The sequence below is a fragment of the Lissotriton vulgaris genome, chromosome 3_1 (genome assembly GCF_964263255.1).
Source record: "Lissotriton vulgaris chromosome 3_1, aLisVul1.2, whole genome shotgun sequence".
NCBI classification, from domain to species: domain Eukaryota; kingdom Metazoa; phylum Chordata; class Amphibia; order Caudata; family Salamandridae; genus Lissotriton; species Lissotriton vulgaris.
In genome coordinates, this window is record NC_141689.1 from 395,871,779 (window position 1) to 396,160,136 (window position 288,358).

A 288,358-nucleotide genomic window follows, 5' to 3' on the forward strand; every position below is an offset into this window, starting at 1 on the left:
AACATGAATTGTACCTATATAAGTGCATGAATCGGGAAAATTCAATTGGAACCTAAAACGCCACACAACACCTTACTTTGCGAAAATAGCAGAGAAGGTGGTAAACATCCAACTGACTGCGCATATTAATCACCATAACCTTCTTCAACCTACACAATTGGGCTTCCGTGTCACTTATTCTACTGAGTCGGCACTGCTATTGTCTACTGAAACTATCCGTAGACATGTAGATGCGGGCCAGATGGTTGCTCTAGTCCCTTTAGATCTCAGTGCTGCATTCGACACTGTTGCCCATCACACGCTACTACAGCGCCTTAGGGAAGGAGGCATAGTTGGGAGGGCAATGGAATGGTTATGTTCCTTCTTACTTGACTGTAGTTTTCAGGTGTCACAGAAACCTTTCCTCTCTAAGAGCATCAAGCTGGCCCAGGGGGTCCCAGAGGGCTCCATACTTAGCCCAACTATCTTTAATCTTCACATTACCCCCTTGGCAGAGATTGTAGGGAAGTTTGGAGTCAGTGTGGTGTCATATGCTGACGATACACAACTTGTAGTGACTCTCACTCAAGACTCTGATGAGGCAGCCTTAAACTTCTCAATGTGTCTTTAAGAGTTGACATCTTGGAAGGCCTTTAATCGCCTTTAAGTTAATGGCAATAAAACAGAGGTTCTAGTGATAGGTAAGGCCCCCTCGATCTGGTCCTCTGCTTGGTGGCCTCAAACCCTGGGCCCAACTCCATCAACTAAGGACGAGGTAAAGATCCTGGGGATGAGGCTGGACACCAAACTGTCTTTTAAAACTCATACCAGGCGAGTGATGGAACAGTGTTGGGTTCCTGCGCACTCTTTAGAAGACTTTAGATGTACTGCCGGTGTCAGCAAGAAAAATGATGGTCCACGCCCTTGTGACATCTCGTTTGGACTACGGGAATGTTCTGTACCTAGGTGCAAATATTAAATGTGTTCAGATACTCCAGCGCATCCAGAATGCGGCTGCGCGTCTCGTTTATTGCTCCCGAGGAGAGCCTCATCCAGTAAGGCCCTGGCTTCCCTGAATGGGTTCCCGGTAAGGGAATGTGTTCTGTTTAAAGCTATGGTTGTCAGTCATCGCATTCTTCAGAAGAGGGGCCCCTCCTATCTGCATGACCTTCTCACCCCGTGTGTTCCCACGCGGGGTTTAAGATTTAGTGGAATGGGCCAGGTCAGCATCTCGATCATCAGAAGAGCCAGGATGGGCGGGCGCTCTTTTAGCTTTTCAGCAGCCTCTCACTGGAATAAGCTTCCGATAGGGCTCCAGCTGGAATCATCGGAGACCATTTTCAGGAAAAAGTTCAAGATGTGGCTTTTCCCATCTGGTAACTCTATTGTTTGACAGCTCTGCTCTATCCTCTGCCTGGACCGGGATCTTGTCGCAGCACGGGGACGCACTAGTTAGTGCAGCCATGCGCTTTATAAATTTGATTTGATTTTGATTTGAGAGTAACAATCATTTTGTTGAAGATAATATCAAAATAATTTTTCAAATCCGAAATTGTGAGACTGTGAATGAAACATTACTGAGGCTGTGGAAGGGTTTAGTGGTCTTCAAAGTGTCTCAGTCATGCCCATTTTTCTCATTCCATGTTAGACATGTGCACCCATATCTCGTCCTTATGCATATGCATATCTTATATAGATCTGGGAGGTGAACTCCGCTCCGTTTACAGAATTTGCGGAGTTTTCTGCACTCCACAGAGCTTGTGGAGTACAAAACACTCCACTCCGCTTAGTGCAGCTGAGTTTTTTCCCCACTCACCTTGGCAAGCACAAGCTGCTGCTCGGATAGTATTTCTACTCGAGTAGTAGCAAAGTCAGTGCAAACGGCAGTTTGCCCTGCACTCCACCACTTGTGGAACCCTGCTGAGTTTTTTTCGTCACGTCATGGAGTTCCGCATAGCGGAACTCCACGAACTCCGCCCAGGCCTACTCTTATATTCCACAGCTTCTTTACACTGACTCCTGAATGCAATTCCTCACCAATTAAATCGGATGGAGTGTGTGAGCCAATAGATATGGGAGTGGAAAGAAGTGCGCCTGAGTGACTAGTGGGTTTGTGTGTAAGTTTGAGGAATTTTTAGGGTGTGTGGGTAAGTGTGTTGTTGTGTACAAATGTGCTTGAGTTAAGGGAAGACAAGGTGTGAGGGCGTTTGAGCGTTAGGAAATATACACATATTGATAGCACATACTCAAGAATAAAAACCGATAGTCTTTAAAACAGTCATTTTCAAGTGGTAATGATCATCCTCGTTGTAGCGCACTGAAGTCGGACACGGTAAATGCATCCCCAAATCACCAATAACTAAAAGCACGCATTTCCATTCACTTCTAAATAATCTGAAGGACTAACCTTAGCCATTCACTTTCTACTACAGCCTGAGTCTCCTCACAAACCTTTCTTGGAGGGGTCTGAAAATAACTGGAGCGTTAACCGTGCAGCCTAAATGACATGCTATGATGTATTCCAGCATTCGAGCTGATGACCGACTTTGTTAAATGAATGCTCCTAAGTTAGGTAGCACTACGTAAGGGAATACCAACAACAATTCTAAATCCGACAAAGAGAACATGGAATTGTAACTTACAAATCACAGCACTCAGCGCACTTCACTGCCAATCAGCTGTGGCCCGCCCAGGTAAGAGCGGTGGGCCGGGTTGGGGTGGGATTCAACAATCAACCACGAGGGAAAATTAAATAATTAATTTTCCCTTGTCATCATCTGTTGAAATCCCCCTCACCTGGCCCCATTGCCCCACTGCTCTTACCTGCATCAGCCGTGGCTGCTGCCAACGCCGTCCGCACACCCTCAACCACTCCTCTCTCCCTTCCTCTGCCTCCCCGGTTCTGCCCTCACCACCCACACTCCTCTGCCGTCTCAAACTCAAGATTCGCTGCCATGGCGGCTGCCCCTCAGCACTGAAGTCCTCTCTGCCCAGCCATGCTGTGTACAACCCTCCCCATGCCACCATGCAGCCTGCCGCACTCCATCTGAGGTGGACTAGCTCAGCTCGTCGCTGACCCCTCAGCCCTCTCCCCCTCCCACTCCTCTCCAGCCACCATTGTCCCAGTTCTGCCTGCCCCTCACATCTCACTCTCAGGTCACTGCTCTCCCTGTTAACCCTCCCCAGTTCTGATCCCTCAGCTCCCTCTCCCCTGGTGCTTCTGGTTAGAGCCTTGGGGCCCCTCTCTCCATGTTCACTCCAAGCTCTGCCCCCTCAGTTCCCCGCTCTCTCGCATGGTTTTTCTGGACATCATTCTGATACCCTAACCTACACCAGCACACCCACTCACTGCCCCTCTTCTCCCCCACCCACAGCTCCTCCTTACCCCATCCTCAGCACAGATGTCCACCACCCTCAGCACCCCTTTACCCTCATCCACCCTCAGCTACTCTTTACCCTCAACACCTCTTTACCCCACCCAACCTCTATGCTGCTGTTTACCCTCAGCACCTCTTCACCCCCACCCAGTGCTTAATTTGAGTCGGTGCTTTCCTGTGTTTAACACCTGCACTTAATTGGTTTCTGGTGCTCGGCACCCGCACCTAATTGTCAACACCATACTTAGAACAGTCGCACCCGCACCTAATTGTCAGCACCATACTTAGAACAGTCTACCACATGGTGGCGCTGCTCAGTTAATTAAGAGATGAGCAGAACAACAGTTGTTTAGGAATACAGTATATATTAAAATTGCTAATACCTGCCTCCCCAGCCATTCCTTTAGCTTTGGGGACCTGGAATAATCTGAACTGTCGCATTTACATGAAAGAGACATGGCTAGTAGTTGTTTTGGCATCAATGACAAGGGCGATGGGAGGTGCAAGCTGCAGTTGCCTCCTGCATTGAGCCCTGGCACTAAATAGTTTACAAATTAAGCACTGCGCCAACCCACCCTCAGCCCGCCTTTACTCTCTCACCCACAGCACCCCTTTCTTTATCCCATTACAGTCACTCCCTATACCCCTAGCCGAATCTCTCCTCTCTGGGTTTTGGCCCCTGCTCCCCCATGGGGTCCCCTTCCCTCCCCCCTAACATGACTGCCTTCACTGTGTGCCCCCTCCAGGTCCTTTCTTTCAGTTCTCAGATTTTTAGTTTCCTCCTGGTGTCAGTCTATGGTCATTAGTCACCCTGCCTCAGGGCCCAGCATAAGTCATCCACACCTCATCCCACTCCTTCACTCCTCGCAAGCATTATGAGGACCGATCCCCTCTGGCCCACAGATCCTGGGGACCAAGGTTCAAGGTCCAGATAACCCAGGAACTGAGCCCCCCGGCCCAAAAAACCCTGGGACTGAGCATCCCCGAATCACAGGTCCCTAAGACCGAGCTCCCCTGCCCAAATATCCTGTGGACCGAGCACCCTTCCCACAGATCCTGGGGACCAAGCCCCGTGGCCCACAGATCCTGGTAAACGAGCACCCCTGACCCACAGATCCCGTGGACCGAGCCTCCGGCCACAGATCCCAGGGACTGAGCCCCCCCATTGATCCTGGGGACCGAGTCCCCCGGGCCACATATCCTGCGGATCAAGCACACCTGGCCCACAGATCTTAGGGACCAAGCCCACCCACCTCTCAGATCCCAGGGACCAGGCCTCCCCCACCCTAGTATCCTGGAGAATGTTTCTTTTAGTTTGCGAATTAATGTGGTTATCCATAATATTAGGTGGAGTTGCATAACTTATGTAATCATTTCCAGAGCGGTAAGTATATGATCTACTCCATTTTTACATCCTGGGCACATTTAGTATTCTATGGTTGGGCGACACCTCAATGTGGACTGTGCTTTCCTTTTTTTGTGGATGAATTTAATTTCTGTGATTATTTTTTAGGTTGCTGATGGATTTGAAGACTGACAGTTTTGCAAGAAAGTTCTTTTCATTTCATCCCATCAAGGTCACTCCCATTACATTTTATTGTCCTTTTTTTATTGGTGTTGGACACTTTAAGTTCCTCATGCTCTGATCATAGTGAAGGGTCTGACCATTATCCTGTAAACTAACCTTTTTAACTGTTTAGGAAGAATCTAGACATAAATGTTTGGGCTAGGCATAACATGTAATATATTTGCAGGTACCTTCAACTATAAGTAGTGGCTTACCTGATGAAGGCGGGTTGTTCGCGGAAATGAGCATGGATTATAATTTGTGATGAAGAAAACAACAGTACGAGCCACTACCTTTGTGCCAAAACAAAAGAATTGGTGCTATCTATGAACTGTCTAGACTTAATTGAACTGGTGCTGTTTATGAAGTGTTTGAGTTTATTGGGTGTAAATATTTATGTAACATGTTCTGTTTACTTTCGTCTTGGCTCATCTATGAATAGTAATTTTTATCAATTTATGTGAATATATGTTGCTTTATTGAATGGTTGTATGAAGGTATGACTGTTCTGTTGTGTTGTATCATGATTTTAAGATATATTAGTAGAATGTTGGTATTAAAGTCTTTTGCATATATTCATGTTTCCTTGGCATTCATGTATTTATTGTGAGTCTTTTATTTTTGTACAGATGCCAGGGAAATTTGGAGTGCAGTAGAGCTCTTAACATTAAAACATCTTAAGAAAATCAAACCATTTCTTCTCTCTGATGATCTTTAGATGGTAGTACAATCCTTAGTCCTCCTGAAACGTGACTACGGTAAGGCCATCCTGACAGTATCTCCTAAAAAACACTTTGTGCCCCTAAGAACAATCCTCAATGCGGCTGCTAGGCTCATCAGAGGAATTTACTTTTTTTGTTTATATGTATGACTGTTTTAAACGTAAATTGACTTGATCTTGTACTTGTTGTAAATTTTCTCTCAAAATTTGTAAAGACCCTTGGGTCTAGCCAGCGCTATATAAAACTCTGATAAATAACTAAAATATACAAAGAGGGCACAGCCTTCTCTATTTGTCCTAACATATCTATTCCCTGAATATTCTCATTTTATTCCCATTTTAGATGTTTGGTCTCCCAGGCACAAAGGTTTGCCAGAGTACTTAACAAGCATTTACAATGCAACGGTCTCGCCTTTGCAAAAGTTAGAGCTATTGGCATTGTAAATGACAATTTTTTTATTTATTTGTTGGTTTTCAAAACAGATAAATAAATGGCATTGTCATTTACAATGCCAATAGCGTAATCTCTCGCAAATGCGAGACCTATTGCATTTGCACACACACACACACGCACAGAGCCACACACACAGAGCCCCACACACACACACATATAGAGCCCCCTCACATACACACACAGAGGCCCCCTCACACAGAGCCCCCCCACACAGACACACACACATGGTGGTGGTGGATGTGGTGGTGGTGGATGTGGTGGTGGATGTGGTGGTGGTGGATGGGGGGGTGGTGGATGGGGGGGTGGATGGGGTGGTGGTGGATGTGGTGGTGGTGGATGTGGTGGTGGTGGATGTGGTGGTGGATGTGGATGTGGTGGATGTGGTGGTGGTGGACATGGCGGTAGTGGATGTGGATGTGGTGGTGGATGTGGGGGTGGTGGTGGATGTGGTGGTGGTGGATGTGGTGGTGGATGTGGTGGTGGATGTGGTGGTGAATGTGGCTGTGGTGGTTGTTCTACAAACTATGTGTCAATGGTGCTCTGCAGTAGTGGTGGTGGATGTGGTGGTGGTGGATGTGGTGGTGCATGTGGTGGTGGTGGTGGATGTGGTGGTGGTGGATGTGGTGGTGGATTTGGTGGTGGTGGTGGATGTGGTGGATGTGGTGGTGGTGGTGGTGGATGTGGTGGTGGTGGATGTGGCAGTGGATGTGGATGTGGTAGTGCATGTGGTGGTGGTGCATGCAGTGGTGGTGGTGGATGTGGTGGTGGATTTAGTGGTGGATGTGGTGGTGGTGGATATGGTGGTGGATGTGGTAGATGTGGATGTGGTGGATGTGGTGGTTGTCGATGTGGTGGGGGTGGATGTGGTGGTGGTGGATGTGGTGGTGGTGGTTGTTCTACAAAGTTAAAACTAAGTGTCAATGGTGCTCTGCAGTAGAAGTGGTAGTTTAGAAGTCTATTGCATAATCCACGCCGTAAACTGTTAGGAAAAAAGTAAAAAAAAAAATATATATAAACAATTCACAAGACAACCAAGGGATGGGAGAGTGTCTCCACCCCAAACTGCTGTCTGCTTCCCTACCTGGTGGGGGAATTCATCAGGACCAAAATGCTTTCTTACTTGCCTGAACTGCCTCTGGAGCACTGGGCGCATGGGGTTAATTCTATCGCCCCTGAACTCACCGTCGCTGCCCGGGACCCCGAGTGTGCTGAGAAGCGCCGTGGAAGAAGAGCACTGCATGCCTGTAATCACCGCTGCTGGCAAGAGGTTCATACATCACACAGTGTCTGCCAATTCTGCCGGCACAGAAGCCTGCAGGCGCTGTGTGCCCGTGACCTGAAGTGTTGAAATTGACGTGATCGCACTGTTTGGCCAAAGAGCACTGCTGCGGACCATGTCGCATCGCCAGAGAACTCTGCCCCTGAACTCACCGCCGCCGCTCGGGATCAGAGTGCGCTGTAGAGCGCTGTGGTGGAGAAAGCGCTGTGTGCCCAGGAATCACCTCCGCCACCCAGGGCCTGAATGCGCTGGAAGCGCTGCCGTAAAGAGGCGCTGTGGCCGTGATGCGCTGTGGAAGGGAAGCACTGTGGCGGTGAGTTCCTTGGGGCAGAAATGTTATGTTATGTTATGTTAAAAACATTTCTACCGCGCATGGTCACCAAAAGGTTTCATGGCGCTCAAGACAAATGCGGGAGAGAGAGTGCTGTGAGGGGCTCAATAGGCTAGTTTGAAAAAGTGGGTTTTGAGTAATTTACGAAAGCAATCATACTGAGGACATAGTCTGAGGCAGGAGGGAAGGAGGTTCCACAAGGTGGGGGCCAAAAAGGAAAAACAGGAGCCACCATGCTTTTTTCTTTTGTACCTAGGGATCGTCAAAAGGTTGTGGGAAGTAGATCGGAGTGCTCTAGAAGGAGTGTAACGCTGGAGGCTAGAGATAATGAAAGCAGGTGCTTGGCCAATGAGGGCTTTGAACACCATACAACCAAGTTTGAACTGACAGCGGTAGGCCACTGGGAGCCAATGCAGACTGTTCAACAGGGGTGTAACGTGTTGGTGTTTCGGGAGATGGAATACCAGTCTAGCCGCCTGATTTTGCACCAGCTGTAGCCGGTGAAGATGATAGGCCGGAATACCTACGTAGAGGGAGTTGGCATAATCAATGCATGAGGTCACCAAGGCCATGATAACCAAAATAAGGGCTTCAGTGGTGAGGAACCTACGAATTTTGCAGATCTTGCGAAGATGGAAAAAGCAGGATGATATTACCGCATTGATTTGAGGTCTCATAGACAGATCATTTGAAATGATGACCCCAAGGCTCTTAACCGACTTGACAGGGCAAGGTGGAGGCCCAAGGGAGGGGTGCCAGAAGCTAGAATTCCAAGGATTGGCTGGCCCACCCATCAATACCAACTCCGTATTATTAGGGTTAATCTTCAGCTGGCTATACTGCATCCACTCTGAGATCTCCAGCATGGTTGATTGAAAATTGGACCAAGAAGAAGGGGAAGAATCCACGGGGAAGATCAGTTGAAGATCGTCCGCGTAGTTCAGAATAGTGACAGGGGCGTGACGGAGGGAAACCAAGAGGGGTTGCATGTAAAGATTAAATAAAAGAGGGGACAAAGCAGAACCCTGGGGGACACCACAAACTAAGGGAGTGAGGGGGGCAGAAAAGTTGGACAAGTGAACTGCCTGAGAGCGCTGATGAAGAAAAGATCTAATCCAGGCAAGGGCCAAACCCTGGATGCCGGCATTATTGACACAGTCGATCAAGATAGCATGGTGGACCGTGTCAAATGCGGCCGACAGATCCAGTAAAACAAGGGCCTGGGCAATGTTCTTATCGGCACCCTGTCTCAGTATATCCATCACCGCTACGATGACAGTTTCGGTGGAGTGAGCTGGACGAAAGCCAGCTTGATGCCCCTCCAAAAAGGAGGAGCTCTCGATGAATGAGCTGAGACAGCGGGTGACGTAGGCCTCCAGGATTTTCCCCAAATAGGGAAGGAGAGAGACATGACGGATCAGCCCCTGGCTTTTTTAGAATGGGGACAACCACCGCCTGTTTGAAGGATTCAGGGACCAGGCCGGTAGCAAGCGATTTGTTAAGTAACGACAGCGGAGGGTCAGGACACACCAGGAAAATATCTCTAAGGATTTGGGGGGGACAGGGATCATTGGGAGATCCAGAACTCACCGAATGTAACAAAGAGATAAAATCCGTCCGAGAGATGGGAGGGAGAACCTCTAATCGACAGGGGTTCATAGGAGGCAGGGGTGGGGGAGTGGGTGATGAAAAAGGAGGGATTTTTTTTTTGATGGTAACAATTTTATCCAAAAAGTACGAGTTTAAAGAATCGCACAAACCCTGAGAGGGTAACCGCCGCCGGCCCGGGGGCCTTGAGGAGAGCAGCGCGGGCTTCCCCCGTGACATCAGCTGTTGCTGGTGACCAAAAAGGAGCGGTTGTACCCCCCCAGGTAACGGCCCAGCCGGGGAGGGTGTGTGGGTGGGACTGTGCTCGCGGGCCCCACCTTTATTTACTGTCCGCATATTCACCAGCATAGGGTGGTGCATATTGAACCTGACGCTCCACGATAGCAGGCCAGGCCGGGGCTCATTAAGACTGCATCTCCGGCCCCAAGTCAGTAAAGCAACACTTCTAGCGGCCCGATGGGGTCAGTGCAAGCGTGAAATGCCCTACTAACCTTTCGGTTTGGACATTTATGGCATAGACTACCTTCGGCATTTCCCTGAAACTCATTGCCAGCGTTAACAAGTCGAGCTTCGCTGACAAGTCCTGTTTGATGTTGCTCCATACAAACATCCCTGTATTTTATTGTAAACCATCTATAATACGGTAGTTGTAAGGCCCCCGTGGGGGTAGAGAGAGCCCTTGGGAGGGCCCTGAAGGCAAGAGAGGAGCGCTCCACAACACCACGTTTCTCCGAGGTCAAGCAGAAATGCCTCAGAGAAACGCACCGTCATTTTCGGATTCGGGGGTATGTTTTTCTTTCTCTCCTCTTCCCATTGGCTGGAATGTAAAATTCCAGCCAATGGGAAGAGGAGAGAAATAAACTAAAAAACACACCTACGAATCCCAAATAGACGGGGCTTAAATAGACAGACGCCCCTCTACTCCAATGGCTGGCCTCCGTTTAGGAAGCCAGTCAATGGAGAAGAGGGGCGGGTTCAAGCCCCACTCTGAAAAAGATAAGATCTCCCCAGCGAGACTGCGCAAGCGCAGCCTACGCAGGCTGAGACCTAAAAAAGTGCCACAGGAGTGCTACTTTACGTTCTCCATAATACTTTAGTGACTTGAGCGTCGCCGCACGCTGACCTGTCATTTCCTATCAGCTGGCAGAAGACGGCGGGCACGCTCAGCTCAGAACGTTTGGGAACCCAACATTCCACCGTGGCGCGCGGAGCGGGCCATGGTGTCAATTAAGTCACAACACTACTCCATTGAGGTCCTAATTACACGTTGGGCAGAATTGGGGCAGGAATCCATGGGTTTGTCTACATACAGTTATCACCTGCTTAAAGCAGATAGCAAATGTACACCTGAGGAAAGTGTTCGGAGTAGAGGATGAGGGAGGGTGATGGGACAGTAGGAGAAAGAAGGTGACATTTTACTCTGATAGGCAAGGCATTGTATTTTTCTCCCCGCTAAACTAAATAGAAGAATGGAATGAGACTCGGCTGATGTGGCTGCCGATGTTTCATATGATTTTTCTGGGTGAGTTTTGCAAACAGAAAATTGTGCTTAGTCCGGTAAACTTACACTTGGATTTGGTGAATAAGTAAAAAGTAGCTCAAAAGTGTGAATTATATTTATGAATCAGGCCTGGTCTATTCCAAATATTTTTGCAGGTGGGTGAGTGGTACTTCGCCATATCTGTCACATGGAATAGAGATATTAAAACTGCAAAGTATGACAATAAAACATTATATGTAGAGACTGCTGAAATAGCAAGTTTACTCTTCAATGATCTAGGGGCATTATTTTGTGATGGGTATTTTCTAGAATAGCAGAGAAACCCATTCTTGAGCATAAATCTCAGCAACAGGGACAAGAAACCTAGCTTGGCCTTCCCATTGTGCTGATACTGGACCAAGACAGAAGATTGAGTCGAAAGCAAATGTTAAAAAAAGAAACATTAGGCGTATTAAGAAATAACGAAACAAAGTAAACAAAAAGCCTGCCTATGCACAGATAAAGGACACAATAAAAATAAAGCCAGGAACAATTACTGTATCTGTGAAAAACTGTTCGTTCTATGTTTTGTTTCTACCTCACTCTCACGTTCTTTACCTTCTTGAATCACCATCCAAAAGGTCTTGAAAACAATTTTTTGCCTCTGTGATCCTACAGCAGGCATAATGAGAGTCAAGTGAGTGTGTGTATTGTAGTCTGAAGGCACAGACCCTAGTGGATGAGAGTCTGGGACTTGACCAATTGTTCATTGAATGTCTGTAAATGGAAGCCCCCGCTGTCCTGAAACCCTTTCCACGTGTCTTATCTCCATCCTTTATTACTCCAGACCAGGGTTCTCCAAAGACGGTCATAGCATATCCCCGTTCAGATGTACTTATCTTTAGAATCTGTCATGGATACGTCTGCTGTTTTAAGGTAATGGAAAGGTAGTAACTTGCGCCAGGACACCCCTGAATAATCGCGTGCTATATAAGCTACCATCACATAACATAACATAACATAACATAACATAACATAACATAACATAACATAACATAACATAACATAACATAACATACATAACATAACATAACATAACATAACATAACATAACAGAACATAACATAACATAACATAACATAACATAACATAACATACATAACATAACATAACATAACATAACATAACATAACAGAACATAACATAACATAACATAACATAACATAACATAACAGAACATAACATAACATACAGGCCTCCAGGACAGACTTTGGAGAATCCTGCTCCAGACGGTCAGTGCATGAAGGAAGCTAACACCAACGTCTACCCTGTGTGCTTTAACATAAATAGCACTTGTTACAACGCATGCGTTTACAACACATGCCATTACAACGCAATTCATTACAACGACTTGCTGTAGGGGGTGCACTGGAGTTTGGAATAGTATAATTTACCATTCCAACTCCAGTGTGTGCAACAGTAGGGAAGGTGTTTGATTGGAAATCCAACATATCCAACACCTTCTGCCCCCTACAGCAAGTCGCTGTAACGACTTGCGCGGTAAGGGCATGCGTTGTAAAGGCTGTTTACCCCATATCAGTGCACAAGTAAAACATGCTGCCTGTAGCATCTTGGGATTTCTAAGCGCAGTGGCGCAATCCGAGGGTCGTGACATGCTTGTCTGCTACCGTTCACCTGTAGCATCTGCACTGAGTTCTTACTAACTGGGATCACTAGCCGCTAGCTCACCTCTGTACCATGTGAAATGATTCAGTAACCTAAAATGTTTGGCAGACTTTCGGTAGGCTTACTTTCACCCTTTAGTCCTCTTTAGGTCTGAAGAGTGGCGGCTTTAGCGCTCTCCCTGAGCCGCTCTCCCTGAGCCGCTCTCCCTGAGCGTATACACTAACAGAGAGAGAGAGGAGAGGGGCATGTGTGAGCCCTCTCAGCTATTTGTTTTTATCTGTGTTATTAGTATAACGATCAGTCACATAGGCTGATTCTTGTTACTGTCACTTAGGTGCTCAGCATTGCCTTTGCTCCAGCACATGGGCCTTTCATAGTTACCTTCTCTGCCAGAGTCAGCATAGCGCAGAGCATCCTTTTCCTTAAAGTGTGACCGTGGCACAGCTTCCAACACCCCCATCTTAGGGTCCACCTGGCATAATGCCACAGAGCTTGGGTCAGACCCACCTCCCCGACGAAGCTCTTGTGTCCGTCATGTTGCTGGAATAGGTGGCTCCTGCCAGAGTCTCATGCATTGATGATATTGCTCACTGACCCCTTCCTCCAATCTGCAGTGCCATAAACATGGTGCAGTCTAGCCATGGTTCATGCTGGAAGGGCCCTATGAGACGAGAACCACCACTTGAGGCTCTCTGGAGTGCCATCATGGAGATGCCAGTGACCTGATGACAAAAAGCTGCAGCAGGCAGGAGGCCGCTGCTGAGCTGCTGCTGAGTGGCACCTCCACACAGCGCAGCGCTGGCAGCGCCTTCATTGGTTATGGGGCGCGGAAGCAAACTCAGCTCTGCTGGCTCAGAGCAGTCACCAATGGAGACAGCGGCGGCACCCCGTATGACCGACAAATCTGTGCACAATACAGGTCCAGAATACCCGAAGAACACATTCTTACGGTGCAAGCCTAGGAGAGCTCTTCAATTTGTTGCATCTAACGCTATAATTATCCCCAAATGTAACAAAAATTTTTGGGGGGGAGAGAGTACAGAATTTTTTTTCCAATGTGCAAACTCTGGAATAAACTACTTTTCCAGTTATGTTATGTTATGTTAATTTCGATTTATATAGCACCAAATCACCGACAGGTCTCTTAGTGCTTGCTTTAGGAACCCGTCCTGGCTTTCCCTGCGAGATAACCCCTACTTGGCATCCCCAAGGTGAAGACCAGGCATCCCATCGCGGTAGGGCCTTAGTGGAGATTAAGCAAGCTATTGCCCAGAGTTGCAGAGTGTGAACCCATGATTCCAGTAGGCACTGAGGTGACATTTTGAGCTCTGGCCCTGCCGCGTCGGGAATTGAACCCTGGTCCCGGGTCTGACCTCTGCATCATGGTCTGCCTCCTCTAACCAGTGAGCCACACTTCTCCACGAAACCATCTGTCCATTCTGATATGTTTTAGGAAACAACTGAAATCTTGGCTTTTTGTACTCCTGTAATAGTCATAGGAATCATTTCGGGTTTTTACATTCCATAGTTAGCCTTCTTTTGTTTTGTTGTTAACCTTGCATATGCTAGAGTCAAAACGCCCTCGGGCATTCGCACACTTCATAAATAATATCATATCAATAGCTACACACCCTCCACCCATGATAGTGATACAAGTTGGTAGGGTTCGTTTAGTCAGTATAATATATAAATGAAGTACCTAGATGCCAAGATTTTTTAAGAGGTGGCTGCCTATGCTACCAGCTGCTGGCACACTTCAGTGTCCATTGCTGTCGCCCTTACTGTTCTGTTCCCTCTCTGGTGCATGTCCTGTACTAATCCTATTGCTCTGTAAAAACTTCAACTAATTCTTACCTAGATTTGCTCAGTACTATAAAGATAATTACATTTGTAACTTTTTCAAACAAGCAGCGTTCCACATTTACACAGCGGTGCACTCATCCTGAATGTTTGTGTGTCTTGTCTGTTAAAAGCAAATTTAGTGCCAGAGTGCAACATGCCATTGGCTTAAACATCAGGTCTGGTTAATGGAGATACCCATTGCATATGGTAATTTGTCAACTATGCTTGGTTCTGAGCCTCCATATCCCCTCAGGACCTCGCTTCAGGTCTTGCCATAGCCCTTGTTCTAAAACACAGTCTCACAATATCGTCTAGAACAGAGGTCTTCAAGCTGGGGGCGGACCCCTTGAGGGGAGTTGAATTGATCCCATGGGGGTGCTAGGCAACAGCACAGCAGATTACCATGCGAAAAACACGTGTATTTTCAGAAACAAAACTTAGTGGCATTGTGCCACTTTGTAATGTGCCATCAGTAACATCCTTTGTCACTCATGTTTGCCTGGATGTAGGTGCCAACTAGGTGGAGGGGGGCAAATAGGCATCAAAGTCCCTCACCTCGTTTCTGATAAAGGATCATGCTGGGGATAATGTCACACTTTTTGGAGGCCAGGCTGCCCCTATCTTGTTGGCAGTCATGTTTGTCATCATTGCATTTTTAGAAAGGATAGCTAAGCATAGCTGCAATGTTTGAATTGTTAACCATATTTAAAGCTGGTGATTTTGTTTTGCCATGAGGGGGCTCAGTATTAAAAAGTTTCAAGACCACTCATCTAAAATCACACTACTCTGTGTGTGTGTGTTTACGTGGTTGTGAATCAGCACTTCAGCTAAAACTAATGAGGCAGTCCAAACTTCTAGCTGCGGCAGAGGGCAGTGTCTGACACAAGCCTACCCTAAGAGGAAACGTATGCTGCTGAACGTGGGTTGAAAGACCAAAATGAAAAGCCCTGGCATGATTTACAACAGGGAGCCTAACACACCAATAAAACGTTCAGTTAATACATACACAACAAATGCTTACTCTTCAATATATACTATGTAGTCTTGAAAGGGGATAAGTAAGATCATCCTGTGAGTAGGAAAACACCTTTCAGTAATCCCTGCCGAAAATAACGCTTACACTGAACAAGCACACCAAATCTGCCAGGAAAGCCAGGTAAGCAGCTTGAGGAGGATGGTGAACTTGCCATTAAGTGAGTCAGGGGCATATTATCAAGGGGGTTTATCTCCGTTTTTTTGGCTTTAAAAGCCAAGAAAGCGGAGATAAAATTATCTCCCTATTTCTTAGCTGTCGCTAACACCAGTTAGCGACAGCTAGTAGGAGATAGCGACCATCTTGGGCCCCACTTTGCATGTCAGTGATATTTATCACTAATGACATGCAAAGTGGGCGTGCCAAGATGTTAGCGACTGGAAACAGTCGCTAACATCGCTATCTCCTATTACCAACTTTTGGAGATATTTGCGCTAAGCGCGAATATCTCCAAAAGCTAACACCTGCCCTGAGCAGTTCTTAGCCATGTTATCCAATGAGAGGTGGATAACATGGCTAAGAGCATTAGCTCGGTAATGCATGAATATCGCTGACTTTTCAGCGATATTCATGCATTGCAGCCGATTTTTATCGCATTTGGGATAAACCTTGGTAATACCAAGGTTTATCTGCGATAAAAATCGCCGCAGGTCGGCGATAAATTTTTGTCTCTAACCAAGCAATAGCGATAATTATCGCTATTGTTGGTATACCAATACTTAAAATGGGGGAAAATCAGAGTCAACCTCATGACATGGCATTTTGTTAATAGCTTTGCTATTGCATATTGAATGCTCTAGTGCCCCTGTAATAATAAGGATTTAAGATGAATTGGAAGAAGACGAGGTATAGAGAGTGTAGATCTCTTTATTAAGTAGATGGTAAGTATTCAGGTGAGACCCCACCAGGAGCAGCCCACTTGCTGCTCAGCCCGCTCACAACTGATCCTCACGCACAGGCATTCAAACACTCCATTCTAACCACTCACCAACATTCCACTCGTTCCACTCTGGCTGAGCAGCAAGACCTACTATGTTTAGACTACCACGGTGAGTGGTTAGAATGGAGTGTTTGAATGTCTGTGCGTGAGGATCAGTTGTGAGCGGGCTGAGCAGCAAGTGGGCTGCTCCTGGTGGGGTCTCACCTGAATACTTACTTTCTACTTAATAAAGAGATCTACACTCTCTATACCTCGTCTTCTTCCAATTCATCTTAAATCCTTATTATTACAGCCCCTTATCCAAATTCCATAACATTCCAAAACATAATAATTTGCTTAGAAATTAAACGTCACCTGCTTTCTTTCTAGCCTGCAAAATGTATGAACCAAAAAGCAAGACATGTCTTTCTTAAGCAACTCATTTCTAGGAATAATGGGTGAAAATGACTAAACTTTGGTATCGCTCTCCAGTAAAGTGGGATCTTCACTGAAGGAATGTGGGTTTTACCTGTGAAATCTCACAGTTATGTTGCATTTGACTCTTTCGTTTTCTACCTCTCCAATGGTGTGAGGCTCCCAGATGTAATCTTACTGTAAGACTTCACGAAACTTGCTCTATGTGATGCAGCTGACACAGCCCACCTTTTAGTGTAAGTTCAACTGCCTGTGGGCATCCAGGTTATGGGGCCTTGGGTGGGTTTACGTGATGGATAACACACATTTACACATGCAAGCTGAGCGAGATAGTCGGTTGTCTGATAGAACCTGTATTCTCCGCACAGATGAGCCTGTTTTCAGCCCGAACCTAGTCTAAAACAAATGGGCTCGCATCTTGATGCAACAGACTTGAAAATCATTTAGGCTTCAAAAGAGAATATGCCTTCAATTTTTGGGGAAAGTGTAAAAGATTCAAGGTTTTTGTTGTACACGTTGACCTAGATTTATACATTTTTCAAGCACCACAGTGCAGAATGAAAAATGTCCTAATAAACATGACTGAACGTTTTAATTCTATTAAGGACACGGAGGCAAACATTATGCTGTTGTTTCTTTTTTATCGACTTCCAACAGATTTCAACATAACAGCAAAAAAAACGATCTTTCCCAGGATGCCTAGAAGCAGCTATCCCGCATCAGTCAATCCACAGCAGGGGAGCAACATAACAGTATACATGTCCATATTCTCTTCCTTTTTCTTGACTGCGCCAGAAAACTTTCATCCATCGTCCTTTATTCTGCATTAGAGCCACCTCGTTTTACTATACCGATCCCCCAAAATAAACCTTTATAAACTCTTCCCTCTGACTCTTCCCTTTAAAAACCCTTTTTTACATATCCAAAAGCCTCCTCCTACTGCTATGACCTAAAAAAAACAAAAATCTCACTCTTCTGTCCCTCCACTATCCTTTTCAATCAAAATAACAGACTAACATGTTCACTTCTCAATTTCCAAATTCCACAATACTAATTCACCACTAATCCTTTATGGGTTCCATAGTAGCGTACTACTCGCCAATGAAGTGCCTCAAAACCCCATCAAGGGGTAGCAAGCGCTAAATAAATACAAACCTCTTTCCATCTTCGATCCCCAACCTACCCATCTCTATCCAAATAACTGAATAACATATCCACCACTCAAATTACTTCATGCTTCACTATACTAATTTTCAACACTAATCCTTTATCTGTTCCAGAGTAGCTTCCTACTCGCCAGAAAAGCGCTGCAACACCCATCAGGGGTAACAGGTGCTACATGAATGCAAACCTTTCTTCAATTTTATTCCTCCGCTACCCTTCTCACTCCAAATAACTGACTAATATCCACCACTCAAGTTACTTTGATATTTCACCATACTAATTCAGCACTAATCCTTTATGGGTTTCCGGAGTAGCATGCTTTAATACCCCATCAGGGGTAACAAGCGCTATAAAAATACAAACCTTTTTTTCCACTTCTATCCTTCTGCTATCTTTCTGAATCCAAATAACTGACTAACTTAATCACCACTTAAAATTTACTTGCATGATTCACTATACTAATTCAACACTAATCGTCTATGGGTCCCGGAGTAGCGTGCTACTCGCCGAAAAAGCGCTTTGATGCCTCGTCAGAGGTAGTAAGCGCTATATAAATGCAATTACAATACAATACAATACAATACAATACAACCCTCAGCTGCAAGGAATGAGACACCTAGCTATGAAACCCTACTGTTAACAGAAAGACCAGATCGGGAGGCCGTTCCTTCTCCTTCCTCGCGGTCAAAGCATGGAACGCCCTTCCGCTCCACCTCAGACAGACAATATCGCTCCCTATCTTCGCAAGAAACCTCAAAACCTGGCTCTTCGACAGACCCCCTCCTTGATGGAATGGAACCTGCACCTCCCCTTCCCCCCCACCCCTAGCACCTTGAGGTAATTGAAATTTTTATGGTCAGATATGTCCCCTAACGTGTACCCCAACGTCTCCATGTACGAGTTTAAAGTGCATGTAACTTCCCTCCGCAACCGAATCTGAAGACGCAAATACATTTGCGTCCAACGTCAACATGTCCTCTATCAGATCCACCATGAATGGGTTGATAATTCAGTTCCTAACTATGCCATGCCAACGTCTTTACATGGTGCACTTTCACGTTTTCCTGGCCCTGCCGAGCTAGGCCCTGATTTCTGCCCTCAAGCCACTTCTGTCTCTGCCTCTGAAAGCTGCAGCATGGAGATGCATCCCTCACCTCTGCCTTACTTCCTGCCAAGCGAAGCGGTGCCTGGCTCAACCTGGCCTGCCTGCCAAGACAGTATTTTGCCTTCAAGTTATCTGTCCAGCCTCCTCGAAAACACATTCCTGTCTAGTGATTTAGGTAAACATATCCCCAGCTGCAGAGCAAAGAGCAAGTCTTCCTGTCTCCATGCAAGTAATTTACAGTTCCCGTTGCCATAGTAGGCCCATGGCCCTGCACGTAGACACATAGACACATATGCACGCACTAGCATTCAGTATAGTATAGCCTCTGCCCGAGAGACCTTTTACTTCAGATAATACATCCTCCAAACATAAGATACCAGATATGTTATAGGTCCAGGTCGTTCTGACATCCCAGACTTCTGTCTCCTTTACTAGTGTTAAAGTTCTCCCCAGTTACACGTCTATGTCACGTCATGCTAGTTGCGCGCGCATCCGCACTTCCTGCTGACTCTGCAGAATCCTCTATGCACCCACCCACTTATGACACGTTTCTGTGACGTTTCCAGCACACACCTCCGTGCACACCCTTGTACACGCCTTTCTGCTACGCACATGTGTTCTTATCACTTGTCACGCCTACTGTATCCATCGCCATTGTACAGTTTTACTATATATGTCATGTACTGTTAATAAATCGTTGACATCTTTTTGCCATCATTGCATATTCCCCGATCCCTTGTATTGATGGAATTGATTTCCATGGCTCGAGCCATCTTGATTAAAGCCCGTATGACTCAGACACCCCGGACTCTGTCTCTCATTTGATTGAGCTATTCTTTTACTTGTCAGTAATTATATGGTAAAACTAGTACTGTAAATTATATTTACCACAACCTTGAGACCCTCACGGGTCAGTAGTCGCTTTAACAAACTCCTGATTGATTGATTGATTGAATCCTAGTGGAGATTTGGTACGGAGATCTATAATAAATCTCGACTCAAGTTTCCTCATTTGTAATTCTCTGTTGCCTCCCAGATCTTTGAGGGGTATTTGATCCAGGCAATGGAATTTCAAAAGATTTCGATCACTTTTGTGTTTCAGGGCAAAGTGTCTGGCTACAGGATAGTTTGGGTCGTTGTGTTGGATTTCTCTAGCGTGTTCTAAAATTTGCTTTTTGACTGGGTGAATTAAGCTTCCAACATAGTATAGTTTGCAAGGGCATTCTAGTCGATATACACAGTATGGACTAGTACATGTGAGAAATTTATTAATTTTCCTCACTATCCCTGTATCAGGAATTTCATATGAGGTGACTTTTACACTGGACTGGCAGGCTTTACAATTTTGACATGGGAAAACCCCTGTTAGGTTTCCTAGTCGTGGTGATCTCGGGATGGCATCGAAGTGACTCCGTATCAGGGTGTCTTTTAAAGATCTGTTCCTCCTGTAAGTGATTTTGGGATGGGATGACAATTCTTTTCCGATGACTACGTTGGTTTTCAAGATGTTCCAATGACGGCTCATGATACTGTGGATCGTTGAGGAATCATTGGTAAAGGTCGTTATGAAGCGCGGAGTTATGTCTTCATTGGCCTTTTTCCCGCTTGCGTTCTTAAATAGACTTGTTCTGGGAATGAGACTGACCTTATCAAATGCCCTTTTCAGTGTCTTATCGGAGTATCCCCTCAATTTAAACCTCCCTATCGATTCATGTGCTGCTTGTTCAAAGTCCTCAGCCAGTGTACAATTCCTTTTGAGGCGTAATAATTCACCAAAGGGTATACTGTTCTTTAAAGGTTTAGGGTGGCAGCTACTTACTTCTAGGGTGGAATTCCCGGCAGTGGCCTTCCGGAAAAGCGAGGTGCAAATTTTACCATCCTGGATGAAGACTTTTAGATCAAGAAAGTCTATCTCTTGACTGCTTATAGTGCCACTTAGATGTAGATTGAGGTCATTGGTATTCAAAGTTTGGATAAATAATTCTGCTCTGTCTTAGATCCTTTCCAGAAAATAAATAAATCATCAATATACCGGTGCCAACCGATTATTGACGCGACCCGTTTCTAGTTGTCATCGGCCCAGGCCACCTGCTTCTCCCACCAGCCCACAAACAGGTTCGCTTAACTGGGGGCGAAGCAGGTGCCCATCGCCCTCCCACTCCTTTGCCAGTAGTGTTGCTTCTGGAACAAAAAAATATTGTTGTGCAAACAAAAATGCAAGAATTCAACCAACATGTTGTTATGTTTCATGTATTTCAAAGAGCGAGTTTTGAGAAAATACTGCACTGCCTGTATGCCATGATTATGTGCGATGCACGTGTACAGTCCTGTGACGTCCAGCACAATCATCAACATATTGGGTTCCCAGGGTATATCAGAGATAGTGCAAATGAAATCTGAGGTATCTCAGATATATGATGAAAGGGTCTTAACATGCTCAATCAAAAAGAAGTCAAGAAATTGTGACATGTTCTCAGTTAAACTGCACTTGGACGAGATTATAGGTCTCCCTGGTTGCATTGTGGAATGTTTATGAATTTTTGGTAAGTGGTAGAAGGTGGGGGTGATTGGTTGTTGACAAGTCAGAAACTTCAGTTCATTTGTGTCCAACATTCCCTCAGCAGCCCACTTATCAAGTAATTGGTGATATTCCGTGATGCTGGTATTGTATTCATGTTTACTGATTTTAGTGTAAAAGTCTGAATCTTTGAGTTGTCGATGTGCTTCTGTGCAGTAGTACTCTCTGGTCATCAAGACGATATTACCGCCTTTGTCCGACGGTTTGCATACTATATTGATGTTTGATTTCAATTTGGTCAACGCATTTCTTTGGGCCAGTGATAGATTCCATTGTTTATTGTGCGGGCTAGAGGATCTTTTCATTCTTAAACTTAATAGATCCATTTTTACAGCTTCCTCGAAAACATCTATTGCGTTGCGTGGCATCGTTGGGACAAACTTAGATGCAGGTTTGAAATTTGTACCTGCTTTGGTCTGAGATACACGAACTGTTCAGCTATTTCAGCTATCTCACTGATTGTTTGGTCTGGATCACTTCTTTGACTTGCAAGGGTTTGCATCAGGTCCAAGTCAATTAATCCCAAATCAGACATCTGTGGAACAATCCCACTTGGTATATCACCACTCAAGGCACTTTTTAGTTTATGAAACTTCTGAAGTTTTAGTTTCCGAGTGAATAAAAACAAGTCTATCCTGGTCTGTGTGAATTCGAAGCCGTTGGTAGGGCAGAAAGTCAATCCTTATTTCAAGACTTGCTCTTCTGTTTTTGACAGTTTATACGAGGTCAGGTTAATAATTGTGAGATCTTCAGGGGCACTTAGTTCCTGTTGCCTCTCTTGCTCCTGGTTTGGGTGGCCATGCCTTGATTTCCTGAGGTGGAAGCCCCCGCGTCGTATCTGCCTTGTCTTTTTGTCGTTTCTGGTGGTTTGCCTTTTGTGCCCCTTTCTTGTGTTTGGCGCATAAGCTGGAACTTTCTGGTGCGAGGGACCACGGCGTAGGAAAGCTGGGCTGATCGTAGGGTCCTTTGGGGTGCGTGGAATTTGAGTCGGCTGTTCAGGTATGCTGGTCCGGTGCCATGGAGGGCCTTGTGTGCGTGGGTGAGCATCTTAAAGGTGATTCTCGCCTCGACGGGGAGCCAGTGGAGTGTGCGCAGGTGCTGGGAGTTGTGGCAGTGTTTTGGCAGGTTGAGGACCAGTCTTGCGGCGGCGTTCTGGATGTTCTGTAGCTTGCGGATGAGGTTTTTGTTTATTCCGGCGTAGAGTGCGTTGACGTAGTCGAGTCTGCTGGTGACCAGGGCGTGAGTGACTGTCTTTCATATCCAACATTGTGTATATATAAACACGCGCTAATGTTGCAAAGTGGACCAACACTTCCCCGCTCCCTCCACCCACTTCCCGGTCTGCCATCCTGACACCTACTGTCCATCCTAATATATGTAGACTATTGTCTCTATACGTCCTTCCTTAATGTTACAAAGTGAACCAACTCCTCCCCCCTCCCTCCATCCACTTTCCGGTCTGCAATCCTGACACCAAATGTCCATCCTAATATATTTAGACTATTGTCTCTATGCGTCCCTTGTAGTTGTTGCGCAGCGACCAAATCGATACGGTCTAATCGGCCTTTTGATTAAAAGCACACGCGTATTCGACACACGCGTATTGAAATTCAACGTTGTCCATATAAAAACATGCGCGTATTCGAATCCAACGTTGTGTCAAAATTTCAAATCAATCGGTGAAGAACTTTTGGAGATTTGCGATTTTGAACAAACGAACATTATATATAGATATTTACTGAAAAAAACATAGTTTTCAGGGGAGTTATAGTTAGCTGGACATTTCACTCGTACAAAACCATAGAAATTCCTCCATTATAGTTAGTTCAGCTACCTATAACTTGCGCGCCCGCAATGCATTGCTGATGACGTCACATATTACATCACTCATGACATTGTCAGTGACATCACTCATGACATCACTCATGACATCTCAAATGACATCACTGATGACATCATCCTTGTTATAGAGTGGCAGACCTCCTCTCACCCTAATATAACCTTTGATATACACATACAAAACATTTTTAAATGCTAATTTCTAACTATGCCTACAGAGATAGGACATGTGAAGAAAGAAGAAAAAAGGCACGGAAAGAAAAAAAAAGAAATGCAGAAAGAAGCAACAGAAGTCCTTAAAGATGAAGAAAAGTGCAGGGAGAAGGAAAACGTGCAAAAAGAACAAACAGAACAAACAGAAGAGTAGAAAGAAGCCTTGTTGCAAAATCATCCTGTACCATCAACTTTTTCAGACAGGTACTGGTGGTAACTGACTCTGATTAACCATTCCTAGAGCCAGTGCTATGTTAAAAGACAATTTTATTTAGGGATTAAGGTAAAGTCGTTTTTACCACTATTTAAGTACCGTGACTAAGTCCAAAGCGAAGGTGCTACAACCAGGAATGTAATCCTTATACAAACCCTAAACAAGGAAGATGAGGAAACCTTACTTCCTTGGCTAACCAGACTTTAGAAAATGGACAGCACCCTTCGAGTTTATATATACAGTTTACAAAAAATGATGTATCAGTATTTGTTAAGTCACATATAACATTGTCATGGTTCTTTTCCCAAAGAATATGTAGACAAGAGACTTTGAATCTTCAATTTTCTTTCCTTTATTCAGTTTTTCATATTACTTAAAATAGTCGCTGATAGCCAAAGAGCCAACGCGTTTCGTCCATCACCGGACTTCTTCAGGGCTGAATATAACGTATAATTTTCAAATTCATAGATGCTGCATGATTAAACGAACCAGAGGACCTGTTGCTACGCTCGTTGTTGCGGTGTGTCTGGGCTTACCTTGGCCTGACTAAAACCGTTGCCACATCTTTCCATGACCTCATCTTGAACTATCAATACTCCTTAATAAGAAAGGATCTCCTTAGATATTTTATGAACGGCTGGACGTTCAATCATGCGGCATCTATGAATTTGAAAATAGCCCCTCTTACAGAATGGCCTCCAAAGTGCGAAATATCTATAGCCACCTTTCGCATGACCCAGTGGATCCTGGGAGCGATGATGGGAAGAGCACCCGCCTTGAAAGGTTTCCTGAGGGAAATCAGTAACTGCCACCTTCCGTTGGGGCAAAGTTCTTATGTCATACTCTCATACCCCTTGAGGCACTGAACCATAAATATCTTAGGACTTTTGTCAAAAGCCGGGTAGGAGACCACAGTGGAACCTACTTTGGCATAGTGAAAAATATGTAAGGTAACTCCTTGTGGAGTGAAAATCCTTCCTAAGAGGTCCAAAGATCTAATGTCCGACACACGCCTATAAGACACCAGACATAATAGATACATGTTCACCTGCCGGGATTTAAAAAGATTCAAAACCTTATGGACATCCCAGAGAGAGGAGTATTGAGGTTCCGGGGGAACAGCTAGACAAATGCTTACACACCAATTGGTGTTCATCCACAGGGGCTCCATGGATGGGAAGGTGGCCCGCAGAAATTGCTGATGTGTAGGAATTGACAGTGCGATATACCAGCCACTGGAATGCCAGAGATGCCAAGAAATTCAGGATAGGGACCGCTTTGCACCATATGGGATCCTGGTGATTCCTAAGGCACCAACTGATCCATCTCGCCCACGCAGACCTGTGGTGTTTGTTTGTTCCATCAGCCCAGGCCACGGCGAGCATTTCTTTCAGTGTCTCACAATAGGCCACGGACTCACCAACATTGCCTGAAATCCGTCAGGCCATGAGAGACATGCAGGCCTGAAGGATTAGTGAGTGATGATTGCACAGAGGGTCCCGAAGGAGATTCAGCACACAGGGCAGAAGAATTGGAGAACTCCAGGAAAGTTCCAGAAGAACTGGGAACCACACTTGAGATCTCCAAAACACCATGATTAGCACTACCTTTGCCCTCTGCCTGTGGATCTGGGCTGACAGTCTCATTATCATGGCAATGGGGAAAAGGCATACTCCACCTCCCAGGTTCAATCTTGCAGGAAAGCATCTGTGGCCACTGCTAGTGGGTCGGGGTTCTAGCTGAAACATCTGGAAATCTGGTTGTCCAGCCTGGAGGCATACAGGTCAATGGAAAATAGGCTCCAAAGGGAGTCCAGCCTCCGGAACACCACTGGGTTCAATTGCCACAGGCTCATGTCCAACCAGTCTCTGGAACATTGGTTTGCCACCACATTGGCCACTATCAGGAGATAGTCCGCCTTCACTGAAATGTTGTGCGAAAGGAAGAAGTATCAAAAATCCTTGACAAGGTCTGCTAGGGTTTTCGATTTGGCACCCCCAATTGGTTGATGTATCTTACTGCGGACAATATGTCTATCTTGAGGAGAACACAGGAGACCCTGTCCTTGGACCAAGTAATCACAGGGAATTGATTCAGTTAAGGTAGTCAGAGGCTGGAATCAAGGTAAATTATAACAAATAGGAATTGCCTCTGACACCATAGATTTCACACATGATTTTGTCCAATGTCCTAATTTATTGACATTGTCAGCAGTTTATACTTTTGCGTTTTCTACAAAACTGTTCAATTGGTACACAATTGGGTGTTAGCACATTGCTTGTAATCATCTCCTTTGATAGAAAAACATTCAACATGTATCAAAAAAATAATAAATTCATTACATAAACATTTATCTACACAACATTTGACATTACTCTACACAACATTTGACAATACTCTACATAAATACAAAACAATAAAGAGACCTATTTTGCTAGTGTTGTTGCTCCTAAACACACACAATCTTTCAAATTAGCTGCTCTTCCAAGTTAGCTAAAAAAAGAAAGAAAGGTCCTACTTGAAATCGATAGATTGACTAGCTTTGAGGTAAGAATACTTTTCCACAAAGAAACAATAAATGTAGTCCTGTATAAGGTCGGAGAGTTCTATTAAAGGTTTTGTCCGTGGCGTGAGATACTTCTCTCACTATATGTCCTGTTGATTAGCTAGGTCATAAGGCATACACTTTTCCTGGCCTAAATGATAAGCCTACGCGTTTCGACCTTCTATGGACTGACAGGAGATAATTTGGAAAAGGTCTTCATCAGGGCTCACTGCTGTTGTTGTAGGACATCATGCTACACCTCTAGGAGTGTAAGGGGCATGTTTTAGTTCGAGGTCTGGAGTCTTATGTACAATTTCTAAACTAGTCAAAGATGCTGTTAAGAAAAAGAAAGTAAGGGCCACGTACCCTTGTGGTTAAAAGAATGTTCCTCTTATCTTGTTCGTATCTTTAAATGGCATCGATCGCTGAGCCCAGCCTCGTGACGTTTCTTTAAGTTGACCCGCAGGTTGGAGTCTTGACTTGAGTTGATCAGAGGTACTCTGGTGGTCAAAGAAAAGGAAAACGGGATATTTGGTTTCCTTTTTGTGTTGGTGTGGCATGTTTAAGTGGCGGCTTGAAATTGACAAGGTTGGGAAAGTGTGCGTGATGAACAGATTGTTCGTGTTATCCCTTGTCATATGCAACGCTCCAATATTAATTAGCATTGTTCCACTGCGCGCTTGGGCTAAGGAGGCTCCCCCAGAGCAATCCTGCCCACAAGAGGTTTAAGAAAGGTGTCCACATATTTTGCTGGACATTCGAGTATTGAATTGACTCCCGAAATTATTGGTGGGCCTGGTGGGTTCCTGGGGTCCTTATGGACCTTCGGGAGAACATACATCAATGGTGTTCTAGGATTCTTATTTATTAGATATTCTCCCTCTTTTTTGGATAGCCAGCCTTCTCTTCGACGATTGTCTACAAGTGTCTCCAATCGGTTTGTCAATTTTTTATTCCAATTGAAAAAAATTATGTGGACACCTTTCTTAAACCTCTTGTGGGCCAAACAACTAGCTATATCAAAGACACAATGGAAGCAATAAACTTCCTTGATGGACAAACTTTTGATGAATCAATGGAAATTTTGGTTACCATGGATATAGTCAGTTTGTACTCCAACATTCCCCAAGAAGATGGCTTGGCAGCTCTTGAATTCTTTTTGGACAAGAGAGAAAGACCTCATAATGTTCCCACAAATTTCCTTTTGAAATTAGCAGAAATGTGTTTGAAATTTAATTTCTTCAAATTCAGCAATGTTCAATACCAACAAATCATGGGGACGGCCATGGGATGCCCTTTTGCGCCGGAAATGGCTATCATGTACATGGCGCTGTATGAAGCCATGTGGATCTATAATAACAACCCTTACGACGGCCATATCAAAATATGGCGTCGTTATATAGACGATGTCTTTATGCTATGGAGAGGTGGAGAACATCAACTAAAAGAGTTTGTCGTTTGGCTTAACAACAGAAACCCTAATATTCAATTCACATTATCATACGACAAAAAAGAAATTAATTTTCTTGATCTATGTATACTAAAGAGACTGACCAGAATACATTCCAACATTTCTCAAGCTTTCACCAACGCAATCTACGTGAAAATTTACCCTTAAGTCAATTCATGCGACTACGCAGAAACTGCTCAAGGAAAATTGATTACTTCTCTAATGCCCAAGATTTGATGCAAAAACTACTTGAGAGGAGCTACCCAAGAAAACTACTGAAGAGAACTATGAAAAGAACGTGGTACATCCCCAGAGATAATCTATTGACCCCTAAAGAGAAGACAAAAGAAGAAACCCCAATAGTATGCGTGACAACATTTTCAGGAGCCACTACTGAAATTAAGAATACAGTAAAAGGTTTGAAACCTTTTGAAGCTCCGCCAATATTTGTATTAAAAAAGAATGAGAGCGTGAGAAACAAATTGGTTCGAGCAGATACATCTCTGTCCAGACAAGACATCTCTATCCAGTCATTCTTGAATCTTCCACCAATCGGCGGGCACAACAAATGCGGAAATTGTGTGTCGTGCGCGAGCACATTGTAAGGAACTACATTCACATATGGCCAAAAACAAATCAAACATGAGGACTTCACGAACTGTAACACACATAATGTGATATATTGTGTGGTGTGCCCATGCGGCCTCGCATATGTGGGTAAAACAAGTCAACCGGTTAAAACAAGAATATCCCAACATCGTTCGAGGATCAGATGCAGAAAAGAAAGTGCACCAATGGTACCGCATTGCATCGCAAAAAACCATGGACCGGATGATATAAAATGGACAGTTGTTAAACACATCAAAGGGAAAAACGTGGCCAATAATCTATCGAAGCAGGAAGCAAAAACCATCATGTACTTAGGTACAGTCGATAATGGACTGAATGAACTTGCTGAAATATCAAGCTTTATTTGACGTATTATCATACACCAGCTAAAAATATAGATCTGCACCTCTCGTAGATGCATGGAAGATGTACATTTCAGAATATGGCCCTTCCGAAGGTTCACCTCTGACAACCTAAACCTGGTCATGCATAAGCTAACTTGTCCCCCCACAAGCACAGAGAACCAAACAGGAACCCCCCCTCCAGGAAGCCGTTGCCACAGCGACATGACCTCTCTCTCCCCCCAGCGCAAAGAACGGTTACAGTCTGCGCTTTTCAAAGGACCTGTTGAAACTACGAGATGATATCCACACACAGTGTAAAGAACAGTCAGACACTACGACACAAAGAGTACAACCACGAGACGGCTCAGGTACAACAATAGCCACAATCAACCTGGAGACGCAGCAAGCGTCATGTATCCTAGCAACGGGTTTACATGCTCCGCCGTTAGGACCAACCTATCAGGAAGCAGCTTCTACACCGAGAAGGCGCCCGACCAATAAGGACGTAGATGTGCCCAAATGAGTCTTGAAAGAACCTATGACCGGAGTGTTCTGTTCTAACCAGGAAACAGACGAGTCCGGTATTGAGGCAACGCTGTGCGGCGAGGAGAAACCATCCCGATCCGACCTTAGAAAGTAATGATAAACGGCAGGACGGAAACCACAAGATCAGCAGGTATGACACGTCCGTCAAACGGAAAAGCATTTCAATGCAGGATTGCTCTGGGGGAGCCTCCTTAGCCCAAGCGCACAGTGGAACAATGCTTATTAATATCGGAGTGTTGCATATGACAAGGGATAACACGAACAATATGTTCATCACGCACACTTTCCCAACCTTGTCAATTTCAAGCCGCCACTTAAACATGCCACACCAACACAAAAAGGAAACCAAATATCCTGTTTTCCTTTTCTTTGACCTCCAGAGTACCTCTGATCAACTCAAATCAAGACTCCAACCTGCGGGTCAACTTAAAGAAACGTCACGACGCTGGGCTCAGCGATCGATGCCATTTAAATATACGAACAAGATAAGAGGAACCTTCTTTTTACCACAAGGGTACGTGACCCTTACTTTCTTTTTCTTAACAGCATCTTTGACTAGTTTAGAAATTGTACATAAGACTCCAGACCTCAAACTAAAACATGCCCCTTACACTCCTACAGGTGTAGCATGATGTCCTACAACAACAGCAGTGAGCCCTGATGAAGACCTTTTCCAAATTATCTCCTGTCAGTCCATAGAAGGTCGAAACGCGTAGGCTTATCATTTAGGCCAGGAGAAGTGTATGCCTTATGACCTAGCAAATCAACAGGACAAGTAGTGAGAGAAGTATCTCACGCCACGGCCAAAACCTTTAAAAGAACTCTCCGACCTTGTACAGGACTACATTTACTGTTTCTTTGTGGAAAAGTATTCTTACCTCAAAGCTAGTCAATCTATCGATTTCAAGTAGGACCTTTCTTTCTTTCTTTAGCTAACTTGGAAGAGCAGCTAATTTGAAAGATTTTGTGTGTTTAGAAGCAACAACACTAGCAAAATAGGTTCTTTATTGTTTTGTATTTATGTAGAGTATTGTCAAATGTTGTGTAGAGTAATGTCAAATGTTGTGTAGATAAATGTTTATGTAATGAATTTATTATTTTTTTGATACATGTTGAATGTTTTTCTATCAAAGGAGATGATTACAAGCAATGTGCTAACACCCAATTGTGTACCAATTGAATAGTTTTGAAGAAAACGCAAAAGTATAAACTGCTGACAATGTCAATAAATTAGGACATTGGACAAAATCATGTGGGAAATCTATGGTGTCAGAGGCAATTCCTATTTGTTATAATCCTGTCCTTGGACCAGCATTGGATGGCGAAGGAGCCTGTCATCATTACCAAGCAGTGGATGTGTAGATGTCGCTCTTCGGCGGACCACTTTCCTCTTGTAGAGGAGTCCCCGCAATGGACTCCCCAGCTGGGCTTGCTGTCCTCTGACTCGATCACAAGGTCCAGATCTGTACCAAAGCTGGCCCAACCGGTCCACGCCTCCAGATGCACTAGCCTCCACCTCGTCTCCTCCCACACATCCTCTGTGAGCTGGATCTTCTCCAAATACTGCATGCCCTTGCAGAGAGGAAAAGCCTCGAGATGCTGAAGGGCAAAATAATGAAAAGTGCTCGGAAATATCACCTGGATAAACAAGGAAAGGAGCATCACTATCCAAGCCACTTACCTGAGGAAGGTTGTGTTCGTGGACAACGTCGTTTGCAACTCCTTGCAACTTTATGTTATTTTCTGACCTGGAATGCTCAAGGTCTTCTCCATGGAATTTATGTCAAATCCCAAGAATGACTCCTTACTGAATGGGGTAAGGAGCGATTTCGGCTCATTGACCATGAATCCCAAACTCTGCAGCAAGTCCACAGCCATCTGAAACTGCTGCATCAGCCAGGATGGGCTCTGATCCAGAAAAACAAGATTGTCTAAATAAACAATAAGATGCAGCTGCTGAGCTCTGAGGGATTCCACCACCGGTTTGAGCACCTTGATGAAGCATCAAGGAGCCGAAAAGAGTTCGAAGGAGAGAGTTATAAACTCATAGACCCCACCATCGAAATTGCAGGAACCTGCGATGCTGGAGGTAAATGGGGACTGCCAGATATGCGTCCTTGATGTCTAAATTCACCATCCAATCACCTGGGTGCAACAGGTCACGAAGAAGATGGAGGCCTTCAATCTTCAAATGGTGGTAAACCAACCAGCCATTGAACTCTCTGAGGTTGATCAATGGCAATTAACTGCCATTGGCCTTGTTGACCAGGAAGATGTTGCTGAGGAATACCCGAGGATGAAGGGAGGTCTTGGAAATTGCTCTTTTTTGAAATAAATCCGCAACACCTTGATCTATCAAGGTTGCCTGATCTCCTGCGAAAACCAGCACACACGGGCAGGACTCCTGAATGGGGCATCCATAGAATTTGATATGAATTCTCCTGACAGTTGGAAGAACCTAGGCATCCGCCGTGAGATGTTTCCAGTTTCGAGTGAAGAGAGTCAACCTCCCACCCACTTTTAGCTGGGAAGAAAGGCAAACTCTCACCTGCATAGCTTAGTTGCCTTTTAACCAGTAACTCTGAATCCGCAGTGACTCCTATAAGTCTGGAAGAATTCCCCTTGACATGATTGGGCTTGGGATCGCTTTACTCCTCTTGCAGGGCCTTGTGTGTGGTAGCGGCAGGTTGTGTGCCCCCTTTCATGACCGGTCCTGACTAAAATGCGCGGGTTGAAGATTGTCTTAATTGATGCCTGCACTTTGTCCAAGGAGCTGAAGGTTGCTGCAAACGTTCCAAGTTCTTTAATGAATGACTCCCTGAAGAGCCCACCTTGCGCCACCTTGCCAGCCTCAGTGAAAACTAAATCCCCCAGTTTGGGGTCAATCTTGAGCAGCAGGGAGTAGTGATGCTCCCTTGACTGCACGCAATTAGCGTTTGCTAAGAAAATAGCAGTATGCCGTGACCAACCAGATAGGGAATCCAGCAAGACTGGGGTCCCAGAGGCCTAGGCCTCCTTAACCAAATCCAAAATCTTTGTGAGAGGGCAACATAAATCTAGCAACTTGTCCTGGCACAAGCACCAGGACCTGTCTATACCCTTCTTGATATCCCTGATATATTTCTGCATAAAAGCGTCCATGCGGGGGTCTAACTCGGACGTTGCTGCCACTTTATCAGGAAGGGAGGGGCGTTGAGAGTCTCCCTAAGGCAGGCCCTGACCTCTTTATCCAGCGGCTTCCTAAGCCTACTTGCCACATATTGGGAGACCATCTCTGAGAGTACCTACTCTAAATCATCAGGGTTCAACATTTCTGAGGGGCCCTGGTCTGAGGGCCACCATAAGGGTGAGGTGTCAGTGACAGGCGCCAGTTCCGAGAGGGCCCAGCCTCACCGGAAGAATCCCCTTGGCCATCGTCATCCTCCACGTCTGGGGCAGGGGAAAGACCACCCACCATGTTCACAAAGGACTCTGATGGAGCCAAAGGTGCAGGGTGCACCAGAAAAGCCTTCATAAGGGGTTTGAAAGAGCTCAGGACTCTTCCTTAATCAGATTTTCACTTAGGTGCTCTGCTTGAGGAGGCCCACAAGGGGTGAATGTCATCTGGGTCTGTCTGGGGTGCAAAACAGGTAAAAGACACCTCCATTACATGCCCCTTGAAGGGGCCCATGCTGCCACCACCACCTGCTGGATGGAGGCGTCTACTGCCTTGCATAGTCTGTCATTCAGGAGGAGGACCTAGAGTGCCTATTCTTTAAACCCTTGCATGCTCATGACGAGCTCAGCTCGTCATGAGCTACAGTGCTCTGGTGCTCATGACGAGCTGAGCTCGTCATGGCCATTAGAACGCTCGCACGCTGGGATAATTCCCCTGCTGTGCTGAACGTTCTATTGAAACGGGTGGGGCCGTGACGAGCTCAGCTCTTCATGAGCACAGGAGCACCGGGGCGCTGTGCGCGCCCGCCCCTCAGCACAGCAGGAAAATTACCCCAGCAGCCGAGGGGTTAAAATATTACTCCATGACCTTAGGGCACAGGGTGCTTAATACCGCTAACTCACTGAGGGGGTAAGGTAGATAAACTGGACTCAGACAGTGCGCAAAGCCCTCAACCCACTAGGTAGACCCTAAGCGCAGAGCTTGTTGTATAAATGCCCAGCTCACGCCGGGTGGGTAACCAAAGTCTATCAACCGCAGCCTAAGGCAAAATCTGGTGACTGGGAACCAGTCTAACTATGGGAGCACAGAGTGCTAAAACAGAGAGGCTTATGCATGGGGACAGACTCGTATGAGGTTATATAAGCAAACCAATGCCTGGGCACTGCCCCAGAACAGCCAAGAATGCTCCATGGGCATATGAACAGCTTGCTCGCAAGCACAAGAAAAAAATGAGCTAGTTACAGACCCTTGTGCTGCTCTGCAACATGGGAATCAAGCTGTTTAATAATTTTTATCGACCTGTGTACCATGGGTGTCTGGGCTTCCAGGTGGCTCGGGGAAAGGCTTGGATGTCCGCAGGGACGCAACTCACCAGTTTTCATCTAGTGATCTCAAGTGCGTCCTGCGGAGCAACAAGATGTCTAACATGCTCCAGCAGCCTCTAGCCCAGGGGTACTCATAATACGGCCCGCGGGCCCCCAGCGGCCCGGCAAGCCTTCCCTGGCGGCCCGGGGACCATCCAAACATCGTACCCATGTTTTAATATATATATATTTTTTAATAGTGTCAGCAAACACCCCTGCGGCAGCGGGAGTCAAGAGACTGTTGCTCTGTGGGGGCCGGGCGATTCCATGGAGCTGCAGGGACCTACGAGGTGAAAAAAGTCTCATTAACATTTGAATGGTCTTTTAAAGACCTTTGAATTGCTCGGGTGCGGCTGTGTGTGTGTGTGCCCGGAAGCTGTCTCAGCCCAGGCACACACAGGCAGGATTTGAAGACAAAGGTGTGTATAAATCTGGTAGGCTTTGTGCTTTAAACAAGGGGACATCTGGTTGAGATTGATGCTAGCTATACCAACTATAGTTTGGCTTCTGAATCTAAAAACATCTATATTTGGTATTTTTGAGCAAACCCGCACCAGGGGGAGGATGGATGGCTACCTGGTCTTAAAGAGGTACAATTCTTCCCCGTCTGCCAACCTACCAAATGGCGCCATTTGAAAGTCAGGGGGAGCTAGGGTAGAACCAGTCACAGGTCAGCCTTGCATCTTTAAGGGAATGAGGGCTTTGGACGAGTGAGACCCTGTAAGGCCGACGGGGCTGGGCCAGTGTCAGCCACACTTGTGCAGCTAAACGATGAAGAAAGACTACTAGGCTGGTCACTGCATTTTAAAAGTGCAGAAAGGCAGATGTATGCAGCAACATTATATCTATCATCTCACCTTTAACACCTTCTCGGTTTTTACTGATAAATGACAACTCAGCCCCACTGGTTTTGTTATAGACATGCACAGACTATTTTCTCAGTTTAGATCTTATCTAGAAATCTAATGAGTCGGGCGGAGTCAGTCACGTCATGTTATTAGGTTGGCATAGAAGGGGTTGTCATTCTGTTTGTATCTGGAAGTAAATGGAAAATGAAACACTATTTAAAAAGGGAAAAAGTGTTCCCAAGACAATCTAATCCAGGCACACTAGAGTTCCTAGTCTGGCAAGAAATAAGTGTGAAAAATCCAGGAGGAACATTTGGCCGTCTTTTTAAGGACTACATTCAACAAACGTCAGCAGACGGCCTCTGGGCCCTTAACCCCAGTAAGTCAGCGTTTAAGCTCGCAATTAAAAAATGTGTAAGAACGATATCATTTACTAGTGACAAAGCAGTGTTTGCAAAACGAAGCCACTCATGGGCAGTTATTAATTCTTATAATCGCCTAACCCCTGCCTCCTACTTCTCCAGCCCTTATTCACTGTATTTAAAATTTAATTTCACAGCAATCAGAATGGGCGACTGGCGATTTTTGCAAAACCTACCCGCCTGGCGTCGTACGGAGGAGGATACAATATGTAGAGGGTGCGGCGAAGCAGCAGAATCGCTACTGCACGTGGTTTGCATTTGTCCAGCATTTGATCTCCAATGTAGGTTCAAGCTGAGGGGGGAATGGAATCAGCTGGGTGTTCGGTCCTGCAGGCAAGCTATCAGTGCGGCTTTGAGCCCAGACAACACAGATCTAAATATAAGGTTGACAAACTTGATCCAGCAGGCATATCGCAATTTTAAACAAATGTGTCCAGTTACAGCTTTCCCCTAACATTTCTTAAATGAATCAACGCTTTCAAAAACAAATAATCTCAAAACCGTCAGGTAATCAGAGATAAGAACAGCTAAATAGCTTTTTAGGACCATGGTTTGTTTTATGTATGTAATCACAGATTAGGGGAGCAAATTTAATAACATTTGTAAGTAAGAGACCAAGGAAGATGATTATGCATATTTCTGCTGTGTATTTGACTGTCTGTCTTGTTTTTAATATTTGTAAACACTATGAACTGGAAATTTCTCTTTTAAAGATATTTGTTTAATATCTAAATAAAGATTATTAATAAATGGCACACGTTTTTAAGGGAAGACAAAAGCAAATATATGTTATATTAAAATGTCTATATATGGAGAGGAATTTGAGTTTGATCCTCAGTCTAGATGGGGCTAATGAGTTTTAATTAAGGGTCTCAGTTAAGGTTTGACGAGTTGGGCACCAAACCACTGGGCTGGGGCTTAGGACAGACACATCTCCTTTCCCCAGACATACACTGGGGTGAGTGTTTGGGGGGTTAGGACAGACACACATCTCCCTCCCTGAGGGAGAGCGAGGGAGAAGCAGACAGACGGAGAGTGAGGGAGAGGCAGACAGAGGGAGAGGGAGAGCGAGGGAGAGGCAGACAGAGGGAGAGCGAGGGAGAGCGCGGGAGAGTGATGGAGAGCACGGAAGGGAGACAGAGGCAGACAGAGGGAGAGGGAGGGAGGGAGACAGAGGGAGAGCGAGGGAGAGCCAGACAGAGGGAGAGCGAGGGAGAAGCAGACAGAGGAAGATCAAGGCAGAGCAAGGGAGGGAGACAGAGGCTGAGGAAGCGAGACAGAGGCAGAGAGAGTTAGAGCGAGGGAGAGGCAGACAGAGGGAGAGCGAGGGAGAGGCAGACAGAGGGAGAGCGAGGGAGAGCGCAGGAGAATGATGGAGAGCGAGGGAGGGAGACAGAGGCAGACAGAGGGAGAGCGAGGGAGGGAGACAGAGGGAGAGCAAGGGAGAGTAAGGGAGGGAGACAGAGGCAGACAGAGGGAGAGCGAGGGAGGGAGGCAAAGGCAGACAGAGGGAGAGCGAGGGAGGGAGGCAGAGCGAGGAAGGGAGGCAGAGCGAGGGACGGAGGGAGAGCGATGGAGGGAGGCAGAGCGAGGGAGGGAGATAGAGCGAGGGAGGGAGACAGAGCGAGGGAGGGAGACCTTTGAGTGAGAGAGGGAGACCTCAGAGTGAGGGAGGGGGAAGGAGAGAGAGGGAGACTGAGGGAAGGAGGGAGAGGGAAGGACACAGAGGGAAGGAGGGAGAGGGAAGGAGAGAGAGGGAGAGGGAAATAGAGTGAGGAGAGGGAAACAGAGAGAGGGAGAGGGTGACAGAGAGAGGGAGAGGATAACAGGGAGAGGGAGACAGAGAGAGAGTGAGACAATCAGAGTGAGTGAGACAGAGGAAGTGAGACAGTCAGAGTGAGTGAGACAGAGGAAGAGCAGGAGTGAGAGGGAGTGAGACAGTCAGAGCACCTGATGGAGCCACTTGACCTGGGTCCATGTCCTCATTTTACATTCAAAGGGAGATGTTTATCGCCGGTTGTCCCTGACCCTGAAGCGATTATTGTTAATGGGGGGCTCTTAAATTGTAGATCCTTCAGCAAACATTCCCTCCAACTGTGGGATCTCTTACAAGATGAGGCCCTGAATTTACTATTTTTAACTGAAACCTGGTTGGGAGAACATTCTGATCCAGACATAGTGGATACAATTCCGCCAGGTTACACCCTCCATAGACTCGATAGAGAAAAGGGAAGGGGAGGTGGTATTGCCATCATTGTCAAACACCCTTTTGAGTGTGTTCTAAAACCAGTAAAAATTGATAACAGCGAAGCCGGTGAATTTAACATCAAACTGACCCAACACGAGGCAATTTCGGGCATCCTAATATACAGACCTCCTGGTTCTCTGGGCAACTTCCGAAGTAGCTTATTGGAAGGGGTCACTCAGACTGCGATCAAACACAATAAAGTATTGGTGTTGGGGGATCTGAATTTACATCTAGAGGATCCTCTACAGAAGGAGGCAGAGGATGTCCATCTAGTTCTACAAGAATTACAACTGGACTTGCTAAGTGTTGCTGCCACACATGAGAGGGGTCACTGTCTGGACCCTATCTTCGCCAGTTGGGACATGATAAAGGCACTTACCCCCTGTCAGCTCCCTTGGACCGACCACTTCTTGGTCCCTTTCCAATGTTCTTACCAGCCATACAGGGCCACTGAGAATGGGATTAAGAATGTTATGAGATGTAAATGGAGACAATATTCTCAAGAGAACTTCATATGCGCCATCCAGAAAGCGCAACCACAACTTGCCACGGACAGTGATCAGGCCAATAATGAATTTAATCAGCTTGTGACTGTCACCCTGGATGAGCTAGTTCCAATGAGTAAGGGTAAAACCAGAGAAGGTAGACAACGCAGTGCCCCATGGTTTACTCCGGAACTCCAGCAAATCAAGTCTAATTGTAAAAAACTTGAAAGGAGCTGGAGAAGGAACCCGAGCGAACTGGGTAAAAACAGCTATAGCTTAGCACACAGAAGCTATCAGTACGCGGTGCGTAGAGCTAAAGCTAAATATTTCCAGACACGCATTGAGGTCGCCGAGAGCTCCTCACGCGAACTGTTCAAAATATACAAGGAAATGTCATTAGTCTCCAGCTCTAACACCCCCCTAAGGGCCACCGTGGAGGGATGCAATAGAGTCGCTAACTTCTTCTCCAACAAAGTCAAAGCCATTTATGCCTCCTTCACCCAACAACCAGGAAAGGGCATAGACTTTAGAGCAGGCGGTTCGCCTATGGCTCCTGACTCTTCGTTGCAAACTTTCGAGGTACCTGCCGCTGATAGGCTAATAAAGATCTGTCGCAGCGTGAAGTCCGGTTCCCCCAACGACCCGGCACCGGCCTGGGTCATCTCAGAGGGTCTTGTAGCCCTGGAACCATATATCAGACATGTCTTACAGACCTCCTTTTCCACTCAACGAGTCCCGGAGGAGTGGAAGAAGGCCATAGTACTGCCAATAAGGAAAAAACCGAATGTAAGCATCGAGGTGCTGGAAAACCTCCGACCTATTTCCTTATTGCCGTATGTGGCGAAAGTTGCTGAGAAGGTGGTCAACGCTCAGCTCACTGAGCACCTGGAGAGAGGGAACCTACTTCATCCCTCACAATCAGGATTTAGGGCGGGCTACTCAACTGAGACAGCCCTCCTACGTGCTACTGAGACTTTAAGAGCAGGGGCGGATGCAGGACATACAATGGCCCTGATCATGCTCGACCTCAGCGCGGCTTTTGACACCGTAGCGCATTCCATCCTGCTAGGGTGTCTGAATGAAGCTGGGGTCATTGGTCCCGCGCTGTACTGGCTACAGTCGTTTCTCACAGAAAGATGTTTCCAGGTACAGCAAGGGACATGTCGTTCGGTAGAGATGCCACTAGACCAGGGAGTGCCTCAGGGCTCAGCTTTGAGCCCTACTCTTTTTAATCTTTACATGGCCTCCCTGGCGAAGGTGGTACAATCATTCGGGGTGGAATTGGTATCATACGCCGACGACACCCAGCTGCTGATTTCTCTATCGCAGAACACCACCAACACCCCCACCAACTTTAAGTCCTGTATGCAGGCGCTAGCTGAGTGGATGGACTCCCACTGCCTAAAACTCAATGGCTCTAAGACAGAGGTGCTGGTAGTGGGGGGAAAAAGCAAAAGCTGGTCAGCCGAGTGGTGGCCTTCGTGCCTTGGCCCTACTCCCATACCTTGTGAGGAGGCTAAGAATCTAGGAGTTTGGATCAACCCCTCCCTCTCCTGTGATGGCCACATAAGGCGTCTTGTGGGCAAATGTTTTGGAGTACTGAAGACCCTAAACAAAACCTTAGACCTACTACCCATAGCGGCCAGAAGGACACTGACGCAGGCATTGGTGACCTCTCGGATGGACTATGGAAACATCTTGTTCCTAGGGTCCAACGAGGGCTGCCTTGGTCGCCTGCAAGTTATCCAGAATTCCGCCGCTAGACTGGTGCTAAGAAGACCCAGGAGAGCAAATTCTCAGAAGGCTCTGGATGCGCTTCACTGGCTGCCTGTGAAGAAACGCGTGCTGTTCAAATGCCTCCTCTTCTGTCACCGAATTGTCTGGGGCAGGTCGCCCGCCTACCTTAGGGACCTAGTCAGCCGCTACGAACCAACAAGGACCCTCCGGTCGGAGGGTACCGGGCTGCTGACAGTTCCTAGGATAAGGAAGGCCAGAATGGGTGGACGATCTTTTGCTTTCCAAGCAGCTCAACACTGGAACAAACTCCCTCCTGCTCTGAGACTGGAGAGCAGTGAAGCGTTGTGCAGGGCTAAGCTCAAAACACAACTATACACTGTGTAGGGACAAAGGCTCATTATGGTGATCGTTAGTAGCTCTTAGCGTGGGGACACGCCGAGATGGCGTTACTGGGCGCTCTATAAGCTCTTTATTATTATTGAGACAGACGGAGACAGAGATACAGAGGGAGAGAGAGGTAGAGAGAGGGAGGAAGAGGGAGAGAGAGAGGGAGGGAGACAGAGAGACAGAGAGGGAGACAGAGAGACAGAGAAACAGAGAGAGAGAGAAAGAGAGAGAGAGAGAGACAGAGAGAGAGAGAGATACTGATAAAGAACGAGAGAGAGAGAGAGATGTGTGTATGTCGGGTCTGGTGGCTCAGTGGACGAAGGCGACCGCTGCAGGGACCAGTGATCAACCTCATGGTACCAGTATTTTTTTGTTGCTCGAGCCCCGCCCCCTCCCCCACTGACCCCGCCCCCACCGGTGCGGCCCTCGGCCACAAACCCCACTGAAAATTTGGCCCCCGAGAGAAAGTTTGTGAGTACTCATGCTCTAGCCACTGACCATAGTCACGCGGGCTGAGTCTTACTCGCTCTGAAGCAGAGCACTGGAGACAGCACTTGCAGCACGCAGTACCGCCAGGAAGCAGTAGAATTGAATAAAACAAACAAATAAGTACCCCTCAATACAATGAAAGAATCAGTAGTAAAACCAGGCGCAATGGGACATAAGGAAAGAAAAACATAAATGATGTGTCTGGAAGCAGGAAAAGAAAGAGGAAGAGGATATGAACATGCATACTTGTATGTGTTTGCCCTGCTGTTGATTGGCTGGTTCTAGGCATCCTGAGAAAGGTAGATTTTTGTTCTTATGCTGAAATCTGCTTGAAGTGGAAATAAAGAAAGTACAGCAGAATCCTTGCCTCCTGTACTGATATAGAATCCAGTTTTTGTGCGCTGCCTTGATCAAGGGGTAATATACTACAGGACCATATCTCCAAAGAGTGGCCTGCTGCTGGTGTCATACCCTACATTGGTGTGCAAACAAGCTGCATTTGCATGGTGCATAGCCTTGTACTATGGTGTAGAGGTGAGTGGGTACTGTTTGACACATGATTTGTTCTGGAGACATATCCTTTCAGTATAAATTCCTTTGTATAGTCAAACTGAGAATGTTCCCACATCTTGGATGCGTGTTGTGCTCTTCAGTAAACATTCCATGTGTTATGTTTTGTATAATAAACACATGCCCAATTTTTTGGATTCCATTGTTATTGTTATTGTTATTGGGTTTTTGTAAAGCGCCTGAATCACCCGGGGGCATCTATGCGCTGCCTAGTCCTTTTTTCTGAAAGCGAAAGTGAGGTTACCAGAGAGAGTTTAGTGATAGAGGAAGGCTTTAAGATGTTTCCTGAAAGTCAAATATGAAGGAGACTTTCGCAGCTCTTCAGATCTTCCATCTGATTCTTGTGTGTGAATTATGTTTTTCGGAATCACTCAGTGAAGAAAGTCAATCTTGTTCATCCTAGCTAGGTGAAGACAATTATTCTGTTGCCCAGCTGATAGATCAAATGGCCCTCAGAAAATAGGTCCATCCCAAAAGAGAGAATTCTTTATTTACTGGAGAAGGTGGCCAGATTGTGAACTTCCCAGAATGCTTGCAGCATATTCCTGTTAATCAGGTTGCCAGATGATTTCAGTCTGAATAAAAGAGTCAGACTCAGGCCTCTAGTGAGTGAAGGGATGCATCTTTATGTCTGCGAGGTAATGGGGTTGTCTGAGCAGTGAAGAAGAACCCAGCATAACTGACTAACCCTATCGCAGAAGGTTTTTTGTCATCTTGAAATTCTATTGAAATGCTCTAAAGTGGTGGCAAAGACAATAGGTGGACCACTGAAAGAGTAAATGTGTAAGTTATAGTTCAAGAAATGACGTGAGATACTGGGCAAAGGTCAATCTCTTGAAATAATTCTCCATATTGATTTATATCGTTCTGTGTAGGGAGGATGAACTGAGAAGAAGGCTTGGAAGAAAAGACCTGCTGTGTTGTTTCTCCAAAGTTAAATTGCCCGATGTGCTCTCACTCCTGACTTGTGTTTATAGACATCCAGCTCATGGCACCAGAATCTGATTCGCCTTCAGCACCATCCTTTGTGGCCTGGGGCAGCTCTGTTCGACTGACTCCTGACAAGTTGCTGCCATTGACTACTGCATCTTTGCATTGCAACTTAGAAAGAAGATGGAGGCTTGGGTTTTCAGAAGTGTTTAAGCACTAGGGGGCAGATTTATGATGCCCTTGCACCGCAATTGCGTCACTTTATTTGACGCAACAGCAGCGCAAACAATGCGCCCTATTTACAATGTGACGCATCTAGGAGATGCGTCACGTTGTAAAGCCCTGCACCATAAGGAGGCGTTCCTGCGCAGGGGGGGAGAGGGGGGGCGTTCCTGCGCAGGAACGCCTCCTGAAAGTGGCTGAGTGAAATCTTTGAGATTTGACTCAGTCACTTTCTGGCCAATGCTGCGTCAAAACCCTGCGCCTGCTTGAAGCAGGCGTAGGTCTTGATGCAGCATTGTGTAGATGGGGCACCCCCGAGCCTTGCTGGAGCTGCGTCGCACTTGCGACGCAACTCCAGCAATGCGCCACATTTCCGGCACAGATGCGTCACGCATCTGTGCCGTTTTTGCACCAAGGTGCGCCGCATTATAAATGCGATTTAGAAAAGGGGGTGGTGATGAACAGAGTGTCTGAGTTAAACAGACCACTCTTACCCAGTCCAAAGATCAGGGCTTGATCCATCACCGTTATTTATCTCACTGCCCCATCCCGGCTCAGAACCTGGCTATATGCAAATCAGTCTGTCCCTGGCCCAGTGCATCATGGGAACAGGGCAGACTAAACTACCAAGCCAATTCTTCACCAGAAAGGAGACAAGCTACCGGGGACCGGTTTCTGGCATTTCAGCCTTCTTCGGCCCGGCTTGCTTGAATCCTGATGGAGCAGTGAGAAAGGGACTCATGTCTGAGTATACCCTGCCACACCTATAGTGGCCAAAAACGATTTAGAAAAGGGGGTGGTGATGAACAGAGTGTCTGAGTTAAACAGACCACTCTTACCCAGTCCAAAGATCAGGGCTTGATCCATCACCGTTATTTATCTCACTGCCCCATCCCGGCTCAGAACCTGGCTATATGCAAATCAGTCTGTCCCTGGCCCAGTGCATCATGGGAACAGGGCAGACTAAACTACCAAGCCAATTCTTCACCAGAAAGGAGACAAGCTACCGGGGACCGGTTTCTGGCATTTCAGCCTTCTTCGGCCCGGCTTGCTTGAATCCTGATGGAGCAGTGAGAAAGGGACTCATGTCTGAGTATACCCTGCCACACCTATAGTGGCCAAAAACGATTTAGAAAAGGGGGTGGTGATGAACAGAGTGTCTGAGTTAAACAGACCACTCTTACCCAGTCCAAAGATCAGGGCTTGATCCATCACCGTTATTTATCTCACTGCCCCATCCCGGCTCAGAACCTGGCTATATGCAAATCAGTCTGTCCCTGGCCCAGTGCATCATGGGAACAGGGCAGACTAAACTACCAAGCCAATTCTTCACCAGAAAGGAGACAAGCTACCGGGGACCGGTTTCTGGCATTTCAGCCTTCTTCGGCCCGGCTTGCTTGAATCCTGATGGAGCAGTGAGAAAGGGACTCATGTCTGAGTATACCCTGCCACACCTATAGTGGCCAAAAACGATTTAGAAAAGGGGGTGGTGATGAACAGAGTGTCTGAGTTAAACAGACCACTCTTACCCAGTCCAAGAATCAGGGCTTGATCCATCACCGTTATTTATCTCACTGCCCCATCCCGGCTCAGAACCTGGCTATATGCAAATCAGTCTGTCCCTGGCCCAGTGCATCATGGGAACAGGGCAGACTAAACTACCAAGCCAATTCTTCACCAGAAAGGAGACAAGCTACCGGGGACCGGTTTCTGGCATTTCAGCCTTCTTCGGCCCGGCTTGCTTGAATCCTGATGGAGCAGTGAGAAAGGGACTCATGTCTGAGTATACCCTGCCACACCTATAGTGGCCAAAAACGATTTAGAAAAGGGGGTGGTGATGAACAGAGTGTCTGAGTTAAACAGACCACTCTTACCCAGTCCAAAGATCAGGGCTTGATCCATCACCGTTATTTATCTCACTGCCCCATCCCAGCTCAGAACCTGGCTATATGCAAATCAGTCTGTCCCTGGCCCAGTGCATCATGGGAACAGGGCGGACTAAACTACCAAGCCAATTCTTCACCAGAAAGGAGACAAGCTACCGGGGACCGGTTTCTGGCATTTCAGCCTTCTTCGGCCCGGCTTGCTTGAATCCTGATGGAGCAGTGAGAAAGGGACTCATGTCTGAGTATACCTTGCCACACCTATAGTGGCCAAAAACGATTTAGAAAAGGGGGTGGTGATGAACAGAGTGTCTGAGTTAAACAGACCACTCTTACCCAGTCCAAAGATCAGGGCTTGATCCATCACCGTTATTTATCTCACTGCCCCATCCCGGCTCAGAACCTGGCTATATGCAAATCAGTCTGTCCCTGGCCCAGTGCATCATGGGAACAGGGCAGACTAAACTACCAAGCCAATTCTTCACCAGAAAGGAGACAAGCTACCGGGGACCGGTTTCTGGCATTTCAGCCTTCTTCGGCCCGGCTTGCTTGAATCCTGATGGAGCAGTGAGAAAGGGACTCATGTCTGAGTATACCCTGCCACACCTATAGTGGCCAAAAACGATTTAGAAAAGGGGGTGGTGATGAACAGAGTGTCTGAGTTAAACAGACCACTCTTACCCAGTCCAAAGATCAGGGCTTGATCCATCACCGTTATTTATCTCACTGCCCCATCCCGGCTCAGAACCTGGCTATATGCAAATCAGTCTGTCCCTGGCCCAGTGCATCATGGGAACAGGGCAGACTAAACTACCAAGCCAATTCTTCACCAGAAAGGAGACAAGCTCCCAGGGACCAGTTTCTGGCATTTCAGCCTTCTTCGGCCCGGCTTGCTTGAATCCTGATGGAGCAGTGAGAAAGGGACTCATGTCTGAGTATACCCTGCCACACCTATAGTGGCCAAAAACGATTTAGAAAAGGGGGTGGTGATGAACAGAGTGTCTGAGTTAAACAGACCACTCTTACCCAGTCCAAAGATCAGGGCTTGATTCATCACCTTTATTTATCTCACTGCCCCATCCCGGCTCAGAACCTGGCTATATGCAAATCAGTCTGTCCCTGGCCCAGTGCATCATGGGAACAGGGCAGACTAAACTACCAAGCCAATTCTTCACCAGAAAGGAGACAAGCTACCGGGGACCGGTTTCTGGCATTTCAGCCTTCTTCGGCCCGGCTTGCTTGAATCCTGATGGAGCAGTGAGAAAGGGACTCATGTCTGAGTATACCCTGCCACACCTATAGTGGCCAAAAACGATTTAGAAAAGGGGGTGGTGATGAACAGAGTGTCTGAGTTAAACAGACCACTCTTACCCAGTCCAAAGATCAGGGCTTGATCCATCACCGTTATTTATCTCACTGCCCCATCCCGGCTCAGAACCTGGCTATATGCAAATCAGTCTGTCCCTGGCCCAGTGCATCATGGGAACAGGGCAGACTAAACTACCAAGCCAATTCTTCACCAGAAAGGAGACAAGCTACCGGGGACCGGTTTCTGGCATTTCAGCCTTCTTCGGCCCGGCTTGCTTGAATCCTGATGGAGCAGTGAGAAAGGGACTCATGTCTGAGTATACCCTGCCACACCTATAGTGGCCAAAAACGATTTAGAAAAGGGGGTGGTGATGAACAGAGTGTCTGAGTTAAACGGACCACTCTTACCCAGTCCAAAGATCAGGGCTTGATCCATCACCGTTATTTATCTCACTGCCCCATCCCGGCTCAGAACCTGGCTATATGCAAATCAGTCTGTCCCTGGCCCAGTGCATCATGGGAACAGGGCAGACTAAACTACCAAGCCAATTCTTCACCAGAAGGGAGACAAGCTACCGGGGACCGGTTTCTGGCATTTCAGCCTTCTTCGGCCCGGCTTGCTTGAATCCTGATGGAGCAGTGAGAAAGGGACTCATGTCTGAGTATACCCTGCCACACCTATAGTGGCCAAAAACGATTTAGAAAAGGGGGTGGTGATGAACAGAGTGTCTGAGTTAAACAGACCACTCTTACCCAGTCCAAAGATCAGGGCTTGATCCATCACCGTTATTTATCTCACTAGCCCATCCCGGCTCAGAACCTGGCTATATGCAAATCAGTCTGTCCCTGGCCCAGTGCATCATGGGAACAGGGCAGACTAAACTACCAAGCCAATTCTTCACCAGAAAGGAGACAAGCTACCGGGGACCGGTTTCTGGCATTTCAGCCTTCTTCGGCCCGGCTTGCTTGAATCCTGATGGAGCAGTGAGAAAGGGACTCGTGTCTGAGTATACCCTGCCACACCTATAGTGGCCAAAAACGATTTAGAAAAGGGGGTGGTGATGAACAGAGTGTCTGAGTTAAACAGACCACTCTTACCCAGTCCAAAGATCAGGGCTTGATCCATCACCGTTATTTATCTCACTGCCCCATCCCGGCTCAGAACCTGGCTATATGCAAATCAGTCTGTCCCTGGCCCAGTGCATCATGGGAACAGGGCAGACTAAACTACCAAGCCAATTCTTCACCAGAAAGGAGACAAGCTACCGGGGACCGGTTTCTGGCATTTCAGCCTTCTTCGGCCCGGCTTGCTTGAATCCTGATGGAGCAGTGAGAAAGGGACTCATGTCTGAGTATACCCTGCCACACCTATAGTGGCCAAAAACGATTTAGAAAAGGGGGTGGTGATGAACAGAGTGTCTGAGTTAAACAGACCACTCTTACCCAGTCCAAAGATCAGGGCTTGATCCATCACCGTTATTTATCTCACTGCCCCATCCCGGCTCAGAACCTGGCTATATGCAAATCAGTCTGTCCCTGGCCCAGTGCATCATGGGAACAGGGCAGACTAAACTACCAAGCCAATTCTTCACCAGAAAGGAGACAAGCTACCGGGGACCGGTTTCTGGCATTTCAGCCTTCTTCGGCCCGGCTTGCTTGAATCCTGATGGAGCAGTGAGAAAGGGACTCATGTCTGAGTATACCCTGCCACACCTATAGTGGCCAAAAACGATTTAGAAAAGGGGGTGGTGATGAACAGAGTGTCTGAGTTAAACAGACCACTCTTACCCAGTCCAAGAATCAGGGCTTGATCCATCACCGTTATTTATCTCACTGCCCCATCCCGGCTCAGAACCTGGCTATATGCAAATCAGTCTGTCCCTGGCCCAGTGCATCATGGGAACAGGGCAGACTAAACTAGCAAGCCAATTCTTCACCAGAAAGGAGACAAGCTACCGGGGACCGGTTTCTGGCATTTCAGCCTTCTTCGGTGCAGTGAGCTAAAAAACGGTGTTGGATCTAGCCCTGATCTCTTGACTGGGTGAGAGTATTCTGTTTAATTCAGAGACTCTGTCCCTCACCACCCCTTGTTGTAAATATTTTTGTCCACCCTAAGCGTGGAGGGGTATACTCAGATGTTAGTCCCTTGCTCATTGCACCATCAGGATTCAAGCAAGCCGGGCCGAAGACGGCTGAAATGCCAGAAACCGGTCCCCGGTAGCTTGTTTCCTTCCCAGTGTAAGAATTGGCTTTTGTAGTTTGGTTTGCCCTGTTCCCATCATGCACTGGGACAGGAACAGACTAATTTGCATACAGCCAGGTTCTGAAACTGGGATGGTGCAGTGAGCTAAAAAACGGTGTTGGATCTAGCCCTGATCTCTTGACTGGGTGAGAGTATTCTGTTTAATTCAGAGACTCTGTCCCTCACCACCCCTTGTTGTAAATATTTTTGTCCACCCTAAGCGTGGAGGGGTATACTCAGATGTGAGTCCCTTGCTCATTGCACCATCAGGATTCAAGCAAGCCGGGCCGAAGACGGCTGAAATGCCAGAAACCGGTCCCCGGTAGCTTGTTTCCTTCCCAGTGTAAGAATTGGCTTTTGTAGTTTGGTTTGCCCTGTTCCCATCATGCACTGGGACAGGAACAGACTAATTTGCATACAGCCAGGTTCTGAAACTGGGATGGTGCAGTGAGCTAAAAAACGGTGTTGGATCTAGCCCTGATCTCTTGACTGGGTGAGAGTATTCTGTTTAATTCAGAGACTCTGTCCCTCACCACCCCTTGTTGTAAATATTTTTGTCCACCCTAAGCGTGGAGGGGTATACTCAGATGTGAGTCCCTTGCTCATTGCACCATCAGGATTCAAGCAAGCCGGGCCGAAGACGGCTGAAATGCCAGAAACCGGTCCCCGGTAGCTTGTTTCCTTCCCAGTGTAAGAATTGGCTTTTGTAGTTTGGTTTGCCCTGTTCCCATCATGCACTGGGACAGGAACAGACTAATTTGCATACAGCCAGGTTCTGAAACTGGGATGGTGCAGTGAGCTAAAAAACGGTGTTGGATCTAGCCCTGATCTCTTGACTGGGTGAGAGTATTCTGTTTAATTCAGACACTCTGTCCCTCACCACCCCTTGTTGTAAATATTTTTGTCCACCCTAAGCGTGGAGGGGTATACTCAGATGTGAGTCCCTTGCTCATTGCACCATCAGGATTCAAGCAAGCCGGGACGAAGACGGCTGAAATGCCAGAAACCGGTCCCCGGTAGCTTGTTTCCTTCCCAGTGTAAGAATTGGCTTTTTTAGTTTGGTTTGCCCTGTTCCCATCATGCACTGGGACAGGAACAGACTAATTTGCATACACCCAGGTTCTGAAACTGGGATGGTGCAGTGAGCTAAAAAACGGTGTTGGATCTAGCCCTGATCTCTTGACTGGGTGAGAGTATTCTGTTTAATTCAGAGACTCTGTCCCTCACCACCCCTTGTTGTAAATATTTTTGTCCACCCTAAGCGTGGAGGGGTATACTCAAATGTGAGTCCCTTGCTCATTGCACCATCAGGATTCAAGCAAGCCGGGCCGAAGACGGCTGAAATGCCAGAAACCGGTCCCCGGTAGCTTGTTTCCTTCCCAGTGTAAGAATTGGCTTTTGTAGTTTGGTTTGCCCTGTTCCCATCATGCACTGGGACAGGAACAGACTAATTTGCATACAGCCAGGTTCTGAAACTGGGATGGTGCAGTGAGCTAAAAAACGGTGTTGGATCTAGCCCTGATCTCTTGACTGGTTGAGAGTATTCTGTTTAATTCAGAGACTCTGTCCCTCACCACCCCTTGTTGTAAATATTTTTGTCCACCCTAAGCGTGGAGGGGTATACTCAGATGTGAGTCCCTTGCTCATTGCACCATCAGGATTCAAGCAAGCCGGGCCGAAGACGGCTGAAATGCCAGAAACCGGTCCCCGGTAGCTTGTTTCCTTCCCAGTGTAAGAATTGGCTTTTGTAGTTTGGTTTGCCCTGTTCCCATCATGCACTGGGACAGGAACAGACTAATTTGCATACAGCCAGGTTCTGAAACTGGGATGGTGCAGTGAGCTAAAAAACGGTGTTGGATCTAGCCCTGATCTCTTGACTGGGTGAGAGTATTCTGTTTAATTCAGAGACTCTGTCCCTCACCACCCCTTGTTGTAAATATTTTTGTCCACCCTAAGCGTGGAGGGGTATACTCAGATGTGAGTCCCTTGCTCATTGCACCATCAGGATTCAAGCAAGCCGGGCCGAAGACGGCTGAAATGCCAGAAACCGGTCCCCGGTAGCTTGTTTCCTTCCCAGTGTAAGAATTGGCTTTTGTAGTTTGGTTTGCCCTGTTCCCATCATGCACTGGGACAGGAACAGACTAATTTGCATACAGCCAGGTTCTGAAACTGGGATGGTGCAGTGAGCTAAAAAACGGTGTTGGATCTAGCCCTGATCTCTTGACTGGGTGAGAGTATTCTGTTTAATTCAGAGACCCTGTCCCTCACCACCCCTTGTTGTAAATATTTTTGTCCACCCTAAGCGTGGAGGGGTATACTCAGATGTGAGTCCCTTGCTCATTGCACCATCAGGATTCAAGCAAGCCGGGCCGAAGACGGCTGAAATGCCAGAAACCGGTCCCCGGTAGCTTGTTTCCTTCCCAGTGTAAGAATTGGCTTTTGTAGTTTGGTTTGCCCTGTTCCCATCATGCACTGGGACAGGAACAGACTAATTTGCATACAGCCAGGTTCTGAAACTGGGATGGTGCAGTGAGCTAAAAAACGGTGTTGGATCTAGCCCTGATCTCTTGACTGGGTGAGAGTATTCTGTTTAATTCAGAGACTCTGTCCCTCCCCACCCCTTGTTGTAAATAGCATTATAAATGCGGCGCACCATGGGTGGCGTAGCTGTGGCGCACTGTGGCGCACGTTAACTGGCGCATCCCGAGGGATGCGCAAGTTAGCATAAATCTGCCCCTGATTGCGGGATGTGGCTGGGAACTGTGAGGCACTGCTGTGGAGCAAGAAGCACTCCAGGTAAGGAGCCTTCAAGGATTGGGCAGGAGGCGGATTGGCCCCCAGACCTCCCAGAGGAGCTATCATGCCTCTCAGGAGGAAAGAGAGCTCCCTAGCCTGTGCAGTCCTTCTATGAGTTTGTGGGACTAACAAAGTCACAGTGGCTGACTGGGCTTTTGTGAGCAATCTTCATTGCTTGTCTGCAGGTCCCTACCTGTCCTCCTTGGCGGTGAGGTGTTCATGAGGAAAATGCACCAAGCTGCTTCAAATGCGTATTTGAAGCTTTGCTTTGTGGCAGTCTTTTTGTGATTTTCACATCCCCTGCTCATCTATGGGTAACCTTGACTAGGGGAAGGTAACCATGGCTAAGAACTAGTGTGAGCAAAAGGGTTTACTGACTATCAATTATTGTATGCAGAAGTGAACATGTGTAGAGATAGGAGAATTTCCAGCCATCATGGGTAAGTATGATTAGTTTAATTGTTATGCTCGAATATTAATACAATTATTATTGTTGTGTAGTACACTCGTGTGGAGCCCTGGGTAAGAGAAAATAGTATTTTTCGAAAAGATTACCAATGTCAAAGGGTTTTATGAAGAGGTCACAGCTTACATTTCACAGATAATAAATCTTTAAAAGCTGTTGTTTTATCCTCTTGAATATGTTTAAAATTTTACCTCCCTGTGGATTGTAGAATGAACTTAGGTCACAATAAATGGTTGTTTTTATAAAGAGGCTAGGAGAACAATCATGTCAAAATACAGAAAATAGAAACTTATTTTAACTTATTGTAAAAAGGTTAGTTGGCTCTGGAACAAATGTGTACGGCAGCATTTTGTAAACAACAAAATAGCTTTTTAAAACGTTTCTGAAGCAGTGAGAGTTATTTATGATGAAGGCAAGTGGAACAAATGCCTGGGTTAATTGTTTTCTTCTGCTTGTAAAAAAATCTTTTGAATGGTAAGAAGAAAGTCTATTTTTTGTAAGCAAAATGGAATGTTCTTAAGTTTTACTTTGCAGTGCTGGGACTACATGTTACTGTCATCTTAGTAACCTTAGCTTTATTTGTGGAAAAGAATGAAGAGTCTACTTACTTCACCCCTAGGCATGTCTTCCACACATGTGAGTTTGTGACAAAACCAATTCTTTGAAGATAAACTCCTCCTACAAGGACTTCTCTACCCATTAACCTTAGCGCAACTGTGGCCTAACTGACATTTCAACAGGATCCCAAGTTCCCACTACATCTGGTCAACTTATGATGAGCCCTCTACTTGGCCTGGGTTTAAGTTAGTGCTTTTTCATTGTCCAGCTCCACCCCTCTCATATCACAGCAAATGGATCCATACTGCTTTATTAAATTAAAAACTATTCTATATGGTACATTTAAGACATGTTTACTTGGCACTTGCCCATGTTGACGATTGACTTACCATAAATACATATATATATAGAAATAAATACATCACTAGGAAATAGAGCCGAAGACCAAATCGGCCCATAGACCTTGAGTTCTTCTTCCGTCTCAGATATAGGGACGCTATGCATTTCTGAGTCTTCTTTCCTCTCTTGTACTTGTAGTCCTATATTAACAATCAGAAAATCTAAACTAGAATGTAAAGAAAGAAAACAGTACTGAATGATCTGCTCACACCTGATGAGACTCAAACTAAGGGCCTAATTAGAAACTTGGTGGTCCATAGGACCGGCATACTCTTGGTGCAGCTGCGGTGGTGGTGGGGGACCGCCCCCCAGGTGGTCCGACTGTTGTATTACAAGTATAATGGTGAGACCATAAGAGGACTGCAGCAGCCACCTGGCATCCGTGATCCTTGGTTCTGGCACATTAGTCTTGAGGCCGCAAAATGCTTGGCAGTGCTGCTTTCGGCACCGCCAAGCATATTACCAGTTTCCTTACTCCGACCCTAACCACGGTGGTGAGCCCGCATTGGAAAGGGTGGCGGTGAGGAAAGAAAGGGTTCCCGGACCCACCTTTCTTTCCTTAGGTGCATGGGATGCATGCAGGGGAGCACATGATGTAACCCCCTGTCTGCATACACCCCCCTTCCTGCACGGCATGAACTTCACAGCCCATGGCAGGCAGGCACGGGCTTTGACGTTCTCATTGCGGTGCCTTTTTGAAAGGCACCACCATGGGAAAACTAAAGGACCATCGTAAGACTATGAGGAAACTTGTAATCTAGCGGGTGACCAGCGGCCCTGTTTGGAGGTGTAGAAGCGGTGCGATGACGTGGAGGCCCATTCCCACACTGCAAAACTCGTAATCAGTCCTAAAGATATTTTCTAAAAAAATAGGTGGTTATCTGCACGCTATGTGGCGACTTAAAGTATCCTCTTAAAAGGTTATAGGAGTAAATATAAAACTAGTTCAAAAAGTTTACCGTCAGGGAGAGTCAAATACTGAATTTGAGCATTGGGGCTCTGCCTTTCCTCATTTCTGAGTCGTGTGGATGGTAACTGCTAAGAGAAATTAACATCCACATATCTTTTAAAAGAATGCCTGGCTGTCATTCTGTCTCACCCTTACTAACATAAGGGGGGTCAGGCAGCCAGGCAGTTTACAAAGGCACATGCAATAAGTGCACATGCGTCATTTGTTATGGATTTATTGGTCTGGGGCAGGGCAGAAGAGTTTAGCAGCCTACATCTAAGAGCTGAACATAAACCAGTCTTGACCTGCAGCAGGCACCACTTCCAGATGACACACATGTAGCGTCATATTTTAAGGTGACCCTGCATGCCTAGGGCATCAGTCATTCAGTTCTAGGGAATTCATGTCACTCATCCAGTGCTGGTTTCGACACCACACCCTGTGACATTGCCACAGAGTGGAGTGTGATTAGGAAGCATCACTGACCACACCCTAAGACGACTTGGGAAAGGGTCTCTTACATAGGACCAAAAGACTGCTGGTGTATGAGGCAGGTGGAGGCAAGGCATTCCATGAGCATATGACCTGACCTCACGAGTCATGAAATTCACACTTGTGACTGTGAACTTGGGTCACTTGTAGCTGTATTAAGATATACTGCACAAGCTTCTGCTCTGGCTCATTTATTTGGCAATGCTAGCACTGCCTAGCAGCATGCCTCACCCTCTTCTAATCAGGTTGTAGGACTGCTGGAGAGGTAAGCCTCAAGTGTTCCTGCCACTGCCAGTTTGCATGTGTAAAATGTTGTAGGACTTTCCATGCCCTTTGACTACGAGCTGTTTTGATTCGTCATGTTAGTCATCAAGAACAGTTCTGATAAGTCAAAATGCCAAAACTTCACAGTGTGTACTGGATGGCCTGAACATGTCCTAGTTGTAAGGTCTTGGTTGGGCTGTGATGTGAATGGATTTATGTCTTAAGCTGTCTTGTGCATGAGTGGCTGTGGACTGCCCTCCATGCAGGTCTGCAAGCAGTTGTGACATGTTGATGCATGGTCTATGAATGAATGTGAGACCTCAGGTGGACACAACTGTGAGACAGACTGTGAGACACTAGACACCACCAGACACCAGATGGGCAAAATGACTGAGACTCTGAGCCCCTAGATAATCAAGGTTGTAAGTGGCTGCAAGCCACCATATACACATGACCCTGAGTCATTATGAGATCTGGAAAGACCAGGTTGGGAATGACTGTTGAAACCCAGGAGGGCTAGACTGTGCATGACTGTGAGACCCCAGACTGTATGTGATGATGAGACCTCGGGTGGATAGGCTTGTGAGTGTCTGTGAGACTCAAGAGAGCCAAGACTATTCGTACTTGTGACTATGGATGGCCAGACCTGTGAGTGATACATCAGACAGCCAGGAGCGTGAGTGGCAGTGAGTCCTTAGAAAGCTTAGAAGTAAGTGACTGTGAGACCTAGTAGAATCCTTTTTGCACTCTGCACATCCTGAGCTCTTCAAGACTTCTTCACATACATGAGCTCAGGATGTCTATTCACTGTTTTGACTCATCATAAAGTATCAATAAGGGTTAATATACGTGCTGGATAGTACAACGTTTAAACAACCACACCCAATGCCTACAACCTATTTCTTGAACTCAACGACAACGTCTTGATATTAAGAAGATGGGACTTAGTAACTTCCTCACTACCGAGCAAACCCAGTGTGCAGATGAAGGGGCAAAAATAGAAACCTGGATGATAAAGAGATTTTCATTTTATTTGGATATACATCCTTAAATTATTATGCAAGTAATACGCAATATTAGCAAAATACATGAATTGATTATAAATAGTCAATAAAATAAATACACAAGCCAAATATTTGTGAAAAAATTACGACAAGAACACCTCCCAGACAAACAAGTGAACCATAAATATTATACATGGAAGCTCCAAATATTCATAAATTCCAATCGGAGCCACATTCATTTAATCACTCATTCAAACACATGGACAAAACAAAAGACAAGTCTGGTCAACTGGTCAATATTCTTAGAAAGGGCAGCAAGTCGCTATTAGGAAGGGACGCCCTTTGAACCCCCTTCCTAACAGCGAGTCATAAAATCCTATTTAGCGAGTCGCAAATACATTGTGACTTTCTAAATAGGGTTTGTACATGGCCCCTGGGTATTTTTGCATGTACAACCAGGTCGCAAACTTAAAACTCTAAGGGGAATTCGAAGATTTTTCATCCCTTTGATCTTCAAATTTATCGGGCAATCCGGGGTCATCTACAGACCAAGAACAATGAGAGTATAAAATGAGAAATCCTCCCCTTTGCACAGCACATCTTTCACTTCTGAATGCTGCCTGCTGTTAAGCATGGGGAAACATTGGAAGAATTCTTGTCATACCTCTCATTCTGTGACAGATATTTCTATGAAGCCAAGAGCAGAAGCTCCCACTTTCCTCCTGCTTTGAAGAATAATTTACAGGACATGGTTAAGTCCCTGTTTGAGGGAATACAGTCATCATGGAGGGCCAGGGGATTGCCCTTCTCTCGGTTCACATAGGACACATAGTAATTTTCCCTCTCTTCTCCATCATCTTGTTTATCTTGGGCTTTTCCAGGATTTGATAAGGAGGAAACGGGGTTGGCCAGTTATCCTTCCACTCCTAGAGAAAGAATATATTGAAGGAAGACTTAAATAAGTATTCTTGAATTATTCCTTTAATCTTTAGCTTCCTATGTAGGAGGTGACAAATGCAAAAAGGACAATTGATGGACATAATGCAGAACAATGTCATACATTCACCCCAGTACAGAGATCTGAGCCTAAATCCATCTTTTTTTTGCTCACCATACCATTCCAGTTTGGGCCCAGCCATTTGCAACTCAGTCTTGACCCTGCGCCCAATGGGAACAGTCCAGCCCGAACTGCCAGGCCCGGTCCTCCCTGGACTGGAAACAAGCATCCTAGGACTGGTTTTGGGCTTTCAGCCCTCATCAGCCAGGATAGCTTGACTCCAGTGGCATGGAAAGCATGGGACCCACATCCGGGCATACCCGTCCCACGCGGGTGACAAATGCAAAAAGAACAATTGATGGACAGAATGCAGAACAATGTCATACATTCACCTCAGTAGAGAGATCTGGGCCTAAATCCATTGTTTTTTTGCTCACCATGCCATTCCAGTTTGGATGCAGCCATATGCAAATCAGTCTTGCCCCTGCACCCAATTGGAACAGTCCAGCCTGAACGTCCAGGCTGTGTCCTCTATGGACTGGAAACAAGCATCCTAGGCCTTTTCGGGCTTTCAGCCCTCATCAGCCAGGATAGCTTGACTCCAGTGACATGGAGAGCACGGGAGGAGGGACAGTATTGTACAGGTGAAGAATGGTTCCAGTAGTTCAAGAGACCCTTCCTCTCTAAATTGCATGTAATTCTTGCTATTCAGAATCTTCTGAAACAAGAATGGAAGAGCCCCAACAAAGTTTCAGTTCCCAGGTTTATTGGAAGAAGTGTATCCCCTGGCCAAAGGAGAGACCGATCTGCCACAGTCACTCACTGTGGATCTTTTGTAAGAAAACCTAGTAGGAATTCCCTTCCTGCTTACTGAGGACATTGTTTTATCACACCCAGAAGACAAGAATGCTGATGGGGCCCTTAAGAGAGCTGATACTGGTCTTAGTCTGGCATTGAGGTTGGAGATCTAGGCTGGATATACATCACAGCCCTTGGTAAAGGATTTCGAACCTCTCTCTGCTTCCATCCAATATTTTTCTCAGTTAGTAAAACAGATTAAGATTGAGGCTCAATTCCCAGTGGATGTCATGTTAAATAATTTAAGAACTTCTGCCTTGGTGTCAGCTAGTTCACTGGCAGCTAGAAGACACTTGCATCTTAGAGCTAGAAGGTCATGGCAGTCCAGAAGACGGCCTTCTCAGAGTGCCTTTATCATGCCCCAAATTGTTTGGTAAGGAACTGGAATAGGTGCTACATAAGTCATTGCAGCAGCAGACACATTCACAGCCTGTTGGTCCTCACTGAAGGGGTTACGTCAAACATTTTGCCTTCCTCCTACTATTTAGAACTCTGGGCACTTAATCACTGCTGTCCAGTGCTAACGTGCATGTGCTCTATCCTTCAAAAAATTGTATAATTGGTTTACACTTATTTGGTATATTTGATTTTCTTGTAAGTCCCTTGCAAATGGTTATATCATATGCTCAGGGCCTGTAAATGAAATGCTACTAAAGGGCCTGCAGCACTGATTGTGCCACCCACAGAAGTAGCCACTGAAACCTGTCTCAGGCCTGCTACTGAAAGGCCTGTGTGTGCAATTTACTGCCACTTCAAATTGGAATTTAAAACTACTTGCCAGGTCTTAAACTTCATTTTTATTACACATAAGTCACCGCTCATGTTCTCATGTAGGCCCTAGGTAGACGTAAGAGCATGGTGCTGTGTAAGTAAAAGGTATGACATGTGTGATTATGTTTTGCATATCCTGGTAGTGACAAACAGCCTAGTCCCCTTTTCACTGCTGTAAGGCTACTACTGTTATAGGATAACATTGGGAATTCCCTTATGCACTTTTAAGTAGTAATTCCGGATCAGACGTGAGTAGCTTTTTCATGTTTGATATGTTTGGAATGGTAATGATAAATCCTCCTTACTGGTGAAGCTGGATTCAAAATTACTGTTCTAGAAATGCCACTATTAGAAAATGGATTTTTCTTTGTACTTATGGCTCTTTGTACCTGACAGCCTGTCTCCAATACACGTCTGAGTTTGTGACTGCTACACTTTGTGCATTTCCTATAGATAACCACAAACAATTCCAATGTGTGGCTCAACGGCATTCTGTTATAGATAATAGGGTTGAACCCATGTAGTCAGTGGGACCTGGGTAAATAGTCGATATATATATATAAAGGGGTCCCAGACCAAACACACAATCAATTATTTGAATATCACAATATTTAGTTGAATTGATCCAAAACAAATGAGGGTGCTCAGTGTTTTTTATTTTCACTGCACCGTTATAACCATTCAATGATCAGTAAATCGGTAATAGCATACACAAATTCAATGCGCCCACAGGGGAAAGGGGAAAATTGCAGGGGAAAGACATTTTTGATAGTTGTACATCACTAGTCAAAATTCTCATATGTATAAATCCACACGTTTAAATCATAAATGCAATTGATCCCCATATGAGAGGTCAAATAAAGTAAGCATACATCAAAACATTTTCATAGCAAAAGAACTCCTAATCTGCCGTATACATCATGCTATTGTTAGGAGTTCGTGGTGTAGATAAATGTCATTTATCTACACCACGAACTCCTAACAATAGCATACATCAAAACATTTTCATAGCAAAAGAACTCCTAATCTGCCGTATACATCATGCTATTGTTAGGAGTTCGTGGTGTAGATAAATGTCATTTATCTACACCACGAACTCCTAACAATAGCATGATGTATACGGCAGATTAGGAGATTCTTTTGCTATGAAAATGTTTTGATGTATGCTTACTTTATTTGACCTCTCATATGGGGATCAATTGCATTTATGATTTAAACGTGTGGATTTATACATATGAGAATTTTGACTAGTGATGTACAACTATCAAAAATGTCTTTCCCCTGCACTTTTCCCCTTTCCCCTGTGGGCGCATTGAATTTGTGTATGCTATTACCGATTTACTGATCATTGAATGGTTATAACGGTGCAGTGAAAATAAAAAACACTGAGCACCCTCATTTGTTTTGGATCAATTCAACTAAATATTGTGATATTCAAATAATTGATTGTGTGTTTGGTCTGGGACCCCTTTATATATATATCAACTGCATTCTGAGCATTGATCTGCAGTCGTGTGCATTTTGATGTGTCTTCCTCAGTAGGGAAGGAATGGGAGGAACTGACACTTACACTTCAATAGGTAGTGTCCTGTTCACACACAGACTAATTTACAGCCTTCCCGAGTTAGTCTGGCAGACAGGACTGGGCTTAAAGGGAAACATGTGCACTTCAGAGAGATCTTTTGAAGTCACCCACTACATCAAAGGTACTTTTGGATATAAGTAATGGGTCTCTGACCCACTATAACAGGACACTGCATTGGACTTGTAACTCAACACTGCTGGCTCTACATCTGCACATTGCCAGAAGGACTGCTGTGTTGCCAGGAAGGACTGCCACTGCTAACTGTTTTGCTGTGTTGGCCTCCAAGGGCCTGTTGGCTTGCCCCTGTTCTCAAAGTCACATGGCCATCAAAGACTTGGTTGCCAGTTTCCCAACACTGCTGCTGAGGCCCATTGCGTGGGAACCAGCACTCTGCTTTGTGAGGACCAAGGACTGTGATTGGGAAAGTCAGCGCTTTCATGATCCCCAGTTAGGCTCAGCGCTCCATTTGTATTTCATCAAAAGGACTGGCGTTTCATTTGCCGAACATGACAGAGTCCGAGTGACAACAGCACATCACCTTCAATCACTGCCTTCCTACTTTGAGGAATTGCCAGGTCAACCGCGTACTCCGCCTTCCACCCCGAAGAGAGGCTGCCACAGCGCCGCAAGAGTACAGCTCAGCAGGGCTCCAATGTGGTCCAGAGGGAGAAGAGCATTACTTTTGAAGTCCTGTGCCTGAAGCCATCACCAATTCATGTCAACCTTGCTCGGAGGAAGGTACTGGGAAAAGTAGGACAAGTGCGGTACTGGTAGCTGCACTGTGTTCTCTCACACGCAGCTGAATAAGTGCGGTGCCACAGTGTTCAGGGACATTTTCAATAATTTGTTGTACTTGCGATTGTGGGGCCTACGCTCTCAGAGCAATTGCAACTGCACATCCTAATAATCCACTGCATGGGTCTTGTTGATTGTAACCCGGTCACTGGGACAATGAATAACATACATTCAAGTGTTCTTCAAACGATCACGTCTTTAAGGACTGCATATTTACAGCATATTTTTAAACAAATGCTCATAACTTGAAAAGTATTCATCAAATTTTTATTGTTTTGATCCTGTTTTATTCATAATATAATAAACAATTTTTACAAACATGTGCAAAGTCTTTTTTTGGTGTATTCATTGAGTTACTGTGTGGGTGTGTTGCACAAATAGTTTACATATTGCCTTATGAGATCAGCCTGCCTGCTCTGCGCCAAGCTAGAAGGGGGTGAGAACAGATTATCCTAGTAATTTATCTGGCTTACCCTGACTATAGTGGTGAGTTTTTACTGGCTTGGGTGTATACCTTGGCCAACCAGAAGACCCATTTCTAACACAGCCTTTTTCAATAAGTAGAAGTCCTGGGAAAGAGGCAAACAAGGTCAGATGATTACAAGAGAAAGAAAGTCAGATATCTATCAAAATAAGACCCGACTTGATCCCAAGGGGGTTCAGTCCGGCTCTTCTTTGAGACAGCCAGGAGGGAGAGGCAATTTGAAGCAGAATTTTTGACTATGCTCAGAATTCCTAGGTTTTTCATCAGATCTGGAGAAACTTATTTTCCAACATATGGGATCAGCAGGTCAATTCACAAGACTATTTATAGAGCTGCTCCCAGGTTTCCCAGAACTACATTTTGTTTAGACTTTTTGACACAAGAAAAAATAAGGAGGGAGGCATTACAGGTTACGTACCTTCCTTGTGAGAGAGAAGGGGCAATACTTCCTGTCTCTCCTCTGGAGACAGGTCAAGGGAGTTACCTGAAGGTGTTCCATGTTCAAAAAGTCTCAGGCAAATTCAGGATGATTACACATTCAAGATTCTTAAACCAGCTCATCCCTGCCATCCACATCAAGGTGAAATCCATGCTTCTGTTCTGGGTCTTCTGCATGCTCAGAGGGAAATTGTTTAGCAGTATTTGGATGATCTGCTGATTCAGTCCCACTCTCAGAACCAATCAGCAGAGAACTCTGCTTTAATCATCCAGACACAGCAAGATTTTGGATTTCTGAACAATCTGCAAAAATCATATCTCAGTCCTTCCTAGCAACTGCATGACATAGGAGCCACCTTCGACACAATAGAGGAATGTGAGTTACTCCTGGAGTCCATGATGAAGAAATGCAGGAGCCTGATACATATACCATTGACAAAATGAAAGGCTCCAGCAAGTGTGTGGCTTCAGGTCATCACCACAGCTAGGCGATTGGGTACGCTGGGTGCTCCTGTAGGCTGACACCCTTACGTAAAAACTATTGAGAATTGTATTGTTCTATGTTCAGATTTTCACAGGGAGCAAGAGATGTTTCACCCCATTTTATAGATAGACAACAACAGATCACACTCTTGTATTGGTTATCCTTACAGTCCTGGACACTCTTCGCGATAAGGTTAACTCTGGCTCTTCACAGGCCCTTGTTCTGCTAGATCTCTCTGTGGTCTTTGACACAGTTGACCATAATCTTTTGGTCGATCGTGTCAGAGACGCGGGGATTACGGGACCTGCCCTAGGCTGGATTATCTCCTTTTTGGAGAATCAATCTCAGGCAGTTAGTACTGCACCTTTCACTGCACCCAGAATGAGCATCTCCCGCGGAGTCCCTCAGGGCTCCTCACTCTCTCCCCTGCTATTCAATCTGTATCTTCTTCCCCTCATTCAAGCTCTGAGAGATCATGAACTCTGCACTTTCAACTATGCAGACGACTTCCAACTTATCTTTCCCATCAGTAACTCTCCGGAATCCGCTCTCACCTTCCAATCCACCATACTGTTCATCAGTCAGTGGATGAACAGTAATCATCTAAAACTCAATCCGTATAAGACAGAGATTGTTCTTACCGGAGGCATCACTAAGAGCCCCTGGGGCCCCCACTTTTGGCTAGGAAAACTTGGTCAAGCTCCTTCCCCATCGTCCACGTCCAAAAGTTTGGGGGTCACTATTAGCCAAGACCTTACGATGAAGGCCCAGATCGGCTCAGTGATCTCTACCTGTTTCTTCCAACTAAGAAAAATAAAAAAAGATCTGCAGGTTTCTCACCCATGAAGCACGAATCCAGGTGATTCTTGCTATGGTTATGTCGCATGTCGACTATGCCAATTCCCTCAACCATGGCATTCCCATCTATCTTTCAAAACGCCTTCAAATGGTCCAGAACCAGACAGCCCGCTTGATTACTCACCACCCCAGACATCTCCACATCACCCCACTCTTGAAACAACTGCATTGGCTCCCTATAATTCAGCGCTGTGCCTTTAAGGTTGGTTGCCTCATTTATAAGGCCCTCAATGGGAAAATCCCAGAATTTGTGAATAAACTGATTCAAAAGCATGTGCCCTCTCGCAACCTTCGTTCAGCTCATAAATTATTGTTATCATCACCTTCCTATAGACTAAAACGCACTGGTGGTGCCAGGTATGCTGTCCTGGCGCCCAAGTTCTGGAACTTTCTCCCTTCCGACATACGCTTTTGTGACACCCTCCTTAAATTCTGAAGCTGTCTCAAAACCTGGCTATTTCGCCAAGCCTTTTAAACCTTCACCTGAACTTGGGATCTGAAGACATGGTAGCGCCAAGAAACTTCCTCGGTGTATGTGCGCTTTATAAATGTACCTTAACATAACATAACATAACATAACTGTAGAGGACAAATAGTCTTGAATAATAATCCAGAAGAGGAATGTAATCCAAAAGAGGTTTATTGATTCGGTTTCCAATCACAGGAGGAGCGCCTCATCAGCCAGGAGTCCAAGCAGCAACTGACCAAGCACAACAGACACCTGGCTTCTGAGAGCGTCTCCACATTTAAAAGAACACATATATACATTCTGTGCACATGCTCAGGCATGTGCACACTAGATAAGAATCATGAGCACGAGAACAATAATAAACAAGATACAACACACTACATCACCTTCCCCCTTATACAAAAACAGAAAAGAGAATTAATTAATCAATTAAAAAGATATAAACTCGTTATATCTTGCAGGGGGTCTTCTAATGCGACCACTGCGACTGCAAGACGGAACCGCAGGGGAAACAACAGCAGGGGAAGCATTATTAGATGGAACAAGTGCTGTAGAAGGCAAAACTACGTTAGTTTGAATTATTTTTGGTTGAAGCCAATGAGACCAATCACAACCCTCCTGAGTGGATAGATTTTTCCTCCTAGAAATGAGGGCCGCTTGGTCTGCAGTCAACCTTGCCAATTGTCTCACGTTCCACCAACCTTTGTCCCCCAAAAAGACTGCATTTTTACTGACTTTAAGGATTTGTACAGGACTAGAGAACATAGACAAACCTTTTGCAACTTTATAGGGCTTCTTGATCATGACCCAATCCCCCACCAACATTTGAACGTCTTTCACACATTTTGACTTGTCATAATTTTCCTTCATTACTGCCTGTCTCTGTTTGACAGAGAAGTCAAGGTTATCCCTAACAGGAGGAAATTGCAAGCCCTCCACTTTTCTTAACCAAGCAGGAAACAAAGGAGAATGGAAATCCCTTCCCCGCAACAATTGAAAAGGGGACATTTGAGTCGTACAATGGGGTGAGACATTATAATTCCAAATTTTCTTCTCCAAAAATTTGAACACATCCACCCCAGATGCTATGGCTGTCTGAATTCCCTCTTTCAAAACTTTATTCCCATGCTCAACTAGACCATTAGATGAGGGCGAATAAAGTGCCACCTTCAACTGTTTCACATCGTGCATTTTCAGAAATTTACACATCTTGTCAGAGACAAAATGGGTTCCATTGTCGGTTACTAAGGTTCGAGGAGCTCCTTCTAACAAGAACAATCTTTCAAGGAAAGTAATGGTATTATTTGAATCCGGAGCCTCTACAAACCTATAATACATCCATTTCGAGAAGTAATCAATTGCTAAGATAAGGTACCTCTTCCCTTCCGGAAGAACTTTATATGGGCCGGAGAAATCTAAAGCAACCTTCTCCCAGGCCATCCCTGGAAATTGAGAAGGCTGTAAAGGGGCCTGATGAGTCTTCCAATGTTTATCAGACAACAAACATTCTTCACAATTGTCCACAGTAGCCCTTACTTGTGCGTCAATACCCGGCCACCAATAATGAGCTTTGATTCTCATACAAGTCTTGGTCACACCAAGGTGACCTTCGTGGGCTAACTTGATAACAGTGTTCCTTAAACCACTGGGCGGAACGAACTTATCACCTCTTAATAAAACTCCATCCTTGACTGAGAGTTCTTCTGCCACCTGAGCGAAATTCCTTAGATCCCCAGACAGATTCCTAACGTCTGGCCAAGTCTTAGTTGAAAACTCTAAAGCCTGTGATAAAACACCATCCATTTCACTAGCCTCTAACCAATCCTTTTCGGAAATGACTGAATTCCACTCCTCAATAGCATCCACCATAGAGACACATTCCACATCTTCCTCAACCAAGTCCTCGTCATCATCTTTGTCCATCAACATTCTGGACAAGCAATCTGCTCTGAAGTTTTTTCCCCCAGTGATATGCCTTAACTCGAAATTGAATTCCTGCAGCTTAGAAACCAGTCTAGTCAGCCTAGGGGAAAGACTATTGGTACCTGAAACTTTGCTAAAAATAAAAGAAAGGGGTTTGTGATCAGATAGCATAACAAATTTGCGACCCCAGATGTACATTTTAAACTTCTGAGCCGCCCACACACAGGCTAATGCCTCCCTTTCAATTGTGCTGTAGTGCTTTTCAAACTCCTTCAAAGATCTAGAGGCAAAAGCTACCGTGTGTTCCTTGCCCTCCACTTGCTGGCAAAGTACAGCTCCAAGACCTTTCATGCTCGCATCTACTGCAATAATGCACATGGAATCATCCCTAAATGCCTGAAGGGAACGTGCAGAGACAATTAAATCTTTGACTTTAGCAAAAGTCTCATCCAAATCTTTTGACCAAACAAACTTTTGTCCTTTCTTAAGGAGTAACCTCAGAGGTTCCACCACTTGAGCGTACCCTTCGACAAATCTGGCATAGTACTCGGCTAGGCCCAGAAACGAACGCAGAGCATCTTTATCACTTGGAGGTTTAGCTTCTGTTAAAGCCCTAACTACCGAAAATTTGGGTCTAATGCCAGAATTCGAAATTGAATGACCCAAATACTCTAATTCAGACACTCCGAACTTGCATTTGTCTTCCCTGACTGTCATACCCCTACTGCCTAGAATGGACAAAACCTTTTTAAGTAGAACATTATGTTCATCCATTGTTTTTGCGAAAATCAAAATGTCATCTAAATATGCTTGTACCCCCACCAGATCCCCAAACAAAGAGTCCATTAACCTTTGGAAAACGCTAGCTGCTGAAGCTAACCCGAATGGGAGCCTCAGAAACTTAAAAGCTCCAAACGGGGTCACAAAGGTTGTTAACTCTTGAGAATCCTTGGACAAGGGAATCTGGTGGTAAGCGGACTTTAAGTCCAACAATGAAAACCACCTAGCGCCGCCCAGATTTGCTAAGAGCTCTTGGATTTTGGGGAGGGGATGACAGTCAATTTTGATGTTTTTATTGAGACCCCTGAGGTCTGCACACAGCCTGATCTCATTATTTTTCTTGCGTGCTACGACGATGGGCGCAACCCATTGGGAGGATTCTGAAGGTTCTATAATCTTGTCCTTAACAAGATCCTCAAGCATCTTTTTAAGTTCCGCCCTGACACTAAGGGGAACAGGGCGAACCTTATGAAAAACAGGTGACGCTCCGGGAATGAGTCTAATTTTGTGTTCTGCGCCACTCACCAACCCAATTTTATTACTAAACACGTTTTTAAACTCACTTAGCAATTCAGTTCTATCGATTTTTGTATCCTCAATAAAGCAAATAGGAAAATCACGTACTTTAATTGGGTTTTCATCTCCTGGAACAAGATATAGACCCATTTTAGCGAGGTCTTTCCAACCTACGATATCTTTTCCTTTAATTGCCACGTGACTTTAGTAATAATGGACCTTTCCAGGACCTCTACACTTGTTAAGAAAAAGCCTAACATGTCAAAATCTTTCTCCCCGAAAGCTTTAGAATTAACATCAGATTGACTTAATTTCACATCCTTTCCCCATTTATCAAAAAATGTAGAGTCCCTGAGTATAGTAATGGGAGCTCCAGAATCAGCCATTACCTGTAATTTAACGTTGTCTATTATGGCTTCACACAAAGGTCCCTTAATAGGTTCAGAATCATCACACTCCACCATTAACATTAGATTATCAAAGGTGTCATTACATTCATCCATATCTACATAGTTGACCTTGACAGATTTCTTTTGGAATCTGCAAACCTTTTGGAAGTGTCCAACTTTTTTACACAAAACACAACGCTTGTTCATGGCGGGACACCCTTTGAAATTCCCAATGTGAAATTTGGACCCACATCTAAAACAAAAATTTTGCTTATTTGTATTACCACTAGATTTACTGTGCCACTTTTCCTTAGCTTCTTTACTCGAAATGGCATATAGGCCATCATCAGACACATCATCTGAAATAAAGTTAACCTTAGTGACTGTATCTAGAGCCATGGCTTTAGTAGAAGTTACAGATCTTTCAATACTAAGGCTAAGATCGATAACTTCGGATAATGAAGGATTCTTACAACTAAGAATTCTTTCTTTCACCTTGGTAGAAGAACAATTGAACACAAATTGATCACGAATATAATTGTCTAGCAAAGGGCCAAAATCACAGGTGATAGCTAACACCCTTAATGCTGAAATATATTCGTCAATTTTTTCATCCTCCTTTTGCTTTCTCTTATAGAAATTGTGTCTCTCCAACATGATATTAGGAGATTCCTCAAATTGCTTCTTTAATCTGGCAATGGCCTCTATATAAATATTCCATTCATTATCGCCTGAATCAGCAGCTGGAGGAGGAATGGGAACAAGGCTCTTAAATATGCGCTGTGCGGCCAACCCAAGACTGCCAAAAAGAAGAGCAAATTTCCTAGGAGGAGAATAGTCAGAAGCATCAATTGCTAAAATGTGATTTTCAAACAGGCCAAACCACTCCGACCATAATAACGTAGGTTTTCCAGGTTTTTCAAGAAAAGGAGGGGGTTGAATGACCTCCCTAACAGAAGCCATGTTACAGATATAAAACAGGAAAGTAAATAAGTAAAACCTATAACATAGAAAAACAATAAAACCTGAAAAACACACTTTGCTGAAAGAAAACGTTATGGTTAAAGGCACCAAATATAGTTACTGTTAAAATTAGAATTGATAGTAAGGCGTGTGAATCGCCGGATACACACGCAGGGTTAAAACTTGAAGTGTCGCTTGAACTGCCTGCCGTTTGGACTGCGTGCCGCTTGAACTGCTTGTCACTTAAACTGTCCGTGAGGCGAGTGAATCGCCGAGCGTGAACCTTCACCCTTTACCAAAATGGCCGCCTTGCGTAGCGTCAAACGTGGGACGTGACGTCAGTGCGTAGCGTCCTAAGTGTGGAATCCCAGAATTCCACGCGTATTGAGTTCCGAAGGAAGGCTGAAAGAAGGTTCCAAGACGCGATGCCGGAGTTCCAGGGAACCGGTAAGCGCGTAATTTAAAAAGTAAAACAAGACAAGTTTAGTTTGAAGCCATAGAGTAAATTCGCTGACAGAATTAAGTCTCCAAACGCCTTTGAAGAAAGTTTATCGTCTCCGAAACACCGACGACACTTAAGTCCGGAAAAGTGTCGAGGAAACAAATTTAAATCCGCTCCTCCCTCGTGTAAACGTGGCCCAAATAATCCACAGATCCGCTTGAGATGACTAAATAAACCAGCATGGTATAAAGGTCATCAAAGAAAGGTTTGCCAAAGTTTTTGCCAAAGTTCAAATTTGACGCGAATTTGTCAAAAATCCTTTTGCGTGGGTCGGTGATGGAAACAATCCGGATCGTCGCCAATATGTAGAGGACAAATAGTCTTGAATAATAATCCAGAAGAGGAATGTAATCCAAAAGAGGTTTATTGATTCGGTTTCCAATCACAGGAGGAGCGCCTCATCAGCCAGGAGTCCAAGTAGCAACTGACCAAGCACAACGGACACCTGGCTTCTGAGAGCGTCTCCACATTTAAAAGAACACATATATACATTCTGTGCACATGCTCAGGCATGTGCACACTAGATAAGAATCATGAGCACGAGAACAATAATAAACAAGATACAACACACTACAATAACATAACATAACATAACATTGTATCCATCTTCTAGATGTGGTAAGAGTTTTAAAGATCTGTTTAGCAAGATTAGCCGATTACAGAGATTCAGATGCTGTTTTTGTTCTTTTTGGGCCAGTCAAGAGAAAAGAAAATCCCCCTTCCTCCACATTGGCACACTGGATGAAGTCAGTAACCTCTACAGCTTATCAGGAGAGTAGCATGGAAATTCCTTACACAATAAGCACTCACTCTATGGCAGCTTCTTGGGCTGAATGGGCAGATGTCTTCATTAATGACATCTTGAGAACTGCCACCTGAACTTCTCCTTTTACATTTATTGCACAGTATAGACTGTATGTGGGTCAGGGTCCTGAGTTAGTCTTTGCATCTCAACTGATCCTGGGATCCATGTTGATTTGAGACAGTTTTTCTGTCAGATTTCTGTATCCTGAAGCCTCGGTATTGTTGTATGTTTTGGCTTCATGGTTAATGAGAGGACAATATGAGTGAGGAAAGATGACAATAACATTCTTTATTCTTCTACTCAGGCCTTGTAATTTTTCAGCTGATGAAGTGTTATTTACTGTCCTAAAGTGAGGAATTGGACAAGGAGGGAGAAGATGAGGTAATGCTCGAATTACTTACCTGTAATCTTTATTACTACGATTCTTCCTTACTCATCCCAGTATTTATGACCCTCCCACTCTGTCTCCTTCATCAGCCTCCTCTCAAGGAATTGGTAAAATATTGGAAGTATGTAGGGGGAGAGGGACTTCATGGGAAGACACTCTACCCTAAAGATAGAAATAAAGAACAGCTTTGGTAGTAGTGAATGAGTGGTAGTGAATGAGTAAATTCACTTCTAGAGTAAGTAGTGGGATGAGTAAGGAGGAATAGGAGTAATACAGATTAAGGGTAAATGATCAGATCATTCTAGAATGCTTATTGTTGGTGATAGAGCGCAGGCTCACCTGCTTAACATACTCACCTGGGCCCAAATATCTATGTATACATTAAACAGGTATCAATTGGGGTTTTACCATTTGGATTTTTATATCATTTATCTTACCAATCCAAGTCACCGATACCTAAAGTCCTAAAGGATAAAGGGAGTTAGAGACAAAATAGGTAGTAATAATAACATTTAGCATTTCATAAATAACCACAAACTCTGGAAAGGTTTAAAATCTTTATCTAAGTAAATCTTTGAAAAAAACCTCATAAAATATGAAACTCAAATTAATATCTTATTCTGTTTAGACTAATGCAGAATTTTAAAACATGAGCATTTCAAATGTTTTGGAGAGAAAATGTTGTTAAGCATTAAAACAGAGGGTGGGTAAGAGAAAAGGGAAAACATTACAATGCCAAACCCACACTTAATAGTTACCTATTTCGATGAGATGACCAACCCTGGTCATAGGCTGAGACAAAGAAATAGAATCCCAAAGTGCAGGTGCTAGCAGAAAAGAACAGAGGGGACCCGGAGTGCGCGGTCTCCTCGCCCAGTCTTTGGAGGTCTGGAAGAAGAGGACAGCAACAGGGGGCCATGAACGCACCGACCTGGGAGCTGGAATCAGCCCGGACGTCAGATGCATGTAGTTCTGTTCTAGGTCGTAGCCTAGTAAAAAGTGCCGCATCCATGCCGGTTTAACTCTCACATATTCAGGGGGAGTCACGCAAGAAGGCCGACATGGGTCCGACACAAACTTAACTCACCTTGAAGTGCATGTGTCATCTGATACGGGATCCTTGCTGCCTTCAGATGGTGTTGAGGGCTACCAGGCCAGGCATTTTGATGCGTCAACAGAATATTTGAACTTAATTGATCTTCATTCAGTCGGCCCTGCATTTGATTCCAGTTACTAAATAACTTTTTCACTCGGCTTCCACAAAATAAACAGTACTTCCAGTACAGGCTGCACTGAGCCGTTCTTTGATCGACCCGTGAGGCGTGGAGTGCAGGTGGCGGGGAGAAGACGAGAGGAAGAAGGCTGCCAGTTCCCTCAAGCAACAAGCACCCCAGCACCTGCATCCAGTTCTGGATGACAGCCCCCAGGGTGCATCGCTGCTTCAACGCCTGGTGCGAGTTAGGGAGACGCGCTGTTACTACGCTCAAAAGCCACTCCCCTTTTTTCACGGCACGGGACGAAGCCGGGACTAAGCCCGGGACAAAGGGCGGGCCTGTCTGTGCCTGTCCGTGACTGGGCTATAAACCCTAAGACTCTGGTATGTGCACTGTATTTGCACTTGTATTGACAGTATAGTAGAATTGGGTGATTGCTTATTGAATAGATTTGGGTGGGTTTGAATTAGTAAATATTATGTAATATTTTGGACTGTAGTCGCGGCACGGTCACGTAAAACTCCTTGCCATCATCCCGAGTTACCCAAGGATAATGGCAAGTACTGTGCGCACTAGGTCTTCCAAAATTGGTCAAATCATCTCACCTCACCTTCGACCACAGGCAAAGCAAAAGGGCACTCTCTCCCCTATGTCTATTCAACCTACCGCAATAGACAAAATTCTCCAAAAAGCCATTGGTGTGGTGTCATGCGAAATTGAGCGCTCCAAAAGGCGTTTATCGCTCACCCCGCAAATTGATCCCACTCCTATGCCCCAAGACATCGAGCCTCATAACACAATGAATTCCCTTTGTGACACCCCAGCGTCGCCTGCTGAGGAGATTCCCTGTGCACAGTTATCGAGTACTGATGCCCAACACAAAATTAAAGCCAAGGGAAAGAGATCTATTAAAACAAAAAAGTGGGTCATTTTGAGGAAAATAAAACGCAAGGGGCAAAATTAGGTAAAAATAAGCTGTCCCTGAGTGATGATAACAATTGGAAAACAGGGGAGAATATAGAGAAGATACCGCGACTGCAGGCACCCACCAGATGGGCGTCTCAATTAATCTCTGATTTGCAATCTCACATCGACCAACTCATAAATTCACAGACGAAAACAGTTTTGAGTCGGATAGATAAAGTAGTTACCCTCTTCAAAACGTGGGGGGGGGACATGGGAAACACTACACACCCTCCCTCAGCTGCTAAATCATCCGGAATTAAGACCATACTTGTGAACCAGCCCCCACCCTCAGCTAGTCTACTACCAGTTGTCCAAACAGCCCCCTTGATAGGTCCAACATTGCCCACAGTTCCACAGCCCAACCACCAAACAAATAGTGCTCCCCCTAGAAGTCTTTCTAGTATTGCTGAGGTGAACACTGTGCAGGCAACAACTACCCCCCAAGGACTAAACCCCATGCAGTCCCCTTCAGTGCTTCAGTTTATGGGCCCAACTAGAGGAATTGCCTCAAAGGAGAGCAATAGCCAACTACCTTGCATCAATTTGCCTCCGGAGGCATCCCCCTATGTTGTTATGTTAGCAGGGGTACCTGAGCTGAAGCCGGACTGCTCAGAATCATTTGTTGAACTAAAGAACAAAATAACGTTCTGGCTGAACAGGAATAGACCGCTCTTGGGGAATCACTAGGGGGAAATGTTGTTTGTGCAAAAGGTTAGCTGGCTTGGGAATAGGCGGAAGGACATCCCAGGGGATTGTGTGGTTATAAACTTTAGGGACCATAGAGTGGTTGACTACATACTCAGGTGGGGGGCTTCTAACCAACTGAGCCCCATTAAGACACTGCCTCTGGGTTATTTTTACTTGATGGGTAAACGATCTATAGTGGAGGCATTGAAAACCTGGGGAAGAATGTTAGCTCGTGGGATAGGTCTCTGTCACCCAACGGTAGGTGCTCTCCCTGATAAACATGAGATAATACACCTGAGGAATAGATTTGAACCTCTAACAACATTGGAGGAGCTCGATTGGCTGGAGACCAACTATGTTTCCCCCATGAGGCCACCATATGAGGTGGGCTGTCTTATAAACGACCCTTGGCCTATGCTCCCTCCTCCGTACTCAACTCCTAGTGTGTCCGCTGTCTGTGACGAAAACATCTCAGGGAATTCCAAATTGTGTAATGGGGAAGACTTCCAGGTTTTATCTAATTTCAACCAAGGAACCCAGTGGCCCATGCCTGATTGACCCCCTGCTAGCTCCCCTAGTTCCCGAGAATTGCATCAGTTTCCAGGGCGGGACAGCTGAGAGAGACCATTTCCAAGGGTCGGTTTGTTTATCTTTTCCGTTTAAAGCCCCTTTGAACCAGCATAATCTCACCATGGATTCATGGAATATTGCAGGTCTCTCTTCAAGACTTGGCTCTGCCGATTGGGCAGAGTTTATTGAGACCTGTGATATTTGGCTTTTCTAAGAGACCTGGGCACTAAGTCCCATTTTCTTCCAAGGGTATCTTAATTATTTTGAGCAAGCAATTCCTGGGAAAAGGGGTAGGCCATTAGGAGGCTTGACCATCTGGGTTAGACAGGATAGGGACTGGATTGTTCAGGAAGTTATTCTTGAGAGCCGAGACATCTTGGTTTTAGAGCTTAAAAAAAAAGGGAATGCTTGATTTACTCATGATCAATGTCTATGCTAGAGGGGTTTCAGATGGTAAAATCTCGCCAGCAATGGTTTTAGGAACCCTTTGTACCTTAAGTAATGTTATTTTAAAAGGAGATTTTAATTGCACATTTGAGCCTCTAGACAGTGAAGATGCTGATTTAGGATGGGAGGAGGACATCAAGTGGAATATCCCCCAGCTTTCTATCCCGCTGATAAAGAAATGGACCGATGCTGCTTTACACCTCAAGGGTCTCTGCTTAGCTAAAAGTCTCAGGGCTGTAAATGGGAGGGCGATTTCGGATAGAATGGACAGAAATACCTTCAGTACAGGTTCTAGAGGTATTCGTATTGATTATATCATTTTAAGTATGCCCCTTTGGCCTATGCTGATAGATATGGCGGTCCTTCCAAGATGCGAAAGTGATCATGACCCCTTAGTACTGTGTCTCAAACTATGGCCTACAACCACATCCTCCCAACGACCCAGCAAAACTAGCTCAAGGAAACTTGTTCTCACCAACAACATGAGAAGAGTTCGATGGCAGTATATTAATGACAATGAAGAGGCTAGGAACTCAATTAAATTTCTGGTTGGTGATGTTCTTTCTTCTCTCCAAGCCTGTGATTCCCAGGAGCATATCAATAGTGTGATCACTGGGCTACACGAAACCTTGTTTGGGGATCTTAAGTTATATTTTACTAAATCCCAGACGCAAAGTAAGGGACCCCAACCTCGAAGAACCTCCTCATATAATGGTACCTGCAGGAAGGCTTATAAGACCCTGGCGAGAGCAATCAAGTCACGCGATGGACCAGCCATTAGACTGGCCGACGCTTAAACAGAGAACACCAACAGTCAGCTCGAACTGCCTGGGAGGACAAATACTGGCTTGACCTGCTGGAGGCTAGCAAACACAGGGACATGATGATATTTTGGCATACTCTAAAATGGGGCAGGGGCAATATTTCTACTCTCCTGAATATAATGTTTCCTCAGAAGTGTGGGTCTCTTATTTTGAAATCCAATTTAGAGGCCCTTCTAGTGATACCACTGCTCTAATGGAATCGACCTTAGAACCGTGTATTTTATTTACAAAAACTGAGGTATTAAAAGTCCTGCAACGCATCCCCATGGAAAAGCTCTGGGTCCAGACTGTGTCCTGGTGGATCTTTCACATCTGATCCAGATTCCTGGGCTTCATACGTACTAATTTTGGCCAATGCAGCGGCAAGTGGAGCACCTCCGCCAAAAACATGGGCGGGAGCGGAGATAATCCCAATAATTAAAAAAGGGGATCGCTCCCTCCCTAACAATTACAGGCTCATTAGCCTGATCGACAGTATCCAGAAAGTGGTATCAAGACTGGTCTTGGGTAGACTCCAATCTTGGATTGAGGACAATACCATTCTGACACCCTTACAGGCCGGTTTTAGCTCCCACATTGGTACAGTTGATCAGGCCATTTGGTTTGCGGCTATCCATTGGAAGGTTGTAACACTGGGAGGGGGGGGGGGGGGGTCACTCTATGCCGCCTTTATCGACTTAAAAACAGCTTTTGATCTGGTCCCTCAGGCCAAACTATGGCAGGCCCTCCGCTCGATGGGATTGTCATCAGCACTTTTGAATATTATTGTTAGGCTCCACCACGCAAATTATGCGCAGGCACAATGGGAGAAGCAGGGTAATGTGACGAGCAAGTTCATGGTTGGAACGGAGTCAGGCAGGGGTGTGTCCTGGCTACCACCCTTTTTTCCTTGTTTATCAACATAGTAACACAATATTTGGATAAACAACCAACAGACACACCAAGAATTTCGGGGTTGCACATTCCCCTTTTGATGTTCGCAGACGACACAATGCTGTTGTTGAGAACTCAAAGGGGATTTCAAGACGCCTTCAACTGTTTTGAGGCTTTCTGTCTCGCCCAGGATTTCGTTATCAATGTGTCCAAAACAAAATTCATGGTTTTCCATAAGAACAAAACCGTGAGGGGGAGGGTTCGTTTGGACCAAGCCCCCCTAGAGCAAATAGACACATTCACATACCTAGGGTTAACAATAGGTAAAAACTTCTTCTGGAAACCCCACATAGACACAATGAATTTGAAGCACTCACAATTGGCGGGTGCCATGCTTAGAGAGGACAGACAATCCAAATCCAAGCCCATAGCCCCCGCATTACAAATTTATAACAACAAGGTGGGGGCTTTGATTCTATATGGAGCAGAACTTTGGTTCTTCAGTGATCTATCACCCCTAGCCGTGGCACATAACAACTTCCTCCGAGCGCTTTTGGGGCTTCCCAATTCCACACCCTTGATCCCCCTGTATCTTGATACGGGCAGTAGGAATATTAGGGATCGGGCTCGATTTCGCCCTATAGGCTACTGGCGTCGTCTCTGGACGACTCCCGAGCTGGCATAGTATGCACAGGCTCTGAACTAAGTGAAGTCTATGAATACGTCTGACCAGATCCCGGGGTCTCAGGGAGCTCAAGCGAACCTTAGTAGCCATGAGCATGATGCCCCTATGGGAATCCCCATCCTCTGTGGTTTTCCCCTCCAAGAAGATGCTAAAAGAAGCTTATTGGAACCACATAGAGCAACGGAGATTATCCAAGAGTAATAACACCCTAACAATTGGATTCTTAGAGTTTAAAATGACTTTGACTTTAGAGCCATATTGGGACATCATTACAAGCACCCTGGATAGAAAACTGTACCACCAGTTCAGGGTGGACTCCCTACCCCTGGGGTTCCATATGGCTAGTTGGAAACGTGGATGTGGAGGCCCTTGTCCGTTTTGCCCAGAAGCGTTGGAAACAACTGCACACTTCTTCTTTATATGCCCGTCCTAGAGAAACCCCAGATTAAAGTGGTTGAACCCCATCTGCAAAAACTTGGGGTTCAGGGTAGCCATGGCAGCCCTGAGGGTCCTTAGGGCTGATATGGAATAAGCTATTGTGGTAGCAGTGGCGAAGTTTCTGGGATGGGCCTGGGTGATTAGAGCCAACATGATGAAACTCTCCCAATAGTTCTCCCTTGAAATGTCCGTTTTATCCCTTCCCTTAGGAAGGCTGCTGTCTTGTATATATTTCAAACTTTGCCCTCCTGTTTTAATGGTTTTCTACCTTGTTCAAATACTGTGGCTCACTCTTTTAAATACTGTTTTAAATATTGTTATAAATTGTCTTTTTATGCTGATGTCTTTTATGATTTTTCTAAAAATTGAAATGAAGACTTTGAATTGAAAAACTTGAATTGAAAAGAACAGGTGCAAGCCAGAAACAGGACAGGTTACGGACCAGATTGGATCAGGATAGGACCACCACAGGCTAAGACCAGCACCACAGTTAAAGTTCAAAATGCCAGCATTGTAAACCCTCTCTGCAGCTAACAGTTAAACCCCGATTGGGTCATGGATCTCCTCCCCAGAACCCCAATTGGGTTATCGAATCTTCTGACAGAGTGCTCCGCGAGCAAGTCTGCTCCCGATCACCTATTGAGTGCTTTGGGTCAGTGACAGGTCAGCTATTAGGACAAGTCGGACAAACTAACTAACTAAGCCTACCCTTGTTATACTATTTTTCAGGTCAGTGTACCACCCCCAAATGTTGCAAATGTGTAAATCCCACAATTTTATTGGACAAAGAACGAGGAGTAGCCATCACACCATACTTTTTTAGAAGCAACTTGTCAATCATGTATTCAAGTCGTTCCCTCCCATAACTTTATCTACCCCTGTTCTTTATTCCTCCCGGTAGTGAAATGTATCAATGATCTTTTTAAGCAATTTAATCAATTGAGCTTCCTCCGGCAAGGCAAGGAGTTCACTCTTCTCCGCCTTCCATGTCCGTCTTGGCCATGATTCAAGGCTACAGCTTCTGTGGCTTCAGGACATTTGTCGCAAAGGCGCAGTTTCTCCAAAGATGGAGTTCAGCAAAGCATTTAGGCCCATAATTTTGGTAACATGAAAAAATAGAAAAGAAACACTTTTAGAAAGACAGAATAAATGAATGCACTGTATTCCATTTCTTTCTACTCTATTCCCATTTTTTTATTTTAGCTATTGTGTTAGATATTAAGCAAAAACAAACAGCTTAGCAAAGCAGCGAGGCAAGTTTCTTGCACATTAGGACACATAACAGCCATCTTAGTTCTATTGCGCAGAAGCAAACATTTTCCCACCTAGCATGTCACGTTGGCATGACAGACGCATGCGCAGTAGAAAATCCCTCGTAGCAGCAGCCATTTTAGTGCAAGCGGATTATAGTTAGTAAAAGCACATTGGCAAACTTTCCTTAGATATCTAATATGTCGTGTAATGCAATATTAATAAGACAAAACATGTTAGTTAGTACATTAATATTATAATCGAGAGGGTTGAGTACAAGCAAGTCACTTTACGTGTGAAACCTTGCTCCATCAATCCCCTCTTTGATGATATTTTATATCATCACTAATTAATGAAACAGATGCCAACTTTTATACTTCACCCATATCAATTTCTTCAAACGTTCGGGTAATATTCTTTTCATTCTTCATATGGAGGTCTTTCACCTTTTTGTGTAAATGTCTATTATATTCTTCTAATTCTATTTCATTGATATTTCTTTTCTTGATTTTTTTGGTTATTGCATATGTCTTTTTATGTTTGCAACATCTACAACTAATTATTATCCCTAAAATCATTAAGGCTATTTCCACCGTTGGCATCAGTATTATTCCTAGAAAACGTTTCCCTACATTAGAAAACCAACTACCTATAGAGAAAAGACCACCTGTTAGTCTTTTCCATGCACTATCAACCTCCAGTGAATTAAGTTCTTTTTCTAAATATGTAATATTCCTTACATACCCTTTCAGTACTACACTTTTGTCAGGTATGTAAGTGCAACAATGTTGCACTTACATACCTGTCGCGCCAGGATACTCAAGAGTAGTCGTGCGCGTAATAAATACCCATATAACATAACATAACATAACATAACATAACATAACATAACATAACATAACATGTTGCGCTTTCAGCATTCTACAGACTCCGCCCTCTTTTGCCAACAATGTATCAAGAGCGAGTCGATTTTGTAAAACCATTGATCTTACCACAACTAATTCTGTATAAATCATTAAGAAACCTCCAGCAGTGTCTGTCGATAAACAATCTACCACTGTCAATAATTTGCAAATTCTTTGAGCATTTAAAACCACTCCCACTGAAGGTATCATTGCACTAAATATGTCACCTACAATTTCTGCTATACTAGTTCTTTTACTACGTATTAGTCCAGTAGTATCTTCATTATTTCCAGTGATTCTATTTATATGGTATACTTTTGGGAATACTATTCCAAAATAGCAACTCCCATACCAATGATCAGACAATTTGTAATACGCTTTGTTCCCACAGATATAATAAATTCCAGGAAACACTGGTTCAGTTCCATCTTTGAAACCCCAACCCCCAATTATTTTATAATTGTGTTCACATTCACTGGAACCAATGAATATATTGTTATAATAACTTGTTCTCTTCCTGTGGAGACAGTTTCCTTTCTTTTCAAAGTCCAGCAACATAGCAGCATGAGTTTTGCCATTCAAGGTGTACTCTTTATTTTCTGCCCATTTAGGAATCTTTAGTTTCTGTTCTGTAGCTTTTCTTTGGAAATCCTCTCTCGTTTTCTCAACTACATTAAAAAATATCTTCTCTTCATTATGTAAAATGCATGCTGAACTATTTGTGTGTGCTTCAGCTATATCTATTGTACCTATTGTCAGAATATATTCTCCCAAATAACGAGCTATGTTACCTTTACTATGTACGTAATTCAGGTTACCATTGATAGGAAGTTCAGAGAAAATCACATCTAAATTAGAATAATAATATTGTAAGGGTCCTCTCTTGTAAAATAAGCTAGCTGAAAATACTACATGAAATACCATAAGTCAGGTGCAAATGATGATAAGTGACGCCTTCCAGTACAGACAATAGTAACTCCATACATACGTAGCAATCGCTTATTTCCAGTGCCACTACATAGTGTACTAATAGATTTGCAAATACATTCAAATGTGTTCTATTTCTAACTTTATCGTAATGCAATCCTTCCTCATCTGATGCTTCTACTTCTATTCTTTGCTGCCCAACATTGTCTATATTTCCATGTGTGTCTAATTTTTCACTTTTATTTCTTAGATAAGGAATAGCTTCTGTCAGTTCTAACCATACTATAAGTTATATTACTATACTACAAGTGCATATTCTACAGCATGTTCTTAAGCAATTTCTTTTTGGTTTACCATTAACAGTATGATCAGCCATTTTCGATTAGGGAGACTTAGCCCCTCTTAGAGACTTTTTCACAGAATTTCAACCTGTGAAATTTTCAAGTTGGTCTTACTTCTTCGTCTGTTGGTTCATCAATTAGTTTGTCATCATCTTCATCGCTCAGTTCTAATTTTTCAAGATCTTCAAGGGCCTCTGAACATATTATTCAGTCTTTTCAATCGCAGACTTTTTCATTTCGGTTGTTCTGTGGAAAGCTCCGTTTGACTTGATATTTCGTTTACTTGCTCTGGTTCTTCATTTATTGATTTAAGATGAAATTTTAATTTCTTAACACAACCAGGCCAATTATCTCATTTTCTTCAATTGTTACATTTTTTTCATTCAGTTGTGGCACAATTTGTGTATCTTCGTCATCTATATCCCTCTCTATCTGACTTGGTCCAGGTCTTTCTTCTGTTTCTTCTGCCTGGATACTAATCTGGCCTTGCTCAGGTATGTGCTGCAATTGACTTTGATTTGGTTTTTTTTCTTCTTCCTGAACACATTTATCTACATTTATCTGATCCTGCTCAGGTATCTCGATCTCTTGCTCTTCTTCTTCCTGAGCCCTTGCCCTTTTACCTATCTGTCCCTTCTCAGACTCTGGAACTGTGACAGGTATTTGGAATGTCTGAGTATATTGATCTTTCCTTATCTTTTCCTCCTCAGAATTACTTTTGACTTTGATTTGTGTAACCTGAGTACGTTCTTCTATTCCTATCTCATTCTCACTATCACTTTGTCTATCTAAATAGGTCTGGCTTCTAGTTCTCACAACATCTGCAGGAATGTCAATCACTGGAATCCATTCATCCTGACTGGTGCTCGGTTGTTCATCATCAACTATTTGGGAATCACTTTCTCAAGAACCCTCAGCTGCACAAACTTCAGCTTCAGTTTCATCAGGTTCAGCCACTCTTTTTGTATGGCTCGCATGGATCCAATTAGGAACTCCTCTACACTTTACTGCTGTAGTGGTAACCAATATCGCTTGTGTTGGTTTTCCCCACCTTGGAGCTAGACAAGATTCTCGTGCATGTTCTTTTATTTCAACCCAGTCACATGGAATCAGATCGTGTGCTGGAGTTGTTTGCCTGGTGACAGCGTCTTCTCCAACCTGGTGAGAGATAGAACGCACTTGGTCAGCCAGTTCTTTACAGTACTCTAGTACTAAGTCATCAGATATATTTATCAACTTATCTCCTGGCACCCATGCCTGCCTCATTGCTCTTCCCATGAGTATTTCATGAGGACTCAAGCCTGTTTTTCTGTTTGGAATGCTTCTGAGTCCCATCAGAACAAGAGGTAAAGCATCTGGCCATTCTAATCGAGCTGATTAATAAATCTTTCCAAATCCTGATTTGATTGTGCTATTCAGTTGTTCTACCACTCCAGAAGCCTTTGGGTGTTATGCACAGTGCAGCTTTTGCTCAATTTTAAATGATTCACAGATTAGACCAATTATTTCATTATCAAAATGTCTTCCTTGGTCTGATTCAATTGTTACTGGAAAACCGAAACGTGGTATGAGCTCTCTAAGTAGTAATTTTGCTACTGTGATGCTATCCTTCCTACGTGTAGGGTAAGCTTCCGCCCATTTTGAAAATAGGCAGACAATGACAAGGACGTACTTCATTCCTTTGCAAAGGGGCAACTGAATGAAATCAATCTGAAGTCGAATAAACGGACCTTCTGCCTTTCCAATCTTTCCTGACAAAACCACAGCTCTTTTCCCAGGATTCATTTGTTGACATACCAAACACCTATGGCAAAGACTCTCTGCAACGTTCCTGAACTTTACATTGAACCAAGTTTGTCTGAATAGTCTTACTGTAGCATCTTGCCCTAGATGAGAATCATCATGATACATCCTAGCCATAGGAGCAAGCATACAGTTTGGCACCACAGGCCTCCCATCAAGGTAAACAATGACACCATCTTCAGCCCTTCTCTGACATCCTATTTTTTTCCACTCTTCCTTCTCTTCTTCTTCTGCATCATTTTGCAAATCTCTCACTTCTTCCCACGATTTCACTTTCTCGAGCAACATAAGTTGGCAGCTGTTTCTTTTTGGTTCAATTTTCGTGTTTATTGCCATTTTATTCTTGGCACGATATTGAGCTAATTGGTCAGCATATCGGTTACCTGCTGTCACTTTGTCATTGCCAGATTGGTGAACAGCACACTTGACCACAGCCACTGTTTCTTGTAATTGAATTGCTTTTAGTAAATCTTTCACAAAATTTCCATTTTAATCGGAGTACCTGATGAAGTCGGAAACTCTCTTTGCATCCAGAGTTGGCTAAAATCATGCACAACTCCACAGCCATATTGGCTATCAGTAAAAATAGTCACTTTCAGATTTTTCCCAAATTTACAAGCTTTTGTCAATACAATTAGTTCTGTTACCTGTGCAGATTTTACTCCTGGTAAATATGATGCTTCAACTGGACCCCATAAAGTGCAAACTGCATAAGCAGCACACAAACCTCCTTCTTCATGTCGCATACATGAACCATTTACAAATAGCTCATGTTATGAATTTATTAATGGCTCTTCTCTTATGTCTGGTCGTGGTTTAGTACAATATTCTGTAAGATCAATACAATTATGTTTGATTTATTTTTTGACTTCTGCAAATTGTGATTCAGGTAACAATGTTGCTGGATTCAGAATATCACATTTAGCAATTGTCACATTCTCTGCACCTACAAGAATTTGTTCATACTTAGTCAGCCGACTAGGTGTTAAATGCTGAGTTTTAGTCCTGGTCAATAAAATCACAACTACATGTGGAACATACACTGTTACTGGATGTTCCATGATAATGGACTCACTTTGCTCAAGACTCACACAAGTTGCTGCTACTGCTTTCAGACATCCTGGCAATGCTGCTGCCACTGGATCCAGAGTAGAGGAAAAATATGCTCTCATATTCTCATCAGACCATGAGTCTGAGTCAGAACTGAAAGTGCACAAATGTCTCGTGTGTCACAAATCAATGCAAAATCTTTTGTATAGTCAGGCATCCCTATTGCTGGAGCTGAACACAGACAATCTCGTAACTTTAGAAAAGATGACATGCTTTCATCATCCCATTCTACTGGGTCTTTTGCTCTTTTCCTTGTCATTTGTATGAATGGTTTTGCTAGGACTGCAAATCCCACAATCCATTGCCTGCAGTAACCTACAATTCCAAGAAACATTCTGATTTCTTTCTGTGTTTGAGGTAGATTCATGTTTTGAATTATTCTGATTCTTTCAGAGGTAACCTTTCTGACACCTCTCTCTATTGGGTGCCCCAGATATTTCACTGATGTAGTGCAATACTGCATCTTTTCAGGTGATACTTTGTGTCCACCTTTTAATAAAAGATTCAACAAAGCAATTGTATCAGTAACACAGTCTTTTAGATTCTTAGATGCCACCAGTAGGTCATCTATATACTGCACCAGAACTGATTGCCCGGGCAATATCAAAGATTCAAGAACTTTTTTTCAAGATCTGATTAATGATCAATGGACTTTCTGTGTACCCCTGAGGGACGCGATTCCAAACATAGATATGGTCATCGAATTTGAACGAGAAAAGATACTTTCTATCCGGGTGCAGTGGTATTGAGAAAAATGTGTGGCAAAGGTCAATTACCGTGAACCAGCCTACTGCACAACGTATTTGATAGAAAATCACAGCAGGGTTTGGCATAACTGGACAACATGGGACGACAATTTTGTTAATTCTGCGGAGGTCCTGTACAACCCTGTATTTTCTGCTTGGTTTCTTGATGCCAATTATTGGTGAATTACATGGACTGCTCATTATTTGCTGCAAAATTCCTGATTCCACTAGACGTTTTATTTATAGTGTGACTCCTGCTTTTATTTCTGGGCTCATTTTGTACTGTCGAATATTTGGATAAACTGCACCTTCTTTTACTGTCACTTTTACTGGTTCAACATTTGCCATTAATCCTACATCTTTTCCTGTGAAATCCCACACTTTAGGATCTACTGTATGTTGTAATTCTTTTGGTAAGTCTTCTATGGTAAACTTTTGTTTTTTAGTTTCTTGTTTTGCTAGCATAATTTTATAAATTCCATCTTCATCTGGAGTTTGAATTTCAACACCATTTGGCGTACAAAAGATAGTGCAATTCATTTTGTACAACAAATCCCTGCCTAATAGATTTACAGGACTGGAGTCACATACAACAAATTTGTGCATTTCTTTAAAATTGCCTATTTTGACTTCCATTGGTTCTGTAATGGGATACTAATTTGTTTATTAGAAACGCCCACTACTTGGATCGCTTCTCCCGATAGGGGTAGGTTTGGAACGTCTGCTGTTCTCACAGTAGAACGGGTAGCACCAGTATCCAACAGAAAGATAACATCATTTCCTTCAACTTTTCCCTCAATGTATTGACCTGACTGATCTACCTGCAAGGATGCTCCAAGTACGCACTCCTCGTCCTCCCCCCTCAGGCACCGTCAGAAGCTATCTTCATCAAAGTATGAATCGCTCAAAAGAAATTGGGGTGTCACTGTGTCCCTTCTACTACTTCCTTCCCAACTTGTGGTATCTACACTGTATGCTGGCTGACTCCCAGGCTTTGGCATAGGCGCCAGTGGTAAATTTTGTATTAACTGTTTTTGCTGCTTTTTTGATACCTCCTTCTACGTCTGTGGATTCAAATTATTATTATTATTTAGCACAGCCATACACTCGTTCTTCCAATGCCAAAACTTGCCGTACCTATGACAAGGACATTTTTTCTTAGCCTCTTCTCGATTAAATTTAGCTCTAGCTTTATTACCATTTTCATCTCCTTGGGTCTGAATGTTTTTCAATTGAAGTTCTTGTTGCTCTGCTAATTTTACCTGTGCCCTCATTACTTTTTCTTCCAAATTCTTTTGTTTATTATCCAATTCGTCTCACAATATTTTGCATATTTCAGTATTTCTTCTACAGGTTTGACCTGCCAACAGATTTTATTATCTTTAATCCATTGTGAAATTTCTGGTCTTAATCCAGACACAAACCGATAGATAAAATGCGTCATATCTTTGGTGTCAATATTTTATAAACCACTATACTGTTTAAAAACTTGCAAAAGACGTTCAAAATATGCATGCACAGATTCAGCTTTATTCTGTGTAGTTATGTCTATTCTAGTCCAGTCTGTTTCTTTTGGAGGTACTTTACCTTTCAAATACAGTATAACCTGATTATACTTCCTCATCACCTCGTCTGATGGTGCTCCTGTTTTCGGGTCTTTAGGATACTCATCATTTGGCCAGTATACAGCAATTGTACATTCTGTCTATAAATCGACAGGAACGATGTCAAATAACCCATCTAGATCTTTTAATAACACTTTTGAAACCTTTACAAATCTCTCGACCTGTCTGTACCAATCTACAGGTTTCTCTCTGAGTTTTGGAAATTCATTTGTAAATGACAATATATCTTGTCGGGACCATGGAACATGCACATAACCTACACCTGGTACTTCTCTCATTGGACACAACCTTTCAACTTTTTCTGTTTCTTTCAACATAAATTCTGATACAGTGCTTTTTCCCTTGAGCTTCTTCCTTTTTCTTTAACCATCTAGCTTTCCCACTGTCTATGTCACCACATTTTTGCAACAATGATAACAATTCTTTTATTTGTAATTTACGACCTGACACATTTATATTTTCTGAATCTTTTCAGAAAATTCAGCTCAATATGGCTTCTGTAACACTTTTGATTTACCAATGTCAATCCCCATTCCACTTGTTAAACTCGTCAATTTTTCATGAAATGTTTTTGTATTTCGAGTGATACTTCGAAATACAAACAACAATTCATCTTCATTTAATGCATTCAATCGATCTAATCCCACATTACCAGCAATAATTTCTTCTAATTCAACTCTTAATTTAATGTCTTTGACTGTGATTTTGTTTTTTCTATTTCTCTGGACCATCTTTCAATTTTTTCTGGAGTAACAACAGTTGCACTTCTCGTATCTGAAGAGATTTCTATTTGCACTTCTCTAGTATTTACAGGTGTAGTTTCCCTAGCCGAGCTACTTACTGGTTCTCTTATAGGTAAATCCATCAAAGAAATTTCTGACTCACATTCACTTGCTTGGTCATCCACTATTAATTTTTCTTTACTTGGCTGCACTACAGGTGTAGTTAAAACAGGAGGTCTGGGACTAGTCTGTTTTTCTCCATATAAAGGAACAACTGGACCTATAGTCACCGGAATTGTCAAGGCTGCAGGACTGATATTTAACTGTGTAATTTTCTGAATTGAATTAACTCATTCCTTTGCTTAATTATTGCTTCTCATTCCTTTTCCTGCAGCACTTTTTCTAATAATGCCTCATGTAACACTTGTGGAACTAAAGGTGGCTTTAAAAATGGAGTACTAGCATTTGTCTGATTCTGCTCCTCATTATACGGAGGCAGATTTTTCATTAATATATCCTCCAAGTAATCACTTTCTGGATCAGCATTTGTCATTAAATTTTTATTTTTCTCAGTACTTTTACTCCCTGTTTGTTCTTCTAATGCGCAGACAGGATATACTCCTTCCACTAGCATAGACTGTCTCCATAGTTTCATCTGCTTATCTCTTGTCTCTTTAGGAAATTTAGGATAAACTTTACTAATACTTTTATCACTTCTGGATCTGTCTCGCTCAAAAGCTTCTGTTTCCCATTCCTCCAATGCCTCATATTGGTTAACCTAGGTCTTGGATCTAATTCATTCATGCATGCTCTTAAATTGTAAAAAACTCTACCATTAAAGGTACCATTTTCTGGAAATGCCAAAATTCCATCATCTTTTGTGTATTCTATCCAGTTTTCTAACCATATGCAAGTATGGTAGCCCCTTTCAACCATCATGTATGATGCTGGCGTGTTCGATGGTGGAATAATAATCCCTTCTCTGATTTTAATCGGTTTATCCTTTTTAAAGAAATTTTTAACTTTCTTGACAAATGACATCTTTCTTTTGTCTCCGTACATGATATAAGGTCTCCCTCTTATCATCTGTTCTTTATCAAAACCTAGATATTTTTTATCTGGTCTATTTCCTATGAATTCTGGATCTAAATACCACATATATTTTATGCAGCTTTACTTCGTTATAACACTCAGTTTGTTTACGAAAAACCTCCAATACCAAAACATTTCTTATTTTCAACGAGCAATCAACAATTAGAATCGAAAATATTTTCAACCAATGGTGGCGCTGCTTTTTCCCGTGAGACGATTTCACGTGCTCCTGTACTCACCCCTCCTTTACAAAATTACCTCAGCTATACACCCACTGTATTAACCAATACCAGCACGGCTCTGAGTGACGTCAGCGCAGCTCCACAACTGACTCCCTCCTTTGCAAGATAATGCGAGAGATTTATTTTAAATGCTCATTTTCATTAATTAATAACCTAAAAACATTCGCACTGTGTCCGAGTAACTATTTTGAAAGAAAATAATGATTTATATTCACTGCGAGTAACTCCCTTCCATGTACTCTTCATACACTACAAGTAGATCCCTTCCGTCTACCTTTCACACAAGCATCGGAGAACCTGTTACTCCCACTGGCTTACCCTTTTCTAGGTTATGCTAGGCCAAAGTTTCACCAACAAACCCCTTTGCTGACAACCAAGCTCCGAAGAACCTGCTACTCCTCCAGAGTGACCCTTTTTAGGTGATATCACACCAAAGTTTTACTAGCGAACTCTTTGCTATTAATTATTCACACATTTATACAGAAAAATCCCTACAACAGTGCTTCTGGTTTTACCTAACCATGCACTTACTACCTCGAACAAGTGACCTCACTACAGAATGGCTTCCATTTACCACCTGTTGTTCTGCCCCCGGGGTTTCCAGACAAAACATAAAAACAGGTACGAACAGTTTTGGTTAATGCATAAAATCAATAAGATTAATAACTAATAATCAACCAATAATCAATATTTACTAGGTGAGGTGTGGGGCCGCGGCCAGGGCGACTGACTTTGGAATCTGGGGATCACGGTTCGATCCCCGGCACCGGCGGCAGATTAGCCCAGCACCATGTGACTCTGGGCAATAGCTTGCTTAATCTTCCTGACGGCCCCCAGGACCTGAAGACCCTTATGGGTGTTTGTTCGCGCTTTACAAATGTGTATTATTATAACTACCTATCTACACTAATCCCTAACCTTGCCTCTGCTACCAAAATAACTGATAGAGCGCAGGCACACTTGCTCAACATACTCACCTGGGCCCATATATCTATGTATTCATTAAACAGGTAAACCTACACTCAAATCAATTGGGGTTTTACCATTTGGATTTTCATATCATTTATCTTACCAATCCAAGTCACTGATACCTAAAGTCCTAAAGGATCAAGGGAGTTAGAGAGAAAATAGGTAGCAATAATAACATTTAGCATTTCATAAATAACCACAAACTCGGGAAAGCTTTAAAATCTTTATCTAAGTAAATCTTTGAAAAAAAAATCATAAAGCATGAAACTCAAATTAATTTCTTATTCTGTTTAGACTAATGCTGAATTTTAAAACATAAGCATTTCAAATGATTTGGAGAGAAAATGTTGTTAAGTATTGAAACAGAGGGTGTATAAGAGAAAAGGGAAAACAGTACAATGCCAAACCCACACTTAATAGTTACCTATTTCGGTGTGATGACCAACCCTGGTCATAGGCTGAGACAAAGAAATAGAATCCCAAAGTACAGGTGCCAGCAGAAAAGAACAGGTGCAAGCCAGAATCAGGACAGGTTACGGACCAAATTGGATCAGGATAGGACCACCACAGGCTACGACCAGCACCACAGTTAAAGTTCTAAACACCAGCATTGTAAACCCTCTCTGCAGCTAACAGTCGAACCCTGATTGGGTCATCGATCTCCTCCCCAGAATCCAGATTGGGTTATTGAATCTTCTGACAGAGTGCTTCGCCAGCAACTCTGCTCCCGATCACCTATTGAGTGCCTTGGGTCAGTGACAGGTCAGTGACAGGTCAGTGACAGGTCAGCTATTCTGACAAGTCGGACAAACTAACTAACTAAGCCTACCCTAGTTATACTATTTTTCAGGTCAGTGTACCACCCCCAAATGTTGCAAATGTGTGAATCCCACAATTTTATTGGACAAAGAACGAGGAGTAGCCATCACACCATACTTTTTTAGAAGAAACTTGTCAATCATGTATTCAAGTCGTTCTCTCCCATAACTTTATCTACCCATGTTCTTTATTCCTCCCGGTAGTGAAATGTATCAATAAGCTTTTTAAACAATTTAATCAATTCAGCTTCCTCCGGCAAGGCAAGGTATTCACTCTTCTCCGCCTTCCATGTCCGTCTTGGCCATGATTCAAGGCTACAGCTTCTGTGGCTACAGGACATTTGTCGCACAGGCGCAGTTTCTCCAAAGATGGAGTTCAGCAAAGCATTTAGGCCCGTAATTTTGGTAACATGAAAAAATAGAAAAGAAACAGTTTTAGAAACACAGAATAAATGAATGCACTGTATACCATTTCTTTCTACTCTATTCCCATTATTTTATTTTAACTATTGCGTTAGATATTAAGGAAAAACAAACAGCTTAGCAAAGCAGCAATGCCGGCTTCTTGCACATTAGGACACATAACAGCCATCTTAGTTCTATTGCACAGAAGCAAAAGTTTTCCCACCAAGCATGTCACGTGAGCATGACAGACGCATGCGCAGTAGAAAATCCCGCGTAACAGCAGCCATTTTAGTGCAAGCGGATTATAGTTAGTAAAAGCACATTGGCAAGCTTCCCTTAGATATCTAATATGTCTTGTAATGCAATAATAATAAGACAAAACATGTTAGTTAGTACATTAATATTATTATTGCGAGGGTTGAGTACGAGAAAGTCTCTTTACGTGTGAAACCTTGCTCCATCATTGGTGATGGTCAATGATGCAGAACTGAGTTAACAGAACTGTTTTTTAACTCTTCACCCGATGGCCCCATTAAAATATCCAAGTACCAGTTGCATCAAGGGAGCCAGTACGTTTATAAGACTGGCTCAGTAAGCAAATATTGAAATCCTTTTTTTTTGGGGGGGGGGGGGGGTGGATCTCCAAAGCAGTACAGTAAATCATGAACCATTGTGTGTGCTGTTATCTCTGCCATTCATTTGTTTACAGTTCTGTGACCCTTGCATCAGTAGCAGGTATGAATTTTGTATTTGAGTTTTTTTTTTCAAGTTAGTCTTGAGAATGTATTGCATGTACTTTCATTGATTTTCATATTCAGTGGCCACCGCAATCATATTTATTGCATTCAATCCACATTAAAAAGCAGTATTGCATAGCAGCTTGGAGGTCTTCATGTTATGCTAAATAACTCGCATACCTTGAGTGTATGCACATGAAAACTCATTTTAATAATGACTTCCTTTCACCAGTCTTACATAGTATTGATGCAACAATAAGAATATATTTAATGAAACGTTTAAAGCTTTTTACCAATACATATTTTTGATACGCTATGTTAGAGAAATTACTCGTGTTTGGGTCAACCTACGAGATTTAAACATAGCCACAGTTTGCCAGAGGCACGTGATAATTGAAAGCATTTCATTTGCGGGCAGAAATATGGATGTTTACTGCAGTGACATACACAGCATTCCTTTGAAAAAGCCCCTATCACTTCCCATCTAATAAAGCGGGGTCAGAGGGAAGTTCACCCCATAAACTAGAGGTGTTTTTGAAATCTGGAAAAGAGAAAGAGCAGTAAAATAAAATAGTTAAAATGTGACTTTTTTCTGACCTCCTTCCCGCCCCTCTGAAATGAAAAAATAGTGTATAATGACATGGCAAAGAGGAACCCTACCCCTTCTTATCTGGAGTCGCTAATGGAGCAAGACTCCCATCAGAGCTAACAAAAAAAGATAAAGTTACGACTGACACAGCTTCATGTAAAAAAAAAATGATCGATGCTTTTAATTCATTACAAGTTTGACTGGTGCTCAGATCTGACAGGGTGGTTCTCTCCCTCTGACAGTGCAATGTTTATTTTCAAAGAACCAAGAAAAGTATGGTAGAGAGCCATTATTTCCAATCAGATTCGTAATTCACAAACTAAGTTAAAGTGACTGATCACCCCATTTAAATTATTGGAATTATGCTGATCTATAAAGAACTTGGAAAGTAATTAGATGTGTAAAAAATGTTTTTATTTCTGTCCATAATGTCATAAAGGGTGCAGGCTACTAAACTCAAGACCTCGATGATATCGCAAAGCAATTGACTTATTTTTTATCTTTACATTTCTAGGCTATTTTAAATAGTGCAACTCCACACAAAACGGGTTTAAGAGAGCTGTAGTTTACACTAACCTCAAAGGTTCACAATTATGCAATATATATGCAAACGAGTTGAAAGAAAAGTGCGTAAATACTAGTCACAATATTTTGGAACGCGGTTGAACATTTGACATAAAACATTCATATTAAGTTGCCTCAATTTGCGAGAGCAGCTTGAATACAAAGCACTCTCCAATCAGAGAGCAGTTGTAGTATGTCCATAGGGACACCTGGGCTACATTTCTCACCAGGGGGTGAACGCGGAGCAAGTCAGTGGTGCAAGGCAGTGAAAAAACTAAATTAGTGCATTTTTCAATAAGAAACTATAAGCAGGGCCACTGGTATTAGGCAGCAGGGTAGGACACAATTATGTGAAAAGGTTGACTAAATTATACAGCAAGAAAATATATATTTTGTGACCACATTTTCTGAAATAATTACTTTGTATAATTTTGTAATTTTTTCACGATAACACTATCCGGGCAAAGGTTTCACTTCATTAGTGCCGGTGGTTTAACATCCAAATAGAATAATAAACAACTGAAAGAGTACCCTTCAACCTTTGCATTGGGCCTTCAACTGCCCGACAACAGAGGCTTCCGTGATTTTAGTAACTGTTGATTCATTTGAGGTAGACCAGTTTTTTTGTTTGTTAAAACCTGCAGTTTATGCTCCAGGTTATGGCTAATTTGGCACAGAATTACACAGTTCCAGTAGCCTTAACCATCGAGTTAGGAAGAAGGAATACACAGAGGGAAAAGAGCTGTTGGGAAACGCATGGATGAGCTTTTGTTTCAATAACAATGATGCTGGAGTCAATCTATTAAGGAGTTTTCCATACTTGAGACAGTTTTAAGACAATAGTAAGCCAGATAAGAGGTTTCGACTTCCGTTTTGCCCTGGTTGCAGAAAGACACTAGAATGGTCAAAGACAAACCTACTTAAGACCGACTTAAGAATATTTAATATCCGCACAAAAGCCATTGTAAATCAGAACCTAGGGTCAGATGTGCAAAATGCTTAGTAGTTGCAACACTAGCTATTAGTTAAAAAAGTGGGGTTCGACTGAGAAAAAGTGCTTTATACATATCAAATCCATTTACCAAGTCGCAAAGGTTTTGCAGTTAGTAAAAGCATGCAGCAATGGTTTAGGAATTTTTATTTGGATGGAGTGTGTTGCACACGTGACTTCCATATATCGATTTAGTAACTTATGTACAAATGGTTTGTGACTGGCATTTTGGTTGCAAAGTATTGATAGGTTGCAGACTCCTTAAAGAAGATGGTAACCTAGGGCCATATGTATCAAGCAAATTCGCTTTCGCAAAGGCCAAAATTTGGTATGTGATAAGCAAAATGTGGTGCAAAACAAGGAATCACAAAATTTGCAATTCCTTATTTTGCAATTGCATTTAAGGAATCGCAAATTTGTATGAAGCAAAAAAATTTGCAAAATGTTCATAAGGAATCGCAAATTACCACCAACTTCTAGTTGGTGGTAAGTTGCGAATGCTAATTTTTGCATTTTTCAAAATGCCATGTGATGCACATACATGCCCCTAGGGCATGTATGTGCGCCACATGTGCACCCATGCATATTTCAGGGGTGCAACAGGGTGTCCTTTTGACAGTAAATAGTAAATCGGTCCCCTTAGTTTAAAAATCTGAAAATTATGTCCCCCTACGGTCCTTGAGATCTTAGGGCCAGAATTTGGCGGTGGTTCCACGCTTCAGGCTGAGTAGAACTGGCGGCCGCTCCTTCCGAGTGTTAGCCGCGAAGTGGTGGAACCTCCTTCTTGTTGAGATTCGGGCAATTGATGACCTCTTTCAGTTCAGGCGTGCCATTAAAACTTTTTTGTTTGTTTAATTTTAGGCTGCTTTCTTTCCCCTCTTTTCGGTGTTGTGTTGTGTTTACCTTCTCATAGCGCCAGGACGCCCCTTTGCTGGGGCAGCTGTGCGCTGTACAAATAAAAATAACATAACATAACATAACATAGACATTTGAACTTAATAGAGAGATGCACAGTTGCTGAAGAGTGTAACTAAAGTGGCTGTAACTAAAGTGTGTTGCACTACACTGAGATGCAAAACAAGAAGTTAGATTAAGTGGCCAGTTACATGTGTTTTCTAAGAATTGGGGGCCTCACTTATGAGGCCGTGCGTCACTTTTACGCTGCTGGTGCGTCACTTTTTGTGACCCACCAGCAGCGTAAAAAATGTGCCTTGTTGCACCATATTTACAGAGTGACGCATCTAGGTAGCTGCGTCACTTTGTAAACCCTGCGCTACATTATACCTACGCCAGGTATAATATATGCAAGGGGGGCGTTCTGACGCAAGAAAGGTTCATAGAAGTGACGCAGTGAAATCTATAAGATTTCACTGCGCCACTTCTAGGACTCAAATGCGTCAATTTCTTACGACTGCCTCACAGGCTTGCCCCATGTGAAAGGACACATTGCTGGAGTTGCGTCACTTTTGTGACACACTCCAGCAATGCATCACTTTTGCGCCATACAGATACGTCAGAAATACTGACGTATCTGTAACTCCTTGCGCCATGATGCGTCTTACTGTAAATATGACACATCATTGGTGTCGCAAGGAGGGCGCAGTGAAAAGTGACGCATCGCTGTTTTCACGCAGCGATGCGTCACTTTTCATAAATGAGGCCCCAGATTCTGAGTGAAAGATTAAAATCTCAGAGAATTAGGAGCATTATTTTCATTAGTGGAGATCATCTCTAGGACGTAATCTGTGACATAGAGACGAGATGAGAGTGATGTTTTACATTTGCAGCTGAGAGAACGAGAAAATCCAGACAAGTATAGCTTCTGTGAGAGGTATCTGAGAGTTTGTAAGTTTAAGGCTTTCGACGGACACAACTAATTCTCATGGAGCAGAGTGTCTCGAATGAGAAGAGCTTAAGGTTGACATGGACATTAGAAGGATAGCCTTTTTTGTGTTGGAAGAACTCGAACAACAGCATGAAGAACAGTGGGGCAAATCTGATTTTCAGAAGGATGACGAGGACAGAGTCATTATACAGGTCAGTAACCAATGTCAATGGCAATTTCAGAACCTGGAGGAAGATGATGTATTTTAAATTCTTGAGGTTTAGAATAAGAAATTTCAATGAAAGAGAGGAGTTATTAGTTGTAATATCATTTTTTCAAACTCTTCTAAGACTGTTCCTAGAAAGTTATTCACAGAGTTTGTGGCTTAGACTAGATGAGAATCATTTTGAAATGTTGCTATTATTCATGGCTTTTCTGGAGTGGAGAGTTAGATAATTCATAATAGTGTTGATGAATGAGTTATTACTTTCAAAGAGAACATAGTTATAGTAGAGGTTGATGGTGGTTGAAAAGATGAGGAGATGAATTAGGGCAGGAAGTCTCTCGCTATGAATCTATTATCCCCGCCTGACATATATTCCCTTTTGGTTCGAATTCTGGCGACTGTAATTTGGGTGGAAAATATGAAAGAGATCTGAAACTGATCAGACCATTTCGGGTGGATAGGGTACATAATATGATTGTGGTCTTTTTGAAAAAGTCTATAATTAGGTTAAGGATGTAATCATTTCAATTGGGAAGGTTTGCAAGAGTGTTGAAGGGAGGTGATGGTACACAGGAAGGAATCCAATTCAAAGGTTATAGGGAATATTAGAGCAGATTTGTAAATAAAATAATGTTTCATTATTTGTTGTAATTGTATGGTAGCATAACTCGGGCACAAGTGGACATGAGGTATCAGACTGTCAGTACTGTCATGCACTACTGCTATGCTTGAAAGAAATTCTGTTTTATTCTTCTTGTTTAAAAGACTACGGGGCATATTCTCAAGGAGCTATCGCAGAGTTAACTGCACTTTATCGCAGCCAAAGTTGCGATAAATTTACCGCCCTTTTCACAAGCTGGTTCCCGTGCCAAAAGCTGCAACAACACCACACTGCAAAATTCTCAACGACGAGCCAAATTGGGGAAAAGACCACAAAACATGCGATAAGACGCGTTAGCTGCAGGAAATTAACACCTGCCCTGACCGGGTGTAAAGTCGGACGGCAGCCTGCACCACAAAAGAGAGCCCAGCCCACAGCCACTCCTGAAGACCAACAGATGCCATGGAACCATTGAACATGCGGGCCGGAGACCCAAGAAGGTCCCAACACCCACTGCCACCACCCCCAGGACCACCCCACCACCCCGGACACCCACCGCTCCCCCCAGACCAACAATGAGGCAGTGCAGACAAAGACAGGGTCCCTCGAAAAATGCCCCAACCTCACAGACCCAACACCAGAGAATGCCATTGTCCACTACATGCTCAAAGGGACAACGCTCCTCTTCATCCTGACCACCATTGTCCATAGGCTGATGGTACCAACACAGCGGACAAGCAACATCCCACCTCAGACAAAGCTGCTGGCCGTGCTACATGTCATGGCCTCTGGTACCTCCCAACCAACTTCCGCCTGAGACGGAGTAGTCACACATCCAGGCCAATCCAAGTCCCTCACAACGGTCATGGATGACATCATTAGCTTGGTACCCCAGTACCTATACTTCCCCCACACTGCGCAGAAACAGCCAGAGACCAAGCAAGGCATCTACGCCACAGCTGGCTCCCCACACGTGTCAGGGGGCAATTGACTGCACACATGTCCTACTGGTGGCCCCTGGCAAAACTTCACACAATAAGCTCAACAGAAAGCGCCCGTATCCCACCAATGTGCAGGCAATAGTGGACCACCGGGGAATCTCTGCCTGATCCACCGCAAACCACCCAGGCAGTGTGCATTATTCCTACACCTTCCGAGAGTCCATCATCAAACTTCGCCACCAGGATGTCACCTACGGAAATGCACTGCTCGTTGGCCAATACCGAATGCACACACCACACACCTCAATTTCACAATCATGCAACACATAACACAGGAAATGCACATGTCACAAGCTCACATACAACATGCACACCCACCAGGCATGAGAGCACAACTCACTGTGGGGACCTGGGCCAGCCATGTACATTAGCCATCAACGGCATGGCACCTCGGCCACACAATTGCAGAATGTCAGAAGAGGTGGGAACCAGGCATGTGCGAAGGAGGCAAGTTACCCCAGAATGAGAAGGTACATAATGCCAAGAGTGGCATGGATGTGCTGGCCAGACTGCAATATGAAGACCACACCCATATCCATGTCGACATATACAGCTGGTGTATGGAGTGTAGTGGACAGTGGACACAACCATGTCACCACAGCCAGTGGGGAAGATCACAGAAATGTAGCTTGTTACATCCCCCCGTTAGCATGAATGGAGTGGGCTTGCCCGGCGTACGCCAGGCCAGTATAGGGAATGAATAAAAAGCATGTAACTCAGGCATGGTCGCCCAACATCTCTGTCAGGGCGACGCCTTTCACCCTGCCATGAGGCTGGTGCCGTCGCCGTGAGCTGGGTTGCCTGCGATCCTGTGCGCCTGCTGCGCCCCGGGACACTGGTCCCCGAACCAGTCCTGATCCTGCACACCTAGGCCTCAATGCCCACCTGCCGACACCAGCTTGTGTCGAAGGGGGCATTTGTCTCAAAGCTGAAGGCCTGTGACATTGGCAGCCACCTCAGACCATCACGGCCTTTCGCAACAAAGGCCCGCAGTACTCCTTTCTCATTGACGTACTCCACCGGCATGCACAGTGGACAAGTAGATCACACATTTGGAACTGAGTCTTGATTACACCATGGCATAGCACATTAATTATGGGTGAGTGTATGTCACTATACACCCTTCAACGTGGTGTTACCAGGCATTAGTCGTACATCACAACCGAAATATTCTGTGGGCCCACGCGGACTACTGCTCTCAACCTATGCTGCCCTCGAGTAGGTCACGGAATTGTAACTGTACATCAATTATTCAAAGGCAGAGTACATATCATTGCACACATGGAGAGGCATAAGAGGATGATGCGTTGCATTTGGGAGGAAAAAAGGATCATTGTTACGGAGGTGAACGAACACTACCGATAACTGCCCTGTGTCACTAACTCTGTGCATCACGCGTCTACGACACATGGCTTTGGGTCACTGCTGACCACTGCCTCCGGCATACACTGTGGTCCAGTAGGTCACAGAGTCTTGATTTAGCAATGACCAAGTTCATATCAGTGTACCAGTATCATCGCAGATTGCATCCTCTCTCAGCCCCTGTGCCACTAAGTCTGTTTCCCGACATTCATGACCACTGTCTGGTCGTACATTAGTGGCGTCTGAGTGTGTGGACCAGGGGGTAGTTTTATCCTCATGTAGCTGATACCGAATTGGTGGTGGCAACGACGCTGTCGCTTTTCACTCCTCCATTTGCTGCTTCCGGATAACATCAGACCTCTGCATCATGCCCTGGAGGACACCTTCCACTGCCCCCCTGCAACCCTCCATCACATTCACCTTTGACATCGACAAGCACCCTCTCAGTCTGCATGGCCCTACCTCAGTGGACCACAAGTCACCGTCCCGTGGTGGGGTGCCTACGCCAGCTACTGTGCATCCTGGGCCACTAACTCTGTGCTGGTCAAGTCAGGGACCCTTCGTTCTGTGATATTGGATGACCTCTGAGCAGTAGCGGTCGGCAGTAGGTGTTTCTATAGGGCGGTGACGTGGGCAGGAGGAGGGGCAGGGTGGGGGGAAATAATGTATGGATTACGGAGTTTTACAGGTAAGTAAACATTTAAATACATAAAACGAATTTCGTTGCGCGCACTGCATCACATTTGGTGATGCAGTGTGCGCAACGAAATTCGTTTTATGTATTTAAATGTTTACTTACCTGTAAAACTCCGTAATCCATACATTATTTCCCCCCACCCTGCCCCTCCTCCTGCCCACGTCACCGCCCTATAGAAACACCTACTGCCGACCGCTACTGCCTCTGAGACTGTGGTCTTGGGGTCATCGATGCCATGTGTATGTGGCCCTGTGCTGTCTGCTGCCTCTGGCCTCAATTGTAGCCCACCAGGGCTCACACATCCAATCTAATCCTGATGTGGCATCACCGCAGGAGGCACATGCCACCATGGCCATGACCGCCTCCAACCACCATCTGCCAGAGTGGAAACAGTGGTACTGGCAGACTAATGGAGTTGCTTACACCTGTCGTGGATGCCATCATCTGCCTGAACCCCTGCTCAGCACCCCATGTGCCACTGACTCGGTGCACCGCAACCAATGGATCGTAGCTGATTGAGTTTTGTGCTGTGGAGAGGTTGCGCAGCAATGTCACCTCAGGCAGTGTGGGAGACCTGTGACGTTGATGAGGAAGATGATGCAGGTCTAACACACCCCACTGCATCTGCATCAGGAATATGCCAAATGGACAAAAGCCTAGTCATTTTCATCACATGAGCAAACTCAGCTCTAGTGCCCCAACCTCAGTGTACTGCAACTCGCGGACACTTCTGTTTGCATATTGGGTGACCTCTGTATTTGTTCTGGCTCCCTCCATGTTGCACAGCAGTTGATCCTAGTATGCAGGTGTTTTCTGCTTCCATTGCACGGGTGTCCACTGTTCATGTTGCCAGCACCAACCACTCCATGTGGGCTGTCTTATACTCACCCCACACACATCCAGCACAGGAGTCACTGAAAATGTGGCCCTGCCAATAAAGGGGCCCGGAGCGCGTGCCTGTAGCCAGATCAACATAACATCTGCGTCTGTCCCTGTGCTCTTGTTGTATGCATAAGGGCCCTGGGCCCTACGACATTACATTGTGCTGTGTACAGCGGACGCAGACATGTCACCGCAGGCAGCGGGTTAGAGCTTGGACATGTAGCTTTGTTGTCACCCACTCAATTTGTAAGGGGAGTGGACTGGGCTGTCATACGCAGAGCCAACATGGGTGTGTGACTGATATGTGCGTGGTGATCAAGTTCGCCTTCCATGGGTTCGGACCACACCTGTACCTTGTCAGCCACCTCCTTTTGGCGATCAGACACCTGGCATTGGGGTGCCAGGTTTGGGTCGGTGAAGTGTTGTGAGCCAGCAATGCTTGCGGGTGCATCATGCTTTGTCATCTGTTGCAGGGGTTGGGTTATCCTCTACCTAGCCTGGCTGCCCTGGTCCTGGTGGTGGGTTGCGTGGGATATCCATGGGCTGTTGTAGGACATCGGTGTCAAACGTGTGGTGGTCCTCTCCGGCATCACTGATGTGTGGTCTTCTGTGCTCTGCTCGGGTTGTTGTGTGTCCCTCTGCACTGTGATGGGGAAATGCATGTTGACATTGTGTTGACGCATTATCCTTGTTTACATGCAGACTGTATGACAATGTACACTGTGACTGTTTTGGAGGTGCAGGATTTAGATGCGGGCAGAGTACATTTGGTCTACATGACGGATGTGCGGTTAAAGTCCGTATTTGTAAAGCACAAACTACTTACCCTTCCAGGTCTCAAGGCGCTGGGGGCCATTGTGGAAATTAAGTGAGCTATTGCCCAGATTCACATGGTGCTGAACCGAGCTGCTGCCGGAGCCAGGGATCGAACTGTGAGACCTGTGCTCCGAAGTCAGCTGTCCTGGCTGCTGCACCACACCTTTCCACTCCAGGTTGTACACGTACATTTCCATTTTACAGTTTCCAGCTCTGTCAGATGTAGTAGGCCTGTATATGCACGTGTGCGGAGCAGTTGTGTCCTTAGTTCTGCAGTGTCGGGGTTGCACATTGTACCACATTGTCATCAATGTGGATTTGCTGTTATTGCTATGTGTGTGTGGTGTGCTGCAGTGTGCCACAGTGATGAGGGACATTAGCCAGGGTAATTGTGTGTGTGCAGTGTGCTACACATCGTTGTGCATGTGTGCCATTGTGCCCTGCCCCCCCCAGTCCCTGGCCTTTTCTCACCCTGTTGATGTTGTGTCAGGTCCATCCGAGCTGTGTCCGCACTCCGACTCCTTGCACCGCCTCCACACTGTTGGCTGTGGCCTCCGTTTCCTCCAGCTCCTCCTGTGGCGCAGGACTCCCACCTCCTGTCGCCATTGCTGCCTTCCTGTTGGAAGCGGCTTTGTGCCTGGTTTAGATTTTCACATCATTTTTGGGAAACAAATTTGTACCGGGCATAGTGCTCAATATTCAACTGTGTAGCAGTTGAACCATGGAACTTTGATTAAATTATGCAACCAAAGCTGCTATCATACAAAAATATATCTTTTTTATTTCTTTTCTTTTTTACTTCTTATAAATTATTTCAGATAATGTAAAAGAACATACATACATGTAATCAATGATCATTTCCATAAAATACATATCCTAAATCCTTCTCTCTATGTTTATAAACCACAAATTACTGTTAAGTGCGATATACCTATGAGGTACAAATGTCTTTAGTTTGTACACAGAAACAGTCACAGTTATTACAATATATCTATATGATGTTCAATTGGCTTCACAATTTATGTCCATTTCAGATAGACTGATCACAGTTATTAATTATCAGACATTGTATCTGTCCTGATTTTGAAAAGACACTGGTTACAGATCGATGTTGTCACCAACGTGTTTTGGCTAAAAGCCTTCCTCAGGGTGTTCACATCAGTGGTTTACTAGAATAGAAAAAGATTTTACTTCAATCTATTTCTATTGTACAACTGCAAACTACAATAACAACACATATTTTCACATCATCCAGCGTCTCTTGGCCTCTTCCATTGGCCTCCTCGACACTCCAACAGCATTCACAGTAGTCTAATTGTGGGTCAGTTGATGGTAGTGTTCTGCCACCTCCGTGCTGTGGACTGCACCCCGTCGTCCTCTCCCTCTTCTCCCTGGCCTTCCCTGACCCCGTTATACGTTGCTGGTGGTCTATGGGGCTTGTGGGGTTCGAGTTGGCCTCTCCGCTGGGTCAGGGTGCATCCATGTTGCTACGCACTTTGAATTGTTTCTGCTGTGTTGTTCTTGTAGCTTTTATAGGTCATTTTCCCAACAGACGTGTGGGATTTGCAGCCCTGCCGCTGCTTTTTGTATCGCTATTGGCCTCATCGCAGCTTTTTTTGCGTTTGTGTTTTGCATTTTTGTGGCTTTGCGTTGATTTTAACACGGTCAGTTGACGCGTTGTCTGGAGACTATCACATGGTACCACTGTGTTATGAATACTTGGTTAACACTGTGTAAATTTCCCGTGATAGACTGCGATGTTGAAGGTTGCATTAAGTTACTTTTGCAATGGTTATCACATGTTCTTGAGAATATACCGCTACTTGTATTATTTTCCATTGACGCATGAATCAGAAATGGGGTATATTTTGTGGTGCTGTTTTTCCTCTGCTGAAATGATAAGTAAGTTCTTTTATCCCTTGGTGGTAGCTATGTTCCAAGTATACTAACTCTTGAAACAAAATCAAAAAATCAAGTACTTTTGTTTTTTGTCAAAAGAACACCCTTTAACAAACCTAAGGGTCCATTGTATTGTAATATGTGCAAATGTGTAATCTCAGTCTCTTGTTTTTAGGTTGAGAGTTAAAATGAATTCTGAATTCTGAAGGCATCTTTAGAAATGTTGCAGTTAATATATCATTCGTGTGTCTTTCATTGTGAAAAAAACTATAAAATGCGCAATGTTTTGGATGTGTGCCGGAGCATTTTTCCTATTCTTCAGAGGCAAATCATGTTGATCATCTTTCATGACTTTTCTTGCCTTTTTATTTGTGTGGTTCCTATGTCAGTTTTCTATTTGATTCTATACTTAGAATATATTTGATTCTAAGTTTTGATTTATTCTGCAGGTCTACTTTATGTTAGAACCTTTTGCTTGTTACGAATTTTGAATTACCTGATTATCCAACTTTTGCCTTCTGTAGTGAAGCTATAAATTTTATTAAATGTTTATGGCTATAGCTGTGAATTCTTGTCTTGTGGAGGTTTGATTTAGAATTCAAGTTTTTGGCTCACCGTCTTCCCATGACCCTGATCCTGCATTTCTAGGCAATGATAAATAGCTAATGAATTTTCAGTAAAAAGCTCCCACAGGTCCAATGCATGATCCCACTTGATAGTATACTCTCCCATGTAATCATTTAGGAGAAGAGGCCTTGAGAGGGTGAGTTCATTCAGGAAAATGGTAGTCAAGGAGAATGATGTGAAAGTAATGTCAATATTGGTTGCAAATGGCACATCTCTGGAGGGAAGTTTGGCGTAAGTATCTTAATGCAGTGAGGCTTGCAATAATGATAATAAACCAAAAATGGGACTAACAAAGGGGCATATTATCCAAGGGGGTTTATCTCCGCTTTTTTGGCTTTAAAAGCCAAGAAAGCGGAGATAAAATTATCTCCCTATTACCTAGCTGTCGCTAACACCAGTTAGCGACAGCTAGTAGGAGATAGCGACCATCTTGGGCCCCACTTTGCATGTCAGTGATATTTATCACTAATGACATGCAAAGTGGGCGTGCCAAGATGTTAGCGACTGAAAACAGTCGCTAACATCGCTATCTCCTATTACCAACTTTTGGAGATATTCGCGCTAAGCGCGAATATCTCCAAAAGCTAACACCTGCCCTGAGCAGTTCTTAGCCATGTTATCCAAGGGGAGGTGGATAACATGGCTAAGAGCATTAGCTCGGTAATGCATGAATATCGCTGACTTTTCAGCGATATTCATGCAATGCGGCGATTTTTATCGCATTTGCGATAAACCTTGGTAATACCAAGGTTTATTTGCGGCACAAATCGCCGCAGCTCTGCGGTAAATTTTTGTCTCTAACCAAGCAATAGCGATAATTATCGCTATTGCTTGGTAATATGCCCCAAAATTCTCAGTGAGTTTTAAAAACAACAATAGAGATTGTTCCCTTCTATGATATAGAATGAGATGGTTCTGGAGCACAAAGCCCAACACCTTTTGTCACCAATGACTTGCAATGAACCACTAACAAGGAAAGATCCTCAGAGTTATATGGCGTAGATGGATGTCATGTACTCATCTTAGTAAAATACGTTATTGCACTGCCACCTAGATCAGACTATTGAAGGATATTCTACCATAATAGCATGTATCTAATATAATGTATTTTTTAAAATGTTCAATGTTGACCAATACACTAAGGCATGGGGAGTGACAGATTATGGCCTTCCTTGTGACAGCATGAATTGGGCACCCAGTGGGCTTTCACAAAAGAAACACCCATAATCCAGTTCTATATTTGCAAAAATATCAGAAAATTATGTGTGGGTGTCTTGGTAAGATGAAAAACTTGGTGAAGTAACTGTAACATATGTCAGTATTACATAATGATTAACAACCACAGGGGCTGTCCACAAACCCCGAACCCGGGACAAATGCTAAATATATCAAACAAAAGGCTCAGGGGGAAGGGAAAATTGTTAAAACATTGGAAGAGTATCCAATATGATAATCAGAGAAGCCCAGTAGTATCAAAATTATACATTTCTTTATTTTACCAATTGAAAAAAAGTTTAAATTTTAGACATATAAATAATCTCATGCAAGAAGGACGCTGGTATACAAAAAAAGCAATACATATAAACCAGACATGTGGCAACAACAATACATATCACAAAACAGAAAAAGGAACACCATAAACATAAATACTGTGTCCTTGTAATAACTTAAGCCACAGAAAAGCGTCGACGGCGTTTCGACCGATACGTTATTTAGCGGTCATCTTCAGGACTCAAAAGGTATTCTTGAACAAGAGATCTTCTATTTTAAAATATGAGGCATAGACCGATAGACATTCAGGTCCTCCAGCATCGATATTCAATATCACACTGCAAATAAATCACTGCACGGTGAAGCCTTGCTACTTGATAGCGTAATGAAGAAATCATCAAAGACCTTTAGGAGGGCCACCTAATGACCACAGTGGTGATATAAGAATATATTCACCAACACATCGTTTTTGGGCGCATATTTATTTCAAAGACGCCAACTCGTTTCCACGTGCATGAAGCGCAATGACCATGTAAATGTGTGCTTTAAGGCTTATTCTTAAGCTCACTTCTTAAGTCAGTCTAAAAACCTAGAGGAAACTCCCAATAAGGTAGCTGGATGAAGACAATTCAGAAGGAAAATGTGAATATGCATTGGTCCGAACAGGATGATTGTTAGAAATTGGATTTCTGGTTTGCAGAGGTATGCACCCTTTCCAAGCAGGGACCACAATCCTTGTCAGGGTATGTCACAAACAAACCTTATTAACCTGTGCTCACTCTGGTAACTTGGCACAAAGCAATCAGGCTTAATTTAAGAGGCAATGTGTAACGTTTTTGGTTCAAAACTTCACTCATTAAAAACACCACACAAAAAGATACCCAGCTGGTTAGAAAATTAGAGCTTAGTTTAATGAACATAACAAGACCAAAATGATTAAAAAAAACAATAGTTAGAACCAGGGTTTTTAAATTTAAATGTTAAAGAATAAACTAAAATGCAGTGTTGATACGCATAAAGCTCCAACTGGGGCTATCTGGTCGCGCTGGACAAATTGAAATGTTTAGGCCTACCACGATGGAGCAGGGGTCGGATAACGGGACTAGCCTTGGGACACTGCAACTTAACTTGTTTGCATCAACACCGAGGGAGATTGCGGGAGCAGAGGGGGCGATGCGCCATTGTTGATCCTTAGAATGGAGGCGATGCATTGACTCTGACTCGCACAAAGTCAGAGATGCTTAGGAGAAGGGGTAGTAGTGCTGCAGAGTCAGTGATGTGATGCATGTGATCCTTTTAGCAGCAGGGATGCCTCATCATAGACGGAGATGCGCCGCTCCTGAGCTGTTGAGCAAAATCGGTACATGGATTTTTGCTGAGGCAGCACTTTATACCCACTTCCACAGATCCAGGACTGGGTTGGCATAACTTAGCAGGGCAAGACTCACAGATGGCAGAGTCCAGGTGCTATAGAACGGTGAGTGGAAGTCTTTGATGTCCCTGAGACTTCAGAAAAGAAGGCAAATCACAATGCCCATGGAAACACTCTGGATTCAAGTGATACAGGTCCGGTCCTACTATGCAGGGTTCACCCTTATCTTGTCTAAGGGTCCATAGACCAACTAAATTAAGATTGGCACTGAAGCTCACTTAGCAAAGTGGGAGGGGGAACAGAACTGCTCACAGTAGCAAAGAGTGATCGACAGTTACATCTTTAGCCAGGTGCATTCTAGCAGCAACAGGCCTTTTCTCATACAATGCTTCGACTCAGTACAGAAGGAGTTAACTAAAGCTGATGACACAAGCAGAATAGAAAGGCAAGCAACAGTGAAGACAGAAGAATTACATAGCTGACAAAATGGATGCCACAAATAAGATGGCTTCAGCTCATGCTAACGCCACTTATTTTTGATTTCCACACTTCTAAACCAAGCAAGGTGGAAAGCCGGCAGGTCAACACAGCAATTGAACAGTTTTTCTAGAGCAGCAGTTCAGCAGAGAGGCAGTCCTTCAGCAGCACAGTAGCCCTTCTTCTTGGCAGAGTATCTACAGGTCAAGAAGTGTACTCAAGTGGTAGGATCAGAAGTCCTGTTCTTCTACCCAGTGGTGCCTTTGATGAGGGGAAACTTTAAAGAAAGTTCACAGAGGTCCTCCCTTCCTGCCCTGGCTCCAGGGGCAATACAGGAAGCTAAGCAGTTCTTTGTGTGGAGACTGTGCACAGCCTGTTTAGTTGTAAGTATGAGGTTGTGCATCACTCCTCCCTCCCATCGTGCCCAGGATGGCCAATCAGGATGTGGATGCCCCATCAAGTCACACCTAAGCTTTCTTTTTGTGTGGCTGTCTAGAGGGAATGCACAAAGCACAACTGTCACCCACCCCAGACATTTGGAGACAGGCTGCAGGATCACAGGGCTGAGTGCAACACAATGGCAACTTTCTAAAAGTGACATTTAAAAAATTGTAATGATAAATTTGATAGTTCTGTTAAAGAAGATTTATCATTACATCATTACAATTCCATAGATACTAAATACAATAGTTCTACCTTCTTCCATTTGGGAATTACAGCCTACTAGATGTAACAAGGATCTCCCAATGTTAACCTATGGGGTGGGTAAGCATCACAGTAGTGAAAAACACATTTAGGAGTTTTTCACTACCAGGACATGTAAAGCCTAAAAGTACATGTCCTACTTTTTAATTACGCAGTACCCTACCATATGGGCTACCGAGGGCTTACCTTAAGGGTGACTTAAATGTAGTAAAAGGAGAGTTTACGACTTGGCAGGGGTGTTTAAATGCCATGTCAATATGGCAGTGTAAACTACACACACAGGCTCTACTAAAAGGCTACTTAAGTGGGTGACACAATCAGTGCTGCAAGCCTACTAGTAGCATTTAATTCACAGGTCCATGTCGCATGCATTTCACTTTACCAGGAACTAATAGGTAAATTAAATATGCTTATTGTGTACAAGTCAATCAAACTATGTTTAAAGCGAGAGCACATGCACTTTAGCACTGGTTAGCAGTGGTAAAGTACCCAGAGTTCTTAAGCCAACAAAAACAAGATCAGCGGAGGAGCTTCGCTGCCAACTAAGATGGCCGCGTGAGCTCGGAGCTCCGAAGACCTCCCGATCTTCCGAATTAATCCTGCTCTCCATCCTGTCCCACAATGGTGGGAATCGGTCGCTAAGCCGGGCCTGATGCGGCTCCCGCTTTCGGATTGAAAATTGGACATTCCTAGCCTTAGTTGTGTCGACGATTCCGGAGGCTCCTCCCGCACCGCTTGTGCCAGGGTGGAACGTAGCGGTGTCCATACGGAGTTCCTCCCTGCCAGTGCTTCTCCGGCCCGAGGGGTGCACCTGAGCTTCGATCGCCTTGCTGGCCGATCCTGATTCTGGACCTTGAAATCCTTGTTGTGTGCATTGGAAATACCCCGCTGGACTCTTTCGCCCCCCGGTGTCCCCCCCCTATCCCGTGATTGCCAACATGGCGGGCAAGGGTGGCTCGGATGCGGGCAAGACTCAACGGATCAACAGGAAGCCGTCCCAATCCCAGTCTACTATCCCCGAGCGCTTCTCCCAGTCTAAGGGATCACCGGTGCAGGTGGTCCGAACAAGAGACCCGAGAAGAGATGAGTCGCCGGACGATTCCGAGATAACGTTAAGGGACGTCATGGGTGCGATATCGGGGGTGAGGACGGAGGTGCACACTCTTCGCGAGGAGCTATCCAGCAAGGTCGACTCCCTGAAAATCGAACTGAATCTCATCAGGACGGACCTTGGGAAAACCAATGACCGGGTGAAATCTTTGGACCTTAAGACATCCAGCCTGGTCACGGATGTCTCGGATGTACAGACGGAGGTGCGCACTTTGAAACTGGCTAACGGCGTGCTGGCGCGTCGGCTGGATGAGTTCGAAGGCCGCGCGCGGCGCCAAAATGTCCGCATCACCGGAGTACCGGAAAAGGCCGAGGAGGATTCGACTGAACTCTTTGTGGAAGAACTGGTGGTGAAGAACCTACAACCGGGGGGCCTGAGCAAGTTCTTCTCGGTTGAAAGGGCCCACAGGATTCCTGGTGGGCCGCCCAAGTCGGGAGCTACCCCGCGCCCCATCATTGCGAGGCTGTTCAATTACAGGGATAGAGATGCTATCCTACAGGCTTCGAGGACCGCGGGCCCTCTCCATTTCCAGAACTCGGAAGTGAACTTCTTCCCGGACTTCACCCAGGCCGTTCAGAAACAGCGGCAGAGCTTCACCGGGGTGAAGCGGAGACTCAGGGAAATGGGCCTGCGGTACTCTATGCTCTATCCTGCTAAGCTTCGCATCGAGCGAGACCACCGGACTTTCTTCTTCGACTTTCCTGACGACGCGGGACACTGGCTCGACACCCTACCCCAGGAACGGCCTGAATCAACCGACCGGACGGAGGGAGCCACCGGAGGAGCGGCTGCACAGGAATGATTTCTTGGCTACTTGTCTTCCGAGAACTGGGAGGCCGTGAGGTGCTTCGACTTTAGACACTGCTGCTTAAATTGACTCATTTTGTTATTGATATGGGGGATGACGGGAGGGGATGGGATGCCTCCTTTCTCCTTCGTGGGCTTTTTGTAGGTTAGTTAAGGGGCGACAGGCACACTGCTAGTTGGGGTGGATTTTGGTCTGATGCAGGGGTGCAGGGTGGGGGGTAGTTGGGGTGTGTGTTTTTGTACTTTCTCTTTGTTTAGTTTCTTATTCTGGCTGAGGAACTTTTGGTATGCTATTTCGCTGCACTGGGCGCTGATGTGGGAGGTGGGGGGGGGGACGCGGAGCGTCCTTGACGATGGGGGGTAAACTGCTTCATTTGCTGAGCTGGAATGTAAACGGGTTGGGGGATCGTATCAAGAGGGGTGTTGTGTTACAAATGATCAGGCGATGCTCGCCAGATGTAGTTTTCCTACAGGAGACCCACTTGGTGGGTCATGCATGCAAGGCCCTGAATAGACGGGGTTACAAAATGGTGGCTCACGCAGGTTTCTCTTCGGGTTCCAGGGGGGTGGGCATAATGGTGCGCGCGTCCCTTCCGTTGGAGGTGGAGTCTGTGCTGGCTGATGATAGAGGCAGATACGTGACGTTGGTGGGTAGATGGGAGGGCCGCACACTGGTTTTGGTTTCGGTTTATGTGCCCCCGGGGTTGCAGGAGACTACATTCAGGGACCTGGGTGGCGCCATTTTAGATCTTCCCGAGGGATTGCTGCTGGTGGGTGGGGACTTCAATTTGGTTGTCTCAGGGGAACTCGACCGTTTTCCTCCCAGGGATCTTCGCCCTTCCCAGTCTTGGATGCCTGACTTTGTATGTTCCATGGGGATGATTGATTGTTGGCGACTGCTACACCCTACACAGCGACAGTATTCTTTTCTCTCGGGTGCTCATGGTAGCTTCTCTAGGCTGGACTACGTCTTGGCCCCGGCGGCCCAGGCGCAGTCTGTTTCCACCGCGCGCCTCCTGGCCCGAGGTATCTCGGACCACTCTCCGGTCTGGGTCTCGTTTGACTTCCAGGTCCCAGCGTCCTCGCGAGTTGCCCCCATTAGCCCGTGGTACTTTCGCGATCCGAAAACCCGATCCCTCCTGATCAAGGCCATGGACCGGTACTTTGTTGAGAATACTGGCTCCGTAGACTCAGCTGTCTCCCTATGGGAGGCCTTTAAGACTGTTATTCGTGGCGAGGCCTTTTCCCTGATCGCGGAGGCACGCCGCCGCCGAGATGAAAGCGTGGTGCGGCTGGAGTCTGACCTTGCAGACCTGGACGCTCAGTTGGAGCTAGGCCCGTCACCCGACCTGATCCATGCCATCTCGCTTAAACAATCCGAGCTCCGGGCCACCACTGCTGACGCAGCGAAGGCCTTGGGCAGGGAACAACAGGGGAGGATTTATGATTCCGGTGATAAAGCTGGTAAGCTCTTGGCCTGGTTAGACAAGCGGGAATTGGCGTCCCGGGTGGTCCCGGAACTGGTAGGTGAGGACGGTTTAACCTTGACGGACCCGGCGGCCATAGCCGGGTCCTTCGCTGAATACTTCGAGGGGATTTATACCTCCGCAACCTCCCTCCCGGAATCCGCTTCGGCCTCCTATCTGGAAGATATTGACCTCCCCTGCCTATCCGATCTTGACCGTGAGGACATGGATTGAGACCTGTCTGATGACGAGGTTGCCCTGGCGATCCGCTCGTTGCGATCTGGTAAGGCGCCGGGTCCTAACGGTATCCCAGTGGAATTGTACAAGCTAAAAGCTGACGCGCTGGCCGCGCCGTTGCGCAAAATGTTCCTCGAGGCCCGCGAGCGGGGGGAACTCCCCCCAGACCAGAGACTCGCCACCATTGTGGTGATCCACAAGGAAGGGAAGCCGCGGAATTCGGCCCGGTCATACAGGCCCATTTCACTGTTAAATGCTGAACCCAAGATCTTAGCAAAACTGTTAGCCAACCGGCTGGTGGGCGTGATCACGGACCTTGTACATCCGGACCAGTCCGGGTTCATACCACACCGGAACACGGCGCTCAACTTAAGGAGACTCCACGCAGTTCTGGCACGCGCTCACTTGCTTCGCGACCTGGCGGTCCTGGCCTCACTCGACGCTACTATGGCTTTCGATTCCCTAGAGTGGAATTATTTGTGGGCAGTACTAGCTAAGTTGGGCTTCGGGCCATCCTACATTGGATGGGTCCGACTGTTATATTCTGCACCGTTGGCTAATGTGGCCGTTAACGGTAGGCTCTCGGCCTCCTTCGCGCTGCACAGAGGCACCAGACAGGGCTGCCCGCTTTCGCCGCTCTTGTTTGCACTAGCGCTGGAGCCACTGGCGGCGAGGATTAGAACGCACCCCGATGTTTCGGGGATTACGTGGTCGCCGGGTTTCGAGGACCGAGTGTCGCTTTACGCGGACGACATCCTCCTTTATCTTACCTCTCCTTGTCGCTCGTTCATTGTGGTTTTTGACCTGTTGGGTGCCTTTGGGTCGTTCTCGGGGCTGGTGATCAACTGGTCCAAATCCTCACTATACACGGTGTGTGGGGATACTCCGCGCCTCCCCCGTGGGTGCTCGATTCAGGTGGCCCAACAGGGCTTCCGGTACCTGGGCATCTACGTGTCACGCGACCCCCGCGCCCGATACACACGCAATCTTCTGCCACCGCTGGAGCGCTTACGGAGGGATGTCGAGATTTGGAAGAAACTGCCTATCTCCTTGATGGGCAGGGCTGCACTGTTTAAGATGATGGCGCTGCCCCGCTTCCTATACGCTCTGCAGAACTCACAGGACCCAGTCCCCACCAAGTACTTTGGCGAGATCGAATCCCTGCAGCGGGCACTGCTGTGGGATGGACGGCCGAGAATATCACTGCCTAAACTGACTATTCCCTGCTATGACGGTGGTATTGCACTACCGGATATGCGGCGGTATTATTGGGCGTCCCAACTTGCGGCGGTTAACCACGGCCTCTATGGCCCTGCGGTAAGTCCGGGTTACGCTATGGATCGGTGGCTAGTTAATGACGGTAACTACTACAGAGCTCTTTATTCCAGGTCGTTGGATCGCAGGTTAACGGGCCCCACCAAAACGATGGTACAAGCATGGCGCACGGTGACGGACACCCTTGGCTGGAAAGATAAGATCACTTTGGCCACTCCCCTGTATGACTCTGATGTGCTGGGGAAACTGTGGAAGACCAAAGGTTTTGACCGGTGGGACACCATCGGCATATCTAAAGTTGGTGACATGGTTGTGCGGGGGAGGGTCAAGTTGTTCGCTTCGCTGCAACTTGAGTATCAGCTGGCGCCGACGGAATATTTCCGACACGCCCAGCTTAGCCACGCCCTCTCCCCCCACGTCTCTGACGGTGGTGCTATCCCTGAGTCTTCGCCCCTGGAGGATCGGGTGCTGGACGGCCATATGCCGGACAGCGCCATTTCCCTGACCTACAAAAAACTGATCAACGTGAGGGTGGACCTGCTTGAACGACTGCGGATGCACTGGGTGAATGATGGCATAGAAATGGACGATGAGGAATGGCAGTCAGCGGCCTCTTCCCCCAGGGAGGTGGCCATATCGGCACGATTACGTCTGGTCCAGCTGAAAATCCTGCATAGGGTGTATATCACCGGCCCCAGGCTCATCCATATGGGGCTTTCTACGGATGGCCTGTGTCGGCGGGGTTGTGGTATGCTTGCTACCTTCCTACACATCATCTGGGAGTGTCCTGGTGTGGCCCGGTACTGGACGCGAGTGCATGAGGTGATGGAGGAGGTGACTGGAGTGGCCCTGCCGGCCGAGGCTCGACGTTGCCTCCTCAATGTGTGGTGTCCGAATGATTACAGTGTAGCCCAGACCCGGTGGGTCACCTTAGGCAACATGGTGGCCAAGAGGGACATTGCCCAGAAGTGGGGCGCGCCCGCTCCCCCTTCTCTTAGCCTCTGGGAGAACAACATGGACTGGTGCATGCTGCGGGAGAAAACGGTGTATGTGGCCAGGGGCAAGCCCAGAATGTGGAGATCTGTATGGGGCGCCTGGAATTCGTATCGGGGCGATTTATGCGAACCCCCGCCTGAGCCGGACTTGGACGTCCAGTCCTCCCCATAGAATGCTTCCCTTCCCGTGATTCCAGACGGAACATCCTGGAATGATATCCCCCCCATACCTTCGTACTGTGATTGTTATTCTGAGTTGTGTTGGATATGCGGCCCCCGATCCCCTCCCGCTGTGCCCCTTTACTACTTATGCACTGCCCTCGGCCAACTCTTTCTCTTCTCTCTCTCTTCCTAATTTTTCCATGCCTAGGCACTTCGTTCTTTGGTGACCCTTCGGGCCCTTTTTATTCCTCATGGTTTTTAGTTGTTTGTTATTGAAAATTAAACCTGACTGCTTCTGCGCACTGTTTTGTACATGAATCTACCTGCCGCCTTAATGCTGCCTGGCCTCCGGGATGTATGGCTAAATAGCGGTGTACTTTTTCTACAAATAAAGGTTTTCCAAAAAAAAAAAAAAAAAAAAAAAACAAGATCAGCAAAATTGGAGGCAAGCAGACAAAAGGATTGGGGGAAGACCACCCTAGGGCGGTCAGATCTTACAATGACTTTGGGATTTTCTGTATTTACTTTTAAACAGTTTGTTCACAGATAGTGTGCAACATTACATAGGCATGTAGTCACCCCTTGAAATGCGATGATTTGGCCAGTCATGCGAGAATGGACCTGGCTGTTATTGGCATGAGACTGAAAGTATAATCCTTTTTGATGGGTCAAATGAGGAACAGAAATGATATACAGAAAATATATAAATTATGCAATAAATGGCTAAGAGAAAGTCTGCACGCACACCAATTTTCATATATTTAGGGCAACATTTATAGTATAGTACAGAGCCACCAGGTCATTTCAGATTAAGTCCAACATTACCCTGCTGTAAGACCATCCACCATATTCAGAGATCCCAGCCAGACAAGCATGTATCTCTGTCCTTTCATCAGAACTACATTCACAGCAGATATTTCAAGGCACCAATGTTTTCCTAGCTAGCTCTATTGTTAATGCACTTGCTCTCCAAAGATTGTTTTTTTTCGAAATTAACACCCAAAGTGGGAGTTTGATATTGAAAATAAAAATAATAATACTGGCGCTGAGGTGCTGGGAGTTTCTTCTAAGCCATGGCAGTCCTTGTGTTTGTTCACTGTTCAGAACTGTCTGACTTTTCCTGGTTTCTGAACAGGAATTCATCACATAACAACTGCCATTTAAATGGTAGATGTTCTGAATTATATTAATTGACAGCCCAATGTTTTAATAACCAGTAACTGTATTAAGTGAACCACTAGATTTGAGCCAGAGAATTAGCATCTTTTCAGCAGATGCCCTGTGTTGGACTTGGCCCTTTTGGAAGGTTCACCCCTAAACGTTTTGCTTTTATATGGGACCTGGTGTTAGTTGTTTTTGGCTTCTGCGCACTTTACCACTGTGTCCCAGTGTAAAGTTCATACGCAATCTGAGTGTGTGTGGTGAGATTGGCCTGCCCTCCCACAGGAATGCATGGAGAATATGTGTGTCCATGGTAGTTCCTGATGTGCGGGGAGTGCAGGAAAGAGTTTGCTATGTGCGAACTCTTGAGATTAAATGCTGCGTGATGGTGTGCACAGATTTAATGTGTCTAGTGTAAAAGTGCCACTTCTAGAAGTTGGCATGTCTGTGCAGTGAATGTGAATTGACTGTCTGGCTTGTGATTGGCTGGAGCTGGCTGGTGTGCCTGGCTGCAGGAATCAGGATGGGTCTGCCAGGTGCAGCTCTTCCCTGCATGTTGATGGCAGGGAGGAGCTGAACCTGGGACCTGAATAGGACTGCACCTTCCCTCCACAATGCTGGCTCCGCCCCCTGTGGTGAATCTGATTTCCCTAGCCTGTCTTGTGAATAGTGAGAGGGGCTGAATACAACAAAGTGCTCAGGAACCAGTTGTAACTGTTTCCCCCCCTGCCCTGCAGCCTGAGACAAATTGAAAGGTGTATAAAAAGGGGCTGTGACCCCATATGAAATGTTCTCTTGCTCCCAACTTGAGGGGGGGCCTGCTGCTGCTGGGCGCCAGGAGGACCACCACTGGGGACTGCCTCCCTGCTGGAGGGCCCTGTTAGCTGGCCCCTGGGCCCAGCCTTTGCCTTCCTGCACTCTGAAAAAGACTTTACTGGACTTTGGGAGGTAGGCCCAGAAGCGCTTTATGTTTCCTGGGAGCACTTTATTTTCCTGAAGCAGCGCTTCTGTTTTGAACTGCAGCACAGAGCTGCAATCGCTGTCCAGAAGGAGTCCCCGGCGTGAGGATCCTACTGTCTTTATGCACTGATTGAGCGGGTGCCTACCCCGCAATCTCCCGATTTTCGACGCGGGTGCCCACCCCGCATATTTACCGTTCTTGACATCCCTAGCGGGTGCCCACCTTGCCAGAGACTTCGTGTGCCAAGTAACAAGAGCCTACCCCGTATTGCCTGCAGCAGATCACCGTCGCGACCTGGAAGAAACCGGAAGTCAGGCAGCATGTTGCCTGGCATAGGGCGGGACTTCCACTGTCCCGAGGGAAGCCCCGCGCCCACGGAATCCTCCTAAAACAAGCCTGGAAGCTGACGGGAGTCCACCCCGTGCTCCGGCGCAAGAGGAAGAAGTCGCCTCGAGGAAGAATGATGGCGCCTGCCTGTGAGGAGCTCCCATGACGGAGGGAGAGCACCGCAAGCGATACCAAGTGCAGCTGAAAGGCGGAGGGGGCTCGAGGCACATTGCCGGTGCCTGCCCCCACCGCAGAGAGAAACGATCGCCAGTGAGGAGACCGATCCCCAGCCAAGAAGACAGCCCCGCCGCGCTCGAAGAGGAATCCAAGTGAGCCCGGTAAGTGGGGGCTCCATGTTGGGTGTGGCCGTGGGAGGCCCCGTGCTACTCCTGCATTCTTGGGCAGCCCCGTCGGGCAGTGGGCCGTCACAACACTTATGGGGCACATCAGGACATAGTAGCTATGCCCGCTCCAACCTCGGGGCATATGTCCCTTTAGACCGCCCGTGGTTGCAACGTTGGGGGCCTTTGTTTGCCGAGTCCCCAGAGCGGGACTCCAACATGAGGACTAGTCTGTCCCCAGTGCTGGGGCCAAGTTTCCATCAGTGGCGGCGTCGTAGCGGGCCACTGCAATGTGGGGGCAAATTGTGTTGAAAAGCCCCAGTGGGGGCCCAGGAGGCACCAGGAGTGCCTTGCTGTATTTGTACATTCTTCCAGCTGTCCTGCAAGAGTGCAGGCCGCTCCAACGCTTGGGGCATATTGTGGTCAAGTTCTGTTCTAGCACCAGTGGTCCTAGAGCCTGAGGACTCCAAACAGGCACATATTGTTTTCAGAGCCTAGAGGGCTCCAACTTGTGGCTGATTGTTTCCCTGAGCCCTGTGGCTCCAACGTTTGGCGCCATTTGTTTAAAGGGATACTGAGAGCCCTTGCCGCATTTTTGCCTACATCACAGCTGCCCAGCAAGTAGTGGGCAGCTGCACCGTTTAGGTCCTTCATTTTTAGGGGACATGTTCTTTGAGATTACACAGCTGCCAAGCAAGTAGTGGGCAGCTGCCATGTTTAGGCCCTAAACTCTTGCGTGTGCAGCCAGTCCTGACTTTTGGGACAAAGGGCGTTTGAGCCCCATTGAAGTCCAGTTGGCCTGGGGCAGTACCTACTGTGATTCTGCGAAAGGTGATTGGTGATTTGCGTTCGTGATGATAATTGCCTAATGTGATTTATGCATAATGTGCAATGCCTTTATGCCTGTGATACCTCTAACTGTGTTTTTATGATTAGGAAGTTGTTTTGCCTAGTATCGTTTATGCTAGTCAGTTTTTGTTTCACTGCTTGACCTATGCCTATGGTGATTAGTCTTACGTAGTGTGTTCCTACCTTTTACCAGTGGTTACTGGTTGTGTTCTAAAAGTGCTATTTCTACTAAGTGCTGATTCTGACAGTGGCCCACGTGGCCCTGTCTGGTGTAAATAATCCCCTGTAAATATTGCCCAGTGCCACTTGGCACAGTGTAATTGTGTAATTATGAGCTAATGTGTTTATGGTAATACAAAGGCTATTTTTATATATAACTTTGTGTGGAGTTCCTTTTTGTGGTGTGCCTAGAGTGTTGCACAAACGCTTTACACATTGCCTCCGGGATAAGCCTGACTGCTCATGCCAAGCTACCAAGGGGGTGAGCAGGGGTTATCTTGGCGTGTAACTCCCTTGCTCTGACTAGAGTAGTGGTTTTTGCCTGGCTTTGGCGCAAGCCTCAGCCAACCAGAAATCCCATTTCTAACACTCTGCAATTGTCAGATCGAATTAAGAACCTTAGATCCATCCTTAAGAAGGGAGTTAAACTGTGGTGGTGCTGTAGTAAAAGCTTCAAATGTAGTCTTGAACAAAAGATCACAAACAGCCTAAACAAACACTGCCAAAAGATCAAGCATGATCAGCAAAACACCCTCTCACCAATCTCCAACTGGGTGTAGATCATCCGAAACATCAACATGAATGGCCTCTGTTTCATTTTTGATGGATGAAGGACTGGCATACCGCAACAATCAAATGAATTTCCACCAACCTATCAGGAAACCCCAATCTGAATCCCTCTCACTGGCAGCCACCCAACTAATCTCCCCGATAAACAGAGGAGGCCGCTCCTTCTCCCACCTAGCGCTAAGACCTGGATCAACCTCCCCTTGCACCTCAGAGCCTCACTATCACTCCAGCAGTTCACAAAAGACCTCAATACCTGGATGTTCAACCAATAGTAGAACAGGCAGCAGGATATTCCAGTCCCTTGAGAACCTCATGTTGATGCAGTTGATCTCTACAAATCCTGTTTGACATCAGATTTCTCAGAATCCAACCAATTGTAACATTCCAAGGGTCCTTGTAGTTATCTACATACTTTTCCTGAAAAATCTTTCCTAATTATGTGAGCTCTGTAATGAAATAGATGTTGGGTGTAGCTGGGCCCACAGGAGATTTCTCTAAAATTGGAATTATGGCAGCTCTTTTCCAAGCATCTCTTACCAACCCTGTGCTCAAGGAACTATTGCTTAGGTATGTTGCCACGTGAGCAAGCACCCCTTCAGAGGTTAATTTAGTGAGTGACAAGAAGTGTTTTTGAACACTGGTTTGTAATCTTCAATGACTGAACATGTCTAGGCAATCCAAAAAAGTGATCTCCGGATAATTGAAGACTGGAGTAGAGGCACAGTTCAGTGGCAACTAAGAAACACTGTTGCACGTCATATATATATATATATATATATATATATATATATATATATATATATATATATATATATATATATATGAAATTAAATGAAATGAAATGAAAAGACGATTTGTAAAGCGCAGTGGCTACCCTAAGGCGTCCCAGCGCTGCAAGAGGTCAGGCCTGAGACAGAGCCGCAGAAAGTTACTCAGGTTTGTTAAAGAGCCAGGTTTTCAGAAGTTTTCGGAAGCTCAGTAGTTTGGGCTCTGATCTGAGTGTGAGGGGGAGGGCGTTCCAGAGCTTGGCGAGATTGTAAGAGAGTGAGTGGCCTCAGCATCTGGCTTTCTTAAATCGGGGTATTGTGGTGAGGTAGGAGGATCCTGATCTAAGATGTCTGCTAGGATGGTAAGCGGTTATAAGGGGGCGGTTGATGATGGGACCTGTTCCCCAGTAAGACCGATGGGCGATGCACATAACCTTGAATTCAATCCTTGCCTTTACTGGGAGCCAGTGGAGGTCTTTTAGTCGGGCTTTAACTGAGACTCACCAGGGGATTTGGAGGAAGGTCCTGGCTGCGTAGTTTTGGATTATTTATAGTTTGTTCAGGGTGGACTGGGGAGCCCCGAGATATAGGGCGTTCCCACAGTCCAAACGGTTTAGGATTAGGCCTTGTACCATAATCCTGGCATGAAAGGAAAAGAAAGGTAGGATTTTGCGCAGCAGTCTTAGGAGACCAAAACAGGTGGCAGATAGTTTGGCCGCCTGGTGATTAAAATTGAGTGACTTGTCTTGCCGTATGCCAAGGCTTTTGATTGATTCTTTGGGTGGAGGGGGAGGACCCAGACAGGGGGGCGAGATTGGATCTGTGGTCTTAGCGATGGTGTTTCCAAGAAGCAAAAGCTCAGTTTTTTCCCCATTTAATTTTAGGCAGGAGGATGTCATCCATGTGGTGACTGCTTCCAGACATTTATACAGGCCATGGTGTGAGTTAAGGGGGGATCTAGAGCCACCACTAGCTGGGTGTCGTCCGCGTAGGTGACAATTTTTACTCCGAAGGGGCAGACGACCTCAGCCAGTGGGCTCATGTAAACATTAAAAAGGGTGGAGCTTAAGCAGGAGCCGTGTGGCACCCCACCGTTCAGAGGTTTGCTGGGGGAGGTGTGATCTTTCTCAAATACCTAGAAGGAGCGATCAGAGAGAAAGGACCTGAGCAAGGTGATTGCCATTCCAGAGATACCAATCCCGCTGAGTCGGTGGAGTAAGATGTTGTGGTTTACAGTGTCGAAGGCGGCACTTAGGTCAAGGAGAATGATGGCTGTCGAGCCTCCATTGTCCAAGATCCTTCTGGCCTCCTCCGTCACTGCAACCAGGGCCGTTTCAGTCCCATGGAAGGGGCGAAAGCACGTCTGGGATGGGTCTAGTCTAGTGTTTGACTCCAGAAAGTTTGTCAATACTGCGTTGACATGCTTTTCTAGGAGTTTGCTGGGCCAGGGTAGTAGGGAGATGGGTCGGTAGTTGGAGTGGTTGTTCTGATCTCAGTTTGATTTTTTTAGAAGGGCTTTGACCATGGCTTGCTTCCAAGGGGGTGGGACGGTGCCAGTGTAGACGGAGGTATTGAGTAGGTCCAGAATGGTGGGTGAGATATGATGGAAGATTGGGAGAAGGATGCACGGGGTGCAGGGTCTTTTGGTGAGCCCCATTTCACCTGATGCATAATTGCCTCTAAATTGGCGAGGTCAAGAGGAGGAAAGCGCTCAAGTGTAACTGGGGGAGGTGGCGCAGGTTCTGGTGAGTTACTGGTCAGAGGGGAGTGGTGGGAGTAAGAGGTATTGATTGTTTCGATTTTGCAGAGAGAGAACTCTGCTAAGTTGTCGCATTGGGCATTGACATCGCCGTATTCTTTGGGTGCCTCAGGTAGTTGAAGGAGGGATTTTGCAATGCGGTAGATTTTCTTGGGTTTAGAGGCTGCCTTGGCAATTTGTTCCTCAAAATAGGTTGCCTGTGCTAGTTCGATGCAGGCTTTGTAGGTTTTGATTGCCGTTCTGTAGGCCAGTTTTTTTGTGGGTGAGTAGTCCAGGCACAATTTCCTCTCCAGTTTTTTACAGTTACGTTTTGATTCCCGTAGATCGGTGGTGTACCATGGGGCAGTTGTGTTGCCGCGTTTGGGATTGATGTTTTTGAGGGGGAGCACCAGATCGAGAGAGTTGGTGATCCAGGTGTTATAGTTCTCATTCCCCTCGATGGGGTTGGAGGTATTGGGCGGTTTAGTGGATTCGAGCCTCTCCAGCCATTCTGGTTAGGGGCGTTTTGACCAGTTTCGGGATTTTGGACTGTTATGGGTTTAGGTGGGTGAGGGTTGGGGGCGGTCCATATGAGAGGGACAAGAAAGTGGTCTGTCCAGGGGAGGGGAGAGGGCATTCCAATTTGTAGGTCCGGGCAGTTGCTGAAAATAGGGTCAAGGAGGTGGCCCTTTTGATGGGTGGGTATGAGCACTCGTTGTGAGAGTTCGAGGGTGGATAGACTAGAGGTTATCTCTCTGGCGTTTAGGTTGTTTGGGTCATCAAGTGGACATTGAGATCTCCTAAGAGAGTGAAGTTTGCAGGGCTGTAAGCAAGAGTTGCTATGATGGGTGCGAGGACAGAAAGGAATTGTCCCTGTGGGCCAGGGGGGCGGTATATAAGTATTTCCGTGAAGGTATTTGTGGGATTACGTTTTATCGTATAAGGTAGACTTTCACAGTCAGGGACAGGGGTGGAAGAGCTGCATATTTTGTAAGATATTTTGTGGATTATTGCCAGTCCACCCCCTTCCAGTTTTGCGGTCGTTGCTCAGTATTTGGTATCCTTGGGGAGGGCTTGGCGAGGTCAGGTTCTGACTGTTCGTGCAGCCATGTCTCTGTGAGGAATAGGATGTTGGGTTTTAATTCCTCTATTAGTATTGAGATTTCTTGTGCTTAGGGAGGGACCTGCAGTTAAGGAGGTACATAGAGTATTGACATGTTTGGATTAGTGGTGCGGGTAGAAATTGAAACCCACACTGACTGCAGGTTGCATGTTTGCTCTGCTGGGTTCCAAGACGAGTGGCAAGAGGGGAGTACATTCCCCTTCAGTTTGAGTAAGATACGTGGGCTGTATTTCCTGACGTGGACAGGCGACCGGACAGGGAGAGTGGCACCTGGCCCCGGCCGGCCGCGGACGGGCGCAGACGGGCTTGCCTTTGGCACGCCCGCTGCGCGCGTCTGCTGCGCGCGGTGAAAGTCATCTGGTTAAATGGGGTGCTGCCGGTGAGGTCCGCCCCTCCTCCCCTCGAGCCTGGAAATGCTCGGAGCTCCGCTCCTCCCTCCACATCAATCGGGAGAAATCCTGTGGTGGACCGGGGAGGCGCGGGAAGCCGGGTGTTCAAGGGTGCAGGTAGGAGTGCGGGTGAGTTGCTAGTGCTCAGGGTATTTTTGGTCTAAAAAGGCTATAGCGCCAAATACAATTTTCAAAAGTTAGTTTCCCAACAATTTAAAAAAAGGTGGCAGGGTACCGTTGAGAGCAGTCGCTGCTCTGTCTGTGCATGCCTCCGCTGTGCGAGTGGGAAGTGGCATACTTTGTAGGGTGCTGCCAGTGAGGTCCGCCCCCTCCTCCCATATATATATATATATATATATATATATATATATATATATATATATATATATATATATATATATATATATATATATATATATATTATATTCACTGAAAAAACCATAGGTTATAGACTATATATAGTTAGGGATTAGCATTTACAAAACCTTATTTTACTCGCACAAAACCATTGAAATTCACATATATAGTTAGTTGCACTAACTATATATCGCTCACCCGCAATCCACTGCTGATGATGTCACATATTACATCATTCATAACATGGTGAATGTATGTTTCTGTAAAGTTAAAATATGTCTTACATATTGAAAATGAGTGGATGTATAAGTGTCTGGATGAAGGATTTAGTAGGTGCATGACTGACTGTATGAGTGAGTGATTAAATGTGTCTCACTGAGTGCATGGGTTAGTGACTAAACTGTCTTAATTTGTGCATCATTATGTCTGTTGTTCTGTAAACTGCTGCATGTGTTGATCAGTAGCTATATAAGTAACTATATGGGTTATTGATTGGTTGCCCAAGTTTTTTTTTTTTCCAATCTTTATTTCGGCCATTGGCCATAAAAGATAAACAGTAAAACATATACAGTCACAGTAAAATCAACATATATAATCAATCAATACACACTTAAACAGTATAAAACCTTAGGATTACATATTCCTAATATGCCTTAAGAGCTATGAATCTTAAAATTAAGAGGGAGCCTGCATCTTCAAAATACGGGTGCGGGTATGCCAGACATTAGTAAGAAATTTTGCTAGTGCAAACACAGTTGGGCCTGTAACATCAGATTTTAAAATCCTATACATTGGGGCATACTCCCTGCAGCCCAAGTTTCTAATCAGTGGAAGGAGCCAATATTTCCTCGCAACCTTGTAAACTGGACAAAAGAGGACCACGTGTAGATCAGTTTCCTCCGCGGCATCACAGGCCGGGCACTGCTTAGTGGTGGGGGGTGATGACCAGGAACTGGTGAAAGATCGAAGGGGCAATGTGCCATATCTCCATTGGAGAAACAGCTTCCTGGCCAGCACAATGGAAATGGCATCTAAAACCCCCTCAAACCTGTACAAGTCCTTACTTTGTGCGAATACAGAGGATAGTGACCCTTCGCCCTGGCTATCTAGGGCCCTAGCTAATTTTTGTTCATGATATGCATTAGCCAGGAATCTCTTAGAAATGTTTGGTGCGACATTAGCAGGATCAGTCCATAGGTCAGAGAACCCCATTGTCATACAGGTGTTTTGGATGTATTTTATCCAGGGGATCCGAAGCGCTTTCGGGTGGGTCAATAGCTCCATCAATTCCGCCCTATAGGCAGAAAGATCATCGCTACTCCACAGCCTTCGCCAGAAAGCTATGGGTCTCAAACCTATTTCGTCGGCTATTGGTCGCAGGCCTAGGTCTAACCTCAGGGGGAGGAGCGGGGTGCTGGACGGAAGTGCGACTATCTGTCTGATGAAACTATTCTCCGTTGAGGACAGATTACGACAGGATGTATGTCCCCACAGTTCCGCCCCATACATAGTTGCACCCCTGGCCTGCACCTTGTAGATCTGGATAAGCGACCCCAGCGGACGGTATGAGGAGCCATTCATCATCCGGGCGATGCCCCCTGTAGTTTGTACCAATTTAAGGTTCACCCTGCTCTGGTGTGATCCCCAAGACATAGTTTCATTGAGAGTCACGCCGAGGTATTCAAAGGTGGAAACTCTCTCGAGCCGTGCGGCTCCCAATAGCGGGTTCGGCCGCAATTTTTGGCTTGGGTTCAAAACCATAAACTTAGTTTTAGCCGCGTTACTTTCTAACCCCCTGTCAGTGCAGAAGGCCACAAATGAATCGAGGATCCTCTGTATCCCCATTGGGGTTTTAGACAGCAGCAGGGTGTCATCTGCAAACATAATTGCAGGCACCCTGCTGCCGTTCAGCTTGGGGGCGTCGGTGTAGTCGATAGCATTTAGGTGGGCGATTACCCAGTTGACGAAGAGGCAGAACAGGGTTGGTGCCAGCACACAACCCTGTCTTACCCCTCGATCGACGGGGAATCTATCCGTAAGTACCCCGGACCTCCCGCACCTCACTCGGGCGTAGTTGTTATGGTGTAATCTCTGTAAGATTAACAGGATGTCCGGAGGGTTGCCCAAGTATTTTTATGGGAGACTGAGTGTGTGTGTGGGTGGCTGGGAGGTGTATGACTCTGTGCATAGATTTGTGAGCAGTTGATTCACTAGATGTATGGGTTCAAAAGTGCATGTGGAAACAGCTGTATGGGCGGTTGACTGTGTGCATGAGTGTATTGGTGAGTGAATGGATATCTCAGTGCTACATGTCAAAGTAAGTACATATGTAAAACACAGTACATGTGAGAGTTGACATATATAAATAACTGTGGATAAGAGCCAGTGAATGTGTGAGTGGCTGTATGGATCATTGTGAGCTTGTATCAGGGATTGTATAAGAGAGTAAATATGTGTTAGTATATGTTTGAATAAGTAGGGTGTGTATAACTGTATAGAAATGGAGGTGTGATTGATTCTTTGCATGACTGACTAGGTGTGTAAGTAACTCCATGGATGAGTGACAGTCTGTGAGTGTCTGTTTACAATGAGTGTATGTAAGGTTATATTAGAGTCTGAAGAGGTTCAACGTATTATCACATGAATGATATCATCAGCGATGTGATCAGTAATGTCAAATGAGATGTCATCAGTGATGTCATCAGTGATGTCATTTGAGATGTCATCAGTGATGTCATCAGTGATGTCACTGACCATGTTATGAATGATGTAATATGTGACATCATCAGCAGTGGATTGCGGGTGCGCGATATATAGTTAGTGCAACTAACTATATATGCGAATTTCAATGGTTTTGTGCGAGTAAAATAAGGTTTTGTAAATGCTAATTCCTAACTATATATGGGCTATAACCTATGGTTTTTTCAGTGAATTTCAATGGTTTTTTAATAGCAAATATCAAAAGCTGTAAAATGTATTCTTATTCTAATTCAAAAATATATTTTATATTTTTGTAATATAATTTTTTTATTTATATATTTTTTTAATTATTTTTTTTTTGTTTCGCTGCCGGTCCGCGAACCGGGCAGCTTCCCGTTAGCTTCATTTTGTTCCGCGACCCGGTCCGCGAACCGGTAAACGTTCCATTAGCGCAACTACCGCGTTAGAAAGCAACATCGTGGCGCGTCGCGTAAGCGCGACGTATCACGTTACCGCGTAATGCATCTTATGACGCGCCGCGTTAGCGCACCCGGAAGCGCTCCAGAACGCAAACTGAGGCGCGAATCGCAGCACCCCGGATGCGATCCGGGGCGCGGCGCGGAGCGCGTAACGTAAGCATAACAGGTCATGTGACTTGTTTATAAATATTTTCATTGGTCCATTTTACTGTTGGTTTCCTAATGATGGAAGGCTTGGTCATATGACCTAAAAATAACACTTTTCATTGGTTTAGAACATTTTTTTCCCAAATGAAGAAAGCCCCACCTTTTTTCCTCACTCTGACTTTCATTTTTATGAGAGAAAGACCTTTTTTGAATACCATAGAAATGGCTTCATTGATTGCTGCAGCTGGTGGACCCCCACCACCAGCACAACCTCCTAGGAAGAGAGGACCACCTCCTCAGGTCATCCTACAACAAGAGGAGGAAGAAGAGGAAGAAGAGGAAGAGGAGCAAGGGACAGGGAGGTTTTTACCTGAACAGCCAAGGAGGTCCCAAGTTAAAGAAATTTATATTTGGCAATTTTTTTCAATTCCCCCAGAACAAAAAAAGGTAAATGCCCGGTATGTTACCTGCCTGATTTGTAAAAATGAACTGTCCAGAGGAACAGAAAAGAAATACAGTTACGGTATTTATACCATGCATCGCCATATGGAAAGGTGGCACCCTATAAATTACAGTGCTGCACAAGTACGTGATCTGGTGGATAACCCCCGACCTGTGGCCAGTACATCCACCAATGAAGAGGCAGTGACGGGACCAGAGGTGAGGGAGATGGTCCCAAATATCCAAATGAAATTTAGCAATGTGAAGCACGTATGCATTTTTTGTGGCCAACTGATGTGCTTCAGAGAGAGCAGCATAAATTTAATTAATAAAGCAATTGACAATCACAAATGTGCAAAACGCCCCAGGAAATAAATTATCTTTTTTTTTTGTTGCTCCTGTAGAGCCCTTCATAATGAATCATTTTTGTTTCTCCCCCCCATCAAAAAAAACAAAAAATATATAAAACCGTTTAAAAAATATTAAAAATAAATAAATGTTCAGAAAAATAATAAAAAAATATAAAACAACAAAAATAATTAAAAAAAAAGTTCTTTTCAGAACTACCTCCCCTTTATAAGAATTTGCTAGAATGTTTAGCACTCTGACAACCTCTATTTCTTTTGGTTCGCTTCCCGGTTCGCGCGCCGGTACACGAACCGGAAGCAAACTCAAGATTTTTTTTTTTTTTAAAAAGAAGAGTAAGTAAACTGAGAGTAATGTTAAAAGAAAGACAGTTAGAGGGAGTAACACAGAGATACTGTTTAAAGAGGGACTGAGAACAGGAGTGGAAAGAGTAGAGTAAAAAAAGTAAATGAGGGAAGTAGCAAAGGCAGGAAACTGAGGGTTAAAGAAATGAAGCAGTGGAACTAATAAAAGTTAAATGTAAAAGAGATGTAACAGAATGAGTACTAAACACTTACCTTATAATTATTGTTAACTTAGTCACGTGTTATTTTTATACTTTCAATCTGTGAATGAGAGAACAAAAATTTTAAAATTGATAGAAAGTAGTAAAAAATGAGTGAGCATGAGACAAGATGAGTACATATTAAAAATCACAATTCAAAGTACAGAATTAATTATACATATTAAATGGTTTATTTTTGCTGTTCTCAGAATATATCAAATTTCACTGAAAACAGTGAGTTGAAGGTATTCATCATATAACAGCGGGGAAAAAAAACACAATCAAAATGATTGTGTTTAAAAAACCCATATAATATAATCAATCAGAAATCAGAACTCCTCAAAAGTAACTTACTTTCCATGACGTCAAAGGATGTCCTATGAACAGCTTATACTCTGTTGTGCTGTTATTATTTTCTGCCCGCCACTTTCTGAAAGATAAGCTCTATCGTTTTAAGAAAAATGAGACGTACAAAGCAATTTAAAACAGCACACTAAATTACAACAACACCTAGAATCATTATAATCCAGTTACCTACCCTAAATTCTCACTTCTGAAAACAAGTCAAAAGGCAACATTGCTTCATAGTCAAATTCTAATCATTGCCGAAAGACCAGCTTTTTTTAAATTTCGAATAAGCTGTTTAATATCTTTAAGTTGTTAAAGGACCATCATGTCATATAATAGCTGCAGTTACAAATGTTCTTCCTGAAATCGACGACTGTGCAGCCAAAACATTTTTAATTAGACTTGACAACTTATTTACATCCGGTTTATATAGTTGGAATTGTAAAATGACATTTCACCGATAAGTTTCTATAAATAATGTAGACAGCATTACAGACTTACATCACCTCTACTCCTTCTTTTGATCTGCTGCTTGAATTAGCTTATTAAAAAAACAATTTTCGCTCTGTGCTACACTTATCCACAAGGCTATATAGTGTAGGAGCTATTAGAACCTCTTGAAATTCCTCAGAACAAATCCCGAGATTCCTTTCCTAAAATTTTGGTTGTAAGAACACCAGGTAAGAATTTTGAAGGTGAAAAGGCAATCTTTTTTTGAAAGTTAAAACAGAATCATTGCAGAATGACCAGCCATTTCCAGACTTCAAATAAGTTGTGTAATGTCCTGATGTTGTTGAAGGACCCTCATGATATATAATTGCTGCAGATGTTACATGTTACATGTTTCAAAGAACACATCCATGCACCCTAACTTTCTGTTTTCAGCAATGGAAATCCACCGATCACTGCTACTGAATCATTAGCACACAAACTCCACATTTTTTTTTCTTTACAAACTCCTACTGTTTCAACTGCCATTTCATTCCCACACTTCATCTGACTGCAGCAGAACCTCCTCTCGCCATGTTTTCTGTCTGGATTGTTGGACATAGTTACATTCACTGGGCTCACAGGTATGCTGAAAACAGAAATTTACACAACCTCAATTTACAAAATGTGGAAATCAAATGGATTGGCCAAAGAGGATTGAGATGTCACCAATTGATACATTGGTGAAAACCTTTTTACATTTGCCAAACCCTGACCTCATAATAGTGCACTGTGGAGGAAATGATTTGGGCACTTTGACTGGGGTAGGTCTGGAAATGCTCTTAAAGGACACCTTTGAGCAATTAATAGCACTTTTCACTCAAACTGCCTTGGTACATTCCAATATATGCCAAAGACAGAAATGCAGGTGGTCCAATCAAATTTCTCCACAAATTGAGAAAGCTAGGAAGCATGTAAATAAGTCTGTTTCAGCTTATATGAGAGACCATGGAATGGGTGCCATCTACAATAATAACTTGCGTTATTAAATGCAAGATATCTACAGAGGAGATGGTGTGCACTTCTCAGATGAGGGCAACAGAGTTTTCATACAAAATTTAAGACTGTGTATTGGTACCTACTTATAAGTACCTAGAACTTACACAGAACCCAAAAGCTCTTTTCAGAGCTACCTTAACTATAATTACTCTTTTAAAATTTTGAATGTACCTTTTTTCACTAATTTTCACTTATGTTCGCTTCCCGGTTCGCTACCCGGTTGGCGTACCGGCAGCTAACCGCGCGAAAAATTCCAAAAATGTTTTTTTTTTCGACATATATGAGCCTCCTCAGCCACCCTCAGAAAACCTAGGGGGTCAGGATACATCTCCTGTGCCCCCTTATACTCATTTCCCCACATTGTTTTTCCGCCATCTTGTGATTAAATTCGACTGAAACACAAAATGGCAAACTCCCGTTACACTACCGGTAAGCTACCCGGTTCGCGTACCGGGACGCGCCTCTACGGCGAAAAATCGCAAACATTTTTATTTTTTATTTTTTGCCCCGCGGGGCACTTTAATATCCCCCTCATCAATCCTAGGGGGTCAGGAGGGGTCTACCTTGACCCCTTTCATTAAATTCCCCCTTCGTTTTTCTCCACCTCTTGTCTCTCGATCCTACCGAGAGACAAGATGGCGGCCGTTCCGGACTGTTTAGAATGTTGACAGACACCAGAGAGCCAATCAGCTTCGCTTCGCGAAGTTCTGTTACGCGTCAGGTACGCGAACCGGAGCGCTAACCGGAGCGCTGTCACAGATATATCTGTTTTTAAAAACGTTATTTTCTCAAAATCCACTGGAGCACATATATTGAGACATAGCAAAGGCACGTCGGGCAAACCATGTCTACAATTTTGCCAAGTTCCGTGTAAATCCATTCAGCCGTTCGAGCTAAAAGTGATTCTAACCACCCTATGGAAAAATGAATGGGAAAAACGTGTTTTGGGACCCCCCTTTTTTCTCAGCCCCCCCTGGATGAAACCCCCCCAAATTTTCAGGGGCTACTCAGAAACAAAATCTGCCATTTTCCTGACAATTTCAGCCAATTCCGTCCAAAAACTCTAAAGTTATTCGACATAGAATTTTCTGAAAATATTAAAGTCCATTGTTTAGATCTGGGACTGTAGCATCCTATACAGTTGAACGAGATAGATTATTTTTGACAGTCTGAAATTGTTCAAATATTTTTTTAACTGCCACAGAGGTCATACTGACCAGAAAGATGTTTTGGCATTAAACATGTTTTTCTTGTGGGTAACTAATATGGGGGCTGCACATTTAAGTGAAATGTGAAACAGCTCTTTCAGACATTTTATGTCTCACATAGCAGGTGGCATGCTGCCTGCACTTTGAAAAGGGGAGAGAGATCCCCTTGCAGGCGGGTCCAGAGAGTGACTGTACCCGCCTGCAGTGGGATGTCTGGGGTGGCCCATGGGACTCCCTTTTCCCTTTAGGAGGAGCGCTGAAAGTGCACAACCGTTTTGTCACACATATACAAGTTGCCTCCTAACGGCTTTTTTTCCCCTGCGTCCGTCTCCCTAATAACTCACATTTGCAAATGTACAAGGGACCAACCCCCACAAATGAGGGATCACCATCACATGATAGCTCTGGCACTTCATGTGCACCAGTGCACTCAGTATTACAGAGGGGACCGCACAAATGTCCGCGGACCCTTCTATAATACAATTGTGCCCCTGGGGTGCACAAAGTAGGTGCACATGCCTGTTGTGGCCCCGGGTAAAATATATTATACAGTCCCAGATCTAAACAATGGACTTTAATATGAGTGAGTAGACTGAAGAGAACCAGCAGATCTAATGTTATGATTAGTTCAACAAGTGCTGATTCATTTTATTTTAGCACAACACAGCACAGCAACTAGAGTTGAAGCACTGTGGTGTGTGAAGGGAAGAAAGCAGTGCAGTTTCATACATATAAAAAAGGGCATAATGCTACTTGTATTCCCTGCGTTAAAACACAAGCAGGCTGACTTACACCACTTGAAATTCACAAAGTGAATATGTGATTTCTAGTATAGGTTTTGTACTGAAAAGAATAACCATCAAGTAGATATTACGATGCCTAGACAGTTTGGATGACATTCCACACATTGGATATGTGTTGTACAATCCAGCACACATGCAATGTGTGGAATGTTTGAAAAAATTAAAACCTTTTCCAGCTTTGCACCTGCTTCAAGGAGGCATTATTTTTTATGCAAAACAGATCTAACAATTTAGGTAGATCAGACCTTGAGTCAAAAACTATTGGTGCTTGTGGTGATGTGCCCAAGTATCACTCTGAAATTTCCCCTTGGCACAAAGTGTCACAAAGCAGCACAATGAGCAATTCCCACCAGAAATGGTCCCTTTCCAGCAGAAAATATTTTTTTAACTGGAAAGTAAACACCCTTCCAAGAATTTGTTTCAATTTGTGTGATTTTGTGCGAAGTCTTGGTAAATCTGCCTGCAAATGATCCCAAGAATATTCCTTCTTGGTTCCAGGAGAACAGAAACAAAGCAGGGCTCCGGGCTTCAACTGATATTTTACAAAGGACCTATAAATACCTACTAAGCTCACACCTCATTCCCAGGGTTATTGAGTAATCTAACTTTAAATAATTTGGATGAAGAAGTGACATAGGGAGGCACAATCGTCAGCCATCCAATCTCAATAAAAAATAAGCAGTTGAGGTTTCTTGGTAGAATAAAGTTGTAAACAGGATCAAAAAGGCAGAGTATTGAGGCATACATTTATCAAGGCAAAGTTAATCTGGAAACTAACTCTGTGGATCACCTTTTATGGCAGACTATATGATACTTTTTTATTTTTGTAATATCATGTAGGAGCATTTTTTCACAATTAATGCATATAGCAAACCCACATTTCTGTTGATGGTAATCAACCCATTCCTGTTTTATGCCTTTATTGCAACACAATGTGTCAATCACCAAATTTGAGCTCCATCATCTGAACATAGCATTCAAGGGGGAACCTTACTTAATATTCTGTAACGAAAGGAGAATGGAGTGATTTTTATTAAATGTGAACAGTATGTACAAGCATGCTCTGCACAGCAACAACCTCCCCAAATCCATCTTCAACTTCAAAGCCTGGATTAATGATTGTGTAGATACACTGACTCCTCTCAAATCCAACAAAGCCATGAGAACCAGACTGCAAGCCAATTGGCACACAGAAGAGATCAGGCTCACCAAACACAACTGAAAGCAACTGCAATGCAGATGGGGACAAAGTCAGATCAACACTGACAAGAGCACCTACAAATCCACCCTCAGAAAAATTAGAGCCACAAAATGGTCTACCTTCACTAACTGCTTCGAAAAAGGCACCAACATCACCAAGGAAATCTTTGCCATAGTGAAAATCTTTACATATCCGTTAGCAAGTTCCACTAGCGTAGCCCCAAGTCAGGACCTCCATACACAGCTGCCCCTATTCTTCAGGAACAATTTTGCCAGCATCTGCAAGAACTTTGAGCTCCAACTGCATTCTTCCACTCTTTCTGCCCTCCTGTCCATCTCTTCTACCACTCAAAGGACTACCCTGACCACCTGACCTACAATCACCACTCAAGAAAACACCAGCTGTGCAGTTCCTACACTCCATAGCAGCCTTGTGCCCCTGATTTCATCACGTTTTTATTGAAGAACTGGATCTCATCAGTTCAGCCCTCACCCCGATCCTAAAAAACTCAATCATCACTGCTACCTACCCGGACACCTGAAAACATAACACAGTACTCCCCCCTCCTCAAGAAACCCTCAGCAGACTGGAAGATGCTAGCTAAAAACCATCCTATATTGCTATTTCTGCTACCCTACACAGAAAAAATCATATCATGGCCAGATGATAAATAAATGCCTAACCACCCTCCTAATTGAGAGCCACCTCCTCAACACCACTTAATCCAGATCCAGGCCCAACCAAAGTACAGAGAACAACTTCATCATTCCCACGGATAATATCCGGATGTTCATGGACTGATGTGACACTGCTGTCCTTGTTTTACTGGAACTTTCTGCAACCTTTGACACCTTCTCCCACCCATCCTTATCCATCCTTATCCATTAACGCACAAAGCTGGCATCCAAGGTCTTGCACTTCACTGTATTTGCTTATTCCTGATAGGCGCACCCAGTGATTTAGCCTGGCCCCCTTCACCTCGGACGCTGTCAACCCCATTCACAATAATCCTCACTCAGCCTCACTCTGCTTAACAACTACATGACTAACTCACCAGCATTATCTAATCCCATTGAATCAACAGCATATCCTTTGTTGATGACACTCATCTCATATTCCCCTTTAATTTTCTGATAAGAAGACAATCACACAGACAAATTTCTCTGCCTGTATAACTCAAGTCACCAGAGGAATAAAAACCTACTGCCTTAAGCTCAATAAGACACCTTAATCTCAGATTCCGAGTTATGTCATGCTAAACTCGAATCATCACCCTTCCAAGCAGTCCACACAAAGAACCTCAGAATGCCACTCGACAACCAACTCACCATACCTGACCAAGTGAATACAATATCTGCCTCCTACTTCCTGCTTCCACATACTAAATGTGCTCAAAAAGATCTTCAAATAGCTCCCCACCATCACCTGCAAAACCATCACCCAAGGTCTCATCACCAACAATCTCAACTACGGCAAGGTACTCTAAACTCAAATCAACTCTCAACTGACCAGAAGACTCCAGACCATACAAAACTCATTGGCCAGACTCACTCTAACTCAACCTTCCACCCCGCACACACATCATCACACACCTCAACGAGCTCCACTTGCACCCAATTCCCAAACAAGCACTCATCAAAATCCTCAGGCACACATACAAAGTCTTACACAGCATTGGCCCAGGTACCTCCACAACTGCATAAACCTACCAGACACCTCAGCCCAGCCGTACATCTACTTGTAAACACAGCTCACATATGCAGAAATGGATTTAGTGATCGTGCCTTCTCCTACCACCCTCCTAAAGCCTGGATAACCTGCCTCTGCAAACAAAGGATATGGCTCTTCACTTAGCCCCAACCATGGCTCACTCCATACAGCTCCTGCTTCAGTGTCAGGGCAACCTCCCAGGGGAGTTATGTGTCTTTACAAATACACATAACATAACACAGACACTTTGAGAGACTTTTGATGCCATGACACTGTGAGGCAAATGAGGAAAGCGGCCATGGGAGCTACAGGTTATGTTCCTGCCCCTACCGCCCTCAAGAATTGATGAAATGGTCATTGAGTGAATGGATGGATGTAGTATTTATAGACATTTTAAGGTTGAGGCCTCTCACAGTAGTAATGACAATCACATAAAATGATAATAAATACCACTTGTTTTCTAGTGCGGACATTATACATTGGGGCAGAAGTTTGCACCTCTGTTTCAATAAAGCTCACCATATGCCAAAAACTGCCACCACTTTTCATGATAAGATTAGCCCATTTCAGCTGCAATATGCATAAAAAGAACATCAAAAGGCCACAGTATGTTCTGAATACGAACATTGATTCATGTACATGGTAATTTCTTATGGGAATCATTTTGATTCTAAAGGCGTCCCACAGTAGATTTAAGGACATCAGAAAAGGTTTCAATGTCTTGAAAAATAGTCACAACCCAATTACATATAACTCATCTGAGGCACATACTCATGCAGCAATGCCATTTTTATTTCCATAGTTTTATTTAACGCAAACTTGACTCGAAGGTATCAGAGCTGAGCACCAGTTGCGTTACAGACGGACATTTTCATTAGGTCGAGCTTTAGCGGCAGCGTGCATGCACTGCTCGCTCTGCGAGGCATGCAGTAGTAGAGTTAGGGAGACGAACTGCTCTCACTCTCCACTGATATTTTTCATTGGCTTCTGTCTTTGTCATTCATAAATTATTCATGTCATCATTTGTACCCTCCCATGGCTTTTGGCCCCTTTACTTCGAGGGTTACACTGTACCGCACATGTTATTTGGAGCACTATTTCTTCCCCTCCCCCTGCCCGCTCTCCCATTGTCCATGCTTCTCGCTCCCCTCCCGCCCACGCTCCCGTTGCTGTGCCTTCTCGCCCCCCTCCTGCCCGCAGTCCTGTTGCCGTGCCTTCTTCACCCTCCCCACACACCCGTTTTCCATGCCTTCTCACATCCCCGCATCCCCCGCCTACACTCCCATTGTCCGTACAGCCCCCGCCCGCCCGCCCACACTCCCGTTTGCAATGCAATAGATCTCGCTTAAATGTGAGTCCTATTGCATTGCAAATGCTTGTTTTTATTTGACCTGTATGCCAATATTGTTTGGTACGGAACACTTTGTAGCAAGTTTGAAGGATCGCTAAAGTAACGGTGTGTTTGCTGGAGGGGTTTGTTCTTTTTATCCATCTGCTGCTCTGAAGTGGAATGGGAGTTTTGCTGATCTCGGGTGCTTATGGATTTGTCTCGCCACTGAAAAGTTGACACAACTGGGTCAAAGTCAGTCAGATTAGTACATAGCGACTGGACGTTGCCCAACACTGTGGCCCAGGAAGTGATTGGCGAAGTGTTTGCATTGTTTACAACTGGCTGCGCTTGCACTGCCAGAGGGCATTTTGGAGCACGAGGACGATTAAACCAGGGTTACCTGTGGTAACCGGGCAACCACAGGTGGAGGCAATCAGCTGCACCTCAGTGAATGAAAAAAGCACCAAAGCAGAAGTGATCTGCGAAGAGTGGGTCAGGCAGGACCGAAGAGGGGATGGAGGTCAGTACGATCGAGGGCCTGGAGCGAGTCTTACAGTTGCGGAATGGCTGGAGGGGTTGGGGTTATGGAGGGTAATTGGTGGGTTTGAGGTGCTTAATTTTAGTTGTGGTTTCTAGTGGGAGTCACCAGCACTTATTTTTCCAACAGCTATTCACGTGAGAAGGAGAGACACACACACACTGGAAATAAGTGATGAAGAGAAAAACGGAAAATGGGCACTAAGGGGGGAGCAGGGACCGTCAAGGGAGAGATAAAAGGGTAGTGGGTTAAAGAGGCACAAATTAAATTCTACACTTGTCCGCCCACCATTCCGTCATAAAAAGGGACCGCCCACCATAAGGGCAGGGGTCCCACAGTGGCGAGCCATCCTGCAACCCTAACATTGTGGCGGGCGGTGCACTCAGAACCATCCACCACAATGCCAGGGAGACATGTTGTGCACTTCCATGCACAACATGGCAGGCACCGCACAGTGTCTGCCATGTTGTGAATGGAACTGCAGGGGGTACCATAGGTACCCCCATGTGTACCCCCCACCTTTCCCCAGAGTCCCTGGGGGTCCGCAATGGACCCCTGCAGTCTTTTTCTGAAAGCGTTCCGTGGGCATCTTACCGCACCCATGGTAATATGGCCACCATATTAAACCCTTTTCCATCCGGTCGTTGACCGGGCGGAACAGCGGCAGACGGTCTTCCCATCCACCACAGTCCCCTCATCATACTAATATGGCAGGGGAAATAGGTGGCGAGTGGGCTAGGATGTAGGGCGGATCGCCACCGCCATGCGGGCGGTGGCGATCCTCCCTACATCCTAATGGGCCCCTTGGTATTCAGCGCACCGATTTTATTAGCCCCTCCGGAGCAGAGCTTTGCACACCAGCACTATTTTTTACAAATGAATCACTAGTCAGGTGTATAGCTCTGCCTGCAGCGTCTCTCTCTGTAGAGGCGGACTGGCTGATGTAGGGACACTGAGATTTTTGACAGGCGGGAGACCTTTTCCTACGTGCTGGCCTGACTGTCTAACCTTAATGGCCCATGAGGGTTACCCCCTCAAACCTACTCTCCTTCGGAGCACCACCTTCGAATTCTAATCTTGCTGAACAAAGAGAAGGCAAGCTTCTAGTTAATGGATGTCTGGACCTAGGTTACTAAACGAATTGCCGCAAGGCGATTTCTGGTTGAGGGGAGTGTGTGAAGGTGGGATTCAGAGGAGGGCAGTTTGAGTGTCTCCCCAAAGGCAGTGCTACTGCCATGTGCATGAATGGGCTGCAGTGAGTCGAGGACTGTAGAGCGGGTTTTTGAAGATTGATTTCAGCGCCCAGCATGAGTTATATTTTGAAGCATTTTTTAGGGATATGTTCACTTGTGAGGCTCAGGGTTTTAAAACTTAGAAGAACGAGTTATGTGTTGTGTTAACTTCTGACCCACCGAGTGTCAAGAGTGTGTGTGTGTGTGTATATTAAAAAAAAAAAAAAAAAAAATATATATATATATATATATATATATATATATATATATATATATATATATATATATATATATATATATATATATATATATATATATATATATATACATATATTTATAATTTTATATATATGTATATATTTTTATTCAACTATTCCAGTCTTTTCCAGTATATCTGTACATGTGTTGCTATTAATTTGTACACTACCATACACCCAATATTTGGTGTGTTCTGCCATTGTTGCTATGTTTATTTTTGCTGTTTTATATATGGCGAGTAATGGCCCATGGGCATTAGAGTGCTTCATAATAGGACACATTTGAATAATCGCCAAGAGCAAATGGTGAACAACCTTTACAACAAAACTTTTACAACGCACTACTATTACAACGCAACCATTACAACGCAAACCATTACAACGCATTGCGCTGGGGGCCCTCTAGGATAGGGAATACGTTTAATTTACTGTCCAGCACCTTCCCTAGTGTCCACGGGGACTGGAGTTGGAATAGTAAATTAAACTTTTCACTATCCAGCACTGCAAAGTGCTATGCGTTGTAAAGGTTTGCGATGTAAAAAACCGCGTTGTAAAGGCATGCGTGGTCAGAGTATGCATTGTAACGTCATACATCCAGAGCAAATGTATAATCGAAACAATGCAAAACTATAATAATCAGGTGGGCTCGACAAAGGTAGTAAGAGTTTGTTCAAGCATAGTTTTAGCCAAAATATCCTTCCAGAAGACAGATGTTTAGTTCCTTTTTAAAGGTGGCATGACATGGGGTCCTCAGAGGGGCAGGATGGTGGGGTTTTCAGATCCTTGTTCTGCTTCCACAGAAGGATTGACTCATATGGAAGTTCTTGCTTGAATGTGGGAGGCTATAGGAGAAGGGCTTCTGTGTTTCGCAAACCATGGACACCAGAATTGAGGCGAATCATGTAGCGCTTTGTGCGAAGTGCAAGCAGTTTTGAATTGCGCTTTGGCTTCAATGGGAAGCCAATGAAGGATCAGCACGATGAGAGTGATGTGGTCAAATTTCCTGTGGTCTGAGATAAAGCGAGCCACCGTGTGTAGAACTGCTCTGCGGGTGAACCAGGTGGACTTTTGATAGGTCAAAGAGAAGAGAATCCCCATAATCCTATCCGGAGAGCACCAACACCTGGACTACAGCTTTTAACTCAGTTGAGGTGTGAAATGTCTGATGTAACAAAGAAGTCTTAGTTACCTAAGTCTACTATCCAGGACGAAGTCTAGAGACTTAGCATTCTCAATGGCGGCCAGTTTGCAATACAATGCAGAAAAGGATTCCGTCTAGTCATGGACAGAAAGATTGAATGTCCTTGGAGAGACTAAAAGGAATTCAGTTTTAGCATGGCTGAGTTTGAGATGGTAAGTTGATGTCTGTTTTTAGGTCGAAGTTGCTAACAACATCTTGGTGACTTCGGAAAGCTACCCTCTGTATGCATTCTGTCCTCTGCTTACCATTGGCTTTGTGGTTTGTAACTCAAATTTGCTTGCATTCTATTTGCTAGTTTTATGTGTTTTAGGCTGTCCAGCTTGAGTTCATCCCTTCCGGGACCCATACCCCATTTACTGTATCCTTCTCCAGTGCTCAATTTCTGTAAACATGCTTTTAAATCTTGTTCTTATCTTGTTACATTTGCTTTGCATTCAAAGATAGAGGTCAAATGTCAGGCTCTGTCTGTCAGGAAGCTTGGTGCTTACTTTTCTTTTTCTAACTTACTTTGCCAGACACCCACGCTCTGTAGCGCTCATTTGCTTTTCTGTGTTCCTTCTTTTAAAATTACTTATTGCTTGAATTTGAATGCTTTTTAAAATTGAAAACGAATACCTGACTTCTCTGATTTACTAGCGAGGCAGGACCAGCTGCTGCTGTTGGCTTTCTCGAGAGCCTATCAAAGTGCAGGCGGGGCGGAGCTTAGGCTGCTACCGGCTATATTTGCCGACTGCAGCACGGGGAACAGGTTACTTTGCCAGACACCCACGCTCTGTAGCGCTCACTTGCTTTTCTGTGTTCCTTCTTTTAAAATTGCTTATTGCTTGAATTTGAATGCTTTTTAAAATTGAAAACAAATACGTGACTTCGCTGATTTAATAGCGAGGCAGGCAGGACCAGCTGCTGCTGTTGGCTTTCTCGAGAGCATATCACAGTGCAGGCGGGGCGGAGCTTAGGCTCCTACCGACTATATTTGCCGACTGCAGCGCGAGTAGTTTGCCAGACACCCACGCTCTCTAGCACTCAGTTGCTTTTCTGTGTTCCTTCTTTTAAAATTGCTTATTGCTTGAATTTTAATGCTTTTTAAAATTGAAAACGAATACCTGACTTCGCTGATTTACTAGCGAGGCAGGACCCTCTGCTGCTGTTGGCTTTCTCGAAAGCCTATCACAGTGCAGGCGGGGCGGAGCTTAGGCTGCCATGATCAATAAATGGCGATCACAGCGCGGGAGCGCAGCAGACGATTCTGCGGGCGCATCGATGGCGCACCAAAGGCAGGCCCGTCGGCGCCCGTCCGCAACCATCCGGGGCCTGGGGCCTGTCGTTATACCCAGAATCAAATTTACTACAGAGCCGCTGAATTAATAGCATTGCATAAACAGTTCACCACTCTCAAACCCCTTACTGTCTCCAGCCTGAGGGCACAGGGGATCCTGTTGCCTAGAGCAGTGTTTCCTGAACTACGTGACATCCATAGACCGGTTGACCCCAAGATCCAAGAGCTCAATGACACTCGGGAGATCTCTGTTATATACTTGAATACCCGCTCTATAGTCAAACATCAAGTGGATATTTTTTTATTACTTAAATTCGAGCAGCCAGATTTCCATCTGATCACGGAAACCTGGCTTTCCCAGGAATCATCCCCAGATATCCTAGCCGCACTCCCCTCTGGCTACTATATTATCCAAGCCAACCGCCCCCAGGGGAAAGTTGGCGGTGGAGTAGCCATTATTACTCACCATGACTGTAAAAACTCCCTATTATCCTCTCTTGATCTACCGTTAGTGGATAATCTGGTGATTAAACTCGACTTTGAACAGGCCACTGCCTTGTTAGTGTGCGTCCTGTTATATAGGCCTCCCCAAGGATGCCCTTGTTCCCTCATTCTTTTACTGAACAGGTCGTGCATCTAGTTACCAACCATGGGAGGGTCATGTTGATTGGTGATTTCAACTATTGGGCCAATGAAACCTCAGGTGGCCCCCAATCGATCGAATTTAAAGAGATACTCTCAGTATTAAACCTTGCACAACAAGTTTCCACTGCTACTCACATCAAGGGCCACATCCTTGACCAGATCTGGACATTTAGCATTACGATTTCCCCGGTATCAGTGTCACCGTGCAACTGGTCAGATCAACATCTGTCCGCATCCAATCGCACTAAAGAGATCTTCTCCATAGTTAATGAGCTGTCTAATCCTGATACAATTTTAATTAAGTCTGCTCCCTCCCAAATGTTTTGTAACTCCTTAAACTCTTTCTTTATTGATAAAATCATAAAAATAAAGTCCAGTATCCCAGTTTACAAAAACATGGACTCTAGTCCGCACATCACTCGAAATCTCAGCATTTTTAAGCAATTCCCTAAATTTGTGAACATTCCTTTGTGAATCTTCTTGCTAAAGTTAATATGGCTCCCCTACTGACTGATTCCCTCCCAGCTTTTTGAAATACCTTTTTACTGCCCTCCCCAGCCCTGCCCTTCATCTCTTAAATGAATCATTGTCTCAGGGTATTGTCCCTGCAACGTTTAAAAAGGCAATTGTCATCGCCCTCTTGAAGAAGCCTGGCACGGATCCACAAGTCCTATCTAACTATCGACCAATCTCTCTGCTTCCTTACCTAGCGAAGGTTTTGGAAGCATATGTCATGAGCTGTCTCAATGACTTTTTGGAAGAATTGGAATTTCTGGATTCTCATCAAGCGGGGTTCCACCCAGCTCATTCCACCGAGGCGGTAATCCTCACTGTATTGGACACTTCGCGGCAGGGTCAATTGCGGCTCATCGCAGGCACTCGTTATGCTTGACCTCTCCGCGGCCTTTGTCACGGTCGACCATAATCTTTAGGTCAACCGGGCCTGAGACGAGGGTATCACGGGCCCTGCTTTGGGCTGGATCACCTCTTTTTGGGAAAATCGTTCGCAGGCAGTCTGTACAGCACTGTTCACCGCCCCCAGAATCAGTATCCCCTGCGGAGTCCCTCAGGGCTCCTCATTTTCTCCTTTGTTATTTAATTTATACCTTCTTCCCCTTGTTCGAGCCCTGAAAGAGCATCAATTCTGCACATTTAACTATGGTGACGACTTTCAACTCATCCTCCCTATGAGTAACTCTCCAGAATCGGTCCACAACTTTCAATCCACCATGCTGTTCATCATCCAGTGAATGAACAGCAATCATCTTAAGCTTAATCCGCACAAGACAGAGCTGGTTCTGACTTGTGGTATTACCAAAAACCCTTGGTGCCCTCACTGTTGGCCCAGGGAATTTGGTCAGCCCCCTTCTCCCTCTAACTCGGCCAAGAGCCTTGGGGTAATCATCAGTCAGGATCTCACAATGAAGCCACAAATAGGGTCAGTGATCTCTACCTGTTTTTACCATCTCAGGAAAATAAAAAAGATCTGTAGATTTCTCACATATGAAGCCCGGACTCAGGTGATTATCACCATGGTCATGTCCCATATTGACTATGCTAACTCAAACTCGAGCCCTGGCACCTTTTTCTTCTTATTAACTCACTCTATTTTGGCATTCCCCTCTATCTATCCAAACGCCTACAGCTGGTTCAAAATCAGGCGGCCTGCCTACTTGCTGACCATCCTAGGCACCTTCATGTCACTCCTCTCTTGAAAAAATTCACAGGCTTCCAGTAGTCCAGCGTTGTGCCTTCAAGGTTGGGTGCCTTATTTTTAAATCACTCAAAGGGAGAAGCCCCAAATTGGTGAACAACCTTATTAATAAGCATGGTACCTCACGCAATCTTCGGTCAGCACACAAGTTACTTTTGTCCACCCCCTCTTTTAAACTGAAACGCAAGGTTTGCCATTTTGGCCCCCTTGTTCTGGAATGCTCTTCCCTCTGAAATACGTCTTTGTACCAATCTTCTCACTTTCAGAGGTCTCCTTAAGACCTGGCTCTTTTTTCAAGCCTTATAACATGCACTAGAACTTGGGTATTTTTCAAAGTAGCGTCAGGAAACCTCCCCGGTGTACGTGCGCTTTATAAATGTATTTTAACATAACATAACATAACTTCAAAGTACAAGGATTTATGTGACAGTCATGCTAGCTACTGTGGTGTGCTGGAGGAAGGCTGTGCAATATTTTTTTTTTCTAGCATACAACAACATTTACATTTCTGTATCAGAATTAGGAAAGTACAAATAAAGCACATCATTGGTCATTCTGAAATGTGTTGGAAACAAACATTTTAATACGATCAAAACAAATCAATAAATTAGGTGATGACATTTCCACACATTATCATTTGCTCGTTATATACTTTGATCAGTTAAGACTCTGTGAAGATGTAATGGTAATTTCAATTGAAGATGTGTTGTCTGCAATGGTAGTGTGCTGCCACACCATGCATTCTCCAATTTGCCTGACTCCACTCTGCACCGCTCCATACTACTGTTGTCTACTCTTTACCACTCCACACTATGCCACTCCGCACTGCGTCACTGAACTCGACTCTGCAACACTCCACTCAGTGACTGTGCACTATCTGCCAATCCACTGTATGCCACTCTTATTGACACTACACTGTATGCCTGTCTTCTCTATGTAAATGCACTCTGTGCCACTGCACTCTATCCTGCACCACTCCACTTTATTATGCACTACTCCACTCTGCACCACTTCACTGCAGTCTGAAACAATCTACTTTCACTGCTGTCAGCACCACTCTATGCCACACCACTTTAGTCTACACCATTGAGCTCTACGCCACTTCAATCAACTCTGCACCACTTCACTCTGAACCACTTTACACCATTCCACTGCCTTCAATGCCAGTGTACTCTACACCACTTTACCCAAAACCAATGCGCTGTACACACATCTGCTGTGTACCACTGCATTCTATCCAACTATACACTACTGTGCAAAACTCTACCCCTCTGCACTCCACACCATTATACTCTACATAACTGCACTCTATGCCACTCTTTTCTACTCTGCACCACTGCTTTCGATGCCACTGTTCATTCACTCTACTCTGCAACACTACAATGCACTCAATGCTGCTCTACTACACACCTCTACACTCTGCCACAGTCTACTCTGAGTCACTGCGCTCTCTGACACTGAACTCTAGCCTGATTTATTAGGTTGAGCCTAGCGGCAGCATGCATACACTGCTCACTTTGAGAGGCATGCAGTAGTTGAGTATGCTGTGGAAGCCTCGCCCACACTCCTCTCATATTTTTCATTGGCTGGTGTAATTGTCCTTGGTAAATGCATATTTCCAATTGATAATGAGGCTTGTTCGTCCCTCCTTTGAGCCACTGAGCTCAGCACTTGTGATCAGCATACCGGCCACATCGCGGTATTCACTGCTAAAATCCACGGACCCGTGTACACTCTGCGTCGATTGCTTTATTCAAGGACCCCCTGCCAGATGGCATTGCTTGTTTTTTTCGGCTTCCAGGTCACCGGCCCCCTGCCAGGACCCCTTGTTACATTCCCGGATCATCGGACAAGAATCTTCATTGACCTAGCCAGGATTTGGACCCTCCTGCTCCCCCCATGGGCCACTGTGTCCTCTCGTCATGCGGCTCGAGTATGATGTTGGTTTTGTATGTAGTGCTATCTCAGGCTTACAGTATCACTGTCCTGATGATGATCCCAGTTACCCCATGAATGGGATCGAAACGTCGTCGACCATAACAAACAGCGTGCACACAAACAACTCTCACCCTATGTGTCACGTGTGTTGCTACATATCATGCTTGTCATACCATGTATAATTAAGAACAAGCAATCTGTCTGTTTTGCCTGACTGTCTTGAATTGTGTTCTTGTTTTTTATGATTTTATTGTTAAAATTGTCACCTTGTCATCCAGTCACACTTGTTTTTGTATTGCCTTGGTTACAGGATTGTATCCTAATGGATATTGCAACTGTCCCTTCACTGAAAAATTCATTTATTTGTATTACATTTTCTATCTGGCTGGATGGATTATATAGAATCGACTCTGTTCTATATTTATGGTTTGCTGTTATCTTTTTTGCAAGGACCACTGTGCTATGTAATTAACTGACACCTTAGGTCCTTGGTTACCTTTAGGGTTCCCTTGCCTCTAAATAAACGTGCAGTTTGTCTAACAGCAACATTTCTTCTGTTACCAGTGAAGCTAACACTTACTCACTATTGCACGGGGTTACAACTATCAGTAATGTTGCATTGGTTCCTGGGTTTGCTTTTAGCACTGATGTCGATCTCAGTGGTGTTCATATTGATTTGTAATTATAGATGGCATTGGTCAATAATCTTTACTGCTGGAGCATATATATGTTGACACGTAACAGTGACAAGGATGAACAATTGTGTACAGTGCATGTCACTTTCCTACCGGTAGAATTTGGAAAACATTCTAGATGCATGAACCTGGAAAGAAATCTACAGGTATGTTTAAAGCTTTGATTCAATAGGCAATCTGCATGGGCTGATGGTGAACACAGGCAAGGAAAATGACCATTGATAGTCCTCAGAAGGGCAGGCCAACTGTCACTGTGACCTGGTAGCCCCTTCCTGACGGGCTATCAGGTCAGCGGTTTACACCAATTGAGGCTCTGCCTGTGTAAATGCAAAACTCCTCCCAACTCTTAATAAAACAGGGGAATTGTAAGTTCAGAAGGTCAGCAGCATCACTGATTTACGGTGCTTCTGCTGCTCCACCGAATTCTAAAATGAGTCCCTACATTTTTCTTTCAATACATAATCATGATGCTTTAACATTGCTAAGGTTTTTGGTTTGCACCTATGTGAATACATGGGGAAAGCTTTTACATGCAATTCATCAATATCTTTCTATAAAATAAACAATTTTATTTCCATTTCATTTGTTCTGTATTTTCATGGGTCATTCCCGGAGTCTGTGTGTTTGACACATGCTGTTCTGATAATGATTTTCTACATAAATTGAAAATGAATTAAGTCTATTGACGCATCCCTTCCTGTTTTCCTCTAGTGACAGGAATGGGAACTGCCACATAGTTTGCTGTGTTTAAGGGAGAAATTGGTGAGGATTTTGCTGGAGCACAGGGTTCTGTTCATTACTTATTCCTCAGCAAGAACCTCGCATCATCATCTCAGGTCCATGATTCTTTGTTGTCAGCTAAGATGTCAAAGTTAAATCTCAACATGAATCATTACCAATTGTCATTACTTTAGTTCACCAATAAAGAGAGTTATTGAGTTAAAGGGTTTTATTGTAATCTTTTTGTAATTCATTTGTTTTGTTAAAGTATTATTCTCCAAGATTCTTCAGTAAAGGTTAAAAATCACTCAATCAATAGTTAGAGCCAGATTAAGAACTTGGCAGAGGGGTTACTCTATCGAAATGGTGATGGATGTTGCATCCACCGAACTATGAATCCCTTACGATATAATGGAATTTATATTTCGGCAGATGGGATAATCATCACTGTTGTGAAGGAGTAACCGCTACACCAAGGTTGTAAATTATGCCCTGTGTAATAAGGTGAATTTATTCACTAATCTAACATAAGCATTTTATGATTAGTTCATTTGTTTAGCATCTTGTATACGGGTGGAATCGTTCAATGTGTAAAGACTTAATATACAATGTGAAAGTGTCATTCGTTTTTAGCTTGTTTTTATCTGTTTTAGTCACTATCTTTTTAATCGAATCTTAACTGCAACCTTTCTATTTGTATTATAATCTGCTTTTATGGTTGTTCACTTTGCACCCGAATAAAGCTTGAAAACTGAAACTGAAACTGAAACATAAGCATTAATAAGGTAAAATAAACAAGAGCATTGCATTAGGAAAAGTTCCTATTCTAAGCTAGTTTTGAGATAAATGCAAAAAGGGTTGCATGTGTCATCACAAACCCATAAAGAGTTCTGATGAGAGAATAGGGCATAAACATAAAGCTTCAAGCCTTATAAGCTGAAAGTATTCTCAGATCAATAATAGCAGATACAAAAACAAACTAAGACTTCTTATAAAGGGATGTTAAAGAAACTTAGTACAGAGTTTCTTCTCAGAGAGTCAGGAAAAGGGAACAAAATGATATGATGACCTAAGTCAATCCGTCTGCTCTGCATTGAAAGGGTATAAGAGTTTGCCTAATCGCATCTGCTAGAATCTGCCTAACTAGTATAGGAACAGACACTTATATAAACACACCCATTCTTCTCACCAGAGTACAATCGTCTTTCAACCATATGTTCTTTCTTGTTTATAATATTGTGTTCCCATGAATCCTCCTCCTCGTTGTCTACCTGTTCTGTGGTGTGAACCTCACTATAGGTCGTCTAACTTGACAAATGCGTATTTATTAACTAATGAACAGTAGCTTCGGAAGATTCAATGTCTGCAGCAAAGAGAAGAAAAACAACTGTAGGTTAAAGTAAAAAACAAGCGTTTCAGTAGTAATTGGTCTTCCTGTTAAAACATGATTACATATATCAATTTAAAATAAAAGTATGCTTGACTACTGCAATTTTTGATTAAACATATTGTACATTAAAACTTAAATTCTGCACATTTGAATGTTTTAATAAATCACATAGTAAACAATAAAATTAGCTTTTGCAGTTTCCCTTCTCTGATGGTTGTAAAACCATGCAAAACACACAAAAGAGCAGACCAGGTCCAGAAGGGGTGTGCAACTACCACAGTTACTGTGTGACAGATAATGGTGAATGCGTCAAACAAGTTGTTGAAGACAACGACTGTTGATAACAGAAGGCTAGAGCAATTTCCATCAGACCACCCTCATGGTGGAGTTTGCATCACGTGGGAATTGCTGGTCATACCATCCCAAATCCGACGATAAAGTGCCGGTACGGGAAAGGATGTCAAAAGTGTGATCATGATGTACATCCTAGAGTGATGTGAATACAAAAGTGCAGTGCTCAAATAATAATGGTGAGTAAAATCGACTACCCAGACTCCAAAGAACGTTTAAACAGAAGTCTAAGTGTCAAGAATTAAAAACACGCCAGGTAGTAAGACTACCCTATGGCGCTGTGCAGTACGGTTGACATGTTTCAGCCTAAGGGACATTTGACCCGGCTTTCTTCAGGACCTATGATATAAAATAGCTACTGCAACTACATATAATATGTATAAGTGACAAGTAACACGAATGTACTAAATGAAAGTTACATCTGTACCAAAAACTTAGATACTTAAGTGTCCACTGAAGGGAGAGATATGTGTCTTCTTCCTATCAGGAAACATAAACAGATAGATAATATGTTAAACAACACTCCAAAAAACACACATACACCTATATACGCACACAGAGACCGTATTGCCACACCTGCACGGATAATTTACATTCTGCATGATAAAAAGCATAATAGCTTGATCACCCTGAGGCATTTCCTCACAGTGATACTCACCCAGCCTTGTGTGGGTGATGACCTCACCTCACCCGGCGACCGCTCGGGAGTATGAGGCCCCGCACTACAGTGTAGAAAAAGAGGACACGGTTGTAAAACCATCACAATTCCTTCACAAATGAATTGTAAAGTACACTCTCACTCTCTGTTGAGCCTTTTTTTTTACTTTTACAATTTCCAAATTCTTTCAATTTCTTGTATTCCCTGTTCTTTTTCTCTTTCAATTCTAATTCTCTCCTGAATTCTCTGTTTCTTTCTCTGTTCTTACTTCTGTATATACAGCATGTAACTGTTGTATATTCAGCATATAAGGTTTTCAAGCAAGCACCTATAATAAGTACAGATTTATTAATGACCCTAAAAGCTCCTCCTTCTACTGTTACACATTAATTACCAAAAGCAGAAGCTCCTTTGCCAAAATATTGTAATATACAAGGTGTTTCTAATGGTTCAGTTCAGGTTTCAAATCAGAAATGTTCTTTTCAAATTATTTTCTAATTTACTTTCATTAGGTATGCATGAGCAGCAATGCTGAGTTGTCAGCGTCGGGCAAACACCGCCTTTCTCTGCCATTAAAATGTCTAAAGCTAATCAATCTTGTAAATTCATTGATCTAATAGCCACTAATTCTGTGTTAACAACCAGTAAAGAACCAGATGTATCAGTTGCTAGTTTATTCACTACTGTTGACTGCTTTCTATTCTTTTAATCATTCAAAACTACTCTTAAAGGAGGTATGATTGCTAAAACAAATTTGCCTACTGTGTCGCACCATAAACACTACGTTCATGTCTATGAGATAGTGTTATGGTTAAAACATCTAAATTATTTACATGGAACATTTTATGAAACAATAAAGCTAAATAGCAAATACCTTCCCAATCAGCTGATAACTGAAAATAAGCATCTTGTCTACAAATGAATTGAACCCCTTTAGTAACTGCTTCTTCCCCTGTATTAATTTGAAAAGGTACTCCTAAAACTTCAAATGTGTGTTCACAACTACTAATCCCAATGTGTATTTTTCTTAATTGATTTCTTCTCTTGTAAACACAGTTTCCCTTTTTGTATTCTGTCTAATTTAAATTTTGAATATGCCATTTTCTTTTTGTATTTATCATCTTCTTTCGTCCAAACAATCTTATAAATGCATCTTTGTCTTTACTATGAAAGATGAGAGATCTCCTTTCCTCTAATTACATAATGTATGCTTTTTCCTAATGGTTTCATCGGATAGGTCCAATTATTTTCATATGCCTTGACAGTATCTATAATGGTAGGTGATCTAAAGAAATACCATCCATTGTCTTGATCTTTGGTCTGTGGGTATAAGTTCATGCTTTTTCAGAAGGGGCACTTTTGAAACATAAAATTCAAAGTGTTCCTGTCTGTAAAATAAGCTAAGCAATATGCTAAATGTAATTGCATATGACAGCGAGATGTGATGATAAATCCCCTCATCTGTGGCTGAATAAGGCAAATTAGCACACATATAGCAATCTTTGGCATCTAAAGCATGTGTATATTCTTGAATTAATCTAGAATAGACATTAGTTGAAAATTCATCTTTTGATTAATCTACAAATGAAGCATTTATTTCGTTGCATCTATTGTGTGTGCTGTTGTAATTTCAGGCATCTCTATCTCTGGTGTAAAATGTAATCCCACTAACAATGTTATAATTACTATTAGTGCAACTATTAGTGTAACACCTCAAAAGATCCTGCATCTGGCCTTGGTAAGGACATACATATTTGTTTACAGTCAGACCTTTGAGTAGAATATAGCAGAAAGAAGATTCCATTTTCTACCTTAATTTCTACTGGTGCAAAAAGCAAAACTTTTCTTCCTTGAATGTTAACTTGTGGTTATTTCCTTCAGCTTATATACAATATTCTTCATGGCTGTAACTGTTTGTCAAATACGGTGTTTTAGTATGGGTGAGCAATAGCTCCACCAAATGAGGAACCATCACTGTAAGAGGATGTCCTATAACTATGCACTCACATTTCGCAATACTGACGTCAACTGCTGCAACCACTTTATGGCTATCAGGCAGTCCTGCGGCGGCAGAGTCAATTGTAGTAAAAAAATATGCCACAGGTCTTTGTGAATCTTCAGGCATTTGAGTAAGCACTGAGAGAGCACAGCAATCCCTCTCATTGAAAATTATTGTGAACATTTTTTTGTAATCAGGAATTCCTGGTGCTGGGGCATGACAGAGACTTTCGCTGTGCTTTAAGAAAGCTTTAAAGCAATCATTCTCTTGTGGAAGTCAATCAGGCACATCTTTGTGCATCAGCCTCTGTAAAGCCACTAGGGAACAGTTTGGTATCCACTGCCTACAGTAGGCAAGCATTCACAGGAACACTCAGATTCATAGGCAAAATCATTTCCACTCTCTCTCTTGTGACACCTTTCTCATTTCAATCACCATTATGTGTCCCAAATACTGGACCTCTTTTTGACAATATTGCAGTTTGTTTGGAGACACTTTATTTCAATTCTCAGCCAAAAGATTTAACAATGCAATGTTATCATGTCTGATACAAGTAGGTCATTATTGTACTGCATGCAAAATGAGTTGCAAGGCATCAGCAGAGTTTTAAGTTTTTTTTTCAAGATCTGATTAAAGATTAATGGACTCTCTGTATACCCTTGTGGAACTCGGTACCATGCCCAAATTTTATCCCCTAAACGTAAATGAGTTAAACATGCAATTGAAAAGAGAAGAAAGCTTGACAGAGTTCCACAACTGTAAGCCGATCTGCAATGCAAGTAATCTGAAAAAGTATTGTTGCTGGATTCGGTACCACTGGACATCATGGAGCAAATATGTTATTTTATTTTTTGAAGATCTGGTGCAATTCGGTATTGCACATTTGGTTTATATAAACCAGAAATAAGCAAATGGCAAAGGCTTACAACTGTTTCTGTTAAACTCTCCTGTTTTAGCATGTTTTCAATCACTAGTGTTATTCCTGCAGCTTTCACTGGTTATCTTCTTTCCCAAGAGGAGTAGATCTGGGACTTCTGCTGCTCTAACAGTGGTTTGAGTAGCTCTGGTGCAATATGAAATTACACTTGGTGGCTATTAACTTCATCTTCTACAAATGGTCCACTTTGGTCTACCTATTAGTACTCAATCATCCTCCTGCATTAGGCACCTTCCTTTGGAATTGCCAGATTCAAAATGCTTGTTTTCCAACATCGGGAACTATGGCAATAGATTAAAACTCACAACCCAGTGTGCACCACTTTAAACATATTCATAATCATTTACAAAGAATAGCAATTAGCCAAGATGATTTTTATAAACCCAAAAGGTATTTATCCATTATTCGTACTTCTGTTTAGTACTGTAAGAGCCAGCCAACGTGTTTCGTCCAAAAGATTTGGACTTCTTCAGGGCATTGATTTTGCGAAACAACCACAAACATCCTCCAATTATGTTTATAAGAATATTTACAAATTGACTGTGGGAAACAGAACACTTTGCTCCGTTGCCGCGGGGGCCAATTGCATTCCGCCTACCTGCCCAGGAGATAGGAGCATCGCTGCCTGCACCAGGGACCCCACGCTGTCTGTCACCCCTGCCGCCGCTGCCTGCTTCACCGTGCGGCCGCCGAGGGGGAGAGACTACAGCTCCCAGGTAGCAGGGCAGTAGCAACGCCCACTTCCGCCCACCATCGCGCCCGGAAGCGCACAAAAGGAAGGGGCAATTTCGGTGGAGCGGGGAAACAGAACACTTTTCACCATTGCCGCGGGGGCCAATTGCATTCCGCCTACCTGCCCAGGAGATAGGAGCATCGCTGCCTGCACCAGGGACCCCACGCTGTCTGTCACCCCTGCCGCCGCTGCCTGCTTCACCGTGCGGCCGCCGAGGGGGAGAGACTACAGCTCCCAGGTAGCAGGGCAGTAGCAACGCCCACTTCCGCCCACCATCGCGCCCGGAGGCGCACAAAAGGAAGGGGCAATTTCGGTGGAGCGGGGAAACAGAACACTTTGCACCGTTGCCGCGGGGGCCAATTGCATTCCGCCTACCTGCCCAGGAGATAGGAGCATCGCTGCCTGCACCAGGGACCCCACGCTGTCTGTCACCCCTGCCGCCGCTGCCTGCTTCACCGTGCGGCCGCCGAGGGGGAGAGACTACAGCTCCCAGGTAGCAGGGCAGTAGCAACGCCCACTTCCGCCCACCATCGCGCCCGGAGGCGCACAAAAGGAAGGGGCAATTCCAGCGTCGCGGGACGCGCGCGGGCGGAGCCCGGGCAGAGGGCGGGCCGTCTTAGGCCGTCAGTGGCCGGAGGAGGTTCCTGCAGCTGGGCCACCCCCCCTTGGCTGCAGGAACAAGTAAGTGACCCGACGTCAGTAAAATATGTACTGCGGCTACCGAGGAGGTATTTGTGTGTTGTGTGGTTCCTAATTCTCCACACTTCTTTTGTTGTTACCCTGGCCCATTACTGTCTATAATGTCGATACAAACCACCTTAACGGATAATTATTTGCTCAAAGTTGTTAGCAGGATCAACAGTGAGAGAAGAAAATCTCTGGGGCAAAGTAATTTACCTGAGCCACAACTTGACTTAAACCTGGAATCCGCCAACGAAATTAACAACTCCCACACTGTGACAGTTGAGTCTAAGGACACTAGTTGTAACATTGGAACTACTTCTGTAGAAATGTTAGATGACTCTATCTCTGTGGAAAACCTACCGGAAAGTACTGACGGTACCCCGCAACCATGCACAAGGGCTACACGTTCTATGAGAGCATGCAAGAAACTAATTACCAAGCGGGGATGCCACATGTCCAGGAAAAAAAAGGAACCTACACCCAAGAAAACTATCTGCGACAAAGGGACATTAACCAAGGACAATTGCGTTACTTTAAATACTGAGCAATTCGATCTGTTGGTGGGTTGCATCAACAGTAAATTGAGGCTGATTGTTGATCCACTATTTGTTAAAATTGATGCCTTAACAGCAGAAGTATTAAGATTGGGATCCCAGCTAGATGTGTACGCAGCCAAGCTATCTAATATTGGACCGGCTAGTAAGGATGCCCTTAGCAATAATTCTGCCCCTAAGCCAATTAATGGGAGGTCCTGCTCTACGAAAAATGCTACTTCTGGCCCCAATATGACTAGTCTGACCCCGCAGGTCCCATCTGCCTTACCAAGTACGAGTATGTTACCAGCATGTCATCCAGGGAGGGTAATGCAGGCACCACCCATGACGGCTACGGTTGGTGGATCTGCTGTGGGACCTTCTAGCAATATACCAGTTCCTAAGGCAGGTGGGGCAGCTCAGTTACCTGCAATGCCAGCCACGGCCGCAGTTACTGAGTCTGTAGGGGCCTCTGCTGCCTATAATCGCCCGGTGGACCTCCCACCAGAGTGTGTGCCTTACGTTGTGGTTCTAACGAACGTCCCATCCTTACCACCCAGCCAGGCCTCACCTCCCCATGAGCCGCGGGACTCGTTAAAGAACAAAACGGTCGCCTGGCTACATAGACACTGTGGGTTCCCCATCAATTTCTCGGACCAAATTCTTTCTACAAGAAGGGTTACATGGGTTGGTAACATTAGAAAGAATTGTGGGGGAGACTGCGTGATTGTTAATTTCAAACACCCCCAGCATGTGGCGACGGTCCTATTGAGAGCTGCTGCAATAACCCAGTATGAGACTGACGTAACCGCACGTCCTTTGGGCTATTTTTACAATAATCTTAATAAGTTACCGCCTTCCATTAGTAGAGATAGGACTTTTACCCCCAACATTGTATCCAATAGCGAGAGATCCTTTCAACCTAACCCTAATTTTGCTCCAACTGGTAATAGATTTTTCCTGCCTACACCAAACCCTATACCTACTGTGGATAGTTTTTTTTCATCCAACCCCTTTTTTCCATCTAATGATGTTAGATTTTTTCCACAAACCCAGGGGATGGGGATGGTTTACGAAGTCCCTGTCCAGAACAGGTTTCAACTCCTGAGTTCCCTGGATCAGAATGATTGACTCCCTAGGATACTTGGCCTTGAAGGGGATGCCAATAGGGGTGCCATTCTGATTAATTCCAGTGAGGTAAATGTGGACATTGAGAGTCAACAGTCTAATGATATCTTGGGCAATAATTGTAGTAGGGCAAACGTGTCTTATGCTGCTGTGATCTCTGAAGACCCCGTGAAGGATGCTGATACCAATAATGGGGGGTCCACAAATGAACATTGTAGCAAAGGCAAGAATCCTAATAATGCAGGGGATAGTTCTAATAATGACCTTACCATGGGGATTTCAATTGTTAGTTGGAATATTGCCGGATGGGCTTCTAAGGCACATAAAATGGAGTGGGAGGGCATTATAAGGTCTTATGACATTTTATGCCTACAGGAGACATGGTGTGTTGCCAAACCAAGTTTTGAAGGGTATACATGCTATAGTCTAGAAGCTACTGAATCAAGGCATGGTAGGGCAAAGGGAGGTTTACTTTTTCTAATTTCAGTGGATCTAAAATTGACAATTATTAAACATCTGTTAGTCGAACCCCACTCGCAAATTCTTTGGGTCCGTACAAAGGACGGCACTGACGTGCTTTTAATAAATTTTTATAACAATAATTTTAACAATTTACGGCACAAAGTAATTGAGGAGTTAGATTGTGCCCTCATGAAGCTGATATCTGAGGCAAAATGCACTTTTACTTATATTTGGCTAGGGGATTTTAACTTAACAGTTTGCAGTCTGTCCTCGTCGAGGGCATGTGGGATTCAAACCAATAGTGGGGATTGCATGGCACACTTCCCACACCACGCCTATGGGGAAGCTATTAATAATGTGATGGCTTCCTACGACCTTGAGCTAGTAAGTGCTGACCTAGGGGTTAGTGATAGTCCCATCCCAACCTTTATTGGGCGGAATAGTGGATCCATAATTGACCATATTATGGTTTCATCTAATCTGGTACCTCACTGCCTGACCATGGTAAGGGATGCTTCTTCCCTGAGTGATCACAACTATATCACTATGCAAATTACTATATGGGAATGCAGAGTAGAACTGCCAACAAAGACTTTGGGGGGTGTTGAGCCACACAGGGCTAATGGGACCAGGCTAAGGTGGAAAGGGGAAAAAGCATCTATAGTGGAACCCATTATTGTAAATAAATGCCATGCGGATATAGATATTATCCTGACTCCAGGATGTCCGCCTGCCTCTGTTATGACTCATTTTCTTAACATTAACAACATCATCAATAACATCTTCACGGGGACCAGTTCGGGTAGAAGCGAAAAAGGGATAGGCTGGTTTGACCATGCATGTACGTCCCTTCTTTCGCAACTTAAACACGCTCTAGCCCCTACACCGCGAGATAAGAATAGAGTCAGACTTTTAAGAATTGAATACAAAAAGGCGTTATCTAAAAGGAAGAAGGAACTACAGCAGGAGGCCTGGGATCTTCTAACCAAGTCTGCAGAAACTGCTGACAGCCGCTTATTTTGGTCCACCATTAACTCCCCTTTCCTCCAAGATGATAATAACCCACAGCTCTCCTCCAATGTTGGGAGTGAGGAATGGGTGAAACACTTTTCCGCAATCTTTCAGGAAGATATCAACACGTCCGAGGACCAAAGGCTTTGGCCTGTGGTGCCTCTAGATATCGCCCTGAAGGAAGTGGAATGTAGTATTAAATCTAGCAAGGGTGGTAAGGCCCAGGGGCCAGATGGAGTCCCAATTGATGTGTTCCGGGCTCAGCCGCAGCTCTGGGCACCAATACTTACTTTGGCACTCAATGCTGCGGTTACCACTCTGATCCCGCCTTCTTGGGGTGATTCCATCATTGTCCCCATTTACAAAAAGGGAGATAAGGCATCAGCTTGCAATTATCGGCCTATTAGCCTGCTTGACTCTTCGGTTAAAATTATGAGTCGAGTGCTGTTATATAGATTAGAAGAGTGGGCTGATGAGAATGGGATTCTTGCCGATTCACAATATGGATTCAGGAGGGGGCGGGGGACGTTAGACCAGTGCCTGAATCTTGAATTGTTGATTGGCAAGTATACTAGAGCAAAGCCTGGAAATTTATATCTCTGCTTTGCTGACCTAAGCAGTGCTTTCGATTTGGTAAATCATTCTCTCCTGTGGTCAGTTCTGTTAGATATGGGTGCCCCCAAAGAAATTATTTTTTTCCTTGCTAGATTGTACAGTAAGATGCAAACATGTGTTCGCTATGGGGTTGGTGGGGAGTGTACCCCAAATTTTAACGTTAAACGAGGGATTAGACAGGGATGTGTCCTTGCCCCCTTGCTGTTTAGTCTTTTTATTAATGGGGTTGACTCTGCTTTGAAGACTGTTAAGGCTGATGCCCCACAGGTTGCTGGTAATAGTGTCCCTGTTCTGCTTTATGCAGATGACGCGGTACTTCTGTCCCGAACACCTGTTGGCTTGCAGCGCCTGATGGACAGGTTTACACTCTTTATTGGGAGTAGGAGGATGCTGATTAATAAAAACAAAACTCACACTATGACCTGTGGGACAAAGACGGGAAAAAATTGCGCCTTTTTTATAGAAGGGGTAAAGGTTCAGCATGTTAACAGCTTTTGCTACCTGGGGGTTACCTTTTCTAGCGATGGTAGCTGGGGGCAAGAATTAACCAATGTTAGGACGAAAATGAGAAAAAGCTCCTTTGGTATCTTCAAATTTGCCTCTAAACTGGGAGATAGGCGAATTAAGGATATGATGGAGATCTACAAGGCGCGCAGTGTATCTATCGCCCTTTATGGGGCGGGACTCTGGGGTTATTGCAACGTTGAGCATCTGCAGAGGGAAGAGAATGACTTTATAAAGAAATTACTATGTCTCCCTAAATCTGCCCCAACTGAGCTGATACACAAAGAGGTAGGGGTCGCATACTTGGGGGACCTAGCTTTACTTAGGCCTCTACTACTCTATCGAGCGACCTGGCTCAAGGAAGAGACAGAGTTTAATCAACTTGTCATTAGGGATTGCCTTGGTTTAGACAACTGGTCGATGATACCATGGCTTAAATATGTTGTGGACAGCTATTTGAGCATTTTTGATATTAATTTGCTGTTAGACCACTGTCCCCCACAAGGTCTTGTCAAACAGGACATGAAAAACACCCTCAAGTCCTATAGAACTCTGAAACGCTCAGCTGTGACCAATACCCTTGTTACTGTTAATCTCTACAATAAATATATTGCTACCGAGGGATTTCAGAATTACCTGAATGTGGTAACCAGGTCGGCGCATCGATTTGTGCTAACTAGACTGAGAGCTGGAATCGCCCATGTTTTGGTGGCCTTTCCACACCAAAAAAAGCACCCGGTTGGCCCTTGTCCCTGAGACGGGCATTCAAAACAAAGCACCATGCACTTTATGCTTATCTGTACGTTGTTTCAAAATGTAAGGATTACATATTTGAAACCAATATTTCTTAGGTATGGTATTCGTACTGTGGAGGATGCAATGTGTATTTTATACAATATGGACTGCCCTTTTATATGTTTTTATGCTGCGAGTTTTATTTGTAAATCTATGACTTTTAGGAAAAGTATGATTTTTTAACATTACTGTCACTTACTGTATTTTATCTTGTCGCATTTTGCTATGTGCTTTTATGGTCATCGATTGTTATGAACCGAATAAAGCTTCATGAAATGAAAATGACTGTATTATATACAGGCTGGAAATGTTCCACAATAATTCATCCAAAAAGCAAGTAACTAAAGTTAAAAGACGCAAATTTAAATTCCACCCAATTGTGGGTTTTGTATGTAAAGTTTCATGTAATCCAGGTATCATTATATAGAAGGCATGGTCACCATGTGTAAAGCACTTCGATTGGTCCAGTGAGATGGAGAAATGTCCTTCCCAGTCTAGATGCATTGGCTAGCTCTTATCACTTGGCTGTGATAGTGTAATTTATTTCCCTTTGTGAGGGTATCATTCTTTGGACAGAAGGTGCATACAGGGTAGAGCACACCACACCACATGGTATATATTGTTCTATTATACTTCTCTCTGGGGGGATGAGAATGTGAGTCCGCCACTCTGTCGATGTCCACTGTCCGTTTGTTTGGGTTTTTCCAACTATTGGAATGGGTTCTGGTTTTGAAATAGATTTGGATTTGCTCTTGGTACCCGATTCATAGTAAATCTCGGATTTCCCATGTTCTGTGACATGTGGAACCTGCATCATAGGAAATTGTGACTGTACTGGTATTTACATTTTTTGTCAGGCATCTGAGCTGCAATATTCTTCATCTGCTGAAGTTTTACTCGCAGAGGAAATAGACATCGCATTCCTCACAGAATCATGGCTCAAAGACCATTCTACCCCATCCTTGACCTTCTCAGCCCCCCAGGCTACAACATCATCAGACACGACAGACAAATCAAAAAAGGTGGCGGCCTAGCTATTATTTACAAAGAAGGAATACAACATACCAGAATAAAATCCACTGAATACCAAACTCTGGAGTAGCTAGGTGTGGAATTTACGATCAAAGGCACCCCGCCCATCAAATTTCACACCGTCTATCATCCTCCCTGTGAACGTGTCATCATCACTGAAGAGTTTAACAACATAATATCTCACTTCTCCCTAACAGACACAGAGGACGTGTTCCTGGGTGACTTCAATATTCGCTGGAACAACCCAGAAGACACCACTACACAGGTCCTCATAACCCTCCTTGAAATAAACAACCTCAAACAACTTTGCAATGGACCAACACATATCAAAGGAGCTACATTGGATTCGATCATCACCAAAAATGAGCTGATCTCTATAAGATCGATTTCTCCCATTGACTGGTCCAATCACCACCTCATATTGTTTAATATTGTCTCACAGGTCAGAAACTAGTCTATACGTCCTGTCAACTGTAAACACTGGACCAGGAACATCAAAGGAGTCCCCATAACCAACCTAAAATGCAGAATTCAGGCCCAGCTACTACCCTAGCCCTCCAATATGACAGATGATGACCTCACAGCCCACTTTATTTCCACAATGACAGAAGTGTTAGATCAAGTAGCTCCGCTCAAACTATAAAATTTGAGATCCATCAAATCGAAATCCTGGTTCAATGTTGATCTTCATAATGAAAGGAGACAACTCAGACAAACGGAAATGACTTGGGGCCATATTCATGAACACATTTTCCCATAGACACAGAATGGGCAAACCCCTTTGATGAATCAGGCCCTAAGAGAGTGGAGAGATCAGATAGACTACTTGCTATCAAGATAAGGCAAGATGTTTAGATATGACTAAATTAAAGGTAGAATTAGAGGAGATCATTCCTTGTTGCCTGGACATTTCACATTCAAATCATTATCAGGAAAATGAACTGGTATATTTGAGTAAAGAAATCACAAGGAGTGCAGCGGCCACACATGAAAGATTAACTGAATTGGCAGAAAAAAATAAAGTATAACTTTCCATTGCAGGGACGGTTTAGGGCACATTTAGATCATGAAGCTATTGTGACAATGAGACCTTCAGGGATGAGGTTACACATTGCAGAATTGGTAAAATGCATCCACAAATGGAGTGATTTTCACAGAATAGAAAGAAAATGGGCAAGGAAGCAGAAAAAGAGGGAGGAACCTTGAGATGCAGCAGAAGCAAAAGTAAGTCACCACCAGCACTCCAGTTGAAGATTTGGCATTTAATTTTCTAATGCAGGAAATACCAAGTGGAGGTTATATTCATGTGCCATAGAGTAGAGGTGATCTTGAAACATTTACGAACAATTTTCCAAATTTGAGAGAAAATCCTGCACATTGGTACATGTAAGTTGACAGTTATTTTAAATTTCAAATGTTTTGTGGACAGAATTGAGTATTTTCTTTGAGATTGTAGTGCCAAGTGATTTGTGGGCTAAGTGTAGAATAGCTGTGAAATGGCCATGTTCTGAGCATCCAAAAGATGTGCTTACTCATGCACATCTGTGGTAGTGACAAAATACAAATTAATGAGTACCTTTTTGCTAGCAACATGGGGGGAATAACGGTGCCTGACAAAATAATGTAGTATAAACAAACAAAATGTAATTCTTATGGTGCACCAGGTGATCGAAAAACCCCTAAAACCCTCCAATGTGAGACCCGAGGGTCCGAAGTGAATAATGTCAATTCCTATGCACACACTTCTGTGTAAAATGAAAGTTCCTCAAATATAGGTGAGTAGAGGGAGGCAAGTAATGTCTCTTGACGTATTTTCCTTGTCTTTGTCTTTATTCAAAAAAACAACAGAAAGACCAGCCAACACATGTTTCATCATTAGGGTATTAACCCTTGACTTCTTCAGGGCTGTAACGTTTCAGATAAGGAATTCAACAACTTATTGCTGGTTATAATGCTGACCCGGCTGGTCATTAAACATTCCAGTATCATAAATCCAATGAAATATGTGCTGTGAATCTTCAAAGTTATAACTTCCGACGTGTATCCTTTAGTAATTCAGTGTCGTGCCAGTGTGTGAATGAAGAAATTAACATGAGGGCGATGTGATCCAGAAGAGATCTATAGCGAGAACGCTGTCAACTCCACACACTGCGGGTAATGCGTTCTGAACTGGAGGCAGGAATTACTGCTTTCTTCTACTCACCTATATTTGATGAACTTTTATTTTACACAGAAGCGTGTGCATAGGAATTGACATTATGATTACCTTTTTGAAAGGAAAATTTCCAGCAGGAGACATTGATTGGTTGAAAATCATTAAAACTACACAAGAAGTGAAGGAATCAGTGCTTTCTAATTATGAACGATTGTTATAGGCATTTAAACAACAAGTGGACAAGAAAATCCAGAGAAAAAAGATATGGAGAGTTTTGTTTCAATGTGTGTTCTTGAGTTGCGACCAAAGATCAGTATGCACATACAGCAAACATGATTTGTTGGTTGACAAAGCATTAGATAAGATCCTGAGGTATGCAAAATATTGTAGTGATGAGCAAGAAATTAAGCAGAAAAGACTGAAGGAGAAATTTATGCTTGCACAGACAACATTGGCACAGAAAGGACTTCAGATTCAGTCATTTGGAGGGAACATTAGTGGAATGCCAGGTGTTGCTTTTCAAGCTGGGGGGTCAGGTTGTCTAAGGAGCAGCTGGTGTTTCACAGGGTAGAAGTAGAGATGCTACGATTGATCTGAATTCTGGGATAGACATTGATTCGTTGAAGAAGTGGACCCCTTTTCATTGTTGTAACAAAATTGGGCATTGAAAGAGTGATGTAGAAAGAATCCTATTAGAGTGAGCGGGGATGGCCAAATACATGTTACAGATTTTATTTTTATTTTTTTTGTTTATAAAGTTTTATATAGCGCTAGCTAGACCCGGGGGTATCAGAGCGCTTTACATACACAAGAGAGGGAGAAGTTGCATTACATCGTAGACCATGGGGAATCATAAAATATATAAGCTAATACATCACACTTAAATATACATTGGGGGAGTGCCTAACGCAGGTGGATGAAACAGTCAGATGACCCCCCCTCCAAGAAAAAGTCAGAGTGAGAGGGGAGACCATTAGTCTATTGATGTCTAGGTAGGTTGACTTGGTCAGGGAAGTATTGGTTGAGGAGCAGTAGTTTCAGGTCCTTTTTGAAGCAAGGGAATGAGGGGTTGTATCTGAGGTCAGTGGGAAGTGTGTTCCATATCCTGGGAACTTCGCCAGAGAAGGATCGGCACTGGGTCGCTTTTCTTTTCAGTTTCGGGGAATGAGAAGAACTGAGTTGGTGCTTCTCAGGGTTCTTGATTTTCATGCTTTAACCAGTTTGTTGTTCAGGTAATTGGGGGATTGTGTGTGAAGGGGCTTGTGAGTGAAGCAGGCCAGTTTGTGAATACATCTGTCTTCCATGGGGAGCCAGTTGAGAGATTTGTGGTTAGGTGTGATGTGTTAAAATCTTTTTTCACCAGTAATAAGACGAGCTGCCATATTGAGGACTGACCTTAGTGGGGCAAGGTGAGCTTTGGGAAACCTTGACCCAGTCCTGAGGCGGAAGCCGGGAACTGGAGGTACTCTGTTTATTTTAAAAATTGTTCTGTGTGGTGTCACAACTTGCTCATTTGCTTTATAAAACACTTCTTACCTCACGTAGCGCTCGCATTTCCCCTTCGCGCACAGCTGATGATAATAGCTGCCTCGCGCCCTTCCTAGCTCTCTTTGCCTGCCGCCGCCATCACCTACGGCGTGCACGCTGACTCCGACCCTTTCTGAGGCCACGCCCCCCGATCTCAGTATATAAACCGCGGATCTAATTGCGGCAACCAGAAACCTTGACCCAGTTCTGAGGCGGAAGCCGGGAACTGGAGGTACTCTGTTTATTTTAAAAATTGTTCTGTGTGGTGTCACAACTTGCTCATTTGCTTTTTAAAACACTTCTTACCTCACGTAGCGCTCGCATTTCCCCTTCGCGCACAGCTGATGATAATAGCTGCCTCGCGCCCTTCCTAGCTCTCTTTGCCTGCCGCCGCCATCACCTACGGCGTGCACGCTGACTCCGCCCCTTTCTGAGGCCACGCCCCCCGATCTCAGTATATAAACCGCGGATCTAATTGCGGCAACCAGAAACCTTGAGCCAGTCCTGAGGCGGAAGCCGGGAACTGGAGGTACTCTGTTTATTTTAAAAATTGTTCTGTGTGGTGTCACAACTTGCTCATTTGCTTTTTAAAACACTTCTTACCTCACGTAGCGCTCGCATTTCCCCTTCGCGCACAGCTGATGATAATAGCTGCCTCGCGCCCTTCCTAGCTCTCTTTGCCTGCCGCCGCCATCACCTACGACGTGCACACTGACTCCGCCCCTTTCTGAGGCCACGCCCCCGATCTCAGTATATAAACCGCGGATCTAATTGCGGCAACCAGAAACCTTGACCCAGTCCTGAGGCGGAAGCCGGGAACTGGAGGTACTCTGTTTATTTTAAAAATTGTTCTGTGTGGTGTCACAACTTGCTCATTTGCTTTTTAAAACACTTCTTACCTCACGTAGCGCTCGCATTTCCCCTTCGCGCACAGCTGATGATAATAGCTCCCTCACGCCCTTCCTAGCTCTCTTTGCCTGCCGCCACCATCACCTACGGCGTGCACGCTGACTCCGCCCCTTCCTGAGGCCACACCCCCCTCTGTTTCCTACAAATGTGCTTGTACAGGACGCGCAGCGGACGAGCGCAGCGGATGAGCGCCGTTTGCGCGCCGAAGGCGCGCCTAAGGCAAGCCCGTCTGCGCCCGTCCGCGACAAGACCGCGACAGGCGCAGGAAACTCTGCCCAATTTACCTCCCGCATCACCTACCAACCTAGCGACCTTCTTCAACTACAGGTCACCAAGCATTGTCCATGTATACTCGACCCAGCCGCACTTTCAGGCCCAGTCAGTTGCAAACTCTGCCACTGGTCCACTGAGCTCCACTCAGCTGTCCCATCGGCCAATATACTTCAGGCCCCTCTGCCCTCCTTCAAAGGCGGTCTGATCAACGCACGTTCCATGTGCAAGCACAACCAAGATATACACGACCTTATCTTGGAGTCCGACCTCGACTGCCTCATGATAACTGAGACATGGCTAACAGCAGATAGTAACCCTTATATTGCTGTTGCTCTTCCCCTGGGCTATTCCCTCTTCAGGGAAGACAGAGCCAAGGGCCGAGGCGGAGGTGTTGCAATCATCCTTAAAGACTCCTTCCCTTGCCACACCTTCAGTCTAGATCCTCTAAAAAAGACCGAAGGACTAGGCTTCTCTATTAAATTGAACAAACACACTTCGTTCTCAGGCGGACTTATTTACCGCCCACCCGGCAACGCATCTGAGTTGCTCCACTCACTGTACGATTCCTTAGGACAACTCTCACTCAGATACCCATTCTTCACCCTCCTTGGTGATTTTAACCTCCATCTAGAATCGAAAACAGATACTCCTACCATCAATTTCGTACAAACTCTCGAGATGTTCAATTTTAGGCAACTCGTCACCTCACCCACCCACTCTCTAGGTCATACCCTCGATGGAGTCTGCACAAATTCCCCCTCCTTGATCACTCTTTCCCCCTCGCCCCAGATCTGGTCTGATCACTCCCTGATCCCATTCCACATCCTGAGCGAAAACCTATCCAACCGTGACAAAGCTGCTTCTTACCCCGACAATCATATCAATTGGAAAAAGGTTCAGGATAACATCACTCTTAATCCTTTAATGCAAACTCAAGCTCCCATCCTCTCCGGCAATGTCGATACCGACGCCGATCTTTTTCACAACTGGATCACTCAAGAAATCAAATTCAGAATCCCGCCCTCACGCCCCCGCACCTCCCAGGGCAAAACTAAAACAAATGCCCCCTGGTTCACACCAGAACTTGCAAATGCGCATCTGCTATGTAAAAAGGCAGAAAGAAAATGGTGGAAGACATACGAGGCCACTAATCGTACCTCCTATATCGTGACAAGGAAAAACTACCTTTCAGAAATCAAACTGGCTAAAAAAAACTACTATGTCAACGCCATAAAAAACGCAGGACAAAAACAAAAGGTCCTGTTCACGATTGTTAAATCATTCACGCAACCAAAGGCACTCCAGCCTGAAATCCCCCCTTCCCAGAAATTCTGCGATCAAATTTCTGACTATTTCGAGGAAAAAATTGCCTCGATCCAAATTAACTTTCCCCCCCCGCTACTCCCCCAGTGCCCCCCCCACCGGTCCCCCTAGGCTGTACGCTAAGTCGCTTCTCCTCTGTCACTCTTGAACAGTCGAAAAAAGCCATCCTGGCCTGCAAATCTGGCGCCCCGTCTGATCCTTGTCCCCCCAAGATACTTCACCAATTAATCGACGAGGTTAACCCGACCATCAACAACCTAATCAACTCCTCGCTTAGCTCAGGCTCAGTACCCAGCCGTTGGAAAAAAGGAATCGTCAAACCCCTTATGAAGAAGGCAAATAAACCCTCGACGGATCTTACCAACCTCCGCCCAATTTCCCTACTCCCGGCCTTGGGAAAAATCACGGAACATCTAGTCCATAGCGAGCTGAAACGCTACCTGGATGATAACAACCTTCTTCATCCCCAACAATCCGGATTCCGCCCCAAGCACTCGACAGAAACCGCTCTCATTGAACTGTCTGACACCATAAAAACCCTACAAGATCAGAGAAAACACTCCATCCTAATCCTTCTCGACCTAACGGCGGCGTTTGATACCGTCTCCCACACCATCCTCATCAGTAGACTCAGGGACATTGGTATCTCTGACTCAGCCCTATCCTGGATTACGTCTTTTCTCTCCGACCGTTCTCAATCCGTCACTCTGGGCCCATTCCACTCCAAAGACAAACTTGTCTTCTCAGGTGTCCCGCAAGGATCTATCCTAAGCCCTCTCCTTTTTAACGTTTACCTCATTCCTCTCCTTAATCTGATAGAATCATTCGGCATACCTGTCACTTCGTATGCCGATGATACACAACTCATTGTGCCACTGGACAAACTATCTACCAAAGCTGAACTCAACCTGAAACACTGCCTGACCGAAGTATTTCGATGGATGGACAATAACCACCTGAAATGCAATTCGAGCAAAACGGAGATCCTCCCGATGAGGTTCCGTAGCAATTGTAAGTGGTGTTTTCGACTCGCACGAATATGGTCGAGTCTGGTATCTACGAACCGCAAATGACGAGTTTAGTAAGTGTGCGCAGTTTCGCTGTGCTAACTTAAACCATTCGTTTGTTACGTGGGTTTTTTCATCTGTACCCACGGGTTCCATCTTAGATACGGCATCCATTTTGTCTCTTGCCCTCAAGTAGCCAGCGAACGGACGTTGTCCGCTTCGCGACCCTGGGATTCCCAAGATATCTGCGGAAGACACATGTCCTTTGAAAGTGTCTTTATGACGAGGGGGATGATACTGTAAGGCAGATGGCCCCGCTCGAGGCTCATCTCGCCATGCCGGTGTATTGTCTCAGCCGTGCATCTCATTAGGCACGTCCCTTTGATGCCTGTAGCTCGTGTTTCCCGATACCTCCCCTTTTACACCCTTTCCAATCTCCCCACTGTTTCCATCTTCCTCCACACCTGTTCTTGTTCCTTTTTTGATCTGTTTTACTGCTGATTGGAATGTACTAATGGTGGGAAGATGGGTTTTTACAGTTGGGAACCGCCAAATGTTTCCGCACTTATATTCCGGACCTTGAATGTATCAAAGTGACCAAAGCGACCCCTCTCGGGGATAATTGTGGGAACCAAGTCGTAAACCTTTGTGTACCATGTAAACTTATGGGAGAATCGTGTATAAAAGGAGCGATCCACAGAACCAATTTGAAGCAGTCTCCCCGAACTACACTCGTTGTACTTCCTGTGACTTCTGTGTTTCCCTGCAGTAAATAAACCTTGAATCTTTGACGCCGAAGGAAGTGTCCCGTGTCTCTGTCATTCATACGCCGGAGCAGGTTACCCACGAAGGTTTCAGGTGTTGTCCCCTGGCACCGCTGGGTCTTAAAGAACCCAGTCCTTCAGTTGGCGCCCAACGTGGTTCTGCATCAGTGGTACCGGTCCAAGCCCGACGATCGTGAGGAACTTCGTGTGAAATCTCCGAGGGAAGGTGCACTCCGCTTCATCGATCCTGTTGTCGAAACAAGTGGCCCGAAGACTTTTCCCGCGAAGATTCCCGCCTCCTGACGGCTGCGACGGACTGCTGCCCTGACTGTAGACCTGTTTTGGCGCCTGGCGTAGACCTTGGTATAGCGAGACGATTGACGTGCCTTCCTGGTGACGCCATCGATCTTTGAGTTAAGTATTTGTGGGTCGCTCCCAGAGTTCTTGGTTGTGGTTGCTTAGTTGTTGCATGGTTCCATTGCATTTGTAGTTCTTGGTACTTTGTTGTGATATTTGACGTCTGCAGTCGCCAAAAACCGAGGGTTTTTGCTCTTTGCTGGGACTTGGTAAATCCCGTAACCCTTGACGTTTGTGAAACTCGGCTGGTGTGCAAGATGCCTGGTCGCAGTAATTTGTTTAGTTGTTTCAGACGTTGTGGTACGGATTCCCGACTGGAGGACTCGTGTCCGATACCTCCGGTTGGAACTCCAACTTATGAACTGTACAGCAAACATGGGCTAGGCCCCATTACTTTTAATGATTACTGGATCCGTTACACTAGGAAAGATGGTGCCCTTAGTTGGCCACCTCATGGTAGTTTTGAGACAACAATCTTAGATAATCTTGAGGCTAAATTGTTCGAGAGAAAGTCAAGGCCGGCCATGTTTGATGCCTTTCGGTTGTGGCGTAAAGAAGCCCGACAGAAAGAGATCAGACAGACTAAACGTAATCAGAGAGATGGTGTTGCTACCATTGTAAAGAAAGCAGAGCAGTTTCAGCGTGATAAGGAGGTTAAGGAAAAGGAAGTGTTTGACAGGCTACAGCGTATGTCCATAGATAAGTGCTATCCTGCTTTGCCTACGGAGTCGGATAAGAAGGAAGAGTCAGTTGAGGATCCCTTAATGTCTTATCTTATGAAGTCACCACCTCCGTACGTGCAGGGTACCGCAGCTCCTGTGGTTCCCCCTGTACTTGTTCCTCAACCTGTTCCTCAACCTGCACCCGTTCTTCCGACTGTTCCCGCTCCTTTGCCTATTACTATTCCTACTGCTCCTCCGCTTCCACATACTCCTGCTCCCGCTACTGCTCCTGCTTTACTTACTCCTGTTGCTTCTTCTGTTTCTACCTCTTCTCTTGTTAGTCCTTTGTGCTATACTTCTCCGTCTACCCGTAGTCGTACTCCTCCTGTTGCGGCTAGTTTTTTCCATTCTCTCGGGCCCGTTTTTGGGTCCGCTGGTTCAGATGGTCCTCAGAGACGAAGTCAGCTTCCCGGTAACAGGGAGCGTGCTTCGCTATACAATATGGCGATGGGTTGGATGACGCACCCTCTTAGAAATCCTCCGCGTGTCGTACTTGATACGTTTTGCCAATTCAATGAACCGACACAAAGATACGTGTTTGAAGAAATGTGCAAGGTACTGCGTGATCAGATATCGGCCGATGCACCTGACGAGGTGCTGACCGCCTTGTCTGATCTACAGCTTCAGTTCTCGAATGGACTGATAGTGGATACTAATGTTCGACGTGCTGTTGAACGGTTGTTATCTTTCCATCCCGCTCCTATACCTCAAGCTTTGTTTGTTGAGGATGTTGAGAGGCCGTTAGATGCGTCCGGTCAATTTCCCATGCGTGAAGTTCCACCAGTGTGGATGCCAGGCGACCCTACTGCTGCTCCACCGATCTTGCCGCATTTCCAGAGAGTATGGATACATCTCCCATGGAAACGCTCTGAAGTGTTACAGGTGAAGCAATCTTTGCCTGACCCTCGCAAAAATCCTGCGGGGTATTATAAAGAATTGTCGCAGCTTGTAGATGCTACGATAATGAATCTTGCCGATATCGATATGCTGTTCGGCAATATCGTACCGCAACCGGTATGGGCTAAGATTCGGCACGAAGATCACGCGAACGAATTAGGTGGCGATTGGGCTGCTCTTACTGCGGCCGATACGCGACAAGTTGGCGGGGCTAAGCCTGAACAGCTCATCACTGCTCTCCCTCAAAGAATAATTACGTTAATGAAAACTCTTATGCCAGCTATGAGGGTGAATTGGGACAAATTGTCAGCTTGCAAACAGAAAAAGGACGAGAGTGTCTCTGATTTCTTCACGAGATTTGAAGAGGCATTCATCGATCATAGTGGTCAGGATATGAGCACTGAGGGTGGTCAACGGTTGTTCGTGGACAAATTTGTCTCTAACTTATTGCCCGATTTGAGCAATAAATTGAAAAATTCTGAGAGTGCGTGGGCCGTTTCTACCTCGGCTCAAATATTGGCTACGGCACAGTATTATGAGAACAGAGAAAAAGAGGAGAACGACCGCGCCGATAAAAAGACGAAAGAACTAAAAACTAAAGTGTTGTTACAGCAGGCCTATCCTCCGCGCTCGAATCAGAATACTTCGCAGCAAAATAGACCGCAGTCGCAATCAAATAGGTCACAACCTCAAAATGACTCCTCTTCCCAAAGATCTTCGTTGGGGTACAATCAATGTGCCTATTGTAGACAGGAGGGTCATTTAAAATTTAACTGTCCCGTTTTAAACGATCGTAACAGTGGTAACTCATCTAGAGGAGGTCGTGGTGGTTCGCAGCAGGCATCACGTGGCAGAGGTCGTGGGGTCCAAAATGATCGTTCAGATAACTCATCAAATTCCGATAATTGTTTTGATCAACGTGGATCATCGCAAGGACGATCTGCGCAGTACAATGTAGACGATTATTACGTCGATCAGGGAACTGACGACAGTAATTACTAGGACAGCCATAGACAAGGAGAGGGAGTGGTATCAGTTCCGGTTGATCAGAGAGGGCCTTACGTCGCAGTTGCTACATCGGGCGTCTTTGAGCCTTTTCTGTTGGACACTGGTGCAGCGAAAAGTTCCATAATGCATTCGAAACTCCCTGGCGCACCCTTGTCTGGCTTAACAAATGTTTCCGTTGGATTCTCTGGCGCCCCCGTTAGCAATCCAGTTTCACGCCCTTTGCCCCTTACAATTGGGCCTCGTGAGCTAGAAGCTCCGTTGATTTTGACTACGGGTTGTGGTGAAAATCTTTTGGGCCTGGATTTGCTAAACCGTTTGTATGCAACTTTGTATTGTTCTCCTGCGGGTGTAAAGCTTACTTTGGGAGAGAGGGTTGTCTCTCCTATGTACTTGTCTCTCGATAAGCTTCCACCGGAATTGAGTTCTCTTCCTGCATCTTTGTGGGCAACGGGTCCCAATGATGTGGGCCTGCTTGACATCTCCCCTTATGTTGTTCAGCTGAAATCCAATGTGCGGTTGCCACGTATTCCCCAGTATCGAATCTCTCTTGATGGTGAACGAGCATTGTTAGCGATCATTTATGATTTGATCGAGAAAGACGTAATTGAAGAAACACGGGGAAACGTGTGCAACAGCCCTGTACTGCCCATTCTAAAACGTACTGATCCTTCGAAACCACCTGTTTATCGTTTTGTTATCGATTTACGGGAGGTAAATAAAATTGTGATTCCTCAGTTTCCTGTTGTGCCTGACATCACGGCGCTACTGACTCTGATTCCAGCTTCTGCATCATGGTTTTCGGTGATTGATTTGAAGAATGCGTTCTTCAGCATTCCCATTGCAGAAGAGAGCAGAGACCTTTTCGGTTTCTCTCTTGGTGGACGCAGCTTCCGGTTTAAACGCGCTCCTCAGGGCTACTGTGAGAGTCCATCGATTTACAGTCAAGCCTTGAAGGGTCAACTGGATGCGTTTTCATTGCTGGCTGGTGCGGCCTTAATCCAGTATGTCGATGACTTATTGGTAGCCGCAGATACTCAGGACATTTGTAAAATTGCTACGGTGTCGTTGCTGCAACATCTCTGTGACTTACATCACAAGGTGTCACCTTCTAAACTCCAATATTGTTGTCAAGAAGTAACCTATCTAGGTCACTTATTGTCAAAGGAGGGGAGACGGTTGACCCCAGAGAGAATTGCAGCAATTGCGCGAATGGCTGTGCCAACAACCCAAAGAGATGTGCGTGCCTTTCTAGGTATCACGTCGTACTGCAGGCAATGGATTCCAAATTTTTCATTGCTAGCGAAACCATTGGTGGCTCTCACGTGCAAGGATGTCTCAACTCCTTTACCATGGACGGAAGAATGTCAGAAAAGTTTTTCTGAATTACGTGACTCATTGTGCTCGGCTCCTGTGTTAGGTACTCCTGACTATAGTAAGCCGTTTACACTATATGTTCACGAGAGGGAAGGTTGTGCTTTGAGTGTCTTAACGCAACCTTTTGGTGGTAAGCAACGTCCATGTGCATATTTTTCCTCGACCTTGGACCCGGTAGCTAGAGCATTGCCGAGTTGTTTGAGAGCAACAGCGGCAGCTGCGGTGTCCATCCGACAATCAGCAGGATTGGTCATGGATAATATGCTTACGGTGATGGTTCCGCATGCAGTCGATACTCTTTTGAATCGTACGAAAACTCAGCACTTGACGAGTGCGAGGTTGTCTGGGTACGAGTTGACGCTGTTGGCAAGCCACATTCAGATAAAACGTTGTAATGTTCTGAACCCGGCAACTTTGTTACCTATTAGCACAGAGTCAGATGAAATAGCAGCCCATGACTGCTATCTGAGAACTGAGGAGGAAACAAAAGGTCGAGTGGACCTTAAAAACACTCCTTTGGAAGATCCAGATGGAACGTTGTATGTGGATGGTTCATGTTTTAAATTGCCGAATGGTGATGTGACTACTGCGTATGCTGTTGTAACATTGAATACTGTTGTGGAAACTGCGAGATTGAATCAGAACTCTGCCCAGGCTGCAGAGCTGATCGATCTAACTAGAGCGTGTGTGTTAGCGAAAGGGAAACGTGTGAATGTGTTTACCGACAGCCAATATGCTTTTGGCGTCGCCCATAGCTTTGGACGATTGTGGAGAGAGAGAGGTTTTATGACATCGCATGGTACGAAGATTCAGCATGGACAGCTCGTGAATGATCTTTTGGATGCACTTACGTTGCCTAAGCAGGTAGCGATTGTTAAATGTAGTGCGCATCGTAAGGTGACGGATGATGTTGGTCGCGGTAATGCCTTTGCGGATGAGATTGCTAAGGAGACTGCACGGGATCTTAGCACTAGAATGTATGTGATGAGTTCGGTTAGGTGGCCTACCGAATCGAGTATGTGTGAGGACACTATCGAGAGTGTGAAAGCAATTCAGAATGAGGCCACCGAGACTGAAAAGACGAAGTGGAAAGAAAGTACGGGAAAGTTGGATGTGAATGGTTGTTGGGTTGATTTGTCGGAACATAAGAGATGGATGTTACAGGATGCGTATGTGCTAGCTGTTGTGACAATGGCGCATGGGTTAGCACATATTAGCGTGAAAGGTATTTGTAAGCTGCTGTCCCCTGTGTGGAAGAATGATGGTATCACGAAATGTGCTGAACGGTTGGTTAAGAATTGTATGGTATGTATGTTGTACAATCCTGGTAAGGGAACCCCAACTCCTCCTGGTAGTTTTGCTCCCCCTTCATGTCCCTTTGAGGTGATCCAATTAGACTTCATCCATATGGAGCAATGCAATAACCTGAAATACGTTTTAGTTGTGGTTTGCGCGTTCTCCCGATGGATTGAAGCCTATCCCCTCAAAGACAACACTGCTTTGTCTACTGCGAAAATCCTACTGAAGGAATACTTTCCTCGGTATGGAATGCCTCGGATTGTATGGTCGGATAATGGAAGTGAGTTTGTGGGGAGTGTGATGAAGAGTGTGTGTAAGGGCCTTGGAATTAATCAAAAATTCCATAGCGCCAATCATCCCCAGACAGCTGGTTTGGTTGAAGGGTACAACGGCACCCTTAAATTGAAACTAGCGAAGATTCAGGCTACGACTGGTCTTTCGTGGCCTGATGCTTTACCCTTAGCTTTGTTATCAACTAGGGCAACCGTACACTCCCGAGTAGGGCTTAGTCCCTGTGAAATAGTGTTCGGTCGTCCTGCTAATGTGTGGGGGGTCCCTAGACCGGGTGTGTTCTCCAGTCTCGAATACCCAATGTTGATTGACTATCTTTATGATCTGACTGCTAAACTGAGGTTAATTCACCAACAGGTTTACGAAGCATTGCCGACGCAGACGGAGGGTCCAGGCCACCAGCTCCAGCCCGGAGACTGGGTGGTCACCAGGAATTTTTCACGCAAGAAGAACTTGGAACCCCGGTTTACTGGACCCTACCAGGTCCTCCTTGCCACGAGAACTGCCGTTCGTTTAGAGGGCCGGAAGAATTGGGTGCATGCCACCCATACAAAGAAAGTTCCTATTCCTTTGCCGGCAGACTCGTGGGTGAGGAGGGGCATTGCTTCATCTGAATCCGAAGGATTGCCGGCGTTTGTACCTTTCAGCGACGCACAACCTGTCGGAGAATCCTCAGTGCAGCAGAAAGACACTGTTGAACATTTGTCATCAAAAGACTCGAGACCAGAACATTCGGCTGATCAACAGGACTCTGTTCCCTCATCGGATCCTTTGTTTGATGAACATACACGTCCTGGGAAAACTCGATACTTTTTGCGTTCCAGCACTAAGGACAAATAAAATAATATCATTCTGCCCCTTGATAATTGCATTATCCCGTTTTCCACGATCAGTCCGAACACCCGTATCATTGTAATTATTTTTGTATATATATTGAGTTTCGTTCCATATGTGTTTTTGCTTTCACAGCTGAGAGACATTTTTTTTGCATATACATTGTGAATAAAGGCCGTAGGGCCGCGCGTGTACTTCCTTCTGGTTAGCAGGTCTTGACGCTAGGTTAAAGACCGTCGGTTCCTGGGAACTCCTAGGGATTGACCACTGCTACACAGAACGAAGTGCGTCAAGAAACGTTGCGGACGGTCATAGGGAATGGCGTTTTCGAAGCTGATGGACTTGGAAGAAGCTCAGGCGCAAAGGTTCAAGTTACAACAACTTAGTCGTACCAAATGTTTTATGTTTCAAATATTCGTACTGCCTCTGATTGTTTCTGCACTATTGGCGGGTGGGGTGTATTACACGATGTCTTACTTCTTACCTTCTGCTATACCTACTCCTACCTCTGACCCTACACTTACCTCCACTGCATCCCCTCATTCCTTTCATATCCTACCCGAACACGAGCAGGCTAGACGTGCAGAATTCCGCAATAATTCCTTTATTCAGCTCCTTCACCAGCACCAGTTAGTGGTAAACACTACTAATTGTTGGGTGTGTGGACTAATGCCGCATACCACGGATAAGGGAATTCCATATCTGGTCCTACCGTATAGTTCCCAGGGTTCAGCTCGAGCATTCCAAACAATGTTTCGAAGCGCACTAGATTCTCACCCCAGTCGAGAGCCACGTTCTCCCTACCTTGGCCCTAGCTCGTACTATAAGCCTTTGTCCATAGCGATAGAAGATTTAGATAGAGATATCTATGAGCCGTCGCTCATCCCAGAGGAAGAGGTACAAGCCTATAGGGTCCTGAGCAAGGTTGAGTACAGTGCGCTCACGAGTGATAAACAGCTTAAAAGCTCGCCTCCGATATGGGTCGTACCCCACATTGGCAATTTTTGTCTAATGGGTCGTGGCCGAAGATCGAAAGCCCGACTTGGAGAGAGTGCTTGCACCGAGAATTACATTCTGCCTATGGTCTCGTCCCCTGTGTTTCTGGCTGCCAAGGGTACGTACTTTGTCTGCCATGATCGTGCGTATGCATGGTTGCCCTCCGACTTTGCGGGCGCATGCTTTATCGCAAATTTGTTGCCTCCGACGTTCACTGTAGATGCAGATTATCACAAGACAAGAGTTGTGAGAGGCGTAATTAGCGAAGAGGATACCGCCGGTCAAGAGGCAGGAGACTTTTTCAAGGGTTTCCTCCCGTTTTGGGGGCCTATGGTTAATAGCAGGAACCTGAGACAGTTGACTCGAGTGGTAGAATCGACAGCTAATATTACTGCCAGTGCCCTTGGTAATATCACCACAGAACTTCAGGCGGATAGACTTATGACGTTACAAAACCGTATGGTTTTAGACGTGATCTTAGCGGATCGAGGTGGGGTATGTAAGGTGATCCATTCGAGCTGCTGTATTTTCATTCCGGATAACGCTCCGACTGTCTATCAAGCCATCTCAAAGTTGCATAAAATCTCTGAATCCATACACGTGGATGTAGGGGATTGGACGCTACTTGGGTGGTTTTGGGGTCTGATGTCGACTTGGGGTTGGAAGATTCTGATGATCATCGGAGTTGTTGTGGCGTTCCTGTTCACGTGCTGCCTTTGTGTGCAGTGTGGTCCTGCCTTATGTGGCCTCTGTGCTACAACGTGTATGAGACAGCCACCTGTTACCAAGGGGACTCGGTTGGACAGAGCTATGCTACAGCAACATCTAGATGGTCTGATGAATATCGAATATGATTCCGACTAGTGCTTGCCTACATGAGGGCAAAAGGAGCGTCTGAGGTTCCGTAGCAATTGTAAGTGGTGTTTTCGACTCGCACGAATACGGTCGAGTCTGGTATCTACGAACCGCAAATGACGAGTTTAGTAAGTGTGCGCAGTTTCGCTGTGCTAACTTAAACCGTTCGTTTGTTACGTGGGTTTTTTCATCTGTACCCACGGGTTCCATCTTAGATACGGCATCCATTTTGTCTCTTGCCCTCAAGTAGCCAGCGAACGGACGTTGTCCGCTTCGCGACCCTGGGATTCCCAAGATATCTGCGGAAGACACATGTCCTTTGAAAGTGTCTTTATGACGAGGGGGATGATACTGTAAGGCAGATGGCCCCGCTCGAGGCTCATCTCGCCATGCCGGTGTATTGTCTCAGCCGTGCATCTCATTAGGCACGTCCCTTTGATGCCTGTAGCTCGTGTTTCCCGATACCTCCCCTTTTACACCCTTTCCAATCTCCCCACTGTTTCCATCTTCCTCCACACCTGTTCTTGTTCCTTTTTTGATCTGTTTTACTGCTGATTGGAATGTACTAATGGTGGGAAGATGGGTTTTTACAGTTGGGAACCGCCAAATGTTTCCGCACTTATATTCCGGACCTTGAATGTATCAAAGTGACCAAAGCGACCCCTCTCGGGGATAATTGTGGGAACCAAGTCGTAAACCTTTGTGTACCATGTAAACTTATGGGAGAATCGTGTATAAAAGGAGCGATCCACAGAACCAATTTGAAGCAGTCTCCCCGAACTACACTCGTTGTACTTCCTGTGACTTCTGTGTTTCCCTGCAGTAAATAAACCTTGAATCTTTGACGCCGAAGGAAGTGTCCTGTGTCTCTGTCATTCGTACGCCGGAGCAGGTTACCCACGAAGGTTTCAGGTGTTGTCCCCTGGCACCGCTGGGTCTTAAAGAACCCAGTCCTTCACCGATCGGCACAAATATCTCCTTCTGTCCAGCACTTTGGTGGCCGGATAATTCTGTTGCCCCCCCAGACAGTGTCGTCGGCCAGGAAACTCGGCGTAATCTTTGACTCCGAACTCTCCTTTGATCAGCATGCCAGAACCGTCGCAGGCAAATGCTTCGGAACGATCAGATCCCTGAGAAAGTTCTTCGACTTTCTCCCCATCGATGCCAGAAAGACGGTGACAGTCGCACTCATAATCTCGTGACTGGACTACTGCAACGGCTTGCTCGCAGGAGTCAAAAAGAGCACCATCCTAAAACTGCAGAGCGTACTTCACACAGCCACCCGTCTCGTCCTGGGCCTACCCCGCAGATCCTCTATCTCTGCAGCGCTTCGTTCACTTCACTGGCTCCCCCTTCACAAAAGGATTCTCTTCAAAATCCTGATTATAGCCTTTCGTGCCTGTAACAAGACAGGCCCTAAATACCTCACCAGGCGCTTTCCCCACTACGTGACCAGCCGTCACCTTCGTTCAACCGATGACAACCTCATCCTTCTCCCGAAATACAATCTGAAAACAAAGGGTGAGAAGACCCTCAGTTTCCTTGCAACTAAAGCTTGGAACAAACTGCCCAAAACCCTCAGACAACAAACCCAGGAAAAACCCTTTAGAAAGCTTCTAAAGACATGGATCTTTAATCTCCCGGACGATTACTCCAAAGCTTCCATCTAATCCTCCTGGACTGGTTCATTTAGGTTCCCAAGCGCCAAGATGCTCCCTCCGGAGCGAACGTCGCGCTCTAGAAATACCCCACAAAATATCAAATATCAAATATCAAAATACCTGGAAGGATGGCGTTCCCGAAGTCTAGCTTAGAAAGGTTTAGGGATTGTACAATTGTCTTAAGATCATCTTGGGGAATTACATTTTTTAATTTTCTTGGGGTGTTTTAGAGAGTAGTATGCACCTTTTGCAGAGATCTTGATGTGGTCTTTCCTTGACAGGTTCTTATCCAGGGTAATGCCTAGAGATTACTGAATCCAATAGGACAAATGAGCAATTTTAAACATTAAGATTTTTGAGCCAGGCTTGGATAGGTCGGTGGTTACTTTTCGGAGAGAACAGTATTAATTCCGTTTTGTCAGGGTTCAGCTTTAAATGGTTTGCGTTAAACCAGGATTGGATCTTGGTAAGCGTGGTATTGAGGTGTAGGATATCCTTAGGTGATTTGATTTTGTGGTATATTTGGGTGTCATCGGCATAGAGGTGGTATTGAACCCCTGCTTGCTTCAGAATAATTGCAAGGGGTTCCATGAAGAGACTGAAGAGGGATGGTGAGAGAATCAATCCTTGAGGGACTCCAAGTTTGACACGTGATGGTGCAGAGAGGAAGTAGTTGATTTTAATTTGTTGCGAACAGTGCTGAAGGAATGAAGTGAACCATTTAAGAACTGTGTCTTTAATGCCAGAGCGTCTATTCAGAATCTCAAGTAACGCTGTATGGTTTATTGTGTCGAATGCCGCTGATAAGTCAATAAGGATGAGGAGACAGGCCTCACCTTCATCTACGGCTCTGTGGACATCATCTGAGATATTGAGCATCGCTGTTTCAGTGATACAACCTTTCCTGAAACCCGATTGAAAGGTGTCCAGCAGGCTGAAGTCGTCCATATGTTTGTAGAGTTGTTGGAGAATGCATTTCTCTAATGTTTTGGCTAGGAACAGTAGGTTGGAGATAGGTCTGAGGTTGTTGAGGTTGTTGGGGTCGGCCACTGGTTTCTTGAGTATGGGGGTAATTTGTCCTAGTTGTAGGAAGTCTGGGACACAACCTGGTGAGAGAGATGAGTTAATGATTTTTGTCCAGAAAGGGGTAATGATGTGGTTGAGATTTTTTACTATTGAAGATGGGAGGGGGTCCAAAGTGTGGGAAGATGGCTTTAAGCTGGCAATTATATTGAAGATTTCAATTTCTGACATGAGTTTGAAGTTTGACCAATTAGCGCCATTCTTCAGTTGGAAGCAGGCCTGGTTGTCTGTGGTAGGGTTTTGGTCTGTTTGGTCAGGAGTGGTTAAAAGGGGGCAGGTTGCGGGGATGGCAGGCTTAGGGGTTTGGATGAAGCATTGCTCAATTTTTGCGACTTTATCTGAGAAGAAGCTGGCAATTTCTTCGCATCGATCCTTGGTGGCAATTATTTCTTGTGGCGGTGTGAATTTCGATTGACTTTTTAAATTTTTGAATAGTTCTCTAGGTCTATTCTTTGCCTGGTCTAGTTGGGAGCAAAGGAACAAGGCATTTTCTCTAAGGATGTGTTTCTTATATGCCAGCCGGGTAGACCTAAGTTGCACTAGGTGGAGAGTCGAAGGGTTTAGTCTCCAAGGGCCAGATTCACAGAACTAACTTAAGGCAAAATCCTAAACTTACTACCATTTTGGTATTCACAGAAGGCACTTACTCATTTTGGTATTCACAGAAGGCACTTACTCATTTCGGTATGCACAGAAGTTAGTAGTCCTAACTTTAGGACTCCTAAATGCCTTCTGTGAATACCGAAAGTCTTAAGTTAGGATTTGTCTCAGTTTAGGAGTAGTGAAGTTAGGACTCCTAACTTTAGGACTCCCAAATGCCTTCTGTGAATACTGAAAGTCTTAAAGCTAGGATTTTTCTTAGTTTAGGAGTAGTAAAGTTAGGACTCCTAACTTTAGGACTCCTAAATGCCTTCTGTGAATACCAACATTCTTAAAGCTAGGACTTTTCTCAGTTTAGGAGTAGTAAAGTTATGAGTCCTAATTTTACTAATCCTAAACTGAGAAAAATCCTAACTTTAAGACTTTAATACCGAAATAAGTAAGTGCCTTCTGTGAATACCAAAATGAGTAAGTGCCTTCTATGAATACCAAAATGATAGTAAGTTTAGGATTTTGTCTTAAGTTAGTTCTGTGAATCGGGCCCAGTATCACTGAGTCAGCAAAATGCAAAATAAGTTGTGTACTATCTATTCAAAATTTTAAAAACAACTAACTAGCTGATTAGAACGCCCTGGAAAATCGCAGGATCTGGGAAAAAAGCAATTAGACAGTTAATGCAAAGTGAGTTTTAAAAACCAACTTCTGTGGTCCTGATTACTAATTACTCTATTAATATGATTTACATTCCGTCCATTTATTACACAGATGAGTCAGCAGGTCAGTCATGCTTCTTAGTTTTCCTCCAAGTCGGCGTGCAGTAAAAGTTTTTTTTACCTTGGCCAGGTATTTTACACCCTGACAGGCCAAGACTACAGAGGAGCCGTCCAGCCAGCATATCACGGCTTGCCTGCACGTGTGAATATTCAGTTCATGGATTTTAGGTACTGTCGTCTCAGGGCCATAACTACTGGGCTTACACATAGTAGATGATGTAAAGATTTCTTGTAAAAGCCACACAGTCGACAATGCACTGATTGTAGGATGTTTTTCCAAGACGGCTGTAAGTCTTTTGAATCGTGCAAGCCCATCCGATAATCTGTGTAGCTCTTTTTTAACTGCAGACTAAAATTAGTTGTTAAATATGCTTGCAGCTTTAAAGATTTATAAGAGGTGATGACAGTCCACTCGTGCCGAAGTTTGGAAATTATTTTTTCTCTTCCAGAAAAGATTTCTTTTTCGCTGCAGCATTGACCGCTTTATTGATGATTGCTCTATCTACCCTATTTTCCCATGCAGTTTGTATTTCCAGGTCGGCCAGTGATGTTCTCAGATAACTTTCCCATGAGTTCGGTGTTTCTTGGTCCAACTGGTACTTCATTTCTTCCAAACATAACCTGTTCATTGTGTCTGGATCGAAGGAGTGGAATTTATGTCATAGCTTGACAAAGCCGCTCATACCCCTGAATTTCTGTTTCTGGAGGCTGAATTCCAGCCGGATGTGAGCTGGAGAGGCGGATTTTGGCAGGTTAAAAACAGCCTTATAAACCTTCGTCTGAAGTTGGTTTAGTAGGTCAGCCTTCTTGCCGCACCAAGTAACTAAGCCATATGACAGAGTAGGCAGAATTTGCGCGACCATCACTTTTAAGAGATGCTAATGGTTCGGGCAATCACATTTTTTGTATAGTGACCTGTATGCGAAGATTAATGATTGCGCTTTGGCTTTTGTAGCTAATTTGTGTTCCTTGTGTGGTATGCCCTGCCCTATTATTACGCCAAGATATTTGTAGGACCCTTGCTCTTCCACCGTTACCCCTTTCACCGACCATTTAAGCTTGATATTTTTAGTGTCTACTAGGCGAACAACTTTGGTTTTCTCTTTATTTAATTCCATGTTTTCCTGGTTCAAATAGGATACTAGATTATTTATTTCTCTTTGTAGTCCGATAGGGGTTTGACTTAACACTACAATGTCATCAGCGTACTGTAAAAAAGAGATTGGCTCGTTGGCCATGTTCGGCTGCTTCCATATATTCTCTGATATCTGAGAGAAACAGATTGAATAGGCTTGGCGCTAAGACGCAGCCTTGTTTTAAACCTTGCTGCGTATGAATGCTCGAAGTTGTGCTGTTACCATCGCCTAATTTCACTCTTGCCCAGCTGTCTGTATATAGGGCAATTATTTCATTCAGTAATGAACTCAGCAATCCCCATGCATTTAATTTTTCCTATAGCCGATTCCTACTCACTCGGTCGAAAGCAGATTTTATATCGACAAAACAAGCGTATAGCTGTGTTCTCTTTTCTACCACTTTTTTCCGTTAGGAGCGCCAAGATGGCCAAATTTGATGTGCCCATCCCTTGTCTAAAACCCGTTTGGAACTTGGGAATTATGTTCTTTTCGTCCATCCAATTTCGAAGCTGAGCTAGGAGAGAAGAAGCGTAAAGCTTGGCCACATCCATTAGGGATATCAACCTTTAGTTTCCTGGTTTACAGTGATCTCCATGTTTAAATATTGGATGGATTTTGTTCCCTTTCCAGGAATCAGGAAAGTTGGTCTGCTTATAAATCTGGTTGAAGAGTGGCGTTAGATACTCCTACCAGAAATCCGGGTCATTCTTAAAGAGCGCATTGGGTAGCCCATTTGGGCCTGCTGTTCCCACGGTCTTAAGTTTTTGTATTATGCCTCTTAATTGTTTACTGTCATTCAGGGTATTTTGGTCATTATTATGTATCTCCAGTCCTGGGTCTTTGCATTCCGCCCTGTCCTGACTGGATGTTGTTTGTATTTTTTCCAGTTCAATGAACGGCCCTCGGGGCTCTTCTACGGCCCCTGATACCGTGCTGCTGTACATCTTTCGCACGTGTTGGGACCAGATTTCTTCTACTATTCCTACTTTTTGTTGCAGTCTTGCACATTTAGTCAAGTTATTTATAATGCCCCAAAAGTCTCTGCTGTTTGGCAGTTTGCTAGCACCCAGTAATTTTGTCCAGATGGATTCCTTATACGCTGTTTTCACCTTGCTCAACATTTTCCTGTAATTGCTCCTTATTTTATTCAATTTACATTTAGCGATTTTCCTGCCCATTCTTGCCACCCTTGTTTGTAATTGCACCTCTCTTGCAATACTTCTCTTTTGGTCCCTTAATTCCATATTAAACCGAGGTTCCCTTCTGGTGTCTGTTTTTTTTTGCTACCTGAAATAGCTGGAAATTTTCGAATAAGAGCCAAGACCAGCTGTTCCCAGTTTTTCACATGTTCCTCCTCAGTCTGTGGCCCTAGTTTGTTCACATGATCCCTTGATGTCTCCTGTATGTTTTTCAAGTCCGCTCCTCGCCATTTAAATTTTCTTAGGTTAAACTTTTCGGCATGTCGTGAGAGGTAATTTATTTTTTGGGCCTGTGGGAGAGAAATGTTAATTCTCATGATTTGGATGAGGTGGTCGCTGTCTATTCGCGAGTCAATTTGAAATGTTTCCATACTAGGAACTAACTTATTGCTAGTGATAGTAAAGTCTATTGTTGAACAAACTTTTCCACTCAAGTGTGTAATTGCCGCCGGTATCCCTCCCTTTGTATTACCATTCAAAATTGTCAAATCAAGGTTTTCTAATTCATTCATTATTAATCGTACTCCCCAGTTCTCCAGACTCTTTCTTTCATTCTGATTTGTGGATATGAGATTGCAGTTAAAGTCTCCTGAAATTAACATAGGGTATCGCTCATGAGGTTTTTGCATTGCTTTTTTCAAGGTCATTAAAGTAGTGTATTTTCCTTACTGATTCTTTCTGTCTGGATGAATTTAAACGTTAACTAGGAGTAATAGACACCCTGATTTGTTGGGTGGGGACTTACCACTAACTTTGATCACTAGAACTCAATTAACCTCAGCGTCTAGCTTTTCGGTTGACCATTCAAACTTTTGGGCCACAAATATTGATAACCCGCCTCACGGATGTCCGAAGATTGAAAATCTTTCTTCAAAAATGTGATGGTCTATAAATCCTGAAATTTACGTAGGGAGGCATTACAGGAGTAGGGGATCGAGCGCCCCTTACACATTTTTTTTGGCTTTTCCCAAAAGTGTCTTCCTCTTTTAAGTTTCTAGAATTTTTTAGGAAGGGGTAGGGGTACCTTGGGCGTTTAAATGACATCAACGTGATTCCCCATGCTCCAAACCTTGCTCTTATTGAGTATATCTTGTCCACTATTTCCTTTGAGGACCAAGTTGTCAAGGATTCTTCAATATCTGGAGTTGATCATTTTTTTAAAATTTTATTATTTTGCAGAGAAAAAAGAGGAAAGCAAAGAAAGTATACAAGCGACAGTCCCGCATTGTTCCCCACACAGGGGGTACTGTAATAAGCGTAAAAGGAGGCAAACTGAGGCAGCATAGTATATCAATAAAGCTCAGTTCTCAGAGTCAGTGTTTGCTGATGAGCAGAAAGGAAAACAAGCTCAGGCCCCGTCTCGGTCGACTGACCGGTAGTAGCCTTGCAGAGAGGGGTGGCGAAATCCACGTGTGAAAGGCAGTGCTGCATAAGGCTCAAAAAATCTGACAGCCTCCACAGGCCAAGCGGTGTCGCAACAGGTAACAGACTAACAAACCCAACTGAACCCCCCCTCCTCCCCACCCTCCCTTACCCCCAGGTGGTGGCGACATCACTCACATACAATCTGACTAAATCTGGAAAAGGTGAAGGGCGCGAATTGCGGATGGGCAGACCGCAGAGGGCAGACCTTGTGATAGGAAGTGGACTAGTGGACCCCAGCGAAACAGGAAATTCTTAAAGTTGCCCAGGAAGATGTCCACCATTCTCTCCATGCTCAGTAATCTCCATAGTCTTGCGTGCCATAGTGATATAGCTGGGGCATCCGGTTTCTTCCAGGCTGCAGCTAGCGTGAGTTTGGCGGCTCCAAGGCAGAGCCAAAGGATATGTTTATCCGCTTTTGTTTGATGTTCTAACACCGGGTCATTGCCCATTACTCCCCTGAGGCGGAAGCCGGGGGTTAGAACAGAGCTGTGAAGGCGTTTTGCTAAAAACTGTTTGATTTGTTTAAAAATATTAATTTGCGCCGCAAAGTGTTTGGATTTTAAAAGGAGCACTGTCCTCAGATAACCGCTGTCATTTGACTGCCAAATACTGTAGAATCGCCCCACACGTAGCCGACTAAGGTGCTGAGTGAGAGGCAGCATTTTGGCGGACATATTGGGCGTACACACTGCCCGAGCGCTCTAGTCTTCGAGGCTCGTGCATAAAAGCAGAGATTTGATTCTGCTCGCAAGACCTCATTGCCCATTACTCCCCTGAGGCGGAAGCCGGGGGTTAGAACAGAGCTGTGAAAGCGTTTTGCTAAAAACTGTTTGATTTGTTCTAAAATATTAATTTGCGCCGCAAAGTGTTTGGATTTTAAAAGGAGCACTGTCCTCAGATAACCGCTGTCATTTGACTGCCAAATACTGTAGAATCACCCCACACCCAGCCGACTACGGTGCTGAGTGAGAGGCAGCATTTTGGCGGACATATTGGGCTTACACACTTCCCCAGCGCTCTAGTCTTCGAGGCTTGTGCATAAAAGCATACGGTGATCCCTCCGCGCAGCGGACGCGATCAGCCGGCGCGCTGGAAGCGCGCCAAAGTCGAGCCAAAGTCTAGCCCGTCTGCGCCCGTCCGCGCTAAGGACGGGCTGGGGGCTGTGTCATCTGCTAAAAATGCTACCAGGTCAGGTGTCTAGAGAAAAACTTCTGTCTCTCAATACTAACCCTACGAATTGTAATCATATTATAGAAGTTGATAAATGGCTAGGACCTATTACGTGCACGATATGTAAACACACATTACAACCCCATGTCAAGGACACCCCTAAAATCATATATAAAACCATCAAAGGTGGACTAATCAATGCACGCTCCATGTGCAAGAACGCACTACACATATATGACTTGATCTCAGAGAACAACCTGGATGCCTCATGATCACGGAAACATGGCTGAGAGAATGGTCCAACCCAGACATCACCTGTGCACTACCACCCGGTTATAGGATACAAAGACTTGACAGACCTATACAAAGAGGAGGGGGGATTGCTGTCATACACCGTGAGACCCTCACATGTAGCATCTCTGAATTACCTGATATTAAAGGAGCTGAAAGCATAGCCTTTAACCTACAGGCCCATGACTCTATGTTCTCGGGAGCATTATTTATCATCCACCAGGTCAAATGAAACATTTCTTGGATAGTATGGGGAAAGTAATTACTACATTGACGCTCAAAGCAGCTATTTTTACATTACTGGGAGATGTAAATCTTCACCTCGACAACATGACTGACCCAAATGTACAATGCTTTAAAGACACTATGCAGGTGCTAGGGCTAAAAATTCTTACGAATGACCCCACACATATAGCGGGCCACATATTAGACTGTGTTTGTTCTAATCTCAATACTATCAAAGTATCCACTCCTCTGCCCCAGACCTGGACCGATCCTAACTTTATAGCATTTCATCTCACAACGGAAGAAACCAACAATACAAAACCTAACGGACCCAGATATAAGAAACCAACTCCTTGTTGGACTAAAATAATTGAGCACCCGGACTTACCTAAGTGGGTCAAAGAGAATAATCCACTGATAACTGGGAATGTGACTAGCGACAATCTTAGTTACGAAAAATGGATGAAAACCATAGGGGAGAAAATAATCTCTGGAGGAGCCAACAAATCTAAACCTAAACAAGGGAAATTTCAGCCCCTTGGTACACGAATGAACTAAAAGACTTATTACGTACAGTACGCAAACTGGAACGCAAATGGCGTAAGCACTACAATAAGGATGACCAGGACAGTTTTAAAACAGCTAGATGAAACTATTATGCACAAATTAAACGCACCAAAATAAACTACTTTACAAATAAGATAGAAGCACCTCAGAATAATCACAAGGAGATATTTCGTGTGGTTAAGAGCTTTCGAGATCCAAGGTTTTTGTCTCAGGAAATACCTCCATCACAGACCTTCTGCAATGAGATTGCAGACTATTTTGAACAAAAAATTGTCAACATTACCAGAAACTTCCCTGATATCATTTTAAATAACGAAAACATAGCCCTAGAAAATAATTCTGAGATAACTAGATGGAACACTTTTACCACAATTGATCTGGCCGACACCTCACAAACAATGACCAAAAAACTAAATCCGGCTTGCCACTTGATCCCTGTCCCCCTGCACTGGTCCATGCAATTAAAGATGAGGTGAATCCCATGATTAACGCCATTGTTAACGCATCTCTCCAATCGGGTGAAATTCTTAGTACATGGAAGACGGCGATTGTAAAACCCCTACAAAAAAAGCCCCTACGTGATCCATCTGTCCTAACCAACCTGAGACCCATCTCACAACTCCCCGCCTTATGTAAATGTGCTGAAACCTTGGTCAATAAGCAACTCTCAACATTCTTAGAGGACAATAACATCTTACATCCAAATCAGGCAGGTTTTAGAGCTAACCACTCTACTGAATCAGCACTTCTGTCAACAACAGAAACCATAAGAGCAGCACTAGATCAGGGGAAGAAGGCAGTCCTAATTCTCCTTGATCTATCTGCAGCATTCGACACGGTGTCCCATGCCATCTTACTACATCGCTTTGCTGAGGCAGGCATAGGGGGCACTGTGTTGAAATGGTTTAAAAACTTTCTATTACACAGAAAACAGATAATCAGATTGGGCCAGTTCCACTCAGAGGAGAAGGAGATCAGTTCAGGGGTGCCTCAGGGCTCCAGCCTGAGCCCTACCTTGTTCAACCTGTATATGGCACCCCTGATCAATCTAATTGCCTCCCATAATGTAAGCACAGTTGCATATGCAGACGATACCCAACTGGTCCTGGTTCTGGATGAGGACACAGACAGGGCCGAACAGGTATTGAAAGATTGCCTGACTGCGACTTTTAAATGGATGCACAATAACCATCTTAAATGCAACTCTGCCAAAACAGAGATCCTTCCTTTCGGAAAAAACAATATCTTTTCCCCACACACCTGTTGGCCTTCAGATGCGGAAGCCCCCCCTAATACCATCAGTGCAACACGAAACCTAGTAATAAAATTTGACGATATGCTATCCTTTAAACAACAAACTAAAGAAGTGGCTGCCATCTGTTTTAACCTCATCATAGGCCTTCGCAAATTTTTTGACTACCTACCTTTGTTCGCCCGTCGCACAGTAGCAATTGCTCTCATTACATCGAGAATTGACTACTGTAACAGTCTGTATGCAGGGGTGGCAAAATCTACCCTGCATAAATTACAGATGGTCCAAAATGGAGCGGCTCGGCTGGTTTTGAGATGGCCTAGAAAGTCATCTGCATCAGCCGCCTTGGACATGTTGCACTGGCTCCCCATCCAGAAACGTATACTATTTAAGATCCTCCTGATTACTTTCAGAGGCTTTCATAAGCGCGGCCCAAAATATCTGTCCAATAAATTTCACAGATACCATCCGAACAGAGAACTCAGGTCAGCTACGGCCAACTTAATGTCCATCCCCAACTGGCCACCAAATGCGGAAAATCATTGGCAGTCCTAGGTGCTAAAGCCTGGAATATTCTTCCGGCTCACCTCAGAGCATCCCCATCAGAAAAAACCTTTAAAAAACTACTAAAAACTTGGATCTATGGACTGTCTGAATCAAAATGCAAAACCCTTGTCTAAATGATACCTAAAGCTCAGTTAAACCACCTGACATTCTATTTGTAATGAAGTCAATAGAGCAACGATGCTCCCTGGAGTGTGCGTGCGCTATAGAAAAACCACCAAACATCAAACCTCAAACATCAAACATGAGCCACAGAATCCGGGATCGGATAACCTAGGATGTCCTTGATGTGGGAAAGAATTTCAGCCCCGAATGGGCGGATTATTGGGCAGTCCCACCAAATGTGGCGGAAGTCCCCCAACAGACCACAGACCCTCCAACACCTGTCCGAGGAGGCCGGAAATATTCGATGTAACTTGGACGGGTATAGGTACCAATCCAGCATGGTTTTTAGGTGGGCCTCCCTTAGATCCACCGAGTGGTTGTGCACCGCAATATCTCGCCAGAGACCCTTCCATTCCTCGTCAGTAACATCTCGGCCCAGAAGGACCTCCCAGTGTTCCATGTAGCGGGGACGAGGAGACACCGCCATAGCGAGCAACAGCCCATACAGGAAGGAAATCGTCCCCTTCATAGTGGAGGCGCGTAGGATAAAGGCCTCAAATGGCGAAGGTGGTCTCGTGGCAGCATCTCCTACTCCCGCTGAGGTCGCCCAATGGAGGAGCTGGATGTGGTGGAAGCCTTCAGTGGCCGGGATCCCATAGTCTCGCATGCAATTATGAAATGTGGGAGGTTCCGACCCATGGAACAAATGCGTAAGAGCTCTGCATCCTCCCTCTCTCCACAGTCGGAAGGGTCCCTCCTACATCGTCGGCGGAAAGGCCGGGTTGAAGTGTATGGGGGTAAAGGGGGACGGAAACGTGGTCCAGCGGTCGTCACCAGTGACCGTGTCCCATACCTTCAAGACAGTGCTAGTGGACGTGCTGATGTAGACATTCTTGGGCCTGTCCACCTTGGGCTTCCAGGCCAGGTCCCAGATCGACCTCCCAGCCACACTCCTGTCCATGTGCAGCCAGTGTTTCTCTGATAGCTGCTGGGACCATTCCACCAGTACCCGTAGCTGCGCGGCTTTATAGTACAGGTGCATGTCAGGGAGTCCCACTCCTCCCTCCCTCCGCGGGCGTCGCAGAGTCTGAGGTTCCGTGACGATTTGAACCCGTGTTTTCAATATTGTCGGAAATACATATTATTGGTATCAGCGAACCGCAAATGATCCATTTAACATATCCTGGTGTTTTCGCTATGCTACGAGCAAAAGTACTCCTGTAACAAACACATTTCCGAACTACCCATGGCATCCATCTTAGATCATGGCAGCCATTTTGTGTTTCTTGCCCTCACATACGCAATAACCCCTGATCACTTCATTTCGATTAAGGACACGTAGGCTTAGCCGGTGATTCACCTTTCCAGTGACACGTGCACCTTAGAACAGAACACGCTGTAGCCGCATGACTCGACAAAGGCTGCCTCCTCTGCCCAAGGCCAGTCCTGCTATACTGGTTCTTGTGTTCGTTGGCCTGATCATGATTAGGCGGCCGAAGCCAGTAGCCTTGCCCATTTACAACCCACAAACATCTCTTATCCTGCTTTTCTATCTTCTGCACCTGGCTCTGCTCCTTTCCTTCTGGGCCTTTATTAGGGGGAGGTAACGAAATTTACGATGAGGCGGTCCGGGTCTTGAATAAAAAGTTGACATGAGATTATGATGGAAAAGTGGGAACCCCTCGTTCGTAATGTTTTGACATCAGATACTGTCGACGATTCCTGTGCAACGCCAAATATTTATTGTTTAGGACACAAAGGTTTGGGAATGTATTACATGTAAAGAATTTGCCTCAAGCTCAAATTTTAGTATATAAGGAGCAACCCTTTTTGTACAAATCGAACAGGCTCCTAGATACTGCCCGTGTGTAGTTTCTGTGACTTCTGTGTCCCTGCAGTAATAAACCTTTGGTCTTTGACGCCACCATCGAGAAGCCTGTGTTTCTGTTTATTTGTGCACCGAGACAGGTGGAACTCCGGGGTCTTCGGGTGTTATCCCTGACACCTCTGGACGGAACCAAAAAGTCCAGAACTCCAATTGGCGCCCAACGTGGGGCGACGTCATTCGGTACCGGTCCAGAAGCCTGAAGAGTTCGAGAAGCTTCGTGTGAAGATTCCTGAGGGAGGCGCCCCACTTCATCGATCCCGGCATATCGCAAAAGTGGCCCGACGTTCTCTTCCACGAGGGTTCCCGTTCGGACGGCTGCAGTGGTCCGTTGCCTTGACCGTCGCCCTGTCTTGGACCCGAGGTGCAGTCCTTAGTACGGCGAAACGTGACGGGTTTCTCCTTGGTGACGTCTTCAGTGCCTCAGTTAAGTATTTAGTGGTTGCTAGTTGGTTACTTCGTAAGGGTTGTTAAAATCCTTTTCTTGGTTTGGTTTGGTTTCGTAAGATTATCACTGGTTGTTCTGGTTACGATAATCTATTGGTTTAGTTTTTAAGCCTGGGCGTAGTTCGCGTAGCCGCACTCCGCAAGCTACGCGAAGATGCACTTGCACTCTGCGAACTACGCATAGCTCCGCGAGCATGCGTAGTTGCTTGCTTGACCAGTTCGCAAGCCATTTTTCGTCTTCGGGAGCGCTGTGGAACTCAGGAACCTGCTCAACACCACATCTCCAGACGTCGCCTTCCTCACAGAAACATGGATGAACGCCTACTCAGCGCACGACATCGCCGTCACCATCCCGGACGGATACAAGATCACCCGGAGAGACCGCGTCAACGAGACAGGAGGAGGCATTGCCATCGTCCACAAGAACAACATCCGCATCACGACCAACTCAGACGACACCCTCACAGCCGCTTAACATCTTCACTTCCAGATACACACCGACCCCAAGACCACACTCAGAGGCACCCTCATCTACAGACCCCCAGGACCTCGCACACAATTCAGCGAAGACATCGCAGACTTCATCAGCCCGCACGCCCTCACCTCCGCTGACTACATCCTCCTAGGGGACCTCAACTTCCACCTGGAGAACAACAACGACAACCAACACCACCACCACCCTGCTGGACAACCTCGCCAACCTCGGACTCATGCAACTGGTGAACACCCCCACCCACTACGCCGGACACACGCTTGACCCAGTCTTCTCCTCCAGCAAGTACATCTCCTTCAGCCACTCCACCGGGCTCCATTGGACAGACCACAGCTGCGTCCACTTCAGCTTCAGAAAGACCACGACTCACCACCACCCGCAACAGGTTCCCCGCAGGAACTGGAACAAGATCACCACCGACCAGCTCACCACTTCACTGAGCCAGAACCCACCCGCCAGCTCAACGGACCCCAACCAAGCAGCCAATAACCTCACACAGTGGATCACCAATTGCGCTCGCCCAACCAGCCTCGACCACTGGCAGTCCGGCTTCCGCACCAACCACAGCACCGAGACCGCCCTCATCGCAGCCACTGACGACATCCGAGCCCTGCTCGACAACTGGGAAACAGCGGCCCTCATCCTCCTGGACCTCTCCGCGGCATTGGATACGGTCTGCCACCGCACCCTAGTGCAGCGCCTCAGCAACATCGGAATCCAAGAGAAGGCACTGGAGTGGATCATCTCGTTCCTCACCGGAAGAACCCAGAGAGTCCGCCTCCCCCAGTACAGATCCAAGGCCACCGAAGTCATATGCGGCGTACCACAAGGATCATCACTCAGCCCCACCCTCTTCAACATCTACATGAGCCCCCTCGCAGCCATCGTACGCCAACACAACCTCAACATCATCTCCTACGCCGACGACACCCAGCTGATCCTCTCCCTCACCAACGACCCAGGAAGTGCCAGAACCAACCTACATGAATGGATGAAACGCGTAGTCGAGTGGATGAGGAACAGCCGCCTGAAACTGAACTCAGACAAGACGGAAGTCCTCATCCTTGGATCATCACCCTCCGCCTGGGACGACTCCTGGTGGCCCCCTGCCCTGGGCAGCGCACCCAAACCAGCGGACCACGCACGCAACCTGGGCTTCATCCTGGACTCCTCCCTCTCGATGACCAGACAAGTCAACGCCGTCTCATCATCATGCTTCAACATCCTACGCATGCTCCGAAAGATCTTCCCATGGCTCATCACCGAAACCAGGAAGACGGTCACACCGGCACTCTTCATCAGCCGAATGGACTACGGAAACACCCTCTATACCGGAACCACAGCCAAACTCCAGAAAAGACTCTAACACATCCAGAACGCCTCCGCACGACTCATCTTGGACATCCCCCGACACAGCCACATCTCCGGACACCTGAGAGACCTTCACTGGCTCCTTGTCAGCAAGAGAATCACGTTCCAACTCCTCACCCACGCACACAAGGCCCTCCACGACCTGGGCCCCAGGTACCTCAACAACCGCCTGACCTTCTACACTCCCACCCGCCAGCTACGATCGACCAGCCACGCCCTCGCCGCCGTGCCACGCATCCGAAGATCCACCATGGGAGGAAGATCCTTCTCCTACCTGGCAGCCAAGACTTGGAACTCCCTCCCCATCCACCTCCGCCTGATCCAAGACCACCTCTGCTTCAGGAAGCAACTCAAGACATGGCTGTTCGAGCAGTAGCGGACCCCCCCCACCCAAGTGCCTTGAGACCCTCTGGTTGAGTAGCGCGCTATACAAATATCCTGATTGATTGATTGATTGATTGCCTGCATGCTCGGGATGTGTAGCGCGCGAAGTTACCCATGAGGTTTGTCCCGCCCGCTCGCGTCCCCTTATTTCCGGTCACTACTAACGTGTTCGCGAGTTATTCTGTGCCAGATTGCAGTTTCTGCGTGTTCGGCAACTCAATCTTACCGATAAGCATCCTCGCGCACGCGAAAATGCTATTGAGCGCGCGAGAACTACGCTACGCAGCAGTTTGCGGAGTATTCAACAACTTCGCGTTCTCCGCGGAGCGCGGAGTTGCCGAAACTCCGCAAACTCCGCGAACGGAGCGTAGTTCTTCGCCCAGGGTTAGTATCGATACATTTGTTCGCTTTTGGTAGGCCTAAGTTCTTGGTTCGAGTGCACATCCCTGTTTGTGTTTGTCTGTTCTGTGTTCCAGATTATAAAATGGTAAGTCGGAAAAATTGTATGTTGTCGTGCTTTGGTTGCAACAGTGATTCCCGCTTGGAGGACTCATGTCTGGTTCCTCCGATCGGAACTCCCCTATATGATCTTTATTGTAAGTTTGGTGTGGGTCCTATATCTTATAATGAGGTGTGGGTCCGATACACTGAAAAAGATGGTGTCCTTAGTTGGCCACTACATGGTAGTTTTGAACCCGAAATCCTTGACAATTTAGAAGTGAAATTGTTTAAAAAGAAAGCCCGGCCGGCAATGTTTGATTCTTTCCGTTACTGGCGAAAAGAATCTAAACAGAGAGAGATTAAAAGGTTGAAAAAAGAACAGAAAGAGCAAGAGTTAACTTTAGAACAAGCGGCTAAGCAGCTGCAAGATAACGAGTCTGAGAAAGCAATGGAGATAGCTACTAGAGAGCGTAACTTAGCGATAGATAAGTGCTATCCTGCCTTGCCATCAAGTACAACTAAGATAGTAGAGGACCCCGAAAACGATCCTCTGTTGTCTTACTTGTTACGGTCACCCCCACCGTATGCACAGGGTGCTACGGCTCCACCTGTACCGAATGTTCAATTGCTGGTTGCTGGACAACCTGGCATTCCTGCTCCTGCCCCTCAGAATCAAGTTCCTGTACCTCCTGTGGTTAATGTAAATGTTCCTACGGCACCTCCTCTTCCTGGGTTGCCGACTTCTTTACCTATACCTATATTGCTTGCACCTACTGCTTCACAAGCTACCTTACTTGATACTCCTACTGCCCCTGTACAATCTGTTCCAACTGCTACTGTGTTTCTACATCTGCTAGTATTATGACTCCGCTTTCGGTTCGTCGAAGAATCACTGATTCTGTCTCAAACATTCTGTCTCCTTTCTATAAATCTTTAATTAAGACACCTACTTCTGACTCTGTACAGAGACGTAGTCAGCTCCCAAGTACTGAGGAACGGGGAATATTAGATTCCACGGCTCTCCGATGGATTTCGAAGAATAGGAGATATAGTACGAGAGATGTACTAGATACATTTATGCAGTGGAACGAACCAACACAACAATATGTATTTGACGAGATGTGTTCTCTTTTACGAGAAGAACTAGAAGAAGATGACTCTGAATTGAATTTAGAAGACTTAATTAAGGTTCAGAAAGAGTTTGCTGCAGGTATGATAGTAGGTCAAAATATAAAAGAAGCGATGGAACTGATTTTAAGTTATAGGAATGATCCATCTCTTCGTTCACCGAGGGACTTAGAGAAAAATAGTACGAAGCAGAATTGCCAATATCCAATGAGGGAGGTTCCACCAATTTGGCGCGAAGCTGTGCAAGCTGATGCGCTCAATGGTATTGCAGCCGCTCCGGCGCAATTCCAGAGAGTGTGGATACACATTCCGTGGAAGCGAGCCGAAGTGTTAGCAGTGAAACAGGCCTTGCCAGATCCGCGTAAGAATCCTGCCGGATATTATAAGGAGTTAGCACAAACAGTTGAGGCTTGTGTGATGAATCTAGCGGACATTGACATGTTATTTGGGAATGTAGTTCCACAACCAATTTGGGCTAAAATTCGCAAAGAGAATCATCCGGTTGCTCTAGGTGGTGATTGGGCAGCTATAATTGCAGCGGATGGTCAGCAAATAGGTGGTTCCAAACCCGAACCTCTAATTGCTAATCTTCCAGGTAGGATAATCGACTTAATGAAGACTCTGATGCCAGCATTGCGTGTTAACTGGGACAAGTTGTCCGCATGCAGGCAAAAGAAAGACGAAAGTGTTTCCGACTTTTTCACGAGGTTCGAAGAAACTTTTGTAGATCACAGTGGTCAGGATATGAGCACAGAAGGAGGACAGAGACTGTTTGTCGACAAATTTGTACACAATTTGCTACCAGAGCTATGCAATAAATTAAAAGATTCCGAGAGTGCGTGGGCTGTCTCTACAACTGCGCAAATACTTGCAACTGCACAGTATTATGAAAATAGGGATAAGGAGGAGAAAGAGAAATCAGATAAAAAAACGAAAGATTTAAAGACTAAAGTTCTTCTGCAACAAGCATATCCTCCTCGCATGAATCAGAATAATACACAGCAAGGGTCGTATCAAAGGACAGATTATGGTTCTCAGAGACCACAATACCAATGGAATCAATGTGCGTATTGTAAGAAAGAAGGTCATTATAAGAATGAGTGTCCAGTCTTAGCGCAAAATAACGCAGCAGCAGCTCAGAGAGGTCGTGGTGGTTTTGTGCAAAATTCTAGAGGTCGAGGACGAGGTGCTATGCCTCCACAAACAAACGATCGCCCCTCCAATCACTTTGATCAGCGGAATGGACAGTCTGCCCAACAAAATAGATCTCAACAGTATCATGTTGAGGATTATTGTGAAGTTGATGAGGGATTTCAACAAAGTGAGTACTAGGACAGCCATGGACAGAGAGAGGGGGTAGTATCAGTTCCAGTGGATCAGAGTGGGCCTTATGTCGCAGTAGCAACATCAGGTGTAGTCGAACCGTTTCTGTGGGATACTGGTGCCGCAAAAAGTTCTATCATTCATGCGAAACTCCCTGGCGCACCTTTGTCCGGCTTAACAAATGTTTCTGTAGGTTTTTCAGGCGCCCCTGTTTACAACCCTGTATCTGGTCCTTTGTCTATTTCTGTTGGACCGTGTCAATTGAAAGCACCCCTGATTTTGACGACAGGTTGTAATGAAAATCTGCTTGGTTTAGACTTGTTAAAACGCCTATATGCGACATTGTACTGTTCTCCGGAAGGAGTACAGCTTACGTTGGGTAAACGCATCACCTCTCCGATGTACTTGTCAATGGATGCACTCCCGCCAGAGCTGCATTCACTCCCTGATACTCTTTGGGCGACTGGTCCTAACGATGTAGGCCTTTTAGAAATACCACCATATGTAGTTACTTTGAAAGCAAATGTCAAATTTCCACGAATTCCCCAATACAGAATCTCTAGCGAGGGTGAACGTGCACTCTTATTGATTGTGCAAGATTTGATTAAGAAAGGGGTGGTTGAAGAAACTAGAGAAATGTCTGTAATAGTCCTGTATTGCCAATTTCGAAACGTACTGATCCTTCAAAGCCTCCAGTATATAGATTTGTTATCGATCTCAGAGTGGTTAATAAAATTGTGGTTCCGCAGTTTCCTGTAGTTCCAGACATTACTGCATTGTTAACATTGATTCCTGCAACGGCTACATGGTTTTCAGTCATCGACTTGAAAAATGCCTTTTTCAGCATTCCAATAGCCGAGGAAAGCAGAGATATTTTCGGCTTCTGTCTAGGAGGTCGAAGCTTCAGGTTTAAACGCGCTCCACAAGGCTATTGTGAGAGCCCATCCATTTACAGTCAGGCATTAAAAAGTCAGTTAGATTCCTTTGTACTTCCTCCAGGTTCTGCTCTAGTGCAGTATGTAGATGACCTTCTAGTGGCTGCCGATGACAAGGAAACTTGCAAAGCAGCTACGATTTCGTTATTGCATCATTTGTCTAATTTGAATCACAAGGTGTCACCTTCGAAAATGCAATACTGCTGCCAAGAAGTGACCTACCTAGGTCATCTCTTGTCAAAGGAGGGAAGGAAGTTGACCCCAGAGAGAATAAAAGCAATTACGCAGATGAGTGTTCCTCGCACGCAGAGAGAAGTACGTGCCTTTCTAGGTATTACCTCTTACTGTAGGCAGTGGATCCCAAATTTTTCTCTTTTAGCAAAACCGTTAGTAGCTTTGACTGGGAAAAATGTTCAGAGTCCGGTGCCATGGTCTGCTGAATGTCAGGAGAGTTTTTCTGAGTTACGAAATGCACTATGTTCAGCTCCTGTATTGGGTACACCCGATTACAGCAAGCCATTCACGCTCTATGTACACGAGAGAGAAGGTTGTGCGTTGAGTGTGCTGACACAGAGATTCGGTGATAAACAACGCCCTTGTGCGTACTTTTCATCAACATTAGATCCGGTAGCTAGAGCGTTACCTAGTTGTTTGAGAGCTACAGCGGCAGCTGCGGCTTCCATTCGACAATCTGCTGGTTTGGTGATGAATAACATGCTAGTGGTCATGGTTCCTCATGCTGTAGATACACTCATGAACAGAACCAAGACACAACACCTTACCAGTGCGAGATTATCTGGCTACGAGCTGACACTGCTAGCGAGTCATATTCAGATCAAAAGATGCAATGTATTGAATCCAGCAACACTGTTGCCGACTAATCAAGAGTCGAGTGATTCCGAACCCCATGATTGTTGTTTCAGAACCGAGGAGGAGACAAAAGGACGAATTGATTTAAAAGACACCCCATTGTCAGATCCAGATGGCACGTTGTACGTTGATGGGTCATGCTTTGATTTGGAGAATGGTGATGTGACTGCTGCTTATGCAGTAACGACTTTGAGGACGATTGTGGAGACTGCAAGAGTGAGTCAGAATTCTGCCCAAGCTGCAGAATTAATCGTTCTAACGAGAGCGTGTGTCTTAGCAAAGGGAAAGAGAGTGAATGTGTTCACAGATAGTCAGTACGCGTTCGGCGTGGCCCATAATTTTGGCCGTTTGTGGAAAGAAAGAGGTTTCATTACGTCCCATGGGACTAAGATTCAACATGGTCAACTAGTTAACGACTTGTTGGAATCTCTAACCTTGCCAACTGAAGTTGTGATTGTGAAATGCAGTGCGCATAAAGCAATCACGGATGATGTTGGTCGTGGAAATGCTTTTGCTGACGAGACCGCTAAACAGACAGCTAGAAATATGATGAGTAGAATGTATGTTGCAACGTCTGCAAGATGGATTTCTGAGTCTGGAATGTGTGAGGATACAGTGGAAAGTGTGAAAGAGATTCAGAAAGAGGCAACTGAGGAGGAAAAACGTACATGGAAAGGAAGTACGGGTAAATTGGATTCGAGTGGGTGTTGGATTGACTTGTCGGAACAACAGCGTTGGATGTTGCCTGATGCGTATGTGCTTGCAGTGGTGACAATGGCACATGGAGTAGCGCACATAAGTTCTAAAGGGATCTGTAAGATGTTGGCTCCAGTCTGGAAGAATGATGTTATTAGTAAATGTGCAGAAAGAGTGGTGAAAAATTGTATGGTATGCCTGATGCATAATCCTGGCAAGGGAACTCCTACTCCTGCTGGTCACTTCGCTCCACCCTCTTGCCCCTTTGAAGTGATTCAGTTAGACTTCATTCACATGGATCGGTGCAATAACTTAAAGTACGTCCTGGTGGTAGTTTGTGCTTTCTCCAGATGGATCGAAGCATATCCACTAAAGGACAACACTGCCCTATCAACTGCCAAAATTCTTCTCAAAGAATATTTCCCTAGGTACGGAATGCCACGGATTGTATGGTCAGATAACGGAAGTGAGTTTATAGGGAAAGTTATGCAGAGTGTGTGTGCCGGTTTAGGAATAAAACAAAAATTCCACAGTGCAAACCATCCCCAGTCTGCTGGTTTAGTTGAGGGGTACAATGGCACCCTCAAACTAAAACTCGCTAAAATACAGGCATCCACGGGTTTATCCTGGCCAGACGCACTACCCTTGGCTTTGTTATCCACGAGAGCGACTGTGCATTCTAGAGTAGGGCTTAGTCCATATGAAATTGTCTTTGGCCGTCCCGCTAATATTTGGGGAGTGCCAAGGCCAAAGGAATTTTGTTCTCTGGAATATCCAATGTTGATTGATTACCTTTACGACTTGACTGCTAAATTGAGTCTTATTCACCAACAGGTTTTCGATGCATTGCCAAAGCCTCCGGAGAGTCCAGGTCATCAGCTGAAACCAGGTGACCACGTTGTGGTGCGGAACTTTGCGAGGACGAAGAACCTTCAGCCCAGATTTGTTGGCCCCTACCAAGTTCTGCTAACAACGAGAACTGCTGTTCGTGTGGCTGGTCGCAAGCACTGGATCCATGCGACACACGTCAAACGTGTGCCCTTGCCACTTCCTTATGACAACTGGGTAAAGAAGGGAATTGGTTCCTCTGAGTTCGAGCGAACACCCAAGTTTGTCCCTTTCAGCGATGCCGAATTGATAACTGACACTTCAAACTCTGACTCTCCTCCTGAAACTACTTCTTTGATTCCTGAACACTTGCCCTCTGCATCAGAAGAAGCTTTGCCATCTGCGAACTTGAACATTGCAAACTCCGCTGACAAGACATTGTTTCCTGATCAAACAGTTCCTGCAAAATTAAGATACAATTTACGATCTCGCAATATGGACAAATAAAGCAGGAAACTGCCTATTTTACACATTTGAAATTTTAAACACTTTGCCTCCAGCCAGGAAGTTTGCTATTGTTTTATTGTTTTTTTTTTTTTTTAAATTGCCTTGCCGTCTGGGTAGCCGTAGGGTCGTGGCTGTGTGCCTAGTTGAATCTGCAGGGGTCAGACACAAGGTCGATCTTTCTGTTGGTTCTGGGAACTCCCAGGGCTGATAGAGGCATTTTCATCTACGTACACATCATCAGTGGTCGCGAGCGGATTGTAGAAGATGGAGCTTCCTGCGCTGCAACGAGAAAATGTGATTTATGTTCGCAGAAACAGACTTTACAGAATCCTTCATAGTAAATGTTTTCTGATGCAATATGCTATTACATTTTTAATTGTTTTAATAACGTTGGTGGGTGGAATCGTTTTCGGTATAAATTTAATCTTTGTGCCAGTAACTACAGTACCTCCCCTTGATCCTGCTACCTCTACTGTTTCTTCTATACACTCTTTTCACTCGTTTCCTGAACATGAGCAAGCTCGACGCTCAGAATTTATCAATAACACTTTCGTACAGCTCTTGCACCAACACCAACTGGTAGTTAACACTACAGACTGCTGGGTGTGTGGCTTGATACCCCACACTATGGATAAAGGCATTCCCTATTTGGTTTTGCCATTTAGCTATAATGGATCATTTCAGGCCTTTCAAACCATCTTTGCTTATGCCCTTGAAACCTATCCTCCACGTCCACCACGTTCCACTAAATATAACTCTGCCAACAAAGCTTTAGTCCAGGGAATTATTGACATGATCAAGGACGTCAATAATACTCCATCTTACCCTAGAGACGAATTGCGAGTATATTTGAGTTGGAACTCTACAGAGTATCGCCTTAGCTTGGGAGAAAGCAAGCGAGAAAGCTCCACTCCAATCTCGGTCGTGCCTCACCGAGGTCAGGTCTGTTTGCAAGGTAATGGGAGAAATCCGAGAGCTCAGCTAGGGAGGAATGAGTGCGTAGAGACTTATGTGTTTCCGTCTAACTCTTCCCCTGCTTTCCTTACTGCTAGGGGTACCTACTTCATCTGTCAAGACAGAGCGTATACATGGTTGCCTGCTGACTTTTCAGGTTCATGTTATATTGCTCGATTGTTGCCTCCGACATACACTGCTTCATCTGATTATCACAAGACCAGAGTAGCAAGAGGTGTTTTCAGCAAGGAAGACACCGCTGGTCAGGAAGCTGGAGACTTCTTCAAAGGTTTCCTTCCGTTCTGGGGGCCTATGGCCAATAGTAGAAACATACGTCAGCTAACACGGGTAGTTGAATCTACTATTACCGAAACTGCTGGTGCCCTTAGCAATTTGACAGCTGAGCTTCAGGCGGATAGACTCATGACGTTGCAGAACCGTATGGTTCTAGACGTAATACTTGCAGATCGAGGTGGGGTATGCAGAATGATCCAATCAAGCTGCTGTGTCTTTATTCCCAATAATGCTCCAACAGTCTATGAGGCGATCTCTAAGCTACACAAGATTTCCGACTCTATACATGTAGACAAGGGAAACTGGTCCTTCATGGAGTGGTTGTGGACTCTGATATCAGCGTGGGGATGGAAGGTTCTGATGGTCATTGGTGTCATCTTAGTATTCCTATTCTCATGCTGCCTGATTATCCAGTGTGGTCCTGCTTTGTGTAGTCTCTGTGCTGCAACCTGTTTTAGAAAACCACCTGCGTTTGGAGAAAAGGCATGAGAAAGGATGATGATACAACAGCATGTCACTGACCTGATGAGCATAGAATTAGACTCTGACATAGACTGAGTAATTGCCTATGTAAGGGCAAAAGGAGGGTCTGAGGTTCCGTGACGATTTGAACCCGTGTTTTCAATATTGTCGGAAATACATAATATTGGTATCAGCGAACCGCAAATGATCCATTTAACATATCCTGGTGTTTTCGCTATGCTACGAGCAAAAGTACTCCTGTAACAAACACATTTCCGAACTACCCATGGCATCCATCTTAGATCATGGCAGCCATTTTGTGTTTCTTGCCCTCACATACGCAATAACCCCTGATCACTTCATTTCGATTAAGGACACGTAGGCTTAGCCGGTGATTCACCTTTCCAGTGACACGTGCACCTTAGAACAGAACACGCTGTAGCCGCATGACTCGACAAAGGCTGCCTCCTCTGCCCGAGGCCAGTCCTGCTATACTGGTTCTTGTGTTCGTTGGCCTGATCATGATTAGGCGGCCGAAGCCAGTAGCCTTGCCCATTTACAACCCACAAACATCTCTTATCCTGCTTTTCTATCTTCTGCACCTGGCTCTGCTCCTTTCCTTCTGGGCCTTTATTAGGGGGAGGTAACGAAATTTACGATGAGGCGGTCCGGGTCTTGAATAAAAAGTTGACATGAGATTATGATGGAAAAGTGGGAACCCCTCGTTCGTAATGTTTTGACATCAGATACTGTCGACGATTCCTGTGCAACGCCAAATATTTATTGTTTAGGACACAAAGGTTTGGGAATGTATTACATGTAAAGAATTTGCCTCAAGCTCAAATTTTAGTATATAAGGAGCAACCCTTTTTGTACAAATCGAACAGGCTCCTAGATACTGCCCGTGTGTAGTTTCTGTGACTTCTGTGTCCCTGCAGTAATAAACCTTTGGTCTTTGACGCCACCATCGAGAAGCCCGTGTTTCTGTTTATTTGTGCACCGAGACAGGTGGAACTCCGGGGTCTTCCGGTGTTATCCCTGACACCTCTGGACGGAACCAAAAAGTCCAGAACTCCAAGTCGTGAAGGAGAAGCGTGCCCGCCCGCCCACCTTGCCAAACGAATCTCAGCATCAAGGTTTTAAGGCGCCGGAAAAAATCCACCTCTATTGGGATGGGAAGGGCCTGGAAGAGATACAGGAACTTAGGGAGGAGGACCATCTTGAGAGCATGGATCCTGCCAAGTCATGAAATATACTTCGGTTTCCACCGATCTAGGTCCGCTCGTACCGCCGCTAGCATTGGGGGGAAGTTTGCTGAGAACAATGATCCTATGGTAGGAGTCAGCCGAACTCCCAGGTATAATAGAGAGGTAGACGCCCATGACAAAGGTGTGAGCAATCACACTCGCTCCACTTCTGCTGGAGGGAGAGTCAGGTTCAGTATGTATGATTTATTAAAGTTGACTTTGAACCCGGCCACTGCTTCAAAGTCGGATAAAACAGCTTGAATATGCGGTAATGAATGGGCTGGATCCCCTACCGACAACAACACATCAGCCGCAAATAGGGAGATTTTGTGCTGCTCACCCGTAAAGGGAAGGCCCTTGATCTGCTCCCGTTCCCGTACCGCAAGTGCTAGAGGCTCGATGCTCAGGGCAAAGAGAAGAGGGGAGAGGGGACATCCCTGTCTTGCTCCCCGGGAGTGAGTGAAACAGGCAGATCGATGCCTGTTAATCACTACCCTAGAGCTGGGGCTGCTGTAATTTGCGCGGATCATTGTTATGAACTGGTTCGAATAAGCCGAAGGCGTCTAGGGTGCGGAACAGGAATCCCCAATCAAGGCGGTCAAAAGCTTTTTCCGCGTCAAGCCCACCAGTATCGCCCGGATGCGGAACCTGGTGGCCTTCTCTATCAAGTGTATCACCCGCCTCAAGTTGTCATGCGTCTGTCGGCCCTTAATGAACCCTGACTGGTCCGGGTGAATGAGGTCCGGCATCAAGTCCTGGAGCCTGCGTGCAATGATAGAGGAGTATAATTTAGCATCGATATTGAGGAGAGCTATCGGACGATACGACGAGCATTTGGAGAGATCCTTCTCCGGTTTGGGGATCACGGTTATCATGGCTTCGGCCATAGTCCCTGAGGTCTTCCCAGTGACAGCCATTTAATTGAAAAGGGAGACCAGATAGTCGCACAGCTCCGTCGCAAATGATTTATAAGAAAGGGCAGTGTAGCCGTCTGGGCCCGGCGCCTTATGGAGTTTCAGGGCCCTAATAGCGTCCAACACCTCCGTTCTGGAGATGGGGGCCGCCAAAAGCTCATTCCACTCTGTAGAGACCTGCGGTATGGGGAGGTCAGCCAGGAATCTTCCTTGAGCTTCCTGGTCCAGAGAGTTGCCCTCGTAGAGTGCAGCATAGAAGCGGCCAAAGAGAACCGCCTTGTCCTCATCCCGATGTTGCAGGGACCCTGTCGGGTCCTGGATCCCTCCGATGTATTCCTTCTCTCTCTTGTCCCGAAGCTGACGGGCCAAGTGCCTTCCTACCTTGTTCCCCTGCAAATATGAAACACGCCGAAGCCTCAGGAGGGTGAATTCAGCTCGGTTGTTGTAGTGAGCCTTTAATTTTCCCCGCACAGCCGTTAATGGCCGGAGGGTCGCCTTGGACGGGTTCGATTTGTGCGCCTGCTCCAAGATAGCAAGTTCTGCCTCTAAGTCCTCTCGCTCCTACCTTCTCAATTTATTGAGGTTTGCATTGAGACCTAAGCAGGTGCCCCGCATCGAGGCTTTGCATGCGTCCCATGTGTTGAACACCGATGCGTCCGATGCCGGGTTGAGGGTCAGAAACTCCCTGATAGCTTTCGTAGCTCCTTACAGGATGTATCATCCCAGACAAGCGCAGCTGGGAAGTACCATTTCCGCAAACCGTCCCCCCTCACCGACCAATGCAGCCCGAGAACCAGCAGGCTATGATCTGACACTGAGAGCGGAAAAACGCTAGAATAACGGACATCTCCCCTGAGGGCTTGGCTTAAAAAGATATGGTCTAGGCGAGAATAGGAATGGTGGACGTGGGAAAAGAAGGTATAGTCTCGGGCCTGGGGATGCAAAGAGCGCCAGCTGTCAATCAATCCTAAGTCACCTACAAGGCGTTGCGTTTCAGCGGAGAAAACACAGGTGTTCGCCCTCTGGGCTCGGGAGCTGTCGTGATCCTCCAGAGTAGCCACCCGCTCTTCGATACCATCCACGTCTCTCCGCACCTCGCGAAGGTCCGACGCCAGTTGAGAGCGGAGCTCAGAAATGTCCTCTTTAATAGAGGTGAAAAGTTCCGTCATAAAGGCCTTGGTTGCGGGGGCCTCATCATCTTTCTGCCTGGGCGATACGCTGGGTCCGGGGGATGCCGGCTGCTGGGATCCTTTCGGGGGGCCATCCTTGCCGGGCTTCCCTTTGCGCTGTGTTGAAGACATCACGGCACCCCTGCTCATTCGGGATATTCAGGGCAGGGGGTAACCCTCCAACAGTACGCAGCTCCGTCAATCCGACTGCACACCTACCCAGTCCAGGTCACGGCTCTAGAGATCACAATCTACTCCAATGGCTCCTGGGTTGGTTCGGGAGTCCCATGCAGTATATGGCGCCCACCACCTTGCTTCTTCTTCGGTCGGCCGTGCAAGACCCTGGAGAGGGCGGTCCTGGGCCAACGGTCGAAGTCCCAAGGGCCTCAGCCACACATTTGCTCGAGTGGCGGCAAAATTTTGGTGTAGGGGATAGCACAATGCCCAGGGGCCTTCCGCGTCTCGTGGTGCCACAAATTGGTCCCTTGTCGCAGTAGGCCATAGGCCCCGGTCTTGATTTATGAACAGTTGACCCCTGCGTCGAGCTTCACCTCGTTACTGGGCCGCAATGTCCAAAGCGCTGTTCCCCCAGCTCATTCAGCCTTGCCTCCTTCCACAGCGGGGGGGAGCGAGGGTCACCCCAAGAGGGCCAATCGGTCCGCCAGCAGTCCGCCACGTGGCCCAGGGGTTCTTTGGTGATCACCCGCTTCTCTGGGCCGTCTCACCACACTGCGCTCAGCGGTGCTCCGTGCTCATTCACCACCCCCAAGCTCTGCGTGGGCTTAGGGAGAGTAGTAGCAGGGTGGGCCGCACTGCACGATCTCTTCCGTCATGGCAACTAGTCCACAGGCCTCGGGCTCGCGTAGTCCGTGAGGCGGGGTGGCACAGTCCCCCCCACGCTGGCCCGTGTCACCTCACTCCCGCCAGGGTCCGTCGAGGTATCCTGGGCAGTCCTCCGCTTCTCTGGGCGGTTGGAATGGCCTCCTGCAGGCCCCACGGTCCGTACCGCTGCTGTGTCCAGGCCGCAAGCCTCTGGATCACGTAAGCAGCGGGGCCGGAGGGCACAGTCCCCCTCGCACCTGGGCCCCATCGCCGCACTTCGTCCAGGGTCCGTAGACGTGTCCTGGGGTCTCCTCTTCTCTTCAGGCGGCCTCGATCGACATCTCCAGGGCAGCCTCGGTCCACAACTCCCTCTGCGCAGGCCGCGACCTCCGGGGATCGCACAGCGCTACTTCTCGTCCGCCCGGCTCGCCCGCTCCGGTCCTGCCGCCGTTCCCGGGGCGCCTCCGCAGGCAGCCTGGGGTCGATAGTTGGACACGGCCCCCAGGAGATACAGGGGGATCCTGAGAGTCGCAAACGAGCCCGGAGCAGGGTGTTTGAATTCCACAGCTATTAGATCTTGCGAGGCTATTCCCCCTAGTTCTGGCATTTCTTTGAACAGCCTTAACCATTTCCCTCGGTTCAAAATGTCTTGCCTCCTTTAGTTGAATATTCAGGCACAAATGTCAATTTTGATTCAAACATGTCTGACTTGTTTTGAAAACTATTGGGAGATTGTGGGATTTTGTCTTTTCCAACTGCATGCTTTCTAGATTCTGGTGTATCCTGATCGTCTTGGAATTCTTGCTCCACTAATACTACATACTCCCCCTCCTTCTTCTTCTCTACTTTTCCAAGGTTTTTTATCATCCTTATCCCTGTTAGCTCAGGGTCTGGTTCAATTAGAGGAAACCTGCATCTTTGGCCCTTTCCAATTATTGTGATCATTATCGGTTTATGCTTGCTATGAATTTTGATGTTCGTTTTCTCTTGCCACCTCTTGCCTGTCAAATCTTCCCGGCTTCCTGGTTTTTTCCATGTTTCTCATTTTGAATAGGAGATTTTTCTCCTGTACCTGTGCTAAAACATTTGGTACTCCAAGATGCCTTTTTATCAGGTGCTTGAGATGCTTTTTCTTGCCCTACGCCTTTAATTGATTGATTTCTGTCTGGTAGCCATGTTTCCTGTCTACACTTCTGGTCTGTTTCTATTTTTGGTGAACATCCCACATCCAGTTGGTAATCTTGATTCATCTTTTTATTTGGATTGGAAGGAGCGGTGGAGGACAAAGGGGCATATTACCAACAAGTAGTGATATTTATCGCTAAATAGGCTAAGCGACAATTTTATTATCGCTGAGCATCGCCGGAATTTATTGCTGAGATAACGTGCTATTAGCAATGTTTATCTACAAAGCGATACATTTTCCGGCAATAGCGGCAAAATGCGTGAATATCGCTGAGAATACAGCGATATTCACGCATTAGCGACGAAATGCTCTTAGCCATGTTATCCACCTCCCATTGGATAACATGGCTAAGAGCTGGTCTGGGCAGGTGTTAGTATTTGGAGATATTCGTGCTTAGCGCGATTATTTACATCGCTACACCTGCCTTGCTAATAGGCGATAGCGAAGTTAGCGACTGTTTTCAGTCGCTAACAGTTTGGGTACACCCACTTTGCATGTCATTAGCGATAAATATCGCTAACATGCGAAGGGGGAACCAAACCGCTAGCTATCACCTAAAAGCTGTTGCCTACTGCTGTTAGCGACAGCTTGCTAATAGGGCGATAGAATTATCGCCGCTTAGCTGCCGAAAACAGCAGCTAAAGAGGCGAAAATTCCCTATTGCCACCCTTGATAATATGCCCCAAAGTTTCTTCCATTGGCTTGAGATCTAATATATGTTTTGATTGATCTGTGTCTGTTAGTGCTGCCCCACTTGTGGACAATTTTTATGATTTATTTTTATACCCTTGGGATGTTTTGATTGTAAATATTGAAAAGTTTTTCTCCAAACCTGTGCTTTGTTGTTTGTTATATTTAAGTCTGGCCTTCCTTGCACGTTTTCTTTGCCTTTTTGTTGGTTTTACAGGAGGCGAGGTCTTAAGGATGCTCTGTATTGCTTCCATTTGGTAATCTCTTTTGTCCGATTGATCATCAAATTCCACTTGCTCTGTTTCACCCTTGGCCTTGCAAATTGACTTTATTATCGATTTTGTATCTTTTTGTAGTTCCTTCATTTCATTCTCATTTTGAGGTTCCATAATCTGCTTATTGTTACTGGTTAGTTTTAGGATGTCAGGAATATATATTTTTGTAAAGACTTGCTGCCTGATTGCGGTGGAGGTTAGCAGCATGCCCCCTGTGATGCAGGTGGCCTTCTGGAAGGTGTGTACTTTCCTTATTGCAGCATGCATTCTTGTAAAAGAATGGGCAAGTCGGATGACAAACAAAGAAAGCTTGCCGCAAGGCTGAGGGCCAGAGGCTGCCCTTGCCTGAGTCTACTATTGGGTGAGGAAGAAGAATGCACTGGACTTAGCACTGGCACAAATGCCATCTTATGAAATTAAAAACATGCATCACATCAATTCATCTAAAAATTGATTTTGTCGCTTTATGTCTAGTCAAACAGATGGAGAGGATCAACAGGCAAAATATCAGACTGTACGCTGTGGAAAGGAGACTTTCAGTTTTAGAGGATTACTCCATGACAACCCAAAAGAAAAGGCTCAAGATGGAAAAAGTAGTTAGTGCAATTGCAGTAAAGAATTAGGATCTAGGGGCCCGCTCCTGCAGCAATAATGTGAAAATGATGGGAGTGGAGGAGTCAACCAACATGGACTTATCCTTTTTTCTATGTATTACAAAGCCATCCTTCTGTTCATCAGGGACCGGGTGTAAATCTATTGCCTCTGAGTAGAGAGGTGATGAGCTCTAAGGAACTATGTGGCATAACTATTAATTGAGATAAGACTGAGTTTTTCCCACTCACTCAGCACATCCAAAAACATGAGATGGAATTTCCCATTCACTGGTTTTAAGACTCTGTGATATACCTTGGAGTAGTATTTCATAATGACAGGGGAAGTCCTCAGATTAAATTATGGTCCAGTTCTTGAGTGATTGGCACAGCAGATTAACTCCAGGGTCAGTATCTCACTGTCCATACCGAGACGGATAGTACTTATTATGATCATCCTCCACAGGTTCCTATATTTATTCATCAGCATTCCCACCCCACTAAACTAGTTTTTTTCACACACTGACATCATACTTATATAGTCTGAGAAATAACTTAGAATAAGCTGTGAGAACATGATCCTTTCGTACAAGAGGGTTGACTTTGAGTTGCCGAATTTATAAGTTTATTATCTGGCAGCGCAGGGTCATTGTATTCTCTACTGACTTTGTCCTGATTGGAGAACCTTCTCCTTTTTTCAGAGGGCACAAACTGAAGACACAGCAATGGCCTTATTACACCCAAGGGGTTGTGGCGACCTGAGGGAGAGATCCGCACAGTTACCAGCCTAGCCTTGAGATACAAGGGAAAAGACAATCGGGATCCCTGTTTGATACTCACCTGCACTAATATTGGCAAATAATCCTACATTACTCTTGATGAAGGTACACAAAGTGAGGCACTGTCTCAATAAGGTGGGAGTGGTGGAGATGGGTCACCTGTATGTCAATGGTGAGTTCATTGCACTGAACTGCTTCCAGTCATTTTGTGACATTTCCACACTCTTTATCTTTTCATACTATAGACGTAGGCAGACTGTATGGGAGACATTCCCAGGTTCCATATCTAATCACAGAAGCTTATTCCATTACCTCAGATTATCAGATCCCAGGATGCCCACAGATGAGTTTTCTGACTCTACTTATTGACCTAGAACCTAAGGGAAATTGGCACAGTACAAGATAGTATTGTGTCAATTCCGGGCATGGAAGAGAAATATGGGAATTGAACTCAGAGATGCAGTGTGGGAGTGCTGCTGCATGCAAACTAATTTGGTTTCCTCTAATCACAGACCCATGCTACATTAAAGGTATCTGTGCAGGGCCTACTATACCCCACAAATAACAAATAAAGATAGAGCAAAAAAAGTCACATTGAAGCCCCCATTGTGAAGTGGAACACACTGATTTCATGCATCTGGCAAAGATGTGTGCAGCAGTACTAAAGTACTGAAGGCTTATGTTTAGATGCATTTCACACAAGACTAATGGCAGAATACAGTTTAGTGCATAATAGGACTTACTTGGCTATGTTAAGGTCATACTAAGCACTGATGTATTGCCATGGCTTTGCTATTAGCTAAACACACTGATTTTGTGGGCTGTGGGCTGTGGAGGGACACAAAACCAAAGCACAGATGATTGGATGAATGATCTAGTTATGAGAAATGAACAATAAGGACTATATGCAACATTTCTGCACAGTGATACAGAGAAAACAGTTGATCGGAATTACACCAAATTTGGCGGAAAGTAGGACCTTTACTCAGAAAGTATGGTTATTTGTGATGTGGTGTAACTGTTCAACCATTTTGAGAAATTAAGTTTACAAACTAGAGATACCTGGTCAGTTAGTCAGTGCAATGAAGTACTATTGATGACCTCACATATTACATCCCTAATGACATCTAAAGCGATGTAAATTATACTTAGCTCAGTTACATACAGCTGATGAATTTCCTTTTTTGGGGTTTTAAAGCTAGTTTTTTATTATTGAATAACCAACGTATAATTCCACTTTAACCAGTGCATATTGATTTGTTTTTGGCCACTTCTTTGAAATGTAAATTCGGGTACTTTCAGAGAGTAGTGGAGCTCTTCAAGTTTCCATCGAAATATCCTGCAAAACATTTGCTTGTTATGCATTGCAACATAATGCAGCTATGGAAAAGCACTACACACTGAGCCTGAAAATAAGGACTCTGATGAGGTGGAACTTTTTCCCTTCCTTCAGCGGCGGCTCCTCCGCTATAGCACAGGAGCTGCTGGGCAGCTGAGTGAAAGGAGAATTAAAACGATAATAAAGCAGTACTATTATCATTGTATTGTTCTTCTGGACTGAGCTGAGTCTTTGGGGGAAGGCAGTGCCTTGACAGGCACAGAAGGGGAGTGATGGGCAGCACTGCTTTCATTGTGCATGACAGGTTGGCTGGCCATCTTAGGACAGGTGGCGAGAACAGCAGGCGTAAGCCAATGCCAATGCCAGCCCCCCTGGTCAACATTAGAGAAGCGCTGGGATTGGCTGTGGGGAGTTTAGGAGCCTCAGCACATACACAGTAGGAAGCAGAAGTGCGGTGATCGACGAGGCGCAGGAAATATATTTTCTTTTTGTTTGTTTGTTTTGTCATCCATCCATCACCTCCCATGTCCCAAACCCCTCTCCCGCCATGTCACTCTGCCCCGGGACCCGGCGCTACTGCCTTCCTTTCAACAGGATGCAACAAGGATAGCTGAATGATGGCCTTACAGGGCAACCATAACTAGGAATTATTTCTAAGGTAAGATGATTTTTAAATTCCAAATGTAAAACAGAATAAAACAAGTGTTTGCAGCTGCAACCAAAGTTTTGCTGCAGATAAGTTCAATTCATTGTACTTTCAATGTTGCCATGTACATATTAATTCCCACATGAAAAACTACAAATGAAAATCAGAAAGTAATGTAACTTTATTTTTAGGGTTTTCTCATGCCTCTCTAAGCTTTTGGCCTTTCAGAGAAGGATTGTACCCTTGTACTTTTTACCTCACTAGTTCTGCCTCTTCAGTTGTTCAATGATTGTATGCCTGGCACTGAAACATTATTTAAACCTGATGCCGCATGACTTTCATGTGATGTGTGTCTTTGTTCCATTATGCATGCTTGTAAAGATTGGAAGACTTCAAGGGATCTAATCGCTTATATTAGAATTTTAGCAACATTTTAACTACATTGTAATATTCAGGATCACATTCACAAAGGTAGATGTATCTTTGTGTAAATGTATTCTTGCACTTAGATGTAAGTCTTTACTTTTCAAAAAGAACAATTGATGGACATAATACAGAACAATATCATACATTTACCCCAGTACATAGATCTGGGCCTAAATCCATCGTTTTTTTGCTCCAAATACCATTCCAGTTTTAACGAAGCCATATGCAAATCTGTATTGACCCTGTTCCCTATGGGTACAGTCTAGTTCAAACCGCCAGGCCAGGTCCTCCCTGGACTGGTAAAAGGCATCCTAGGACCGGTTTCAGGGTATTACCCCTCAAAAGCCAGTGGCATGGAAAAGGGAGTTTTAAAAATCCATGCACGGTTTGCCAGGAACCATCCAATGGCACATGGGGGACGTAACCTTGCTTGGAGAACCCAAAGTCTCTTTCCAGCTTCCTGTTCATGGTGGTGAGACTGCCATGAACAGTCAGTCGGAAAGGAATATCCTAATCACTGCGGAAGTGCCTGCTCAGGCAATACCTCTTCGTAGGGATTAGGAATCTGACCCCCGTCCCGATGGGATCTTTGAGCCTGTTGGAGGCGGCAGTCCTACTTCCCACCTCTGCGATCCGACGGGATGCATTGTAATGCAGCAGTCGGACGGATGCCCTAGATGGCGGGCGGACCACCACCGACAACCTGCCAGTGGCGGTCCACCCACCATCATAATGAGGGACTAAGTTTTCATGCTTTTCAGGATTCCCCATGATTTGAAACAGCATTTTCTATGGAGTGATTTTTTTTATAGGAGGATTGCTTTTTTACATTATTTGGACTTCTTTAAAGATTTTAATTGTGGATGTAGTTTCCTATCTAATTTAACTTCATCCTCAAAAATGTTATTTTTTATATTGTGCAGATTTTGTTTTAAATTAATATTCTATATTTTAATAATTTGAAAATGATTTATATATTTTGTTTGCTATAGTTCCTTTTTTTCCGAAGTGATATATTTTCTTTAAAAACCTACCAACTTATAGTAGGAATAGTTTACTTATGCATTGATAATAGTATCTTTTTATAATTTAGATTAGAAATGCATTTATTTTGGTTAATGTTGTAGCTGAATTGGATTTGCGATTGGTATAATTTAATTTAATCATAATTTTGAAATTGTGGAAATCATTTAATTCATTACATATCATTCTGATACATGCATTGTATATGTTTAAACATTTGAAATAAAAGAAAGTTCTATTTATATAATTTGTAACTTTTTTAAAATGCACAGTTCCGGTTTTTAAATGATTGATTCATATTTTTTAGTTTAGTTATTTATGGTGCTGTTGGTCATTTTTATGTGCAAAAGTTTCTAAGTAGTCCAATCCTTATTTGTTTTGCAATGCCTGGATATTTTCGTATAGCATTCCATGTTTAGCTTGATTTGAAAGTTTGAGTCCAGTGAATTTTTTAGTTTAGGTCTTGATAGCTACACTCTTCTTAAAAAAATTCCATTAAATGATACAGTTCTGGGCGTCTCCTTCCAAGTGTGCCTTTGAGGGAGTTTTACAATCCTTCCATTGCATTGGTAATTTTGCTTTCTGCATGAGTGCGCTTTTATGGACAGTTCATTAGGAAATGTGGAACTTGTGATGGAGCCTGTGCCCTGAATGGTGCATGTGTCTAAACCAGATGTTCTCAAAGTGTTCTAAAAAGGTGATCTTCACACTTGTGCCTGTGCCTACGCTAGTATTCTAAACTTACACTGTTTCTTTAGACACAACTTGTCACTAGTCAATCCCACAGACACAAGTAGTCATGATCAGGATATTCTCCCTCATCACTACCTTTAACATTGATGAGATATGGTAGCAGTTGATTCACGTGTGTTTTCACAGGTATGTTTCAAAGGACTACACTTTAAGAGATGTTTTCTTCTGTTCTTGTGTGCAATGTGACACTTGGTTAGCACCAGGACACAATCTCTCTCCTATGGAGTATGTGTTTCCCAAAAGCTATCGTGTATTTTTGCTTTGTTATATATTCCAGCCTAAAAAAAGCCACAGGCCACCTAAAAGAGGACGAAACAAGTATTTTATTGCTGGATGTTTTGTTGCTCACTGTACAAAGAAAGAAGCATGGAACATTTTGTCCAAACCACTTGATTCCGATATTAGACCTTCCTAGCTATGCCCCCAGACCCCTGCAGCCACCCTCAAAAAAGCAGAACACCCCCAAACAGGCAAAAAGCAAAAATGCAAAAACGGACACTTAGAAAAATGTAGGCCTAGTTCACAGATCACTCCATGCGCGCTCTGCAGCTAGGCCCTAATTCCACTTTTCCACATTGGATTTTCTCCAAACCACTTGCAACCAAAATTAGGCATGCCCAGCATTGCTCCAAGACCCCCCAACGTCCCCCCCAAACACCAGGAACCCCCCCAAACAGCCCCCTGAAAACACAAAAGTGAGCAAAAAGTCTAAAAAGTGAAAAACTTTTTCACCATGGATTTTGTCCAAACCACTTGATTCCGATATTAGACCTTCCCAGCTATGCCCCCAGACCCCTGAACCCACCTGCAAAAGAGCAGAACACCCCCAAACAGGCAAAATCCAAAAATGGGCCTACCTTCAATTCAGTCCAAAAACGCTCTGCAGCTAGGCCCTAACTCCCCTTTTCCACCATGGATTTTCTGAAAAACGAATGCAATCAAAATTAGACTATCCCAGCATTGCTCCCAGATCTCCCAACTCACCCCCACAAATCTAGAACACCCCCAAACAGCCCCCCAAAAACATGCAATACTGGTATATTCAAAACATGGCAAATGCACTGTTCACAAAAGATTGCTGTTTTCAGCACTTCCACTACTTTGATCCTCTTGAAACTTACATGGACACTTGTTCCAGCGATTCCCAAGAATCTCAGCAAGGCAGAACAAAATCGAACCACTGCGCTCTTTGAAGAAGAAGAAGAAGAAGAAGAAGAAGAAGAAGAAGAAGAAGAAGAAGAAGGTCTACGACTAGTTTTCACTTAGTTTTCACCCAATTCTGGACTAAAGAACACCAAACACCCCTAAAACCTTGCCAACAACAATATGAACAAGCATGCATTGGGCCCTGAGCCCTAGACTCAGCGGGAACCCTACCGACTTAAACCCATAAACCGTAGTAAATCGCACTAAACCCTAAACCCTAGATATGCTTTGTCAGTGTCAAAGAGCCTAGGTATGCTACATCAGGAGGATGCTTCACACAGTGGTGCCTGCCTTGCCCGTCTGCATGGCCCTGCCACAAGCATGGGCCAAAAAATCCGTTCTGCTCAAGAATTCGAGATTTTTCGGTAATTTCGCGAGATTTGCGAAATACCGGAAAACAGCAAATTTCGCAAACATAACGGATGTTTGGCCCAAGCTTGAGGAAGTGCCATGCAGACGGTCAAGGCAGGCACCACTGAGTGAAGCAACCTGATGTAGCATACCTAGGCCCTTTGTCAGACAGACAAAGCATATCTAATTGTATGCAGCAAGCCACATAGACTCAATTTTACATGAACTGCTGTCTGGAGTGGACTCTGCCTGGCATAACAACAATAGTACACTGCCTCGCCCTCGACCACTACATTCCATGAATAGACAGAGATGTAGTTCTGCTGTAGTAGTTGTTGTAGACTAGTTTACCTGTTTGCCACTCACGAATTGGCCATAGTTGTTCCGTAAACCGACGCTGATGATCCATCCATCCCAGTGAGTGACTGTAAAGAAAAAAGATATATTATTTAATCAATCAAATGTCAAGGACATTTAGCATATTGTGAAATGCAACATAGTGGCCCCTGAATTTGAAGTACAATTTGAATTAAACAAGGTAAAAAAAAACAGAGTAGTTGACATGAGTTACAATTACTGTGTAAAAGATTAAATAATAACTAAGACAAGACATATGATTCATCATTTCATGCACAAAAAACAAACAGCAATTGGTTTCTTCAGAGCCAGACAGCCATTGCTGTCCACTGCTTGCCATCTTCTCAAGTATTCATTACCTGTTCTACTTTTTGTCTGCATCTTCTTCGGAAAGTGAGGGCTCACAGGGCAGCCTCTCCTGTCAATATCAGAAGTAACTCTGTCAGCAATCAGCAAACATGTAGTCAGTCAGTAATTTCAGTCCCACAAGAGGGGACTCGTCGTAATCCATCCATCTGCCTTGAGGAAAATGGATAGGGGGAGTCTGGAGGAGGAGTATAGAGGAGCATGATTGAGTTGTGAATTTGTGAACTTGTGAACCTCAGGAATGCAGACTGCGGCACCTTCAAATCAATAAAGAATATAAGATGAAGACAGTGCTGCTGATGGAATTGTTCTGATTAGGTGATTAGAGTTTGTTGTGATAAAAGTTGCAAAACAAAGAAAGACACACAGGAATAAAAGTGAATAAGGACGAAAAAAAGGAAGTCATTTTCAGGCCTCGGTGTTAGGGAAGTGGAGCTCATCCTCAAACTTATTGAGATGGGAGTAGGTCAGCTAGCAAAGAAGAACTTCCGTCACCTAAGTTTGTGTCTTCTTCTTCCTGCTTGCATTCATGTACTTTGTAATCTGGTGGTATGAAGTGCTGATTCATCTTGACCTCTCCACATTTTTGGGTGAGAGGCGGGTCCTTTTTGAAGTTACAATGGCACCAGCAGCACTGAAAACACATTCAGAAGACATGCTTGCGAGTGGGCAAGACAAATAATTTAGAGCCAGGTTGGTGATCAGTGGCCATATAGGCATTTTCCTGTACCAATACAGCAATGGGTTCTTATTAACAAAGACCTCTGTTGGGTCATCCAGATAGGCTTGCACCATCGACTCAAGGTTCTCCACGGTTGCTCCACTTTGCATACCATCTGTGGCCTTTGCAGCACTGGAACGAGCAAACCCTTAATGAGTTAGCCAATCCGCTTCCAACAATATTATGGCTGGGCCTGGTGCAGGTGAGGATGATGATACGGTTGCTGCTGATGTCGTTAACGGCTGTGAGGCAAAGTGACTCCCTTCGCCCACAGATTCAGAAGTGGAACTTGACGCCGGATGGACTGCTGATTCAGTTCGACTTCTGCCGGCTCCTTGAATTTTCTGCCCATCTTTTTTGAACCGAGTGGCTGACACAGCTAGCCAATGTTTGTACTTTGAAACATCTGCTTCATCAAAAGGAATGAATGCTTTGTTGGCCACTGCCTTTTTGTACCGTAGATTCAGAATAGTGGCACAAATGTAATGTTGTTGTGTATGTATGTTTTTAAGCCTTTCAATGTCAACTAGGCGGCTTAATAACCTCTCCACCAACTGATATGCGTCTTGTTATTCAGCATCATCTCTGAACGTTGAAGACACTGCCTTCAGTTGGTGCTATAGCATGAACAACAATGGAATAGCTTTATCTGAAATCTTATTACTGGGCTGCAGCCTTACAATATATGGTCGGATTAATAGGTGGAGCAGAAGTGGAAGGAGAAGATGATTTAGGTTCATTAGCGATATATGGTTTATTGATGGGGGAAGAAGTCAAAAATATATTTTTGAAACACTTTGACACAGCTTACTTTAAAAGAACACGATTTAAGACTATTTGGGGAGCGCACAATATTTGGAAGGCTTTTACTAAGAAATATGGACTGGGGAAAATTAATAGATATATGAGAATAAAAGATAATACAGTATTTCCTGAAGATATATTTTCTGATTTAGTGTATATAGAATGGTACCGGAAGGGGATAATAAAAGTGGGGGATTTGATGGCTCCACCGGGGATGAAACAATTTGTGCAATTACAGGAGAAATATGATTTGGCAACAAGGCACTTTTTCAAATATTTACAAGTAAGAAGTTTTTTGCAAAACAAAAGGGGGGGATTGAGAGGATTTGAGAAAAATCATATACTAGAGGCAAAACATAATGGAGTAGACTGCACTATCAAAAGGTTTTATGCAGAGCTAATTGAATCAAAACCGGATGATATGGTTAAGTGGGGGGAAAGCTGGTCGGCGAAGCTGGATATAGAACAGGAATGTTTTAATACATCAGTAGAACTAGGAAACAATATTCTGTGCTCTGCATCTTTGCAGGCTCAGCATTATAAAACTATATACCGGTTATATTATACTCCAGCAAAACTTGCACAATGGGGGGCGACTACCGGCATAAATTGCCCTAGATGTAGAAGTCTAGAGGCAGATGTGATCCATATTTTTGCAACATGTCCATGTCTATCGACAGTATTGAACGAAATAGAAATGCTTCTTCAAAGATCATTGAAATTAACTGTCAATTTAACACCTACGATTGTATTATTGGGAGTAGATTCGGGCAATGAGTATGGAGAGGGTAATTATTTCATCTTTGTTGCTATGGCAGTTTTTAGATTATGTATTGCCTCAGCCTGGCTTGAACAGTCAGCACCAGTATTTCAGCAATGGTTAGCTAAGGTTTTAAGTATATACAGTCTGGAAAAAGCAATATATTCAAGAAAAGGAAGGAATGGGAGGAAGCTAGGATTGAAAATATGGGAGCCAATAATAAAATGGAAGGAAGAAATATAATGTATATAATGTATATAAGGCTGTAAAGACTATTGGGTTATGAGGGAGGGTCACAAGTGCTAATAAGAAATAATGTGATGTATGATTTATTAGTATGTAAATAGAAGAAGTACAATGTACATATTGTATATATGATAAATATGGCCTGTAAAAATATTAGGGCAGGAGGGAGGAGTTTCAGGTGTCTCATAAGTAATAATGTGTCATATGATGTTTATACTTTAAGATTATATATTGTTTCTACATTTCCTGGGTGGAAATATGATTGAATTGATTTAGTAAACTGTTCCTCACCCCCCCCCGGTGTAGGGGGGGGAAATAAAATGTAAAAAGCTGTTAATAAAAAGAATTAAAAAAAAAAAAGGAATAGCTTTACCCAAAAAACAGTCCTCCCTGCTGACTTCACGCGTGAAGACCTCAAAAGGACGAAGCATGTCTGACAGGCTTTTAACAAGCTTCCATTCCTCCAACTCTAGCCTCATGTCTTTCATAGTAGAACCCCGTCGAAAGACATACTCATTGATTACCATGCACTGCTCAGACAGACGCTCAAGCATGTAAAAGGTTGAGTTCCAACGTGTTGCCACCTTCTGGATGAGTCCTTTGACTGGCAGTCTACATTCATGTTGAATGCCCCTCAGCTGCTTCCGGGGCCCTAAAAGAATAGCTGAAATGTGTGCAGATTCTTCGGCAGGTGGTCAGTAACTTGCTGACTGTGTTTTCATTTTTCAAGAATTCTTGCGCCACAATGTTAATACTGTGCGCCAAACACGGCACTCTGAAATAGTCACCTTGCTGCATGGCCTTAACTATATTACTACCATTATCCGTGGAAACATAACCTACTATCCGATTTCTTAGATGCAGCCATTCACAGACCTTCTTATCAAACTCCTCCAAAAGGTTAGGTGCAGAATGAGTTTTCTCCATGGCAAACATGGCTAATGCTGCATGTTTCCGAGTAGCTTGAAAAAGTATGTCCGGGTCAACACCTGCACTTGACTTGTCTCTAACCCATGCAAAAGAGACCCAGTGTGCAGTGATGCACACTGGCTTGGCTTGGCAACTGGTCCACATGTCTGTTGTCAAGTGGATAGTGTGAAGAGCACTCTTCTGCAAAGCTGCCCCAATCACCTCCAGCACATCTTTATGTAGTGCTGGAACCGCAACTCTGGCAAAATAGGACCGGCTAGGAACCTTCCATTTAGGGCAGACTGTTGCCACAAATTCTAGAAACCACACCCCTTCCACGAAAGAAAAAGGGAGAAGGCCCAGCGCTAGCATTTTAACCAGCTTTGCGTTACACAAACGTACCGTTGGGTGGTTGCATTCAAATGGTTTGAAGTCTGCATCATCATCATCATCATCACGTAAAATGGTCCAGCCCACCATTAGAAGCATGCTTTGGACGGAGGCACCATTTGAACTCAACCACCCAATGCAAAAAAGTCCATCAAAGCTCATTGATGGACTTTTTTGCATTGGTGTCTGTCCCAGACTCCTAGGGCCAGATGTAGGTAGCCCTTTACCGATCGGAATCGGCCGAAAATACCGATTTTCAGCCGTTTCCGATCGGTAAAGGGCTATGGAGATGTAGGGGCATATATTCGGTAATTTTACCGAATCGTTATCATTACTGAATCGGTAAATTTACCGATTCGGTAATATTTACCGATTTGGTAAAATTGCCGAAAATGCAATGTGGGTAGCCAATATTCCATTGGCACCTGGCTTTCAGAATCGGTATTTTACCATGGAATACAAATCCATGGTAAAATACCGATTCCTGTGTACATGCACATCTGTGCATGTACACATGTGCCATGTGACAGACAGACGTGCCCTTAGGGCATGTCTGTGTGCCACATTGCACACATGCCCATTTTGGGGGTGCTAGAGGGTGTCAAAGTGACACCCCCTGCACCCTTGACAAATTCGGTATTTACCGATTCGGTACATACCGAATCGGTATTTGAATTGAGCCTTCACACAAGGTAGCGCTGTCCCCGAGTGCTGCTGCCCGACTGCTGCCCGACCTTCCTGCAACGCCTCGCGCCCCCCGCTTCGCGGGTGCCGCTCGCAGGCGAGCTTTCTATTGGGAGAATCATTTGAGTTACCTGTATCTGTGCATTGTGCACCAACGCGCCCTTTTGGACTCCTACAGCCTGCTGACAAGGGTAGAGGCGGGACTGCGAGGACCAGCGTTCCGTGCGGCGGGGATCGGCCGCAGCTGGTCCTCTTCCCGCCCCCTTCTTCTGCCCTGCCTTCATAACTTGCGTGGGTAACGCGCACGCGGGACGCGCGCGGGGCAACGGCCGGGGCGAAGACCGGGCAAAGAGCGGGCCGTTTAAGGTCGTTCAAGGACGGCAGAGGACGGCCCTGGCCCTGAACCCCTGCTCCTTTGCCCACAACCATCATTAACGTCTAAAATGTCGACCATGCGCAATAGAACCAGAAGTTGCGCGAAAAAAGCTACGGCGGTAGCACAGGTGACTGGACCTATAGATCTTTTTATTTCCCGTGTACATGAGACTATTGACCAAAGTATTGTTTTATTGGAAAAGAGAGTCTCCATGGACCTTGCAAATGCAAAGCGTTCATCCTTGGGTTCTCTGGCAAATGCTAAATCACCCGCTTTGCAGTCTTTGAATAATTGTTCCCTACCCCTAACTATGCCCACTAATAGTGCTCCGACTGTACCAAATACTGTTGATTTATCGGTTGCCCCATCAGACTCAGACCCGTCTTTTGTTGACCTGGAGGTTACACCAGACCTAGAAGCCTGTCAGTCACCTGGCAAAGCGGCGCCGAGTCTGAGTGGGTCTAATGATGTGGAAACAGCTCCTGTACCTATAGTTCCTCGGGGAAGGGCTTCCAATCTCCCAAAGGCTATATCTAAGGGTAAAAATAAAGTAAAAGCATCAGTTAGGAATCACAATCTGATTTCCCCTACTCCACAAATGACATCAGGTATTCCTTGCTGGGTGCAAAACATGGTAACAGATTTAAAATTAGACCTTGAAGCCACATTAGCAGCACAAATCAAGCCTTTAATTTCCAAATTGGACAGGCTCACATCTTTAATACATTCTAAATGGCCACACAAAACGAATGGGCAAGGGCCTGATCAGTCACAAGGGACTACAGAAGTAGCCCCTAAATGTTCATCGTGCACCCAGCCCCCTAAAGATGTATTAAATAACGTTCATGTAACTGTAGCCCCCGGGAACCCAGTTATATCGCAGCTGTCGCAAACAGGGAATAATTCTGTTCAATCCACAACTATACCCACTTTGAAGACGATGACTCCCACTTTGACCCACCAACACTCTGTTGTTGATAATAATACCACCACTATGCAAGTAAAAGATGTTGTAGGGAAATCTAATACTCCTTTAGTACCTCTTCCTAAGAACAAACCTGAAGGTCCTAAGCCAAAGCAGGCACGTTTTAGGTCAATCAATTTACCGCCAGAGGTTTCCCCTTTTCTGGTCGTGTTGACAGCAGTTCCCCCGTTGAAGGAGGGAGTAAAAGAAACTTTCACTGAGCTTAGAAATAAATGTGCTCAATGGCTCCACTTACATAAACCTCTACCTAACAGCATGAACGGTGAAATTCTTACCGTGCGTAGAGGGGACTGGGTGGGCAGAAGCAAGAAAACAATAGTAGGGGACGTAATTACAGTTAATTTTAGGGATATAGGGGCAGCTAGCTATATATGTAACGCACCCAATAGTGGTCCTGCGACTCAAATTAACCCACTTCCTTTGTCTTACTTTTTACCGATGTCTTCAAGACCAAACCCTCCTTGTTCCAATTTTCAAAGTAACAGAGGATCTGTGTACCCCCCGCAACATGCTGCCAAACCCTGGCAGCAACCACTACACCCTTCTCCTTTTCTTCCACATTATGTTAATTTTCAGCAGCAGCCTTTTCCCCTGCACCATGTTAATTCTCATTGGCAACATCCCCCCCATTTTCCACCACCCCTATTTCAGCCTGCCAATCAGTGGCAGCAACCCTTTCAGCCACTACAACCAGCTAAACACCAGTGGCAACAAACATGGCAGGACTTGCCCCCTTCCCAAGATCCCCTGTTCTCACAATTTGCCCATCCAAACAGATATGCTGTGTTAGACGAGGTAGATTGACTCAGCCCTACTGAAGCTTTGGATTTAAACAATTCAACGTCCTACTTAGATATGGCGAGTTCTTCTCCAGTCACACCTTTATCCGCACTTCTTGAACCCCTAATGGTGTCATCGTTAATACCCCTCCCACGTACAGAAAATAGGGGTAGCCTTGATGCATGTATAGTTACTGTTAGCCCCAGATTAAGCCCAGATACCATCACTTGGGAAGGTGGTCCTGCCCTATTACGAGCAATCCAGCCAGAGTCGTCTGTTGTTGGCGATTCTGGTAAACCAGCAGGACTCTCTCTTGCCTCCTGGAACATTGCTGGCCTTGCCAGCAAACTAGGTACACCCTTCTGGACCAGTTTTTTGGGGGAGGGATTGGACCTAATTTTATTGCAGGAAACTTGGTGTCTGGACCCTATTAATATTGAAGGGTACGCATCTTACTGTCTTAGAGCAACCAAATCTAGTTCGGGTAGGGCTAAGGGGGGCCTTTTGTTGCTTTTATCCACCAAGCTGTGTGATTGTACGGTCAAATACAGCACGACTGTTGGGACTCACAGCCAAGTTATAAGGGTGGAGTGCAGGAAGAATATTGATTTGGTTGTAGTAAATTTCTACAACAATATTTTCGATGCTACCAGAGGGGATATTCTACTGCCTCTAGAAAGGGAAATAGTCAAGGCCCTTGGTATCTCGAAAAGAAAGGCCGAGGTTGTCTGGGCAGGGGATTTTAACCTGCAGCCCTGCCATTTGTCTAACGGGAACATCTGCGGCTTTGGTGCAGCAACGAGTAGCCATTGGGGGGGCCTGGGGGCGAGGGAGGATTCTCCTCACTTCCAACATTGCAGTTATGGTTCCACATTAAATAATATGCTAGTCACACTAGACATGACCCTGTTAAACTGTAACACAAACAACCAGGCAATAACATGCCCTACATTTACAGGCAGAGACGCAGGATAATTTATAGATCATATTTTGTTGTCTAGCAGTGGAGACTTTACCGATCTGTATGTAAACGAAGAAAGTCTCAGTGACCATAACAGCCTTCGTGTTACCCTCTTGGGGCATGGTACCTCATTAGTTTCAGGTGGAAAATGTTCAACCAACCTAGTACCTATTAGACCAAAGGGTCTAAGGATTAAATGGACTGGATTAAATTCTAAGGTTAAGCAGAAGGAGGTTCTTACTCAATGTAAGAATCAAATTAGTTCCTGTTTGGACGATGATTGTGATTTTGGTTGCCTAATAGCTCACTTTGTCTCCATGAATAGTATTATTGATGGTATCTTTACTAAGGCCCCGTTAGCCAATAGGGGTCCGAAGCAGGGGTGGTTTGATAAGACCTGTATAGTCGCCCTCCGTGATCTAAAGAATGCTTTAGGCACCAAACCACGTGTCAAGACGGATATACAATATTTTAGGGCCAGATATAAAATAGCAATTAACACTAGGAAAAGGGTATTACAGACTGAGGCGTGGGATAAGTTGAAGGAAGCAGCCGAGACTAAAAACTGCAAACTGTATTGGGAAACAATTAACAGCCCGTTTCTCAATAAAGATAATGTTCCAGAATTAACTTCTTATGTGGCATGCAGCGATTGGGTCAGTCATTTTTCCAAAATTTTTAATCCAGAAGGGTTATCTTCCGAGTCACTATCACCTGAGCCTACTCCATGGCTACCCCACCCGTTGGGAATAACATTAGAAGAAAGCCATGAAGCAATTTCTTTAAGCAAAGGAGGCAAGGCCCCTGGCCCCGATGGGGTCCCGCTGGATCTATACAAAGATGAACCGGCTTTATGGGCTCCCATCTTGGCGAGGATATTTAATTGCGCGGCAGAAACTAATTTTCCATCCACTTGGGGCCAATCGGTTATTATTCCTTTACATAAGAAAGGTGATAAATCAGAGGCCTCTAACTACCGTCCAATTTCATTATTGGACGCCTCTGTAAAGGTGATGAGTAGGATTTTGCTCAAGAGGCTGGAAGACTGGGCAACTGATTTTAACATCTTAACCAGAGTCCAATATGGCTTTCGGAAAGGCCTGGGCACATTAGATCAATGTGTAAATTTGGACCTTTTAATCAACAAATATACTGTGGCTAAAAATGGCAACCTCTTTTTATGTTTTGCTGATTTGAGCAGCGCTTTTGATTTGGTTAACCATACCATTCTTTGGGAGGTTTTGCTTGATGCAGGGGCCCCAAGGGAAATAGTTCATTTTTTGGCTAGACTCTACGAAAAACTCTCCCGTAAAGTCCGCTATGGCACCCTTGGTGAATGCACCCCGTTTTTTAAAGTGTCTCGGGGCATACGCCAGGGATGTGTTTTGGCCCCGCTTTTATTTTCCCTCTTTATCAATGGCGTCGACCGTGCCTTGGTTGACATCCCAGCAGATGCCCCCCTGATTGGTGGTAAACCTGTTCCGTTGTTACTTTATGCGGATGACGCTGTCCTTTTATCCCGAACCCAGATGGGCCTTCAGCGCCTAATCGATAATTTTATGCAGTTTATTCAAGTTAGGCGGCTTCGTGTGAACAAAACCAAGACGTATGTAATGTCATGCGGTCAGGCAGCTAAGCAGGTAAAGCATACCTTTTTCCTGGATAAGGAAAAGCTGACTTCTGTCAAGTCCTTTTGTTATCTAGGTATTACATACAACAATAGTGGGTCCTGGACTTCGGAATTTGATTCTATCAGACTAAAAATGCTGCGGTCTACTAGCAGTATTTTTCGTTTTGCCTCGAAACTTGGCTCACGAAGCATTTTAGACATGATGAACATATACAATGTATGCTGTGTATCCTCTGCTCTGTATGGGGCAGGGGTGTGGGGACATAGCGAGGGTATATCCCTGCAGAAGGAGGAAAACAAGTTTTTAAGGAGGTTGTTATGTGTTCCCCCTTCTGCCTCCATCCAGCTGATCCATGAAGAAGTCGGGATCGAGTTCATTTCTGACTTAGCAGCAGTCCGGCCACTTATATTGTGGCGTTCTATTTGGGCTAAGCCAGAGACTCGATTCACTCAGGATATTATTCTTGATTGTATAGGCTTGGACCACTCTTCACGCATACTGTGGTTGAGATATATTCACCGTTGGTATCTCCTCCTTTTTAATATTGATGTGTTCTGTGAGCCTGAAGAGGTTGTTTCTATCTCAAAAAAAGAAATTAAGACAACGTTCCTAAACTTCCGAAAGGCAGAGCGAGATAAAATCTCTGGCAATCTTGTTACCGTGAAATTTTATAAAGATTTAAATCTAACTTCGGGATTCCAATCCTATCTTGCGTATGTGACTCGTCCCTCTCATCAGTTTGTTTTAACACGTGTCAGATTGGGTATTGTTCACCATCTGGTTGCTTTTCCAAACACAAGAACCAGCTCAGATATACCCTGTCCGTGTGACAGTATTTCTCGGCAGAGTAGTTGCCATTTCTTACTTTTCTGTAAATGTTTTCATTTTTTCAGGTTAAAATACCTTAAGCCAATTTTTATTAAATATAATATCCGTACTACAGAAACAGCACTGATATTTTTATCCTCATTAGAGAACGAGGAGATTTGCTTTTTTCTGGCTACTTTTATTTTGAAGTGTACAGCTGCCAGGAAAAGTATTGTACTATAATAATCTTATACTTACCTGTCTGTACCTATGTTATACAGCTGCCAGGAATTGTTTTATGTTGCTTTATTGTTTACATTCCTGTCTGTATATATACGCCTTCAAATTTTATATTAACTTCTGTAATTAAGGTATTATTCATATTTGTAGATATCCACAGTATATTATGATTATTTAAAAGGGAAAGGCCTATTGAGTAATCCCTACTGATCTCCTGTCTGTTCATTCATGAATGTCCTGTATTTTATAACAGTATGTTGACTTATAGAGACAAGATTACTTATTAATTGTTGCACTCTAATCTTTTGCACATTGTCTTACCATCTTTTCCTATAAGTGTTCATATGGTGATTTTAAATATTTTAACTATGTACTTCTTTTTGCTTGTATGATTTGTATGTACAAATCGAATAAAAGCTTTTGAAATTAAAATTGAATTGAATCCTATGGGCTTCAAGGCCCATAGGATTCAATAGCAAATACCGTTTCGGTATTTACCGAATCAGTAAATACAGAATTCTTAAGGAATCGGTAACTAATCCAGATGTTGGTACCTACATCACATTTACCGATTTTGAAATACCGAATCAGTAAAATTCGGTATTTCAAAATCGGTAAATGTGATTTACCTACATCTGGCCCCTAGTGTGCCTCATACATGTTGTGTAGTGTAGTTCCTATATTCCCAATAGGCTCTGCGCATTCGAATTACATAAACGATAGTTTAGACGTAGGACTGAAGTCGACTAGGTCTCTATTGACTATGTTAGACTTAATTGTGAATGCCAGCTAGCTCAGAGGTCATTAGAAACGTTCTCGAATACACAAGAAGAGATTAGTTTCTAACAACCATATCACATGACAACTTTGTTCCCCAAGAATAAGGAATATATCTCCAGAGTCGCAGAAACAATAGATGGCTCTTTCACTCAGTCAATCATGCATGCTTCGTTTCATCAGAAGTGCAGAGAAATACAGAGACAGGCGTTTTCAATAAAAAGGTTATTTATTGAGCAGTCTTCTTTCTCATGCAAGAGAAGTTAATTGCTACAATCGTATTACTTGCTATGAAGTAATATGCGTACAGTAAAAGGAGTATTATGAAATAATACTGTAAAAGCATTTATATGGTTTCTAAGCCATATGATACATAAAATAGATAAAATACATACAATGATAAATAATGACTAAAAGTACTCAACTGGTGCATCTAAAATACGCCTACCCCGGTGTACCTAACCTAAGTCTAGTACAAGGGAAGAAGTAAGTGATGTGTAGCTTGAGTTAAATCGTTTCTGCCCAGAATCTATCCAAGAATTCTCTAAGGGTCTAATCAGCTCCGTACCTTGGTTATAAAATGAAGGAGGTCTTGTATCTCTCTTTCGGGACTCGAGTAACCCACAAGGGTAGCAGGGAAACACTGGAGCTGGATTTCTCGGCAGGAGAAAAGACAGCGTCTCTCTCAGTGCATCAGCAGGGAGGGTCAGCTTCCTTCGGCAGTCGCATACAGCAGGGCGTCGGGGAAGTAGTTAGTTGATCTGCTCCAAAACCACTGTGTGTTTTGCTAGGGCAGATGTGGGCATATTTATACCTGGAAGGTGCTGAGTTTGACGTAAGGGTGGATATAATAGCGTCACTAAGAACTCAAAGTTCTTTACACACTCCAGGAGTTCTGAGACAAATCAATACTGAATCAGGGGAAATTACCGTACTTCTGAAGGCTGGTTGTCTTCAAGAACTCGTTGTACTCTGGGAGCTTAGTGGAAGTAGCCATGTCGTATTTGGACTGCATTGGCTGTGCCTAAATATGGTTATGATTCGTTCGACACTATCTTCACCTCCAGCAAGCACATCTCCTTCGATCACACCAAAGCTCTCCATTGGACAGACCACAGCGGCGTTCACTTCAACTACAAAAAATCCATGACCCACAACCCCCCACAACCTATTCCTCGAAGAAATTGGAACAAAATCACCACCGAACAACTCTTCACATCGCTTCACCAAAACCCCCCCACCAAAGCATCAGACCCAAACCAAGCAGCCACTAACCTCACCCAATGGATCACCCATTGCGCCGACGAACTTGCACCCTTGAAAAACCAACTCATCAAGCAAGGTAGCAAAAAAGCCCCCTGGTTCAACGACGACCTTAAGAAATCCAAGAAGTTCTGTCGTACTCTCGAGAAAACCTGGAGAAAAAACCCAACCACTGATAACCTAGCCACCAACAAGAACGCCACCCGTAAACACCACCAACTAATCCAATCCACCAAGAAGTCAGCATTCAAGGACCGACTTGACAACAATGCCCAAAACAGCAAGGAACTATTCAACATCGTCAAAGAATTTACTAACCCCGCCGCCGGCACCAACGACATTTCTCCCTCCCAAGACCTCTGCGACTCTCTATCCTCATTCTTCCACAACAAAATCGCCGAAATACATAACAGCTTTGAAAACCAGCCCGAAGACATGTCCACTCCACCCATTTCCGATCCAATACCGCCCTCTAACTACCTTTGCGCCTGGAACCCAATCACCACCGAAGACACCATCCGCCTGATGAACTCCATCCACTCAGGATTGCCAACCGACCCATGTCCCCACCACATTTTCAACAAAGCAGCCTCCATCATTGCACCCCACCTCCGCGATGCCATCAACTGTTCCTTCAACGCCGCTACCTTCCCGGAAATCTGGAAACATGCCGAACTCAGCGCCCTTCTGAAGAAACCCACAGCAGACCCCACCGGACTTAAGAACTACTGCCCCATCTCGCTCCTCCCATTCCCGCCAAAGTCATTGAGAAAGCCGTTAATAGTCAGCTCGCCGCCTTCCTCAAATCCAACAAATCCCTCGACCCTTCACAATCCGGCTTCTGAGCCAAACACAGCACTGAAACCGCCCTCATCGCAGCAACAGACGACATCCGAACACTACTGGACAATGGAGAAACAGTTGCCCTCATCTTACTTGACCTCTCGGCAGCCTTCGACACAGTCTGTCACAGCACCCTCATACAACGCCTCAGCAATGTCGGAATACAAGGAAAAGCATTGGAATGGATCATATCGTTCCTTGCCGGAAGAACCCAGAGAGTCCGCCTCCCCCCTTCAAATCAGAGGCCACCGAAGTCATGTGCGGCGTACCACAAGGATCATCACTCAGTCCCACCCTCTTCAACGTATACATGAGTCCCCTCGCTTCCATCGCGCACCAACACAACCTCCACATCATCTCCTACGCAGACAACACCCAGCTGATCCTCTCCCTCACCAAAGATCCGAACAGCGCCAAAACCAACCTACACGAAGGAATGAAAGAAGTAGCCGAGTGGATGAAGAACAGCCGTTTAAAACTGAACTCGGACAAAACGGAAGTCCTCATCTTAGGCTCATCCCCCTCGGCCTGGGATGACTCTTGGTGGCCACCAGCCCTGGGAACCGCACCCACACCAACGGATCACGCACGTAACCTGGGCTTCATCCTGGACTCCTCCCTCTCAATGACCAGACAAGCCAATGCCGTCTCATCATCCTGCTTCAACATCCTACGCATGCTCAAAAAAGTCTTCCGTTGGATCCCCACCGAAACAAGAAAGACGGTCACCCTCGCACTGGTCACCAGCCGACTGGATTACGGAAACACCCTTTACGCCGGAACCACAGCCAAACTACAGAAAAAACTTCAACGCATCCAAAACGCATCAGCCAGACTCATATTGGACATCCCTCGTCAAGCTCACATTTCTGGTCACTTGAAAGATCTCCACTGGCTCCCCGTCAACAAGAGAATAACGTTCTGCCTCCTCACCCATGCATACAAAGCCCTCTATGACCTAGGACTCGAATGCCTCAACACGAGACTGTCCTTCTACACCCCCACCCGCCAACTACAATCATCCAATCAAGCCCTTGCCGCAATTCCGCGTATCCACAGATCCACCATGGGGGAAGATCCTTCTCCTACCTAGCGGCCAAGACCTGGAATTCTCTCCCCACCCACCTCAGCCTTACTCAGAACCAACTCTCCTTCAGAAAGCAACTAAAAACTTGGATTTTCGATAAGTAAATGCACCCGCCACCCCAAGCGCCTTGAGACCCTCTGGGTGAGTAGTGCGCTATATAAATATCTGAACTTGAACTTGAACTTGAACTTATGCCTATATAAGGATATGATAAGTTATATCTATATAAGGGCATGAATTGGGAAATTTACACTAGAGCCCTAGATATGTTACAACAGTTGCAGGGGTAGAGGGTGTGGGCGCTATGACTGCAGTGCTGCTGCCAGGGGTACTGGGAGTGCCTGAAAAACATGTCACTCGGTTCTTGACTTCCCCCCTGAACAATCAGCCCCTCGTCAGCATCAGATGCAATGTGAATGGATACATTTGGATAAGTTCTACTTTGGACTTCCTCGATCTTACGTAGGTGCGTATACCACTGGATAGGGTGGTGTTTTTTGAGATGACCTCTTTGACCTCCGGTACCATAGTTGGTACCAAGTTTACCCCGACTAACAAATACTTTACAAATTGAACAAACAACCATGTTTTCCGCCTTTTCGCTAACAGTAAAGAAATCCCAAACTGGGAACTAGAAATGTCTGTTGGTGGTGGAGGTGCTACTTTGACTTTCAATGCCAGATGAAGTGGAGGATGGGCTTGGATGAATTTGTTTCTGTTGTTCACTTACAGCACCACTACTTGAGGTAATGGAGGTCGAGCTGGAAGGAGGTCCGTGTCGGGCCTTCTGACTAAAAAAGATAGAAGCTGTAGGTGGTGTTGGTGTTGTAGTTAACTGCATTGGGGGTGGTACCAGTGCCACGCCGCCCACATCCCGCTCAGCAGCCATTCGGGATAAGGTCAAAATGTCTGTCTGCTGCATGCCCGCTGGGGCTGGAGTGATGACTTTGATGACTGGGTCGTCATCAGACTGTTCATCAGCAGCAGAAGACACCACTTCTTGTTCGCCGTCATCACACATAAGTCGAAGCCTTGCAGGAACCTTCCTTTTAGGCTTAGCTACCTTTGTCGGCTCACTCTCAGACTGCATTTGTGGGTTCCAATCAGGATCAAGGTCATCAGAATGAAGGGGGCTTGAAGAAGAACTTGTAGTAGTAGTAGTAGCCCTCCTTGACCTTGTTCTTGCTGGGGATCTGGAAGACAATGGATCATCCTCAGGAGGAGTGGCTTCCTTGGATGATAATGCTTGAATATCAATTTTCTTATGTGCCCCTACTTCTGGAGGAACAAGCGTTGTAGGCAGTTTTGCCGCTCCATGAACCTCTAGTTGCACCTCTCCATGCACCTCTCCATGCGCCTCTCCTTGCACCTCTCCTTGCGCCTCTCCTTGCACCTCTACTTGCTCCTCTCCTTGCGCCTCTCCTTGCCCATGTACTTGCGCTTGTACTAGTTGCACCTGTGGTTGTCGTTGCGGCTGTGGTTGTTGAACACTCGTCAGCTGAGTTACACCCGGTGTTGATTGGATGGTACTTTCTTGTGATGAGCCAACATCACTGGTCGATGATGATTGAACAACCAAATTGGCTGCTGCAGCAGCACTCATGGTCTTGGACCTAACTTGGCGTGGCGGCACTGAGCCCAATGAAGCAGAGGTGCTGCTTCCAGCTTGGTCCCCGGCGGACACTGCTGCTGCAGGCATAGGTTTTTTTTCCAAAAAAAGGTGTCGGTGGACACACCCTTCTCCTTGGTAGGTGGTGCCACTTGCTTCTTCTGCTCCTTCTTACTGGCAGTGGCACTGGCAACTTTTTTCGCTGAGGCGCTACGGCCACCTTTCTTTGTGGCCATCTTCTTCAGATGTCAGAACAGCAGGCTGCAGTTGCATGGGTTGCAGAGTTGTCTTGTCTGTGGCCACACTTGACCTCACGTGACATTGTGCTGCACACAAGCTGCAGGACTTTTTCCTTGCACTGGTGGTTCTCTTGTGCTCCGAAAAGCAATGGAAGCCAGAGGAACATCAGTTAAACACCCCAAAAAGTTGAAAAAGACACAAAAATCACCACAATCCATTGCCATCCATGCCCTCAATGATGTTTAAATTCAAGACACCCCACAGAAAGACTTGGCCCATGCACCGCTCACTACACCTGGGCATAATGGTTGAAAGCAAGGCAAACTGGTTGCAGGCCTGAGCACACTGCCTGGCTTCAAAATTGCCCCTTGACCCCCCACCAAATGGCCAGGCCCTGCCTGTACCAGGCCTTAAAATGGCCCCCACCCACATGGCCAGGCCCCAACAACACGCCAAAAAGTCAAAAAACACACAAAAATCTCCACAATCCAATGCCATCCATGCCCTCAAGGATGTTTAAATTCAAGACACCCCACAGAAAGATTAGGTCCATGCACCACTCACTACACCTGAGCATAATGGTTGAAAGCAAGGCAAACTGGGTGAAGGCCTGAGCACACTGCCTGGCTTCAAAATTGCCCCTTGACCCCCACCACATGGCCAGCCCCTGCCTGTACCAGGCCTCAAAATGGCCCCCACCCACATGGCAAGGCCCCAACAACACCCCAAAAAGTCGAAAAACACACATAAATCACCACAATCCAATGCCATCCATGCCCTCAGTGATGTTTACATTCAAGACACCCTACAGAAAGAATAGGTCCATGCACCACTCACTACACCTGGGCATAATGGTTGAAAGCAAGGCAAACTGGGTGTAGGCCTGAGCACACTGCTTGGCTTCAAAATGGCCCCTTGACCACCACCACATGGCCAGGCCCTGCCTGTACCAGGCCTCAAAATGGCCCCCACCCACATGGCCAGGCCCCAACAACACCCCATAAAGTCGAAAAACACACAAAAATCACCACAATCCAATGCCATCCATGCCCTCAATGATGTTTAAATTCAAGACACCCCACAGAAAGAATAGGTCAATGCACCACTCACTACACCTGGGCATAGTGGTTGAAAGCAAGGTAAACTGGGTGCAGGCCTGAGCACACTGCCTGGCTTCAAAATGGCCCCTTGACCCCCACCACATGGACAGGCCCTGCCTGTACCAGGCCTCAAAATGGCCCCCAACCACATGGACAGGCCCCAACAACACCCCAAAAAGACAAAAAACACACACAAATCACCACAATCCAATGCCATCCATGCCCTCCATGATGTTTAAATTAAAGACACCCCACAGAAAGACTAGGTCCATGCACCACTCACTACACCTGGGCATAATGGTTGAAAGCAAGGCAAACCGGGTGCAGGCCTGAGCACACTGCCTGGCTTCAAAATGGCCCCTTGACCCCCACCACATGGCCAGGCCCTGCCTGTACCAGGCCTCAAAATGGCCCCCACCCACATGGCAAGGCCCCAACAACACCCCAAAAAGTCGAGATAAAAACACAAAAATCACCACAATCCAATGCCATCCATGCCCTCAATGATGTTTAAATTCAAGACACCCCACCGAAAGACTAGGTCCATGCACCACTCACTACATCTGGGCATAATGGTTGAAAGCAAGGCAAACTGGGTGCAGGCCTGAGCACACTGCCTGGCTTCAAAATGGACCCTTGACCCCCAGCAGCATAGCCAGGCCCTGCTTGGACCAGGCCTCAAAATGGCCCCCACCCACATGGCCAGGCCCCAACACCACCCAAAAAGTCAAAAAACACACAAAAATCACCACAATCCAATGCCATCCATGCTCTCAATGATGTTTAAATTTAATACACCCCACAGAAAGACTAGGTCCATGCACCACTCACTAAACATGGGCGTACTTGCTAGTGAGGCTTTACAGGCACCCCAAAATTTAAAAAAATCTACATATAACAGTGAGCTAAAATTCCATGACATAAATGAGAATTTGGTATTTAAAAAAATCACAGAAACAGTTGTATCATGCACCCATGACTAACCCTGGACCTACTGGATACTGTGGCTATCCACAATATATATTTTTTTAAAGTTGTGAAAAAGGTTTTAAAACTGTAGTTGCCTCAACTGCAATGCCCCAAACAAACAACACCAACTTACTTGTAAAATCTCAAGTCCAAAAGTGATCCAAACTCCAAAGTTCAAAAAGTCCTCAAATACAAATATCCAGCAGCAGCCACAAAAAGTAATGCTTCCAGCTCCAGATCCAAATCAAAAGTGACCAGGACATGGACAAAGCACTGGGAGGAGCCTGCTGGACAGGAACAGGAAGTTGGAGACTCTGGGGCACTCCCCCCCCAAAAAAGAAATGGACTCCTGCACCAAAAAGTGCAGCCAAATGTCAATCTGAGGAGTTATTCTGATCAAAATCATCATTTTCACAAGGTTTATGCTTCCTGCGGTGGATTTCTTGTGCAGAATTGCAATTTTTGCAATTTCTGGAACGCGAGCTGTTCAAATCTTTTGCCGGAATCAGCTGTGCGCCGCATCGACATGTTCGGCATTGTTTACTCCCACAATGCGTGATCGCGGGCCCTTATGACGTACTCGTGTTGTCAAACTCTCGTTGTGCAAGATGGCGAGCCGCGATGACGTAAATGCGTTCTAAAAACTCTCGCGCGATCACGCAGCAAGATCGAAAATGGCGCAGCACACGCAAACCGGGAGAAAAACAACTCAGCGGACTCAGATTCACGGTAAGTCAACGCTGCGCGTGCGATATTGTATTTTTCAAGCGCGACCAAGCAAAATAATTCGCAGCTTGCGAATTTGTGGATTTTTGGGCAAATTCGTGCGGATAGAGAAATTGCCAAAAATCCGCAAATTCGCACGTGAAACGGATTTTACGCCCACACTTACTAATATATCTTGTAATGCAATATTATTATGACAAAACATGTTAGTTAGTACATTAATATTATTTTCGGGAGGGTTGAATACAAGCAAGTCACTTTAAGTGTGCAACCTTGCTCCATCACAACCATAACACTAAAAGTCTTGTATTCAGGCACTCAAGTCTTGCATGTCTTCATACAACTGAGAGGCTTTCATGACAAAGCGTTTACTTTGAGGCATTGAAATTTTTTTCGCATTGTGACAGTCAAGTAAGTGGTTTTGTTATATAAACCACACAAAGAAATGTAATGTTTGTTGTCATTTGTTTTCTAAATTTAACTAGAGCTTTTAAGACAAAAAATAAAAAAATACATTCACTGCTATTGATAGTTTGTTCCTGCTTGTCATACATACTTTAAAGACCGGTGAGTTTTGCATTTGGTCCTGTCAACTGGGCAGACACGTTGGAAGTATTTTTTTGTTTTCTTTGTGTGTACATTTTTGTGAGATTAAAACTCTCTCCTACATCATCCTCATGATGCAATTTGACCCTCCCTCCAAGTTCCTTCAGAGTAAAGGGGAACCACCAATTCCATGGACAAGATGGAAAGAAGAATTGTTAACTTAACTTAAGGCTATTGATGGGGATATGCTTTCTGGGGAAAGAAAGAAAAATATTCTTCTACATTCTTTAGGGTAAACATCCTCAAACAGATGGCAGTGGTGATAGGAATATGTTTGAAGAGGCCATGGCCCGCATAGAGACTAGATTTAAGCCTACTTCCAGTGTTGCTTTGAATAGGTTTACATTTTATAGAAGGGCTTAAGAAGATTCTGAATTGTTTGATGACTTTCTTACTGCTTTTTGTTTTCTTTCCATAAATTGCAGTTTTGGCCCCATCACCATGAAATGATTGGAGACCAGTTCATCGTTCATGCCAAGAGCAAAAAGATCCAAGAACAGTTGTGGATTATAGGTGACCCAACTTTAAGAGATGTTGTTACAACTGCTAAAGCCATGGAACAATCAGGAAAGTGGATGAAGTCTTTGGATAAAGAAGGAAAGGAAAAAGTTGAAGATGTGTAAGTCATGGGGCACTGTTTCCTAGATATCCTGCTTTGGGTAAAGAATGCAAGAAGTGTGGACATCGAGGGCATTTTGCCAGTGTTTGCAAGAGTAATTATAGGGGAAACACAAATAGAGGCAACATTTCCTTTTTGAATGAGGATGAGTATTATGACAGTGTGAGTGAATATAACAGGGGGAATTTTAGTTTCTATTATCGATAATGGAAGCCTGGAGAACACTGGGTATGTTTGAGACCTCCTAAATGTTCTGTACATGTTCTCGGTTTGACCTTGGAGCTGATGGCCAACTCTGGGTCAACTAGGACTATAATTACCAAGGCATATTTCATTGATAGCTTCAAGGGGGTTATGAAATTTTAAAAAGTCTGACATCATTGCTAAAGCTTTAAATGGGACCATTATTGACATGGAAGGTTTTGCTGAAGCTGATATGACTTTCAAGGGCCGTGTTGTGCATGTGAAGTTGCATGTTGCTGTAAAAGGTGTGAATGTTCTTTAATGGAAGGACCAGTGGAGCTTGGGTATAATTCTTAATCCCAAGAATTGTGATCCTGTGATGGTTATACCGGATGGTCTGAAAGAGGCTGAGACTATTAGTGAGGTCATTGAATCCTTTCCTAAAGTGTTTTCAAAGAGTCTGGGAAAGCTCAATAATTTCAGTCATAAAATCAAATTAAAGAATGGTGTCATACCAGTCAAGCAAAAACTAAGGAATGTACCAGTTAATGTGAGAGAAGATCTCAAACTTGTGATACAAAATCTTATTGATGATGATATCATTGAAGACGTAGAATCATCCGAGTGGGTTTCTCCCATCGTTTTGACCAGGAAGGCTGATAAAAATGTGAGGCTCTGTGTAGACTTGAGGGCGTTGAATGCTAATTTAGTGGTAGATTGCCAACCCCTACCTAAGACAAATGAAGTTGTGTCTATGTTGGAGGGAGATAAAGTGTTTTCCATTTTCATTTTTTTATCAGCGTACCTTCAGATCGTATTGACTGATGATTCAAAGGAATTTACTTCTTTTCTTAAACCGCAGGCGCTTTTCCAGGATAGCAGAATGCCTTTTGGTTCCGCCTCTGCGGAGTCAGTTTTTCAGAGAGCGAAGCATCATATTTTCAAGGACTTGAAAACCTTCATTAAATGTTTCCAAGATGACATTCTTGTGTTTTCTCCCAGTCATGAAGCTCATAAGGAACATGTTATAGAAGTTTGCAAACGTTTGGAGTCACATGGTCTAACTCTCAAAGATAACAAATGTAAACTGTTTTTTGATTCTGTTGAATATTTGGGGCCACTCTCTCTGGAGATGGTGTGGTTCCAAAAAAATCTGTTGTTGATGCCATAGTAAAAGCCCCAGCGCCTGATAACAAAGAGAAACTACTGTCTTTTGCTGGTTTATGCGAGTATTACAGTAAGTTTATTAAAGGATTTGCTACTAAGATGGAGCCCCTTAGGGAACTTACAAGGCAAAAATCTGAGTTCCATGGGGACAAAAGGCAACACGATGCATCTCAGAAAATTAAAGATGAGATTGTGCAGGCACCCACCTTAAATCCTTTATGTGTGAACAAGCTGTGCATAGTTACGGTTGATGCCAGTTTGTACAGTGTTGGTGGTGTTCTTTCCCAGAAGTGTGGTAAGGATGAATGGTGTGTTGCCTTGGCACCCGCACCCTTAGTGACACAGAGATGAAATACTCTGTCATTGAAAAAGAACTCTTAGGGTGTTGTGAAGCATTGAACATTTTCACAATTTTCTATGGGACAACAGATTTCTACTCTGGACGGATCACAAACCCTTGGTATCTATTTTATCACCAGGAGTGGTTGTGGTGCCACTGCACGTATAAGCAGACTCATGTCAAGATTGCACAAATATACTATGCTGTGGAATATGTTCCTGGTAAAAACAATGTGACCGCTGACTGTCTTTCCCGTTTACCTTGCCCTGGTGAAGGAAAATATGTAATGAATGATAATATTGAGTTTAATGCATCTGTGGGTAATTATGTTGCAGAATAATTCTCTGACAGCAAATTGAGGCATATTTCCACCTCAAACCATATGCACTGCATTTGTGACGCCTACTCGGCTCCCGGTTCCAATTTTTATCCATCAGTTGAATGAATCTGTCGTGTATAAACTAGAGGCTTGGATGGGCACAGTTTAACCATCAGAAGTTTGGGAAATCGCCATATAAACCCCGCAAGTGGAACATTGAATGAATATATGAAAAAAAATTTGAAGTTAAAGCATGGATTAATCTGATTAGATGGATGAACTGATGGATAAAAATTGGAACCGGGAGGCGAGTAGGCGTCATAAATGCAGTGCATATGGTTTGAGGCAGAAATATGCCTCAATTTGCTGTCACGAACTTAGGTGGCACCTGGGCAAGGCACTTTACCAGATTCCACGCAGTCTTTCTTTATAATGGATTAGTTGGACAAGATTCGATAATTGGAGTGCACCCTGTAACCCCGCTTTGCAGAATAATTCTCTGCCATTACAAAGGATTCATGGAGAAGCCGTGTTGTAGGAGATAATAGATGGAATCTGTTGAATCAATTTATTTTGAAAGGTTGGCCTTAAGTCAACGAAGTTCCTGCAGAGCTGAGATCCTTTCAGCCAGTGTCTAATGACTTAGAAGTTGAAAGTGATTTTATTTTTAAAAGTGGTAAGTGTGTGCCCCAAGAGCTCATGCAAGATGACATTCTTAGATTTGCCCATGAGGGTTATCCTGGAATGTCTTTAATGAAAAGATTAGTGAGTTCAAGTTTCTGGTGGTCTAGCATGGACAAAATGGTAGATAGATGTGAAAGAATGCTCTAAGTGCATCAGTAGTGACAAGATGTTGAAATCATATCCTGCACCCTTAAAAGCAGTTCCTTGGCCCAAAAATGGTTGCCAAAAAGTGGCATTTGACGTTTCTGGTCCATTTTAATGTTTAGCACAAGATGCCAGCTTTGCTCTTGTGCTAATCGATTATCACTCAAAATGGCCAGAAGTCAGATTGGTTTCTCATGCCACCACTAAAGTGATCATTGAGTTCTTTAGGGAAGTCTTTGCATGTGAGGGCAGTCCTAAAGTTTTAATCAAAGACAATGGTATGATGTTGAAGTCTCATGAGATGGAAGACTTTCTTCAGTTCTGTGGTATTAAACATATTACTACTCCCATTTATGAACCACAAGGAAATGGTTGAGTAGAAAGATTTAATCGAGTGGGTAGATTGGGCCAGAAAATGTGGTAGAGAGTGGAAGACTGTGTTGAGGGAGAGGCTTTGGATGTATTGGATAACTCCCCATTCGGTTACTGAGCTTAGGGCCAGATGTAGGAGCCCTAATAACAGTTGGAAACGGCCGATTTCGGCTGTTTCCGACATGTATTAGGGTTTTCAGATGTAGGGGGCTGAAAAATACAGAATCGGTATATTTACCGATTCGGTAAATTACCGAATTGGTAAATATACCGATTCTGTAATTGCAAATGTAGGTGCCACAGTTTACAGTGCCACAGGCCCTTAAGAGTCGGTATTTTACCACACAATCCTATTGTGTGGTAAAATACCGAATTCAGGTGTGCATGCCCATCTGTGCATGCACACCTGTGCAATGTGACACACAGCCATGCCCTTAGGGCATGTATGTGTGCCACATTGCACACAAGCCTGTACTTGGGCTGCTAGAGGGTGTAAAAGTGACACCCCCTACACCCTTGCAGGATTCGGTATTTACCAATTCTGTAAATACAGAATCGGTATTTCCCATTGATTCCTCTGGGCTTCAAAGCCCAGAGGAATCAATGGGAAATACCGATTCTGTATTTACAGAATCGGTAAATACCGAATTTTACAGATTCGGTAATTCAGATTTTGAAATTACCTACATCTGCCCCCTTCCCATTTACAGACTCTCAAATACCGAATCGGTAAAATTCGGTATTTAAGAGTCTATAAATGGGAATTACCTACATCTAGCCCCTAGTCGATTTCGCCTTTTGAGGGGGAGAGAACCTGTTTCTAAGTTGTCAGTGGTGGTTAAAGAAGAAGATGAGAGGTAGTGTGTCAAATGATTTGCGAAGTACCTCTCTGAGAGTAAAACAACACCAAGATAAAATGAAAGAATATTATGATTCCAAGTGGAAAGTTAAAGTTCCGACTTTTGTTGTGGGTGATAGGTGAGGATACTTAGGCCTGGTTTCATTGTCAAAGGTAGTTCCAAGTATGGTCCTGCGTGTAGAGTTGTAAAGTCAATCTTAAAAGTATTGTGACCCATGAATATTTATTTATTTAAATTTTAAGGCGCACAGCTACCCATACAGGGTTATCCGGCGCCAAAGGATGATGGTAAAGTATGGAATGTGAGACGTGTTGTCAAGTGTCGTGCTGGATCTGATTATGATTTCCGGGACAGTGGAGATTAAAAGTACTCTTTAAGAACCAATTTTCCCAGTTGTGCTGATAACGTTTGTGTGGGTGAAGATGCTGGAACTCTTTTAAATAATTCTCTGGGTAATGGTTCTGTGGCTTCTAGATTTAGAGTGAGTGGGAGGATTGCCATCCCCCGGTTAAATTCAGAGGTTACGTTTAATTCTTTTTTTTCTGTTTTTCTTTGTGTTTTTGTTTTTCTTGGGGATGAGATGTGTTCTATTCTCTTTTCATTTGTTCTGTATATTTAAATGCTTTTCTTTTAAAGACATTTATGTTTGAATTACCTTTTGTAATCTGTTGCTATGGTACATGTTGTTCCAAGTTTCATGCAGCAGAAGCTCAGGAGATCTCTACCGGTGTGGTTGGATGTACTGTGCTGATTTGGAATAAATCTTCAGTTTTTTATATATTATTCTGCTTGGACCTCATCTTTAAACCCATGTTGTCTCAAGATGGTATTTGTGGATGGTGCCTTGATTGTGTTCAACCACAGTAATGCAGCATTCAAAGGAGCAACACAGGTGTAGTATAAGGCCATTATTCTGTCCAGCATCTGTGGACAATGAACTCCGTTCTGTTCCTGAGAACCTGGTTACGACCATAGTACAGGGGTGCAAGTAAGCCCTGTCACATGACAATATTGCTCAACAAGCAATAATGAAATTACACATAAGCTACAGGGAGCATTAAAGCACTCTCCTTCTTGTATGATCAAGACATATGACTTGCGAACTGAGATACCAAAAGAACATTCCCTGATGCCTTAATATCTGCGTACCCTATTATACCTCTGTGTGGTGGGAAGTCAATGGGTTTTTGGAGATGTGGCGTAAGAGCATGGCCAGCATCATCCGCAGTAAAAAAAATGTGATACAGGTTATATTTTGGCTAGCTTAATTAAGCATTGAGCACTTGATCTTTATATACATGTATGCAGTCTCAACTTCAGGTCCGTATATTATATTCTGTAGAAGGTATGAGTGACTATATTCGTGTTGCCAACCACCTGATGCACATGTAGAACCAGTGCAAGTACTTTCTATTTATCTACTAGTCAAATGTAACCAAAATCCCCAGTAGCCAATTAACATGCAATTGTTGTTTGTCTATATCTATATCTTTTCAGAAGGGCTTTCATGACATTATAGGAGGTGGAACAACTGAGGTTCTAGGAGCATTAGTGTGTTATGTTTTTTCTGGTAAGCGCTTAGAGACCGGCGGTGATAGGCGCTATATAAATACTCCCTAACATAACATAACATGACATATGTGACTTTCATGTGAGCTTCCAGCAAAGGCAGCATACATATCAGTGGAATAGCCCCTGGCATCGCAACAGCTTGCATGTTGATGGATTTTGTGTGTAGTGTCAATTGCAATACAGTTATTCTCTGTGTTGGGGTATCTGAAGTGCAAAATGTGTGCAAGAAATAGCGCTTAACTCTCCAGGGATGTGGGCAATGGTATTCAATTCCTTTACCACCCATTACCTTTTCACCAGTGGCTGTGGCATGACAATGAACTTGTGCAACCAGCTGATGATTCAAGTAAATATCTGCATTGTGATTGATTTGACTGTGGAATGCCTATGGCATACACTGTCTAGAAGGACCCAGTGACCAGAACATGAAGGTGAAGTGAGATGTTGCTCCCAGTCATAAACCATGTCAATGATCACTTCAGATGGGAAGGGGTATCTGGCAGTGACTGCTTCCATGGACATGGCAAAAAATGTACTTTTCTGTCTGTAAATCCTCTATCTCCTCATCAAATTATTGTTCCAAAAAATGAGGGGATATAAACAAAAACAAGTTATTTTTTGTCTTTTTGCTGCTTTGTTACTTTGGTAGGCTGAGTCAGATTGCTTAATAGGCCTCTCGTAGGTGCAGGTATTTTGTTGTGATTAAAGCCTACATAATGAGTTAAAATGATTTATAAACATTTTTACAATTTAAATAGTTTTTAAAAGTATTATTATATCCCTTTTATTATAAGTAAAGATATATTTTTGCAAATTATTGTGTCCTAATGTTAATCCTAATGATTTCTATGAGAGTGTGCTGTCAGAACTGGCCCAAGCAAAGTGCTCGGCCGGCCCCCCTCCCCCCTCCGGGAGGAGAGGGGAGGGGGGAGAGGTGCGACCGCGCTCTGTGACAGGGCCGGTTTTCGGCCTTTTTTGTTACAGGGCCGTTTTTTGCAGCATAACGGCCCTGTAACAGAAACGGACCCAGGGGCCCAAAACCGGCCCCCAACCATGCGGCCCACCGGGGAATTGCCCTGTGCCCTCAACGGCCAGTCCGGGCCTGCTTGTATCTATTTCCACGGGGTCATTACAGCAAACAAGATTGTGATGCACATAGAGAAAAGTATTTTTAAAAAATGTATGTTCTAGATTGCTAAGACTTAGTTTCAGTATTACACAATTACAAGCATGTTCTACATATGGTTATAGTCGGGTGTGGTGTGTGGGATGGGATATGTTGTCCAAAGGGTCATGGCTAGGGGTGAGGAGTTACCCAGGAGTGACATTCCTGTTTTCCAGTTTTCATATAGTTTCAGAATGTAGCCCATGCTTTCTCGAAATTGTGATGTGTGTTATGTATTATTGCTATTTTAATTGGCATAGACTGCCTACACCTTGGGCCATTATATGTGAGTCAGGGGAACAGAGCATTATTCCAGAATTGTGCCACAGTTATGCAAGTGGCCAGTAGTAAAGGTTGTAAATGTAAATGAATTTATATAGCACAAATCACCGAGCGGTTTCTAAGCGCTTGCTTAGGGAACCCGTCCTGGTATTCCCCTGTGAGATAACCCAGGCAAGGTATCCGCAAGGTGAAAGCCAGGCATCCCGCCGCAAGGGGCCGTTGTGGAGATTAAGCAAGCTATTGCCCAGAGTCGCAGCGTGTGAACCCGTCAATCGAGTAGGCACCGGAGTGAGAATTGTCGAGTCCATGGACATTTTAGGACTCAAGACCCCGCCGAGCCGGGAATTGAACCCTGGTCCCGGGCTGACCTCTGCTTCCAGGTCTGCCTCCTCTAACCAGTGAGCCACACTTCTCCTCCAGGTTTGATAAGTTTACCTAGCATGTGTGTTTCATCCCAGTTATCACCTCTATTTCCTGAGTTATCTTATCCAAGTAGGTTTGAGCCATTGGGTATGACTACTACATGTACAGAATGTCAACTCTCTCCACACACCGGCTCCAGGATAGGTCGGATCCTCCCATAATGTCCTTCATCTGGGCAGGTTTGAGGTAGCATCTTGATAGAAGTTTGTAGGAGTTTTCCTTATGTTGTACAGAGATGGATGATTTGGCTGCCGTAGTCCATATCCGTTCCCATGTGTCTTCAAATATTTCATGGCCTAGATCTCTACTCCATACAGATGTGTAAGAGGGGGGTTGCACCATGTGTACTTGCTTAAGTGCTGTATATAATAGTGACGTCCCTTACTTTTTGTTTTGTCATAGAACGCTCGTTCAAGTTGTGCTTTGTCCCTAAGGGCTATATTTTGAACTTCCCTGTCTCTCATCCAGTGCACCACCTGTGTTAGTTACTTGTCGTGGTGGGGCAAGAGTTGAAAATGATCTATGCAAGCATCTCTAGCCATTAGTGTTCCGTCCTTGTACAAATCTTGCATTCGCATTGGTTCTCCTTTTGTCCATTGCAGGAAGCCTAGGTCTTGTAGGTCTGGCAAAAACTCTGGGTTATTGGTGACCTGTGCCATTGGAGAAAGGAAGGGGTTGATGCCTCAAATGCAGACAACCGATTCCGAGCGGTCTAATAGAGTCGTGGTTTAGTGGAGTAGGAGTGGGTATGGCCGATGTTTGCTAGGTAGCCATAGTATGCTGGCTAATGGGTCTTAGTGTAATATTGTTTGATGTCCGTTTTGAGTGTGGTATGAGGGGTCTGGTGCCAGTCTAAAGCTGGGCGCATTTGGGCCGTCTGTAGTGCTTAATTTGTAAAAGAAAATAAGTGTCAGGGCCCTCGTCAGGAGTCCACTGCAACTTGAACCTCCTATTGCTCCTCGCATTCCTACAAGTTTGACAATTCAGACTATTCCATGGCCCCAAAGATATAAAAATAGTGTGTGTGGAAGGTATCAGTAATTCTGATATATATTTATTAAAAATATTTATATAAAATCATCTGCTAGTGTACTCATCCCCAAATTAGACAAAGAGCAGAACCGTGTCATAAATGCAGGTGCTGACAATTAAGTTCCAGTGCTGAGGGCCAGAAACCTCCAGCTCAAATTAAGCACTCGTTGTCTGTATTCTGATGAACTTATAACCCTCGCATGTGCCTACTCAGTGGGTCAACCGTCTATACTTACTTGCCGGTCGGCATCTGCATACATCCTCTATATCCTCCGACACTCCTAGCAAATAATGTCAGCCAACAATCTCAGTTCTTGGTGATGGTCATTGTTGGCCGCAGATTTATTAATATCAATAATGATTATTAATAACAATATTAATAACATACTGGTTGTACAATCTTCATTTGCGAACTTTAACCATAAATCATGCACATCACATTACAGTTTATGACACCTTCCCCTGGTACAGGTGTCTGTCTCTCGTGCACCCATCAGTTCGTAAATGGCACTTGTGTACAACCAGTTCTTAATCAGTTTCTTGGTGTTCCGGTAGTTGGTTGGCCACACCCCTTTTTGGGTGTCATGGAGGGGAGCTTCTTTGCCTGGAGTTAGGTCCCCAGCTCGCTACCATTTGCGCCCTGCCGTCCGGCCGGGTCTGGGACGCGAGTGCCGTCTCCGTCTTTTCCTCCCCTCCTTTGTGCGGCCACGTCACCCTGCCGTGCGGCATTGAAAAGTGAGTGGCCCTCCTCCCTCACACCGCCCACCGGTGTGTTTGGTTAGCCAACGATTGTAGGATTTCCGTCAACGCCTTCCCCACTGTCCAGCACTGCGACTCTGCTGTTCCTCAGGTGTGGGTGGGTGGGCTTCAAACGATGTCGTTGTCGCGCCGCTCTCCCAGCTCCTTCGAAGACGTTGTGCTTCTGGTTGGGGAGCGGCGGTGCTTAAATCCCCTTGAGCCCCCTAAGGGCTTCAGGTGAACCCCCTTTGATTGGGGGGTTCAAAGGTAGCAAGGTTGGCCATTGGTCGCCCCCCATGGGCGCCAAGGTCACAAGGTCACTTCCTGTCGGGGTGGCTGGTGCGCACCCCGTTTCCGCTGGTCCTGGCCGCTTCGGGGCGCCCAGGACCAGTTCCATCCCCCCTGTTGGCACCGCGTGGGTTATGGCGCCGGCCCTCGAGCCTCCCCCACCCTGCGGGTGGATGCGGCGGCCTCTGCAATAACCCTCGCATGTGCCTACTCAGTGGGTCAACCGTCTATACTTACTTGCCGGTCGGCATCTGCATACATCCTCTATATCCTCCGACACTCCTAGCAAATAATGTCAGCCAACAATCTCAGTTCTTGGTGATGGTCATTGTTGGCCGCAGATTTATTAATATCAATAATGATTATTAATAACAATATTAATAACATACTGGTTGTACAATCTTCATTTGCGAACTTTAACCATAAATCATGCACATCACATTACAGTTTATGACACCTTCCCCTGGTACAGGTGTCTGTCTCTCGTGCACCCATCAGTTCGTAAATGGCACTTGTGTACAACCAGTTCTTAATCAGTTTCTTGGTGTTCCGGTAGTTGGTTGGCCACACCCCTTTTTGGGTGTCATGGAGGGGAGCTTCTTTGCCTGGAGTTAGGTCCCCAGCTCGCTACCATTTGCGCCCTGCCGTCCGGCCGGGTCTGGGACGCGAGTGCCGTCTCCGTCTTTTCCTCCCCTCCTTTGTGCGGCCACGTCACCCTGCCGTGCGGCATTGAAAAGTGAGTGGCCCTCCTCCCTCACACCGCCCACCGGTGTGTTTGGTTAGCCAACGATTGTAGGATTTCCGTCAACGCCTTCCCCACTGTCCAGCACTGCGACTCTGCTGTTCCTCAGGTGTGGGTGGGTGGGCTTCAAACGATGTCGTTGTCGCGCCGCTCTCCCAGCTCCTTCGAAGACGTTGTGCTTCTGGTTGGGGAGCGGCGGTGCTTAAATCCCCTTGAGCCCCCTAAGGGCTTCAGGTGAACCCCCTTTGATTGGGGGGTTCAAAGGTAGCAAGGTTGGCCATTGGTCGCCCCCCATGGGCGCCAAGGTCACAAGGTCACTTCCTGTCGGGGTGGCTGGTGCGCACCCCGTTTCCGCTGGTCCTGGCCGCTTCGGGGCGCCCAGGACCAGTTCCATCCCCCCTGTTGGCACCGCGTGGGTTATGGCGCCGGCCCTCGAGCCTCCCCCACCCTGCGGGTGGATGCGGCGGCCTCTGCAATAACCCTCGCATGTGCCTACTCAGTGGGTCAACCGTCTATACTTACTTGCCGGTCGGCATCTGCATACATCCTCTATATCCTCCGACACTCCTAGCAAATAATGTCAGCCAACAATCTCAGTTCTTGGTGATGGTCATTGTTGGCCGCAGATTTATTAATATCAATAATGATTATTAATAACAATATTAATAACATACTGGTTGTACAATCTTCATTTGCGAACTTTAACCATAAATCATGCACATCACATTACAGTTTATGACACCTTCCCCTGGTACAGGTGTCTGTCTCTCGTGCACCCATCAGTTCGTAAATGGCACTTGTGTACAACCAGTTCTTAATCAGTTTCTTGGTGTTCCGGTAGTTGGTTGGCCACACCCCTTTTTGGGTGTCATGGAGGGGAGCTTCTTTGCCTGGAGTTAGGTCCCCAGCTCGCTACCATTTGCGCCCTGCCGTCCGGCCGGGTCTGGGACGCGAGTGCCGTCTCCGTCTTTTCCTCCCCTCCTTTGTGCGGCCACGTCACCCTGCCGTGCGGCATTGAAAAGTGAGTGGCCCTCCTCCCTCACACCGCCCACCGGTGTGTTTGGTTAGCCAACGATTGTAGGATTTCCGTCAACGCCTTCCCCACTGTCCAGCACTGCGACTCTGCTGTTCCTCAGGTGTGGGTGGGTGGGCTTCAAACGATGTCGTTGTCGCGCCGCTCTCCCAGCTCCTTCGAAGACGTTGTGCTTCTGGTTGGGGAGCGGCGGTGCTTAAATCCCCTTGAGCCCCCTAAGGGCTTCAGGTGAACCCCCTTTGATTGGGGGGTTCAAAGGTAGCAAGGTTGGCCATTGGTCGCCCCCCATGGGCGCCAAGGTCACAAGGTCACTTCCTGTCGGGGTGGCTGGTGCGCACCCCGTTTCCGCTGGTCCTGGCCGCTTCGGGGCGCCCAGGACCAGTTCCATCCCCCCTGTTGGCACCGCGTGGGTTATGGCGCCGGCCCTCGAGCCTCCCCCACCCTGCGGGTGGATGCGGCGGCCTCTGCAATAACCCTCGCATGTGCCTACTCAGTGGGTCAACCGTCTATACTTACTTGCCGGTCGGCATCTGCATACATCCTCTATATCCTCCGACACTCCTAGCAAATAATGTCAGCCAACAATCTCAGTTCTTGGTGATGGTCATTGTTGGCCGCAGATTTATTAATATCAATAATGATTATTAATAACAATATTAATAACATACTGGTTGTACAATCTTCATTTGCGAACTTTAACCATAAATCATGCACATCACATTACAGTTTATGACACCTTCCCCTGGTACAGGTGTCTGTCTCTCGTGCACCCATCAGTTCGTAAATGGCACTTGTGTACAACCAGTTCTTAATCAGTTTCTTGGTGTTCCGGTAGTTGGTTGGCCACACCCCTTTTTGGGTGTCATGGAGGGGAGCTTCTTTGCCTGGAGTTAGGTCCCCAGCTCGCTACCATTTGCGCCCTGCCGTCCGGCCGGGTCTGGGCCGCGAGTGCCGTCTCCGTCTTTACCTCCCCTCCTTTGTGCGGTCACGTCACCCTGCTGTGCGGCATTGAAAAGTGAGTGGCCCTCCTCCTACACACCGCCCACCGGTGTGTTTGGTTAGCCAACGATTGTAGGATTTCCGCCACGCCGCAGGGAGGCTCACGTCTTTCTGCGGCTCCCCCCTTTTGCCCCTTGGTTCGTGGCTACCTACCTTCCCCCTTCTCTTGTTCCTTTTTAACGACAACCCGCGAGCGTCATTGCGCCCCACAAGTTGCCCCAGAACACCTCCATTCCCTTGTCGGACAGATGCACCCCATCTTGTCCATATAGCTCTGGGCGGCCTGGGTGGATGAGGCCGTGCCGGATTGACTCCAGGCCGTTGGTTGAGCAGAACTTGTGCATGGCGATATTTAACTTGCGCCTCGCGTTAGCCACCGCTTTGTTGGAGTCGGCACCCCTCCAGTGCCTCCTGCTGATCATCTCCGACCAAACCACTGTCGTGGTCCCCAGCCATGCCGCCGCTTTGGCGATGTCCTTCTGGATGGCTTGGCCCACCGCCTTGCGGCCCAGCCGTGTTAGGTCGTTCCCTCCTAGATGTATGACCAGCACGTCCGGCAGCCACGCTGAGTCTGCCATGAGGCCGTCCAGGGTCGGTAGCAACTGCTCCCATCTCATGCCGGGCCGTCCGATCCAGCGGATGTATGTCGCCTTGGGTCTGTTTTCCTGGTGCCCCACTCGCCTCCACCAGGACTCCATTCTGGATACGAATGAGTGTCCTACGACCCATACTAGTTGTGGGCGTCCTCCTGTCGAGAGAAAATGCTCAATTAAGGTGGCTTTCTGCGCACCGGGTGTGGACGAGGGAGGGGCAGGAAACCCTGCCGTACGGCATCCCAAGGCGGCTGCTCCCCCCCCCCGCTACCCCTCTCCCCTTTCTGTTTCTCTTTTTTTTTTTTTTTTTTTTTTATATGAGATGCGGGCGTATGTAAGACTTGTAGGCCCTGGACCGCCATCTGCCCACGGCCTGGATCCTGTCCTCCGGCATGCCATACTGCGATGCCGAGGTCGCCGCCCCGATCCTGAAGGAGTGCGGGGCAAATGATGTTGCGTGGAGCCCCGCCTTACTGAGGCCCTGGCGCATTACGGCCGTGAACTGGAACCTGCTCAAGTTCCTTCCATCTTGGTGCACGAAGAGGGGGCCATCCCCCGCCGGGCGAACCGCCATGTATTGAAACAGCCAGCACACTGCGCAGCGCCCCACCTCTGGAATACAATGTAGGCGTATCGTCGCCCCTTTTCGGGCCCTATCCGTTTTGGATTGCCTAAGCGTGAGCTCCACAGCTTTTACCATCGGCTTGATGTCCCTTGCCTGCAAGCAGCGCTGCGCCGGGCCTGACCTGTTGGGGGCCACTATTTCGCTTACCCGAAATGCCCCAAAGAAGGCCGTGGTGAACGCGGCCCCGAAGAGTAGCCGCTCATACCTGTCTGCAATGATGCTGGTTAGGGCGCTAAGTAACCGACCCAGCTTGTCATAATCAATGGGGCGTCTGGCGTCCTTCTTGGTCCCCTCGATTTTCCGCCAGCCTTTCAGGGCTGCTTTCAGGTAGACAGTTGCCGTGGGGTCCTCGCCTGTGTGGAGCCTGGCAAAGTATGCAATGGCGGCCAGGTGCGCCTGTGCCCAAGACCTTGTTTTCTTAGCGTCGAATGCCCACTGCACGAATTTCTCCACCGCTGTGCGCACCCTTGCTTTGTCTTCCAGCGACTCTATGCCCCCTAATCTCATTACTGTGGCCGCGTATTTCCTGTATCTCCTGTGTGCCTCAGAGGTGACTGAGTGCCCTATTAATCTGGACAAGTCAACCCCCCCAGGTCCCACAGGTATGGTGGAAAGGGGGTCATCACCTCGTCCGCACCGGGTAGAAGTTGTTTGAACCGTGTCATCTGTGACCGGGATAGCGCGTCGGCGACCGTGTTCTCTGTCCCCGGCACGTGTCGGGCCTTCAGCTCCAGGTTCCCCTCGAGCTGCAATTTAACCAACTCTCGCATTAGCCTCAACATGCCCGGGCATCTTGCTGCGCCTCTGTTAATGGCCTGCACTACCCCCAAGTTATCCGACCACAAGGTGAGCTTTAGGTTCCTTATCTCTTTTTTCCATACCGTCAGAGCCACTACTATTGGGAATAGTTCGAGGAACGTGATGTTTTTCGTGAGCCCCTGCGCATGCCACCTGTCTGGCCACTGGCTGGCACACCATCTGGTCCCCAGGACCGCCCCAAATCCCAGGCTCCCGGCTGCGTCTGTGTATAGGGATAGCTGATCCGCTGTTACCCAACCCTCTTTCCAGATCAGCACGCCATTGAAATCCTGCAGGAATTCGTCCCATACCTGTAGATCCTGCCTTACACCCGTGCTCAGCCGGATGTGGTGGTGCTTGTGGGTGACGCCAGCCGTTAGCGCGGTGAGGCGCCTTGAAAAGACCCTGGCGGGCGGGATGACCCTCGCCGCAAAGTTCAGCCTGCCTACCACCCCCTGGATATCCCTGAGGGTGGCTTTGCGCCGGCCCCGTAGTTTGGCTATTTCTTCCCTGAACTCCTGCACTTTCTCCGGGGGGAGCCTGGCGGTCCCCGCCGTGGAGTCAAGCTCAATGCCCAAGAACGTCAGTCTAGTCGTTGGGCCTGTCGTCTTCTCTTTCGCTAAGGGGACTCCGAGTGTTTCGGTCAGGTCCTCGAACGCCGCCAATGTACTGGCGCACGTCGGGGCTCCCGCCGGTCCTGTGAACAGGAAATCATCCAGGTAGTGCAGCTTCCCGCCCCCCTGATGCCTGTCATGGAGGGCCCATTCCAGAAAGGTAGCGAATTGTTCAAAATAGGCGCAAGATATGGCACATCCCATGGGCATGGCTTTGTCGACGTACACGCCCCCTTCCCATTGGAAGCCGAGCAGGTGGAAGCTGGTCGGATGTACCGGTAGTAAGCGAAAGGCAGATTCGATGTCCGCCTTGGCCATGAGGGCCCCCTTCCCTGCCGCTTTGACTAGTGCGATCGCGTCATCCACTGACGCGTAACCCACAGAGCATGCTTCCTGGTCGATGCCATCATTTACAGACCCCCCCTCAGGGTATGACAAGTGGTGTATCAGCCTGAATTGGCCCTTTTCCTTTTTCGGAACCACTCCTAGTGGGGAGATGACTATTCCTTCGCACAATTCCTGAGGGAGGGGGCCCTCGATTCTACCCAGGCTCTTCTCCTTTTCTATCTTCGCGCTCACCACCCGGGGATGCTGCCTCGCTGATTGTAAGTTATTCGCTCCCGTTAATGGCAGTGGGCCTTGAAACGGGATAATGAAGCCTTTTTCAAAACCCTCTACTAGCGTCCTGGCGTCTGTTTTGTTTGGATACCTGTTTGCTAAACTGCGCAGCTGTTGTGTATTAATGGGGGACCTAGCCAGCTGGCACTGTTGAATGTTTACTAGTGTCCTGCCCCCACTAGCCTTCGGGCTAGTGCTTCTTGTGTTTCTCTTTTTTTTCGCTCTTTGCTTCCCGCTTGGAGCCTTTGCATGTCGCTGCAGCGTGTTTCCCCCCGCAGCTTGAGCATGCATGTTGGAATTTGCACGAGGAGCCCCATGAACAGTCCCCCGCATCGTATCTCCAGCATATGGCCTTGGTCGCGGGGGGGGAGCTGGACCGCCCAGAGGAATGTTTCTGGTAATTTTTGTTCTTCCCCTTGTGGGACGAACTCCGAAAGGACTGGTCGTATTTCCCCGTCCAGGCTCTCACTTCTTTGGCCGCGAGCATTTTATGAATAAAACCTGAAACGTCCTCCTCGTTCCACTCCATCTCTGGGTGCCTCTGCATCTTTAACCTGAAACCCTTATCATATTCCAACCATGCATCCCCGGGGAATTGCCTCTGCGCAGAATGTATGTTAGCCTCATACAGCCATAGGTCAGCTGCGCAATGGGGGAACCTCTCTACTATGATACACGCCATGATCCTGAAAGCGTCTAGCCAATTCTCGAAGTTCCGCTCCTTTCTAGCCCCTCGCCTCTCCCTTTTTTCATCCTCTCTCCTGTCACATGTGGTCAGGTCGAGGCCCTCTAGCTGTATTTCTAGGAGCGAGAATATATCGATGAACTCCTTGCGCCATATCCTCTCTTTTACTGCGAGAGGAATAAGGCACGCAAGCCCCGTGGCTTTCGTCGTCAAGGAGGCAGGGCCGGGGGATGGTCTGGCGTACAGGTCACTGCCTAGCCCCCCCGACCCCGGGCTCCCGGACCCAGTATTGTACCCCCACCCGGGTAATGGGGAAACCTGATCCCCCTGCGGGGATAGGCCCACCTGCTCCTGCACCCTTGACTGCCGGGCCCACCCCGGATCCATCATATGCCACGTTAAGCCCCCTGTCTCGTCAGTGCGTTGTTCCCTGGGCCCCGCCGCCCCCTGCCCTGAGCTGTTCAGTAACGTCGGAGCGAGCGATTTCAAGCATTCTTTTACAATGGTACTAATATGCTCACCATTAACCGCTCCGCCGTTCGTCTCACCCTGCTTGCTGTCGTCCGACCTCAGCGGCGGGAGCTTCTGGCGCACTTTCCTTGGCGGATTCCTCGTGTACGTCTTCTTCCTCGGCGTGGTCTTAGGCTTCTTGGGTGCTGACGGGCCTGCTTCCTCCTCTGCCTGGCCGTCCGGCCTATTCTCCTTCCCTTTGGCCAAATGGGGCTGGAGCCATTCGTCGCCGTGTACCGCCGATATCTCGCGGATTTTCTTCAGCACTTCCGCCATGTCTCCAGGCTGATCTTCCGCCATGTTGTCCCCAAGGCCTAGGTCTGGTTTCTGCGGGCTGGTCTGCGCCGCTGGGTCGGAAGGAATTCCGGACCCGCCTTTGAACTTCCTTACACGTGTGTGCTGTCCGTCCGATGAAGCGGCTCACTGCGCGCTCCAAACTGGACAATTGCTTACCGCGCTGGAGCTTGGCAAGGCCGCCGAGCTCGTCGTCTTTCTCCGTCGCTTCGGGTTCCCGGGGAGCTGGGTGGAGAACTTGACCGGCGCGCTGCTCTGTGTGGTCGTTCTTCTGCTTCGGCCGTCCTTCGCCGCCTCCTGCCGTAGTCGGTCCTCTTCAAACGATGTCGTTGTCGCGCCGCTCTCCCAGCTCCTTCGAAGACGTTGTGCTTCTGGTTGGGGAGCGGCGGTGCCTAAATCCCCTTGAGCCCCCTAAGGGCTTCAGGTGAACCCCCTTTGATTGGGGGGTTCAAAGGTAGCAAGGTTGGCCATTGGTCGCCCCCCATGGGCGCCAAGGTCACAAGGTCACTTTCTGTCGGGGTGGCTGGTGCGCACCCCGTTTCCGCTGGTCCTGGCCGCTTCGGGGCGCCCAGGACCAGTTCCATCCCCCCTGTTGGCACCGCGTGGGTTATGGCGCCGGCCCTCGAGCCTCCCCCACCCTGCGGGTGGATGCGGCGGCCTCTGCAATTCCGAGGCTTGACTGGGCTGTATTTGAGCCTTTATTCCATACTGAGGTAGATACTGGTATAACGTTTGTAAATAGCAATTTTGCTACTGATTTGTGGGTGTGTTTTTGCACTTGTACGTCACTCTCTTAACTGCTCCTTCAACTACCAAAAAACCCTCCCATTTTGTAATAAAAATTCTCAATTTCCTAGCTATTCATTATATTCCCTCCCACGTTTACTACTAGAGCAGAGACCTCGTGTTGCAAGATCTGTGCCCTCGTGGTGAAGATCTCTGCATATAAGAGATGGGCGAGGCAGAGGCAGATTGCAAAGCCTAAGGGCTGTGAATGGTGTTTGTGAATACGTTCAGCAGAACTATTGAGGTACTTCTTCAAGTTCTCATACATAGCTTTTTGAATAGATCCGTTTGCGTCCAGCTTGGGATACTAGAATATAGACATCTGCTGTCGTGTCAGATTAGGTGGCATATGAGGAAAAAGTCTAGCTGAATACCAGCATCAACATCAACCATGACCATTCGGAAACTAAAGAAATGTAGAGAACTTTAGAAAGGTGCAATTTCAAGTCACAGAGATAAAGAAAGTCACAGATCCCCATAAGTGTTTCTTGATCTGCCACTCTCTTTCTTCCTCTCGTTCTCCTTTCTCACTCTCTCATTCACACTTTATCTTTTTCTCCATCTCTCTCTCTCACTATCTCTTCATCCCATTTCCCTCTCTCATTTCCTACTTCTTCTCATAACTGCGCCCATACTCTCAACCCCTGTCTTTCTCTTTTGGCCCCACCTTTGATTCCCACTTTCTCCTCTGTCCTTTCTTTTCTTTCCTCTCACGCACTATCCCGTACATTATTCCCTATTTCTTCTCTCCCTCTATCTCCCTTCTGTACTCCTCCTCTAACGTCCCCTTGTATGTATCCTTTTTTCTGACCTTCCTTCCTTTCTCACACATCTACTTCTTGCTCCCTTCCCTTTTCCCTTTTCTCTGTTCCTTTTTCTTTTTCCTTCCTCTCTTTCTCTCCCTTCTCACCCTAATTTCAGTCCTCCCACCCTCTTTATTTATCTCTCCTTCTCCTACCTCCTCTATCATTCGCTGCTTCCTGCCTCTCTTTTTTGTCTCCTTCCTATCTTTCTCAGCTTCCCGTACACTCAGTCCTCCCTCTCTTTTTCTTCCTCTCTCCTTTTTCTCTCTGCTGTCTCGCCTTTCTCTCCATCTATCCCCTCCCTCTCTATCCTTCAATTCCTCCGTTTTTTCTCTCCTTCTCAATCTCCCCTTCTCTCTATCTCTTTCTCACTATCCTCTCCCTATTTTTTTCTTTCCATATTACTATCCTTTCTCCCCTTTTCTCCTCTCGTTTCTCCCTCTCTTTTTGTATCCCTTTCCTTCTTTAACCGCCCTCCCCTTTTCCCGTCCATTGCTCCCTTGCCTCGTTTTTCATACTTTTCTGTCGTTTTCTCTCTTTGCTTCTCTAGTCCCGCTTCTCTCTCTGAATTGCATGCGTCCATGCCACATCACATGCATCTGCAGGCATTTCCTTTTCTGCTTCACATGTGCAAAATCTTCATCAATTTCACGAGCTCTGAATTAGTGCATAAAGCTCTGCCTGAAGCACGAACACTTTGATCTGCCACGTAACATCCCACTGCGTGGTCTATATTTACTGTGTAACGACGAGTACATCACCTGGGTTTTCCCGGATTTTGTTTTAACCGTGCTAAACCCACACGCATCTGTTAAAATAACACTCGCTTTATTAGAGGTATTCCTGAGATGTATAGTTTAGCCCCTGTTCCCAAACATGTGTCCGGCTGTAAGCATGTGTTTACGGCTGAAAATGCTTCAATTATGCTTGCCAGGGATTCACAAAAGGATTTCCGAAAGCCTGAAACGGATTTACCACTGTGCATTTCTCTGTCATGGTTGCAGAGAAATCTGCAGTAGAAACTGTCATCAGGGGTTAGAAGGCGCTGTTTGCCTTGTAAATTTGTGGATGTCGACAAACGTGCACTAGTGCACACTCACAAGCTCCCCTTCGATCCACGGATACTGGAATCAATCAGATTTGGGGGATCTGGAGTAACTTCTATTCCTGGGTGGAAAGGGGAGCCGATCACCCCATATTTGGCGGGAGGGCAGGGGAAGGGCTTTTCCTTTGGGTAGAGGAAAAAAACATGTGTATTTGCACATCGATTCCCAGAGTTGTAAAATCTGCGCTATGTTGATTTCTGCACAGGTAGCTATGTTGATTTCTGGTAGAACCGTTGTGCATGGAAGATGTCAGGTGACATTGCATCTAGGAATGTTTGTGAATTAGTAAAATGTAAAAGTGTCTTCAAGCTGAGATGTAAATCTCTGCCTGTACTTTCATGTGTTTGTGTGATTTGAGTCCTTTATGCAGATCGGATAACAACTTTGCTACTGCTACCAATGCTCTCAACCTGTTCTAGCCTTGCGGGCAATGTGTGTGCCAGCTACATCAAATGCATGGGAGTGCAAATTGTGTTGGAAAGCAGGCTGCACGTTGTACAATCAGGCCACAGACCATATGCTTTGATTTTAATTATGCAATTATCATTTGCCTAATTGTACAAGCAGATCAGCCGGACACCTCTGACTTCCGAAGGGACAAGGAAGGAAATAGGGATAAATTCAAAAACATAATTGGTAAAGCTCAAAAAGTCTGGTGGCGACTACAGTGGATTGGCTCAGCAAAGCTTTTTCATATGTAAGCTTTCTGTAAAACTTTATCACAAAAACATCTAAATATTAGCTCTCGCGCGAGCTGAAGCATGCTTGGGTATGTACCTATGGATATCTTGCAAGAGTTTTTTTTTTTATTAAAGTTATATCAAAACACTTGCAAGAAAGCCACCCGTGTGTGTGAGCGTCCACGTATTTTAAAAGTATTTTTGTAAAACAGCAATACATAAGTGCTTGCAAGAGTGCCACCAGCGTGGGCACCCGAGTGCACACTCACAGGCTCAGGCAGCCATTGTACAACTTGCAGTGATTACAAATGGCATTCTCAAAGATGGGAGCTGTGAGCTTTGTGCGCTCAGGATGCTCTGCACTGTAAGTGGCAGCGAGCGCCAGGTACCAGTGCTTGAGGAGCTGTCAGCCCTATGTACAAATGTAAACAAAAAACTAAAAAAAAACTAAAAAAGGGATATATTAAAGATTTTGCTTTTTTTTAAACAACTACTTTGTTCCTGGCACTGAAGGGGACTACTTTGTCTGTGGATGTTTATTGTGTATGAGCAGCTTGCCCACAGGTTGCAGTCACACCTGTCCGGTGTATTTCTTAAAAATGGGCTGTGAATGTAATAGTTGTGTGTGGTGTGGAAAAGGAATAGTCGATTATTTTCATCTTCGTTAAAAAGACAGCATTATGTTATTTAGTGCCGACAACAGGGAGGCTGTCTAGTGCTCTGCTGTGGAGTAAAATGTTAGGGCAAGAAAAGGAGCGGTTTGCTAAATTATATATCACACATGCCCAGTAGTATCAAAAGTGAGAAAGCCAAATTTCAGCAAATCTTGGAATCAGGCAAAATGAGAACACTAATATTCTGAAACAGTGGAAAGAAGTGTAGGTTAAGGCAATAAAATTGGCGTTGCAACATCCTGGGCCCAGTGTTATGTGCACACCTCTTACTGAAAGTATAATCCCTTTTGTGGGTCTGCTGTCACCAACTCCCCCCTACTTCTTTATTTCACGTTCCCTGCCTTCTACCTCTTCTGTTTATGCAGCCTCTCTTCCACTGATTCCTCACTTTCTTCATTATCTTGCACGTACCTTCCTTTTTCTCCTGTGTTATTTTTAATTACACTTGATAATTTATGCCCATAAAAATTAACAAAGGTAAAACAAAGCTATCTCAAGAGACTGTTTGTTTCCATTTTTCCAGCATTAAACAGAGATTTTTCAAAAGATGCAAAAAATACGTTTTTCCGAAGCTTAGTATGTTGCATGAACGGTAAGCAATGATTTAGTTAAAAATGCACACATGTCCAAATTTCACAGACTTAGAACATTCAAATCTCACCTAAGCCCCATTGTCTTGGGTTTCATGATTTCTCTTTGAAACTTCAGCAACATAGGACTTTTACAATGCGTCTGATGTCGACTGTTTGATGTATATGATGTCATTTGTTATCTTGCTTATTCGCAATTTCCATGATTTGCAGCGCTGATGGGCAGTACTATAAACTGATATTAGAAACTGCTGCTGGTGAGCTGAGCATCTGATACCAATGTCTTTAATTCTGCATTACCAAGATTATCGCTCAGGTTGCAAAGTTCAGGGTAGCATTTTCAAAGGCTTTATTTTAGTATAAATTGCATGAACCTTTTTTAGACATGTTCAGACTTTACAGCTCAACAAAAGACCTCGGCTCTTTAAAAGCTGTTCCACTAATGCTTCTCCAAGTTTCCGCCATAGGGACTTGGCAACTGTTTGCATCCTAATAATATGTATGCTTTTTGACGATCTAAACACACACTTGTCGCAATTATATGCACAGATACATGGCAAAACAAGCACCTAATATTTTACTAAAAGTGACCCATTCGGCAGCATTAACATTTTTTTACTTGCACTTATTATAAGTAGTTGGTGGTAAACAAGACGGTGCTTGGTGTATACACCGTTTTTTTTTTTTTACCGTATTATGAAGCATATGTGTGGCATATTTTTTGCGTTGTGTTTTGTTGCGCTTGGTGGTGATTTGTGCTCTTGTGCTTTTTGATGCACTATTTAATTGTGTTATTGTTGTGTTGTAATGTGGATGTTCTTACTGTTTTGTCGTGTTGCTCTCTGTTATGTTCTGATGTTATTTTGCTGTTACACCTTTTTGTTTATTATTTTATTGTTTTTTGTGTAATTTGTAGCTAGAGATAATTCCACATTTTGCTACAGTAAGTGTCTTCAAAGCAGCACAATAGTTTACAATTTCAAAGACAAGTATCTTACTACCACTTTCTAACGGGATAAAACAGAACTTCTCCAGTGCTTTATTAAGTATTCCAGGCGCCAGTCAGCCCAACACCGTGGCAGAGACCTGTCTTCAATTAGAACTTTCAATGCTCACTTTATACGATACCGCCCTTTTAATGTAAGAAAGTCGCAGGCGGAAGTCAAAAGTTTTTCCTATTCACGTTTTTGAAAATCTGCAATGGACACTTTATTTATGTTTTCTTTACCATCCTTTATTCAACAACAATATTTCTTTGGCGCCTAGCAACCGCTCGAAATTCCCATAGAGTTCTTCAGGACAAACAGCCAAAACACAGATACAATATCGCCATGGTAAGCTGCTGAACACAAAAGGGCATCAGCACCGTTCTGGGTATTCAACCAACATGGCAGGACCTCAATGAGGTACTGCAGATACAATTGAAATAGAAATACTCTCTTTAGAAAGCAAACACAACCAGCCTCGACAAAGCCAGCACGTTTGGCTTTGTTTTTAGGCTTCATACAAACAGCACAACAGGCAGACGCAGAAAACAGGCATGTAGACAAACATGTCAACAGAACATGCACGCACAGAAACTATGCCGGAACAAATGATGACGCATGCCATAAAACATTCAGATAAGGACACACAGGTAACTTTTGCAAATTATTCATTTATTTTGTGTGTTCTATTTTTCAACTGTGTGTACCAGATTTTCCACGACAGTTCCTCGCTCTGATACTTGTGTAATGCAGGGCTAGATAGATGGAAAAAAGAAAGAAAAGAACCCATAACTGTGTTCCCTCCGAAAATTGGAAAAGATAACAGCCACAAATTTAAAAAACACACGCTCATGGGCGTCCATTCACCGAACTGCCTGAGGTAGCTGGAACTGACATCACAAGCCCTTTGAGCCGATTACATCACAGGAAGTAACATCATTTGACTCGGACCCTGGTCATTTCACAGGAAGTGATGTCACTTGATCATTAAAAAAGGGACATCACTGAAATTAAAATACAATCTAACATCAATGATAGAGAATATATATTAAAATAGTTACCAGAGTACTTTCGTAATAAACCACATTGTCTAGGATGATGTGAGGATTTGCCTGGGACAATTAATTAAAGCAATCAGGATAACAGGAATTCAGGTCAGTTTTGCTTTCCTTATCAGCCAATTTTCTGCAGATGCTGGTTTCAGAAGAGTTTCAAAACTAGTTAAAACAAAATCCCTTGCAACGCCTACACCCTACTAAGGGCATCTGAGCAGTACGTGTTGACCTTTATGCAACCGCAAAAACACAGCATGTCCATATTTACTACATGTGGGCGAGTTCACCCAAGTAGGAAAACCTATCCTGGAGCACTTTTCAGAAGCACTGCCTCCTGCACTTCTTTCAATGAATGAAACCAGATTCCTTCGCCTACAGTGCCAGTAAAGTTCAGAAATGTTTAAAATTCGTCCCACAAAGTGTTTGTGTGATTGCAAGCTTATTAAAAACGTAGAGATACGGTTATGCATCTCCAAATCGCAGGTTCACCAAGGCAACAAGCAAACACAATAACATTGGATTTCAGGTCGGAAAAGGGGTCCAAGTAACTCGCCAGGGGCAAGCTACAGTCTAGGGGTCGCAAGCATCTGCGACCTCTGGCGACCTACATGACACCCATGAACACATCCCTTGGTAAGTTCAGAATATCTGCTTTTTCAGAGCTGCTATTACATTTAACCTAAAACTACTCTCATGAATGTAGTTACTCAGTGATTTACAACTCACAAAACGTCTAATTCTTATTGAGGTGTCTGTGTGACTTCATCAGAGGTTTGAATAACAGCAGGGGCAAGTGATTCCCAGAAGCTGGGTAACGGTAGCATCTGTTACTTACAGCGCCATGACGTCCCAGTAATATGTCAAGAAGCGCTTCAAGTAACTGAAGTGCGGAGAGCAGTTTTATGTCGCTTAAGGCCTGAACCTGAGGACATGGGAATCCCAGTTCTCTCCTTGTGGTGGGAATGATGTACACCCTTTCCCTGGCAGGAAGCTGGCAAGCCATCTAGATGAAAGTGAGACTAATCACAATCGTCACTGCCTGCCACTGTCAGATTGTCAAAGATAAGATGTTATCAAAATGTACTTTGAGATAAGTCTTAACACTGTGAACACCTCTTGCAATATAGCATTCATAAAAGAAACAAGCATTGGATCCCAAGTGAAGCAAGGGTTACTGGGAAGTTAAGTGCATTTTGAAGAGCTGCTACATTAAAATATTAAACATGCACATGTTCTTACAATTGAAGACTCCTGTGCTGGAAATATTGTTTTACTTAGCTAGAAAATGGCCATTCAACGTAAAGTAAGAATGTATAAACAAGCATTGTCGAAGCCAATGGGACTGGTTTAAGAAATGTTTTTTTAAATTTTATTGCAAGGATATAAGAAAAAAATAATAAGGCAAAAAATGCATCAAGATGCCACCTAAGATTGACAGCCACATGCATTCAACAGCAAAAATGACACTTACATTTATAAAAAGATTAACCAATGCATATAATTATTATTATTTTTTTTAACAGAACATATTGGGAGCTGTCTAGCAGGCAAACATAAATACTTTTTAGTTTTCAATGAACATCACCGGAAAAAAGATGCTTAGTATTGATAGAAAACAAGTTATACTGTCCGTGAATTACTGGAAGTTAAAGACATAGTGTACACAAATAAAGAATAGAAAACTGAAAGAAAATGCATCAACAAAATAAAGTTTAGGTCAATCAGCATTTCCGCTGAAGTGCACTTTTCTTTAGGCAGATATGCACATGTGATTAGGAAAATTGCTGTCCCCACTGTGCAACAAAGACAAAGGGTGAACTCAACATCTGCCCCATGTTGTAGGCTCCGGTGGGTAGAAGTAAAACGTGAAAAGCAGTTGAACAGATCCATATATAAAGAGTGCAGACTCAAAGCCCCTAGGTGTTTTACACATGTTATTCTTTATTCAATAATTTCTGTATCACATGAGTCTGGTCAGACAGGTGTGTCTCTAGGCCAAACCTTAAAACGGTCTCCTTTCCCGAAGAAAACTCATCTCACTGCTGCAACAAAATGATGGCCATATGTCTGAGTGCAATGACAAAACTCTGTGCACCATGAATAACAGGTGCAATCACCCAATGACTCATGAATGTGGGGATGAATGACAGATACAGCCACCAATGGCTGAAGGCTGCTAAATTCAATCTACCCCTACATAATTTGGATATGCTCTGTAAGGAAGCACTCAAGCTGTGTCAGTTATGAAGGTAAGATGATTCTTAAATTGCCAGAGGTAAATAGGAGAATATATCTGACTGAAAAATAGTCATGCATCTAAGTCATACTGTCACACTTAAAAACATCTTAAAAGCAAACACTATACGACAAGTTTTACCAGCAAGGCAGTACTGTTCTTTAGAAAGCAATTGAATGTGTAAAAGAGAGAATGTAAGTACCATGGGCTACAAGAATCCGGTTAAATTACTGCATTTAATCATTGCCAACCCATAATAATAAAATAACCAAACGGATATCGTTACAGGAAGGCTATCATTTTATTTCATATCAGATGCAAGATTGGTGGCTCCCTCAATAAACTGATAGTGTGCAGCCCCTACCCCATTGATGGAGATATATTTAATACATTTAGGGAACATCATGTACCTACCCCATTAACGAGGACATTCTAAGCATTTTTTATATTTCCTTACTATAGATCCAAATCCGACTATCTTATAGAATCAAATAATTCGTTCTACCGCTGCTAATGCATACAAGTTAGTCATTTGTATTATACCTGCTATGTTATATTGTAAGTATGCTTTTGAATAAGTACACTACAGAAGTTGATTCTTAAGCAGACTCTTCGAATTAGTATAACTTTTATTTGTATTATTCAATTGAATGGTAAATGTATAAATAAACATAAAATGGAAAGCAGAGAGCAGAAATCACACAGGTCAACATTTAGGCTTCTATTATGAGTGAAACAAGGCATTATCCTGGGAGGGGATACTGCTCCAGGTAACTCTGAATGATCAGATGTGTCTGTACCTACAGGGCCTCATTTATGAAAACTATTGCATCAGCGCAACAAAACAGCGATGTAACTGTTGCATCGGAGCGACAAAACAGCAATGCAACTGTTGCATCACTGCGACAAAACAGCAATGCAACAGTTTTCACAGCGCCCTCCTTGTGACACGATAGCTGCACTGTATTTAATGTATGGTGCACCATGTAGCAAGGAAAAACAAATACGTCAGGAATCCTGATGTATCTGTCGGCGCAAAAGTCACGTATTGCTGGAATTTTGTCACAAGCATGAAGCAACTCCAGCAATGCATGAAGAGGCCTATCCTTAATGCACTGGATCATCCTTATGCCTGCCATGAGGTAGGAGTAAGGTTTTTACGCAATGGCATCCTAGAAGTGGCGCACTGAAATCTTATAGATTTCAGTGCTCAACTTCTAAGAGGCTTTCATGCAGGGGGATACCCACCCTGCATACATTATAACTGACACAGGCATAATGAGGCACAGGGGTTTACAAAGGGACGCATCTGCCTAGATGCGTCACTTTGTAAATAGGGCACATTTTTATACGCTGCCGGTGTGTCACAAAAAGTGATGCACCAGCAGCATAAAAGTGTTGCAAGGGCTCATAAATAACCTCTCAATTTCTAGCTGGAGAGGGGCAGAGAGTGTGGGCAGAGAAACAGCACAGCCCCCATCTTGCACTCCAGTACTATGGGGGAGGGGGAGAGAGAAGGCAATGTGTCCTCATGGGAGAATACAGCCGTCCTCTACTCAAATACCCTTCATGCCCCCAGCTTAACACCCCCAAGCCCACCTCAGATATTTACCACATGATAAAAGTAAGTGGTAAATATCCGAGTGATTCTCACTGGAATTGGAGACAGCTTGCCTTAAAGGAGCAAGTAACTCCGGGACCATCTTGTTATATCCCATTCCAGGGATCTCTTTCAAATCACGGGGAACCCAGGCCATGGTATCTCTCGCAGAGCTATTGGGGAACTTGTAATAGAGGCATTAGTAGTTTGTTGATAAGCATTTGTTAAGCATAATTTGGTAATGTCTGTCTCACAGTGTGCTTCTATATATTATGTAATTAATCAATGAGTATACATGGATTGTCACTTTAAATTACTTTCGGTTATTGCCTAGTGTTTCTGTAGACAATAAATATTGAAACGCAAAGTTGTGACACAATTAATCTCTGTGAATTATGACGTGGATTTGTCAACAGGCAGATATTTGTCTGCACATATATTTCTTTTTTCAAACAGGACGTTCAAAATATTGCAAGTTCCTATAACATTTAAAACTGGAAGCATGGAAGGTTTTGCATACATTTCTGTCTTTATGCTATCGCTAAATGCCACAGTATGTTCTTTGAACATCTACAGAGTCTGATATAAAATGATGACAGTTGAACACGCAACTAAAGTTGTAGGTTTAAACACTTACCAAACAGCACCAAATAATTCTTACTCACTTGATCACTGATTTTATAATACAATGCAGTAACGTGACCTAAAAACGACAACAAAGCCAGTCAACATCCAGGTGTCAATTGCTTTGAAGTGAAATGTAAGAAGGTTATAATAAAGGAATAGAACCAGTGCCTTTCTATAGAGAATTTAACAGGGTGCACTTTCCATTCACTTATATGGATTTTGGAGAAGGTGAATTTCCGCAAATAATTATTTTTCTTTAAGACAATTTATTTTGCACATCACTATAAAAAGTACTTAATGAATTTTCAGTATGTGGGCACTCTACTGGAGTAGGCATATACCAATGCTCACTACTGAAGCAGTCGCTGGGTGCGCAGATTTGTTCTGAAGTTGTACGTGAGATGGGGAGAGGGCCTGATTTTCAAAACACTTGCTGTACCTTAAAATGCTACAATATGCATGTGATCATTACAGGCGATTCATTAAGCTTGCAGTAGCGGCTCGCCAAATGCGTTTCAGCGCCCGCAATGAAATTTGTTTTATTTATTTATTTACATTACTCCGGTCTGTCATGAGCCGGAGTTTACTACCTTTCCCCCTGCCCCGCCCCCGCCGCACCGCCCTGTGGCACTCCCTCCACGAGCCACTACTGTAAGCTTCAAAGGCGAGTTAATACGCGTTTTTACAAATTACACTTAAATCAGACAATTTTACACACAGAGAAACATGCACCCAAACATACCTACACATACATTTAATTTTAGCTTAAACGAAAGGACATGAACAACCATTCAGGGGTGTAACAGAAGCTCCCACATCCTCTTCAGTGCAGTAACTCCAGACATATTGTATTTCTGAGGGGCTGGGAGGCCCACAGCCCAATCCGGACACTTGTGAAGCTCAGAGGATTCAAGAATTGGATGAGGCCTCTGGTGCTCATTCTTTTCAGAGGAAGTGGATACGCCTCCAATAAGTGAAGAGTCCACTTCTCTCACACCCAGTAGAACAGAAGTATGGTCAGTCTTGTATGGAAAGGAGATCTGTTTTAAGATGGTAAAGCACAGTGGACACTGAATGGGAGCACTGGAGCCTCTATTGTTTCTAAAACTCTGCCTGCAGCCCCTGCAGTGGTTGTCAGGAGCACCTTATCCTAGGGAGTGAGCTCCCTCTGACCTCTAGTTATACTGTTGTCATCATAGTTATCTAGCATATTCAGCCGCCTTTGTCCTGTGTGCAAAGAGAGTGGTACAAGCTGGTGCTGAAGCAAAAGAAACTACAAATATATTTTCTTGGGGAATGCTGGAAAACATCCTTAACAGGAACTTTATTTTCACAGTCTGATTTAACAGTTAAAACTGATTTGTTTCTAACATAAGTTGAATAATACTTAAGGCTGCCGGAGGCAGCACTGGCTTAAAAGCAGTTTTGCCACTTAGAACACCACCAGAGCTGGAATACACATTCTAGACCGACAAAGTTCATAACCATGGCTCAGAGGGAAAAAAACCCGTTGCGGAACCCAGGAACAGCATATTCATGTTAACTGCTGACCAGTTATCAGAAATTAGTCACCTAGGAGTGGACAATCCCTGTAATCATGCAGATCAAATACCAGACCTAGTAATATTTCTTTTGACTTGGAGATGACAGGAAGGTCTTCTCTTCTGCATTCCCAGGGAGAGTTTTTGAACTCGCTCCAATCTAAAATTGCAGAATCAGTGGTCAGTAGACCCTACTTTTCCCTATTATGAGATATTAACATCCATCTGGATGACCCTAACAACCCAATGGCCAAGTCACTGCTGGATAGTCTGGCGGCTCTCCAGATTACACAGAAGGGCTTTGAACCCACACACGAAAAAGGTCACCTCCTAGATGGGGTATTCAGTAATGACCACAGACTTGATGTAGGGACCCCTCTGCCCCTCACATGGACAGACCACTACCTAATCCCTATACAGTGGCTGCCAGCTATACCAGCCCAGCTCCCCCCCCTCGTACCATTCTACAAGGGAGAGATTGGACAAAACTCTCCACGGATCGGTGGATTACATCTCTGTCTCCCGCCCCTTCCCAAACTGAGACAGACCCTATGGGGCACATGCATCATTGAGACATTTTGCACTTCTTAATTTGCGAAAAATACCGAATTGCAAATTGAGAATTGCAAAATGCTATGCATCATTATTTTCGGTATTTATTTGTTATTCGGTAAAAATCGCAATTTTTACCGAATCCCAAATAAATACCGAATTCTTAAGTGCATTTTCGCAATTCCCATTGATTCCTATGGGCCAAAAGGCCCATAGGAGTCAATGGGAAGGCTTTTACAAATTCGCAATTTGTTGATGCATTCCAAGGGTGCAGGGGGGGGTCCAAAGGACCCCTCCCTGCACCCCTGAAATGCATTTGAAAGTGCATGTTTCACACACACATGTCCTAAGGACATGTGTGTCTGTAACATGACAGTTCAAAAAATGATTTTTTTTGCTTTTTGACAGATTTTCGCAAATTACCACGAGGGTCAACCTCGTGGTAATTTGCACTTCCAATTTCAAAATTCGCATTTTTTTTTAAATTGATGCATTGCATTTAAGGAATCGCACAAATGCGATTCCTTAAATGCATTTGCATTTTTAAGAAATGCAAAAAAATACAAATTTTGAAAAAGAGTTTGATGCATCCCAAAAACGTATTTAGGAAGTGCAAACGGCCGAATTTACAGATTCGCACCGTTTGCACTTCCTAAATAGGTTGATGCATGTGCCCCTTAGTCTCTCTATGATAACTATATCAACTGGATGCGCACAGCCCTGGATTCTATTACACCCCTAAAAGCCCTTAAAGAAAAGACCAAATCAAGGGATTCACCTTGGTACACCCCTCAACTTAAAGAATCAAAGAGAGTGTGTAGGAAGCTTGAAAGAATTAGGAGGGATTCTCGTAGTAATGTAGATAAAACCAACCATCATGAAGCTATCACAAAATATAAAGCTGAAATTAGATGTACAAAAACTTCGTACTTTGAAGAAAAAATTACTAATGCCTCTAAATCACCCAGAGAAATCTTTCAGATAGCAAAGTTTCTTATCGACATCACCCCTATTCCCCTTGACCCCAGCAAAGCTCAGACTCGCTGTGACAATCAGGCAGAATACTTTCATAAGAAAATACAGAACATTGCCTCTGCATTTGATCCACCCAATTTGACCCATGACGAAGGAATTACCTCACCTCACACTCTGCTCCACAAACTGGATAAGTTCCCTCTGCTAAAAGACGACTCTCTTGATGTCCTTATGCGGAAAGTTAAATCTGGGTCTCCCACTGATCCTGCCCCCCCTTGCCACCTAGTAAAGATCACAGATACTATTAAACCAGTCATCCTTAATATTTTAAACACCTCCATTACTACAGGATCAGTTCCCTCTGCGTGGAAACGTGCTCAAGTTAGAGCACTATTGAAAAAACCCACCTTGGACCCAGATAACATGGCCAACTACCGACCAATTTCACTACTTCCCTGGGTCAGCAAATTATTAGAAAAACATATTAATGCCTCCATTACACAATTCCTAGAAAATAATCATTTGCTTCACGACTCCCAAGCAGGTTTCCGTCCCAAGTTGGGAACTGAGGCGGCCCTTCTGACGGTAACTGAGTTGGCTAGGAAACAGATGGACCAAGGCGGCACCACAGCAATTATGCTGCTTGACCTTAGTGCCGCCTTCGACACTGTTAACACCAGCATCCTCCTTCACCGCCTACGCCAAATAGGGATTTCAGGGAAGGCCATGCACTGGCTTCAGTCTTTTCTGGAGAATCGTTCCTTTGAGGTTGTAGAGGGCACCATTCATTCAAAAATCTGGCCCCTTGACCAAGGTGTGCCTCAGGGCTCTGCCCTGAGCCCTACCCTTTTTAATATTTATATGCAACCACTTGCTGACATAGTGTATTCGTTCGGCCTAGACATAGTGACCTATGCCGACGATACACAATTGGTTGTATCCATGAGCCAATCCGACACCTCCCTCTCGAATATTAGCAATTGCCTGGTAGCGGTTACCCAGTGGATGGCCGCTTCGCACTAGAAGCTAAACGGCGAGAAAACGGAGCTCATGATTTTAGGTAATCCAACTATTCCTAGTCCTCTGTTGGACTGGCCCCCATGCATGGGCACCCCGCCCCAACCAAAGACCCATATAAAAAGCTTGGGCATTTGGCTGGACGCAAACTTAAGCTTCATTCAGCAAGCAACCATTTTGTCTGCCACCTGCTTCGGCCTTATGCTTATGCTTAGGAAAGTGCTGCCACTCCTCCCTTTTCAAGCACGTAGAATAATGGTACAAGCCATCATCTTGTCTCATCTGGACTATGGGAACTCCTTATACCTGGGGGCCCCTGCCTCTACAATGAGGAAGATTCAGGTGACTCAAAATGCTGAAGCCCGCCTTTTGTTGGGCCTCAATCAGCGGGAATCAGGAACAGCGGCCTTGAAGAAACTTCACTGGCTTCCCATTAAGGCCAGAGTATTGTTTAAATCCATGTGCATTATGCACAAGGCCATGTGGAAGACCGCTCCAGCAATGATCTGTTCCTTAGCGCCCCCCTACCTCCCCCACAGATCATTGCGATCTAGCACAGCATTCCTGGCTACCGTTAACAAAATCAGACGTACCAGATGGGGCGGGCGCTCCTTTTCCTGGAACGCCGCCAAAGCCTGGAACTCCTTGCCTACTACCCTCTGCAGCGAACCTAACCTTCTGAAATTTCGGAAGGAATTGAAAACCCTTCTTTTCATCTAACCTGTTCTCTCTTCTCACTAGTTTGACTATACACAGCGCTACGAGGCCTCCGGGTTGTTTGCGCTTAACAAAACACAATTAATAATAATAATAATAATAATACTCCTAGACTGCCAGGCTCCAGGTAAAGTCAAGGAGAGAACCAATTTTAGCACATCACGATGGAAAAAGAGCTCATCTTAATAGGAGCGGAAAACAGACCTGTTTAGTTGCAATCTTTAAACTGGAAATGTTGGTTCTTGGTAATTTTACAGTTAGGCAAAGATGAAGTGCTGAAAAACAAGGTGGGGGACTTGCAAGAAGATGGGTATATTTGGGCAGTGGAATTTCTTCAAGTACTAGCTAGTCCACAGGATAAATCTGGCACCTCAGCTGACACCACCTGAGAACACTCCTGGACCTGAGGTGACTCCATGTGAAGAAGAAGGCCCTAAAAGAAGAAGATTCATGACTTTTGGATGCTGCTGGAAGAGCAGGACTCACTTTAGGATTCCAAGATTCAAGGACTCCATGGTGCCTGAATCCAGCTGGCACACAGAGACTAGAACTTCTCTTCAAAGGTCAAGTGGTTGTCCTCGTGTTTGCCTGCTACAAGGACACTGAAAATAAAAGGACTCCTGAATCGAAGGGAAGGCAGGATCCATAAGGAGGCCTGTCTGAAGTGAGACCTAGCGTTTAGAAGCCTGCCCTGAGTACTAGGGGCTGAAGAATTCGCCATGGAATGATTTTGACTTGTATTTTAAAGACTAAGCCCAAAGGTAAAACTGCTTGGTGTGTCCAAACTTGACTCCATTGCGGTTGGGCTGAATCGCACCTAGGGACTAAGCAATAACTTTTGATTGATGCCTAACCTTTTGCCCTAAATCTTTGAACAGTCAAATATCCCATCCAATTAACCTTTTTAATGATGTTGATGTCTTTGTGCTCATTGAATATACCTCCAATATTGTCTACATTGAGTTGGGAATTTTGTTTTGTTGTGCTCTTTACTTTAAAATTGTCTGCTTGAATTTAACACACACTTCTCTGGAGATTGCCTTAAACTTGTGCCATAGCTAATAGAGATTGAGCAGAGATTCTCTCAGAACTGTGTTTCACCTAACCAGAGTGGATTTATCAATTTGGTAGGACCATTCTACCAAAATGTATATGCCATTCCTCATAACAAGCAAGTCACAGAAGAACTGTTGTACTGCTTTCGCGGATTGTGGTTTATATAACTTCTATCCAAACAGATGATGTCACTTTTCTGTCAGATAAGAGTGTGTTGCTCTCTTATGTCATAGCATGACCTGCTCTACTACCTTTGCCAAGGTCAGGTGACCAGAGAGTATCCTTCCCACTCCATTCAATAGATATACATTCAGAAGTAAACATGCACTTGGCTTTCCAATGGTTTCTACAGAAAAGGGTGAAGCAAATGGCCCAGCAGGGGGGGGTAAGCAGCAGTTCTAGTTACCAGTGACTCGGATGCCTCACCTTTATTATGACTCAAACATTGTCATGCACATCGTGTATATGGTGGGGCATGATATACGACAGCTAATTAAACAGGAAAAGCTGGTAGGCAGTCTCACCACCGCCCGCAGCTCTTAGTGTCTTGGGGAAGGAAGTCACCCAAGTTAAAAGATATACCACTTTGGGTGGACCTCTTTTATCTATTGGATTATAGCACTTTAATGGAGACCAACGTACAAATTATGTAGTACAATATATTAAATTTTGGAAGATCCAAGTGAAAACTGCATCGTAAACATTCTTGCATTGCAACCATTGGAGCTATCATTTTTTGACAACACTCCTATCATTACTTGAAAAAACTCCATGTGTATCATCAATATTTTTCCTTTGCTTTTCAGAAACCGCCCCTGCCCTCGGGGGTTTGTTTTTTAAAAATGCAAAAGAGAATGCTGAGCCAGCATTCTGCTATGATTAAAGTACTTCCACCACACTAGAAGCACTTTAACATAAGAGTTCCCTTCTTACAAGGCACTAACTCTAAATACAGTGTGCGGTCCACCAAGAGAGGGGTAGAGGTAAAGGCCTCCACCAAACAGATGGGCAAGTGGGCTAATTAACCTCGCAGCTCTGTGTACACCTTTAGAAATTGAGAAACAGTTTCTCTCTCGTCAATACTACTTATCAGAAAGTGTCAAGTGTCAATTCTGTTTCTTTAATATCAAGTCTTGACCATAAATGCTTGTAGCAAAGTGGCAATATTGTGTGGCATGGCTGGGAGGCCTTACAATGTAATATTAACATGATACTCAGAAGTGACCTCAGATTTACACCGGTAATCCTTTTCTCAGTCCTGGTGGAATGGCAAAGGGCAGATAGGCTTACTTAGAGGAACATGTGTTAAGTATTTTACAGTACCAACAGTGAAGATGAGCAATTGACACGACTTGAAAGAAATTCAACACCAATTTATAAAAAATTGAGCTTATTTTTGTATAAATTTAGATACCAGAATAAAGCATGAACAGTTCGTATAATTGGAGTTATAGAATTTACACAGATAATAAAATCAATAATTACCAGAGCTGTCAAACTTTATTATTGCAGTCAGTGAAGTAAATCTCAAGTGACATTCACCTGCAAAATAAGTTCAATGGAACTCACTTGGAAATAAGGTCTTGCGGGTCCACAGGCCAAGCCTCGACCGTCAGAACACTTTTACCTTGTCCGGTGTCTAAGTGCAGAGGTGACTTGGCTGTCCTTGGTGCTGAACAGGAGCATTGAGAGCTGTCAAACACAGCACTTGACAAAATAACATTTGCTGGTTGAATTCAGAGAATCCCCTTGGAGGAAAAGCTTGGAGAGGCCCCTGAACCAGGAATGGCCAGGCAGTATGGCTCTGCCTAGCTCAGGCATCTTGGGTGCAGAGGTGTACCTGGCTATCTGTGGTGCTGAACAGTACTGCAGGTGCTGGCTTTACCAGGCATGCTGATGAAGCCTTCTTTGGGATGCAAGAACTCACCAACTGTGGCACAGTGGCAGACGGGAGATGATGCAACAGGTGCCCCTGCGTGGGGCCCTGTGTGAAGCAAATAGTAGTCAGCCAGACCACCAACAAGTCTTGGTCCCGGAAAAGGTCATGGATAGGTCAATCTTCTTCCAGAGGTGCTGGGAACGCTGTAGAGGGATGAGACTAATTGAGGTTCGGGACTACTCTTCCAAGAAGGCACCAGGCCAGTTATTCTTGGGCTGGTCCATGACGGGACCCAGGGGTCAGTCTTTTTTGGACCTTGGAAGTGCAATTTGTGTCTGTCAAATGCAGGGGACTAGTAACTCTATCCTTAGGGAGTCCTTATCTTTAGAGTCCAGAGGGTTCGCCTTCTTTGTTTAACCGGTCTCTGGTCTTGAATGAGTGCTGACATTGGTCTCCTCTTTGTCCTTCTTCTTTAGAGCACATCAGCAGTTCTGGTGTCAGGGGTGCCCCATAAATCCAGGATTTAGGGGGTGTTTAGGGTTCAAAGGGCTAGTAGCAAATAAGGTACTGGTCCTGCAGCTAATCCACCCCTGAGGTGACAACATCCAGTGGGTGTATGTCACTAAACTACTCAGAACCCACTTAGGAGTTTTCAAGATGCACGGGCAATCCTCGGATGTACAGACCAACTAGCTCACCCTAAAGGTGCGGCTAGCCTTTGGGTGGTGTGGGCCCCCTGCATTCCTAATTTCCTGCCTGCTCACAAACATGAGTGCCTGTGGGCAGGGGAGGCCTTTCTCACTACTGGGACACAAGTCACTTACATATCAGAGGCAGTAAAGCCTTCAAGGCTCACCACCCTGATGAGTTATTCACTAGCCATCCTGGGAGGGTGGAGGTGTGACCTCCTTCCTGACCATGCCTTTTGTCTGATATCCTTTGGGAGCGATTGCACACCCCAGGAAGAAGTGAGACTTCTGGCTTGGTGGCAAACGGCTTGGAAAGCATCCCTAGGCACAAGGAACCCGGTAACTATGTGGGTACTCTCTAAGGAGGCCACCTGGGTGCATGCCAGATCAACCTCATCATGAGAATCACGTCAGGGGTGAAAAAGCATGGCATTTATTGCAAACATGACTACATTAGGTGGTATCATCATCGAGCTGGCTATCTCGGTTTTGTCCAGTATCTAGTCCACATTAACCTATGTCCACTTACAGTAAATTTGAATGGCAAGGTTACTGTAGAGGTAAATAAGTCTATACATATATGCCTACACCATTAAGATAATGCACCCTGACTCCTGGACTTTAGGAGGCCTCCTTTAGGGGTGACCTACATACCTGACGGCAGTAAGGTGACTGCCATACATGGTGTGTGCAGAGTTGCACTCGAGCAGGGTAGCTGCTTATGCAGGCTATGGTTCGGCCCTGCAGACTTTACTTTTACTCGGGTCACTCAGAATGTCACAAATAGTTTTGCAGCCCTGAAGACCCCTTTAACTCCCGTTGCCTTGGTACCACTGGTACCATATACAAGGGCCTTATATGGGGGGTTACAGCATCTTGGCAATTGGGTGTACAAACTCACATTACCTTTTCAGCATGTCCAAGTGTACTTTCAGTTTTAAACCCACAGCATTCAGAGTAAAATGTGGGAGGTGACCATCCAAAAAGGGCAATTTGCTACAATTCTCAATTGTATTTGAAGCACACTTAAAACTTATAACTATGTTGTGTCTGTGTAAGTGGAAAGCAAACTTGAGGCATAAGTAATTTGACAAAGTTCACATAGATTGTTTGCGGGTGAAAGCTTGCATATGATTAATAAGTTAAAGGACACTTTATCTGGCTAAACATTATTAAAAGCAATTATTTGTAGCTATTTAAATTGGCCAATGTGCAGTATAATAAGTTTAAAGGGGATGGTCTCTAGTAGGAACGTAGGGGGAAGAAGGGTTATACTCTTTTGCATAATACATTTAAAGTGCAATGGTGCTTTTATACTAAACTGTATACATTTGATGTTACTGCACAATGCAATAATGGTATTGTAAAAGTACACAAAAAATATTCTGACACAGTAACATATTATTACAGTGTAATTACAAAATTAATGTCTTTACTGTTAGTCTTCCCACCCTCTCTGTCTCTTTTTATGGAGCTCTCAATTTTTTGCCTCTCAGTTTCATTCTCTATACCACCGGATACCCCCTTCTGGTCTCCTTATACCACTGCACCCACACACTTAACTATATGGATGTGGACAAACAGTTTGCAACGCATTTCCTCTTTAATTGCTTAGTGATGTTACACCGCAATGGCCCAATTGCAAGTGGCGTTGAAAGTGAGGCAAAGTGGACAAAAAAGTGGCATGTGCACACAGTGGTACTATGGAAAAGGAAGACATTGCCTAAAAATTATTTACTTGCCTAAAAGAAGCAGACACAAGGTCAGGAAAACCAGCAGCTGTCCCTGTAGGTGTGCGTGGTGGGGCGGATGTCGCCAGACGACATAATAGGTATTATCCATTTATTTAGTTTTCCCTATTCCGACATCTGTCGATTTACCCCCCTCCTGCCCCACCCTCGCCACGCGCCTCCAAGCTTACCAGCACAGATCACTGCTGAAGAAAATGCGCAGGATTATTGATATCTGAGTAAAGTGAATTGGGTTGGCTCCAAGAGCCTGAACATTGAACTTTTGCACCATTTTCCTTCCCTTCTCTCAGACATGTGAACGTTTGGCGCTTAGTGAAGTGTGAAAAGAATTCCATGAGTAGTGCAGGGGCACTACAGGAGTAAGTCATCCCTTCTCATTGTGAATGAGGCCTATACTGTCAATTCAAGCCAGCTTATGTCATTGCCTTGTTACAACAAAATTTCAAACACATGTCAAAACCTATTTATAATTAAAACACTTTGCAGGTATCTGCCCTAATGGATTCTATTCATAGATGTTCAGAACCCCCAAGAATTTATTGCAATCTAGATGAACAGTTATTTGCTTATGTGACTAATTCTAATAAAAACCAAGGCAAGTAAAAGATCTAAAAGTCACCAGTGGCTTCTTTACTCTGTATAAACAAAAGAACCCTCCGTACGCACCTACATTTCTGTGCCTTATCAGCCAAAGAATGTAAAGAATAAAAGATCAGAAGGATTCTCCAAAGTGTTTAAATAAACACGTTTTTATTGCAGGACATCAGAAGAGAAGAAGTGACTTGTAAAACAGGATAGGGTTTCACTCCGCGCTTTCAGGTAACATCTTGTTGTAGTTTACAAAGGGCAACCTGGAGAAATGACCCGGGGTATATTTTTCTATTAATTTATGTATTTTTTTCGTAAACCTATTTGTTGCAGAATTTCATTCAGGCCTCAAAGTAGTGTGCCTAAACGTATGTTTTACTCGCAGTTAAGAAATTATAAAACAGAAGAAAAAAAAGGAAAACAATATGAGAGTGACCTTCAGCTCTAAGTGCTGTAGTGAAACCTTCAATACCTTGCTGTATGCTTTTGTGCCTTGACATTTCCCAGGAAAAAATTCCCCACACTTTACATTTTTTTAAGTTAAAGTGTTAGTTTGTAATACTTGTTGTGAACTGTTTTAGGTGAAATAAGTAATGCTGAGTGAGATTTCCTCACAAATCAGTAAAGCAATGTCTCTTTTATTTTATGTCTTTTATGTCTCTTTTTACTACAAGCATGTCTAGAAAGATGCCGGTCAACAGTCACATGACACTTCCCGGTCAAAACATTATTCAGGGATAAAAAGCATTTTTATCAAAAAGGCGGGCCCCTTACCAGCACCCACTAGCCTGAGGAAGGTACTTCAAAGACTTCGGATGATAGGAACTAGGATGAAAAATGGCGTATGGTTTGAAATTGTTAGCGTAATCCTCAGATTATAGCATCGGCTGCTTGAATGTTATGTCGGGGACGGAAATTCTGGAATCATAATACATAAGAAGAGAAGCCCAGAATTATATATGTTATTTAACAAGTTATGTATGTTTCAGGTCAGTGAGCTGTGTTATTGTAGTCTTTTATTTTACGTTGATTTGTGATTTTCAGTAGCATAGAAAAGATCCAATGGGCATCAGAGCGGTTTGGGCATTAAAGTCAACAGCCTTACAGGGATAATTTGTTTTCCAAAACATCACAATAAACACTAGACATGAGCAAATACAGGGGCATATTATCAAGGGGGTTTATCTCCGCTTTTTTGGCTTTAAAAGCAAAGAAAGCGGAGATAAAATTATCTCCCTATTACCTCGCTGTCGCTAACACCAGTTAGTGACAGCTAATAGGAGATAGCGACCATCTTGGGCCGCACTTTGCATGTCAGTGATAATTATCGCTAATGACATGCAAAGTGGGCGTGCCAAGATGTTAGCGACTGGAAACAGTCCCTAACATCGCTATCTCCTATTACCAACTTTTGGAGATATTCGCACTAAGCGCGAATATCTCCAAAAGCTAACACCTGCCCTGAGCAGTTCTTAGCCATGTTATCCAATGGGAGGTGGATAACATGGTTAAGAGCATTAGCTTGGTAATGCATGGATATCGCGGACTTTTCAGCGATATTCATGTATTGCGGCCGATTTTTATCGCATTTGCAATAAGCCTTGGTAATACCAAGGTTTATCTGCGATAAAAATCGCCGCAGCTCGGCGGTAAATTTTTGTCTCTAACCAAGCAATAGCGATAATTATCGCTATTGCTTGGTAATATGCCCCACAATATATAAACGATTTATAAGGTTTATGCAGAGATTAAAAACATTAGAAAGCTGAGTCAACAGTTAATCGAGAATGTGTCATTAGAATATTTACTATAATGTGAGCCTTCAGCTTCTGTATGTCTTTTGATTATGTTGTTGTGTGCTTCACTGTTTCTTCCTTCCGATCATCTGTAAAGTGCTCTGATACCCTCACGTTTCATGTTTGCGCTATATAAAAGTTTTTAATTAAAAAATAAATAAAAACGTAACTCTATAAGAATCTCAAAGAAATCAAAGACAAGTGAATGGCTGCAGTACAGATGTAGGCAAAGGTCAGCCCAAGGAGAAACCACATGGCTTTTATATGAATTATACACATTACTAATATTGTTATAATTATAATTGTAAATATACTTATAACTATAATTAATAACTAATATTTGGTATCTAATAAAATATATACCACATTTCCCGATATATAATCTAATGTTTAAATTCAGGGAAAGAAGAATTAAGATGACGGGAATGGAGTTCACAATCTTGGGCAACAAGAGAACTACTGTTAATTTTGTATAATATTACCACATTTAGAAATTTCATGCAAAAGGAAACTATGAATTAACATATAAGAGCAGTTCAGAGTGTAAGTCTTAAAGCTCACTATACAAGAATGATATTGTTGTTATTATTATTATGATCTCAAAACAGCTAAAGAACTCTGGGTAAAACTTGAATTGCTGTATCCAACCAGACACTAAATGGGTTGTCTATAACAGCTAAAGATATGACTGTTAAGAGGCTTTGTGACTGTGGCATGATTTCCCTCAATTATTCCCCAACTGTTTTCCTGAACGTGGATCTCCGTGCACATTACCTCTGCTAAGCATAGTAATGTGCCTGTGCATTTCCTATAAATCTGGTTAAATGAGCTTATCTCTGATTCATATATTTCACTTATCTACAAGTCCTTAGGATAGAGTTTAGAAAATGCACTCAGGGCCTGGCAGTTAAATAGCACATTTGGACTGCTGCATCTAGTGTGACTGGGTCTGTAAAACATGACAGCAGGGCTACCATGTGTAGCCTGATTCCATCAGCCTTAAACCTGCTGTCAAACCCATCAAAATAGCCTTTTTTAGAGAATTATGAAACACTGTTTTTAAATATTAACAACTTACAAGTCACACCTTACGTACACCCTGTTGCCCTGAAGGAAGGGTGTCTAATATTTAATAGTGAAACATGTGCCACATTATGTGGCAAGACTGTAGCTGGATCCTACATAAAGTCATCATATAGATTATTCCTTTTAGTCTGTTACTTTTGTCAGGAAAAACTAGAATAGTTATTCAAAGACTAGATTTCATATGTATTAGAAATCCAATTCATTGGAGGAGTTGGATTTAAAAAAAATATTTAGCAAAAGTAACTTTTAGGATGATACCTTTTCCTTTTGTGAAACTGCTAGAGAATGATTTGCATAAGCCACTAGCGGCTTCACAGCCAGTGCTTGGCCTTAAAGACGTGTGAAAACTGCAAGACAATGTCTAAGGACTGATGACCGGATGGGGAATAGTTTGTAAAGGACAAAGGAGAGGTCTGCCCTTGCACCAGCAGATTTAAAGTGAGACCTGGAGGAAGACAAGCCTGTGTCCCCATGGCCTGCACCAGATAGGTTGGACACAAACCAAGTGGGAAGGAATCGGCCTCCTTGATCAGTTTTGAATGGACACAAATGAATGAGGGGAGTGGACTGCTCATTTCTCTGGCCACACCACTGAGTGGCCATAGGGGCCCTACACAATGGAGGAAGAGGCCCCTCATCTGGTATTTTAGAAGTAAGATGCAATGTGAAATTTCTTTTAATAGGCCAAATAGGAACTGCTGAAAAAGTGCATAGGATAACCCCTGGGAACCCTTACTCTATTTTTTAGGGAGAGGCTAGGAGTCATTCGCACCCACTGGCTGGTGCAAACCATGAATGCTGAACCACAAGGAACCCTCCTCAAACCACTTTCTGGACCTGCGGGTGGTCAGAAAAGGACTGAACACAGTTGATTGTGACCTGAGAGGATTACTAAAGACTGGACCTGCTCCCTCTTGTACCGAGAACAAAGAAGTGGACTTTAAGCAATTTGCCTTGTCAAGGTGGATGATTCTGACCTCTGTTTTACAGACTTGGGGGCATATTTATAAAAAGTTCATACAACACAGGGCAGCAAGCAAAATTGATGTGCTGCATTGGGTAATTGGGAAAGAGGTGATATCTACTAAGATAAAGCACTCTTCAGTATTCTGCCTGTGTTGGCACACTTGTGGCTGCCCAGCACCAACACAGTCACCATTGCATCATGCTGCAATGGTGCCTGCATTATGACACAGATTGTTTTTGTGCAGTCAATTCAGAGGAAGCTAGGAGGAGAAATAACTACATTTCTCCTCGTTACGCCTCACTGGGGAAGGATTCACTTGACTACTTCCCATGTTTACTAACTTTAGAACATTTGGGAATGCACCAAAATCTATGAGTGGATGCACTGGAATGCCCATACTCCATTACCATCCAGATGCAGTGTAATGCAACATAGCAGAAAGGGCGTTTTGTTACATTTCTTTTACCAACCCATGCAAGTCAATGCAAGTCAGCCCTTGGGTGGCTTAGTAAACACAAACTAAGATTTTGCATTGTAGCCACTCCAAAAAGTGGTGCAAACATGATGCAACATTTTAGTAAATCGGGGCCTAAGTCCAAAGGTAAACCACTGAATGTGTCAACACATACTCTACTGTAGTCAGCCTAGAATTGTGTCTTGGTCCCGGTCTACCCCAAACACAGACTATCATTGGCTCTTAGGGCTTTTTGGTGCTATTTTGACCTAAAGTGTGTAAGGCTGATATATCCGGTTCCCCATATTGGATTTTTATTGGTTTGGTGTAATTTTCCTTATTAACCTTTATTCTATATTTCTAGTTCTGTTAAGGATTTTTATTCTTTGCTGTATTTATTTTAGTGCTGAAATGGTAATCCATAATTAAATTACACATTGCCCAAAGTTAAGCCTGTCGGGTTTGTGACATAGCTTCAGCTGGGTTGAGCTCAGGTTAATATGGATTTTTTAGAGCACTATATCTGAAAGCAAGAACCTCACAGAGACAGGATAAATGTGATGTGTTCATAGATATATTACTAGGAGCTTAATATTTAAAAAATGTGTATTGTGGAATAATGAAGGATGAAGCATGTCTAAACAAAGTCAAAGAATAAGAAAAGACCAATGAGGTAAGCACAATACTTGAGTGGAGTACTGCAGAGAGGTCCTCTGCTGTCTCCTCTGTCAAGGATAATGCTCGTGTCATCTGTGGGAGCATTAAGTGCAGTTTCTGTACCCTGGTTGAGCCTGAATCCATACTACGTGGCATTGAGGAGCTGGTGGTTGCTGAAGTGATTGTTGAAACGTCATTTGATTAGTTTTTCTAAGAACTTTGCCAAGTATAGTAGGAGGGAGATGGATCTTTAGTTGGAAAGTGTGGCAGGGTCAGTGGGTGGTATCTTGAGCCGGTACATGACTATGGTAAATTTACAGATGTCTGGGAATTAGGCTGAGTCAATGGAGGCATTGAGGATGGGTGTTAGTGCTTTGCAGATTGGTAGGAGTCCTTTGGTGAAGGCATGGCAGGAGCATGGGTAAGACGGAGTCACTGTGTGGATGATCTTAATGGCAGCAACAATTTAGTTAGTGGTAATGTCAAGCAACAGGGTCAGGGCTCATTTAAGTTCTTTTAAGGAGGTGATGTTGCTGGGGGCAGCAGGAGGTACAGTGACTTCTTTGATGATGGAGAAGATATCCTTGCTATTACTGGTGCTGGCGTTGTTGTGATCTTCAAGTTCTAGTGATTGTTTTCATATTTCTTCAAAGCCTATCTATACGTCACTTTAACACTAACATTTTGAACAAAAAAAACTGAAATACACCAGTTATAATTAGCAGCGTTAACTACAACTTGTGTCCCTACTATGCACTGATTATGACCTCACATATGATATCACTCATGACATGTTCTATGACATAATTTATGACATAACTGATGATATCTCAAATGACATAAATGATGACATCACTGAGAAATTCAGCTAACTATAATGGCAATTTTACCTTTGGTTTTTTTCAATACATTTCTATGGTTTTGTTTAAACCCAAACTGATATTTTTCATGTGCTTAAGTATAATGTTACTTTATACTTTGCTGTTTTCAGTGAATTTCCAGTTTTTTTTAAAGCAAATTCATTATTTTTGTGAGCGTATTAATGGTAGAATGATTTTATAATTTATGTTGTGTTCTGCCAATATTTTATTTAAAAAATGTATTGTTACAAAATAGGATATGATTTACAGTTTGCAAAAACACTGTACATTGTGTGTATTAAACAGATAAATATTGAATAGAAATTGTTTATTTGCTTATTTATTGTATCTCTGATATCAAGTCGTGTCACCAGCAATATTTCTTTGAGATGTCATTACTCTTGCAATGATGGGTGTGCATAGTAGGGTGAGGAGAGGGACTGCCCTTTCCTTTCAGACCTCTCCCTCAGATGAAAAGTGTGCATAGTAGGGTGTGGGGAGGGACTGGCCTCTGCTTTCAGGCCTCTCTCTCAGATGACAGGTGTTCATAGGAGAGTGTGTGGGGCACTGGCCTATCTGCTGAGACATCTCTCTGAAATTAGAGGTCTGCATAGTAATTATAGATGTGTGTAACCCGAACTGTTTAATGGAATTGCGCCAAATTTGGTAGAAAGCAGTACAAAAGGGGGTGGTGATGGATGGAGCATCTGAATCAATCAAACACTCACACCCAGTCAATAGATCTGGGTTTAATCCATCACCGTTCTTTAGCCCACTCTGCCACCCCAGTTCAGACATGGCTATATGCAAATCAGTCTGACCCTTTGCCTCATGGGAACAGTCCAGCCCGAACTGCCAAGCCATGTCTTTCCTGGACCGAAAGCAAGCTTCCGAGGACCGGTTTCTGGAATTTCAGCCGTCTTCAGCCCGGCTTGCTTGAATCCAGTGGCAAAGTGAGCAAGGGACTCACGTCTGAGCATACCCTGCCACACTTATGGCGGCCAAAAGCGGTACAAAAGGGGGTGGTGTAACATTGCATGGTGCGGGCACTACATGGGTAGAGTATGGGTGTTACCATGCACCCACTCATGTATGCTGATGTTTTCCCAGATTTACCAACACTACTAGACCTGAGAATGCTTCAGAATTGCATGTCTTCTTACCAGAGGCGCAACAAAGAGAAATATCTATTTTTCTCCTCATTTCCTCTTTCTAATTGTGCACACACACTTAAAAAGGCCCAGGAAATTGACTCTCTGGATTGGTTTTGTGCAGGAAGATGCCGCTTCCTCCACAAAAACAATCCCACCTCCAATGCAGGCACCCTCCACACTACAGTGCAAGGGTGACTGCATTCCGCACAGGCAGAGAGCAAGAATGCACCATTTGTATATATGGCACATTCCTGCCCTCTCCTTTTCATGCAGCACAACAAATTGTCTTGCTGCTTTGCACAAACATATGATAAATCTGCCCCTCAGTGTATAAATTGTGTGGTAAAACATATTGGGAGTACACAAAACCTTTGACAAATTATAATAACTAAAAAAGGATTTTTATATATTTCTTAGTGAAGAATCATATTCAAATATTAGAGGACACTGTCATAAGTATAGATGAGGATTTAAGGTATCTGTTAAAAGTGCAGGTATTGGTAAAGAGATAAGAGGATGCAGTTGAATAACTAGTAATCACTGATGTGCAGTATTCATGGCTGAAAAGGTCAGTACTTTAGACAAAAAGTAAGACAGGTTATTATGAACTTTTAAGTTTGGCCTTTCTCAGAAATATCTATTGTAGATAAACGTGTAAGAAATGTAATGGGAAATACTGAGGACCAAGATGAGGTCTTGGCTCCAGTTTTCCTGTTTCTCTTTAGCTCATTTAAAGAGCCCTACATTCCTGGGCAGGAACGGGCATTTTTGTTCTGATGTCAAACTACTTCTACTTAAAGGGTATGATGGTGCAGAGGAGCAGAGGCTGCACATCGGTCATGCCCAAGTTTCTCCAAAAGCTGTCCCATGCGCACTTATCTATGCATGTCTAGGCATCGGCAAAACATGCTGCACAAAGATACCTCAACCGTTCTCAGTATGATGCTGATCCTTTTCTCACCTACTGGTGTACTTGGATACGCTCTTTAAGCAACTTCCCTACTAAACCCGGGTATTCTCACAATTAATGTTGCTTGACATTCACAAGAATATCAGGGCTACTTGGTTAGATAAAGCTGTAGTATTCTGATTTTATGGTTTCTCTCCTATGTTAAAATCAACAGTTGATGGACAGAATGCAGAAGAATGTCATACATTCACCCCAGTACAGAGATCTGGGCCTAAATCCATCGTTTTTTTGCTCACCATGCCTGCAATGGATTTAGGCCCAGATCCTTGTACTGAGGTGAATGTATGACATTGTCCTACATTCTGTCCATCAACTGTGTTTTTTGCAATTTTCTCCTATGTTATCCTATTCCTAGCTGCTCAGCCTGTGTGAGTGCTCTGAGTGGAATGTTTGGTGAATAGGCTGTGAGTGGAATGCCTGTGCGACTGGATGAGTGTTGACCGTTGGTGGATGGGGCTGAGCAGCTAGCAGGCTGCTCCTGGTGGGGCTGTTAATGATGACCTAAAGGTTGCTCTACAGAACTTATATACCTGTTGATAAGGACTTACTTATGATGCATACTACCTGTTTCATTATCTGAATAAACCTACTTAGACTTCATCTTACAAGTGTGGTCTTGCTTACTACATTAATTTTGGCGGTGAGTTGAAGACGTCCCCATGCTCTTCAGTTGGTACAAGTGGACTTAAAAGACATCAATATGCCTTCTACATTATTTTGGGAAGAAGCAACAACAGGGAAGAGACAACAGGCAAAAGCAACTAGGACAAGATGCTACAAAAAAGAGTTACAAGAGGCCACACAAGAATTTCCCTTTAAAGACATTGTGCTACAAAGTGAACCAATGAAACAGGTACAACAACAGTGCGTTGTGCAGCCCCACTGGTATCCATTACATCGGACAGCACCCACACAAGAGTGTTGTACCCCATCAACAAGAACTGAGTCATGTAAAGTATGTCACCATTTTTACTTCATGGACGCTGTGCTGAGTGTCATGGATGTTGTGCTGCAGGTCATCCTCCATGTCAACCTGTGTTTTCATCAGATCTGTGCTTTGGAGGACACAGGCATGTGTGGTGTGTTCATTTTGGGACGTGGCTACAAGCAATGTACTTTCAAGGGAGGTGTGAACGTTGATGTTATTAACCAATGTGTCTATGTCTCAGCGCCACACAGATGCGGTGTGATTCTGCAAAGATTGGTGCTTTAGTGACATGTGGATAGTACTACTTAAAGACGTACAGATGAGTTGGTTTCTCGTTCGAACACCTTCAACTTTCACTACCTTGTTCTACTATTTTACACATATTTTGCTGCTCACAATTGGTGGTTTTGGAAGTTTTCACCATGGGGAATTCTTGACAGTAACTTTATTCTACAAGCGCTTCATCTCTGATGGCAAGATTTACCTACATGGAGTATTTTGGCTCATTTTTAAATTCAGTGAACAGCTGAGGGAGCAAGCATTGGGGTGAGACATGTTTTTGTCTTTGATTGTTGGGCTGGGATGAGACCTCATGTCTGCAGCGCTACCCTACCGCTGTTTCCAACTTTTAAAGTATCTAGGCACAAGCTCTAGTAAGCGCATGCAAGCTTATATTTTCTGTGAAGAGGCGCTGATCAGCCTCTTGCCGTTTCTTGATGGGATCTTCTATGATAACATGCTGCTTCTGGATGCCTGCACGCGTAGACGCTCATGTGAGCCATTCGGCTCAGCATCACATACGTGCGGCCATCTTGGGGTTGGCTGCCTCCTGTTAGTGTGCTTTTACCTTGGTTTCTTCATTCCGAGCTGCCAACCACGCCTTTTGCCTGCATCGTTTCAATAAAGTTTTGTGAACATTGGAGCCTCACTGGAATGCTGCGCTGAAGGATTTGGCTGCACATTTTTTTTTCATTGTTTGTCTGCAGTCTTTTCCAGTGAGCAAGTATCACACAGGTACTTTACATTCTTTGAGCTTTTTATCATTGGTAACTGCTATCGAAAGGGACTTGAGGAGCATGTCTAGTAAGACTTTGTTTGCACATATGTTTCTGAAGAGGAGCAGTTTGTGGACACTGTACAACACTTCATTTGTAAAATGACAGTAATGAATTTGTATGAGTTATTGTTTACAGCTGTTCTCTACCCTAGATGTCACTTGGTGGGAGTGTTGTCACAAGCCTTATGTAGGGGGTTTGTGTAATTGACTTTGACATGGTTTAACTTGTTTTAACAATACTTTGAGGGTTTGTACAGTATGTAGTTTACAGTTTGGAGTCATTTTACATACATATAGATTGGTCTCTTATTCACACTGTTCTGTGAACCGTATTCACTGTGTCCCTCCTTACATGAGAATAAGAGGAAGGGGTCCCGTGACCAGAGAACAGAAATTACAAATTTACACCATTTGTATTCAACAATTCAAATAAAGAAAAAACTATTTTCAGGAAGCAAAAAAGAATTTAATTCAAGATTGCATACATCCTAATCAATGGATATCTTACTCATTTTGTACATCCTTTTGATATCACAATTTATATACAATGTGCGTGCCCACATTCACAACAGGAAGGGGGTGACGTGAGGGAAAGTGTAGGGGTTAGGATATATGTGATCTGATTCATTCGGTGACAAGTCTTATTTTAAGCTTCTAAGACAATGTACATGCGGTCCCTGAAAAACAGGGCCACAGTTCGTGGCTCCAAGAGAGTCCAATTTTATAAATGATAAAGATCGGCCTAACTCCGTTGTAGCCGTAAGTGTCTGAATGGGGGCCGGAGTTGGTCGTGGGTGGTGTAGTCGTCTACGTTTCGACCCAATATAAGTAGGTTTCTTTTCCTTACAGAAGTGTCTTCATCAGGACAAGCAGGGTTGTGGGTGGGCAACCTCCTGGGGAGCAATTGGAAAAGCGAATTAGAAAACCACCAATCCTGCATTCTAATTCATAGGGAGGTGGTTCATGATAAATAAATAATCGTTAAAGAAGGTGAGACAGCCGTGTTGCCTGTCTCTGTATAAATCCCATAAGTAAGATTGATAAATAAGGACTCCCGCTCACCTTTCGCAAAGGGGCGATAGGAATGGACTTGAGGGTGGTGTTTTCTTGGTCCAAGTTGGTAAATAACTCTAAATTTTAAAAGAAGAGACTGGTGTTTTTAAACAAGTCTAACAAGTTGGCAGCTAGTACATTTAAAAACTGTTATCGGAGATCTGATTCCCAAGATTTGAGAAGTAAACAGTCATCTTGGGCGGATACCAGGGGTGGGGGGGGGGGGAAGGGGAAACAGGGCTGGTGCTAGTCCATCCATTTTATTATGAGCTTGAATATTCCTCTGTATTATTACCTGTAAACCCTACAGGGTTTTTCCTAGTTGATTGGTTATGGAAGCAACTAGTAAGTAGTGTGTAAGAGTTCTCCACCTGCAACAATGAAAGATAAGATATCTGTTTGCTCAGCAAATCCCCGATATACAATTATTAGTGGTGTAGCGATAATATTTGTAAGGGTGCTTACCACTATCAACAGTTTTTTAATTTCTATAATACAAAGTATAGTAGACCTCATTCAGGCATTATTATTCCTTTCAGGGCACCCACGAGTTAGGGGTAGTGAACCTGAGTATGGAAAGAAATTCATAAAATAAATTGTTAATCGTCTGCAGAAGAACAGGCTATTTGAAGTATCTATGCTTCTAAATCCATATCATTACCAGGAAACGGCAGCAGGAGATTTGTTTATCTATTCGTCTTCTTTACGAAGAATGCATATATGAATTGCACATTCCAATCTAAAAAAAGACCGGCTTGAAAATCCGCCTGGGAAGGGAGAGAATTCTTACGTTACTATGAAGCTAAACCGTACCAAAATGCACCTCGCATTACATAGGGAACATTAAAACAGGTAACGTTACCAATAGGGTGGTTCGAGAAGTTTGTTTTTATGCAGTCATTGAGCCATCTTGTGGGAAGGGGGCTTTGTTTGCCTAAAAGGAATGCGGAGATCAGTCCGTGATTCTCACATAAATCAGGGAGTCAGTACAGTTAGTCTGGAGAATTGGTTAAATTAAATGCGTTCCTACCTGCTTGGCGTTCTTGAAAGTTCTGGGGAGCTGAATCGCCAATTATGTTTACCGTCTCCTAGGGAGCAACAATGAGTACAAATAGTTAGGGGTATTATCCGTGACTCGTTCGCGCCATTCACAAAGGGAGAGCAGGGGGAGGGGGGTGTGTCTATGGTTACCTGATTTGTCGTCCCGAGTTGGAAATTCAACTAGTCCCAGCGCTGCCGCTACCGATATGGATCCTGTCTCGGTAACCGCGCATGTAGGACACTTCCTGGTAGTTTTCAACTGGGGGGGCGGAGCCTCTGAAGTTTTAATGGAAACCGAAAAAAGACTCGGCTATACTTTTATTCTTTCGAAAGGAAAGTTATCTATTGGGCATATGCTAGTACCATGTTTACATTGGTAAACCCCTAATCATCTAGCTGAGGAGGCAACAAATCACGCTGTGTGTTTGCGGCAAAGGCAAACCCATAGGAAGGTTCGAGGGAAGCACTATTCTCCTGTGATAGTACAGGCTCCTGTATCCCATCTTATGTTAGCACTGTGGTAGAACATTACTATTTAAAGCATTATATTGTATTTACATTGTATCGTGCACTAAATTCACATGAGAGTGCACAAATCACGTAGGATAGTGTAGACTCCACTTCCATTTGGCAATAAAGAAGAGACAATAAATTAGTTAGCCCAACTTCAGATATTTAAATGAAGGACAATATCTAGCATATTATAAACAAGGGAGTGCACAAATCACGTAGGATAGTGTAAACTCCACTTGCATTCGGCAATAATGACGAAGAACAATTTGTTAGTGCCAATCACAGTTATATGAATGAAAAGAGCATTGTGTAGTACATTACCCTAAAGAATGGCCAATTGCGCAAAACTATTTTCAGATTCATTGAGGCCCTCAACTACAGAGTTAAAGATATGGATCCACTTGAGCTCTCTAATATTCAGGATGTTGGGTAAATCTCCTCCCCTTGGGCCCAGTGTGATATGCTCCAAAACCACCCATTTAAGTGATTCTGGTGAATGGTTGTGTGTGGTACAGTGATCAACCAAAGGCGCCCCTGGTACTTTGCATCTAATCCTGCTGCAGTGTGAAAGGAACTGTGCCTTGACACGTTGTTGAGTCTGACCGACATAGATGAGGTCACATGGACAAATAATACCATAAATCACATTTTGGTATTGCAATTTGTGTGATGTTTGAACACGTGTCGATGGTTTTTAAAGACAAATTCTTTGGATTGGATAGTAGACGGGCAGGCTTTGCAATTACCACATCTATAATGGCCCACCACCCGCGGTTGGTTCCAACACGAGGTTATAGTGGGTTCTGGTGGGCATTCCAAGAATGATGAGACTACATGGTCTTTGACATTACGTGCTTTTTTGAATGCGTGCATAGGTACGTTTGGTACATCCAGATCCTTCGCATGAGGGCTAGTTTGGGGTCACATTCCCTTCGCTTCTTTTTACATTTGACTTTTTTGGGCTTTTCCACATTTACATTACGTTTAGCCCTCACGCAGGGTTGGTTTGTATGGGTATTGTCCCACTACAATATGTTACGGGTCATGGTCAGGATGTTGGGTGTTAGTCCCTATTGTCCACACAACCTTTTTCCACTTAACATTGTTGTCCCCTGTTTTCTTTGGGCAGTATATTGGGTAGTGTCTGAGTTGAATGTTTGGTGAATGGGTTATGAGTGGAATACCTGTGTGACTGGATGAATGTTGACAGTTGGGGGATGGGGCCGAGCAGCTAGCAGGCTGCTCCTGGTGGGGCTGTTAATGATAACCTACAGGTTGCTCTACAGGACTTATATACCTGTTGGTAAGGACTTAGTTATGACTTATACTACCTGTTTAATTATCTGAATAAACCTACTTGGACTTCATCTTACAAGCGTGGTCTTTCTTACTACAAAAGCCCCATCAGGATTAATCTTAAGCAGCTTCATGAAAGTCCACTCTATGACTAAATATACATCAGAGGGTCACAACTGTCTTTTAAACAGCAAGACAAATTTATTTTGCATTATAGAATCTGAGCTTAATGAGTATTTCTCTTCTCCTATTCTCATCATTCCCTGCATTATAAACTTTAATGAAAGATAGGAACGTTCACAATGCAGGAGGCCCTGTCATTGTAAATCTTGTTGTAGGACCTTATTTCTTGCCCTTGTGTCTAGAAATGCTGAAATTGTTCTTTTTCAACTCACCCTTCCTCCTAAAATGACAAAATCTCCTTCTTAGTCTAGCAACTCTCGACACTTCTTTTGATTTCGGCAATGATTCTATTATGATGTAATTTTCCCTTTTGCTTTGAAAGCTTCCATGTTTATTCTGATAGGTGAGTTTAACATCAAGGTTGATATGCCAGCTTAACCTGATCAATCTTATGGATTCATGTATTTCTGTTGTCCTCAATCAGTTTGTTATCAGTCCTTCTCATAATGCAGTATGTAACAAAAGGGGGCAGCCTAGTAACCATCTGAGGCCCAGCCTAATAACATTGCAAAAGGTAATGGCCTATGAGGGATATATTGTACCTATTATTTATTAACAACAGAATTACTTTTACTGTTGGAATTTTATAGAGATTTGACAAAGTCTCTTCAAAAAAACGTTATACTGAACAAACTGTTCCAAACAGCTGCAATCTCTAGTTGTTGTTCATATTTTATATTTTTATTATCTTATCATAAAATAGTAACCTTTTTTGCCATGTCTTACAATACATAACAATGTTTTGAAGATTTAGTGATAACTGTCTATACACATGAACTCCCTTTGTTTGAAGATGAATCTAATATGTACAAAAAAGTAGTTGATCATCAATTTGCCTTCAAAAACATATAAGGAAGTGTGCACATTTGTGATAGTGTTTTGAGGTGGTTAAAAAAATTATTTTGTGTAATAAGACATGGAGAACAAGGATATTTTGTGATAACAAAAAAAATACATTAAAGAGAAGAGTAGTACAGAAGCAATAAACCATAAAACCTGGCTCAAACTTAGCAGAGGGTTCCGTAAACGCTCTAAATGCAGGGTATGGCAGATAAGGGTGAATACCACAGAATATCTAACTCCCTTTCACAATAGACCTTATAAGATCAAAGGTTCGTATAACTGTAAAACAGAGTTTGTTGTTTATATTCTAACAAGTATTTCCAATATGAGAAACATACGAAGTACAACACTCCAGGTTCACAAACGTGTCCTGCAGCTCATGAGGGCCATTAAAACTGGAACCACACATATCCAGTGGCCAGGCATTTTGTGTAGGTGCACAATCAAGATGTGGTGCAGCTAAGGTATTTTGTCATAGATGCAAACCAAAGCACCAAAAGAGGTGGAGATCTAGAGAGAGCTTTGAGACGTCTGGAAATTAAATGCTGTGTCATCAGTAATGTCATTTGAGATATCATCAGTGATGTCAATGACCATGTCATGAATGATGTAATATGTGACATTATCAGCAGTGCATTGCAGGCGCGTGGATTATAGTTAGCAGAACTAACTATAACAGAGGAATTTCAATAGTTTTGTACGAGTGAAATGTCCAGCTAAATATAATAGCCCGTGTATTTCTAAGGTGTTTTAAATGCTAATTTCTAACTATAACATGTCTGAAACCTATGTTTTTTTCAGTGAATTTCGAAAGTTTTTTAAATGATAATTGTTAAATGTAATAATAGCTATATGTATTTTTTTATACTGATTTTCTACAGTTTTTAACAGTTTATTTTTACATATTTTATTTTTTAAATTACATTTAATATTTTTAATTTAAATGGACAAAAAATGTTTTTTAAATATTGAAACTGAAATATTGTTATTTTTAAATATTTTTATTGTAAAATATTTATATTATTATTTTCCGAATTTTTTTTTTTGAGTCACGCACCAGAAGCGTACCTTTCACGATCGGTGCATAGATTCTAGCCGCCATTTTAGAAATGTTGTGAAGGATCCACGTACGGTGTGCGACGGGTGCGTATTGTGCACGATTGCTATGCGACCGGTACGTGACTCCAGCTCCCGCGCATTTGCGACACATGAGCATTACTGTACGCGACACTTGCACAGTGACGAGTTCCGCGTGAAGTCATATTTTTTTTGGCACGGTGAATGCGTGACTCCTGCGAATTTTTTTTATGTCTAAAAGGATATATATATATATGTATATATATATATATATATATATATATATATATACATATATATATATATATATATATATATATATATATATATATATATATATATATATATATATATATATATATATATATATATATATATATATATATATCTTTAACCCCTTCGAGGCTGGTGACGGAACCATTCCGTCATCAGTCACGGTTGTGCTGTGCTGATGATGGAATGGTTCCGTCACAACCACACCCATTTACATAGGGGCCCAATCACACTGAGGAAATCGGGCCCGCACGGAAGGTGTTAATATACATATTAGGGCAAGACATTATAAAAGGTATTCAGAAAAATAACATATTTTTAATGGTAATAAACTTATATAACTTTTAAATGCAATTTCGTGAAGTCGCATAGGGTGCGTGCTGCATGTGCGCATGGAGCGCGGATCCCATGTGACCTGAATAAAAAAGATTTGATTGGTTCATAACATTTCCCATTGTAACTATTGAAGGACCCCACCCATTTCAATCATTCTTCTTTGAGCTTCTTTGAAGAGTCCTCTCTGTGCTTGGAAGAACCCTATTTTTGCCAGAAGCTTCACATCCTCAAAGGCCAGTGTCGGTGAAGCCATGTTCTTTTAGTTTTAGAAAACACCCCCCACAAAAATACAGAAAATAGGGCTCTTCCAAGCACGGAGATGACTCTCCAAAGTAGCTCAAAGAAGAATGTCGAAGTTCTTCACTTTTCCGGCAGAACAGCAGAAAGTCAATGCCACTAGGGAGGCCTGCCGGAAATGTGAGCGAGTCTTGTCCAGAGGTAGTGCCGAAAAGAAATATTCTTGTGGTACTGCCTCCATGTAAAAGCATCTAAATACTCTACATCCGGTCAATCTGGCTCGGGAGGAGTGTAGGAGGCAGAGAGGAACCCTCCACCTGCAGTTCCTGGTACCTCTGGAATATCTACCGCTGCATCAACACCGGACATATGCCCTGAATTTGCTTTACTTAAACAGCACTGTGTAAAGTGCAACAAACTTATTTCTTTTGGGGAGCAGTCTGTCGATGCAGTTTGTGCTGCACAACGCAATCATCGTTGCTAGACTTTTGTTTGCTTTTTTTGGTGGAATGCCAAGTAATTCCTGAAGTTTCCTGTTTTTTCCGTTCTTTTTTTATTTATTTTTTTGAAAAAACACTCAAAAATTACAAAATTGTTCAGAAAAATACAAAAAATATATAAAAGAAAAAAAAGATGTGTAGAGTATAATTGACTGAAAGCATGCATTAGTAGTGTATAGTGAATGTATAAGTGCAGAACTATAAGGAAGTGCTGCAGTGTGACACTGTAAGCTCTTTAGCTGCACTGTGCTGTGGTACTTCCGAAGCACAGGGATGCAACATATGTACATAAATATATTGCAACTCTATGCTTCCCTCTGCACTGCTGCACAAACTACAGCCATGCGGTGACACAGGCACCCCTGCACCATGGTGCAAGGATGTCTGTGTATTGTGCGGAGACTGTTTATGTGCAGGAAGGGAC